The sequence below is a fragment of the Eretmochelys imbricata genome, chromosome 1, assembly GCF_965152235.1.
Source record: "Eretmochelys imbricata isolate rEreImb1 chromosome 1, rEreImb1.hap1, whole genome shotgun sequence".
Classification (NCBI taxonomy): Eukaryota; Metazoa; Chordata; order Testudines; family Cheloniidae; genus Eretmochelys; species Eretmochelys imbricata.
The window spans coordinates 197,796,330-198,039,403 of NC_135572.1; the positions used below are offsets into that span (position 1 = coordinate 197,796,330).

At 41.6% G+C, this 243,074-nt stretch overlaps 6 protein-coding genes across 17 annotated transcripts; 3 read left to right on the plus strand and 3 right to left on the minus strand.

Moving 5' to 3' along the window:
- Nucleotides 1–3,784: 3,784 nt before the first annotated feature.
- On the minus strand, nucleotides 3,785–18,372 carry PCNP (PEST proteolytic signal containing nuclear protein). 4 transcript variants are annotated; one of them, XM_077821341.1, is made up of 6 exons: nucleotides 18,196–18,372; nucleotides 13,281–13,340; nucleotides 10,766–10,934; nucleotides 8,474–8,548; nucleotides 6,052–6,107; nucleotides 3,785–4,817 (listed from the first exon to the last, which is right to left on the minus strand). In XM_077821341.1, the coding sequence occupies exons 1-6, from the start codon at nucleotides 18,282–18,284 to the stop codon at nucleotides 4,691–4,693; spliced, it is 576 nt and encodes a 191-aa protein (XP_077677467.1). In that variant the 5' UTR covers nucleotides 18,285–18,372; the 3' UTR covers nucleotides 3,785–4,690. The 4 variants fall into 4 exon arrangements, with proteins under 4 accessions (XP_077677467.1, XP_077677457.1, XP_077677485.1 ...); XM_077821331.1 differs by having other exon boundaries at nucleotides 10,766–10,986; nucleotides 18,196–18,368; XM_077821359.1 differs by lacking the exon at nucleotides 13,281–13,340 and having other exon boundaries at nucleotides 18,196–18,371.
- Nucleotides 18,373–20,270: 1,898 nt separating this feature from the next.
- On the minus strand, nucleotides 20,271–26,103 carry TRMT10C (tRNA methyltransferase 10C, mitochondrial RNase P subunit). Of its 3 annotated transcripts, none has more exons than XM_077821383.1 (2): nucleotides 25,983–26,103; nucleotides 20,271–23,793 (listed from the first exon to the last, which is right to left on the minus strand). In XM_077821383.1, the coding sequence occupies exon 2, from the start codon at nucleotides 23,760–23,762 to the stop codon at nucleotides 22,461–22,463; it is 1,302 nt and encodes a 433-aa protein (XP_077677509.1). In that variant the 5' UTR covers nucleotides 23,763–23,793; nucleotides 25,983–26,103; the 3' UTR covers nucleotides 20,271–22,460. The 3 variants fall into 3 exon arrangements, with proteins under 3 accessions (XP_077677509.1, XP_077677526.1, XP_077677517.1); XM_077821400.1 differs by lacking the exon at nucleotides 25,983–26,103 and adding an exon at nucleotides 25,635–25,965; XM_077821391.1 differs by lacking the exon at nucleotides 25,983–26,103 and adding an exon at nucleotides 25,522–25,657.
- Nucleotides 26,104–26,151: 48 nt separating this feature from the next.
- Nucleotides 26,152–30,777, plus strand: TXNL4B (thioredoxin like 4B). 3 transcript variants are annotated; one of them, XM_077821413.1, is made up of 4 exons: nucleotides 26,152–26,294; nucleotides 28,045–28,213; nucleotides 29,835–29,986; nucleotides 30,496–30,777. In XM_077821413.1, exons 2-4 carry the CDS (start codon nucleotides 28,082–28,084, stop codon nucleotides 30,659–30,661), a joined length of 450 nt encoding a protein of 149 aa, XP_077677539.1. In that variant the 5' UTR covers nucleotides 26,152–26,294; nucleotides 28,045–28,081; the 3' UTR covers nucleotides 30,662–30,777. The 3 variants fall into 3 exon arrangements, with proteins under 3 accessions (XP_077677539.1, XP_077677547.1, XP_077677555.1); XM_077821421.1 differs by having other exon boundaries at nucleotides 26,230–26,347; XM_077821429.1 differs by lacking the exon at nucleotides 26,152–26,294 and adding an exon at nucleotides 26,435–26,572.
- A 1,455-nt stretch (nucleotides 30,778–32,232) lies between these two features.
- LOC144267455 (putative protein ARB2BP) lies at nucleotides 32,233–38,052 on the minus strand. Its single transcript, XM_077821441.1, has 3 exons — nucleotides 37,991–38,052; nucleotides 37,313–37,378; nucleotides 32,233–33,396 (listed from the first exon to the last, which is right to left on the minus strand). The coding sequence occupies exons 1-3, from the start codon at nucleotides 37,994–37,996 to the stop codon at nucleotides 32,338–32,340; spliced, it is 1,131 nt and encodes a 376-aa protein (XP_077677567.1). The 5' UTR covers nucleotides 37,997–38,052; the 3' UTR covers nucleotides 32,233–32,337.
- A 1,726-nt stretch (nucleotides 38,053–39,778) lies between these two features.
- Nucleotides 39,779–111,631, plus strand: SENP7 (SUMO specific peptidase 7). 5 transcript variants are annotated; one of them, XM_077821454.1, is made up of 24 exons: nucleotides 39,779–39,867; nucleotides 43,069–43,121; nucleotides 46,002–46,109; nucleotides 50,358–50,455; nucleotides 61,777–61,974; nucleotides 63,489–63,686; nucleotides 74,477–74,595; nucleotides 76,895–77,058; nucleotides 81,954–82,275; nucleotides 84,474–84,646; nucleotides 85,315–85,461; nucleotides 87,062–87,095; nucleotides 87,975–88,157; nucleotides 91,635–91,897; nucleotides 92,958–93,094; nucleotides 95,123–95,239; nucleotides 96,763–96,882; nucleotides 99,142–99,234; nucleotides 101,287–101,504; nucleotides 102,018–102,067; nucleotides 104,685–104,725; nucleotides 104,989–105,057; nucleotides 107,701–107,851; nucleotides 109,297–111,631. In XM_077821454.1, the coding sequence occupies exons 2-24, from the start codon at nucleotides 43,080–43,082 to the stop codon at nucleotides 109,432–109,434; spliced, it is 3,183 nt and encodes a 1,060-aa protein (XP_077677580.1). In that variant the 5' UTR covers nucleotides 39,779–39,867; nucleotides 43,069–43,079; the 3' UTR covers nucleotides 109,435–111,631. The 5 variants fall into 5 exon arrangements, with proteins under 5 accessions (XP_077677580.1, XP_077677598.1, XP_077677614.1 ...); XM_077821472.1 differs by having other exon boundaries at nucleotides 92,961–93,094; XM_077821465.1 differs by lacking the exon at nucleotides 39,779–39,867 and adding an exon at nucleotides 39,922–40,086.
- A 5,355-nt stretch (nucleotides 111,632–116,986) lies between these two features.
- On the plus strand, nucleotides 116,987–206,749 carry IMPG2 (interphotoreceptor matrix proteoglycan 2). Its single transcript, XM_077807306.1, has 19 exons — nucleotides 116,987–117,065; nucleotides 119,409–119,669; nucleotides 137,930–138,096; nucleotides 160,620–160,651; nucleotides 160,754–160,777; nucleotides 173,658–173,707; nucleotides 174,228–174,319; nucleotides 178,048–178,209; nucleotides 182,216–182,274; nucleotides 187,123–187,367; nucleotides 188,378–188,463; nucleotides 193,640–193,958; nucleotides 194,404–196,103; nucleotides 197,096–197,315; nucleotides 198,984–199,194; nucleotides 200,428–200,616; nucleotides 201,600–201,798; nucleotides 203,483–203,562; nucleotides 206,488–206,749. Exons 1-19 carry the CDS (start codon nucleotides 116,987–116,989, stop codon nucleotides 206,498–206,500), a joined length of 4,188 nt encoding a protein of 1,395 aa, XP_077663432.1. The 3' UTR covers nucleotides 206,501–206,749.
- Nucleotides 206,750–243,074: the final 36,325 nt, after the last annotated feature.

Consider the following 243,074-nt stretch of genomic DNA (forward strand, 5'->3'; position numbering starts at 1 on the left):
GAAATGGCCCTAGTATTTAAATGGTTTTCTCCTCCTGGGAAGTGTAGCAATACCCAGCGCCCCCACTGTTGCCTATACTCAAGTTATATAATAGTTTATCTGTGCAAGAAGTCCATAGGTCTGGCCCTTGGAAGAGTGATCTTCAGTGGTTGTTCGATTGAACAGATGTAACAAAGCTGCCCTCCTCATGGTGATGGATGTGGCTGTTGAATAGACTGCTGTATCAGGTTTTCAAGGACTGCATGGAGGGAAGTTCTAGCTACTTACTAGTCCTGCCAAAATGATGGCTTTCACACCAACCCCCACTTCCCCTGGAAGCTTGTCAATGAATGGGGATATTCTATTCAAGCTCAGTCATATTTAGTAAATATGGCTTGATAGTTGGCTATGTACAGCTAAAGAGAAATAGGCCTTTCTGCTTAAGAGGTCAAGGATCTTTGTCTTTTGAGTAGCTTTAGGGGGTCCTGTTTGTTTGGAAATCCTTTTTGAGGTAGTTGGTATCTTTCATTAGTGTTGAAGATACAGAGGCTGGAGTCTACCACAAGTCATCTTGAGGCTCTAGTACTCCACTTATTGGTATTGACAATCTGCCTGGGAGACTAGAATGCAGAATATTCAATTTTATGTGCTTTCTACAACCAATAATCCAAGGTCCATAATATCCACCTTTCCTTGTAATTCCTGAAGGGAGTCTATTAGCAGGAAGTTGTATGGGAGAGGATGCCACTGCCTCATACACAATGAGGATGAAGAATAAATCCTTAGTTAGCTGGAAAGAGGTTAAGAAGAATTTCCTGTGGCCCATGACATCCTTTGATCCCTTCCGTTCTGGGAAAGGACTCAGTGGTACAAGTTGCTCTTAGAGCAGAGGTGGTAGGTGGCTGTCTCAATGTAGTACTGGGATTCAGGGGCAAGCTCCCATTCAGTGCTGAACTCAGTCTGAAGATTGGGGACAACTGCCTGAAGGGGTAATAGACCTGTTCTCAGTACTAATGACAGTAACCTTGATCAGAGTCTTTATTTACAGAAGTGCTAAAAGAGCAGGATCTCTTGCAAGAGACATCCTCCTGGGTGAAATGAACATCTTTCTGAATTGCTCTAGAAGGTAGAGCTTTCACCAAGTGCCTCTTCGGTATCAGACAAAGCAGTGGGATGCACCCCTATCTGTGGGGCGACTGTTCCTATTTCAGCTAGTGGTTCCATGAAAGAGCTCAATTTCTTTTCACATTTAGCTTGAGTGAAGATCAGCTGTTACACTCAACACAATATACTAACCAATTTCCCTCCAATAAGAAACTTTCACACCAGAAGACTGCTTATCTGCTACATTTCAACACAGATTTTACCTAATGTGAAACTAGGGGTTTATCTGCCTCCTCCTTGACCCCCTTCTAGAGTGAGGTCGTATAATCTCCATGGCAGATGTCTGAAGCAAAGACTCAAGTTATAGTAGGAGGATGAAAGTCTATACTAACAAATCCATATGTGCCAAGTAAGTTAGTGTAATTGTCATCTTTCTTTAGGGTGTGAAGCTAAGAGACTTTAGTAAAGTAGGGGAAGCTATTAGGCAAAATAGATGGAAGTCAACTGGGCCTGTATTCTATCCAATAGTACCATTTCACTGCATCAAATTGTGAAGGGTTGTCCCTAAAGTAAACTACCTCCATTAAAAACCTACAGGCTGATGGCAGCCTTTTTTCTTGCTCTAAATTTTCATAGTTGACCTTGCAACATCTGACCTCAGCTCTATCCCATTTCTCTATAACATAACTTTTGAACACCTTTGATCAATTCTAAAATTTCAAGATATGTTCTAGGCATCAGTGACAATAACCCTATTGATTTTTGGGGACAACTGCACCCTCAAAAGCTGGAAATGGAGGACACATGGAGCTGTTATCTGTTGATGGTATGTATTAACAGCTTGCACTATTACATGTTGATACCTTACATCAAAGAAGAAAAAGCTCCTTTCTCAGCTGGGAGTTGAGCAGAGAGGTTACTTCCTTATATCCTGCCACATCAATCCTTGGTCCAGGTAGGGGAAGACTGAGCCCTGCTTTGAACAGTGGGATGGCTAGTGCCCTGGTGGAGAAAGGTATTTGGCAGGGGGGACAAATAAGCCAGATCAGGACAATGGAGAAGGCTGCTGTGGGGGAAAGGAGCATGGTGGGAAGAACAGGTCAAGGGGAAAGAGAAACCTTTACCATGAAGGGGAGAATGAGGGGGATGCTTGTATGGGGGGAGGGGAATGAAGGGACACAAGAAAATCCTGGTGTGCACAAGAAGCTCTACCTACAGAAGCTATGAAGTATACACCTTGTTTAATTTCTTTTGACTACTACTCAGTGCCAACATATACTGTGGCCTAAAGACCGAACCTAAACCCTCTAAGTTTGAGACATACCTATTATGAAACACCTTCCACTGACTGACAGACACAAGCAACATCCTTTCTGGTTGGGCATAAGCCACAAGCAAGTTCAGGCAGGAATCTGAGCTATGTAGGTCAAGAGGTTTGAGGAGAGGGCTGAATGGAAATACTGGAAGCAGCAGAAGGAAATCTAGAGACAGGCAGAAGAACTTCCATGATGCTGGGGAAAAGCGCTAGCTGGAAAGAGGCTTGCAACCATGAGCAAAGGAAGTGTCTCCTCCCGTATTCAGGGAAACAGGATTTTATATACATTCTTTGTAAACAAACAGGACTGCACCAAAGAAACAGCTGACACCATCAATTTCTCCTAACAGACAATGACCAAGACCCCAAATACTAACCAACCAGTCAGGTCAAAAGGGGTATCATCATCAAGAAGGTAGCAGTTCTATGCACATTTCCACTGCTTTAGCAGGGGAGTTATTCTAGACAAGTGTAACCATGCATTAAATCTATTAAGAGATAAAAGTAGGTGGTACAATTTAAGTGTCCCATTGTGTCTCTACTGCAGTCAACAAGAGTTTGTCACTAACTTCAATGAGGGGTAAGAGGCAAAAGTAGTTTAGAAGCATCACTTTTTTTTTTTTAAGTCCTTACATTCAGCCTTCAAAGAGTTTTATAAAACAATTTTTGCTATGAAAAAAGTATACTTTTTATGTTACATTTATAACAAAGCTTTTCAAGAAAATAATAGATACATGTATTCAATTGCATCAGACTTCAAATGAAAAGACTACACAATACAAAAATTTTAGAACTTACAAACTCAGGAGTCTAATTGGCCAGTACTTTTCTAACCTATAAAAGGTGCACTTTCTTCTCCACCAACTCTACTCAACTTTAGCATATGGAAAGGATTTAAGAGGAAAAGTAATTAAGGTGGATTCTGTTCATGAATATTCAATAGACAAGTTTTACAACCAATTGCAAACAAGGATAACTTTACTCGCAGACACTATCAGGTAGTTTAGACTCCAAAAAAATGTACTGTTAGATTTTTTTTTTTTAAAGACACAAATGTCCTCAATTTTTGAAATTAAATGAAAATAGCTTAATGGAATTTAGACAACCCTCACCATGTTTGAAATCCTAACAGAGCACTGTACTAGTATATGAAATCCTGAAAATGAAGGTGATTAGTAATGTCATTGCTCAAACTAGGTGCAAAAAATTAATAGCCTAGTGAATTTTTTTTTTTTTTTTTTTTTAAGAACTGTTAGTCAGAAATATTAGTAATGCAGGTAACAAATGTGTTTTGAAGCCACAAACATATTTTAGCATCGAGTATTTAAAAATGTCAAAATAAAAGGAAGCGCATCTTACTGCTTATAAGTACAAAAACTAAGTCTCTGAATTTTTGGTGTGCTTTTATTCCTTTTAGGCATAATAAAGGAAGACGTTTAAACCAAATATGATGTTTAAATAAATTACATACTTTCATCTTTTTGGTGGTGGCTCTTCTATATTGATAACTGCCTTAATATTTGCTTATTCATTTAATTCACAAGGAAATGCTAACAAGCACTACTTATACTACTGACTAAGGAGCACGCTGTAGTGAATATTCTTTAGAGACTGTATCTAATATACAGCTAAGACCACTTCCTTAGGATGAACTAGACCACAGATAGACTATTACACACTTTACATAAAGTTTCAAAGGAAGATTAGAGCTAAAGCTACCATAGCACTCAGAGCAACACAATTCTTAGTTTGTGAAGAACAAAAAGTGACCAGAGGGGGAGGAAAAAAATTCAGGTTGTTAAGATTTCTACTCTGTCTAAATTTATGTTCAAATTAATAGCCCAATAACACTTCCAGCACAAGGCACTGTTCCCTCTCTATAACAGTGATCTTAGGATCCATATGTTTCATCTGATATAAAGAGGGAGCTAGAAGCCAGAGTGCAGTAGCATTCAACATTAACCTGATTAAAGAGACAGTAACCTTTTTTGTCCACCTTAGTGTATGAGTTGCTGTGACCCAAAAAAAAAATTTAAAAAGTACCACTTCCAATTTCTTTATTTGTAACCTTTTGAAACTAATCACATAGAACTACAAAATTAGCAAATGCCTTGAAATCTGTATACAAAACATAAATTACCTCTAATTTCAAACTCAGTTATTATTGTACCACTCAATCCTTAGAAAAAGTGGCTCCAACACTAAATCTCAGACCATTCTTAAAAAAGGAAACTGTTCCTTTAATGTCACACCCTGCCCTCCCCCCCACACCCGAATTTCAACAGGTATCATTTAGTCATCATCCTCAGGGACATTGCCAAGATGAGATTTAATGTTCCGTTCCCATAACTTCTGGTTGTCAGAAAACCCATGCTTTCCTTTGTTGAAAGAATTTGGTCCTGCTGAGGTTGGTGTATCTCTGCAAAAAGAAAAACAACAATTAGATGTGGAGATTAGTTTAATCAAATAGTTGGGAGAACTGGATGTGTGACTGGAATGTTTCAGCTTCACTTTGCTGTTTCATATCCAGCTTGTGTCAGGAGTGCCCAAAAGTTACAACTGTTGGTATGGCTCTTCAGGGGCTTCTTATGTGAAATGAGCTTAGTTCCCCTCAGTTTGGTTTCCAGTGGATAGGTGTCTGTCACAAGAAGTCATCACAAGTGGCAGTGTTGTCACCTGTCCCCAGAATTGATCCCTCCAAAATCAGCATGAGACACCCGGGCAAGGGGGGGAGGGACAAGTACCACTGCTGCTGCCTGTGAAATACTAGCTCTATGGATAAAAAAAACACAGGATCCAGGCCTGTCAATTTTGCATCTTTCAATAATAAGCCGACAGACAATTTTTTTTGTTTTTTAAGAAATAAAATGTTAAACTGCTTTTAAAGTCTGAGACCCAAACTTAGCCATCATCTCTGGGTGCAACTTCACTGAAGACACCTCTGTTTATATTAGAGCCTAACTTGGCCCTCACTCTCTCAAAGTTGTAGCAGCCAGAAATTAAGTTTACAGATGCATCCAGAGAATGCAAAAACCATTATATACTCATATTTTCAGTAACAGTTAAGTCCCCATATGGAGAGATTATGCTGGTGTCTTAACGATAACATACTAAAGTACTTCTTATGGGGAAAAATTCATTTTAAAAAACCCCATTCAACCCAAGCCCTTTTTTCCATATGCAGAGATTCAAGTTCTGAACAGACTACCCCAGTCTAGGAATGTTTATACTGTGAAGGGTAAAACCAGATAGTCTGGGGTTGGGGAAATCTGGAGTTCGATAGAAGAAAAAAAAAAAAAGACACACAAGAGCAGAAGTAGTTTGCTTCTTTCAGTAACAACCACAAACTGCATCCAAATTTGCATCCTGTGGGAGGAAGCAGAACCTCTCTTCCCACTCTGGCAAAGCTAAGGGGGTATTTAAATGGGTGCGTATCTGCAGGCCTGCATTCAGCCACAGCTGACACACAAGAGGAATTCCAGTTGATAACATCTCATTTCTGTAGAAAGTGACATTAAAGCTAACCTGTTTGCCCTTCATACATTTCTGGACCATATGCAGGACTTAATCTGAACTGTAGAAGGTCCATCCTCCCCACCCATTCAACTCCCTCCCACCCCTCCTTTGGAAGAATGAGGTTAAAGCTGATCTACCTTCCAATATTCTTCATGCGCATCTTTGCTTCTGGAGGCATTTCTTCTGGTTCACTCTAGTTAAAAAGAAAGAACATGGATATGAGGGCATAGTTAAACATTTTATTCTTCTCTGTTGAACATTCAGAAGCCAGACATGAAATGGAACTAACAATCTCTCAGGAAAGTAATAAGTTTTAGAGCACACAGTGCCTATAGTCTATAAAGCCAAAAATAGGGGTAAAGAAGTTTGCATGTGATAAGTAGATCCACACTATAGAGAAAGACCTTTCAAATTCAGTAAGATGCCAGCAAATATGCAGTACAATTTATCAGCGGCTACCATTTTGGCAGCATGAGTTAATCACCTTCAACCATTTGCCTTCTAGGGCAGACTTACCCATCATATCATAATGTGTCACCATGACACCCCAGAAGCCGTCTCATGACCTTTTAACATTCTGCAAGTGTAGGACACTAACAAGTGGCAATGCCTCACTAACATCAGGAAAATCTTGGGAGAGGAATGGTACTGATGTCAACCCTAAGGACTTCTTTCCTGTGTGTTGTCTCTTCTACCTCCACTCTCCCAATTTTCCTTCTTTCTTTCCCCCCTTCTCCTTTGTGCTCACAAGGTCTGCAGCAATCACAGCCATTACCACATATCATTCATCCAAGGTTTTTCTAAACCATCCTATTACCAATCGAAGTATTAAACAGGTTATTTAGCATTTCACACATGGAAGAGGGCCCGATGGGAAATGGACTGGCAATTGAAAAGCACTTGTGCAACGTGTGCAGAAATAAACTACTTAGCTTAATTTATCTCTTTACAAGCCAAGCCAACTTTTGTATCCAGCTTTATGTATAAAACAGTGTTTTGTGACAGAGAAGCATGGCAGGTGCAACTGAATCAGAAGTGTGGTAGTCAGGCTTATCTATGGTAGTCACTCAAGGAAAACACTCAAGATATACTAGGATTTGTCTCAAAGGAATGCATGGCCATGGTATAGATCAGTGAAGAACTGTACCATCAAGTACTCTAAATTACCCATCTTTTATTAAACTTAAAATGGAACACATTAAATAAAATATTACGTGTCATTCACTACACTGTAGATCTAGCCCATACCTGAATGTCTCAGCAGTATTTAGATTCAGTACACAACAGGAGGAAGACAATTACATTAAAAACCACAAAAAGAGGGAGTATCTATTTGCCTCTCTCCTCCCTCTCACTCCAAGGAACATTGGCAGCACTTGGTGAGTTACAGAAAACAAATGTTGAGGAGTCAGGACCTCCTGAACAAACAGTCAGCTCTAAAGCAACCACATTGCCCCGTCTGTCTGATTAACTCCATTTTAAAGTCTTAATTTGTGTGACCAATATGCCTGTTCAAATGTATCCCCTACCCCCTCTTCCTTAATACACTATGGAGACCCATTGGTCCTGCTGAGGAATGGAAACTCTTTTTGCATCTCACACTTGCAGTCTTGTGTTTCTGCCAACTCTGCTGAGGCCAAACCTCTCCATGCCCTTTCCCAATTAGCTGAATTGTTTACCACCACATTATTGCACTTCACTGGGGGGAACATCATTTCTTTTCAGTTACTCTAGCCCCCCATCAAACCCATAGACAGAAAGCAACACTGAGAAGTTGAACTAGTTTCCAGCAGGGCAATCTGGAGATCTGGGCTCAAGTTCCCTAAGTGAAAATGAGATTACTGGTCTCTTTTCTAGTGAAATTTTATTAACATTTCTAATTATCGCATATATTGACCTTTGTCAGTTAACTGCTCATATATTTTTATGTATATGCTTTGCAGCTTGTGTAAAGTGGGGGTGCTTAAGCAGTTGTGCAAAAGCCTTGAAAGAATGTGGATTAATTGGAAAGATTGGTCCTGGAAGGTAACTTATAAAAGTCTGAAGAAAAGACCCCAATTATCAGGAATGGTGCTAACTGGTTTTAGCACAGAGCAGTGTTAAAGTCATGTAGGTTCTGATAATAATTTATCTTTTTAATTACATTATTTAACAATTTCATTGCTAATATCTGCTGTCCGGTGTCAGAGCCAGCCAAGCACCCGAGGTTTAGTCCTGTTGTATCTGACCAGTGCTTATAACAGCATGTTACTATATGGGTGTGATGATTTCTTAGGTGTGTAAGGCCCATTTGAAGTGTCCCTATAAGCACCATTCAACCTTTAGATTTAATCAAGGAATTTATGGTTGAATTGGTTTTGTGGTGGTATTCTGTATTACTGATAAAATAAAAAATTCCAACAACATGTTTAAGTGAAACACTGGATCAGTTCCTAATTATAGTGCACTGACATTTTTGTGGAGAAGCTTACAGAGTACCTACTCATACTGCCTAACTCTAACCAGCACTAACTGTTCCCCTCTGTAGTGAGTGCCAGCCATCAAGTGGTATTTACTTACATCATCATCTTCATTGAAAACTGCTGCTACAGAAAGGGTTTTTGGAGCAAGGGTGGGAGCAGGCTCTTTAGGTTTCTGAAATAGATTGAAAACACACCAAATGAAATCAGACAGGTCTGCTTACTTGACTAGGATCCATTTAACCTTTCAAAAGACTTTTTAAAAATGGAATTCATTAAACATCTTTAAAAAATTACTTCAATTTCAGTGAAGACATGCATAAGTTAATTTCTAACTGGCTAAACTAAAAGTCAAGGTAGTTCTCTGAAGTAGACAGAAAATAGTTTTCCAGTAACAGGACAAGGGAGCATCTGTCCATTTGGGCAAGATGTTTTCTGATGAACTAGTCCGATCCTCCCAGATTTCAATTCCCTATAAGCAAGTATTAGTTTTTTTGCAAACATGCATATTACAGTGGCAAGTGGCTACTGGTGCATGACATGGGAAATTAAATCAGAATCTGAGCAGCTTGTGACAACTATGTCTCAAAAATAACACACGCAGGATTGGGCCATATCCCCATCTGTTCTTTATTCTTGAAGCCACACTGGAGTATTTAAGTCTGTCAACTGCAAGAGGCTGAGCATTTGTCTTTTTGTACTTTAACAGGTCTTAGAATTCTTCTTGATTGAACAATCAAATGCTTTTTAACTAATGTTTCCAATTCAGAAGCAGAAGGTAACAGACTGTTTCATACAGGGGGTCTTTGTTGGAAAAAGCTCAATTTACACTTCCCAGACAGACACCTTCCTCTACTCAAAACATATCCAGCCATCAAAATCTGAGACATTTTTGTACTCTGTATAATGCAAAAGGAATCAAAATTAATGACTCCAAAGAAAAATAAGACGACAATGTTTAAACTGCTGGTAATAACTTTGATTTACATAGCATCATCCTGCTCTAGTGCACAATGCTTCCTCACTTCTGTAGTATTATGGAGACATTCTGCATACATTTACACTCTGTGGTCATACATACAGTAGTGGGTATTGGGGAGGAACAGGATTAGGCTCAGTGTGTCAATGCAGCCACATCTATTCATTATTCTACCTGTAAGGAACAATTGCTGCTAAGAAGTTTATCTTCCCTAGAGGTATTAACACAGACCACTAGGATAGGCCAGAGGGCAGGGAAAAAATAATGATCCCAAATTTCGATGCAAACATAGCTGAATCACTGAGCTAGAAATCCTAAGAGCCAATTGAACTTGCTAGTGGCTCAAAAGGCATCTTTCTCAATTTTTCAAGGACTGTGTTTACCTTATTGTGTATGTTCTAAAATGTTTTTTGTTTTTCTGATTTGAAAGCAACATGCCCTTAGAAAAACATCCTACTGAGCAATCTTTTGCTGCTGGTTTGTAAAATGCTGACATTGTACCTACAGAGTTCTTGAGGAATAGAGATTGAACTGAACCTATTTAGAGATTTACAATGGACACTTCACTGTGGTATTTGAGAACTGTGTAAGAATTACATTTATAAACAAGCATATGCTTGCCTGTCCCAGAATAGTGAACAATGAAGCAGGTTAGTCAATGGGAAAAGTAAAGATCCATTTGATTGCTAACAAACTGGAAACCTCTTCAATTTAATTTAATACATCCACATAAATCATCAGGAGAAGGAATCATCAAATCTGTTCTGGACAACAGAGGATTAGGATTCTTGGAAACGTAGCATGGCAATAAGGCCCATTTCCTGTACATTCTGCAGATACTGATCTCAGCACGTATTACATTCTAGTATCTTTAAATCAAGCTGCCCAAGAAGCCTAATTTATGCAAATGCCAATTGGCCTTGTGACAGAAGAAGCAAAAATGAAAGATACATTTTCCAATGCAAAAATAATATCTTAGAAGTTAAAGATGACAAAGAATTACTAGTCCACCCAGAGGTGTCAGTGCAAGATATAGTGCTTTTCCCTCCATCTAGTTATAAGTGTCCTGAGCATTGAAGCTTCCAGCACTGCTTCAGGAAGCTATTCCAGGCTTAGATCTTAGAGAATTATTTCAGATATTCAAGGACAATTTAGAGTTAATTTTGTCCCATTACTCTTCCTCTCTCTTGGACAACTCTAAACAATTCTCACTGGTGTTATACCCTTAAAATACTTACTAGAACAAAAGGATAGGCCCCACAACACTTCCCCACATGTCAACTTCAATATTTTTAATCAACCTACCCACATTAAGTTTCATTAACTTTCTCTCCAAGTCAGTCCCTCAAGAAGAAAATACTCTCTCGGTGTTAGGTTTCCTTTAAAAATAAACCAAACATTCAAACAACTTACATTTGCTCCAAGTTTGATGGATATCACAGGTGCCTTCTTTGTTGTCTGACTGCCTATGGCAAATCCAAACTTGGACATTTTGGCAGGAGCAGGCTTTGTGGTGAAATCTTCAGCTTCTTCATCAGCTACCCGTTTCTCTGCACTGCGACTCGAACTTTCCCCTCCATTACTGGAAGAAACAGTCTTAGTTTTCACAGGTTTTTCTGCCTCTTCTTCAGGTCCTGGTGAAGTCGAAACAACTTACCAAGATGAGCTATTTTTACTGAGCAGATTGTTGGGAGCAGCAACCTCATAAAGCATTGTTATGGGGAGGGTACTTACAGTGCCAGCAGTCTCCACCACTGCTGCATATACAGCAGACAGCATGTAAAGACAAACAGTGAAAGAAACTGCAAGCACTTAACTAAAATAGTACAAAAAAAGTCTTTATATATACAAAAGTCTGAAAAAGCATTGAAGCATCAGATCACTGTTAATATGGGACTGTAAATTTATCTAGACAGTTACATTTAATTTTTTAACAGTCTTCTGGGGTTTAGGTTGCACAAGTTAACATTTCACATTTGGAGTCCCAGTTTCAAACATAGTGTACACAATTTAAGATTAGACACATTAGATTTATTTACATAAAAAATGCCCATGTTAGTCTATACATAGGCTCCCTTAGCAGATCATTAAAACCATACAAGTAGTTGAGACTGGTAGTCTTAACTTAATTTCTAATCACTCCTTGTCTACATCCCTCAATTCAATATAACTGACTGATTCTGTTTCAGGAGGAAATCAGCACCAGAATCGCTAACTGAAGCAAAGTGCTTTTGAGAAGCTTGTATCACGCCTGGGTTTGCAAACTCATGGGAAATGCCCTTTTCCTGTGAAAATGACCCATCCAGCACAACACTCCCATCAAACCTGTGCTCATATACAGAGCTCCCTCAGCCACACCAAGTGAAAAAAATGGTACTTGGAAGTTTCACTATGCTCCTGGAGTTGGTGGAACAGTACACACATGGGCACAGCTTGCTCCTCTGCTGCCACAAAAGCAGGAAGAAGAGAAAAAACCGATGGAGAATGGACAGAAAAGGAGGGAGTTCACATCAGTGGTCTGAGGACAATATTACCACGTTTGGGACCCAACTACGTCCCTTGCTAAGAGGGAAAGCAGGGGATGGGAGCACCACACAGGCAGCAAATTCAGACCTTAAGTGAAGGGTCTGCTTTGCACTGCCCACTAGCAACTGTCAGCAACCATGTGGAAAAAACAGCAGTTCAAAACTGGGGATGATTACCAAGATTGTAGCCTTAGGGCAAAGAAACAAAATCCAGAGAAACAGAGGGGCTAGAGAAACAGGGAAATCTGTGAAAGGGGAAGTCATACTCTGTTTTAGCATAACAGAAGTCTTTAAATACATATTTAAATCTTAAATATGATGCCTCCACAATACAGCACCACTATTTTTCCTAAGTATGGATGCATGGTGCCCTCTCTACCCATCCCCATCCTCAATCTATAGTAACTTCATTTAACATTGTAGTTATGTTCCTGAAAAATGAGACTTTAAGAGAAACAATGTTAAGTAAATCCAATTTCCCCATAAGAATTAATGTAAATGGGGGGGTTTCGGTTCCAGGGAAATATTTTTCACCAGACAAATAAATACACACACACACACCCAGTATAAGTTATAAACAAACAATTTAATACTATACACAGCAATGATGATTGTGAAGCTTGGTTGAGGTGGTCAAGTCAGAGGGTGGGATATTTCCCAGGGAATGCCTTACTGCTAAATGATGAACTAACACTCGGCTGAGCCCTCAAGGGTTAACACATTGTTGTTAATGTAGCCTCACACTCTACAAGGCAGAACAAATGGAGGGAGGGGAGACAGCATGGCAGACAGAGACACACACCGTGTGTGTGTGTGTGAGAGAGAGAGACACAGACAGACGGGCACACATTGCCCTTTTAATTACATTGACTTTTAAAGTAGCTCAGCAAGTTAGGACCGCAGCTGCTCCCAGCAAGCTCCCTCCGTCCTGAGCCCTGTCATGTCATGTCCCCCCGCTTACCCCATCTCTATAGAGTGGGGCAGAGGACCGGACAGGAGCAGGGAGAAACCTTGACATTAGCGCGCCGCCGTCCCCCCCCGCTCAGCAAGCAGGAGGCTCCCTGGAGCAGCTCCAAGGCAGAGGGCAGGAGCAGCATATGGCAGTGGGGGGAGGGACAGCTGAACTGCCTGGCAATTGATAGCCTGCTGGGCGGCTGCGGCACAGGGAACTTAGAGGAGCGGGAAATTGATAGGGTGGCTGCTGGTCCACCCTGGTTCCAAGCCCCCACCAGCTAGCTGCAATGGGCTGCTCTTTCTGCAAGCAGTAGACAAAGCAGGCAGCTGCCAAATAACGTTATAAGGGAGCATTGCGCAACTTTAAACGAGCATGTTCTCTAATTAATCAGCAACGTAACAACAAAACAACGTTAACCGGGACGATTTTAAGGGAGGAGTTACTGTACCTATAATTTCCTGCCATGCTTTCCAAGTCATACAAACTGCCTGTCCATGATGTTTCTTGACTGGGGAGCAAAATATATTGTTAACTCACTGTTTCAGTCAGCAAAACAACAATAACTAGATGCAACCAACTTAGAACAGTTATTTTACCCTTGGGAGCATAATAGACAGTGAAACTGACTAGGAGCTCAATGGTAATTAGTAATTAGTTTCACTATCCATGAGCAATGCAAGTCTGTGCTGCTACCCAGCTTGACTTAGGAAGAGAGAAATAAAAGTGGGGGTAAGGAAAGAATAAAGTTACAGACAAGTGAGACAGAATCAAGAGGAAGAAGGAGACATGAAAAAGTTAATTAGGAACAGCAATGTTCCTAGTTCTAATGCTAGTAATTCCATCTGACACTTCTGAATGCACATTACAGAGCAATTTTTCTAAGTGTACCTTAAAGTAGCTCTAAGTGCAAGACTAGTCTTTCATGTAATCATCCAAAGTTTTAATTCCTAACTTTAGAAATGGTAGTTTAGGATAGGGCATATTTAATCCAAAATGTTTCAGGCAGAGAAACATCACTGTACTTGGAATATGTTGTCTTGCCAATGGAACATAAATAACCCTTTCTTAAAATGCTGAAAGATATATTTCTCTAATGATGATCACAGCAACAAGAATATCTTGTCACAAAGTTTACTATACAGCCCCACTGTCTAATTAAGCTTAAGTTCAATTAGTAAAGTGTGGAAGTTCAGAAGCCAGTTTTAGCAACTACACTCAGAGGTCCAAACTGGAAGGAAGGGAAGGCCTGGGAATCTCAAAATGTAAATTCAAAAAATGGGTTATTCTGAGAGAAAACCCTTGCTGGCTTGCAGGCTAGGGAATCACCAAGAGAAGGAATGAGTGTAATGAGCCAACAGGATTTTATATTATTGCTTTAAAAAAAAAAACAAAAAAACATTTTCCCAGTCAGCAGTCTGGCCAACTCATTCTCTACTTTGTGGTATTTTATTTTCTTCTCTTTCATTCCTCATTTTAGAATTTTTTCTTGCTTTATCTGAAGGAACAGAAACTGAGGCAGTGTGTTTATTAACAAGCAGCTTGTAAATTTTGACTACAAGAGCAAAACAGAGTGATGTGTGTATGCATGGAAGAGTCTGAGGAATAACTGAAGAGTGATTATGCAGATCGGACACCCTCAATAAGAGGGCTGGGAAGTACACAACTAAGAAAAAAAATGTAGTTATGCATCAGTAAGTATAACATGCTTGCACTCAGACTGGCTAAGAATTGAATTTCTGGCAATTATGTATTTGAATTGATAATGCAGTATTTAAGTAGTTGGCCAAAGCTGGATTATAGTTTTATTAATATTCCAAGATTAGCCAAAAATTAATTACTTAAACTGGAAGTTTAGACAAGACTGACAAGTCTTCTCTGAATCTATTCCTGGAACAGTACAGATTGTTCGTTGGCAAGGAAATTACAAGTGAACTGGAATCTCAATCATTTCAAGAGACCCTCTCACAGGTGCCCATATGTAACAAGTTTCAGGTAACTGATAAATGGGGCAAGCAGAGATGGGTTTAGAGCTTAGTTCCTGTTCTGAAATTGTGTGCACCAATCTTTGTTAAGAATGTAGGACTTGATTCTACTGAAAATCTTGCAGAAATCAGATGAGCTTGCATAACCATGCAAAGTAATCAATTTCCGAAGAGATGCAGCAATATGTGCTGAATATCAGAGGAACAAGACAAAGCCCTTTATGTAAGTGCTGCACTAAAATTCTATATGCAGTAAAGTTAGACAATAAACGGATCCCAAGGTTAGAACCACTATAACATTACACACGTTATGCATAACATTAGTATTGAATAGGAAAAGTGTATGATGATGATTTTCAAGACTTTAAAGCCACTTGTGTGTCCCCTACATTCTCCTATTCTCTCTCCCACCCTTCTTTCTGAAAATCACTAGCCTCTATCACCACCATTCTTTGTGCCTCTCACGCCCCGCCACTCTGAGCTAAGCAAGATTATATTTTTATAGAAATTAACGTTCTTCCTATAGAAGCCCCAATGTATTGCATTTTTTAAGTCTTTCTTCTGCAAGAATTTCTAAGCACTTCCCTATTAAGCCATAGGGAGCCAAATTATGTATTTTAAGGCTAGATTTAAACCTTTCTAGAGCTCCAAACACTATAAGAAGGAAGTACAGTACAGAGACAGGGGAAGCTCTTAGTAGGGACATGTTTCATCAGTGTATCAGTTATGCCTTTCTAGAGTATGATTTTTACAAAGGGAGATGAGCTTACTCATTCAGAAAGGGCAAAAAAAGAGACTCTACCCAGACCAGACATTTGCTTTTATGGAACAACTAATTCATTATCTTTAAAACACATTAATGGCAAACCTGGAATACTGATAACTAAAAGCTGAACTCTAACTACTGCACTCAAGGAGCAGATGAGTCTTGTCCTCTTTTTACTTTCAACAATTGAGTCTTCTCTTTCCCAAAATTGGCTTCCAGGACAGCCTGTGGAGGTGGTGTGAACACAGCTACATTTAAGACCAGTAGCGGAGTGCTAGCAGCAAAAGTTTCCCTACAGAAACTTCACTTGCCTGATGAGCTGCAAAATGTTTAAAGCAGCCCAGTGAAAATTTCCCTTAAGTACTCTGTTTCTGTAGGTAATAAGAAATCTAGATACTAGTCTTCTCGTTGCAAAGCTGTTCTTGAATTAGGTTTACCAACTGTTCTCAAGTGGAATTTTTTAGCCTCTCTCTAAGCCCCACAGTGCATTTGGGTTTTTGTGCTTTCATATTCTTTTTTCTAATGTCAACCAGATCATATTCCACCTCTCTTTTCTACCTCCCATAAGCATCACTGCTATTTTCATAACTACCCAGACCTGTGCTCTGTATTTAGGTCATAGCTAGATGGAGGAGCGTTGCTTTAAGGAAGAACTACTCACTTGCAAGTCAACAAGGACATATAAGTGAGCAGTTTTCACTCTCTTTTCTGTGTAGGTTGTGCATCTGATAAACAGGACTGGCAACGATGCTAATTTTATAGCTTCTCAAGTTTCTGCATTGCTCATTCAATAGATCTCTTGCCTCTGGGCAAGGTTGAGAGTTCCGGACCCCAGTGTAGACTATTAAGAGTCACATCAGAACAAGAGCACTTCCCACCTATGTTCATTTTGGAAAGCCTTCAGCAACTCAGGAAAAAATTCAAGATTTCACATCAGTTTCTAAACAGCAAGGAATAACTCCAGTGTCTTGGCCAACCTTCCACTTTAATTAAAATAATGTTCTACTGTCCACGGTTGTGTGTGGGCCACTGAAGACTGCATGTCTGCAAAACGAGTCAGTCACTGAATTACTAGCATCTAATTTACTGTTTCCTACAGCACTGAGGTTTAAGGAGCTACACAAAACCAAATATTTTTGTACAGATAAGTAACTGTATAGAGGACTAATGACACTACTTATGTGCCTATCTGAAGATATTCTCACTTGTCAAGCCTGTTTTAATTAGTTTAAAGCCTTCATTTAATTGCTAGAGAGTGGCCCCATCTGAAGTCCCAATGAGTTATGTTTAAACCAAAAAGGGGGAAAGGGTCAGCCTTTGGCTTGGCAAATATACCATTACCGCCAGGTGGAAGATGAGGGGGGAAAAACATTCAGTTTTCCAAGACAATGGACAATAAATGATATGCTGGTAGATTCTAATAGCAGACTCAAACAACATTAACCTCATTTTCACTTTATATACACAGAGATCTTGTAAACTGCTACCAAAAGAGTATAATGTTTGAAGTAGTGTGTAAGGAAAATTATAGTTTACTGAGAACTGTAGAGGCACCATATAACCATAAAATAAGCTGAACCTTAAGAGGTAGAGGTATTGTAGATCCTTTGGAGCTACGATATACATTATTTCTCTCAATATTTGGTAGAGCTACTCATTGGGCAGTTTGGTAACAAAATATATGTATTTGTTTATGCAAATTAACCTACTGGATACCTTAACTTAAAAAAAAATAAGAACCAGGGAATATGACCAAAAAATTGACATCCCTGGACAATACTAAGCCCAATCCTGCAGTCTTCATCCAGGCAAGATCCCCACTGAATGACAGGAGCTTTACCCAACTAAGCACTGCAGGATCAAGTCCTCTAACTTTAAAGATCAAGTTTAACTACTCGGTACAATCCAGTAAGAGTGGACCACACCGAGTTAATGACTAGACTGCCATTTTTCCTCTGATTCAAGTAGCCAAAAAAAACCCCCAAAACCTATGCCATGAGACATAACTTCAAAGATGTGGGTACCAAATTTACTGAGATCAAGCTCTCTATCAGGCTGGTCTAGTGGTCTCAAGGCATCACAGGAAGACAACCCCTCTCCCTGGTGCCCCTCCCCAGCATAGGTGCTGGAACTAAGGGTGCGGGTGGGAAATGGTTCCTGTCACATACAGGGTTTACAGTGCGGTTCAATAGCTCTCAGCACCCCCGCTGCACAATTTATCCCTGCTCCCCAGCCGTACAGCTCCAGGCCTGAGCAGGTCGGTCCCGGTCAGCGCAGGTGACACCCCCACGCTCCTGCGGCCGAGCCCGGGCCCCGCATTTCCCTCGCTAGGCATGAAGCCATCCAGCCAGGGCGGGCCGGTGACTCACCCCAAGCGGCCAACCACCCGCGGGCCGCACTGAAGCCACCCGGAGCCAGACACGGCTCCCTGGCTCCGCAGCTGGGCAGGCGGCCGGACTCTGAGCAGCCGGAGACCGCGCCCCGGGCCCCCCCCCCGCCTGGGCCCTTCCCCGCCTCCCCAGAGGACCCCGCCCGGGTCCCCTCCCCTTGCCCGCCCTCGGGTCCCCCATGCGCGGGGAAGGGGGGATATGGGGTGAGCGGCGCTGCGTGTTCACCTCCGTCTGCCTGCGGCTGCGTCGGCTTCTCCTCTCCCGCTTTGCTGTCCGCCATTTTCCCCCACCGCCTCCCCCCGGCTCCTGAGCATGCGCGTTAGCCTGCTTTAGTTCTCCCGCTCCCTCCCTGCCATACAGGAGAGGCGGCGGCCGCAGAACCTAGAGAAAGAACTCGCCCCCCTGTGGCTAGGAGTGACGAAGCCGGAAACGGTCAGCGCGTCACATGTCTCAGGGCAGCGGCGCTTCCGCTTATGCGGCCAGACGCTCCTCGACGCAGGGCAAGCTGACTTCCGCTGCGTAAGTGACCGCCGCAGAGGAACGCGGAAAGCAATAAGCCGCTCTCTGATTGGTCAGGAGGAATGGCTCCGTCCTAACCAATCAGGGTGCCACTTGGGCATGGTTGGTGATGAGCCCTGGAGATTTAAAGGGCCAGGAGAGGAGGTAATCTCTCGTCCCCCTTAACATAGGTTTTTCTGCCCCAGTGGGCTGGGAGGTGGGGAACAGACAGAGAGCGACACACACGGTGCCCCACATAATGGCAGGACAATGTGGAGCGAATACACGTCATATGAGAGCCTCGCTGCTGCACCATCAGCCCTCCATTCGAGTCTGATCTCTACCACAGATTTGCATGTGGGTCCGTTCCTGGACCCACAGATCCGCCTGCACTTGGTACAGACACAGGTCAGGCCGGGCCTGGCCGCCACTGCTCCAGAGTGAGCTGACCCAAAGCCCAGTGACGTCAGTGGACAGACCATGGGTTTGAGATCAGGCCCACCATCTGATGGTGAACCTCGGAGCCCTGAGAGGAGAGTCCTTTTGCTCAGACAGACAGGAACAGCTCACAGCTTTAAAAACAGAAGTCCCAGGTTCAGTCTCTGCTACCAATGACACGGCCAGGAGCATGCTGTTACAAGGGATTGCAAACAGGAAGAACTGAACTACTGTTGGTTTCAGAGTAACAGCCGTGTTAGTCTGTATTCGCAAAAAGAAAAGGAGGACTTGTGGCACCTTAGCGACTAACCAATTTATTTGAGCATAAGCTTTTGTGAGCTACAGCTCACTTCATCGGATGCATACTGTGGAAAATACAGAAGATGTTTTTATATACACAGACCATGAAAAAATGGGTGTTTATCACTACAAAAGGTTTTCTCTCCTCCTACCCCATTCTCCTGCTGGTAATAGCTTATCTAAAGTGATCACTCTCCTTACAATGTGTATGATAATCAAGGTGGGCCTATTGTTGGGTGTTGTAGCTACATTGATCCCAGGATATTACAGAGACAATCTTCATATTACCTCATAGAATCTCAGGGTTGGAAGGGGCCTCAGGAGGTCATCTAGTCCAACCCCCTGCTCAAAGCAGGGCCAATCCCCAATTTTTGCCCCAGATCCCTAAATGGCCCCCTCAAGGATTGAACTCACAACCGTGGGTTTAGCAGGCCAATGCTCATCCACCTTGCCTCTCTATGAATCTGTGACGCTGGGGACAAGCTTCCCTGTCCCCACTCCGTCCAGACCCCACTGCTGGTGGCTGACCCACATATACAGTTTCATGAGCTGGCTGACAACTGAATCTTTTAGCTTAGGCAGAAGGTCCACAATCCTGAGGTCCCAGATTTGATCCCTGATGATGATGTCTTAGGGCCAGGTGAAGCATTTCTGCTTGTATATATTCTATTCCTGTTTTCATTTTTAAATGTAGAGCTAAACTAAAAGGACTATCACTTTCAAATCTAGTCAGTTTTAAGAGCTTTAAAAACTAGTTTGTGGTTCTACACTTAGCCTAATCACTCCACCAATTTTTATGGTTTTAACCTATTTTTTAAAAATGGTTTTCTTTCCTGTTACTGTATAAAAGCAAGGGAATAGATAATAGTAAAGGTGAGGTTGATTGTACATCAAGTGCTCTCCTGCACACAGTAAACTCACTGAAAACAAAATAAAGTTACTGTAAAAGATGAATCAAATAATCTTACATTATTTGTAAAAACACACTTTTAGCTACAAGTGCATTTAAGTTGATGTTTGCAGTATTGTAGCTGTGTTGATCACAGGATATTAAAGAGACAAGGTAGGTGAGGTATCTTTTATTGGACCCACTTCTTGTTGGTGAAAGAGACAAGCTTTCAAGTTTACACATGGCTCTTCTGGAGAGGATGGGGGTGTAAATTTGAAAGGATTTAAAAAAGGGTTTCCCATTGCTCTCTGGTCCAATGATGTTCTCCCACTGCTCTCTGGCCCAATGACTGTTCTGCTGTGGATAAATACTTAGTTCTTGGGCCAGAGAGAAAAAGAGAGTAACTGTGTAGTCCAGTGATGAGGGTACCCATGTTGGAGACCCTAGGGCATCCCCCTGCTCTAATCACTCTTTCATTATTTATTCAGAGTGCAATAGGTTCAATAGGAGAGATTGCGGGCACCCCACATCTGAATATCCCATCGCTCAGTTATTAAGAGTACCCTCCTGTACAAATACTTTCTCTCCTGCTGGCAGAGGTGGGGAAATGAAGCTAGGTTTCTCACATCCCAGGTGAGTGATTTACCTACTGGGTAGACCTCCGCCAGCCCTTTTATGTGGGGCAAGTCATGTGCCTAACTCATTCCCTCAAGAAGCAGTTTAGGTGCCTCTACCAGATACCTGCATGATTTGTTTGTGAATTGCTAAACTGACATAGGCACCTCTCTCAGAGAGGGGTGGGGCTTAGCATACATCTAGTCTGCATCTCCCACTGGCTAGATTAGGTAACACCTCCCTTAGCCTGTTGCCGAGTGCACTTTTAGGCCTCTCTCTCTCTCCCGCTTCATTGTATAAGGCCTAGATACTCAATTTAGCTTTGGGGATTACAGCATTATTCTTGTGATTTTCTAGATGGCTAAGATGGGCACCATGATGCTCAGTATTGCAACGCTTATAACCCTTCATAGATTCCACCCCCAGTAGCTTCTCATAAGGAAGACAGATTCTCATTTGTATTTTTAAAGATGCAGGAACCAATGAACTGTTAGAGTCTTTTGATCAGCAATATTTTTTTCAGTCACATCTAGGAAGATATCCTGTTTGAAATATGAAGGTAAAACAGGCCTGACATTTACTTTTCACCTTGTTCCTGTGTAAAAAGTCTAATCAGGCCCCCCTTAAAGTCATAACATTTCTGTTTAAAATTTTTGTAGGTAAGACAGGGAAATTGTCCCATTTTCACTGCTCTTGGGCAGAGGGTAACTAGAACTGTGATATGTAAAGGCTTTTTCAAAGGTAGGAAAAAACCCTAATCTGCAACTTGAACAGTCATTTTCACCTAAATCAGTGATTTAAACTTCAGGCATAACTGAGAAGTGTTGTGTATTTTCAGTACAGAACTGCCACATGAAAAGAGACTCTCTGCCCCTAGGGGTATTACTAGTACCCGTGTTTATTATTTTCAAAAGCTGTAGAGGATTGGAAAAACCTACATGATAAAAGGGACAAAAATGCATATATTTTTTAAAAAGAAGTCTTTCACAGGTCCACATCGCTTTCTTCCACAAGGTGAGCGAATTTTAGAACTGCAGGTCAGATTGTTTTATGTTTACATTCACAAGGCATCACATCAGATACTAAAATACTTTGAATGAATAAATGATGCATCATCATAATGAGATCTTTCTAAAAGACCATGGAGCAAACTCCCTACTCGCCCCCCGCCCCCACAAAAAAAAAAACAAAACAAAAAACACCCTCAGAAAACAAAACCACAACTTATTCACTGGGGTAAGAGCCAGTGGGCAAATCAGCTACATTCTAAGATCAGTATTCAAGACATTATTAGTGTTGTAAACGAATAGAAAGGCTAAGGTCTGCAAATATTTACTAAGGCATTTGTACATCCACTAGATTAATAGTATCCAGCTAGCCTCTTACAGCGTCTATATTTACCATATTTCAGTCCATGAACTAATCAACCACATTACAGCATTTGGTGTTAAACAAGTAAGGGTTTAAATGAAGTTATATCCACCACAGTTTTATTCAATTTAATTACATTCTTTCTTATGGTGCAATTTGTAGATTTGATCATCACAGCTTTTCCTCATGGATTTTTTTTTGGGGGGGGATGGGGAGGGAACAAGCCTGTTAAGCTTCTGTTTAACTAACTGCAATACAAAGGTTGTAAAAAACCCATATCAGACAGCAGTTCTAGTTACTCTTTTACCCTTCAGTTTTTTCCATCCAATTCCCACAGAAGTCAATGGAAATTTAAGCCTATTAACAGTATAGTTTGCCTTTAAGATTCTTCAGCTATCCACCATTTTTTCTGTGTTTGCTTCCTGAAGGAATTCTCTACAAAGGGCTTCTTTACTTTTTCCTGACTATTGCTAAATTCAAACACCTTTGTTCTTCTCCCTGTATCAGTTTTATGCTTTGAATAGAAGGATGTATCTACAAAAGCTTCATATTTTCTTTTTGGAACGAATTTCAGCGCCTCCAGCCAATCTCCAGTATCTTTTAAAGTTAATAAAATACGAATCATTTGGTCCAATGTGAGATTTTTGGCACCAGTTTCCCACTTCAAGTACCTCTCCAGTGGAAGACGTTCAGTTGTTAATTTCAAGCGTTTTGCATGTGCAAGAGAGATTCCAGTCTGTATATTCCTGTCAACCATTGATCCAACTATATAAATTTTATCATGCTCAAACTTCTTCATTACATTGGGAGAGTCAGCAGTTAAGTAGATGAGCTTGTCGCTTGGAAAGACATCTGTGTGAGACTGTTCTGTCACAGTCACAAGTAAATTGTCCCATGCCTCTCCATAGCGCTTGACAAATTCTTTATGGTATGGGCCATCTACTTTGATATTACAGAAATGTAAGTGAAAAGGATCCACAGCTCTTCGATTCCAACCTTCGGTCTCCATTAGCTGATTCACTGTGTTCTCCATTTCTCTACGTGACATGTAATTTTCGTAAGCCATGTCAAATACTAGAGGCTGGCCAAAGATCATAGCCTGAGCAGTCCTCCAGTTATACATCTTATCCATAGACTTGGACCAAAACTGTAATAAGAAAGTATTCTTCAGCTCACCAGTATCATTTTTTTTAGCCTTTTCCAGCCTTTCCCTCTTTGCTTCCTTTTGCTTTTCCTGCTTTACTTTATTAGCTTTCTTCACTTTTTCTTTGACAGCTAAGTATTTTAAATACTTCTTTTTGGATGACTTAGTGGAACATTCCATAAGGGTCTTTATCTCTTCTTCACTGATATTTTCTGGAACAGTTTTGCCAGCTAGCCTCCACATCTCCACAAGTTCCCTTGTGGCAGCTAAAGTAGAATCTTCCTCACTCTCAGATGCCTCACCGACTTCCTCTTGCATTCCAGATCTCATGACATTTTTCCACCCATCCAAATCTAGCTTCTCAGTGGGGCTGGATGAAATCTGCTTCTTCAGGGCAGGAGACAAAATCAGTGTTCTACATGGAACTGACCTCTGGGGAGTTGTTAAAAACAAATCTTTTTTTGACCCATTCTGCATAGCAAACGGAAAAACCGAACGTCTCACAATGCTTCTGAGAAGCATATTAAAAAACTTCATATTTAGGAGAGTGTTGTATTCAAGCAGTTATCTGCAAAAATGGTAACAAGACAAAAGAAAAACAAAATTAGTAGTCACAGATGTGAGAAAAACTCAATCTGCTTCTAACTTTAACTCCTCAGATGAACAGGAAGTTACTTCTTAGCACTTGATATCAATATTCTAATTAGACTTTTACTTTTTTACTGTCTCTAAAAGAAAATAAAGTTGATGTTGCTACTAGAGGAAACAGCAGTTAGCACTGTTGCTTAAATCAGCTGTGTATAATTCCAGGTCAAGTCAAACAATACTTAAATATGTTTCAACCCTCCCACTTCAATCACTCTTGTATGTCATTTGTGGATAGGAAGCTTTGTGCTGGAAGCATGCCACTGCACACAGATGCCATGAATGCTTTCATAGGTGCAGACCACAGAAGCACAATTCATTCTACTTGTGGTGTGACAATGTGGGTGAGGATTTCTTTTTGAGTAGTTTTTCCAAAAAATTTTCACATCACTAATGCTTATCTCTTTGAAATGTAACAGTAAAGTAGGGAAGCGCCCGTGGCAAACTCCTGCAGGCTTATGGGTTTAACTTTATGCTGTCACTGAAGCTAATGGGACTACTCACAATATGTAAAGTTATGCATGTGAATAAATCTAAGCCTAAAGTACCAATCCTGTAAACACTAAAGCACATATATAGCTTTACTCATATGAGTAGTCCCATTAATTTCAACAGGACTCATCACACAAATAAAGTTAAGCAAACAAGATTAAGTGTTTGCAGAACTGGGCCTAAAACAGAAGTAACTAAGCTGTTTTTTCATATCCTTTTCTCCCCATGGCCAACCCTAAGTAGAGCCAATGAACAAATTAGAGAGTTCAATTTAAAAATATGAAACAAATTAAAGGCAAAAATAAGTTACACATTAAAAAAAGCTTTGTATGCTATAATCTTAATTTACTATACCACCTGAAACTTAAAAAGTGTCCTTATTTGAAAAAGGACAAGTTAAATCTTTTTTTTTTTTTAAATTAAAGAAACTAAAGTATAAACAAGAAACAGATTATTAAAACAAAATATTCTGTAAATATGCCATTGTTTTGAGATGCTATTACTGCAGTGAAAGTTGACTAATATAATGAAAGAGTTAGACTGTATAAAGTTGATGGACAACTGCAATAAAATTGTTAATACAAATTATCAACATTGAAACAAGAAACAGTACAATTTACAGGATAGTAAAATAAAAATGATTCATTCTGTGGAACAGGACAAAAAAACCCACTGAGACTTTAACAAATTATATACTTCAAATATGACATTAAGGTACTAAAATCAAAAATGCACATGAGAGAATGTACATAAAGGAAAAACACATGGGGCCCAGCCTCAGGTAATCTAATGTGGCATAGCTCCAATGAAGTAAATGGATCTGTGCTTATTTAAATCAAATAAGGATTTGACCCAAGTTTTCCAATAAAGCCACGTTACTGCTAGACTTGTCCAAGACTGAGTGTATTTGCTACTGGTTCATTTTTGCTGAAAGCTCTAAAAATCCCTTTAGAAAAACCTGGGTATGGAACACAGAAAAACACATTATTTGGTATTTATAAAACACAGGAAACACACCCCTCTTTTAAACACAGTTTTAGTGCTAGGTCTCTCAGAGCTAAACTGTCTTAGTTGAACAAATAATTCTGCTATGTCTTCCATAACAGAGGTACAGAAACTCATGCTGTAAGCAGGTGATCATTTGAGTTAAAGAACTTACTTGTCCCTTCTACTGAAAGCTGCAGGAGGGGATGCTTTTAAAACGATCTTAAAATTAACCCATAATGCTTAGCCATTACAAATACATTTGACATTTCAAAGCACTTTTCATACATTATCGTTCAGTCTTTAGCGAACATTATTATCCCTACTGCACAGATGGGTGGGTGGCGTGCACGCACACGGGGCTCAGTGATCCACACCCCGCCCCACGCGTGACACCGGGCCCGGTATCAGGAGCAGCGGCCTTACAGGCCGCCCCGCAGCAGACGAGAGGCCTGGTCGGTGTCTGCCCTCTCCGCACTACCATGGCCCGGGGCTTCCACCCCGGCGGCGCCAGCGGACCCCAATGGAACGGGGCCGCCCGCTGCGGGACCCTGGGGAACCAGAGCCCCCCTCTCCCCGGGGCGGCTCCGGCTGTGCTGGAAACTCGGCGCCCTGTGCCCGCCCCCGGACACGCACCTGCAAGAGCACCAGTCCCCACGTGCCTCTCGCTCCGACCTATCCAGTCCCACCTCGAGAACCCTCCGACGCGCCGCGCTTCCACTTCCAGCCGGAGGGTTCTCGGGTGTGGGACCCACCTCCCCCTCACTCGGAAGGGAAAAAAGCTCCAGCAGCCACGCCGCTGGGTTGGCCTGCTTTCCAGCTGCTCTGATTGGCTTTGGTTTGTAGCCAATCATAGGGTAGGATCTGCGCTTGCGCGCCGAGTGGTTCTGTCCGATAGACGGGCCTGGCGGTGCGATCATTGGGTCCGATGTCTCCATTTTTCTTCAGGTGCGCGGTGTCTGCCCGTCCTGGTCCTCGGGGTTCTGCAGCTGCAACTCTAGGTTCCTACCTTCCTTTAGGGTCCTATTGCGCTTCCTGCCTCCGGGGTTCTGCGGCAGGGCAGGGGGCAGCTGGAGGCCGGGGCAGGTTCCAGGGCTCATACTGGGGCGAGACGGGGGAGCCCAGTGGTAGCGGGGGAGGGGCAGCAGTTTGCAATGGCATAGAGCGGCCAGAAGAAATCAGTGTGATTGAGGGAGGCTGCAGATGAAGGGGCCTCATGACCCAAGGTGGGGAAGGGTGTGTCAGTATCAGATCCGCTTTCTATGGCTCCCAGGAGCCCCAGGCTCCTCTCCTCAAAAGGCTTCATGCTCCACAGGACAGTGGACACAGTCCTTTTCTCTGCGGTGTGTGCTGCTGGGATATCAGTCCATCTGTTGCTCAGTACCACAACAACACTGGCAACTTGGAAGGAGTTCAGAGCAGGGTAGCAGAAATTATGTGGAAAGCCTGACATGAGGAAGAGTTTAAAGGAGCAAAATATTAGAGCTTCGACAGATGAAGACTAGGGAGGAGATTGAAGAAGATGCAATAACAGTAAAGAAATATTGACCGGTGTAAACATCTGTGATGTAGAGGAATTACGTAGTGTGGTATATGAGGATATAATAATGGGATAAATAAAGAAAAAGAAACTTCAAGCTGATTATCTGGGGAAATAACTTCCTGAGAGTGAACTGTACTGTGGTGTAGCACAGTCTCCCAAAGGAAGTGATTGCAACTCCTTTGCATAAATTATTTTAGACTAGACAAAGTGCGAGAAAATGTGCTGAAGGAGGCAGTCCTTCTTTGGCAGGGAGATGTACTGAGTGATCTAATAGGTCTCTCTTAAATCTCAAACACATTTTATTTGGTTGCTGGTACAGCTGAGGGAGTCTCAATCTGGTGAAAGTTGACAGCCTCCCATAAAGATTGGGAACCACTGATTTAGGCTGTGCATGTAAAGTGCACATAGGGTGACCAGATAGCAAGGGTGAAAAATTGGGATGCTTTTTTGGGGGTGGAGGTGGTAATAGTTGTCTGTATAAGACATAGCCCCTAATATCGGGACATCTGGTCACCCTAAGTGGACATGCTGTGGCATAGAAGATTTCGTTTTGTGAGTGCATCGTATCTTATATTTACTGCCAACAATGTATATTCTTCAACAGGTCTTCTGTTATATCCTTCCAGACCTTTTTGATATAACTGAACTAACTAGATAGAACTGCAGTAGCCAGACAACCTAGTGCTTGTACAAAATGTAAATTGATAGCTCCCCCTTGTCTTTAGGGACCTGCTTTTTCTCCAGCTGCTCACAACACTATCCTTTTTCTCCTCTCACATCTTTATATCCCATATATCACCTTCTTTGCCAATAGTCCCATATTTAAATAATTCACACAGCCTTTTTTAAATGTTGTTTTTAAAACTGATTTTCTTTAAATCTGTGTGCAACTCTCGCTGAAGCCCATGATATAATAGACAGGTATGTAAGTAAGCTGGTCTTTCTTTTGAAGAAAGCTGCACTGTGTAGTAATATTTAATTTTTAGTGTTTGGAGCAGTATTTTCTCTCTTTCCCCTTAAAAAAAGAAATCCTAATAGATTAGACTGCTTTAAGCAAACACTTAAAGCCCATTGTCATTGTCTAATCAACTACTTTTTTGTGTGTGGTAGGGAGGCAGGTTTACCAATTTTGACAGTGTCTCTTTTAATAATTAGATACAGTGTTTGATGTCTGGAGCCATTTTCAATCAAGATGAGTTTCCTGCTGCCCAAACTGACCAATAAAAAGGAAGTGGATCAGGCAATAAAAAGTGTAGCGGAGAAAGTTTTGGTTCTTCGATTTGGGAAAGATGATGATCCTGTTTGTCTTCAATTGGATGATACTGTAAGAGCAATTTTTAAAAACCTTTTATTGATGCTATGCCAATCATTACGTACACATTTGGTGCAATAGAATGAAATGACATGATACTATCAAATAATATAGAAGGAGCCAAATTACAATTAAGTTATTAGTGCACTGGGAATGAAATGTAAAGTGGAGTAATTACAGAATACTTCACTCCCTTCCTAAGAGTGTGGTGAAAATTAATCATAGTTAGGGCTCCATGTCTGTCACAGAGGTCATGGATTCCATGACTTTCCACAACCTCCGTGACTTCTGCAGGGGCCAGTGTAGTTGACCCCGGGGACAGCTACTGGAGTGGCCGCAGGACAGCAACAGCAGCCACTGTTCCGCCCCCAGGCAGCAGTTCCCAGCCACCTGGAGCAGCCACGACCCTGGGTAGCAGTCCTTGGCTGGCCAGCTGGAGCAGCTGCAGTCCCCGGCCCTGGGCAGTGGTTCCCAGCCGGCCAGAGCAGCTGCAGTCCGGGGCAGAGGTCCCCAGCCAGCTCGCCGGAGTGTCCACGATCGCGGACAGCAGTCCCCGGACAGCCGGCTGGAGTAGCTGCAGTCTGGCCCCTGGCAGCTGGAGCTGCTGGCCCCAGGCACCCTCTCCAGCAGCAGCAAACCCCCCCTCCCTGTCCCCCCACCACACAGTGCACCCCTCCCCCATTTAAACACAGGTATTTTTAGTATAAGTCATGGACAAGTAACACACAGGCTGTGAATTTTTGTTTATTGCCTGTGACCTGTCCATGACTTACTAAAAATACCCGTGACTAAATCATTGCCTTAATCATTGTTTGCAAAGCACTTTGAAACTGAAAAGTGCTATATAAACTTTACTTTATAGCATTTGCATATAGTACAATTAGGGGTGCAAGGCACCTCACAGAGAGAATAAAGACATGGAGTGATATCCTTGCCCTTCTGAAGTCAGTGGGAGTTTTGCCATTGACTTCAGCGGAGCCAGGATTTCATCCGGATTCCTTCACCTAAGCAGTTAGACTACACAGTAATAAAAACAGCTGTACCCTTTCTACAATACACCTTCCACCATTGCTGCCAATGGTGGAGATGCACTCATGGAAAATTACAGGATTGATTTTTTTCCCCCAGTGTAAATGCACACAAAGGGAAGTTAAATGACTTGCCTGTGGCCATACAGCAAGTAGTAGAAGTGGTCTTACAAATCAGGCATTTGTTTCCAGGTCTCATGATATGAACACTAGTCCATGCTACTTATGTTTGAAACAAGATGGACTAATATTTATATTTAAAATTCAGTAATGTTCAAATATCCATGATGTCTTCTCATAAGACAAACATTTCTCCGAGAATGAATTGCCATGACAGAGGTCTTTGCTTCCTTATGCTTGCACAACTGATTCTTCACAGTGACCAAAACATGATATTGGAAAAAAGCATGTGCTCAAAGCAGCAACCCGATCACGAATTAATTAAAAAAAATATTTTTAAAGATAAAGATCAGTCTTTCACTAATTCTGACTCTCCCTTATTTAAAAAAACAAGGTTAGCAATTACAGCTGTGCTTTTAAACTTGGCATGTTTTGCCTGCTCATGTTAGAATCTGTTTTTATCATGTCTTTCTCAATTTCTAAAGCTTGCAAAGACATCTCATGACTTAAGTAAAATGGCAGCCATTTACTTGGTGGATGTGAACAAGGTGCCAGTGTACACCCAGTATTTTGACATCAGTTATATTCCATCTACTGTCTTTTTCTTCAATGGACAGCACATGAAAGTGGATTATGGGTATGTCAGTTTGCATGAGGTTCTCTTCTGTTTACCATAATTAGCACAGTCTCTGCCTTTGTTATCTTATGAGGTGGCTTGAGAAAACTGTACTTTCCTTTGTCAGTAGTTGCATGAATATTGAAAGAGAGCAGGCCAAGTAATGAATGGGCAGAGATGCTGAACTACGCCTTTCATTTTGAAATACCCTCTCGTTTAGTACTGCGTGAAAAAAACTCTGATACATTTCACAGATGATGTGCAGTATAATGTCACACTTCACTCTGCTCTCCATGTTAAATTCTTGGTCATACCACAGCATCTTTTTAGGTTTTTGAGGTCTGGTCACAATAATTCCTATATTGCCTTGTCTTTTTACTTCATGTATACCATACCAGAGTGGTTCAAGCCATAAGAGTGACTAAATCAAAATCCTCCTTTCTGTTGAATAAGTTTTCTTGTCTTTAAAAAGTTTGTTTCAGACCCTTTAACAGGCATTTACATTTCTACTGTCTTTATCTGCTACGTAGGTCTCCAGATCACACTAAATTTGTGGGAAGCTTTAAAACAAAGCAAGATTTCATAGATTTGATTGAAGTGATTTACCGTGGAGCAATGCGTGGAAAGCTCATTGTACGGAGTCCTATTGATCCAAAAAATGTTCCCAAATATGACCTTCTCTATCAAGGAATTTAAAATATTGATTTGAGATGAGCAAAACTTGTGAATTCATCTTGAAGATCATATTGGTCACCCTTTGAAGACAGACATTCTGTCACTTTCTTATAAATAAAGGTACATGTTTACTTGTATGAGTCACACAAATTATTCTCTGAGATGCACACTATCTAATGGCTATGATATGGTGCTTTGAGAGTGAAATTATCTCGAATGTGGTATTGGTGAGTGAACAAATCACATTAAAGCATGAGCATGTACTGCTTTGTGATCACTTAATACTGTTCTCAGTAGGAACAGTATGCAAACAATTGACCGGTTTTTCATTTTTGTTTTAAAATAACCCTTCCATTTTGCATATTTCACCAATTACTGCCTTCCTATGTAAGTAAATAATTCTGTCCCTTATTGCTAGCAGCGGAGTGGGAATTCCTAGAAGCAGCAGCAGAGCATGGTTAAGTCTACCATTGAGCAAAAGGATAGAGGGAAACTGTTACTCATTCTTCAGGCACAATCATATCCTCAAAAGATCCTGGCCAAAATGGAAACTGAGGCCACAACTAAACACTAACGTTCTGTCATCTTTTAAGGCTCAATCTTGCAAGGACTTGAGCATCCTTAACTCCCACTGATGCGAATGGGAGCCAAGAATAGCCATTTTATTTACATTTACTATACAAATAACTGGGGGTTATTTTACTTTCCAACATGCTGACATTCAATCAGTTTGCACAATCTGATTATGGAGGTGCAGAGAGCTCTTCCTCTTTAAGAAATACCAACCCCAATTTGAAATGAGACAGCCAAGGAAAGGGGAGAAATAGTAATATAATTTTTCATATATGGTCATTTTTTAATTACAGGTTGCTTTTTTATGCCAAGTTTGTATTTTATTTTTAATTCGTCCAGGTTACTACACTGCAATATTTCCACAGCAATCATTCAGTCTGAAAAGGAGTTAAATGAGGCCAAATTAATTACTAGATTAATCTCACTGGTTTCACTGGAGTAACACTGAGGATAAATTTGGTCCACTGTATATATGTTTAGACTATCTCATTTCTCTGACTGGAGGAAGGTGGTAGTGTATGGTTCAGTGAAGAATCTTTAGATGACAGACTAGTGTCCAAAGGGAAGCAGTAGAAGACTGGAAAAAATATTGGAGAATATTTAAGGAACAGCTGGGCACTGCCAAGTGAGTGGATAGGCTAATGTTAGATTTGTAGGGTCTTTAGCATTAATTTCATATGCCAAATTGCCCTTTACAGTGAAATTTACGGATTTTTTGCTGACAAAATCTACTTAGCTCAGATATGCACAAACTTCACAACATAAGCTTCCAGAATCAACATAGGTAAACTCTGGCACACCTTCACACTGTTACTATGTACCATTTTAAAGTGCAGGAATAACAGAAGAGCTCAAGTTTAAAGCTCATATGAATTGTTTTTTTGAAATTGCAAGAATTAGCTTCCAAAAAGAAAAGACCAAACTTTTCTAATGTTTGGTGATAACTTTATTTGTTCTGCCAATTAGTTTTTCAACAACAATAAAAATCAGAAACCCAATACCACCTTTATGGCCATAAATCACCCTGCAATGCAAGGAAGCTAACATGGTAGCTTCAGTTTCAAGCTTCCACGGAGTGGTTTTAAAGAGGGAGAAGATTCCTGAAAAATACTTCAGCATTCTTTTTATGTATTGCCTCTCTTCTTATTTTTGCTGCTCCTTGTTACAATAGGAGAACGAGATAAAGCTACTGTCTTTCTAGCTTTCAGTGTGCTCTTCAGGTACTTGAAAATGGCCTGTAAGGTGGAGGATGGTGCTAACCTGTATTTTTCAGTCCCAGCAGAGACTGTAGGACAGTCCACTTTCACAAGGGAACCTGTGGGTCTGTCTAGAGGTTTACTGTTTGTTACCCATTCACGGCAATGTTTCTGTATCCATTCTTGCACTTGTGGATTATTTTTTGCCTGGTGTAACGTGTGGTGCATGGAGTCAATAAGGGCCACAGAATACACTTTATTCATCACTTCCCATGTTCTCTGCATGAGCAGATTGATGAAAACCAAGCCTCCGTAGCCATGGGCAATAAAGGCCACATTCTTGGCTGCACTCTTTGAAATAAAATTATCCCAAATGTAAATGGTGTGCTCTTCGGGGCTGCTGCTGCACCTCTTTGGGATCCACCAGGAGGAATTTACAGTGGAAGATTCTTCCTTGGTAGATAAACTTAACCACTCATCTTCCATCTTCAGATCAATGAAATTGTCATTGGGATTTAAAACAATCACTCCTCCATAGCACTGAAGGGCCGTTTTAATGAATGGTATTTGAGTTCCATGATCCAGGCCCTCATGGATTATGGTCTTTAGCCCCCATTGACCAGCACGAAAGACTCCATGGTCTTGTAGGAGCACAATTAGGCTTGAGGAACTAGTTAATGCTTTCTCGTTGATGAAAAAGAAACTTCTGGGTTCATCTTCTGTAGCATCTGTTGGGATGTGGACTTTCTGAAGCTTGCAGACTCTTTCCAGGAGCTCATAAACATACTGTGTAATGAGATGCCCCAGAACTTGATAGCGTTTATGGTTCCTCTCAAGTGCATTTTTGTAATAATTAAAGACAAAGGGCTCATTGGTATCTAGATGCTTCAGTTCACCATTTTTGTTGAAGTCGTATTTAAGTTGTTCTGGACACTCTGAACTCTCTACTAGTTTTCTGAAGCTTAACTCCTGCTCCATTTGCAACTGCTACAAATAAAACAGATGATGCCCTTACAACTGTGGACTTGGTTTATTTGTTTAAACATTATTTCTCAGGCCACTGATTCTGAAATCGTGGCATATGGACTACACAAGGAACACAGAACACTTGCTAGTCTTCAACAAACTGACTACTCCCTGCCTTCTAATTGCTAAATCACATTAAAAGAGGCTAAAAACACAGTAAGTACTTTCTTAACTCTATTTTGCCGCAAACAATTGCTATAGTTGCCAAAAGGAGATTATAGGATCAAGAGCGGGAGACAAAGTAATGCACACAATCATGAACGGGAGGGGAGAAGGTCCACAAGAAAATCTGTCTTTTAAGATTCATTTGATTAATCTTTTAAGGTTAAAAAAAAATGAGAAACCTCTGTTTTAGACTGTGTACTTTTATGATTGCCTTCTATTGTAACTGATCAAAACTGCAGCAGCAAGAGTTTGGTATACTTTTAGGCTTTGTGTACAGCTTAATGTTTTTAAGCTCGATATTGTTTCCCATTTTTCTGTCCGTTTCCTCTCCCCAACCCTTTAGCGTAGGTGGGAGAGTGCAAGCTAGCCCTTCATGTAGCTGCAGTACTGATTTGACAGGAGTTCGGTGCTAGCGGCAGGGAGAGCAGCTGGCAGAGAGCTCCCATGATCACTGATAAATTTCTTTTAGTGTTGTCTGTCTCTCTGTACACTAATTTGAAATTTGATAAATGGTTTGAATTAAGCCACAGTACTTGAATAAAACTGTGCATGGTGGATTGATTTAAATCAAAGTGAGAGGTTTTTAAGAACAGGTTAGACAAACACCTGTCAAGATGCTCTAGATCAGTGGTACTCAGACTGAGGATCGCCAGCTGCAAGTGGCTCTTTAATGTATCTCCTGCCGCTCTTTACAGCACATGATATTAAAACACTATATGATTTAATTATTAACCAGTCAGGATGCTTTTACTATGTTATTTACCAATTGTAGTTGATAAAATAATAATACTTGGTAAGTCATTTTTCTGAGAGTGAGTGAGTTTGTGTGTGTGTGTGTGTATATATATATATATATATATATATAAAATATATCAATAAAATAAAACAATGAATTCACACTACTGTAGCTCTTTTGGATAATGTTGACTGTTAATTTGGCTTCTGAACCACTGAAGTCTGAGTATCACTGGTCTCAGTATACTTGGTCCTGCGTCAACATAGAGGGATGGACTAGATGACCTCTTGAGGTCTCTTCCAGCACTTCATTTCTATGATTCTATAAATCACAAATTTTAACTATGATTTAAATCAGCAAACAAAATACCTTAATTTAAATAATTGATTTTAATTTTGTTTAATTTTGTTTGCATTTGTATTTTTTAATTATTTTCCTGAAGAAAGGTTGATTCTCATTGATTGGTGACCAGTAAAACATATTGATTTGCACATAATTATAGCCTTTACACAAAATTTGGTACTCCTTATTACTAGTCAAATAGATTCACTATATCTGTACACATTTATTTAAGCAATTATATAGCTTAACATACATTTATTAAGAGTCTTAACTTCTCCATTTTTATAATATTTTAAAATGGTAAATTATATTTATTTGCTTGATTATAATTAATTTTTTACTTTTGATTTCTGGCAACCTGCAGTTGGAGGAAACTTGGAATTCAATTACAAATGCACAAAAATAGCATTTTAATTTTTTTGTATTAAATAAAACTATCCTAATATGCTGAATACATAAGGGGGAGAAAAATAAGTTTATCAAAACATGTTTTGCATTTAAAACTAACTGGTTTATTAAACAAATGAAGTATTAGCTACAGATGGTCACCTATGATTCTCCCAATCTGTGGGGAGGTCAGTGGAGAGAAGAGAATTAATGTGTATTTCAGGAAGGGAAGTACACAAGAACCACAGTATGTTGGATGTAGCACTGAAGTGAGGACAATTCATATGGGGGAGAGAATCTTTCATATAAGAAGAGCTGCATATATGGATGTCTCTTCCTCAAAGCAACACAGTGGGAGGTGGTTGAATGCAAATGTCAGAGTAAGAGACTACACAGAGTAACAGGTTTCAGAGTGGTAGCTGTGTTAGCCCGTATCAGCAAAAACAACGAGGAGGCCTTGTGGCACCTTAGACTAACAAATTTTTGTCCTCACCCACAACTATTTCAGATTTGGGGACAATTTATACCTTCAAGTCAGCGGGACTGCTATGGGTACCCGCATGGCCCCACAATATGCCAACATTTTTATGGCTGACTTAAAACAACGCTTCCTCAGCTCTCGTCCCCTTACGCCCCTACTCTGCTTGCCCTACGTTGATGACATCATCATCTGGACCCATGGGAAGGAGGCCCTTGAGGAATTCCACCATGATTTCTACAATTTCAATCCCACCATCAACCTCAGCCCGGACCAGTCCTCACAAGAGGTCCACTTCCTAGACACTACAGTGCTAATAAGCGATGGTCACATAAACAACACCCTATAACAGAAACCTACTGACCGCTATACTTACCTACATGCCTCCAGCTTTCATCCAGACCACATTGCGCGATCCATTGTCTACAACCAAGCTCTAAGATACAACTGCATATGCTCCAATCCCTCAGACAGAGACAAACATCTACAGGATCTCGATCAAGCGTTCTTTAAACTACAACACTCACCTGGTGAAGTGAAGAAACAGATTGACAGAGCCAGAAGGGTATTCAGAAGTCACCTACTACAAGACAGGCCCAACAAAGAAAGTAACAGAACGCCACTAGCCATCACCTACAGCCCCCAACTAAAACCTCTCCAGCACATCATCAAGCTATCCTGAAGGACAATCCCTCACTCTCACAGACCTTGGGAGACAGGCCAGACCTCGCTTACAAACATCCCTCCCCAACCTGAAGCAAATACTCACCAGCAACTACACACCACACAACAAAAACACCAACCCAGGAACCAAACCCTGCAACAAAACCCGGTGCCAACTCTGTTCACATATCTATTCAAGGGACACCACCAGAGGACCTAACCACATCAGCCACACCATCAGCAGCTCGGTCACTTGCACATCTACCAATGTGATATATGCCATCATGTGCCAGCAATGCCCCTCTGCCATGTACATTGGCCAAACCGGACAGTCTCTATGCAAAACAATAAATGGACACAAATCTGACATCAGGAATGATAACATTCAAAAACCAGTAGGAGAACACTTCAATTTCCCTGGTCACTTAATAACAGACCTAAAAATTGCAATTCTTCAACAAAAAAACTTCAAAAACAGACTGCAACGTGAAACTGCAGAACTGGAATTATTTGCAAACTGGACCCCATCAAATTAGGCCTGAAGAAAGACTGGGAGTGGTTGGGTCATTACAAAACCTAATTTCCCCCATACTAATTTCCCCCTATTGTTACTCACACCTTCTTGTCAACTGTTTGAAATGGGCCACTCTCATTACCACTACAAAAGTGATTTTTCCTCCCTTGGTATCCGACTGTTAATTGAATTGTCTCGTTAGACTGACCTCCCACTTGATAAGGCAACTTCCATCTTTTCATGTGCTGTGTATTTATACCTGCTACTGTATTTTCCACTCCATGCATCTGATGAAGTGGGTTCTAGCCCACAAAAGCTTATGCCCTAATAAATTTGTTACTTTGTAAGGTGCCACAAGGACTCCTCATTGTTTTTACACAGAGTAAGGTGATGACAGTCTGGAAAAAGGAAGAAGCTATTCACAAGCAGACTGCCATCCAACCAAAATATCCCCAAGATCATAGCCTAGTGGTACACAGCACCTCACCTTGCCTATTTCAGGCTACATTATTATTCTTTAAATTTCCACAAAAAAAGAGAATATACGATACCAATTTAAATCCTGTAAATGTAACTTAGAACATATACTTACATCCATGTTTACTTTAGGGCACTGGGAAGGGCTTCTGGTGACTTCATTCAGCTCTGTCTTGGGATTCTATTTTTATGGATGAAACAGTGACATATTAATGTAAACGTAGCAAATTACTCTTTGTTGTTGTGGCTACACATCTCCACAAGCCCTCTACCCAAAAAATAAGTACAGGCAGGTGACAACTCTGAAGTTTTGAAGCAATTTACAATCGTTTATGCCTAAGACTTTTTGATTAAAAGCAAATTATAAATTATAACCCTATTAGTTGGGAAGAGGGATTTTATTGCAGCAGTATCATTTCCAGATTTAAAAAAGCAGTGACTTCAGATGGCTATTAGTACAGTCTCACTATATTAACCCCTGGGTGCTAGAATTAAACTTTAAAATGGTGAAGCACTCCAGTCTGTGTTGCATTGTTCCATAGATATAAATAACTAGGAATGCAGTATTCAGAGCTGTCAATCTGGTACCTTTTACAAATTCTAAATTCATATAAAAATATATATTCAAATGAAAAATTAACTCTCCCCCTGCTGTACATAACATAAGTCTCAACTGTAAGGCCTGCTGGGCTGAGATTTTGTCGTCTTGTGTTTGTACAGCACCTAGCATGTTTGGAGCACTACTGCAAAAAAAAAAATACTGTATTTCATGAGGTTTAAAATCCAAGTTTACCTCCATCTCAACAAGACCCACTTATCTCACCGCTTCTTCTTGTAAATTTCGTTATCAAAAAAGCAAAATCTTGAATCAGAGGTTGGAGAAAACTTCACTCTTTTAAAGAAAAGAAACCTATGTTATTTCAAGCTTTCAACTTCACTAATTTGTTATGTACCTCCTCTGGGGGCTGTAAAAGGTGTCAGAAACTATTGTGTCAGATCATACATCTGTGGTTCAAAAGTCTGCAAGTTATGATCTAAAGTAACATTCTCAGACTTTGACTACTCCTTGACAGTGTCAAGATTAAAGCCCTTTTTACAATACTGAGCTGAGTTGCCAACACTGGTTTTCAGCAAATACTTCCCCTGACCTGATACAAAAATGGTTTAAGTACTACTGAAGAGAGGAAAAAACTATTTTCAATACCACATCAAAGGTGCTTGTGACTTTTCTTTCTGAAACAGTACAGAAAACATTTCTATCTCATCTGTACTAACACTTACAAAGTTCACAGCAGGAGCAATTGCTGAAAGCTATCATCAGAAATGCAATGTATTAGGTCCCAAACCTGCACACTGATCCATAAGAGGGAACACCTGTGTCTCCAAACAGCCCCAGTGACTATAATAGGGCTCCACTCAGAAGCAGGCATCTGCACTTACCCATCCTACTGGAGGATCAGATAAATAAGAGTTTATGAATTCAAGTACAATTAAGATCTGATCTCAACCTCATTACAACCTCTCTTGAGCTTGACCAGGATCAGGGATTCAGTCTCAACGTGGCAAGATGTGAGAAATTTTGATAATGGTTATATACTTAGGTGTGTGTTTTCTTGATCAATTCCCCCTGTTGCTTCAATTCCCTATACTGGAGGACTTTTTCTTGATACCACATGCCTCCTCAGCCCACATTTCAGTAAAATTAAATGAGAATTATTTGCTTTTATAGGGAAACGTGTATGAAAGTGGCAGGCCCAACTGTTACCCTTTAATTTTCTCTCTTTCCTCAGGTTAAGTGAGGTGTTTGTTTCAGGGTTATTTTTGGAAATCCAGTCAAAACAAGATTTCTATTTCTTTGGTGCTTTGGTAATATTGGGGATTAAAATGAAAAGAGGATTAGATGCTGAGGGAAATAGGGTAGTTAATTGAAGGACACAGGAACAGAGTGTGGGGCCATTGGTGTGACACTGAAAGAAAGACCAGTGTGACAGGAGTAAAGCCAAGCTTGCCGGGGGGAAACGATGGGGTACAGAAGCAGTGTCAGATGGTATTCAGTGGCGCTCCTGGGTGGTGTGAGAGGACTTGGGGCAAAGAGCAGGATCTGGTGGGGGCCCAGGGGGCTGAGAGAGGGCAGTATTTGGTGGGGCGATAGGGTGATGAGAGGAGGTGGAATCTGATGGAGCTATGGTATGGTGGGGGGCCTACAGGGTTGTGGGGAGCTGGGAGGAGACGGTATCCGGTGGGGCTGAGGGATTGTGGAGGGGGTCCGGGCGGGGCACAAGAGGTTGGTGGAGAGGTGGGAGGAGGGGTTGGGGGGCTGTGGGGCAGTGAGAGAGCAGAATCCGCTGGGGCTGGAGGGGAGTTTGGGGGTTATGTGATGCGGGGGAGTTGGGGGCACTGTTTGGGGGTTGGGGCAGTAGGATGGGGGTTTGTGGGGCGATGTTGCGGGGTCCCACAACTGAGGGCAGCGGGTCTCTGTGAGGACCCTGCGCGCACCGACACGGGAAAGCGCAGCAGCGGCGACGCCTGGGCCGCTGGGTGGGGGCGGTGCCCGGCGCCCCGGCCCGGAAGTAGCCGGGGAAGCTGCGCAGGCGCCGGCGGCGGGGAGCGGAGGGACCCGGGGGCAGCTGCGGCGGCGAGCGGAGCTGGGTGGCGGCGCGGCCCGCCCGGGTGAGCTGCGGCGGGGGGACCCCGGACCCCGGTGCGGGGCGCGGACAGCGCGGGGCCAGGCCAGGGCAGGGGCTCTGCAGGCGCAGCACAGGCCCGGTCATTCACCCCCTGCGCCCTGCAGCCGCCCCCTGCGCCCCAGGGGCCCTGGCGCCCTTCCAGGGCCGCTCCCCCGGCTTTGCGCAGAGACGCGGTCCCTGGGGGGCGGCGGGGCGGCAGCGGGTAAGAGCCCTGTGAGCCTCTCCCCCCCTCGCCCTCCCACCCGCAAGCACCCAAGTTTGTCTTGCCTATGGCGGGGTTTAAAGCGCACCGTGGGAGGCGGGGTCTCTGGGGCTGGTCTGGAGGCGCCCCGCCGGACACGGGCTTTCCTGTGCCGCTGGGGAAACGGGGTGGGTGGGTTAGGCGCTTGCTTCTCAGCAGCAAAGCGACAGCCGTGTTTGCACGCCCCAGCTGCGATGCATCAACTACCCTCGCGCTGTCGGGCACGGGGCACAACCCGCCCAGTGTGGCCGCAGTGACACGCTATAAAGGTGCTAGGGGGATGAGCCGGCCTGGTGTAAGGTGCCTTTATACCGGGATAACCGCATCTGTCCTGGGTGGGGCGTGATGCTGATAGAGGTGTGCTCGTTAAAAAACCAAATCACACCTCTAAGGGACATTGCTATACTGGTGTAAGAGCTAGATCTCGGATTCTCATGGAATCTCTTGAATCCGGGAGGAAGAGCTCAGTGTGTGGTGAGAGCTGGCAACTGCTGAGCCTTTCTGTGGTGCTGAGCTACCATCCCTCCTGTCTGAGTGCCTCGCAAATGTGTACATTCATCCTTGTGACACCTGCGCACAGTATTTTAAAATTTTGCAAAATACCACAAATTTTATTTGTCAGATAAATGTGGAGGCTGCAATGTGGCATTAGGGAGCACAGGCCACTGGCTGCACAGAGGTGGGAGAGCGCCCTCCCCCCGGACACGGACTCAACAGTGAGGCTGCACACAACCCTGACACAGTGCAAGGACTGGGTCTGCCCCAGAAACACTCCAGTGCCCTTCTCCTCCATGCCAGGTGCACCAGGTGTGGGCAGGCAGGCTCAGCAAGGCAGGATCCAAGTGTGGAGAGGCTTAGTGTGGGTGGATCCAGGTGTGGGTTGAGAGGGTTTTGTGTGGGGCAGTCTGGGTGCGGGTGGCTCAGTGTAAGTTTGTGTGTAGACAAAGTCTTGTGGTGAGTCTGTGTGAGAATTGGAGTTTCAGTGCAGTGCCTTAACTACAAAGCTGTGCTGCTCCTATTAGTTCTCATTTCAGCAAGGTACATAAGCATGTGCTTAACTTTAAGCATGTGTAGGCCCATTGTAGTCAATGGGAGTATTCGTGTTCTTAAAGTTCGGCATGTATCTAAGTATCTTGCTGTTCTGGGGCTTTAGGCATGGGTTTTGCCAACATGTTCATGGTCTAATTCTTCAATTTGTGCACCAGCTCAATAAAACAAGAAAAATACTTTTATAAGTGAGGAACTCAATACCATTTAAAAACATAAAAGTCTGTTTCACATATTGCCTTTCTAGTACTTTCCATCCCCCAAGGGTATTAGATGCACTAATCTGTGCAGTCCCTCCCATTTTGTATGTGGAGCAACTGAGGTATACAGGTTAAGTGACTTTTCCCAAGGCCAAACGTAGATATCAGAGTGGGCATTAGAGTTTTGAAGCTACTAGTCTTATTTTTAGTCTACTAGGCCACACTGTCCTTGCAAGGAAAACATGAGCAACAATAACAATAAATTAGAAGATTCTTATGTTGTAATACTCTTCTAAAAGATGGAAAGATGGAATATGAAAGGTCTCAATTGACTTAGGGTACAATTAATTTATTAAGTAGAACTGGGGCTTAAATAAATTCACTCCTCATAGAGAGGAATTCAGACTACAGTTCTAGTGAGCAGAGTAGTTTCCCCATCAATTAGAACTGCCATTTGCCAGACAAACTTTCACATAAAAAAAAGTCAGTTAGATCAGGAAAATCTTTTGGGTGGGAAGCTTCATGCTGGATATGTGTCATTAAGATGTCATATAGGAGATGTGCAGAATATATATAAAAGAATAATGTCCCACTAAGTTCAGTGGGTCTGATGCTATATTCTTCCCTGTGAGGAAAGAGATTTGTAGAAATTCTTTCTGCCAGAAACTCTTGAGTTACAATCTTAGTTCTCAGAGTAACAGCCGTGTTAGTCTGTATTCGCAAGAAGTAATGGAGTACTTGTGGCACCTTAGAGACTAACCAATTTATTTGAGCATGAGCTTTCGTGAGCCACAGCTCACTTCATCAGATACATCAGATTCATCAGATATCTGATGAAGTGAGCTGTGGCTCACGAAAGCTCATGCTCAAATAAATTGGTTAGTCTCTAAGGTGCCACAAGTACTCCTTTAATCTTAGTTCTGTCACTCAGCTCCCTCATAGTCTTAGGTAGGTAGCTTTCTGTTCCTCATTTTCACAATCTGTAAAAAGGGGATAATGAGGACTCAAAGGCTTATGAAATCTCCTCCTCTGGCTGGAGGGTATAAAACAGGGAATGCCTTGCTGTCTGGGCCCAAATGCTGGTGAGAACTCCAGTTCCCAACGAGCTGCTAGAATTCCTGCTTGGGCATGGTCCTTGGACCCTGCCTGAGTGGTGCTCTGTCTCTCGTATCGGCCTTGGTTAGTAGGTGTCTAGAAAGGAGAAATAGCTTTCTCTCTGTTAGCGGTCCCAGAGTTTCTTTCAGCATATAGATGTCTGCAATGATTAAGTGCAGTGCCTGTTTCTCCTGTTGCTCAAAGCAATTGCACGCAACAGCAGAATGATACACCTGATTTTGGTCAGTTTCAGAGCTGCAGAATAGCAACCATGAAAATAAAAGACTTGGAACTTGAGAAGGTTCTAAGCTGCGGCAGTGGTGAGCACTTAGGAAAACTGCACTGAATAAATTTACATTAGCAACTCTGAAGACTAGAAACTTGTATTTAATGAAATCTCAGGTTCTATCATTGACTTTCCCTCCACCTAGTGGGCAGGGAAAGCTTTAAACTCATTAAAGGCAAATAGGTTATTTTAAGTCGTAGGAATGCTTTTACCTCCACCTGTCTCAAGGGTGTTGAGAAAATTAATTGGTTAATGTTTTTAAATTCTGAACAAGTAAAGTACAAATTACTAAGTTGATTTTGTATCTGTTTACAGTAGTGACAGTTATGGAAGGAAGTGGAAAAACTGCTGCATCAAGTAATCTGAAGGTAAGTTTTGTATTGTTTATAAGAAAATACTGCAGGCCTGGCATTATGTACTTGCAAAAATTCCCAGAAACTGCAAATATACTCGTGAATCCTGCAAGCTTCACTTTATTGGGTTGTCATCCCCAGGGAGCCAATTTAGTCTAGTCATAGGATCATGTTCATATGCATAAATATATTTTGCTTAATGGAGGCATATTTGGGTAGGGTTAGGTGATGTATAGCCAAGTGTTAAGTTCAAGGCTAATATAGAAGTTACTACATAGGCAAAATAATTAAGTACAGATGAAAGTAATTTTTATTTTGTATTTAATCAGTACACTGTTTTGTATAAGGTCTTTAGACTACTCACGGCTTCTTTTTAGGGCTCGGTTCTATAACCGTTATGCAAAAGAACAGCTGTGTATTTCGAAGAATGGTCCACAAAGATGCACCAGAAACTGCCTGTTAGCCTTTATTCCTCCTTAAATTTCCACGTTACTACCACTAGCACAATTCAACGGGTGGCAGCAACACTGGATACGCTGCTGAAGGCAAAGAACCTGTAGCAGTCAGCTTTTTAACCACCTGTCTGGCTCTGGTCAGAGCAGGGCTAGGTAGTACAGTGGTTAAAAATTTAGCTGCTGCTACCTCTTGTTCACATTAGCTTTTCCACTCTTGCTACCATAAGTGGCAAATTTTAAGGAAATAAGGCTAGTTAGACAAAGCTAAAATGAGTCTTCTCTAACGTATATATGCACATACCCAGGCACAATAAGCTTATGTCAGTGGGAGGCTGAAATGGGACTTAGAATTCTATTCCTGCTAAATAAAATATGTGATGATTTTAAACTTTGATTTCTCATTTGCCTTTTTCACGTTCATCTTGTCATAAGTGTAATTGTGAATATTTGGAGCTCACTTTTTTTTTTTTAAATGAGTGTGAGGATTGGAAAAGTGTCCTACTATGAGACTTGCAGGGTGGGAGAGTGAGGTAGAGGTTCATCTTAATATCCTGTGCCCTTTTTTATCCCTGTCCCCACTTTCTTTCCTTTTCTTCTTTCCTTCCTTTGAAGTTAGTCATTAAAAAAAGTCCTTTCTCTCTGTTGCAGTGTTTTTTGTCATCTTTCGCTTTCCAACTGCTCCCAAGTTTGATCACACCAAACAGATGTTAAAATTTTAAATAAGATGATTACCAAATTATGGGGCAATCTTATAGAAACCTGCAGTCAAACATCACTCTGAATTTTTAAATCTGAATCTCTCTTTAGATCACTAATACCCAGACATAAAGAATTTTCAACTGTTATTAAAGCATCTGTACCAGTGTGGACTCTGCCTCAAAAAATATTTTCAGATGATGAACATCACATAATACTTCAGCACAAAAAAGTCAGAATAGTCCGTCGTCTCTCCCCCTCCCCCCCCCCCCCCCCCCCCGGTTAATACTGGTTAACAAGGAAAGTACATAGAGCATAAATGACTGGATTACTGCAGGTGGATTAAGTTTGCCATCTTTAATTTGATGGTATTACCTTTGAAAACATATTCTTTATTGAGAGATCCTTTGGTTATCAAAAGCAGAGTCTGATGGAGTGTGACAGTGCACAACAGACATTTGACTAGTCAAAATACAGCTACACAAGTTCAGAGACCAGGTTTTGATTCTCTGCACAGCCAGAAAGTAGAAAGAAATAGGAGTGGAAAGTAACTGAGCCTCCTCGTATTAAGACTATTCTATAGATATACAGAGCAAAGGACTGAATTTACAGAAGTCTGCAAACAGCTCCATAGGAAAAAGCTTGGATTTGCATTGATTTTTCCCAGCAGTCCGGAATATATATCAAGTGGGTCAAATGTCACACTTTCTTTACACCAGGAGAAGCACAAAAATTGCTGAAATCAGTCCCAAAACCAAATACACATGACCAAGAAGAAATGGGAACGGATTAAAATTCAGTTTAATCAAGAGTTCTCCCAAGTATCAAAGGGAAATCTTAATGATATAATAAGATATGGGCAATATGTTGCTACTTATTGTTATACATAGCAAGACAGTGTAATTGTAATGTCTTCTCGTTAATGACCCAAAATTTCAAGTCTTTTCCCGTTAAAAACAAACAAAAGATGGGTTAAAATAATCTGATTGAAAAGGATACTCGTTTCTGTCAAAACATGCCCATAAGGATTTAATTGATCAGTTTTTGTTTTGAACTTCTGATGTCTATTGAGACCTGTGTTATTTCCTAAGTGATCTTTTTAAAACATAAGATAAGGAAATTGACACAATGTTTTCATTATGTTAAGGCTGGGAATGGTAACACATGCTAGCATGTGTTCCATGCATCCTTTTTGATATGTAGATGTTGGTTGTCAACTCAGAAATATTGTTTTGGGGTTTAATTGTTCTTGAGAGGGGATTTTTAAAACTTTTTCTTTTGAGAAAATGTAGGTTGATTTATTTGAAAGTTCTATTCTTTCTGTTTTCTCTTTATCTTTCCGTGAAACTAGCATGCTAAGATTAGAATTCGATGTAAGTGAATCAGAAAAGTACGGAGGAAGTTACAAGTGGAGGGTGGATCTATTTTTATCCTTAAGGCACATGCATGGAGTAGTTAATGAACTTAATTTAGGATTTTTTTTGTCTCCACCTCCACTCCCCAGTTTGAGATTTAAAATTAATTTTCCAGTGCCCAATGTGATAGGAAAGACAAACCAGGAATAGGGAATCATAAATACAACCTTCAAATTCAAGTTGCAGTCGGTATTTCTCTTTTTCCATGTTCTTAACTTGGCCTGAGGGGTGAGAAGGGTGAGAATACATGAGTTCACAGCGCTAGGGGAGAGCTGAATCATTTAATTTTAACAGATAACGAATGTAAAAGCAACATTCTCTACTTCCAGTTTCGCATACCAAAGAAGAAACCAAACACAAAGTCAGAGGATGTCCATGTTCAGTCTCCTTTGTCAAGGCTCACAGACTCCCACCAATGGGACTGCACTTTACAAGAGGTAAATAGAAGTTAATTAAATCTGTTTTATTTGAAATTTTTCAAAATGAAATGTCGGGAACACATTATACATTTCTTGTTTGTTCTGAAATTGAGCGCTCTCTTCCATCTATCGAAACGAGGTCACAACTGCAGGAGTGTGGGTGGGGCTGTCATTGACTTGACAGGGGCTCAGGTCTATGCCCATACATACTGTTGCAGTATGAGGACCTGATTGCAATATTGCCAGCCTCACATGTTCAAAAATCATGAGCCTTGCCTGAAACCCCTCCTTCCCCTGTGAGATTATCTTAAAGATAATGAATTTTTAAAAAAATATGCATTTGGGGTTAATTTTGTCTTCTGGTTTCTGAGTTTTCAGGTTAAACTGATGTCATGTTGTGAAGCTTTTCTCTGCAACCATTTGGGTTAGAAACTTACTTTAAAAAAAAAATAAAAAATAGAAAACTGAGATTCTGGACTCCCTGAGATGGGACTTAAAGAAAAACATGAAATATTGGGAGCCTTGAGATAAAATTGTGAGAGTTGGCAACATTGTAATTTGATGTTAAGACTCATGCATGTCTAGATAGTCCTCTTTTGCTGAAAAGATACCTTATTAAAGACTGTCTTAATCTTCTCAGTCATTTGTAGAAACACATACTACCAAGTAATTTACTTTCAAAATTAATTAAATGAGATATAAAGATGCTCCATGTCATGTGTGTGTTGTGATGCTATTAAGTAGTATTTCAACTCAGCACTGAAACTTTGTTTCTGATCATGCCCACAGTATGCTAGCTGCTGTGCAAACAGAAATGATGGCACAGGCTCTGCCCCAAAGAGCTTAGGATGAAGCTTTCAGAAGAACATAAAGGACTTTTGAGCACAAGTCCCATTGAAATTCACTGCTCCTGAATCCCTTAGGTGCTTGTAAAAAACCTGCCCTTTACACTCTTAAAGACAACACAGATGGAGGGGAAGGCACAGGGGAACATACAGTTTAGGTAGTCAGGTGGTGATTGTCTATTTCCTAACGAAGTATTCTAAATTTGTTTTTGTTTTTTTGGTTTGGTGAAAAATACAGATTCTCTTCAAGTGACCTACAATCTTGTAGAATCAGCTGCTTAGTTTTTTATAAGCTTCATGTCAGAAGAGTATGTTCAGGAAGGATTTGTCTATGAAGAGGGAGCTGGTCTGCGAACCAGCTCTGGAAGGATGTTTTTTAGCCCACTTGCTGAATGTATAAAGTGGGGAATAATAAACGTAACCTTCTTCTAATTGTTTACATGTTTATCTATGTAGCAGTTAAAAATAAATCTCGAAGAGCTTCTCCTCCCTCTTTGATCTGTGTTCCTTTGTATAACGGGGATCAGAGTGTTCGGAAGCAACAGGTTTTCCACTCGTAAACTGCCTTGTCACTCTGTGGTACATTCTTATGAGCGTCCTTGGCTCCTTGAGCTCTGTACTTGCCATGTAATTTTGAGTGCTACTGAGTCTGAAGTTGCAGTATATATACACTTATGGACTAATTTTTAAACATCACTGATCTGTCAGCTTCTTGTTCTTGTATGTATTTACGGTTTCTGGATCCCCATTATCTTCAGCTCTGTTGCTGTAGGCATAACCTCTGCATTTAGTTGCTCCTAGGTTTTGACATCCTTGTTACCCTGTGCATAACACCATTCAGTACTTTTCTCTGGGGAGTTTCAGCACTGCTCAGAAGCTAAGTGTAAGGCATGTGGTTCTCTCCAGTTATCTCCCTCTCTCATGGCTCCACTTCCCAATACCCTCACAGTTATTGTGGGAAGTAGTTGTAGCAGGACTTGCTCTCTCATTGCAATTTGGGTGTTGGATTATCTCCTCCATGATGTCCATATAGCTCCACATTTAAGAAACACCTCAGCTTCTAATCTGGACAGCTCTTAGCTTTCTGCATCTTCCCCATGCTCCTTTCAGCCTATACATCTGGGGCCTTGCAGTCACTTGGGTGTTTGTGCCCTTTAATAATAACACTGTTTAACCTTAAGGGAGTGCAATGCAGAAGATTACTTCAAAGTGTTTTACAAAGCTGAATAAATATCAACCCCCTTCTACAGATAGAAACTGAGACCCATTTCTAAAATGGCTTGGCCAAGGTCATACGTCAGGTCACAGTGCGGGAGCTGGGAATAGAACTCAAGTCTCTTGACCTTCGGTCCAGTGCTCCCATCCACTGGATCATGCTAAAGCACATGATTGTCAACTCAGAAATATTGTTTTGGGGTTTAATTGTTCTTGAGAGGGGATTTTTGAGAGTGTATCTGGGAGGCTGTGTGACTACCATATTTTGCATTGTTAGTCATCAACTGAGTTGAACCTTAAGTTACATTCTGACTTAAGTCAGAAGCATGTCAGCTGTGGTAGCCAGCATCAACTCTCTTCCTGCTAGGGAGATTGGCAGATCAGTTCCCTACACTTTAAGAAAATAAATTGCTTGGACTGAGTGTCCTTTAAAATAATTTAAGTTTGGCTTCTTGCTGTTACAGCATCTGTTTCCACCTGCCTCATTTCTTACCTGCTACTTATTTACTGAGGGCCCTATATTTTAAGTCCTTTATTTGTGTTTGGCCCCTTCTGATCTCTCAGGGTTTTTTTTTTGCTTGTTTCTTATTTTTATTTTTTAAACTCAGCTCTCGTGATTAAACAGGTTTATGTTTCATCTGCATGTAGAAGCCAATATCCATCTTGGAGATGTACTTCATAGTGTTGCCTACTAGTTTTCTTCCTTATTGCGTGAAGAGATATCGTCCTTGAAGCTTTCAGTGGAATTCCATTAGACAGATCTGTACTACACTGGCGACAAATAATGTCCCATTACTCCCTGATGGTGGTAGTGACAGAGTTACCTGCTCTGGTTGGCAGAGCCAGCCTTTCTGTTTTTGGGTGGGCATGCAGAACAATTTTTTGCCAGCAGCCTTTCACAGTTTTGGGACAGTCCACCACGATCCACACCACTATGCATAAGGCAAGCCCTCAAGATTTTGGAGTGGGGGTGGATACTTTCTTTGGGGCACAACCCAAACTTAGTTGATTCATTAGAGAGAGAGAGAGAGAGATAAATCTTCAGATTTCCCTTGGTCTCCTCATCCAAGCCTTCTACTGCAGAAGTGAGCAAGGCCCAGTTTGCTTGTGTGCTTTCTACCGTGTTGATCCATTGGCATCAATTTTTATGTTTCAGTCTCTCTCTGAAAGCTGATATATGCTCCTCTATATCTTCAGTTCTCCCAAAAACGGAGGGGACAGGAAGGACATAAAGACTGTCTCTGGCTTTGGAGAACCGATTGTGTTTCTATGGTTTCTCGTTACTAATTACTGGTCAAAAAGGAACTGATGATTTAGGACATCAGTAACAATTGTGTTTCACTGCTGTGTTGTGAAACAGGGCTCTGCCATGCCACCCATCATGGAGGCAGTGTAACAGTTTTCATTTTTGACATTACAGAGCATTCAGATCCCTGTCTTGCATAGAAGCATGAATACTAAAGTGGAGATCAGTAATACTCAGACTTCAGTGGTTCAGGAGCCAATTTAGTGATCAGCATTACCGAAAAGAGCCACAGTAGTTTGAATGACAGGGAAATTTTTAGTTTTTGTATATAGTATTCTCAGAGCAAATAAGTTAATAACTTGGTGAAAGTTGATAACTTCATTGGTTAATTGCATAGTAAAAAGCATCCTGATTGGTTAATAACTTAGATTGGTTAATAATTAAATCACACAGTGTTTTAATATCATGTGCTGCAAAGAGCAGCAGGAGACACATTAAAGAGCCACTTGCGGCTTGAAGGCCACAGTCTGAGTATCACTGACATATATCAAATTAAGTCACTTCTTAAGGGAATTAACCTAGGCAGGTGCCTTACTGGATCATGATAAATACTGAACAAACCCACTACAAAAGCACATGTGGTCTTTTCTTAAGTAAAAGTTCACAATCTGGTTGTCCTGCACAAACAGTCACATTTCTTAGGGAAAGGGCAGATTTGAGACTTAGTTGGTGGTATTCATAAAAATGCTGGAAATCATACTGATTTCAATACTTTATATTCTTTGAACTGAATGTCTAGTTTTCTTTGCTGCTGGTCTTTTATACTATGTAAGCAGTTATGTTGTTTCAAGCTCTGTCCTTCTCCTCACTCTTCCATCTATCCTTACCTCTTCCCCATACATTAACCGTCATTTAATTTTTAAAATGTCTTCATTATTAGACCTTTTTTTTAAATTCCAGTGGAAATTAAGGACAAGAAATCAAGAGCGTTATCCAAAGTGGAAAAAACAAAGGGACTTTGACAGACCCAGCTTCATTGACGAAGGATCAACAATTGGGTAAGATGTCTCACATCAAAACTAGCTCATTTTACAGTATAGTGTTTTACCTATTCTGAGTGTTATAAACCTTTCTTGAAGACAGGTATCCTTATTTTCCACACAATTATTAGGGCCATACAAATGCTACTTTCATAGCTGTTTAGAAAGCCCAAATTGAGATTAATGGCTAGAATGTGTTTATATAGTAATCGTATAGTATTACAAGTAAGGCTGTCAATTAATTGTAGTTAACTCACGCAATTAACTCAAAAAAATGAATCACGATTAAAAAAATGAATCTCAATTAATCGCACTGCTAAACAATAGAATACCAACTGAAATTTATTAAATATTTTTTGATGTTTTTCTAAATTTTCAAGTATATTGATTTCAATTACAACACAGAATACAAATTGTACAGTGCTCACTTTATATTTTTTATTACAAATATTAGCCATGTAAAAATGATAAAAGAAATAGTATTTTTCAGTTCACCTCATACAAGTACTGTAGTGCAATCTCTTTATTGTGAAGGTGTAACTTATAAATGTAGATTTTTTTTTTTTTTTTGTTCCATAACTGCACTCAAAAACAAAACAGTGTAAAACTTTAGAGCCTACAATTGCACTAAATCCTACTTCTTGTTCAGCCAATCTCTAGGACAAACAAGTTTGTTTACATTTACGGGAGATATTGCTGCCTGCTTCTTATTTACAATGTCACCTGAAAGTAAGAACAGGCATTCACATGGCACTGTTGTAGCCAGCGTTGCAAGATACTTACATGCCAGATATGCTAAGCATTTATATGCTCCTTCATGCTTCGGCCGCTATTCCAGAGGACATGCTTCCATGCTGATGATGCTCGTTTAAAAAAAAAATGCATTAATTATATTTGTGACTGAACTCCTTGGGGGAGAATTGTATGTCTCCTGTTCTGTTTTAACCGCATTCTGCCGTATATTTCATGTTATAGCAGTCTCAGATGATGACCCAGCACATGTTTGTTTTAAGAACTCTTTCACAGCAGATTTGACAAAATGCAAGTTACTAATGTGAGATTTCTAAAGATAGCTGCAGTACTCGACCCAAGGTTTAAGAATCTGAACTGCTGTCCAAAATCTGAGAGGGCTGAGGTGTGGAGCACGCTTTCAGAAGTCTTAAAAGAGCAACACTCAGATGCAGAAACTACAGAACCTGAACCACTAAAAAAGAAAATCAGCCTTCTGCTGGTGGCATCTGACTCATGATGATGATAATGAACATGTCGGTCCGCTCTGCTTTGGATCGTTATTGACCAGACCCCGTCATCAGCATGGACACATGTCCTCTGGAATGGTGGTTAAAGCATGAAGGGACATATGAATCTTTAACGCATCTGGCACGTAAATATCTTGCGACGGCAGCTACAACAGTGCCATGCGAACGTGTGTTCTCGCTTTCAGGGGACGTGAACAAGAAGTGGGCAGCATTATCTCCTGCATATTTTAACCAAACTTGTTTGTCTGAGCGATTGGCCGAAGTAGGATTGAGTGGACTTGTAGGCTCTAAAGTTTTATGTTGTTTGTTTTTTGAATGCTGTTATTTTTTATAAATTCAGCTTTCATGATAAAGAGATTGCACTACAGTACTTGTATTACGTGAATTGAAAAATGCTATTTCTTTTGTTTTTTACGGTGCAAATATTTGTAATAAACAAATATAAAGTGAGCACTGTACACATGGTATTTTGTGGTGTAATTAAATCAATTTATTTGAAAATGTAGAAAACATCCAAAAATATTTAAATAAATGGTATTCTCTTATTGTTTAACAGCGCGATTAATTGCAATTCATTTTTTTAATTGCTTAACAGCCCTAATTACAAGCTTTACTTTGTTGTAAGATTTCTCACAAGGTTGGTTGGCAGCATCAAACTAGGAATACAAATCTAACAGGTAATTGAGGCCTTGTCTACACTATGGGGGTAAGTTGTAGCTGGAGTCAGTGTAGCTTAGGTTGACGTACTGCAGTGTCACCACTGTGCTGTGTCAATGGGGGAGACTCTCCCATCAACTTACCTTACTCTTCTCATTCCGGTGGACTACCGGAGTCAACTGAAGAGCGCTCTGCAGTCGATTTAGCAGGTCTTCACTAGACCGGCTAAATCAACCCCTACTGCACTGATTGCATCAGCGTAGATCCCAGGAAGGGTATACATGGCCTAAGTAAGTAAGATCTATGGCCTGTGTTATGCAGGAGGTTAGACTAGATGATCAACTGGTTCTTTTTGGCTTTATCATCTGTGAATCTGTGCCAGTTAAATTATTTGAGATCCTTAGAAGAAGACTGTTATTCTTTAAGTACAAATTATTATTTCAGCGCTTGCTGCCCTTCTGGGTTTTTTTTTTCCCAAATCGGTTTCCAGATCACCTTTCAAATATATACATCACTATGGGATCTCTGAAAGATCGTAAATAAGTTGGTTTTGTCAGCTGTCAAAAGAAAACAAAGCCAACCAACATGATTAGCAGTACATACTGAGAAGTTAGATACAAGCATGTTCTCAGACCTCTTAAGTGAGTGAATGTGTGAGGTGGTGTGATTTACAGAATCTTTGTACTGATAACCTTTTTTGTCATTGGTATCTTTTGGCTTGCCTCAGAGGTTAGTTGTGAATTGTATAGAAAACATCTACTCTGTAGCAACTGGATAGTTATGTATGTTAAAGAACATGTTTGAGAAATCACATGCGGAAGCAATAAGAGTATTTGACAAAGCTAAATGTTAAGAGTTCTTAATTTCTGTCACGAGGACTGAATCTAAGTATTTTGATTTCATGGTGCAGTTAAATCTACATAATTTAAACAATTAGATAATTACAGTTGTTTCTAGTTTGTGAATTGCAGAATTAGTATAATTCTCTATCTCATGGTTGGTATTTAGAATAAACTTATTTATGAAGTGGTTTCTTGGACGGAAAAGATTCTAGAAGAGCAAACTTTTGAAGAAGCTACAGTTTAAGGAAATGCTTAATGTAAAGTATGTCAGATGATTCTGCACCTTGTACTCAATGTGTAAGTGACCACAAAGGTTTCTTTGGTGATCAGTTAGCCCTGCATTTATGTACAGTAACTCCTCACTTAATGTTGTAGTTATGTTCCTGAAAAATGCTACTTAAGCGGAACGATGTTAAGCTAATCCAATTTCCCCATGAGAATTAATGTAAATGGGGGAGGTTAGGTTCCAGTGAAATTTTTTTCGCGAGACAAGAGACATCTCATATATATACACTCTCCCTCCCTCCCCCCTCCCCTCCCACACAGTGTTTAAAACTTATAAACCATTTAATACTGTACACAGCAATGATGATTGTGAAGCTTGGTTGAGGTGGTGGAGTCAGAGGGTAGGATATTTCCCAGGGAGTGCCTTACTGCTAAATGTTGAACTGGCACTGGGCTGAGCCTTCAAGGGTTAACACGTTGTTAATGTAGCCTCACACTCTACAAGGCAGCATGAATGGAGGGAGGGGAGACAGCATGGCAGAGAGAGACAGAGACACACACCTTGTGTGAGAGAGAGAGATGCACATTGCCCTTTAAGTGACCCTACTCTAAGTACATTGCCTTTTTAAGTAGATCAGCAAGTTGAGACAGCAGCTGCTGCCAGCAAGCTCCCTCCATCCTCAACCTTGTCCCCCTTTCCCCCTCCCTCCATTCCAGCCCGCTCTGTGAAGATGGGGGTCAGGAGCCGAGGGAGGGGGACACCCTGACATTAGCACCCCCTTCCCTTCCCCCCTTGCACAGCAAGCAGGAGGCTCTGGGGAGCAGCTCCAGGGCAGAGGGCAGGAGCAGCACATGGCAGTGGGGAGAGGGACAGCTGAACTGCCCAGCAAGCCCCCACCCACTAGGTCCAATGGGCTGCTCTTCCTGCAAGCAGTGGACAAATCAGGCGGCTGCCAAATAACGTTATAAAGGAGCATTGCGCAACTTTAAACGAGCATGTTATCTAATTGATCAGCAACAAAACAGCATTAACCGGGACGACTTTAAGTGAGGAGTTACAGTATTGAATGCTGCAAACTGTTGGAGGTAAGAGGTATGCTTAACAGAAATTCTGATTTAACCTTCCTGCTTCTCCAAAGGCATAAATATCTGCTCTGGCTTTGATGCCCCAGAATGCATCCTTCTTTAACATTAGATCCAAGGGAGCAACTGGCAGGCAATGAAGCTTTTCTATTCCACCCCAGCCAACTTAAAAACTGGAGTTATTGTAACCCTTGTGTTGTGACTTGGTATTCCAGTGGGGATTACTTGCTTCTCTCTGTGATGCCAGATAACATTATTGAGATGTTGCAGGAGACCTTGAACTGGCCATTGTGACTTTGGGAAACTTAAAGAAAATAGATACATTTGGAATCCATTACACAAATTACTTTCACTTGATATTTGAAGTAGAGGTGCATAGTCGTAGAGTTAAATACTTTCCCAAAAAGACACCCTAATGTAAGAGTGGATTAGTAATATAGTGAGGCATCAAATGTTCAGAAGTTAATTTATGCTTTTCCAGAATTTCTTTTAAGGCAGAGTTTGTACAGAAAATTGAGATGTTGAGAACAAAATTAATCAAGGGATACAATAAGAAATTCTTTAATTACATATTCACCAGTCCTAGGAGGCTGGGTAATAAATGAGAGGAATTGCGTATTTAAGAGTATAATCTTGACCTAGTTGGTGGTATATAAACCTGTTGGGAAGATTCTTGTAGTTGAAATGTTAAATAAATGGAATTTAGGAAAGAAGTGGGCAAAAGGGGAGGCAGAATAGCACTCTATGTCAAAAATGGTTTTATCTATTTCCTGAGTGACACATCAGACCTCCGTTATGCCGGCAATACTAACATGTTTTTGGACTTTTTAAAAATTATAGAGGACAGTTTCCTAACTCAACAAGTTGCTTCAACGCATGGGAATTCTGTATTAGACTTCATCCTGACAGACAGACATTGATCGTAGAACTGGTGGTTGCTTAGTGATGCAAGTGTTTTATGACTTAATTACATTTGTTGTGTGCAAACAGAATAAAGTCTAAGGTAGTAGTATATATTTAGTTCTTTAAAGGGCCAGTTTCATAAAGCTGATAACAATTATGGGCCAAATCAGCTGAAGAAGGAATTTAGATAGAAAGTTGTACATGTCAATTGGGAATTGTTTAATATGCCCAAAATGCCTAATTGAGAAAGAAGGCTATAAAAAACAAAAAACAACCACCAAAAAAACAACCTGTCTTAAAGGAAAAGTTTGGGACAGTTTCCCACCCTGGTCGGGGAGGAGGGGGGTAAAGAGCGCCTATGGGCTCAGTTACCCCTGACCTGGCGCACCTGGCCTGTTGCACATGGAGAGAAATGGCTCCTTAAAAGGGAGGACCAAGCCCAGCCAAGTATGGCACTCAGAAGGAAGTGGAGCAAAAGAACAGAGGTCCCTAGCCCACAGAACAGAGGCTGCTTACCCAGAAAGCTGCTAAAAATCCTCTGCTGCTTGGATCCTGTGGAGGGGTAAAGAGACAGACTTAACTTTTTATTTTCTTTACCTTTCCCTTGTTCTCGTTTGAGCCCAGGAAGCTCAGCCTGGGCTGCTCAGATACCCAAGAAGATAGCAACGCAGCCTCTTTCATATAGACTATTTGCTTTTTTCTTTGCGAGGAACAGCAGGGTAAGCCCAGACTGTTCTGTAGGTTGCAGGATTATTTTGTTTGCCTTTTCCTTTTTTTTGGAGTGCGGTTATACCCAGAAGGTGGGGAGCTGTCTCGTCAAGATTTACAGCTGGGAGACTGCATCCTTCATGCCAAACTGGTGCTACAGTGACATCTACAGCCAGAGAGGGATGTCTGGGGTGAGAGAGATACCCACCCTCACCCCATGGGGGAGCCCTTGAGGTACAACCCATGACAGGAAGAGAAAGCAGATTTTACATAAAACAAATGGAAGAAAGGGAAAGTTGATAGCAATGAATATAAATTAGAAGCTAGAAATGTAGAAATTTGATAAGGGAAGTAACAGGACACAAGGAGAAAGCTATGGCTAGCAGAGTTAAGGATAGTAAGTAGTTTTTGAAGTATGTTAGGAACAAAAGGAATCTTAACAATGGTATAGGTCCATGCTTATATGGAAATGGCAGAATTGTCAAGAATTATGCAGAAAAGGCAGAAGTGTTCAATAAATATTTCTGTATTGTATTTGGGGGAAAAAGCCAGAAAATGTAGTCCTGTCTTACGATAATGAAATGCTTTACATTCCAGTAGTAACTCAGGAGGCTGTTAAAGGGTAGCTACTAAAGTTAAACATTTTAAAATCAGCAAATCCAGATAACTTGCATCCAAATTTTTTAAAAGCTGACCAAGGAGCTTTTGAGGCTGTTAATGTTGATTTTTCAGTAAGTCTTGGAACACTGGTGAAATTCCAGAAGACTAGAAGAAAGCTAATATTGTGCCAACGTTTAAAAAGGGTAAGCGGGATGACCTGGGTAATTATAAGCTTGTCAGCCTGACATCAATCCAAGGCAAAATAATGGAATGCTGATATGGGACCTGATTAATAAAGAATTCAGGAGGGTAATTATAAATACCAATTACCATGGATTTATGGGAAATTGATCCTGTCAAACTAACTTGATATCTTTTTTTGGTGAGTTTACAAGATTGACTCATCTAATATAATTAGACTTATGTAGGGCATTGGACTTGGTATCACATGACATTTTGATTAAGAACTAGAACAATAAAAATCAACATGGCACACATTAAATGGATTAACAACTGGATAATTGTTAGGTCTCAAAATGTAATTGTACAGGGGGACTCATCATTAAGCAGGTGTGTATCTTGTTGGGTTCTGCTGTTATTCAGGAGGGACTCTGGTGTAGAGGTGTGAGCAGCAGGATGGAACAAAGATTCCTAGCTTTTCTTCCCAGCAAACGTGTGATCTTCTTTAATTCACTTAACCTCCCTATGCCTCAGTTTATTCATCTATAAAATGGGGAAAATACTAATTTAGTAAGAGTGCTGTAGTTTAATACTTAGAATGCACCACAACCACTAAGTAATCTTCACAGTACCCCAATAAAGCAAATACATTGTATTCCTATTTTACTTATGGGTAAAATAAGACTGAATATGGTCAAGCAACTTGCCCAAGGCCACAGAGCGAGTTCTTGATTCCTAATCCCATTTTCAAACCACTTACCCCTCTTTCGTTGTTAATTGTCATAAACCACTTTCAGATCCTGTAATGAAATAGCACAATTTATTATTACTGTCTGTGCTGTAAAGTTCACTTTACTATTTGTGTACCAGATCAATTAACTTAATTTTTCCTTAAAGCATATATGAGGCTTTTTAAAATAGTTTTTTTACAGAAGGGATACAACTCTTTCAGAGGCAGGTATCAGGACCTGGAACCAGACTTCACTGGCATCCATTTATCAGCACTTGCTCTGGAGTACATAGGATGGGCGCTTTTATTGTTCAAGCTTTTGATTCTTGTCCGCCTAGTTCTCCTTTTGGAAAAATCTTTGTAGAAATACCTGAGTTTCTTGAAAAAGGTGTGTTATGTTTTCCTGTTAGCCTGGCATTGTAAGCATTTCACTGATAAATATGTCAGGATTGGCTGAAGTAGTGACTGCTTTATCACAAAGACTTAACTCCTGTAATCAGTTACTGACAAGCTTACTTGGGAAATGATTCCTTGCTCCCGGTCTGCAAGATTAGTGTGGATGCTTGTTTGCTGCTAAAGTTAACGAATGCAGTGTTGGTTATCTGCCTGCCACATACCTCTCACTTGCACAAAGATGTTTCCATTTATATAAAAGCAGTTCCTCCCATAGTATGTATAATTCTTTAGTCTTCATCTTTCTCACTTTATATATACAAATCTCCATGGGAAGCAATTTCTGCTATTAAAATCAGGATGTGTATTTCACCATGTTCTCAAGATCAACCTCTTTGTACAACCCAGCTTAATTGTTATCCATTTAAAAAAAAAAGGATAATTCCATCTATTCATGACAAATCATATAGCAAATATATCACTAAAGCGGCTTACGTGAAGTTGCTGTCTTGCATTCCTTGCTGCAGAACCAATTCAGTGCAAAAGAGACTTTAGTCTCATCTAGCAGAGCAAATGCAGCACATAAGAACTGCCATACTGGGTCAGACCATAGGTCCATCTAGCTCACTGGCCTGTCTTCCGACAGTGGCTGATGCCAGGTGCTCCAGAGGGAATGAACAGAACAGGTCATCATCAAATGATCCATCCCCTGTCACCCATTCCCAGCTTCTGGCAAACAGAGGCTAGGGACATTCAGAGCATGGCATTGCATCCCTGACCACCCTGGCTAATAGCCATTGATGACCTATCCTCTGTGAACTTACCTTGTTCTTTTTTGATCCCTGTTATAGTTTTGGCCTTCACAACATCCCTTGACAAGGAGTTCCACAGGTTGACTGTGCGTTGTGTGAAGAAGTACTTCCTTTTTTTTTTTTCTTTAACCTGCTGCGTATTAATTTAACTGGGTGATTCCTATTTCTTGCGTCATGTGAAGGAGTAAACAACACTTCCTTATTCACTTTCTCCACACCAGTCAAGATTTTTAGACCTCAACCATTTCCCCCGGTGTCACCTCTTTCCAAACTGAAAAATCCGAGTCTTTTTAATCTCTCTTCATACAGAAGCTGTTCCATACCCCTAATAATTTTTGTTGCCCTTCTCTGTACCTTTTCCAATTCCAATATATCTTTTTTGAGATAGGGTGACCGGCTCTGCACACAATATTCCAGATGTGAGTGTACCATGGATTTATATAGAGGCATTATGATATTGTCTGTCTCATCTATCCCTTTCCTAGCATTCTGTAAACTTTTTTTGACTGCTGCTGCACACTGAGTGGGTGTTTTCAGAGAACTATCCACAACGTCTCCAAGATCTCTTTCTTGAGTCATAATAGATAATTTAGACCCCCATCATTTTGTATGTATAGTTGAGATTGTTTTCCAATGTGCATTACTTTGCATTTATCAACATTGATTTTCATCTGCCATTTTGTTGCCCAGTCACCCAGTTTTGTGAGATCCCTTTGTAAGTCTTCACCATCTGCTTTGTACTTAACTATCTTGAGTAGTTTTGTATCATCTGCAAATTTTGCCACCTCACTGTTTACCCCTTTTTCCAAATCATTTATGACTATGTTGAACAGTACTGGTCCCAGTACAGACCCAGGGGGATATCACTATTTACCTCTCTTCATTGTGGAAACTGGCCATTTATTCCTACCCTTTCTTATCCTTTTCTTCCTATCATTTAAACAGTTACTGATCCATGACCTTCCCTCTTACCCCATGACTGCTTACTTTGCTTTAAGAGCCTTTGGTTAGGGACGTTGTCCAAAGCTTTCTGAAAGTCCAAGTAGGCAGTTTTCATTGGATCTCCCTTGTCCATGTGTTTGTTGACCCCCTCAAAGATTCCAGTAGATTAGTGAGGCATGATTTCCCTTTGCAAAAGCAGTGTTGACTCTTCCCCAAAATACCATGTTCATCTACGTGTCTGGAAATTCTGTTCTTTACTATAGTTTCAACCAATTTGCCTGATACTGAACTTAGGCTTACTTGCCTGTAATTGCGCATGGAGTCTTTTTTAAAAAAATTGGTGTTACGTTAGCTATCCGCCAGTCATCTGGCATAGAGGTTGATTTAAGTGATAGGTTACATACCTCAGTTAGTAGTTCTGCAATTTCATATTTGAGTTCCTTCAGAACTCTTGGGTGAATATCAACTGGTTCTGGAGACTTGTTACTGTTTAATTTATCAATTTGTTCCAAAACCTCTGGCACCTCAGTCTGGGACATTTGCTCAGATTTGTAACCTAAAAAGAATGGCTCAGGTGTGGGAATCTCTCTCATATCCTCTGCAGTGAAGACTGATACAAAGAATTCATTTAGTTTCTCCACAATGGCCTTATCTTTCTTGAGCACTCCTTTAGCACCTTGATCGTCCAGTGGCCCCAGTGATTGTTTAGCAGGCTTCCTGCTTCTGATGTACTTTAAAAATTTTTTGCTGTTACTTCTTAAGTCTTTGGCTAGTTGCTCTTCAAATTCTTTTTTGGCCGCCTAATTATACTTTTACACTTGATTTTGCCAGAGTTTATGCTCCTTTCTATTTTCCTCAATAGGATTTAACTTCCAGTTTTTAAAGGATGCTTTTTTTTGCCTCTAATGGCTTCTTTTAATTTGTTTAGCCATGGTGGCACTTTTTTGGTCCTCTTACTACAGTATGTTTTTTGCTTTGGGGGTATACATTTAATTTGAGCTTCTATTATGGTGTTTTTTAAAAGTTTCCATGCAGCTTGCAGGCATTTCACTTTTGTGTCTGTACCTTTTAATTTCTGTTTAATTAGCTTCCTCATTTTTGTGTAGTTCCCCTTTCTGAAATTAAATGCTGTTGAGGTGGGCTGCTGTGGTGCACTCCCTCCCCCTCCCAGGATGTTTAAAATTAATTATATTATGGTTGCTATTACCAAGTGGTTCAGCTGTATTTACCCATATTCAGATCCTGTGCTCCACTTAGGACTAAATCAAGAATTGCCTCTCCTCTTGTGGGTTCCAGGACTAGCTGCTCCATAAACAGTCTTTTATGATGTCAAGAAACTTTGTCATGTAGCACAACTCATGTAAGCAACTTTAATAGTAACTTGAACTGACCTTGTAATTTATAATTACATACAATTTCTCAAACATAGGTGGCCAGAAACTTTTAATGTTGGGACATAAAAATCAAGGTGATAATCTGACAAAATATTTGGCTATGGTAATAGCATAATTTTCTTGCAAAACCTCATTTTGAATCTGTGCATGAGCTGCTAAATGCTTTATTGTCCTTAAAGTGTTGCCACAGTATGACCCCCTGTTTTCGCCCTTTGGTACCGTCTGTCTTGAAGATGCTCATATCTACAGTTTAAGTGCAGTTTGAGGTTCTTGTAGCACCAGTTCTGTGAACTTTAATAGAGGTGGTACAGGATGTGTGGAGATTTTGCTGCATTAAAAATTTATCCTGTACATCCATGTGTGTTCGGCTAGTCACTGATGCCAGAATGCAAATTCCTGAAAGGGATGCTGTCATGCAAGAGAATCAGTCTTGACTCTTCATCTGTGCAAAGAGTAATTTTACAAGTCATCAGCTGAGCAAATATACCTCTAGCCGAGATGAAAACTGTTATTGCCGGGATTACAAAGTCCTTAAAGAAACTTTGTTGAATTCATGTACCTTCTCTAGACTTCAGCACTATATTTATTATGTCTTATTGTCTGTATGGCAGGCAACCCAAAGTTATGTTGACGAATGTCCTGAGGACAGAAATAGGAAGAAAATACACACAGAGCCATCTTATTACTGATGCTAATTTATCTGATGTTGACAAGTTGCAATCAGATCGACCACCCTCATCATCCGTTGCCAGCCTAGAGATATTGCAAATATTAAATCCTCCTCTCCAAAGCCTTTTTATATCCAAAAGGTATGTTGTTCAATACTGATTAAGTCTTAACGTCTGGACCTTTGCTTCATTTAACTAAAAATCATAATAATTTGCTTGCAATTGTTTTTTACGGAAAAGTATTCCTTATTACACTGTAGATGTTACCTGTTGTCTTGATCCCAAGCCTTACTCTTGTGAGTGTCGCTTTGGATCATATAATTTGAGTATGCCTGTACCAGCCACAGTTTTGTGGAATTTCTGATGAGTTGGTGTCTAGAACTTGATTAATTCTGGTCCAGTTTATTGGACTCTCTGAGATGGGTGTTTTTCATCACTCCGGTGAAAAGAAAACACATTAACATCTAACTGTCCCCCTAGAAGAAGAAATCTACAGTTCTTTCCTCTTCTGATTGTTCTTCTGGATCTGATTTTGACTCTCTTCCAAGTCATACTTCTCATCACAGACCACCTGTGCGCCAGCTCTGCAAACACCAAGGCTCCCTTGAAAAGGACTTTGTACCTCTCAGCAGAACAGGAGTGGAAAGAAAGACATCAGACACCACAACATGCTATGCTGGAAAGTGACCCAGGTGGATCAGTTCACAGAGAGAGAAGACAGAGGGAGGTGTTTCCAGGGCATAGCTAGGACCGCATCATTCATCCAAATTCAGAAAAGGCTGTGGCTGTACATCATCATCATCTGAAAGAAATCACGATGGGAACTGCAGAGCATAAGTACCAGAGTTTGAGGGAAGAGAGCCATTAGCCAGGCAAAACTGCAAATTGACTGTGATCACACATGTACAAGATAATCAAAGTATTTGACATTTGAACCGCTGATAAAATGCATTTTGTCATCTCTTGATGGTTTTTGATTGACCTAATTTTGGTGCTCATCTCTTCTGACACATGCAGATATTCTTCTCAGCCTCACAATCTCATCTGATATATGTCAGAGTGACACCTGGGATTTGTGACAAAGGACCAGAATTAATTACAGAGTTCGTTACATGCTTTACATATATACTGTTCACCAGCTGATGGCTAGAGCCATGAGTGAATCAGACTGATTGACAATAAGATTTGCTTTATTGGAGACTTCCTGTTCCTAGGAGAATTTTTAAGATCACTCTGTAATTCTATCAGTGTTGAGATTTTGCATGGAAAAGTTATTCTGAGATAAACTTTATGTGAACAGAGAATGATAAATCCTCAGCTGAGATGTCAAAGGCAGTCTAAATGCAACAATATGCTAACATACTGTAGCTGAGCTAAAGTTACGTCGGTTTCCCCCTTGTCTCCTCTTGACTACCCAACTTCCAACCCATGGTCTGTGGTCATTGCTCTATGTGTTAGCTGCCTGACATAGATTGTAAGCTTCTTGGTGGAGAGATCTTGTCTTATGTCTGTCAAGGACCATGAACAAAATGGTACTTTGTTAGTAGTAATGATATTTGGTGTTACCAAGCCACTAAGTTACATGAATTCAACCAAAAGTTTCTTTATCTAGATTTCAGTGCAGCATTTATCATTTATTATTATATGTATGGCAGGCAACCCAAAGTTATTTTGAAGAATGTCCTGAGGATGAAAATTGGAAGAAAATACATAAAGAGACAGCTTATAACAGATGCTAATTTATCCGATCCCGACAAGTTGCTATCAGGTCAACCACGCTCATCATCTGTTGCCAACTTGCAGACATGTCACATATTAAGTCCTCCTCACCAAAGCCCTTTTATATCTAAAAGGTATGTCCTTCATTATTGCTTTTGCTAGCCGTATGCTGTCTGAAACAACGTAACTTGTCATGAAAAAGATAACTTCTGTTAAACTGTGTTTACGAGAATCTGACTTGAAGCAATAGTTGAATTTCCTGAGTGCAAACTAACATACAGTATTTTCAACAACCCATCATTTTAACATTACATTATTCTCATTCTTGCTACATCTGACATTACTTGGTCACCTTTTGTTGCTAAAAGAACTTAAATTTGGACTAGATCAATGTTTTATGTGTAGATATGATTACAAGGTTCTAATATGACTATGTTGGTTTGAAATTATGTCCAAAACTAATAATTATGTCACTTGCCTGTTGCTGTGATATTTGCTAGCTTGGTTCTAGGTTTTCTTTGACATATGCTCAAAGCACTTGTATATGGTAGTCCTGTTCCTCTTCCTAAATCCATAACTGGTCTCAACCCCATCATCAGTGTGCAGCAAGGACTGCCTCTCTCATTGGTTTAGCTCTCTGTTTTTCCTATTTCCATGTTTACATAGACGTCAGTACAACAGAAATGCTTTGTGTGTGGAATTAGCTGTAGAAATGAAGCTGACTAGGATTACAGAATGTAAGTTTCATTCTGAATTTGCAAAGTGAACTATTCCATCTCTCCTCCTCCTATGCTCGTCTCTCTGCTTAAAAGAAAAACAGCATCAAGAACAAAGGAAAATAAAAGAGGAGGAGGAAATAATGAAATAAAGGTGATGACTACATAGCCTCTGGGAAGTGCGATTAGATAGACATAGATGCACTAGCTCCACAAAAGTTAGTGTCTGAAAATAGCAGCGTGGCGACGGCAGCTCAGGCTAGCCACCAGCATACATTCTTACGTGACCCCCTGAGTATGTACTTGGGTGGCTAGCTCAAGTGAAGCCACCAGTGCCACTGCAGTTAGACTAATGACTCTCCTCCTCATCCTTAAAATCCTGATGCAGACATGAGCGTTTTGCAAGTTAGCATGCAGTACAAACACTTGATTTGAGCTTACAGGGTAGATGTATTAGGCAGATGTATCCCATTATTCCTTGATCAAGGCACTTCTTTTTTTCAGTCTTCACTGTCTCTTTATAGCCGGGATCATTCCAAGAAGCAATGTGAAGTGCTGACTCAGATGAGGCTTGACAAGCTAGTATTAGGCTCTGAATCCACTCTGCTGCTACTTACCCCAGAATGAGACTTAAGAAAACTCTGGGTGTGTTGGATATTAACCACATAGTTGAAGGTGACATACTTGGCCGTATAAATCAGCTCATGCATGTTTTACAACAGCATCTGTAGGGAGTGTGACACTGAATGGAAATGGTGGGATTTGTATTCTGCTGTAACTGGATATAATTTTGGAATGACAGTTACGTGTATTCATAGAGAGCAGACTATATGTGAAATTGGGTAGATAGTTCATTGTATTTATAACTGAGAGACGATAGGTAAGTTATACATCTGGAATAGTGAGCATGGACTCGCTCTACCCACTGATAAATATCTAAGGGGTAGCTGCTGTATAGGTTTCACTTTAAGCAGTATATTAGAAAAGGCAGTACAGATATTTTAGTTTTGAAACTGCTAATTGCATCTTTGCACTGTGTAACCCATTCTGATAAGTTTTACAGTTCACAGTGTAGGCAGGGCAACTGCACCTATATTTCCCCCATCGTGGTCCAGCAAGGTTCCAGCTCCCCAACTGTCAAATCTCTTGGGCAAAGACATGTCTCTCTACCTCCTGACCAAGTGTTTTCCAGGCTGCACAGTTCCCTGTCTACACTGTGAATTCCCCAGCAAATCAATCTGACTAAGCAGGGGCTGCTTTGCCTTCTCTTCAAAGATTATAAACAGTGTAGTTGCCCCTACATATACGTTACTATACAGCTTTTCCTAAACATACATGTTTATTCTTAAGGTGAATGATTACAGAGAAAACATATTAAAATAATAAAAGAACCTATATGCATGCTAATAAGAATACCAGAGATCACTCCAACTTTACCAAGGGCTCTGGCAGGTGTACAGTTTTTAAGAATCCACCAAGGGGATTTTCTGTGTTCATAAGTTCATAATAGCTGTTAGATCAGAACAAGCACACCCATGAAAAGATTTGTCCATCCTTTATAGAGACAGGGTCTTTGATCTGGAAATAAGTAATTTGTAGACAATGTGTTTCTCCTTCATAAGTTTAGGTAGGTACTTTCATAACTAATGGAGTTACATTGGCATACACCTCTCCCTAGAGATTTCCTGGGAAACCCACTTAATTTAAATAGTCATTTTGTTTCAAATTGCCCTCTGAAGCTCTCCTAACACTTCCCAGAATTTACTTAACCGTGTCTCCTCCCTAGAGACATTACATACAATCCCACAATAATTCATCAAATTTTCATTTTTAATAGAATGAACTCTTAAGGTACTTAAACTTAATTCAGTAAGGTTTGCCTAGGGTATTGCAGGAATTTGCCATATCTGTCTCAATAAGCATGAGCAAGTGCATGCTTTGTGAAGGCAATGCAGAGTGACAGGTGAAGTGTGTTTAAACTGAGATGAAAGATCTTTAGGCTACCTCTGCTGAAGTTTTTAGATTGAAATGGAGGTGGCTCTATGTTAAAAATTAGTTTATTCAAGCCAAGTGTTAACGTGTTTTTTCAATATCTTCTCCAGTTACATTCACTGAAACGAAGTGTTTCAGAAATTGGTTCTCTCAGCTTGCTTTGTAGCAGGGTTTCTTTGTTGCTTGAGGGATTCATTTCTCATATTTGTTTTGTAATAATCTTCTCTGACCCCAGGCATTAAGTAAAAATGTTGGACCTGTTTAATAAGGTATGTTAATAGGAGAGACCAATTTTCAGGAATCAAATGTTACTTTTAATGGTGGTGAGTAAATGCGGATAAGACTGCTTACAAACCTGAGAAGTCTGTCTAAAATGTGTGGTGTAAAAGTAGTAATGCTGAAACATCTTACTAGTGAAATGACAGGTTTCAGAGTAGCAGCCGTGTTAGGGAAGTGACGGTTCTAGACAAGCTCTTCAAACACTGCCTGGTAGTTTTGTCCAGGATACCTTTGGGACCTGATTTTCACTAACACAGAGGCCCCTTTACACAGCTCTGGCAGAGTAATAAAGCCTGTATAGTGGATTCAAATACATGTACATCCCCATTAAGGTCCCTTGACATAGCCAGAGCGGTGAATAAGGGCCTCAATATATATGAGAATCACACCTTTGGTGTAGAAAAAGTATCCAGTTTTGTACTGTGGATATAAAGGGCCAATAAATATGTATTTTAATTTATAATACTTATATAATAATAATGTTGGAGGCCTTAGCTGGGCTTTTCCATTCTTGCGCCTCTACAGGGCAGTCAGTTAATTATGCCTGCTATTTAACTCAAACATGTAAATAACTAATTTGTATATACTTGTCCAAGTGACTTAGAATTGTGGGTGCAGCAATTTATACCATCTTCTGAAAATCTACCCCCCAATGTCTGCAGTAGGGAAGCATAATTTTTTAGTGGCAGGAAAAATTTTAATCCACTGTGGGTAGAAAAGCCAGAGATGTCCATTGCAAGTGGTGATAGAGCCTGATCCTGCACCCCATGAGAAGTTCATGGGATTTCTCATGTGAGTAGGTGATGTAGGATCAGACCCCATTTATGAAAAATTCATCAGTACTTTTCAAATGATTGGTATTAGAAAATTGCTTGTAGCACTCAGGGAAAAAAAGCAGAAACCAAGGTACTTGTATTAAATCACTTCTTGCCTCTGAATACACAGCTTTTCCCACACTGATACTGTATAAATAACTTATTTTGTCTTGATACCTGTCCAGGTTGAATGCTTTAAGGTGCAAGGCAATGGAGGATTAAGCCTAGTGTATATAGTAGCCTTGTAGTTTAGTGGTTCTGGTGCTCAGATTAGTGCTGCTTTTCCCTCCAGTTCCGACATGTAATTTAAACTGCAACTTCTTGTCAATTGTATATACAAGATACTACATAGGTAGCTGAACGTGTGTGTGTATTATAGGGGGAGCTGGGAGCAACCCTTATGTTAGTTTCATAATACTATCAACTATAAAATATTCTTGCAACCCATTTTTGAGACACAGCTGCAGCAGTTCACTCTGCCCTGGGAACCCTATGAGTGGACAGTCTCTCTGTGAAGGGGGAGGAGAGAGTTAGACTGAGCTCCTCAAAACAACCCCTATGCCTAGGCCCACCACATGGCTGCAGTGGCCCATCCCCATGTGGAGAAGTATCACATGGTGATGAGCAAACCCAGAGTGCTTATTACGTAATCAGAATGCATCTGTGTGTGTGTGTGTGTGTAAAGCCTTATTCAGAGTTCTGTTTCCTATTTTTGATGTGTTGTGACCATGTGTGAATTTAACAAGGAAAATTTCGGTGTAAATTTGAATACAGAATGCCCCTCATTCTTTCCTGCATGTCTGTTTGCATTCATGATACTGTATTTTTAATTTGATTTTTCTGACTTGGTCTATCTGCCCGCCAGAATGGATGGTCTTCCTGTCTGTTTAAGGTTGTCATCTTGAATCTTTCATATCAGTAAGATGCTTTTGCAGTAACATGCATCTCAGAATTTTTATGAGGTACCTTTTTATCAGACCTCTGTCAATGTTGTAAGTAGCATTACTTCAGGTGTTGACACACACACACACACACACACACACCTCATCATTCATTCTAAAAACAGATTTGAAACTCTGGAATGAAGAATGGGAAATCTATTCACAGAATATTTACAATAACCAAATAAGATGTTTGTTAATGTGCAGGTAACCTTAACAAGAAGATACAGATAAGAATTAAAGGGAAATAACTCAAACCTCCTGTTCTTCTATACCTGAATTAATAACTAATCTATAATAGTATTACATAGACATACCCAGCACTCCACAAAAACATATGGGCAAGGAGACATCCCTTAGGGTCAGCAGGGGGGAGCACCCCTAGCCAGCAGCAATGAATGGAGAATGGGAGGACTGACACACTTCGGGGCAGCAATGAGAGCAGATGGGGTGACACCCCTCTGGGTAGAGTAGTGATTGGGGGGTGATGGGGAGACATCTCTGGGAGTTTTAAGACTCCTGCTAGATTCCATCCACTGGGGAAGTCTAAAACGAGGAATAATTTTTTTAACAAACTTGAGAGCCACTGTCTTGGCAGTGCAATTGTGACATGGAAAGGCTTCTGGCCATCCGCTGAATCTATCCACTATGACAAGGACATACTTGATCATAGTCTGATCACAGCCGTCTGTCTTGTCTTATTCTCATTTCAGCCACCAAACAAAACTGGTTGGGATTTTAAACGTAGTAAATTTAGACTTAGAAGATGAAAACATTAGTAAATAGTGCTAGATGTAGAGCCCTTTTAATTGCTTCAGAGTATGTCTACACTGCAGTCAGAGTTGTGACTGAAGTTCCTGAATACATACCCAAGCTATCTTTAATTTAGTCAGTGCGAGCACAAATAGCACGGAAGTATCATGCTTCAGCGTGGGCTGTACAAGCCTACCCAGGACCCTGAGTACTTACTGGAGCAGCTAGCCTGCACTGAAGTCAATGACTGGTATTAGTACTCAAGCTAGCTAGATCAAAGCTAGGTTGAATGTGTCTATATGGGCTTCAATCACATCTCTGAGTGCAGTGTAAACATTCCCTTGGAGACCTGATGGATGCTGCAGAGGCACCCAGAATTCATCAAATCACAGAGTTCCTTTTGTGAACCACTTGCAATATTCCCAGATCATCTGATAGCCCGGAGCTGAACAATTACTTGTTCCCTCATTGTAGTATTTGTTACACAAAATAATTTGGGAAGAGGGACAGAAGGGTTGGGAAATTTGCAAACATATTATGAAGTCTCTGGAACTCCCATAAAAGATAGATAAGGTAATTGCTAATTTGTTTGTTTTCCATGTATTAATCCCCATCCAGCAATGTGAAAATCTCATTTGTAAGTGCATTTCATACTTGGAAAATTATTACTAACTAATAGCTAATCAGATTTTACAATTAATAAACAGGAAAAAGAAGTGAGAAACTCCAGCCCCATAAATGCCCACCAATTTGCCTTGAAAGTAACTGTGTTTTATTTGTAATTCTAACACTATATTAGGAATCTCATTTATTTTCCACAGGGTATAAGAATATTTAAAAAAATATTCCTTGAGACAGCTTTGCAGTGTGTTCAAAAACAAACCCATGAGTCCTCCCCTTTGAATTACCTTACACCTTGAGACCATCTCCAGAGGTGACCCATCACCATGGTGATCCTGTGCAGATCATAGCTGTATAGAGACCTGAGGAAAGTAAGTTGTGTGTGTGTGTTGGACCAGCCCTCCTGGCTATTTAAAGGATTCAGCACATTTTCACAGCTGTTTGATTATTCATATATCCGTGCAGGTCACCTTTTAAAGTAATATTCACTCTCTGTACTAGAGGGTGAAAATAAGATGAGCTGAGTTTATATGTATTTATGATAAGGGGAAATGTTTGTGTTTGGATATATATTTGCTGAAACATTCCTGAAGAAATGTTTGATTTTAGGGTATGTGTCAAATGTCTGGGGAAGATTGATTAGTGGTACTAAACTAAATGCCAGAAACTCCTGATGACTTTTGTGGGGTCTCTTAAAATGGGAAACTCTGTATGATTGATACACACACACACACGTTAAAATAACATTATTTAAGATGAGAAAGTCAAGCACTCAAAAGCTAGGAAATGCCAGAACTAAAGTTGCCTGTGCAACCTTAATTTGGCCCCTTGGTGTGTGTGCGTTATGATAGTCTTCAATTATATGATCATATACTCTTTTTTTTTTCCCCCCTCCACAGGCCCCCTGCTTCATTCAGTGTACAGTACTTATTCAATAAGCAGCTATTCAATATTTTGTTTTATCCTGATAGTTCAATGTGTAGCCCTTGCATGCCTTACTTACTGCGTGCTATTCCAATTCTACTCTGAAGACAGAATTATTTTCTCCATGGGATTTTTTATGGTAGTCATTGATACAGTATGAAAGTGCTTTACAAACATTAGTTTATCTTCACAACACACCTGTGAGATGAGGGAGTGGTATCCCCATTTTACAGATATGAAGAAGAGAGACAGCAAGATTAAGGTTAAAAGTATCCACTAACTCTCTGTGTGCCGTATTTGAGACAACTAGGATCAGAAGTTTTTAGCGTATTTAGCATTATAAAGTAATTTATATGTTCAAAGCACAGCTCCCATTTACTTCAGTTGCAGCTGTGAGTGCTCAGCAGTTCTGCAGATCAGACCCCAAGATCTCTAGTCAGGCACCCAGAAAATGAGGAATGTGCAACTTATGACCACCTGTTTAAGTGACTTGACTAGAATTACATAGAGAAACTGTGGCAGAGCCAAGGATAGAATCCAGTTCCCTAGGGCAGCATTCAACTGCCTTAACCATGAGACCCTCCTCTCTTTTCTGGCAATGCACTGCATCATTCACTCCACACCTTCCAACATCTACAGCAAATAAAACAATGATCCTCCAGATTACAATCGTCTTCACTACACAACCCTGATTTATTGCCAGAGCAGGTCCATCCTGTGCACTAAAGGAGGCAGGAATCCTGTGGAAAAAACATGGTGATCATGTAATGAAAGGCTATCATAATGCATGTGCACAAGGGAGCGAATTAAGATTGCACAGGCAGCCTTAACTCTGGTATTAACCTGTGGTGTAAACAAGCCTTACGGTATGTTGGTATAATTTATGTCACTCAGGGGTGCAAATAAACCACCTGCCTGAGCAACATATGCTACACCAATCTAAGTGCCAGTGTGGTCAGTGGTATATCGGTGGGAGAGCTTCTCCCACCGACATAGCTATCGCCTCTCAGGCAGGTGGTTTTATTATGCTGATGGGAAAGCTCTTTCCTGTCAACATAAAGCGTCTTAACCAGGCACGCTACAGAGACGCAGCTGCATCGGTTGAGCTGTGCCGCTGTAGCACTTCTAGCGTAGATTAGCCCTAACTTTTGAGAGTTTGACATTGTAACATCAGTGTCCTTTTAACATAGCACTTGGGCATAATTTCATTGGCTTTTAAAAAAGTTCTATCATGACATCATATTGACACCTGTATGGTTCATCAGCAGGGGTAGAACCTTTAGATCCACCATGCAGACCTCTGCCAGTTGAGGTGATGGAGCAACTGATAGCAGTAGTAAGTTATCCTCTTTGTGGCACAGCACTAGAGGGGATGAGACATACACTTTGCCTGTGGGTATCACAGATATTTGCTGTCAGCAGAGGACTGGGGAAGTTCAGGAATCTTGGGCTCCATTTTAGGCTTTGAGAGCCAGTGTTCTTCAGTGGGCACAGATTCGTCTACCCATTCCACACAAGTGACCTCTTTTGCCCCCTCTCCTCCAACCTGTCCCTGTTCCAGGCCTGTCTGTTCCTCACCTTTGCACCTTGACACAGGCCCATTCTCCTCACTTTTCCAGATCCAGTCTCCTTGCCCAGCAAGTACGTCTTGCTTATCTGGATTCCCCATCCCAGTTCTCTCCACTTCATGGCTCCTCATCCCATGTTTCTCTCCCCCTTCCTCTAGTCATGACCTCTGCAACCCCGATGTTTCCTATTCCCACTGGCTCCTAGGCCCAATCACCTTCTCTGGGCTCTCATCCAGTTTATATCTCCTCTGACTTCTTGTCCCAATCTCTTGAGCAAATCCCAATTTTCCCCTACCCCGCAGCTCCTCATCCAATGTGTTGCCCTATACCTACTGTGTCCACATAGTATGCTATCTGCATTTGAATCAGAGCTTCCTCCTCAATGCTGTCTTCCAGGAGGAAGGTCATTGAGAGCAGGGAGGGTACATCTACACTGCTCACTTCTTACAGCAGCATGTAGAGTACATACACTGCTTGCCCCCTGGCCCAGGTATAAATAGAAGTGTTGACAGTGAGGCACTGCTTAGGCGATTAAAGTAAAGACATGCCTGAATCCAGTGAGTATATATCCTACACAGCTCTCTGCACACCCAAACAATGCCTCCTCCATCTCCAGTGCTGTTTTTAGCAGCGTAAAGTCCCGATGTAGGGAAAGGCTCCGGCAGAGGGGAGGCAGTGAGGAAACGCTCCAGCGGCTCTTTGCTGCTTGACCCTTTTCTTGCCACAGAGGAAAAACTCCAGTAGCTAGGAGGCAGCAGAAAAAGTAACTGGCAGCTCCCCTGCCAGATCTCTTTCCCTGTTGTTTCCCCTTTGCCAGAGCCTTTCACTGATACTTCTAGCTACACATTGCCGTGAACACAGCCTGGCATATAGCTACACATACCCTACATGCTGCCGCCAGTGGTGTGCAGTGTAGACGTAGCCAGAAGTTCTCCCTGTTCTCAGTTCAGGTACCTGGACCCTGACCTGGTGCAGCTTGCAGCAGTCCAGAACTGCAATTGCGGGGACAGTCCTGCTCAGCCCTGAACCGGATCCAGCATGCTCAGTGCAGTGGGAATTTGAGGTATTTAGATATTAGAATCTAAGAAGTCTCTACTGAGCATGTGCAAACTATAATTTTTCGTGGTCTTACAGCTTGGGTGGATTTTCACAAAAGGGCACTTACCTGACCCAAAGGCAACTCTTGTGCCAAATTTCAAGCCACCACTCTAAAGCAAGGGAGTGCTTTTTAAAGAAAAGGTCTCCAGAATTTTTTAACATGGACAAATGAACATATTTTCCCCTCACTTCATTCTCTGAAATGGCTAAACTATTTTGTCTGAAATTTTCCCAGAAAATTCAGGTTGAAGCAGACAACTGGTATGGAAAATATAAAATAGATTAATATGGCTTATTGTCCAAAGTGACCGTTCTTTTTGCTGGTGTCGGAAATACATTTAAGCACCCACATCTGGCAGGTCCCAATCCTGCTAGGTGTTGTCTCCTTGTCTGGTACAGTACTAAGTTTTGTCAACTCCCATTAACTTCAGTAGGAGTTGAGGGCCATCAGCAGCTCACAAGATCAGACCCTCAAAACTGAAGTGTGACATCAATTTGTTATCAGTACATTTTGTACAGGAAAAAAGAGTTGTAGAGGATAGTAAAAGTCTTGGTTCTGCTATTGTTGCTTCCATTTTTAAAATAAAACCAACAGCTTGAGAAATCAGCACAGGCTAAGACCCGTAGTTTTCCTTTCATCAGTTTCCAGTAATCGTCCCTATCTTCCCTCAGCCCTCTATGTGCAAAGCACATCCTTTTCAGGACCCTTTTAGCTGGAATTCTCTGTTTGAAACCTTTTCTCTGGGGAACAACTCATACTTTGGAATCTTGTGCCCATTTAAAGTCTCAACTAATATGAAATGTGCTATATTGCTCCCTATGCCCGATGTTAATGACAAAGGGAAAGAGATATGTAAGTGACTATGGCTTTCCTCTTTGCAGTCAGTGCTTCTGATCATTGTCTCAACAGTGCTTCACAGGCAGCACTGGCAGAACAATATTTAAATGACTAACCTTTACCAGGGAATCAGATTCTCATGTTGTGCACCTTCTTAGAAGCATCCTTTTCACTGGTGATCAACACTGCTAATGTCAGTACGTCTAGTATTGTACTTCCATGGAGGAAACTAAATTTGTCTGCATTGTATTTTGCTATGCTTCACAACGCTTACTGGTGAAGCAGGATTCTGTAATCTGATCCTACTCTGATATCCATAGAGAGGGTTAGTCAGTACTCTTGCAGGATTAAGGAGAATTCATAGCTGTTGTTTTTACAGGAATGAATGGCATCAGAAGAAGACAGATAACAGTCTTCTGAAATTGTCTGAACCGTCTAAAGAAGCAGAAAGCAATAATGCTCTGTTTACTGTAAGAAGATATGACCAGCAGAAGAAAGGTTAGTGATGAAGAACAGTTCTGTTTTGCATTTAAATATTTGGATATTACAGTTGAAGAACTAGATATTTGCCTTATATTTACAAGGAGAGTGTACGAAAAAAGGGTAATACAAAGGTTTTGGTTTGTGAACAGTATGTACATTTTGTCAAAAGTGTGTGGGGTAAAATATCCATACGCTATCAAATATCTAAAGCTAAATTTTAAATAATGTTAAGGCAATAGCTTAAATACACAAACAGAAGGAAAACAAGAGAGAAGCCTAAGGCTCTACCTTCAGTTATAAGAAGTAGGGCTGTCAAACGATTAAAAAATAATTTGATTATCACTACAAAAGGTTTTTTTCCACCCCCACTCTCCTGCTGGTAATAGCTCACCTGATCACTCTCGTTACAGTGTGTATGGTAACACCCATTGTTTCATGTTCTCTGTGTATATAAATCTCCCCACTGTATTTTCCACTGAATGCATCTGATGAAGTGAGCTGTAGCTCACAAAAGCTTATGCTCAAATAAATTGGTTAGTCTCTAAGGTGCCACAAGTACTCCTTTTCTTTTTGCGGATACATACTAACGTGGCTGCTACTCTGAAACCTGTCCAAAAAAAAAAAATTGTAATTAATTGTGAGATTTTAAAAAGTCATGATTAATTACCGTTTTAATTGCACTGTTAATGATAGAATACCAATTTAAGTTTATTATAAATATTTTGGATGATTTTCTACATTGTCAGATATATTGATTTCAGTTACAACAGAGAATACAAAGTGTACAGTGTTCACTTTATATTATTATTTTTATTACAAATATTTGCACCATAAAAAAGATAAAAGAAATAGTATTTTTCAGTTCACCTCATACAAGTACTGAAGTGCAATCTCCTTATCGTGAAAGTGCAATTTACAAATGTAGAATTTTTTGTTACATAACTGCACTCAAAACCAAAAGAATGTAAAAATTTAGACCCTACAGGTCGAAGCATGAAGGGGCATATGAATGGTTAGCATATCTGACATGTAAATACATTGCAATGCTGGTTACAACAGTGCCATGTGAAAGCCTGTACTCACTTTCAGGTGACATTGTAAATAAGAAGCAGGCAGCATTATCTCCTGTAAATGTAAATAAACTTGTTTGTCTTAGTGATTGGCTGAACAAGAAGTAGGACTAAGTGGACTTATATGAGTTGAATTGAAAAGAAATATTTATTTTATCTTTTTTACAGTGCAAATATTTGTAATCAAAAATAATATAAAGTGAGCACAGTACACTTCATATTCTGTAACTTTGCAACTGAAATCAATATGTTTTAAAATGTAGAAAAACCTCAAAAATATTTATAATGTAAATTGGTATTCTGTTTAACAGTACGATTAAAACTGCGATTAATGGCAACTATTTTTTTAATCTAGTTAATTTGTTTTGTGTTAATCGCATGCATTAACTGCGATTAATTGACAACCCTAACAATAATATCACACCTTTATACAAAGCCTTTTGTTTCAAAGGTTGTTAAAATGTTACATGAACTTAACTGATGTACAAATGCTGCACAATGATTTCGTTCAGTACTGCAAGACAGGCAAGTGGGTGATGTAACGTGCAACGACAGACTTCAGTTGTTGGCTGGCGGGATGGAACTTTGGATCTCTGAAGCTAAAAGCATGAGCCTGTACTGCATGAGCTAAAAGCCCCATGGACTTTAGCTAAGGTTGTAGCAGACTCATTAATCTATAAGTGGTCTGGGTGTCACTAGAGGGGATAGAGCACCACACCCAGGAGGTGTGTGGATTACACAAGCTTTTTAACATTTCATAGCAATATTTACAAGGGGGCAGAATACTGTATCCAGCTGAAACTGCAGGAGGGATTTAGGAGGGCAGAATGTTAATTACTAAAGCTAGAATTGGCTTAGGTACTGAGGTTAACATTCCTACTCTGAGGTGGGTTATGAGTTCAGTTACATCCTTTTCTTGCTCCTGTAGATTGCAGATTTGTTCAGATTTCAGATTGCTTATGAATTTAAAATAACTTTTCACTGCGTATCGCCATTTTCATGGCAGAGAGGGGATGGAATTATCTAGTAAACACATGCAAGAAAGAGAGAGAAAAATCTTGTGTGGATGCAAATATGGTAATTGGTACACTTTTTTTATTTTTTGCCACTGTGACCACAATTTGAAAACGGTGAAGATGTTTAAGGATGACTACCAGCAATTTTAATAGAAATGTTATGGCATTGTGCCCTATTAAGTTACTCTTCTTTTTTGTTGTTGTTTTTTATTAAAATATTTGGTATAGAAAACAAGGAAAGTGATCAACAAGATAAAGAAAGCAAAATCTTGAACTCTCTTGGTTTGAGGGAAGCAAGTTGTCTGAATTCTGAGAAGAGGAAAAGAAGATTTAGTGGCCATTTTCCTGATCAGTGTAATGCATGTTCCCGTGGAAAAGTACCATCGTCATATGTAAGTAACAATTTTGTTGTGTTTAGTGTTTTTTCGCTTTAATAGCAGCAACTAAATCCAAAGATTATACCAGCAGCTAGTAAATTGTCTTTAAAAGACATTATGTACCACCTGTTGGCTAAGTAGTGCTGTATCAAATCTTGATATCTTTTCTTCCATTCCCTTATAGCAACACACGAAGACCTTGACTCCGCAACATTTACCTGAGTAACTCTACATATGTGAAAACAGCAAGGAGTCCTTGTGGTACTTTGGAGACTAATAAATTTATCTGGGCATAGGTTTTCTGGGCTAAAACCCACTTCATCAGATGCATGGAGTGGAACATACAGTAGGGAGGTATAAATACACAGCATATGAAAAGATAGGAGTTGTCTTACCAAGTGGGGGATCAGTGCTAACGAGCCAATTCAATTTAAGTTGGAAGCAGGCATTTCTCAACAGTTGACAAGAAGGAGTGGAAGTCACTTTTGTCGTGTTAATGAGGTCAGTGTAAACAAGGTGGCCCATTTCAAACAGTTGACACGAAGGTGTGAGTATTTAGCAAGGGGAAATTAGTTTTTATAATAACAATGAGGAGTACTTGTGGCACCTTAGAGATGAACAAATTGATTTAGTTTCTGTAGTGACCCATCCACTCCCAGTCTCTATTCAGGCCTAATTTGATGGTTTCCAGTTTGCAAATTAATTCCAGTTCTGCAGTTTCTCATTGGAGTTTGTTTTTGAAGTTTTTTTTGTTGAAGAATTGCCACTTTTAAGTCTGTTATTGAGTGACCAGGGAGACTGAAGTGTTCTCCGACTGGGTTTTGAATGTTATAATTCCTGATGTCAGGTTTATGTCCATTTATTCTTTTGCGTAGAGACTGTCTGGTTTGGCCAATGTACATGGCAGAGGGGCATTGCTGGCACATGATGGCATATATCACATTGGTAGATGTGCAGGTGAACTATCAGCCTGATAGTGTGGCTGATGTGGTTAGGTCCTATGAGGATGTCCCTTGAATAGATATGCGGACATTGTTGGCACCAAGTTTTGTTGTAGGGTTTGGTTCCTGGGTTAGTGTTTTTGTTGTGTGGTTTGTAGTTGCTGGTGAGTATTTGCTTCAGGTTGGGGGGCTGTCTGTAAGCGAGGACTGGCCTGTCTCCCAAGGTCTGTGAGAGTGAGGGATTGTCCTTCAGGATAGGTTGCAGATCCTTGATGATGCGTTGGAGAGGTTTTAGTTGGGGGCTGTAGGTGACGGCTAGTGGCGTTCTGTTACTTTCTTTGTTGGGCCTGTCTTGTAGTAGGTGACTTCTGGATACCCTTCTGGCTCTGTCAATCTGTTTCTTCACTTCAGCAGGTGGGTATTGTAGTTGTAAGAACGCTTGATGGAGATCCTGTAGGTGTTTGTCTCTGTCTGAGGGATTGGAGCAAATGCAGTTGTGTCTTAGGTCTTGGCTGTAGACAATGGATCGTGCAATGTGGTCTGGATGAAAGCTGGAGGCATATAGGTAAAATAATGTCTGTGCTCCTACTTGAGATTCCCCTGTTTATGCATACGAGGATTTTATTAGCCCTTTTCGCCATAGCATCAGACTGCTGGGAGCTCATGTTCAGTTGATTATCCACCACACTCAAATCTTACTCACTACTTCCCAGGATAGTCACTCATCCTGTTTGTACGGCCTATATTCTTTGTTCCCACCATGTATAATTGACACTTAGACTTACTAAAATGCATATTGTTTGCTTGCACCCAGCTTACCAAGCGATTCAGATCACTCTGTCAGTGACCTGTCCTGTTCATTATTTGCCACTCCCCCAATTTTTGTGTTGTCTGCAATTTTTATCAGTGATGAATTTTTGTTTTCTTCCACCTCACTGATAAAAAACGTTGTAGGGTAGGGCCAAGAACTAATCCCTGTGGGACCACATTAGACATACATGTGCTCAGTGATGATTGCTTGTTTACAGTCTCATTTTGAGACCTATCAGTTCGCCAGATATTAGTCCATCTAATGTGTGCCTGTAATGGGGTTCACTCACCACAAGAGTGCCTCCTTGTGACCAGGCGTGGTATACTGGTTTTCTTCCCTTTAGGCACCCCCTGCTGATGGTCACTCCATCGGTGTACTCATTCCTCTTCTCGTAATTCACAATGCTGTCTCTTCACGACCCACCACTCCAGCTAGTCACTATATAATGCCCCTTTCCAGGGTATTAAAGTTCCACCAGACCAGCTGTGTGGATGGTACCTCCAACAGTCCTGTGCCACTTTCCTGTGGCTGGTAGAGGAACCCAGGCCCTCCCTCTACACTGCGTTCCAGTCCTGGAACCCTATGAACAGCAGTCAAGGTCTACACAGTCCCCATCCTTGCTGCTGCTTTCACTGGGCTTCTTCCTACCTGGACTTCTCAAGCTATTTTTCACCACAACTTCTCTGGGACTGACCCTGCTTCCGGGGCTAGGATCCCAGGACTTAGAGCCCTGTGCGGATACAAAATTTATATCCCTGGGTATAAATCAATATCCACTGATTGACCATGGGTGTACCACCCCCAACCCTGCCCACTGGGTCAGGCACCAGGCTCATCAACAGCTGTCCCTGGTTGCGCTAGTGTATGCAAGTGGTTCACATGCTTTCAGATATGAATCCCTTTCACACAACGTTCTGTGTCTCCTGCCCGGAGGCGTGTGAGCTGCTTGCACACATTAGCAGCACCAGGGACAGCTGCCAGTGAGCCTGGTTGTTTTCTCCATCCCCCACCCCACCCTCCGCTGGGCAGGGCTGGGGGCAGAACAGCCAAGCCAGAGGAGCTGCCAGCATGGGGTGCTATCTCCTGGGAGAGACAGCTCAACATGCTGCTGCTTTCACCATGCAATTCCTACAGCTCCGCGGATAGCAATTTGTATCCTTGGATGTCCGCATCTGTGGGTGTATATTTTCTATCTGCACAAGGCTCTACTTATTCTCTACCCTGGTTTCCTCCTTCTTACCTCTGTGCTCCTAGAGAATGACTACAGACTTTCTCCCTGCAGCCTTCCTGCTACTACAAACTTCCTGTCTTTATAATTGTTTCCCAGCTTCTCCCCCAGCTGGGCTTCCATCAGCAATTACTCTTTATAAATCCCTGAACCTCCCAAGAGATGCAACTGTGTAGGTTGATTAGCCCTTTCTGGGCCACCTGAACCCCTTCAGGGCTGGTGTGGGGTGAGCACCCCACCATAGTGCCAAGCTGATTTTATATCATTCTAGTTTTTTAATCCATCATGTGTTACCAAGTCAAATGCCTTACAAAAGTCTAACTATATTATGTCAATATTACTATCTTTATCAATCAAATGTAATCTCATCAGAAAAGCTATCAGGTTAGTTTGATAGGATCTATTTTCTGTAAACCGATGGTGATTGGTATTAATTATATTACCCTGAATTCTTTATTAATTGAGTCCCATATCAGCCACTCCATAACCTTGCCTGGGATCGATGCCAGAGTGACAGGACTGTAATTATCTGAGTGGTCCTGTTTACTTTTTTTAAACATTGGCTCGACCTTAGTTTTTTTTCCAGTCCATTGGGACTGCCCCCGTGTTCAAGACTAATTGAAAATCAGCATTAATGGTCCAGTGAGCTCTTCAGCCAGCTCTTTCAAAACTCTTAGATGCAAGTTATTCAGACCTGCTTTTGATTTTAAAAATGTCTTACTTTTAGTAGCTGATATTTAACTCGATATTAGTGGAGTGGAAAGAGTGTTATATGATTACAGCATTTGTTTTTCCCCAAATACAGAGCAGATATATTGAACACTTTTGCCTTTTGTGCATTATTATTAATTCCCCCATTTTTGTCTCATAATGGGCCAATACTCTTAGGATTTTTTATGTTTCTGATATACTTTAAATATCACCTCCTTATTGTCCAATTTGAATTTGTGTGACTACTCAGGTATGTAGAGTTACTTGTGTACTCCAGCATTGGTGCCTAAGTAGCAGAATGTATTGGTGTGCTAATTTTCTTCTTTCACTGTTTTTTTCATTTCCAAAATTACTTTTTTTTTCCCCCTCACTTCAGTTTTAACCCTTTTTATTGTAATCTAAAATGCTATACCATGGCTTAAAGTGTGCTTTGGAACCATTAATTATTGTTACACTGCAAAGCACTAAGCTAATTAAAGCATAAATTCAGTAACATAGCTTCCTTCACTGATAGAAGAGAATAAACCATAACCTTTAAATATATTAAAATTATGAACTGCAAGTCAGTTATTGGAGTCCTGGAGATGATAAATAGTTTATTCTGATCAGTTGTTAAGCAAGGGAAAAAAGGGGTAAAGGAATTCAAGTTTGAGAAACTGAACTTGCAGAAGGTAAGAGCAGAGTCCAATACAAGTCATCTGTGTTCAAGCACCTGCATGCTCCAATGATAGGTGCTCTGTAAGCACTTACTCCAAAGCCCCTTGCAGTCAGTGAATAGACTGTCATTGACTTCAGTGGGCTTTGGATCAGGCCCTGAACTCCCAATGGGCTGAATCTGAGAGTTGTTCAATACCCCCAACTCTGCTTTTGATAGGCAACGAGCACTTCTAACTCCCATCTGTGGCAGCCCATGGGGCAGCTGCCAAAAGGTTAGACACTGGTTTCTTGTTCAGTTTGAAAATAATCATGGTCAGAAAGGTTGTTCTCTGCTTACGATATATCACGTAAACGTTCTGCATTGTCATAAGATGGGGGAAGAAGAATTAACCCCAGTCTGAGTCCTACACTTAGCTCTGTCTGAAATGTTAAGCAACATCTCTTTTACCTTGCTAGGTGTGTAAGTCAGTGGTCACAGAGCTCAGTCATCTCAGCAAGGTCAGGAAACAAATGTATGTTTTGGACCCCAGAAAAGATTAAATCTTTGATTTTTGTTTTCTAGAAAGAACGAAGGATAATTTCAACCCAGGGCCACAGAGCTGGCCTGATTCAGGAAAATGTTTCCCTGGTTGTAGAGGCAGAATGTAAAGAAACATCCATCCATGACCATTTGGAACCAGCTTTCAGCTGTGCAAAGGAACACTGCTCAGAGCGTCCTCCCAGGAGTTCATTGCAGAAGCAGTATTCTACCACCAGTGAGGATGTGAGGATTTCCCCACTAGTTGGCACTTCTGGTAAACCAAAGGTGGACATGTCAGAGTATCTGAGCAAGTTGCACAGCAGAATCTGCAAGGGCAATCAGACATTTGTTTCAGCTGAGCCAAGTATGTAATATATCTGTTAGTTATATTTATTGATCTTTTTAGAAACTTAGAAGAGGCAGGCATGACTTACTAATGTAAATACTTGAAGTAGAATATATGGATCAGAGATCACAGTATCACTAAAGCATTGCACAAATCTCAGAACAGTGCATGATGTGTATTATTGCAATGGATGGTCTTGTAGTTATGGAACAGCATTAGGGAGACGGAATTTCTGGGTTCTGTTCCTTATTCTACAACTGACTCGTGTGACATTGGGCAAGTTACTCTGCTTGTTTCTGAGCTTTAAAATGAGAGAAATATTTAGCTACCGTAAGGAGGTGTGTTGTGGCTTAATTCGTGAATGCCTGAAAATTGCTTTGAGATCTTTTGGTAAAAGGTTCTATACAAATATAAAATAATATAAATGTAAAAGACTGGCAGGGACCTCGAGAGGTCACCTAATCTAGCGTCCTGCACAGAGGCAAGACCAAATATATCTGGACCATCCCTGAGAGGTGTTTGTCTAACCTGTTAATAAAAACCTCCAATGTTGGGTATTTCTCAGTGCTTCTTCCAATGTTTAACTATCCTTATAGTTTCAAAGATTTTCTTAATATATTAACCTTAATATCTTAGCTTCGTAATATTTTTATTTTACCTAAATCTCACTTAATGCAGATTACGCCCATTGCTTCTTGTCCTACCTTCAGTGGACATGGAGAACTGATCACCTTCCTTTTTACTACAGCCATTAACATATTTGAAGATTGTAATCAGGTCCCCCATCAGTCTTCCTTTCTCAAGATTAAGCATGCCCAGTTTTTTAACCTTCCTCGTAGGTCAGGTTTTCTAAAGCTCTTATCATTTTTGTAGCTCTCCTCTGGACTCTCTCCAGTTTATCCACATCTTTCCTGAAGTGTGGTGCCCAGCATTGGACACAGTACTTCAGCTATGTCATAACGAGCGCTATGTAGAGCTAGACAGTTACTTCCTGTATCTTAGCTTTGACATTTCTGTTAATACACCTCAGAATTGTATTAGCCTTTTTCTAAACTACATCACATTGTTGGCTCATACTAAGTTTGTGATTCCCTATACCCAGATCCTTTTCAACAGTACTACTGCCTTACCAGTTATTCCTCATTTGATTTTTCCTTCCTAACAGTAGTATTTTGCACTTGTCTTTATTTAATTTCATCTTGTTAATTTCACACCAATTCTCCAATTTGTCAGGGTCATTTTGAATAATAATTCTTTCCTCCAGAGAGCTTGCAATGCTTCCCAGCTTGGTATTATCCACAAACTTTATAAGCGTACTCTCCACTCCATTAGCCAAATCATTAATGAAAATATTGAATAGTATCAGATGCAGAACAGACCCTTGTGAGGCCCCACTAAATAAATCCTCCCAGTTTGACAGCGAACCATTGATAACTACTCTCTGAGTGTGTTTTTCAGCCAGTTATGCACCCACCTTATAGTACTTTTCATCTAGACCGCATTTTGCTAGTTTGCTTATGAGAATGTCACGTGGGACTGTGTCAGAAACCTTACAAAAATCAAGATATATCGCATCTACAGCTTCACCCCATCTACTAGACCAGTAATCTTGTTGAAAGTAAGCGTGTGCGTGTGTATAAAAATCATATTGGAGTGAGTAAAGGATACAGTGTCAACCTTAATTTTGAATCTCCTTGATTTTGTGATCATTTAAGTCAGAACCATAGTGTTGTATTAAATCTAAGCTTATTTTATTCAGTGTCCTTTTTGGTGTTTCATTCTCCTGCCCTCCCTCGTATCGCTGCAGCTGTACATTAACATATTTTTAGCTGAAGACTGGGTGGAACTCTTAGGAGCCTGTAAATACCACTCTTAAATTAGCCAATAGGGGTTGTGCAGAGCAATGGAGGTCAGTCTGCATTATAGAAGTTTCTTTGCAGTCTTCTCTGCCCCTTCCAAGCCAATGAGAGAGACATACACACACAAACATAAGTGTATGTATGAATGTATGTCACGCGGATTGCTTACATGGTAGTGCATAGTTCAACCCCAGGTCTACCAAGTCAGCGTAACTTCCTGTTTAATGGGGGTTTAATTAAACCCCCAGTGTCAATTGCAGACAGGCGCTTTTTTTTCTTACCAAAAATCTGTGATTTGATAGGAGTTACAATTTATTCTTAAATCTGAGTCTTATAAAAATGGATTTTCCTCTTTAGTTGTTCTTTCCAGCGACGATGAAGGATCTTCTGAACCAAAAGACCCAGAAAAGATGGATCTGCAGCCTGTGCATGATGACACAACTGACAACAAAGAAACAGAGCAAGAGCCTGAGTTACCTTTGGCAGAAGAGCTATTGCAAGATGTAACTGAAGATGAAGAGCAGCTCTGTGTAAGCTCAAAAGCTTCTCTCTCACCAACACAAGATGATCCAAAAAATATTACGCACCCACCTTGTTTCTCTAATGTCCAGGGACTGACACAGCTACAATAACATATGCTAAACCTGCTCATTTCCCTTTGGCCTAAAAAATGGGATTTGAATCTAAAACTCATGATAAAAGGAAGTTCAGTAACTCACTGACCAATCATATACCACTGAGTTTTGTGTTGCTGTACTCAGTCTAACTGTGGAGCATCCCTGCATGTAGTTTTGTATCGAGTTAGAAGACACATTGCTTGTCTTTTCCTATAGATGAAGTATTGCAACATGCCTTGAATGTTGGTTTTAAGTTGGATTGTGTAGGTTTGATGTGGGAAAAGGGATATTTGCTGCTGCTATACTGTATGGGTCTGCTTTTGTGTTGGATCAGTTTGCAAAGAGATGGAGCTGAAAGAGCACTGTTATATTTTGACGAAGTGACACAAACTAGGAGGAGAGAGTTGCCTCTAACCCCTTGAGGGGATAAACTCCAGAACTAGTTCCTTAGTAATAATAACGTATGCATCTTGTAATATGGAAAACCTGTTGGAAAAATAACTCCTAGGGGGAAATTACCTTGAGGTTAGGGCTAAAACGCTCACTCCAAGCACTGTATTAAAATATTTCTAATTATATAGGTTTCAACTGAACCACTTGAAGATAACTCTTCCACAGACTTACCTTCCTGTAACACATCCAATAAACAGATGGAGCCAGCACTGGATATTAAGATTACTACGCTGTATATAGGAAACATAAAAGGAACGTCAACAGGTTGTGTTTTGGTAAGTTGACTTATTATTACTGTGATGGGACTTTTATTTTTATTTGTAAAGCCAAATAGTTCCACATTTACAAATAGTTTTATTTGTAAAGCCAAGTTCCACATATTATGAATAGACTTCAAAGAATGAAAAGTCCTGAAAGAAGACGGATAACTCTGAAATTAAACCTGCCCCCTTCCTACCAGTTGTTTTGATCAAGAGGTGTCCATGTAAGTCATCACCTCCTATCTGTTGTACTGATATGTTCCATTCAGTGAGCTGCAAGGTTGTTGATGTTTTCCAAGAAATCCATGCTCTGAAGTTTTCAGAAAGCAAGATTTATATGAGTAGGCAGGGTACTTACATTCTCAATCATAAATCAAACTGGGACAATTTTTTAAAATCACAACGGGAAAGCAAAAACTGGCCTGGTCAGACGTACCATCTCTTGAAACCAAGAGCATTGATGTTTTACTGGAATACTGCAGATCTTACAACAAAGTAACCCTTAATGTTTGTATTCCAGATGGACAGTGTGCTCCAAACTTCTCTTTTAAAGATATGCGCTCTATATCATAGTTTTAAAACAAAGAGCATTAAAACAGCACCAAAATCTTAATATGGACAGAGGGGGCAGCATACATATCATGTTATGAAAAGTATAAACCAAGAAACAGATTAAACCATAGCCCAGGTATGTTACGAAGTGTTGGGATTTGCGCAACTCCCAGACCGGACTCAGTGTACATAGTGCAATTAAAAAAAATCAGTTTTTGTTTGGACACACTTTTCAGTTCTGGTTTATAGCTTCATGCTTCAGGGTATTTCTTTGTAATAATTTCATCTGTTCCCATTGCTAGTGTTCCCTGTGAAACAGATTCGCATACAGTAATAAAATGTATCATTAAAGTCTAATGAAATAAAGACTTGCCAAAATCATTTGAACCATAATTTGTGACTTCCATAGAATCAGTATCAATAGCCAGAATTTAAAATTTTTATCTTAACAGTTTAATTCTTAGCCTTTAGATTGGTAAGGAGAGGGAAAAGTGAAGACTAAGTATAGAGGATAATCTTAATTTAAAATGACCACAGGAGGAGTATTTCTTCAACTAGATTTTTTTATGTATAGTTTCCACATATTCTGTCAGTAGATTTGACTTCCTGCCCTAAGATGTATGTAAGATGCAGAACTGTACCACCATGTGATTGCTAATACAAAAGTTCTTAAATTATTTGTATAAGACAACTGCCAAAATGGTTGTTTCATTAGGCTCCTGTATTCATATTTACGGACCTACTTAAAAGTGACCAGGTTTTTAGGGGAGCTGGCCCTCTCGCTAGCTACCGTTGACTCCAGGGAGATTTGAGATGCTGAAGCATCTCTGAAAATCAGATCGGAGTTATTTAGATGCCTTAGTATGGATTTAGGAGCCTAACATTAGGCACCCTGGTCAAAAAAATTTTGGCCTATGTTCTTAAATCCAATATTTTTTCTATCAGCTTATTCAGCTGAGCAGAAAGAGGAATGTACAGAAAATAAATGTGTGCTATTTAATTGTTTTGAGCAATAATGTTGAAAAATAAACTAATTTTTACTGTTTTTAATTTTTCCTTTAAGTTTACTACAAGGTATATTAAGATCCCATTTCAAGGTAAGATACTATATTGCATCATGTCCACCTATTAACAAAACCATGCGCAAAACACTAACACGTTTTCTATGAAAACATTTTGTATAACTTACTGTTCTGCAAGCACTTTCCCTTTTTAATTGTTTTCAATATGGCATTTAGACCAAAGTGAGGGAGTTCTTATGTTACAGTAATTAATAGCTTAGTAACTTTTAACTATTTCAGTAGCATCTGTGATGTTTATAATGAGTCCATCACTGTTATATCTTGGGCCTTGATCTTGCAAAGACTTAAGCAGCATGTGCTTAATTTTAAAAGCAAGTAGTTTCATTGAAGTAAAAGGGACTGGACATGTACTTGAAGTTAAGCATACGCATAAATTTTTGCAGTCCAAGTGAAATGTTACATGTTAGAGTTGAAGGAAATTCCTTAATCAACTAAAGATAAGGAAGTATAAACCAATATTTTAATGTTAAGTCAACTGTTCAGAGTATTATAACTTAATGAGCGTATAACCACTACTCATTGGGAAGTGTTACTCTGCCATTCTTAATTGATGACAGATGAATTGACTGAAAGAAGGGGAGTAGGTTTCTGACACAATTAAATTTAAACTTAATAGCTAGAGAATTAATATAACTACAATTATTCTTAGGGAAAATGAGTTAGAACTTCTATAAACAACCCCATTTTTGTGCAGTTGTGCTTTCGTATTACAATTTTGTAACTTTCTGTTGAGAGTGCAAGTCTTAGAAGAGTAGTTGACTTCGTGTACTACTCATGCTGCACAAGTTGAATACAATGGCATTTGACTTTTATTTTGTGTGTCTTAATATGCAATATATTTGTTTGTGTATCTCGGTGGTAAGGTCTGCTTATTTTAAACCCGGTTTCCTACAGTGGCTCCTAATAAGAACATAGAGTTGTCAGTGGATACCATGCACCTAAGAAAGTTTGGCCTGTGGAGGAATAACGAAGATTGTCACTCTTCAAGGACTAGCACTTTCATTTTCCTTTGGCTGTCTGCAGACTATGTAGAAAAGATCGAAACCCAATTAGAAAAGTCTGTTTTAAGCAAGCCATGTGAGTATATGATAGGGCTATTCACTGGCCCCTTTAAGACGTTATGAAAAAAATGTGATTGCTATATATAAGCATGCAATCAGGTGGCTATTTCAGATTTTAAATTTGAGAAACAGGAGACCATTAATTATTTAAAGGTAAAAAGTGGTCAGTTTTGCTTTCTCAAAATTCATCTGTTTAGTTGGCTTTCCTTAAAAGGGGAATTAAAGTTAACCTAATGTAATGCAAAAATTCAACAAATTAATGGCAGTCTAAAGCTCAGTGAAGTTGATGGGAAATTGTGTGAAAAGTACAGAAATAAATGTGCCCCTTTGAACTGTGCAACATTCTATTCTGCAAATGGCTGGTGTGATAGTGTGCTCAGAAGGCGAGTCAGCCAACTGGTTAGCAACCTGACTTTTGGCCCCTTTATTCTCTGACCAGGTGGTAGAGGTGTCACCTTAGACTGGAAAACTTCTGGCCTCCACTTGCCTCTGTGTCTCAGCCTGTAAGGGAGTATGGTAGGGGGTCCTGGGCCATGTGTGAAGCAACATCAACAGGGTCCTCCTGGCAGAGTCCAAGTCTGCTGCCTTGAGCTACTTCCTACTTATGTCTCTTCAGTTTGGGGCAAGGCCCCTATAATCCAAACAATTTCTAGTGGCTCACCTGGAGTAACACTGCCTTGTGGACCTTTTGTGGCATCAGATCCCTCTGAGTGGGGGCATATGTAAGGCTGGAGTGTCCTAGTCCCACAGTGTCTTTTACATTCAAATCATAACCATTCACTCACTGGTAGATGCTCCCTAGTCTCCTCAACAGTATCTCTTGGTCAGGGACACAGTGCTTCTCCCCCAGTGGCTGTCAGGCTTGTATTGAAGCTCCCCTCATGAAGAGGCAGAGCTACCCCTTGTCTCTCTTTGCTGGTCAACCCTGAAATGAGCCAGGTTCTCTCTGTCCTTCCCCCTCTAGGCCTGTCATTGGCTGTAGGTATGTGGGGGCTAGCTGGACCTATACACTCTCTTTAACCCATTTTCTGCTGGTGGGAGGTTTCTCTGCTCTATCACAGATGGCTTTCAAAATCAGGCTGACTATAATAAGTATCTCTTTAAGAGCACGTATGGTGTTCTCCAGGGATTCTATCTTCTATGGTGAATGTGCAAGAAGAATATCTTGGAAGACAGCAGGAGATGTATTGAATCTTCAAAAATGATGCTGTAACACTGTGGTGCAGTCTTGTTGGATTAAAATAGAAAAATCCCATGAGGTCAAATGCAGATAGATTATTTAACTTGTTTATACAGTCTTTTGGGCAGAGATTGTCTTTGTTTTGTAAAGCACTGAACACATCTGTAATGCCATGTAAGAAATAATGTGGGGATATAATTCTCCTTCATACATTCAGAGACCTTATAAATTAGGCAGGAATGAGGTAATAATTTGTCTGATGTACCAACTCTGACTTGGAGATGATGAACCACATTACTGTTGCTAAAAGAGAGAAAATAGGAAACAGGATGAAAATCAATAATTGAAGTGACAGACCAGTCGTGAGAGATTCTCTCTGAGCCCACAATATTTTGACTCATAAATGAGCAACCGCATGACCATTATTAAAAACTGTAGTGTCAGTATTCCTTGAGATTCAGTAGTACTTCTAACCCATAAATGTGCTTCTTTCTATTTAAAGAGAGAATTTAGGGTAAGCATTAGCTTTTACGCATGGAATAGGAGTTTTGTAAAGTGAGCGATTGAGTGAGGCCTAGTCTACTCTAGGGACTTAGGTTGGTTTAACTATGTTGCCTGGGGGTGTGAAAAATCCATACTCCTGAGTGATGCATTTTTTAAACTGACTTAATCACTGCCATAGACAGCAGTAGAATTCTCCCGTCGACCTGACTACCCTCCATTAGGGAGGTGGATTACCTGTGCTGACGTGAGGAGTTCACTGAAGCGCTAAAGCGGCACAGCTGCATCGGTAGTGTTTTATGTGTAGAGGTACCCAGAGGACTCTGGGACCCTGCAAGGAGGGAGGGTCCCAGAGTTCAGGCTCCAGCCCAAGCCCAGAAGCCTACACTGCAGTTAAACAGCTCTGCGGTCCAAGTCCCCCTAGCCCGAGTCAGTTGGCACAGGCCAGCGGCGGATTTTTAATTGCAGTGTAGACATACTCTTACAGAGACAAGTTGGGTGAGGTAATGTCTTTTACTGGACCAGTGTCTTGGTGAGAGACAAGCTTTCGAGCTACACAGAGCTCTTCTCGGAAACATAATGTCACAGCTAATAGAAGGTGGAACAGATTATTTAGCATAAGTCATTAACACATATTTCAAGGGGCCATTCAAGGTGAAGTGGCCCGATAACATCCCTCCAGTCATGGGGGAAGGAAGGAGGGGGGAGGGAAGCACCATGGGGGGGAAGGTTGTTAGTGGGATAGATAGTTGTAATAAGCCATAAATCTAGTTTCTCCCTTCAGTTCATGATTTTTAGTGTCCAGTAAAGTTACGAATTTAAGCTCCCAGGCTCATCTTTTGAAGGTGTTGTGCAGCTTTCCTTTGAGAATGAGGACTGAGAGGTCAGATAGAGAGTGATTGCTTTGTGAAAAGTTTCAGAGTAGCAGCCGTGTTAGTCTGTATTCGCAAAAAGAAAAGGAGTACTTGTGGCACCTTAGAGACTAACCAATTTATTTGAGCGTAAGCTTTCATGAGCTACAGCTCACTTCATCGGATGCATTCAGTGGAAAATACTCCTGTGAAAATACACTTGTGAAAAGTGTTCACCTGTAGGTGAAATGGTGTTCTTGTCTCATCCTTTTGTTGTGTGAGTTCATTTGCGAGCATAGTGATTGTCTGGTTTCACCCACATAAGTGTTGTTGGGGCATTTAGTGCACTGGATGAGGTATAAACCACATGTTGTGTAGGCATGGGTAGGACTCATGGATCTTGAAGGATATGTTATGTGGAGAGTTGATCATCATAACAGTGAAGATATGTCTGCAGGTTTTGCATTTGTTCTGGCAAGGTCTGGTGCTGCTTTGAGTTGGTGTGTCCTGGTTTGTGGGTAGCTTGTTTCTGATGAGGAGGGTTGGGGGTTGTTTGAAGGCCAGAAGAGGGGATTCAGGAAAGATTTCTTTCAGGATGTAGTCCCCATTGAGTACAGGTTGTAAATGAGTTATGCATTCGTGATGACCAGCTCTAGAAATTAAGGCTAAATCCTCAGGGAATTCAGATGCATTGAAATTAGTGGTAAATGTAAGCCTAATCCAGTAGGCAGTTGTGAATATCAGCCCAAATTATTTTGAGGCATTATTGTTTAATAGTAAACCTTAAGGAGGCACTATTAGGTTTTTTATGCTTGTCTGTATAAACTTTTGAAATGTAAATTGTAACTTCTTTCAACAAATCATTGCTGTGATCTGACAATTATAGTCTATGCAACTGTTGCTGAAGTTCTGCCATGTCTCGTCAGTCTCAGTTAATGCTCTGCCTTTTTTCTTCTGACAGCCAAATCTAGCGAATTTGTTTTCCTCGAACTCTTCCAACCACTCACGGAAAGAGAACAGATTAAGCTGAATGAGGTGATTGCGGAAGTGAGGAAGAAAAACAGGTCCCCAGATCTCTCTGACTACTTGTCTTGGAAGCAGGCATTACCTTTGTTTAAGGACTTGTCACCTGAGGAAAGCTCCTTTATGAATTATTGCCAGGCTTCATTTCAGCAGCAGATGCAGAAGAGCAGCACTCCAGTTCTTGTGAACCCCCTACCTCAGGTTAATAAATGACTCTCAAATGATTCATTGGAGTCAAGTCACTTACTGCCAGTAGATAAATCAAGCCATTTTCAATTACTCACAGAAAATAAAAGTATCTGTATCCATAGTTAAGAATCGATAACGTTTGTTAGTGTATCCTTCATAATGAGGCAATAGTTACATTCTGCATTAAATGCTGGATTGTCCCCTGTTAGGGTGCACAGGAGGAGGGTTCAAGGGGCCCTCTGCCATTGTACAAAACCTGTGCAAGAGCCAGCCAGAACCATGGTTCTTGCATTCAGAGAAGCACAAGGATCCCATTCCCGCCTTCTGCTTCTAGGTGTGCAAGCCATTGTAGGGCACTGGATGTATTGCACAGTCTGGTCCTGATATGCGTCCCTTTGAGGGGAAAATTGGAAGCTGAAAGTATGAAACTGACCAATTCCCCAAATGTCAAAAATCAGACACATTTGTTCTATTCAGTAACAGTATTGGTATAGGAAAGGTGGGTTGGTCTGAGTACAAAACTAGAAGCCAAGAATTCATCATTGTTTTGCTCCCTGCTTTTGTGATAGCTCTGTAGTCTTTGCCAAGTCACTAAAGGCTTGATGTGCCCAATAACTGCAGCTCCCATTGAAACCAATGGGGTACTCGGCACCTCTGACATTCCAGCCTTATCTTTTCTGCTTCTATTTCCTTTTCAAAAAGGTGAGGATAATACTGCCCAATTCACATGGCTGACTAATGTTTGTAAACCATTTTGAAGAGAAAAATGCTGTGTAGGTGTTACCTGTCGTTGTTTATATATGCGCTTGGGCTCACAGGTGCATTTACCACTGAACTGCTTAATGTTGCATGTAAATATTAAATTCTGTTTTTGCTAGCCAGCAGGTAGGTTTTGGCAGGAGGAGAAAGGGGACAAAATATGAAGATTTAATGAATGAATTGAATAATAAATGAAGATTTATTGTAGATAGCAAGATGTACTTAGGTTTGTTTTACTTCTAGCCTTTGCTGTGTTTTCACTTGTGTATAAAGATGATTTTTTTGTTTAGGTTTTTTTTTTTCTTTTCACCAGCAGGAACCAAAAGCAAATGTCACCAAGCCAAGTTATGCTCTGTTGCAGAAGCAAAATGGTGGTTGTTATTCCATTTCTCTGTCATCTAAGTCAGATGATGAGTGGAAAGAAATAAGGGAAACTGGACCAGTTAAGAAGTATGTATGCTTTATTTATATGAGCAGTTAAGAAAAAAGCCCATGATTGCAAATTACATAAGTAAATAGCTGGAATAAATTAATGACTTAATTAATATTTGTAAATCACTTTTGAGATTTTTGGGTGAAAGGTGCATGTGGTACCCAATTAACAGTATTTTATTTTAATTTATTTAGTCCAAACTTTAAATAAGATATTTCAAACTGTAAGTCTTAATACAACATCTCTTCTTTTTCACGATTTCATCCTTTTTCTTCACAGGCTTTCAGCCTGTGACTCATGCTAATATCCCAACTCAATTTAAAACCATAGTTCACCAACATCTAACGTGGGCCAGTATTCCTACACACACTTCATTTTAGCTGAAAATTTTACACTGTTTTGTTTTTGTATGAGAGATTAAAAGTGGAAATACTCAGTACATCGTTCAAATCAGGTAGCATGAGTATTGGCCTGGAAACGAGTTTTTACATTGTAAATGTTAACTGCAGAGATGAACCTTCAGCTCGTGTAAATAATGATGTAAATGACGTCAGTGCTGATTTAAATCACCTGAGAATCTGTCTTGTATCTTTCCCCACTTAACACAGTCAAATATTATCAAATATTTAAGAAATATTTATTTAAAAATAATGTCCTTAGATTATCAGTGTACCATGTCCGTAGGTGGAAGACATGTAGATCCTATTATTATTATTATTTGAGAGAGTAATGGCGAAATGTTTCAAGTTCAGAACTGTGCTGAGTTACTGACCAATGAGAAACTGCTGAGCTTGAATTAATATGCAAACTAGATATCATTAACTTGGGTTTGAATAGAGACTGGGAGTGGCTGGGTCATTACACATATTGAATCTATTTCCTTAAGTTAAGGATCCTCACACCTTCTTGTCAGCTGTCCAAATGGGCCATCTTGATTATCACTACAAAAGTTTTTTTCTCCTGCTGATAATAGCTCATCTTAATTAATTAGCCTCTTACAGTTTGTATGGCAACTTCACCTTCTCTGTATGTGTATATATATCTTCATATATATCTTCTTACTATATGTTCCATTCTATGCATCCAATGAAGTGAGCTGTAGTCCACGAAAGCTTATGCCCTAATAAATTTGTTAGTCTCTAAGGTGCCACAAGTGCTCCTGTTCTTTTTGATCATACACTGTACATCTGGGTTAATGGCAAGTTTAGAAAGCCACTGTTTTAACAGCTTTTATAGAAAGCTGCTGAAATCTGAGACACGCCTGCCATATGCTTTTTACATAAGGGACAAGATTTTATAGATGGCTTTAGTTACATACAAAACCAGAATACCGATACTTCTTTTCCCCTGATTTTTTTGAAACGGTCAGTTTCAGTCATTTCTGTGTATTATTGACTCAGGTTTTGCAGTGTTACATTATGTGCAATATTACTGTAGTAATGCAAATACTCAATTTTGCACATGTATGATAGTGTTAGGAATAGAGTACCAATATAATGCCAAGTGTTTAATTAGAGTCACTGTGAAAGTACATAGGTTGAGCAAAAGTGCTCTCATTCTTCCATGAATGTGGTCATTCTAATTTCCTATTATTTCATCATTCCCTTTCAAAACATGTATTAGTTTAAGTTCTTGATAATTTTCTGCCAAATGCTGCACACTTTGAGTTGATCACAAAGATCTTGGATGAATATATTGGAATCCATAGCAATGGTTAATGTGTCAGGCTCAAACAATGAAGAAAAGGTGGAGGTTTGTCAGGTTTTCATGAAGTGGGAACTTCATAGTAGCTGTGTGAAGAGATGGGAGCGAGGATAACTAGACAAGTAGAATCATTTATATCTTAGTAGCCCGTCAATACATCTGCTTGAACTAGCATAAAACACAGTCCATAAAGATTTTTGCTTAGATAATGTACATCTATGAATCTCCGTAGTATTGTTTCACCACCTTCTGAAGCATAATTTCATGGGCATTAGGAATTTTTTGTAAGTGACTTGTTAAACTATAACTCATCTTGTTATAACATCACTTTTGCTTTCTAGTTTGATTGTTTATCCTGCCCCACCCACAAAAGGAGGACTGGGTGTCACAAGAGAGGATCTAGAGTGTCTAGAGTATGGAGAATTCCTCAATGATGTCATCATTGACTTCTATCTTAAGTAAGTAATAAAAGGGAGGAATAAGAATCATTTTGATGTTAATTTATTTTTGACTGAAACCTAAAATGGTGATCTCTAAACAGTCTGTGGTGATTACAATAGAGCAAAGACTTGGCCTAGTTCCAATTTTGGCTGTTATTTTTAGCCTCTCTATTCCCCTGCAGTTAAAGTTGGCTGGATTTTATTCTTCACTTCTCCCAAAAGATACTGTTGTATACTCTAGATAGAGCAGAATAGCTGCAGTGTTTCCACTCCAGAAATGAATGTACTTTCATTGTGAGTGAAGTAGGGTTGTCAGGTGCATGATTTGCTACCAGAAAGTCTGGTCGAAAAGGGGACCTGGCGACTCCGGTCTGCACTGCTGACCAGGCCATTAAAAGTCCAGTCAGCGGCGCAGCAGGGCTAAGGCAGGCTCCCTGCCTGCCATGGCTCCTCATGACTCTTGGAAGCAGCGGCATGTCCCCCCCTTCGGCTCCTAGAGATACGGGCAGCCAGGGGTCTCCACATGCTGCAGCCGCCCCAAGCGTCAGCTCTGCAGCTCTCATTGGCTGGGAACTGCGCCTCACCCCAGCCCTGATCTCTCTCTCACCCTCCAAACCTTCGGCCCCAGCCCGGAGCACCCTCCTGCACCCCATACACTTCATCCTCAGCCCCACCCCAGAGTCCGCACCCCCCAGCCGGAGGTTCCAGCTTCCAGGAATTGTTAGTGGGAGTGTGGGCTTTTATGCATCCTGCCACCTTTCAGGAGCGATCTGAAATGGAGCAATGCTTTACAAAGCCCACATTGCCTTCTGCCATTTTTTCTGGAGTATCCTGAAGTGCTGATTCAAACCTGAGCAGAATCCTGGTCATCTGCAGAGCATGTTCAAGGCTCACCTTTGTTTGTTTTACGAAAGTTTTGCCGCAGTAACTGTAAGCGAGAGCATTGCAATCAAAAATTTCTAACCCGTGGGGAAGCAAAGCATAGCACCATGTGAATCTTTTGATACACAGGGCTTTGCTGAAGAATAGTATTCTCTGATAAACTAAAAATAAATTCTGCAGCAGGGTACCTGGATTCTGCAATTTTAAAAATTGAAGGGTTTTACTTAATGAATTAACTATGAAATTAAATAATACAATTGTAATGACAATACACACCTGTAACCTGTTGTTTCATAGTCTTTGCAGGCTTGTTTTACAGTTGGTTCATGTTTTCAAGCTCATTTTAGTAGAAACTTAATTATTTAAATATGAAAGGATTGATTCTGGTGTACAGATCTCAGACAGAGGGTGGATTCAGTGGGGCTGTGCTCTTAATAACTGTGTTTGGCACTTAGATACTAAAGTGATAACCATCCATACACAATTAAAATAAGTTAGATAGAAAATTTTGACATGGCTAGCAGCTATAAAGATAACTGATTACAAAATGTAAGATAACCCTGATGTATTTTAATACTTTTGTGAAGATTATGTTGTCGAGGGGGGAAGGTAATTTCCACATAAAGAGTAAAAAGCTGCAATTGTTGTTTTTTCGGTAGATATCTCTTGTTGGAGAAAGCGCCAAAGCAGCTTGCTGAGCGTTCGCATATTTTTAGCAGCTTCTTCTATAAGTGCCTGACCAGGACAGGAAAAAACTCTGAAGAAGATCCCAAACTGTCGTAAGTTCACTTCCAGATGCCATAATGTCACTGTTTACAAGTAAAGGATTTGTTACATTAACAGACAAGTACTGACAGTCATGGTTTTAATTAGAAGGGGGAAGAAACAAATTAGTAATATACATTGTTCTCCAGTAATGAATGTTCTCCATGGATCACGCATAATCTTCAGTAAAGTGTCCTTTGGCATGTAGTATTCTGAGTGTTCTCAGATCTTCCAGATATGCCTCAAGTCACAGTTTAGGTTTGCAGTCATAGAATGGTAATGGTGGATTTTATTCAAGTTTGTCTGTGATGGACATTTGATTGTAAATACAAACAATGCTTTCGCTTTCCTCCAGATTCTTTTTCTGGGTCTAGAATTTAATATGTCTTCACTTAGTATGATTACCTCTCTGTTGAAGATTCATGCAATTTTGCAAGAAGGACCTCCGTTTTTTTTTTATTGTTCTTTTTAAGCATAGCACATATAGCTGCTCCCTTTATTTATTAAGTTCACGTGGTAATCACATGTTTTTTTGCGAGAGAAGATTTCATATTGTGTAAGGGCAGTTCTCTGATATGGAGTCAGATTCTTTCCTGAGAAGTCAAGGTCTCTGAAATTTGCTGTACCTTGTTCATTGAGGATGAAATTAATCTCTCCTAACACACAGCAACTTGACTATTTTGTGTGTAGGTGTAACTTCCTTCCTCCCCAGATCCTAGGCTGACTGGAAGGCTGCAGTGTAGTCTCTTCACAGGTACTGTTCCTGCCTATGGATTTTAATAGGACCCCTTCCCACTGCATGTTTCCTGTGCTCGTTTTGAGCTGCACAGTAGTGGATCCTATAGCCCCTCCCCTAACCTGCCCCCAAACCTTCTCTTTATGTTGGTCTATGCAGAGCCAGCACAGAAACATGCAGGGGGTGCAGAGTTGTTCCATCCTCTTCCTCAGCACTTTGTCCGTACCTTTGCCCAGACACTGCCACAGTTCAGGTTGTAATAATACAGATGGCTTCTGGAACAGGGTGTATTTCACTCAAAGTTGACTAATGTGTAGCACTTTACAAATCACTCAGTAGTTTTCACATCATCCTATGCTAAATTAGAAAACGTGAAAACTAAGTTTTGATTTCCTGAAGATTTTTTGACAGTCTCCCTTAAAAATGGAACTATATTTTTTCACTGTAAATTGGAGAGGAAATATGGTCTAGTAGTTCAAACACAGAACCAGGAGAGATCTGCATTCTATTCCTAGCTCTTTCACAATGTGTGATCTTGTGCAAAGCCCTTAAATTCTGTTCCTTAGATTTTTGTCTCTGTAAGATAGGATTAGTCAATAATACTGGTCTTCAAAAGGGGTGTTGTGAGGTTTAGTTCATGAATGTTTGTTTGTAAATCATTGAAGACCCTTGGTTAGAAATTGTTACAGAAGCCTAATATCACCATCTTCCATGGCCAGTCGCTTGGTGCAGGAGTTAGTGGATGAGGGTCTATTGCCTGTGTTATGCAGGATGTCAGATTAGAAGATCATAATGGTCCTTTCTGGCCTTAAAATCTATGGATAAGCTAGCTCAAATAAGTTTAACTGAAAAGACTCAGAAAATTACTCAGTATACAGATCAGTCCACCTGTTCTGTAAGTGACTTCTCATAGATTCTTGATGAGGTGTTTTGCCAGCCTCTGCATCTCCCCTCTCGAAGTGCTCTTGAGATTTTTTAAAAAAGGACTTGTTTAGGGTGGGAAGCAGTAGAGTTTATCGGGGAGCTAATTTCCAGCCTGACACTTTTGTGAGCACATGAATGTTAAGTACATTTAAAATACATTCCCTTTAAAGATGTTTAAATTGGCAGAGCCCTTCTTTTCGGACACAGAAGAAGAAATTATTCCCAAATATTTGCTTTGATTTTAAGTTAACACAGCTGTATTGCCAGCCCTAAGCATTCAGAAATCATGAGTTTGGTCCCCAAAATCATGACACTTAAAAAGATATTCAGAGTTCATTTTACTTACTTTCTGGTTTTTGGCCTTGAGCATACAGTGAGGGTGGGGAGTCACATGGTACAAAATTTTCTCTGCAACTGGGAAGTCTGGGAACCTTTTATCACTGTCAGCTGAGAGTCTCAAATAATTGCATGACTCTGGTACCTGCGACTTTAAGAGGAACACCACATATTGCAAGACTTGCAGTAAGTTAATGAACGTTGGCAACACTGAAGTTCTTCAGCAGAAAAACCCAAAGAAACAAACCAATGGTAATTGTTGTTTTTGTATTCACAGAGTGGCACAAAGAAGACATAAAAGAGTAAGAACGTGGACTCGACATATAAACATCTTTAATAAAGATTATATCTTTGTGCCTGTTAATGAGGAGTAAGTATGACACACATACTTTTGAAACAGTTTTTTGTGGGGCCATTTTCTGAATCTTAAAATTTCAAACATTTTAAATTTACTCTCAAAGGGAGCAGTGAAATTTCCAGGGTCCAATATTTTATGATTCACCAGCAATCGAAATAAATGCCACTAGAAAGCTAGGGATTCCTGATAGATTTTAAAGCACTAAACACCATGCTGTCTATCTAGATCAGGGGTGGTCAAACTTTTTGGCCTGAGGGCCACATCGGGGAATAGAAATTTTATGGTGGAACGTGAATGCCCACAAAATTGGGGTTGGAGTGTGGGAGGGGATGCGGGCTCTGAGGTGGGGCTGGGGATGAGGGGTTTGGGGTGTAGGAGGGTGCTCTGGGCTGGGACCGAGGGGTTCAGAGGTCAGGGGGGATCAGGGCTGGGGCAGGGGTGCAGGAAGGGATGCAGTTTCCGGCTGGAGGTGTGGGCTCTGGGGTGGAGCTGGGGATGAGAGGTTTGGGGTGCGGGAGGGTGCTCCAGGCTGGAATGAGGGGTTTGGAGAGCTGGAGGGGGAATCAGAGCTAGGGCTGGGGCAGAGGGTTAGGGTGTAGGGAGAGGCTCAGGGGTGCAGGCTCTGAGCAGCGCTTCCCTCAAGCGGCTCCCGGAAGCAGCAGCATGTCCCTTCTCCTGCTCCTACGCAAGGGGCGCGGCCAGGCGGCTTTGCACACTGTCACATCCACAGGCACCGCCCCTGCAGCTCCCACTGGAGTGCCAGAGGGAGCCATTGGAGCGTGTAGGAGCTGGAGGAGGCCATGCTGTGGCTTCCAGGAGCCGTGTGGAGTGGCCCCTGACCCTGGGTTCCAGCTAGAGCGCTGGAACGGGGCTGAGCCGCGTGGTGCGGCCCCCGACCCGGCATCCCAGCTGGAGCGCCAGAGCAGGGCAAGTCCTAGATCCCACTCCCCAGCTGGAGCTCGTGGGCCAGCTTAAAACGGCTCCGGCCCACAGGCCGTAGTTTTCCCACCCCTAACCTAGATGAAGAGCCCGCATTTCCAGTGGTGTAACAGATTAGTCTCTAACTCTAGCAATTTAGGGGATTGGCTAAAATGTCAGAATTGAAGTGGGGGAGTAATCTAAATAGTTTTAGGGTGTGCTCTCATTATGTACCAGGGTTAGAAATGCTTTGGTTGATCAGTACAAACACTCCCAGGACTGTTAAGCTTTTCCGAGTGCGGATACTCTCTCGTTGGTCAGCAAGAAAATAATTACATAGACTCTGAGTTTAAAAGTAAAATAAAGAGCAATCCTGTTCGTTGTGCGGAAAATATAACTAGTTTAAAATAAAGTTCCTCCAAATGTTAGCATTTCATATGCGTCTGGTTTGAAGAAAGCTATTTCCTTGCCTCCAGTAACCTTTGCTTTGTGGGTCTTTATTCCAGAAAGGCTTGGTTGTATTTTTAGGGTGTTTTTTTTTTTAGTTGCCATCATATACCCTATGAACTTGGGTACTTTCCTGTAAGCAGCTCCCTGTAGAACAAGCCATAGTACTGCAGTACCAGTACCAATATATGGGCCTGATTCTACACTGCCCCACACGTGGAAGTCCCATTGAAGTTGATAAGTGATGTCAGTGGAAGTTGTGTATACAAAAGAGCAGCTGTAGAGTGAGGTCATGTAAATGTGTTCAGGTTGGCGGAATATATTGTGGACTATATCCATGTTCTCATACCTGGCACTGATCATTCGATTAGGGTATCCTGAGGTTTTTGTTTTGTTTGTTTGCAGGGAGTGTGTGTTGAGAACCAGATAGGAGAAGTACTTGAGAACCAGGAAAGTGAGAATTATCTTTACAACAGTGTCCTGCTGCAGAAGTGAAATGAGTAGGAGTATATGTGTATCATTGTGTTCTTCTAAATGAACATCGTAAAGGTCAGAACTGATAGACATACAGTGGAGCAACAATGCATTAGTTCCATTAGCTCACTAGTACCAAAGGCTTTCCACAGCATTTAAAGGACTCTTGAATACTGAATTGCTGACATTTTATTTTTTTTATTTTTCCTCTCATCCCCATGGTAGATCTCACTGGTACATTGCAGTTATTTGCTTTCCTTGGTTAGAAGAAGCAGTATATGAGGACTGTCCAAATCAGGGGTCACTGCAGTCCCAGACTCAGCAATCTCCACTTCAGTCAGAAAAGAAGAGAGAAACAGGTAGAACCAACACAGTGCTGGTCTTCAGTGATAACTGGAAGAAGAAAGAAGACCTGGATGTAAAGAGCAATCTGCACTCAGACGGTAGTGATTTTTTAAAAAGAAAATGATGAAAAACTGTTAGCTTCATGCTTTAATGAGGCACTTATCAAAGAAAACTTAATTCTTTGCAAGCTTGATTTAGTGGATTTTTTAGGTTACCATATGTAGTAAAATTCCCTGATATATTAGGGGCTGTATTATGTTCTTGATGCCTGTGTGCAACTTTCTTAGACATGAATGAAAGTGGCATGTGCAGATACAGCGCATGATTTAGTCCTAAGTGAGGTTTCCATACTAGGATCCTGGCCGAACTCGCATCAAAGTCAATGAAAAAAATCTCATTGATTTCAGTGCGAGTTGGATCAGGACCCTAGTGAGTTTCTTCAGCAATATTCAGCCATTCAGACATGCTTGTACCAAAGGGAACTAAAGCTAGCTTATGTTCATGCCATCTTCTTTACAATGCGGATAGAGCCATTGATCAAGAAATGCAAATATTTCAGCCAAAAAATAGAAAATAATTGTTCTTATTTTAAATTTACTGTCTCACACTAGGTAAAGATCATCATGCTTCATCTCCAAATTTGGAGTCAAATCATTATGAAGTAAGTACTTTTCTGTACTGACAAGGGAGAAACAGTGAAGTCTTTAGTGGCAATCTGACACTGTCAGATTAAAAATTACATTTAAAAATAAAATTTAGGACAAAACTATCTGCTAATGTCCTTTTAGGTAAACAATAACAAGTAGTAGTGTATATTTGGATGTATTGGACAAGGACACGCTTGGGTTTTATTTTTGCTTGGCATAACTAGACTACTTGAATGTCACTGCTTTAAAATAAAATTACATTTTTGTAAAATTGACTTGACCCCTCCGATCCTACTTGATATTTGCCATCAGGCTCTTCATTAGCGAAGTAGGTTGACTTCCAGGAGAAGTGAATTACATGTGGGGAGGAGGGTAATAATTTCCATTAATGTTTTTAACAGCTCAACCTTGTAAAATTTTACTCTTTAGAGCAAGTTTTTTTGAATATTGAACAAAATGATAAGGAAATAAATCATTATAATGTCTAGTGAAGAGCAGAGGAGTATGTGTTATATCTGGGCTGGTAAATTTGCATGACTGTTATGCAAAGTTTACTATCTGCATCCAAACCAGTATTGTTTTTAGGCTGGGTTATTGCTTTCATAGTATCTGAAACATGTTTCCCTATAGCTTCTTGATTCTGCATCTTCTGAGCCCAATCTTGAGCTGATGGGCTCTGCTTGTTCTTTTAAAGACTGAGAGAGGTGTAATGGAAGATCTGATTCATAAAGAAGCTCAAGTGTCTTTAGGATGGTTGGATTCTACAGAACTCTCACCTCTGGGACTGGCAGGGAGAGCAAACTCTAAGGGGAAAAACATGCAGGCAGGCAGATGTTTGTTGATTTTAAGAAAGGGTATGGGCTAGATTGTGGCTCAGTCTAATGCAGCTGCAGAAAGAATTGAAAGGGTGTGAACTCCTCCCATCCGCCCCATGTGACTGCATAGGACTTGGTCAGATTCTGGGCACAAGATGGAAAGCAGAGGTTGAGCATCTGGTACTCCCTCTTTGAAAGTAAGTGGATGAGAAAGGGGAAGGGAGTAGGAGTCATGTCTGTGCACCTCCCCCAGGCACCAGCTAATAAAGCTGGTTGGATGCAAGGGACAGGAATATGATGTATGGCTAGTAATGAGCTGATGCAGTATATTCCCCCAAACCTGAACCAGGAGCTCAGGAGAAATTGACCCAGAGAGGTGCATCTGAGTCACAGTTCCTTTCCGCAGCTTCTTCTGGGCCATTCACTCCCTCTTTGAGAGTAAACTCTCCATCTCGTCCTTAGTGCTTCTTCGAGTGATGGTCCGTGTGTGTATTCCACACATGGGGTGTACATGTGCACCATGAATCCGAGTCCAGAAAATTTTAGTAAGCAGTGTCCGTTGGTCTGCACACATCCAGTGGAATTCCTTGTGCTTTGAATCAAGGGCGTAAAGGGCAGCGAGGACTGGTGCCTCTCCAGTTCCTTCTTACTGCTATATGGCTTGAGTCAGAATCCCATGTTTGCTTCAACCTTCCTGTTCTGTAAACCTATGAATACGATTTGTAAATTCTTTAATGGCGTAATATTTTAGTGTTTTTATAGTTAGTTTAGTTACTCCCCACCCCGGTGAGCTTCTTCCTCCAAAGAGGGACTATGCCAAGAGTTTCTGGGTTCAAGAACTGTGTCTCCTACCCACAGCCACCAGCTCTGCCTCATATCACCATCAACTGCAGCATCTGCCTCTCTGCCCCTCCCTGAACTCGGAACGAATGAATTTGCCATCTGCAGAGGTACTTACCTGTAGCTGAAGGTTCTTTGAGATGTGTATTTGTATTCCACTACTGCCCTTCATCCCCACTGTTGCAGATCACCTCTAGATTCATGGTAAGAAAAGGAGCTGGAGATGCTTCGGTCCACACTGCCCTTTGTGCCCTTGGTTCAGAACATGAGTTCCACTACATAGGTGCAGATCAAAGGACACTGCTTACTAAAAATGTCCAGAGTCAGGCCCATGGTGCGCATGTGTAACCGTATGTAGAATACAGATAGGGACCACGTATCTCGAAGAACCTCCAGTTACAGGTAAGTAACCTCCATTTCTTGTTGGTGGCAGTTAGAATAGAGAATATTTAAAAGGGATGTAGTTACCTTGAAAATCTCACTTATTTTAAAAAGATTTCCCTATTATAGTACCTAAGATTAGCAGAAAAGAAGTTAGTGGAAAACAAGTTTCTATAAAGTTTCCCTATTTTTTCAGTGTTTACTTTGTGCATTTGACAGCATTTTTTGGGGTTTCATTGATTCCCCGCTATGCTACTTAGCTAGTCAATTTTCTCCCTTTATGAAATGATCGCAATAAACATCAAACGGGGAGCAGCAAAATCTTTTTTTTAAAGGATTTTTTAAAAACAAGAAATACTATTTAATGAGTCCTCTGTTAGAATTTTATCATTTCAGAGTTCATGTTGAAGTCCCTTTTTTGTTTACCTCTCAGTGAAATACATTAATATTTGATAGTTTTGAATATATCATAGGTATTTCAGTTTCTTGATCACTTTGTTACATATTAACTTATCAGGTGTCACCTCATAAAAATATGGAGTCATTTTGTGCTTTTTCTGGTTACAACTTGTAAAATTTATTTTATGTTTTTCAGAGCTCTTTAAATAATTCCAAATTAAAGAAGGTTTGTAAAAGGTAGGTTTATGCTTTCATAATAATGTAACAACACGTAAGTGTCCATATTCAACAATTTGGCAGCAACATTGAGCACTTGATTCAACTTTACACATAATAAGGGTTACCTTTAAGGGGTGCATTGTTCAGGTTTCCCCACTGATTCCTTGACCTTTCTACTCATATTACCACTGAAATTAAGTCACAAAATAAAAACCTCTTTTTGCCACTCAACTAATATGCCTAATGAAAGATTAAGCTGATTTTTGTTTTGCTGTCAACAGGCCTTGTATACTCATCCTGGATTCTTTGAAAGCAGGTTCTCTGCAGAACACAGTTCAGATCTTGAGAGAGTAAGTAACAGTTTTATTCTTGTGTTAGACAGGGACATTGTCAAAGCAGATTTTAGACCCAAAATATCTGATTTACATTCTTTCAAAAAATTGTACAAAACCTAAGAGCAGTAGAAAAGTTTCCATGATTTATTTAAAAACAAAACAGCAGCCTGCAACGCAAACTTCTGTTGTTCAGTTGTAAACATCTCTCTACAGGATTGACACGATTACAGGCCTGCTTCAATATCCAAACTAAATAGAGTGCAAAAAAAGAAAAAAAGTGACAGGTATGCTAGACTTCTTGAAAAAAAAAAACAAAAAAAAAACAAACTTCATTTCGATTATCTAAGGTGTTGTGATAATGCAGGTCAGGAATGTTGTTGTGTAATTCTTTTAAACCTGAAAGTGTTCTTTTAAAATGGCCAATTTTTCAAAGAGTATCCTTCAGTTTTGTGAGTGTACAATTACAACATTTCAGTAGAATGCAGTTACTGCATTTTTGCACACAGATGAAATATGATGCCTGGTTGAGGGTGGCTAAATATTTGGTATTACTGATTTAGTCAGATTAAAATATTAGTAGCTGTCTTAGAAGGCAAGAATAAGAACTGCCCTGAAATGTTGTGTGCAAACTCAGTGCCCTTACAGAAAAGTATTTAGGGGAAATATAAACGTATATAATTTTTAAATGATCATATTCTCAAGTTGTTATCATGAGTTGGAGTAGTAACTTGAGCTAAATGAGAACAAAAGCACTACTGTAAGTATATGGATGGAAGAGAACTCGATGACGAATCCTTGGTGTCACCCTTTCAACACCAAGCGTTACAACATCATTCTTTGAGTGGTGTTGCACAGAGCAAATGACTTTAACATAGCATACACAAAATCTTTTTTGGATCAATGCCCTACTGACAATATAAAGTATTTGGGGCTGAACTGGGATGTTGTTCTTGTTCTTTATTGTGTTTAATGAAAAGAGTAAAATGCAGCAGACCTAATAAAAATGGTCAGTGATGGAGACTCCACCAGGACCCTTGGTAAATTGTTGGGTGGTTAAAAACAGTAATTAACTGTTGCAACAATTTACGAAGGGTTGTGGTGGATTCTCCATCACTGACCCTTTATAAATCAAGATTGGATGTTTTCTAAAATCTGCTTTAGGCATTATTTTGGGGTAGTTTTAGGCCCTGCCTTTTCTGTGGGTTTTCTCATAGGAGAGGGCAGTCATGCCAATGGTAAATTAGCTCTAAACTGGATGAAAATATGAGCGCACAGATCTTTGTATTAACTAGGGAGTGGGCTTCATTTGAACTCTGAAGCTCTTACATTCAATTGGGTGTGTACCTTCCACTTTTCAGTGGCCTGTCTACCTTTTCAGGAGTGGTGTGGGTTTTGGGTGCTCGTTTCTGAGAGGCCTCAGAAGCACTGAATGCTTGCAGCTCTAGCTGAAGTCCAGCAAAAGCTGTGGGTGGTTGAAAATCAGACCCAGCATGTCTCAAGGAATCCAAAATTAATGTCAAGTATCAGAGGGGTAGCCGTGTTAGTCTGGATCTGTAAAAGCGGCAGTGAGTCCTGTAGCACCTTATAGACTAACAGTCATACTGGAGCATAAGCTTTTCTGGGTGAATACCCACTTCTTCAGATGCATGTAGTGGAAATTTCCAGAAGCAGGTATAAATATGCAAGCAAGAATCAGGCTAGGGATAACGAGGTTAGTTCAATCAGGGAAGATGAGGCCCTCTTCTAGCAGTTGAGGTGTGAACACCGAGGGAGGAGAAACTGCTTTTGTAGTTGCCTAGCCATTCACAGTCTTTGTTTAATCCTGAGCTGATGGTGTCAAATTTGCAAATGAACTGAAGCTCAGCAGTTTCTTTTTGAAGTCTGGTCCTGAAGTTTTTTTGCTGTAGGATGGCAACCTTTAAATCTGCTATTGTGTGTCCAGGGAGGTTGAAGTGTTCTACTACAGGTTTTTGTATATTGCCATTCCTAATATCTGATTTGTGTCCATTTATCCTTTTATATAGGGATTAGTGGGCACTTTTGAACATTTGGTTCAATGTGTAGCTGTTGCCAGCATCATGTTACAAAAGTGGTTCCTAAAGGCTGTCATTTAATCTTTACCATAGATAGGGTATACTGTCAAATTGAAATTGCTGTAATCTAACTGCAAGTAGTTCAGTTTGTTCCTAATTTAAATTCTGATGTTATATTTATGGTTTGCTTAACGTGAACAACATGCTTTTTATTAATTTTTGTGTGTGTGAAATGTTTGACAACATGAACCTAATTCACAAATTTTACACTCTGCATAATAATCATGCAGGATAACTATAGCTCCTTCAAGTGTTTAAGAAGTGCCATTGTGTCTTTCTGATGGCTTGAGGAAACCCTGCACAGATGGCTGGTCAGAATTACCTTCCCATTTAAACTCTACCTTGGCTATCTTATGCATGATATAAATTATTTGGTACGGCCCCAAAACTGAACCATGGAATTATCTGTAACTGTTCAAGTGAGTTTTTGTGAGGGGTTGTGGAAGCAAGTTGATTAGAAAATTGTGTTGTTTGCCTGTTCTAGGACAGTACTGAGTAATACCCAAAAAAGGTCAGAGTTTAGCAGGCCCATCTTGCGTATTTAACTTACTCTGTTTTATTTCAGGTACCTGGAAATAGAGTGGGAAGCTAAACGAAAAACACACCGGGAATTCAGCAAATCAACGATGCTGGATTTCTGTCCCAGAGTCCCGAAACAGGATAACAGCAGTGATTGTGGGGTATATTTACTGCAGTATGTGGAAACCTTCTTCCAGGTACAATATAGAAATATTACAAATGTCTGCCTATAACCTTCTTCTGGGTGAAATCCTCAAATCTCTCTGAACGCCTAATGGTGAGGCATAATATATTGTTCCACTTGAAGAAGGGGAGAGAAGATCTACCCTTAACCTGGAGGCAGGGCTGCCCCTCTGTTTTCTTTTGCAGCTGGAGTATAGGCAACTTGTGTGTAGTTTTCTGGCCGCTTGATTCAGGGTGGCTTCTACCCTCAGACTCCCAACCCTGCTGGTGTATTTGAAGTCTGTGCAGAGCATGTGGGGCGGGGGAAGAGGGAACCCCTGCATGTTTGTACTGCCCCTTTCCTACATTCCCTGAACCAAAGTCCTGTGCATGGAGAGTTCTGTTTGGGTCCTCAGCCCATGAGCAAATTTCTCTGTGCAGAAGAGCATGATACGCTCCTATGTAGGTCTAAGCCAGAGTTCAGCGCTGATCTTTTTGAACAGCTCACTTTCTAGCCACCTGGTGCAGAGCTTCTCTATATTCTGATTGTTACCTTTTTCTCTTCATTATAACTTTAATGTTTAGATTTCACATTTTTCTTCCTCTGAATGATTAAATGTGTGTGATCATTTAAATAAGTAATAAGTAAGTTGGTTTAAAAAAAATCTCGTCATATCTGCCCACAGGCTGGGCTTGTGGAAGCTGATTTGTGGCATCCAAGCATCTGGTTTAGTTAGGACAAGCACATTCTCTGCCCCCATTCTCCTCCTTCACCAGCATAATGTGGTATAGAGGTCCCAGTGCCAGAGCAAGTATTCTGTCCCAGCCACAGGGCAAGAGGTCCTGGCTTAACCTGCAATCTCCCCCTCTGATGTCCTGCTGAACCCCGTAGAGGCATTCTTCACGCTTGTCATTTCTTCATCAGCAGGCAATCTGGCAGGGGAGACAGGTGGGACTGTTGTGCTGTTAGAAAACTTCATCCTGCAACATACAATTTTCAGTGCCATGTGAGACTAATTCGCTAGCGGGCATAATGTGCACAGGTGTGTGCTCTCTTGCCCCTCAGTGTCACCCTTTTTTCCCTCCTATCCTGCTGTCTTCCCTCTCCTTGCTAATTGCAGAATGTTGTTTCCTCCCTCACCATGAATTAAGATACATTCCCAAAGGGCCATGGTTCTACAGATGCTGTCCTTTCAGATGGGACTTCCTCCCTTTCTCTGCCTATGTGAGTGCTGGGCACAGGAGATGTCAGAATGTATCTCTCAAAACTGACCCTTTAAAAGGGTCTTATCCAGTTTCCTGAGGCAAACTGCTACGTTGTGTAGCTTATGCCTTATTGTACCTTTCCAATCTTTAACACTGTATGGAGTGTAAACTCTGATAGTGCTGTCCAGTGTCAGCAATAGTGTGCATGGAAGTCTAGTGAAAAAACTGCAAGTGCAAAGATATCTTTTAAAAGCGACCTTTTTTTTGCCACCAGGATCCTGTTGTTAACTTTGAGCTGCCAATGCACTTGGAGCGGTGGTTCCCTCGTCGGGTGGTGAGGAGCAAACGGGAAGAAATTCGAGACCTGATCTTGCAACTGCACTTGCAACAGCAAAGCGGCAGCAGCAGCTAATGAATCTGTTCAGCCAAACCTGGCACAAACATTTACTGAATAAAATTGCTGGAAAGCTGCTTAGGAGCATTTAGACTTTCCCTTATGAGAAAGAAAAAATGCTACATAGTATTATTGTTGGTTTGTTGTAAATTTATTCTGAGGCTTTATATTTGAATTGTATGTTTAGAGGATGCAGGGGGGGTGAGGGTGTGGGTAGGGTATAGATAAAGTATAAATATGTAATTTAAAGCTAATATTTGTTGGCTAACTGAATTTTCACTTGGAATCTGGAAGCAGCATACAGGTATGTGCCGCAAAGATGTGAAAATATTTTAATTCTAAGGAGTGTGTTCCTCACCATTTGTTACATTCATGTAACTCTGGGAGCTGAGTAAGCGTATAGGTGTCATATGTGATGCCTCCTTGTTTAACTTGGCAACTGATAATATGATCTCAGACCTCATGTTGTAACTTTCCCCATTTTGCAATTCTCGTGTATAGTATGAATACTATGTATTTTTTAGTTTGAGAATATAGTACTGAATCTCTTTAGAGATGCCTTTTGTGGTATATTTTGTAATAAACTGAATCAGGAGTAACTTGCACCCAACAGGAGGTCAGCCTGCTGAGAGTAGAAATTGCTGTTTAAGTGTTTCCATCATAAAACTTATTTTTGAAGGAGCTGAAAACATTTGCTTCCAGGGTGAAGCTTGGAGCCTTGCAAGGTGAAAAGTGGACTTTTTTCTATATTTTTAGATCCTTTTTTCTTTAACCAAATTTTTAGAAAATGGTCTTGATTTTAAAATATAAATACATGCTTGTTGCAAAGACAGTAAATTAAATCCTACTCATCTTACTCTTGTGGGTTGTCCTATTCACTCTGATAGGATGACTTGTATGTGTATAAGACAAGCAAGGTTTGACCCAGTATGTTCGTTTTAGGGGCTCTAATGTGAAATATATGCACATGCCTTCACTCAAAAAAAGCCCATTATATGCATATATGTAATATGTCTTAAGAGACTGCATACATATTCAGTGTCCATTCCTGCAAACAATTAGGTCTGTACATAACTTTACTGATGGGTGTTAGTCCTATTGAGTAAAGATACTCGGATGTTTGTGTTTGGACTGGGCCTTTATTTGATAAGCTAGAACAAATGAGTGTATATATATTTAGCCAGTTTTTCAGAGATGTTAGTCACAGAAAGGTTTAATGACCTTTCAATATATGTGTATTTCTCCCAAGGTCACTAATGGGAGTTAGGTGTCTGTGTTGAAAAGGAGCTTTCTTCTGTTCTCTGTGGTAAGTCAGTGCATGTTTCAGAGCTGCCTTTGAAATAATTGTATTTCAGTTAATCAACAGCACTCCCTCCCCTGGGCCGATGTTTTAGAGCAGCATTGCTGCTGACAACCAGAAAAAGTTGGAGCCTTCAAAGCTGAAAGCGAATTGCAGAACTAAAATGAAAATGGAGGGAAGGCCAGAAATGTGTTGCATGCCTCTAGAACTGAGGCTCTGGGCCAGATCCTCCGCTGGTGTAAACCAGTGCAACTCCGTTGACTTAATTTACGTCATTGGGAGGATCTGGCCTTCACTGTAGGAGCGCACTCAGCATAGAAATGCATTCTGTCTCAAACCAGGAAGTGCTGGATGATTTTACGGGGCGAGGAAAAATATTTTTAAACCAAGTTTCTTTGCTGAGTGCCATTACCTTCTGCCTCTCTTCGGCCAGCTTACTGGGGGCAGTCGTCATGCATTTCTGGGCTTAACATCATTTCCTTTTTCGTTTTTCAGTTGACCTTTTCAGTCTTAAACTATAGCAACTTCATTTCATATTTGCATGGGTTAAGAGCATCAGTCTCAGCCTCCATGAACATGTGTTGCTTTCCTTACCTTAACCACACCATCAGAATTATTATAGACGTAAGTTTTTGTATTTATTGTAGACATGGATAAAAGAATAAGTAAATAAATGTGTATGGTCACACTAAGCTTTTTCAGTTGATGGGTATTTTTTCTCGTGAGCCTGTTAAGGTTGTATTATAAATTTTTTTTTACAACTCTTTTAGATGGGCTTGTTTGTACATTTTAAACAATAAAAGAAGGGGCAATCTTTTAAAATCACTTTTATGACATTGAGACCTTTCTTACAAATTGATGATGGAAATGTGTTTTGAGAATGCCAGTGTTTGATATTAAAAATCTTTAGAAGTTGTTGGACTTGATTGTTCCAGTTCTTTATAACCAATGAGTTAAATATAAATCGGAGTATTTTATCAACTTGTCACTTACCTACTATATCTGTTGTTAACCCAAGTGGGGTTGTTTGTTTTTGTTTTTTTGGATACTGTAACTTATCTAATTAATTTTGAACACGACTATTCTAGTTGTTGCTATTCAGCCCTTAAAAAGACATTTTAATAGTTCACAACTCCTTGAGTGAAAAGCATTCAATTCTTTTTGAACCAGATTGTTGACCGCCAACAAGGCTATTTTCTGCCTGGCTCAACCAACCATATTGCCTTCCCCTTTCAGTCTTCCCTGCTTGATGGATGTGCTGTGAGTGAGAGGGGGTGTGGCCGGAAAGCATTGAGCTCTGGAGATCCATGCTTTCTGCAGTGGCACTTTGGGGGCCATTGAAGGCAACATAAGACCACCCTGAGACTGCTCTGACTTGCATCAGGGGCCAAACCAGTACAAACAACTTTGCCCACATGTTCCCGACCTCTCCAGGTCAAGCACAGTATAGTGGACTAGGGGATTGAGGGCATAGAGTTTAACACTAGTTCAAAAGCTACAGTTCATAGCAAAGATTTATACTCTGCAAGCATAACTTTGGCATCAGGGTGCTTTACTCTATTTAAAAACCTATAGTTTACAAAATATAGGTCTATTTAAAATGAAGGTTGCCAAACCTTGGTAGTGCCAGGCCAGCAGTGAAAGCAGGTTTCAGAAGATTGGTCCCTACAGAGAATGCTTTGGTACCAAGACACAGAAAGGTCAATTCGAGAAACTCACTGCAAGAGCAACCCAGCAGAAACAAAGATGAAGATATGAAAGGCTGTAGGAAGTAAATCCTTGATTAAAATGTGTAAATAACAAGTCATCAGCAGGCATCAAAGGATTGTGGTAGTCAAGTGTATATTTTAAAAAGTGTTTGTGGGCTGCTGGATTTGTCCATTGGAATGGAAGGCATAGACCTCTTGTAATTCACCTATCTTATCTGAGACTAAACTTCTGAGTCTTGAACCTGAAATTAATTCATTTTAGTAGACACATGCTACACCCCACAAGTGAAAAAGATGGGGGGATATCAGACACAGCACTCCTACCTTGATAATGGCAGAGGCGGAGGATGCTTCATTAGGTAATCAGGGATCCAAATCCTCCTGTTTCCAGATTTAAGCTCAGCAACCTAGAGTCAGAAGAAAGGCCTCACGGGGATGTTCTTAAAGCAACTATACAATCATGCTGATGCTGAAAATATTGTGAAAGGATAACTGCAGGCATCCTGTCGTCATGATTTCACTCAAATTGCTGAGCAAGGTAAAATGTGTACTCTAGATCAACAGCTCCAAAGAGGAGGAAGACTAAGACTACTACACTGGAGAGCTTGTGAGCAGATTAAATTTAGAAGTGTTAAATTAATTTGGTTGACTATTTCATTTCCAAGTTGCTGCTGCTTACTCAAATAATGCACAATAATATGTTGCTGAGGAGATTGTCGTATGATTAAGATGTTGCTTAAAGTGTAATTGCGCTCTTAGCAATCCAATCACAAGAGACAATTTAGAAGCTTGATATTTGAACCATGGAAGAGGGGAAAAGACAGGAGGATTTTACAGACACCTACGTCTTTCTTAGAACTGTTAATCGGTGACATTGCCTTGGACATATCTTTATTTTGCATTGTTTTCTGATAAATTATCTTCCCTTTTACGCTCATAAGAAATTGTGGTTGAAACTTTTCTATGTTTCTATGGTCTTTTTAATTTGGAAAATATATTTGTTTGTTTTCTGTATGCACAACAAATACCAATAAAGAAATTATTTTAGCACTGTGTTTGCACAATAAAATTATGCATTCAATAGGTTTCTGTTACCCTCCAGAAAAATTGTAACACAAGTAATATACTTGCTTCTTAGCAGTGACACAAAGATAGTTAAAAGGAAAATAAAAATCGTGTTAGAGCTAAGGTCAAGGTGATACATGCGCGTGTATAATGCTTCATACAGAGTTCTGATACACATCAGAAAGTTAAAATTTAATGAAAAGAAAGATTTTTTTAAAATTGGAAATGCCATTTGAATCTTCGCCTCTAATTCCTTTTGGGCTGAAATTTGGCATGTGTGTTTCAGCTATTAGCTGTTGGAGTTCTAAAGTTGCTTGTTTTAAAATATGGAATGCTTTTAAAAAATGCTGCTTGAGAGGTTTTAGATATTGGAGGCATGTATTCATTTGACTCAAGCGTCTGCAAGTTTTATTATCACAGAGGAGGTTTTTTTGGCAACTCAGTTGCTTTGCGTGTTTTAAGATATTTAAATGTTAAAACAATAAATGGTACATTCTAAGTAATGCATTTTGCTATCATAACCTTTTAGGGGCAGATCCTCAGCTGGTAGCATTGCAATATTGAAGTCAGTATTGCTACATTGACTTATGCCGGATGAAGATCTGACCCTTCAAATATAAAGTTACTGGCATGAGCTAGTGTCATAAATATAAAGGGAAGGGTAAACCCCTTTAAAATCCCTCCTGGCCAGAGGAAAAATCCTCTCACCTGTAAAGGGTTAAGAAGCTAAAGGTAACCTCGCTGGCACCTGACCAAAATGACCAATGAGGAGACAAGATACTTTCAAAAGCTGGGAGGAGGGAGAGAAACAAAGGGTCTGTGTCTGTCCGTACGCTGCTTTTGCCGGGGATAGAACAGGAATGGAGTCTTAGAACTTTTAGTAAGTAATCTAGCTAGGTATGCGTTAGATTATGATTTCTTTAAATGGCTGAGAAAAGAACTGTGCTGAATAGAATGACTATTTCTGTCTGTGTGTCTTTTTTGTAACTTAAGGTTTTGCCTAGAGGGATTCTCTATGTTTTGAATCTAATTACCCTGTAAGGTATCTACCATCCTGATTTTACAGAGGTGATTCCTTTACTTCTATTTACTTCTATTTCTATTAAAAGTCTTCTTGTAAGAAAACTGAATGCTTTTTCATTGTTCTCAGATCCAAGGGTTTGGGTCTGTGGTCACCTATGCAAATTGGTGAGGATTTTTACCAAACCTTTCCTAGGAAGTGGGGTGCAAGGGTTGGGAGGATTTTGGGGGGAAAGACGTGTCCAAACTAAGTTTCCCAGTAAACCCAGTTAGAGTTTGGTGGTGGCAGTGGATATTCCAAGGACAAAGGATAAAATTAATTTGTACCTTGGGGAAGTTTTAACCTAAGCTGGTAAAAGTAAGCTTAGGATGTTTTCCTGCAGGTCCCCACATCTGTACCCGAGAGTTCAGAGTGGGGGAGGAACTTTAACAGCTACTGTTACTACAACCACATTTAAATATTTGAAAGGCCTTTGTCTTTCTCAGAAAATCTTAAATGGCCATCAGAAATGCTAAGGCAGGCTGTGTTGAAAGGTAGTCAAGCTTCATACTATCCAAATTCTGAATGGGGCTGAGTACCTGGTGCTCCTCAACACCACTCAGAATTTGCCCCTCTACCGTTGTATCTATGCAAGAAAACTTTGTACCTTTGTGCAAGCTCTAAGACGTAGACAGGGCTCACGCATTTTTACCACTGTGTCATAAAAATGTGCTCAGACTAGGTTTTGTTGAGTGGTCATAGTGGCGTAGTACCTGAGCCGTTGTCTGCATTAGCGTTTGTAGCATTGATAGTCTAGGACCAACTGCACAGTGGTGGATAATGGGAACAACATTTTCGTGTCTAGTTTGAAAATTTCAAATCAGTGCACTTTTAAAGAAAGATGTGAGGAAAATCTCACTGCTTTGTAATATCATGACTTCTGTTACTTAGCACAAGGAGCAGACAAAAGCAAAAGTGACTTATTTGACCTGTAAGAACTTACTACAATATCCTAACATTGATTTGGGTCAAAAATCAATCTGCCCTGATAAAAATAAGGATTGAAGGGCTAACCAACCTACTTGTTTGTTTTCTGGTGTCATTTGGTGTGTGTTGGCCACATATTACTAGTAGGAGCCATCTGTTCCCCTCCCCACATGCTGTTCTTGGTCCCTTTCTGCCTGTATAATATATTCTTAGGACAGGGTTTCTTAAATTTGTTCATAATGTGGATGATGTTGTAACAATGAGATTGTTTTATGGGCAACTCCCTTCCAATTTGCAATTATGCAGATGATGTTCCATTCAGGATTGTATGACATCCTTGTGATGATCACAGAAATTTCCTTATATTAAAAAAATAACATTTGGAACCTATGTAATATCTTTTTAGCGGCTTTCATGCAGTGTAGAAGCTGTAAACAAGGAGAACCAGCACAGTGGGATCAGCCAGCTCTCACAGACCACAGTTTGGGAGCTTCTGTGTTAGGAGCAATTGATATTGTGATCAGGATACTTGGATTGGTGGTGATGTCTTGCCCATTTTGTAAGTCCTCACAGTGAACCTTGCCACTCCATGACAAATTTCTCCTGGAAAGCAATCTGAGACGGCTTCTGTTGCTGGGTCTCTCTCATTGTACCATGCTACGGCAGCATCCCAATTTGCTCTCCTCCATTTCCTTATTACATTTAAAGTTGCTCACTTGTTAACCAAACAGCTGTTTAGACTTGATGTCTATACAGATGACTTGTTTATAATATTCATAGGTTAGTTAATCTTTAAAAAGAGATGAGAGAATCTGGGAGTGAGCTGCCATTCTGCCATGCTAAGGACAGGGGTATTACAGAGTAAGGTCTGTGCATTGCTATAATCTGATGTAGCAATACTTTGCTAGCTCTGTCACCTGAAGAAAGATGTGAATAGAGACTCATTGCTACCTATGTGGGGGGTGAGGATCTAAGTCAATCAGCACATTATTTTAAAGCTTCACAAATATATGTAACTAATACAAGTGGAGGAGGAGCAAAGATGTTAATGACAAAAACCTTCCACTGTGGACCAGATCTTAACATGGATTGATGTTGTTTGGCTAGTGTGTGTAAAATAGAAGGAAGTTGAAGAGCCAATGAAAAACATGCTTAATTAAGTGTGAAAGGTACTGTCCTTGTTAACGACATGACAAGATCCGGTAAAGAGCTTAGCTGGCCAGATTAAAACTAAAAAATTGTCTCCTCAATCCATCTGCTAACTCCAAGGAGCTTGCTTTCAGCACCTTTTGTTATTTCTGAAATGAAGTGGAATACTGTACTTCCTTTGCGAAGAAAATAATCTCTGAAGCATTTTGGCTGGCTTTTGTTGTGGTTTAATAATAATAATCCTTTTGTCAAAGACAATTACATGTGACGTCAGTAAATTTTCGAGAAGGGAAGGCAACTGACTGTGTTTAAAAAGGGATTTCTTTTCCCCCTTATATTTGTTTTTTAGCCAAAATAAATATGCTGAACTTTCCTTGGAAAATCCATCTGGGTGTCTTGATTTTTGTGTTGATTGAATGGGATCTTCAAGTATTTACAGGTAACACAACTCTTATCTTCATTCTCATGTCCTGTTTTCAATGGTTTAATGATAGCACTATATGAACATGAAAACAGCTCTTTAGTTTAACTAAAGTATGATAATATGGAGAACTACGTGACCAGGTTCTGCTCTGTAATACCAGTGTAAATTGGAAGTAATTTCATTGTCTTCCATGGAGTTACTCTAGATTTACATTGTGGTAACTGAGTAGATGTAGCTATAGGCTGTTAAATTTTGATATGTGACCTTTTCCAGGTTTTCACTTGCATGAAATACCAATGAAAGTGTTTTTTATTTGTTGCTTTTTCTTAATAATTTACAAAGAAAGGTCTTAATATCAGAGATCCTGCAGCTTTGCATAGGTGTTTAAGATGTTGTTGTAGCTTAAAAGAATAAGGGTTTACCACAGTGAACCTAGCCAACATTTTATTTTCTTTCTGATGGTTATGCACAATCTGGCTGTGGCTTTCCACCCCAGAGGAGGCTGAATTTTGGTGGTGGGTATGTAGAGCATATGGGGCTTACATCTACATTCATTGAAATAAAAAGCAAAGTTCCTGTTAATTTTAATGGTGCAAAGTCAGGGCTATGGTTTTAACAGCACTTTGGATTGAAAGTACAATATCAATCTATCATCACTGTTCCTGTAGTGAATGTTTCTGATACCTTATTATTCTTCCTCTACCTCACTTTGTCTGCTAACAATATTCCCCTGGACGTGTAGAATTGGATAGTTTTGGGTAATCTGATGAAATAATAGAGAACTTTGCTGACTATGGTTACCACTAGACAGGTCTTTTCCACCCCCACACCCCCTGTGAAGTTGTGGGCTTTTTGTGTTTGGGGGCTAATTAAAGATAAAGGTAAAACAAGTTAAAGCCTTTAGGATAATCTTTTTCTTTCAGAGTAGCAGCCATGTTAGTCTGTATTCGCAAAAGGAAAAAGAGTACTTGTGGCACCTTAGAGACTAATAAATTTATTTGAGCATAAGCTTTCGTGAGCTACAGCTCACTTCATCGGCTCAATGCATCTGATGAAGTGAGCTGTAGCTCACGAAAGCTTACGCTCAAATAAATCTGTTAGTCTCTAAAGTGCCACAAGTACTCCTTTTTCTTTCGTTACTGTGCCATGTGATGAATTACATGGGGGAAGGAGATATAATCGCTGATTGTTAACAGGCTTCACAATTCAATCCAGAGATATGAAGATCAAACAAGATTTGTGTAGAAAGGGAGCGTGCAATAGAGAGCTCATTTCCACCCCTTAGCTTAATTGTTCTCTTTCCTTATTTAGACTCTCAATCAGCAAGCCCTTAAGCACACGTCAGTTTTCTCAGAGGGGTAGTTCCCCTGACTTCAATGGGCCAACTGGTATATGTGTAAATATAAGGTTAAACATGTGCATTGGTGTTTGCAGGATCAAGGTGATAGTGCTGATAGTTCATTATCAAGATGCTGCAAAGAAGTTAAAATTATTTAAAATAAAGACAGGGCCAGCCAGCCATCGACAGGACAGAATACTTGGGGTAGATGACTTGTAGTGCGTCAGAAAACCACTGGGCGTAAAAAGTTGCCAGCTCTAGTGGTAGCTTTGTTGAGGACACCTACCCATTTGAAACTCGATTTAGACCTTTATTGGCAACATGAGAGAGGCCAAGGACTGAATGGGCCATAAAGGCAGAACTCGCCACACCTGGTGAGGAGTGAAGTATGTTGGAGCAGCAATGTGGGGGAGGCTTTTGCTGCTATGGCCTATGCTGTTGCCTGTGTTGCATGTAAATGGAGCACTTGAGTCTCCATGGTGGTCAATACAGCACTTTCCACCATGCCAGCACTAAATTCACATTTAAATACAAATTCGTAAGCAGTTTTTCTGTTGAGACCACTCAGGAGGTAAAACCCTGGGCTTATCTTGATTTAAACTTTTGCCAAGTGAGCATGTGAAACTTAATTGCTCGGTGAACCAGACAAATGAAAATTCAGCTGGAAGGCATACATTTCCTTGATAACATGGTAAATTCAGAGGAGCCAGGGAAGTCACAAACACCTTTCCTATGATAAATGCAGCTCCTTCTCTGCTACCCTGCCCTCTTGCACCAGTACATCTGAGGGGAGAATTGGGCCCATTTAAAATGACTAATGAAAAAACAAATCCCTGTTTGCCAAATTTTATGGTTGTTAGTCAAAACTCCCACGGAAGTCAACTAGAGGTTTGCCCAAGTTAAGGACTGCAGGATATCAACTATAACTGTACTGCCCAGAAATCCAGGGCAGTGGTGTTGTGATATATAGAATGGTGTAACTCTGACAGCTGAGTCTTGCATATGGTTTAATTTTACAGCAGAAACTTACTCAGCTGCAGAGGAAATTGAGGGTAAGGATGCTACACCAACAACTCAACCCAATGGCGGGCAATTAGTAAACCCTTCGCTGTCTCCTGAGTCAAGACACCGTACTGAATTCATGGGAAAGGAACAACTCAACAGGCATGTGTTGTTTCGAAGGAAGAGGTCCATCCTGTTTCCTAGTGGAGTTAAAATTTGTCCAGATGAGACTGGTGAGCAGGCCATTGCCAACCATCTGAAATACTTCAAACTCCGAGGTAAGTGAGTGCAGGGAAGCTGACACACTGCTCTGTAGCAGTGTTAGGTAAGTAAGGATGCAACCATTGCATGCTTAATAGATAATTGATTTTAAAAATTCATTTATGAAAAGTTGTATTTGTTATAAATAATACTTATCATACAAAGAGGCCCTAGGTTAAGTACATTACCTGAGAAATTTTGCTTTTGTTACTTGATAATTCATAATTATTATGTATGAGCTAACAACCCCGGCTAGCCACATTTGTGTTGGAGATATCTCAGTCCCCGCAATCAAAGCTCCTCCATAATAACCAATACAACTATACCAGTATGACTTCCTATATGAACATTCTTATTCCAGAATAGGAGGGGCTTTTCCAAGTGAATTAATGTTGCTTTGAAAGGGGTTTAAACTTAACTGGAAGAAAACAGACACTTTTTTCTGGATAGGGTCTATATGAGAAGTTATAACAGTATAACTGGTATAACTTACCCATGTAGGTAGGGAAAGTTAGGCTCCTAAGTTACGTAGGCCTGGTCTACACTCTGGGAAATGAGGTTAGTATATCTATATATCACTCAGGGTGTGAAAAATCCATTCCCTTGAGTGACACAGTTAAACCGAGCTAACCCCCAGCAAACTCCCCCAGCGACCTAGCTCCTGCTTCTCAGGAAGTGGAAAACTCAAGCTGACGGGAGAATCCCTCCTGTCTGTGTAAATAGTGTCTTGACTTAAAATGCTACAGTGGTGCAGCTGCAGCACTTCACTGTAGACAAGACCTTAGGACAGAATTTCCAGAAATGTCTAAGTGACTTGCCTAAGTCATACACAGTCTGTGGCAGAAGAGGCGTTGGATCCTGGGTCTCCCAAATCCCAGGCTAGTTCTCTAACCACTGGACCATTCTTTTTTCTATGCTCAACAGGCTCACATCCCCACCCCCTCTCAATTTTTGAAGTAGTAGCCAGATGAGGGACTTCCTGTAGTGTTTCTATTGGAATCAGAATCCCTTTCACACAGAGTCACGAGTGGTGCTAGTCTGTAATGTAAACTCTCTCTCAATAAAATTCCTGAGGCCTAAATGTGTGCCAAACTTCCAGCACGAAAAAACCAGCACTGGAAGCACTGAACAATGATGAGATGACTTTGACAGCATAAATGAAATACTCTATCCATTCAGATTCATGATACAGCATTGCCAACATAAGCAAATTAGGCTGGATCATGTCAGGTGCGTGTTATTTAAATCTGGGTCTAAAATGACAGTTGTCCCCCTTTCAGAAGGGTTCGTCGAGAGGTATGTGGAAGCTCTCTGAGAAGCTATCTCTCTTCATTCTTAGCTCCCTCTCCTCTTGCATTGCTGCCATCTGATCCATTGACTTTCTCTGTTTCTGCACAGCACTCTCTCTCCAGTTGCTTTGTATACAACTGGGAAATTTACTAATTTGTTATCAATTCACAGAGACCACGTCAGAAGTCATAGCCATGGAATACTTCCTGTTTTCTTTTATAGCTAAGCTCATCTGAGCCCAACACAAGGCTCACAAGTCAACTAAAGACAGGACCCTGATTTTTAAAGAGACCTGGATCCTGATCTAAAGCCCATCAAGAGAGTATGAGAGTATCTCCTCTGACTTCAAATGGGTTTGGATCAGGCCCATTGTGCACAACAGGCATGCTCCTGCTTCCTTCAAGTCAATGTTAAAGCTCCTGTTGATTTCACTAGTCAACGGGCCTTTCTATTGGAAGGTATGTTGAAAGAGTAAATTCAGAGAACACAATGAAATCATTTATGCTCTGTAGAGCCAGAGCCTTATTTTAATATTAAACTGTAACCTAGTGTGAAAGAGGAATTTTAAAGATCATGTAGCAGTGTGCCAAACTTCATGAACTTTCCATTTACATCCCTCTAGAAGCATTTTACTGGTTTTCTGAAAAGTATTCATATCTGTAAAAACAACGTGGAGTTCGGTGACACCTTAAAGACTAACAGATTAATTTGTACATAAGCTTTCGTGGATAAAAAAACCCACTTCTTCAGATGCATGGATCTGAAGAAGTGGGGTTTTGTTTTTTTACCCACGAAAGCTTATGCCCAAATAAATCTTAGTCTTTAAGGTGCCACCAGACTCCTCGTTGTTTTTGTGGATACAGACTAACATGGCTACGCCTCTGATTCATATCTTTATGTTTTAACCATTGTTATTTTGTCAGTCCTGTAAAGTGCCTTCTTTCTCAACATATCAGTCCCCTGAGTATTGGGCGTGACCATAGTCATCAAGATATTCTTTCCTCCTATATTTTTTTTATCTAAAGGGGTATTCCAATAAAGGTAATTCTTTAGTTGCACATGGACCACCATAAAAGTCAATACTGCTACAATGGAGGAAGAAGTCAATTGTCACTTTAACATCAATTTTTTTTTTTTAAACCATACTCAAAGAATTAGTGCTGATGTGACTGTTTTCCAGGTCGTACTCATTCTATCTGTATCTACTTTAGAAGGGAACATACTTAGGAATATATTTAGCTATTTCTTTTAATTTTATAAAGGCATCTTCCAACCAGGATTCCTTATTTGTTTGCCTAATGCAGTCTTAAGGCTTCCAGTTTTACTGGCTTCTGTAAATTTGTGAGGGCTGCTGAGGTTGCCTCTGCTTGAAGTAGAGACTGCCTCTTAGGTGTTTTTGTTATAAGATACAAGCTGAGTGATCATTTCGTGTGACTAGATCACTCCATGGAGATTTTTAAATAGCACTTCCCCGTTACTTTTTATGGGAAAATTCTACTTACAGATCAAATGCATGATGTGACACCTGGTGTTAGACCTCCTGTAGCTCACATAGAGAACAACACAAGGTGCTAAAAATATAGCATGAAACATGAAAAATTCACAGTGAAACTGAATGGGGCATATAGAAAATCAGTATTCTCTAAACTTAATTATGTCTGCATTTTCAAATCCATTATTATTAGCAGTCTAGCAATACCAAGCGGTCCATCTAAGATTACAGGCATCATTGTACTGTGCTGTACTTCTCCATAGTAAGAGTGTCTAAGGAGCTGACAGTCTAAAAGGGAAGGATGCACAGCGTGGGAGAAGCAAGCTAGGTTCAGGGAGGAAGTGACTTGTTCAAGGTCATCAAAGCAGGTTAGTGACAGAGCCAGAAATACATGCCAGGTCTTCTGTGTCTCAGTCCAGTGCTGTAGTCACTCTAATCTCACACCTAAATCTCAAAACAACCCACTACTTGCAATAGCATTTAGCATTAGCATTTAGCAGCATTTAGCAGTTAGCATTTTTTTACTTTCATTAGCCGCACCGCCTGACCAATCTAGGGTTCTTACTGCCTCTACACCCCTTAGTGCTTTATACCCCTCTGTGCTCTTTGTAGTGATAGTCATAAAGAGCCTTTTTAAAAAAAGAGTATTTCCAGATGGAAGCAAGTCTATCTAGAGATTTCTATCATGTTTATCACTGTGATATCTGAACATGTAACAGAAGAGTTAAGTTCATGGTCTAGTAGATACTTATGAATACTTGGAGAGTTGATATGGATACACAGTTTGGGTTTGATCCTGCCAACTGCTGAGCTTCTAGACATGGATAAAGGAGTGTTTGTGAAATCAAAATGCAACAGGTGCTGACATGGGAGTTAAAGGCACTTGACATATCACAGAATCAGGCCCTATATGAGTATATGGGTGGGATTATTAACTCGTGCTCTTTTAAGATTAATTTCTTTGCTGCTGGAAGGTTCATGTGATCTGGCAGTAGTTTGCAATCAAATTAATGTTTAAAGGAACAGAAGATCAGTGTCCACTGGGCAGCACTGGGATGCACATTGACAAGACTGACTTGGTGGAAGCCTAAGAGTGTAAAGTTCAAATCATGAATGTACCATGAAACATAATGAAAATAATGTTAGTGCTTATAGGTCAGGGGATTGGTAATGAGATATAGCCCAGGTGTAGTGTTAACTGAAAATTGTTGCCATCTGTTGGATGTTGCATGGTCTCTCTCCACTTCCTCACAAAACTCACCACAACCAGCACAAATGGGCAGCGTTGTTTGCCAGTCTCAGTAGAGAGGCCAAGCATTGGATCAGCCAATTGAACTGGTGGTGTAAATGGAATTAGGGTTAAGGCAGCACAGGGAAGCTTTCACTGCTATGCCCTGTGCTGTACCTGCACAGTGGGTAAATATAAGATTCTGGTTGCCAGCACTGTCAGCCTGGCACCATTCACCAGTACCAAATTCTTTCTCTCTCTTTGGGATGTCTGAGCTTAAGCACTGTGGTGGTGGCTGCCTTTCCTATGCAGGCTCCAAAGTTCCTTGTGCATTCTTCTCCCACGGAGGGCCATACACAATCTGGTTCTGTATGCTCATATACATTTCAGAGTTTATTCCTTAGGACAAAAGCACTTCTCTTAATGTGAACTTTCAGATGGCCAGAGTGGTATACGGTCTTCCTATCAGGTCTGTGTTGGCCAGCCTGTGCTTAAGATACATTATCTAAAAGTATTGATCACAGAAGAAGGAATTAGTCAATATATTGGGCATAACAGTTGTTAATGAAGGAGTTGGAGGTGATTTTCAATGCTGTACTTGAGAAAGAAAAGTGTTCCTTAGAGGAATGAATCCTAGGGATTTTATCCATATTTATGGCCAGTGGCTTTGGTTATTCCAGAGGTAGGACTGAACCATCAACATTTAGATGTGGATCGAGATTATGACCCTCTTCTTCCCAAGTTTAAGTAGGTTCAGATCCAAAGTTATTTGGGATTGGTGCTATAAATTTGGATCATGGTTTAGATTTTGAAAAACCTTCCCCCCTCAAAGTTCGGGATGGTCAAGTTTTGATTCAGGACTATCTCTTATTAAAATAAAAGGATTTTAATGATTAAATGATTCCAGTAATAATTATTAGTATTGAACTACAAAAATAAAACTAAGAGTCTGTTTGATTGAAATACCCTAACAGAGAGGCTGAAGTTTCAACTTGTTACTCAAACCTTAACTAAAGGTGAACAGAAGTAGCTTTAAATACAAAACTAATGAACCTTACTGAGTGGCCAAAGATGATAAAAGGCATTTTAATTAAACAAAGGGGCTAATTTAGTACATCAGTGCATCATTCATTCCCTGCTTAGCCCTTTTCTGCATTGTTTCCAGCCAAGCAAATTTTCATGGCTGATTTAAGAGAACATATTCTGGGGTTTGTGATGGAAGCACTGGTTCAGCCTCTCCTTCATCTGAGATCTTAGGTATTAGCAAGTGCAGCTAAAAAGCTCCTTTTTCTCCAGAGAGATTTTTCTCTTTGCACTGAAATGCTGTATGGAGGTGGGGTGTGTGCTCTTTAAAGACTTAGTGCTGCTATTATTGTGAATTCTATCTTTTAATTGTTGCTGTGTGCTGTTTAAAGGTTGCCATGTCCAACCCCGTACACATTTCAACAGCAGAGGAAGGGATCTGTGTGTGTATGCATATATACATATTATAATCTGTTTGGCAAGTGTTAATGAAACCTTTGGATGAGACGTACCTTAGAAGTGTCAGTCATTCTTTTTATTACTATGACCCTCAGTCTCACACAGGGGCTGCTCTACCAATTTTGCTGCCCCAAGCAGCTGCCACCGAATTGCCGCTGCTGGACTCGGATTGCCGCCCCCTTCTAAATTCCTCCCCAAGCACCTGCTTGGAAAGCTGGTGCCTGGAGCCGGCCCTGGTCTCACATCATCACAGCAGGAGCCATGCAGTTCCGCAGAAGCAAAAAGAGAAGATATTGGCATCCTGCTGCTTCAGAATAGACTGTCCTGCCTGATTCAGAATTCCTAGCCAACCGTACACGATTCGACTCTTAAGAGGCACTAATGGGATTAAATGGGGATAAAACTCCAGCACTGCCCACTTACACAAATGACCAGCAAGCTACCCCACCCCCAACTAGGTGTTCAATACTGTCATATGTTGTTCCTCCTGTTAACCTCACAAATCCCTGCATATCAAGTGAGATGTAATAGGCTAAGTGACTCTTTCTCTTCTGAAAGATAAATGCTAAAAGCAGAGTCAAAGACACAGTTCCTTGGGAATTAGTGCGTCCCATACGGATGGGCGAGGGGCATGTTACGGGCAAAGTTTCAACACAGGATTTCAGACAGAGGGTCACGTGGAAGTCTTAAATGGTTATTTTCAAAAGAACAGTGCAGCTTGCCGGGAAGGGAATTTTAAACAAAGACTTTTTTCCCCCTCCAAAAGATTTGGCTCTGTCCATGCCCTCTTAAACTGGATGTAAAACTTCTCAGGAGAAATATTTTCCATCAGAGAAATTGAGGGGAGGAAGATTAGGAAGTAGCTTGATCTTTGTTAGTTGTAAATTTATTTTTTCTTGTGAATACTGATAGGCAGCAATGCAGCCTGATGTATTGACATGCGATATGTCTCAATGAATAGGGCAGTGGCTGAAAGCCAGGGTTTCTGGTTCTACCATTGACGTACTGTGTAACCTCTATGCCTCGGTTTTCCCTGTGAAATGGAGATAGTAACATTTAACTGCCTTTGTTAGGGGCTTTGAGTTCTACAGGTGAAATGTATCGTAAAAATGCTAAGTATTTACGTACGCACACTGGTGTAAGCATCAGGTTTGAAACATCTGGACTCCTTCACCCCAGGTTAGAATCCTGGCAGTTTCAGCTTCCTCCTTCCACACTAGATCTGTTGAGTTTCACATGGTTTTCTGATGCAGCCTTTAAAACCAAGGCCCTGTCGGCTCTGTGTGGACATTAAGAGCCCCTGGAACTTTTATTCATTGGCGTGCGAGTTTGCACCAGTGTCCTGAGCAAAAATTCCTGCTTTTTCCCTCAGTACAGTGAACTGGTTGTTCCCCTTCTAGCTGGGCTGTAGTTCAGTGGTGCATTAAATGATTTTTGAAGCACTCCTTGTGGATAAAAGATGCTATATAAATGTAAGACCTCCATTTTGAGAGAGAGGCTAGGACAGGCTATCTGATTGCCATTCCTGGCTCTGCCACTGATTTGCTGTGTGATTTACACACAGCCGCTCATTGCCTCAGTTTCCCTATCTGTAAAATAGGGAGAGTAATACTTCCTTAGCAGAAGTGCTGTATAAGGCTTTAGTCATTAAGGTTTGTAAAGTGCTTTGAGTTCTTTGGATGAAGGGAGCTATAGAAGGGCAAAGTATTATTATTTTAATATTTTCTCTCTCTTTCAAGAGTTCTGAATTACCATCACCAGGTATGGATGGAAGCCATTTCCCGTAGAACCTTCCCTTTCCACCCACATACAACTTCTAGCCTCTTTTTTTAACTGCCTTGAAAGACTGGTCTTGATTTAGTGATGGTTTTAATCAGTATCATCTGCTAGGGATTAAGGGGGGTGGATCAGAAATCCTGTCTCCTCCCGGAGCTGATCCTGCAAACACCACCAGGCATGGAGCTAACTACTGTGACTTGTCCCACACAAGTCTAGTGAATGTTTTTCCAGGGCAAGGACTAATGAAGACTGCAGGAACTAGCCAGATGGGTGAGCTATTTCCATTTGTGCTGAGGGGTAGCATTTGTACTCGAATGCTTTCTGGCAGTGTCACTACATCTGAAGTGGTGTCAGCATTTCTGTTGATACCCTGGTGTCAAGGTTCCTTCCCCACTCTGAACTCTAGGGTACAGATGTGGGGACCTGCATGAAAAAACCCCTAAGCCTATTTTTACCAGCTTAAGTTAAAACTTCCCCAAGGTACAAACTATTTTACCTTTTGCCCCTGGACTTTATTGCTGCCACCACCAAGCATCTAACAAATATATAACCCGCTTGGAAACGGCTTTCCCCCCAAAATCCTCCCAAACCCTACACCCCCTTTCCTGTGGAAGGCTTGATAAAAATCCTCACCAATTTGCATAGGTGAACACAGACCCAAACCCTTGGATCTTAAGAACAATGAAAAAGCAGGTTCTTAAAAGAAGAATTTTAATTGAAGAAAAAGTAAAAGAATCACCTCTGTAAAATCAGGATGGTAAATACCTTACAGGGTAATCAGATTCAAAACATAGAAAATCCCTCTAGGCAAAACCTTAAGTTACAAAAAGACACAAAAACAGGAATATCCATTCCATTCAGCACAGCTTGTTTTCTCAGCCATTTAAACAAAACAGAATCTAATGCATATCTAGCTAGATTACTTACTGACTTTTTACAGGAGTTCTGACCTGCATTCCTGCTCTGGTCCTGCCAAAGGCAACACACAGAGAGAGCCTTTGTTTCTCCCCCCGCCCCCCCCTCCAGCTTTGAAAGTATCTTGTCTCCTCATTGGTCATTTTGGTCAGGTACCAGCAAGGTTATCCTAGCTTCTTAACCCTTTACAGGTGAAAGGGTTTTTCCTCTGGCCAGGAGGGATTTAAAGGTGTTTACCCTTCCCTTTATATTTATGACACCTGGTTTTTCAGGGATTCACAACTCGTTTGTAGAACTTCATTCCTGACTAAGCTTTTCATTCACGGCCTTGGTGTATGAGCAGACTTCTCTTTCTTTATTTTACTTCACATTTTAAAAGGTGGCTTGGCAACTAGTGTTGCCAACAACTAAAAAGTTCAGCCATCTGAGCTGCTTTTTGCATTCAAATCTCTAAATGGCTTTGATTTCAACAATGAACTTTGATATGAATGATGGCATAATATTGTCCCAGAAAGTCTTGAGAATGTGGATGGAAAGGAGGAAGCTTGAGGTTAAGGCACAGGACTGGGATTTGCAGTATGTTCAGTACCTGGCCCTGCCACAAACTTCTGGTGGGACCTGGGGCAAGTCACTGAATCTCTGTGAGCCTCAATTCCCCTTCTGTAAAATGGGGATGATAGCACTTCCCTACCTCACAGTGGTGTTGTGAGGATAAATACATTAATGTTTGAGGTACTCAGATACTCGGATTCTCATTCATAGTATTAGATGCAACATACAGGAAGAGGACAATATCAAATGGTTGTGATGCTGCATTTTGCAGAGTGATTGCAATGCATGAGTGGTGGCTGCTTTTCATAAAGGATTAAATTCGGAGAGATGTTCAGCGTATGCAGCTTCCATTGATTTCACTGGGAATTTGCAGATCCTTGGCACCTCTTAGGATTTGGTTCAAGATTTGTACAGGGTAAGCAGTGTCCAGAGCGGGTGGGAGGGGGAGGGAACCCTTTTGTAAACTTAAAAAAATGAAAACAGAATGCTCTGCTAATGGGTACTAGATTGATACCTTTTCTAACCATTTGGGTTCACCCCACCTCAGATCTTGTCTCTGTTTGGCCCCAAGTGAACAAGAAGGGAAGGCTTCCTCATTAAGTGTCAGTTTAAACACTTAATGAGGAAAGCTTCCATTGGTTATGGTCCTCTGATTGAGTAAGTGAATTTCTGCTTGGAATCTTTTAACCTAGAGCAGTATTTCTCAATGACTGGACCGTGGAGTAGCGCATGTCCCTGAGATCTCCCTGACACAGTTTAGGAAGGCAGCAAGCTGGTCCCTGGTATCAAAAAGATTAAGAAACACTGACTGCTGTTACCTTCTTTCATTGTGTTCCTCCGTTCAGTTTACAGTTTAATCAGTGGTGTTTGAGTGGCAGTTAACATCTCCCTGTTGAAGGCCTGAATTAATTCAGTTGCTTGATCACTGCCCTTGTTTGCTTTGTGCCTATTTCTTCCCTACAATATGCATGGGCAACTCCCACTGAAGCCATCTGGAGTTGGGCTCGCACATGTGAGGGCAGAATGTGGCCCTCGGTAAAGAGCAATAAGTGAGACAAAACCTTTGGTAAGGCTATGTCAAAAGGCTCAGCAGTGGAGGCTGAGTTTGAACAGCCAGAGACCAGGGCTATTAGAGGGACACAGCGCGGGGCCATAACGATCAGGGATGCTTTCAGGCAGCAATTTGAAGCTGAAAGCCACAAATATTTGTTGCTATGCTCGGCAGTGCAGTGCTTGTAATGCTAGGAGGTGACTGGTGCAGACGATGCAGTATGTTGGTTTAACAGAATTGTATGTTGCTTTGCAGGGCTCTTTTTGCTTTCAATTCATAGAATAAAGATTGCTTTCAAACCAACACAATTTTTATTAAAAGACAACAACCGGCGGAGAGAGTCAAATAAAAAAAAATAGCATCAGCAGTGAGGGGGATGGAGGAAGGGAAGGTCCCAGGAGGAGGTGGGGTCCCGGGACGGCTAAAGATTTGCATATGTCCAGGGATCATACCCAACCTTCTCCTTTGGAGTACAGTGCAGCGGGTACTGTACTTCAGCAGGGCCAAACTGCAGAGGGACGGGTGTGGAGTGCAGTGGGTAGTGCAGAGCTGCACTGTGAGAGGGGAGGAGTGGAACGCCGCAGGTATAGACTGGAGCCAGAATATTGATATCCGTGTGGTGTTGGTGTCTGGGGGGAGCATGGGGAAGAGTTTTGTGACAGCGGCCGCAAGGGACGGTGGGCACGGAGCTGCTCAGTTTGAAGAGTTAGTATCGCCTGGAGCATGTCTGCGTGGTGCTCCATAATGTTTAAGAGCCACTCCGTGGCTTCGTTCTGGCATGCTGCGTTCTCCTTTTGGTCCCTTTTCTCGCTATCCCGCCACTCCTTCAATTCCTCTTTCTCAGTGGTGGAGTGCATCATAACCTCACACATAAAGTCCACCTTAGTTCTTGGCTGCTTTCTCATTCTGCACAGCCATTCCACCTCTGATAACAAAGAGGGAGGTTGGGCTCCCAAGGTCATCTCTGTGAAGTTTAAATGCAACATTTTACAGAAGCAGTATTTTTTGCAACACAAACAACACGGATTCAGTGCTTTAAAACACAGCCAGTACTCCCACAAGACCCCCAAAATGGTGAGTAGCTGCAGGGGCAGGGTAAGTAGCTCTTCCCGGACCCTGCTGTACACTGGGCACGTGGCTCTTGGGGAGAGCCAGCACTGTAGAGGGAGCCTGATAATCAATCCTGTCCCCACACTTTCCACAGGATGTGATCATTATGGAAGATATCTCGCTGTTGAGTGTGAGCAGGGAATCAAGGGAGGGTCTTCTCCAAGACTACGGCTTCTGCCCTGGACCTTATGCGGCTCGCCTGTGTGCAGCAATGGTGTGTCCCGTCCCACCCCCCCCGGCCTCGTGATGGCACAGTGATGTGGGAAAGTTACAGTTAATGGGGCAAGAAACAAAGCAGCTCTGCCGAGGAATCTGCAGATTGCCCAGTATCTCCACGAGAGTTTCCTGGAGATCTCTGTGGGAGATTCCTGTGAAGTGAGGGAGTCAATCAATAGCCTGTTTTGCCACTCAGACTAGGCATGCGGTGCGAGACAAGTCTGCTTTCTGCAACCCTCCTGCCCCCAACAACTTGCTTCAGCGATTTCCAAAATCAAATCCACTTACCAGGGGCCTCCTCTCCTGTTTGCGCTTCGCCGACATCCGGCAGCCGTGACTGGCTAGGCTTCTCTGGGGTAGAGAAGAGCTCCTGTCTGCATGCATCTCTGACCGAGTCATCCTCTGCCTCTGCCCTCCACATTCTCGTCCAAGATTTCCTCCTCCTGTCTCAGTCCACTCTCGACTGGCATGTGAGCCCCCGAATTATCCACAGGGGTCTTCGCAGTGGAGGTGGGGTCACTGCTGAGTATTGCATCCAGCTCTTTGTAGAACCGGCAGCTTGTGGGTGCAGCACCGGAGCAGCAGTTTGCCTTCCGTGCCCTGTGGTAGGCCTTACACAGCTCCTTCACTTTGATCCTGCGCTGCAGTGTGTCCCGGTCATGGCCCCTTTCTGTCATGCATCGTGAAATCTGTCCTTATGTATCGTAATTCCTATGGCTGGAGCGCAGCTGGGACTGGACAGCCTCCTCTCCCCAAATGCTGATGAGGTCCAGCAGCTCGGCATTGCTCCAAGCGGGGGCTCACCTGGTGCGTGGAGCAGGCATGGCCACCTGGAAAGATGCGCTGAGACCACTGCATGCGTCACCGAGCAAACAGGAAGGGGGCTTTCAAAATTTGCAAGGAATTTACGGGGTGGGGCTGACAGTTGGTCACCTGAGGGCAGGGCAATAGTGTTCCAACCGATGACCAGAGCGGTGAGAACAGGCATTGTGGGACACCTCCCGGAGGCCAGTCACAGCGCTGTAATCTACCTGGGTGTCTACATTGGCACTGCAGCGCTGTAGCCCCAGCGTAGAAAGCCGTACGCCTCTCGTCGGGGTGGTTTTTTTATAGCACTGCAACTGCACAGTTTCTGCGCACTAAGTGGCGTGGCAGCGTGTGCACCTCGGGAGTTACACCGCAGGAAGCCGCTTTACTGTGCGGCAACTTGCCAGTGTAGACAGGGCTCAAGTCTTTTGCTTTAAAGGTGGGTTTTTAATTATGAAGACTGTTGGCCATGTCTTTATCTTTTCCTAAACTCCTATTTTCCATTTTTGGTCTCCTACCTCATTCGTTTTTATCTCCTTTGAATTTGAAAAGGGTAGTTTTTTAGGTTTTATTATATTTTAATTTTTTTCATTAAGTTGTGCAGTGTACAGAATACTTAGGGCAAGGGAAAGGCAGACAGGAGGGATACTTATACATAAAAATGCTTCTGTACTTTTTGGGGAGTCTTGGGGGGAGGGGCAAGGGGCATGGTCTTTGGGGAGGGGTGAGACGGGGCGGCGCCTCAGGTGTCCAGTTATCAGGAATTAGAAAGTAGCCCCTTACTTTGCAATTTGACCCATTTAAGTAAATAGGGTAATTCGCAGAATAAATTACTACTCAGTGGGAACATGCGTGGCAGAATGACTAGTTTGTTTAGTTTGGCGGTCAGCACATACAGCTGTAGTGTTGGAATGAACACCAATGGAAATCGCAGTATAAGTTTGTCCAAGATTTTTATCCCTCCCCAAATCCACAGGGTCACATGAGTGAATTCTCATCAGACTATTTAGGAGCCAGAAATAATTTCTTGTCAACAGACCTACGGATTCTAAATAGTGTCAGCAAAGTGAGGGTCTTCTCTGCTTTGTTAGATAAGTATTAGTTAATGTATAACAAATCAAGATATGCAATAGTGTTTTTTCAACAACAGGCCAAATTCCCTCTCCCCTTCTCCCCCGCCCAGTTACCCCCATATATCATTGATTTCATTGGAGGTGACTTGGTATAAATGAGGGGAGAATTTGACTCCCCATCCCTTTCCCTCCTCCACAAAAAAATGTGACCATATTTTCCGGCTAAATTTGGTTAATGGCATCAGAACCCACAGATGGCACAGCACCTGTGAGATTGGGATTCAGGGTTGGTGGGGGGGTGACTAATTCTAATTGAAAGGACACACAACAAATCCCTAATCTAACAGGAGCTGATTGGGAGCAAATGTGCATGCTGCAGCAGCTTATAATCAGGGGAAATGCTGCTGATCAAATTAATTTTAAAAATGAGATTAGACATATTTAAGACTGTTAAAAAAAAACTGCCTGGGATTATTACTGCTAGTTATTACTTGCATCTGGGTAGCCAGTACTTGGTCCGTTGCTGTTTGAAAACCTTGTGGGGTCAGACAGAGTCTTTGCAAAGATTTGCAAGAGATGTGTTGTTGCACTTCAACTTGCATCTGTTTCATGTCACAATTACAGCCTGTTTGAAAACTCATCCCAATTATTTGGAATCGGAGTAGGCTAGGTACTACACTGCACTGGATACCTAGGAGGGCCCTATGCACCTCCATAAGGTACGAATAACTCCCAGTGAAATCAAGTAGAGTTACTTCTATCCTGTGGTATTAAAATAGTGTTCTGGATTTGAGGCTGATCTCAGGCCTTTCCTAAACCCTCACATCTAGAGGAGAGTGGGAGGAAACATTGCAGAGGTTAGTGGTGATGGTTTGAACTGTGATAGTGCCCAGAGGTCCCAGTCAGGATCCTGGCCCTATGATGGTCTTTGCCCACCAAAGAGTTTGCTATCTAAGAAGACAAGTGACATGCATAATCAAATATATACAATTTTCAAAATATATATGTACATTTGCAATTTTTACTTATGAATAGATAAAATTAAGTGCCACTTCTCTCAATTTGCCCTTCAACCTAAGCAAAAATTGACTGATTTTTGCATAGGCCTGACAACAGATATGAGGCAGTCTTCACTAGAAGACATACCATACATATAAAAATTTACCAGCAATATCTCTGAAAGACGACATACCTTATAAATTCTTAGTTAAAGAAGTGCAATGTGTTTAACCCAAAGAGCATCTGACACCCAGAGGTAATCGTCATCAAGTTTTGGAGCTTGGCAGCACAGAGAGGTTTTTTTTAAGCTGCTTGAAGAAAATGACTTAAGAAAGATTCAAGGTCAGTTCCCTATAGGTCCTGGCTGAGTATGTCAGACTTTCCCTGAAAGCAAAGCATTTCTCTGCCAAACTACTGTATATAGCTAGTGGAGGAAAATCCCATAAATCTCTCTCCTCCATTTATCCTGGGTCAAAGAGAGGTCCTTGTATGAGCATTATGTGACCAACTGCTCTGACTGGAAAACAGAGAGAGATTAGAGCACATACAGTACTGGAAGAGACTTTACCCTTGCGGTCACAAACCTTCTCAGCTTACAGCTCAGAGTCAGCCCTTTGGAAGTACATACATACAGTAATGTTAAAATAGCTCTTTACTTTTTTAAGCACATCACATTTTCATCTCATGATTCTAGCCCTGCTTTTCAGTAGCCATTAACACAATGATAGCTTCCGATATTTATTTTAAGTCAGTCACACAATTGACTTCAAAGGAATTGTATTGAGAATTGAAACTCTAGAAACTTTTTCAGTACAAACTAACTATAATACTGGTAAATTTAAATCCTTGCTGCACCTTACCTTTGGTACCATAATACTGCAGTTAATGTATATCTTCTGTGCAGGTACTCACTTTTTAAAATTGGGAGCACAGTGTACAAGGGATTACTTTACCCACAGTTGAAATGCAGCTACTTCTGGGGTGCAACATGGCTGCTGTTTAGCAGAACAATAGTTTATGGGTGAGAAAATGCAGATTGATTCCTTCAAATGAAATTTCAAGGGGGAAAGATGAAGGTCGAATGTAATTATCCCAGAAGGAATTTGGGTAGGACACTGGAGTTAACATATGCTTGGAAAAAGAGACATGAGTCTTTCACAACTTCAAGTGACCTGAACCTCTGTTGAACTAGTACTTAAATGACTTACATTCCCATAGTATGTGAGTTCCTCACAACCTCTATGTATGATACTCACAATACACCTGTGAAGTAGGGAAGTGCCGTCATGTCCATTTCACAGATGGGGAACTGAGGACTAGAGAGACTAAGTAAGTTGCTCAAGTTGCACAGGAAGACACTGGAAATCAGGAAAATGAGTCTGGGTCCCCTGAGTCCCAAATTAGCGCCCAAACCACTGGCTCATCCTTCCTTCCCTCTCTTGTCCAGTACGCACTGCCTCCAGCAACAAAGTGCCACCCACTAACACTATGCCTGCTGCACCTGGAGCTGCAGCTAGCAAGAGATGTTAAGAGTAACAGGAAGGGTTTCTTCAGGAATGTTGGCAGCAAGAAGAAAGCCAAGGAAAGTGTGGGCCCCTTACTGAATGAGGGAGGCAACCTAGTGACAGAGGATGTGGAAAAAGCTAATGTACTCAATGCTTTTTTTGCCTCTGTCTTCACGAACAAGGTCAGCTCCCAGACTGCTGCGCTGGGCATCACAGCATGGGGAGTAGGTGGCCAGCCCTCTGTGGAGAAAGAAGTGGTTAGGGACTATTTAGAAAAGCATGGGGCCGGACGCGTTGCATCCGAGAGTGCTAAAGGAATTGGCGGCTGTGATTGCAGAGCCATTGGCCATTATCTTTGAAAACTCGTGGCGAACAGGGGAAGTCCCGGATGACTGGAAAAAGGCTAATGTAGTGCCAATCTTTAAAAAAGGGAAGGAGGAGGATCCTGGGAACTACAGGCCAGTCAGCCTCACCTCAGTCCCCGGAAAAATCATGGAGCAGGTCCTCAAGGAATCAATCCTGAAGCACTTACACGAGAGGAAAGTGATCAGGAACAGTCAGCATGGATTCACCAAGGGAAGGTCATGCCTGACTAATCGCCTTCTATGACGAGATAACTGGTTCTGTGGATGAAGGGAAAGCAGTGGATGTATTGTTTCTTGACTTCAGCAAAGCTTTTGACACGGTCTCCCACAGTATTCTTGTCAGCAAGTTACAGAAGTATGGGCTGGATGAATGCACTATAAGGTGGATAGAAAGTTGGCTAGACTGTCGGGCTCAACGGGTAGTGATCAATGGCTCCATGTCTAGTTGGCAGCCGGTATCAAGTGGAGTGCCCCAAGGGTCAGTCCTGGGGCCGGTTTTGTTCAATATCTTCATAAATGATCTGGAGGATGGTGTGGATTGCACTCTCAGCAAATTTGCACATGATACTAAACTAGGAGGAGCGGTAGATACGCTGGAGGGCAGGGATAGGATACAGAGGGACCTAGACAAATTGGAGGATTGGGCCAAAAGAAATCTGATGAGGTTCAACAAGGATAAGTGCAGGGTCCTGCACTTAGGACGGAAGAACCCAGTGCACCGCTACAGACTAGGGACCGAATGGCTAGGCAGCAGTTCTGCGGAAAAGGACCTAGGGGTGGCAGTGGACGAGAAGCTGGATATGAGTCAACAGTGTGCCCTTGTTGCCAAGAAGGCCAATGGCATTTTAGGATGTATAAGTAGGGGCATAGCGAGCAGATCGAGGGACGTGATCGTTCCCCTCTGTTCGACATTGGTGAGGCCTCATCTGGAGTACTGTGTCCAGTTTTGGGCCCCGCACTACAAGAAGGATGTGGATAAATTGGAGAGAGTCCAGCGAAGGGCAACAAAAATGATTAGGGGTCTGGAACACATGACTTATGAGGAGAGGCTGAGGGAACTGGGATTGTTTAGTCTGCAGAAGAGAAGAATGAGGGGGGATTTGATAGCTGCTTTCAGCTACCTGAGAGGTGGTTCCAAAGAGGATGGTTCTAGACTATTCTCAGTGGTAGAAGAGGACAGGACAAGGAGTAATGGTCTCGAGTTGCAGTGGGGGAGGTTTAGGTTGGATATTAGGAAAAGCTTTTTCACTAGGAGGGTGGTGAAACACTGGAATGTGTTACCTAGGGAGGTGGTAGAATCTCCTTCCTTAGAAGTTTTTAAGGTCAGGCTTGACAAAGCCCTGGCTGGGATGATTTAATTGGGGATTGGCCCTGCTTTGAGCAGGGGGTTGGACTTAGATGACCTCCTGAGGTCCCTTCCAACCCTGATATTCTATGATTCTGTTAGAAATGGACCAAATTTTAATTTTCTGCAGAATTTTTTCTATTGAAAGTTTTTTCCATTTTGAAACCTTCAATTGTTATTGAAATCTCAATTTTGGGGGTGTGAGGGGGGGAATTCTGCCATGACACTAAACTGTCAATCAAAATTGGTGATGCAAAAACTGAAAGGCAAAAATGCAAAATAATTAACCAAGCTAACTTTTTCATCAATAATTTGCACTGAATTATTTTTTTTACAAAATGTGCAAATATTCATTTTTGATAGGGCTTGTTTTCAATGGAAAATGTCCACCAGCTTTTCTGAAAAGGTATCATTCTTTCTGGAACTTTGGAATGGAAAATACATCATGGGAGTGACTGCCTGTTTTGGGAATATGACAATTTGCTTCACTTCACTTTACTAAAGAGGCCCTGAAGCGTGAGAGATGCAGTGTTGCCTATTCTTGAGAAACTTGGTGTTTTTCTTAAAGCCCCTGCTTCTGAAGTCATGTGAATACATGCAAACCTCAGCTTTAATTTAAGTCTCTAGCTCTCTTGGTTGCAGTGAAAGCTTGCAAACGTGAACCTTAGTGTTTCAAAAAACAGAAGGCAAATCAATTATTTTTTTAAGCCAATTTCATGGTTTCTACGGTCTTACTCTTAGTTTTTGAATACTTGAAGTTGGCAATACTGGAGATGTTTGTATTTTCCAGAACACAGCATGTCAATGTGACTTTTATTTTAGATTAAGGAGAACAGCAAGCAAAGTAAGAACAAATATAAAGTCTCTATTAGGGAGGCAACAATGTGTGTCTTTTAATACATAAGGTCTTCCATTCTGAATCCCCCTCAAAACCCTGCTCACTCACATACAGGCAGGCAGAATTCATACATATTAAAGTGTGTAGTACTCAGAAAATAGAACTATAGCTATCCACACCCACAGAGACCCTTCACCTTGTATTTATATTGTGTATTTCTGCTTCTCTAGTGTGCCAGGAAGCAGTCTGGGAGGTCTTCAAGACATTCTGGGATAGACTTCCAGCACGTGAAGAATATCAGTACTGGATGAGTTTGTGTGAGGAAGGAACTATGAGCATATTTGAAATGGGCACAAACTTCAGTCAGTCCGAAGAGCACCAGAGCCTGATTAAGAAGGTAAGTGCAGTAGGATGGGGTCTGGTTACCAAATCTTTTTCAGGAAACCAGCATGCATTGTTATGCTCCAATGTGCGACTTCAAATGACAATGAAAAAAAAGTACATGTCTGAGTTTTGTGGTGCCTGGATTATTAATTTAGAGGTACTGTGTTATGAAAATAAGGCACTGTGCTCATTTGAGGGAGAGCAAAACATTATGATGCAGAGGATTTTGCTTTAATGAGTACCTCAGTGCCATTCACTGCAATGACCTGGCTAGTGCGTATGTGGGACCATTGCCTTCTTGTGGGACCATTGCCTTCAGACTTGTTCAGCTGATTATCATAGGCCTGAGGGCCACATCTGGGTGGGGAAATTGTATGCAGGGCCATGAATGTAGGGCTGGGGCAGGGGGTTGGGGTGTGGGAGGGGGTGCAGTGTGCAGGAAGGGGCTCAGGGCAAGGGGTTGGGGTGCAGGAGGGATTTGGGGTGTGGGCTTCAGCCCAGCACCGCTTATCTTGAGTGGCTCTGGGGTGGCAGCAACGCACAGCGGGGCTAAGGCAGGATCCCTGCCTGCCCTAGCCCCACGCCATTCCGGCACCACGTCCCTGCGGCCCCCCGCAGCTCCCATTGGCCACGGGTGCCTGCAGGCGAGGGCAGTGAGTGGAGCCCTGTGCCCCCCGCCTCCCCAGGGGCTGCAGGGACATGGTGCCGGCCACTTCTGGGAGCGGCGCAGGGTTCGCGGAACCATGGGGGTGGCAATCCTGCAGGCTGGATCCAAAGCCCTCAGGCCCGCGGGCTGTAGTTTGCCCGCCCCTGTCATCGGCTGTCTACAGCCAATAGAGGTTTTCTTTCAGCTCAAGTGGTAGGCACCTGGGACTTCAGAGCAGGAGCCTCAGTTGCATTCTTGCTCTTACTAAGCTGAACAGCACAATGACAATACTGACATTCCGGTCACCACGTATTTGCTACTCAGACATGCACGTGCACATGATTTGCAAATGTGTGCGTTTGTAGACATTAGACTCGATATCCTGCCTAGAGAGTCTGTGGCCTTGTCTACATGGAGAGTTTGCACAGATTTAACTAAGGGTGGGACTATAAACCACTGTAGCCAACCTGGTGCAAACCTCTGTGTGAACACTGATTATTTTGGTTTAAACCAGGCTTAATTTTATCTTAAATCAGTTTGGCACTGCTTTAAACTAACCTGAAACAAGCCACTCTTAAACCAAATCGGCATGTCATCCCAAGGGTTTGCACGGGTTTAACTAAACCAGTGCAAGTTTGTATGTGTACAATGTCTGGCTCTATAACAGTGTTTGCTTAAAATGGTTTTTGCAGTCCAGGCATATATTTCTTCTTTGAAGGGAGTTGATGATGGAATATAAGAGTCCATTTTTCTTTCATACAGAGCAGTTGTTCATTAAGGATGAAGGCTGTTCTAAGATGTATGGTGGATTCTATGATCTTTTTAAAGCCAAAAATCTCCATTGCTTGTGAAGATTGGAGATTTGTGTGTGCTAATGAGTAAGTTAACGCTTGGGTAGGCTTTGAGGACTCTTAGGAACACAAGCCTATAAGATGCGTAACGTGTTGGTTAGTGTGTATGTGTTCCGCTGCTGGTCAGAATATGAGACTGGCTCAAGTATTTGTCATGGTCACTTGCTAGTGACTGACCCACAGGGGATATAAACCTGAACAGCACTACAGCTAATGGTGCCTCTGTCTGTGCTCATGTGTTGGTTTTTGTAGATGGATGCTGGCAGAGTCCTGTTGTTAACCTTCATAAACATGTAAGAAATTTGGTAGTGTTGCAGTTATCCTTGGAAAAGTTTGCAGCTAGGTAATGAATGAAGTTCTAATGGAAAATTTTAAGGGAGTTAGTTTTTTATTTACATTTTGAGTGTATTGTTGAACTACCTGAAGTATTATAGTGGTATGGGTGGTATAGAGTTGAAGGTTTCAGAGTAGCAGCCGTGTTAGTCTGTATTCGCAAAAAGAAAAGGAGTACTTGTGGCACCTTAGAGACAAACCAATTTATTTGAGCATAAGCTTTCGTGAGCTCACAAAAGCTTATGCTCCAATAAACTGGTTAGTCTCTAAGGTGCCACAAGTACTCCTTTTCTTTTTATAGAGTTGAAGGTTGTTGTCTTCTAGTCTTTACATATAAAGGCAGGCACATTCTGATGCATCTTAGTCCCCACTGTTGCTTCAATGTTTTGGATAGAGTATTTAATATTACATATGAAATCATTAAAGAATGAATTGCTTTAAGTCCAGCAATTAATTTAGGTTGAATTGTTTGTTGTCCATTCTCCTACACAAGGGTGATTCTCTCCCTCTCTCTCTCTCATACATGCACTCACTCACATAGTGTTTCTGTTTCCATTGCTGCCATCTACCACTTACTTCTAAGCTCTTGGACTACTTTGCTCCACCCTGAAATTTCCACATGGCTCCCCACTGCCTCCTACCTTCCCAGTACATCCAAATGGCTCCCCCTGAGCATTTGATCTAGAAATCATTGTGATAAAATAAACATGGAACCCTACCCTATCATTTTCAATCAGTTTTCAGAGAATGCATGTGTTTTAAGGTGGCTCTGAGGACTTTAGTCTGCATAGACATACGCCTTATAATTCTCTTTACTTTCAAGAACATTTTCCCTCCTAATTGTTGCTGCTTCATCCCTGAATGGATAGTGTGGCTTTCATGAGTCATTGGCCAACTAAGTCTACGTGACTCCTAGATGACTTTCTACAGCTCTGGGTTGTGTCCTGTTTCTCTTGTCCTTTTCTCCAGCTGAGATGATGATGGAGGTTGTGTATGAAACCCTTAGGATATTTGTGGAAATCTGCTTTCTTTTGCTGCGCTTGTCCATTATTTGCTCCCCTTTGTCTTTCATCTTTTATGTTCATAGGGCTTGTGTGACAAAGCCAGGCTACAATCTGGACTGATAAACAGCTGTATCCCTCGAGTTCTCTAACCTGGGGTGCCTTTTACACTGCCTTGTTGTGAGAACAGCCACTCCTGATCTGCTCTCACACAGCGTCCAGCATGTAGATTACTCCCAGTTCCACTGTATGAGTGCTGTAGCCAGTCACTCTTGAATTACACTACAGAGCAACACCAGCAAACTCCCAGTCCAAGACTTTCCCCCAGAAATGTGTGTCTTGTACTGCCCAGCTCTCTCCTGGACAATATAACCTCATAAAAAGTCCATCATTTTATTAAGAAAATGATATGCACAAATCCTGTTATCCCAAATGGAGTTTCCCAAACACTTCAATCCAAATACACTGGTTTAGATAAAACAATAAAACAAGTTTATTAACTACAAAAGGATAGATTTTAATTGACTACAAGTAATGAGGCATGAAAGTCAGAATTGGTTACAAGAAAAACAAAAGTAAAATGGAACTAATGTCTAACTTAACAACCTAGAGTGAATTCAAAGCAAAGGTCTCTCTCACCACATGCTTCAGCAGTCTTACTGGCTGAACTTCTTTCAGTCAGGATCCTTCTCCCAGTCCAATGCCACTTCCTTTGTTCTTCAGCTGTTGTGGATGTCGTGGGCAAAGAGAAAGGGAGGAATAATTTGGAGCTTTTGCTCTCCCTTCGTATAGTTCTCTCTCTTCTTTGAGAAGTCTCTCCAGCTGGGCTTCAGGTGACAGACAATCTGTGTGGATGGGAACCACAAGTTGTTTCTTTGTCAAAATGTAGATTTTTTTGGTCACACCTTCTTTCTTGCTGACATTTAACCAGGTGATGGTCCATTTGATTTCGTTGACACCTGGCTGAGGCATCAGCTAGCCTTTTGTCTCTGGGGAACTGGTTTATGGCTGCTTCCCAGACTTGGAATATGTCCTTCTAATACCATACAGAGAAATCTTATGACTTTACATACAATGTTACCACACATATTTTACGAGGACAATAATGATCAGTCAGGCATGAGTTTTGAAATGATATCTCACCAGGCATACTTGGTACAAAAGTTAACATAATCCTGTGAAAGGGATGAACACAGGGGTACAGACTGTCACAGCTTGTTCATGCAAGATGCTGAGCACCTTAATACCCACCCTTGACTTCTTCTGATGGTGGTCAGCATCTCACAGGAGCTCAGCAGCTCGCAGGATGAAGCGTGTGAATGGTCCACATACTCAGTTGTTTAACAGAAAGAATCTCTTCTGTCTTGCACTGTAGTAAACAGCAAAGCAGCATACACTCTGTTGGTAATTCTGCGGTCTATCAGTTTGTATTTCGACCACTTAGCCCAGGCTCTGAAATTTCCTTTGATCTGTTATCCTACTATTTTTCAGGTTCATGGACCTCGGTTTTTCCAGGTTCCAGCTAGGACTGGAACTGGAAATGCTGCAACACTGGTCAGATATCCAACCAAAGTTCACATATTTAAGAGATGTGGAGGGTTCAGATAAGCAATATGAATAGGCTTTTGTGATGCTTTTCTGAACTGAAATCCATACATTTTGCGACTCCCCCATCTCTAGCATATACAATAACCCTAACCTTATACAATATTGTGTCATGGGGTTTTTCGTACCAATTGTATCCTAAGATGTTTTGCAGAAGTGTTAAGTATATAGTTACAGAGTTAAAAGAACAGAGGGAGAGAAATGTAATAAAATACAGGCAAGGGAAAAAAATGTTTCCAGATGAGATTCAAAATAGACGTAGAGTCAATTATATCCACAGTTTTACTTTACAATGCTTTGACAACAACAAGACAAGGCCATGTAAAAACTATGGAATAAACACTAGAAATCTGTGCAAAAATTCTAGTGTCATGACTCCAGTATAGTATCAGTTTTTCAAACCATCACCTAAGTCTAATATTTGGTAGCACTTTAGGATTGCATATTCCAGACTCAGACATTGAATGAATAGTGGTATATTACATCAGTGATCATATCATAAATAACATGACTGGCTCTGGTCATAAGAATACGGATTATCCATATATGGTGGCTAGATTAAAAAAAAATTGGCCTTCCAGAAGAAGAAATCATTTGTTTTAAATAATGTATCTAAAACATTTTGTGACCTTCAGTTCTTCGAGTGTCCTCTGCATATTCCCACTCGTGGGATATACCAACTGGTGTAGCTTGGACAGTGAAACCTTCTGGTAGCAGTGCCTGTTAAAGCATTCACATACCCCTTCTTCCCCTTCCTTAGTGTTTTGAGCATGTGCTGAGGGTGTGTCTATAAAAGAGCATGGTGTTGGTTGCCACCTCAGATCCTTCCACCGCTAATGCAGGGTCTAGTGTGTTTGTCATTTACTATTCTGTAAAAGGAAGGGAAGTATATTGGGAGTGTGAATATGCAGAGCGCATCTCAAAGAACTCCAGTGACCAGTAAGTAACCTTCTTCATTTTTTTTTTCCATTGGTCCAACATTGTGTCATGGCAAGTGTGGAAAGGCGTAGATGTGTGACTGCTGTGGAGAAATGCAGGAGTAACAAAATGGGCACCAGACTTGTTGCGGTTATGTTGCTGTAACATCCAGACGATGTTCACTTATCTGAAATTGGAAGTGGCATTTGGATAGTGCGGTGCAGATTTTGTTGCCTGTACACTTTGGGCAGTTAACCAATCTGTCTTTCTCCTGCCCCTCTCATCTGTAATTCACTCATCGTCCCACCCCCAAGCCAGACCTGCGATTACACACAATAGGCTTGATCCCGCAAGGCACAGATGTGGAGTGTTGCATGTATAAACCTAGGATAGAGCAGATTAATGAGCAGGGCACAGAGGAGACTGATCCTGCATTAATGAGAGCACTTCTGTGCAGCTGCCAGGTTACTGCTGCCCAGTGGCAGGAAGCAGGCCAAAAAGGGTATTTGCAAGATGAGATTTGCAAGGGAGACCAGGAGATGGGATGGGGTAGAGTAGCTGGATAGGGTATGCCTCATTAGCAGATTGAGACTCTCTTAAGCCCTTGACTTCTCAGACATGATCATTAACTGTCTATGCCCGGCCCTGATCTTCTCAGAATAAGAAACCTGGAGGGACAGGAGGCGTGAGTCGGATTTCCATGCAGTGCGGAGCCTGGCACTTAACTGTACCTTGTGTCTGTGTGGAGCCTCTACTCACACTCATGGTGAAGCACAACAATTTAGGAATGTGGACAATTTTAATATCCAATTACAAATAAATAAATAGTACACTCTGTTAGTTGCCACAATATAGGTAGCTGACAGGAATTTTAAAATAGTATGGCATGGGCTGTCATGGCATGTGTGTGTGGCGGCCCCACAGACTTGTAAGGGCCAGGAAAATTGCATTATGTACATTTCAGAACATTTGTTACTAATCAGCAGCCATGGAATCATAGAAATGTAGGACTGGAAGGGACCTTGCCAGGTCATCTAGTCCAGTCCCCTGCACTGAGGCAGGGCTAAGTATTAAGTTCTGTTAGTACTTAAGACTTGTTAATGTTAAATCTTGACTGAGAGAGTCCTAATTTTTGGGAATGTCATCTGGGCTGTCGGCATCTCTTGTTTAGAACCCTCCACTGGGCTTTTGATCAGGCCCACTGCAAGTGTATATAATATCAGTACACAAAAACACTGTGCTGTGTATCGGTGATCTCTGTGGAATGTACCTGACCCAAAACCTAAAAAAGGAAGGCAATGAAAAATTAAATCTACCACAGTATACACCCTGTATTACCCCCCCCAGAGATGAACATCTCACAACTAGCACAACCACCATCCACCACAAAAAAATGCACCACAACCTTAACTATGCCCCAGTAAGGACACCAGCCTTCCAGCATCCCCTTCCCCAAATTCCACCCATCCACCTCCATCACAAAAAGACCAAAACGGCCCCCTCTGTTGTCCCTTCACGTCACAGTTTTGTCAAGTGATGCAGGTTTGGGAAGATTCATGCAGTTCCTGGTCTCTGTCAAAAGCTAACAGCTACTTCATAGAAGATCCTGGTTGTTGTAAACCTCCTGCTCTCCCAGCACATACGATTCAGATATGACAAACAGTCAGTGCTGACCATTTTTGTATTCTTTTACAAACAAAACAAGTTATGGTCTTTCTTCAGTTTGTAGTTTTGGGGCTAGAGGGGGCCAAAATATCATGGGACTCAGAATGTGAATTTAGTTGTGGCCAGTTTAAATTTAAACTGAAACTAGCCAATGGATTTTTTTTAAAACTCCTCAGAAAATTCAAGCATATTTTTCACTCCATTATCCAAGTTGTTAATGAAAATACTGAACAGTATTGAAACCAAGAAAGATCCCTATGGGACTCCACTAGACATGTCCTTCCAGTCTGACAGCAAACCATTAATGGCTACTCTTTGAGTACATTTTTTCAACCAGTTGTGCACCCATAGTAGTTTCATGTAGTTTACATTTTCCTAGTTTACTTATGAGACTGTCATGTGGGATTGTCAAAATCCTTTCTAAAATCAAGATATAACATGTCTGCTGCTTCCTCTCGATCTACAGGGCCTACAACCTTGTCAAAGAAGGAAATTAGGTTGTTTTTGACAAATCCATGCTAGCTATTACTTATCACCTGTTTCTCCTTTAGGTGCTTACAGGCTGATTGTTTAAATTTTTTTCCAGTGTCTTTCCAGGAATCGAAGTTAGGCTGACTGGTCTATAATTCCCTGGCCCCCTTTGTTCCCCTTTTTAAAGATAGGTACTATGACTGCTCTTCTCCAGTTCTCTGGTACCGCACCTGTCTTCCATGAGTTCTCAAAGATAATCACTAATGGTTCTGAGATTGCTTTAGTTAGTTCCTTAAGTATCTGAGGGCAGTTTCCATCAGGCCATGACAACTTGAAAGCATCTAACTTACTGAATTTCATCTTGTTGATTTCAGACCAATTCTCCAGTTTATCAAGGTCATTTTAAATTCCAATCCTGCCCTCCAAAGTGCTTGCAATCCCACTCAACTTGGTCTCATCTGCAACTTTTATAAGCATATTCTTAAAAATTCAAGCTTTATCCAGAGATTGTGATGAACATTTTGGATAGATAAACTCTGTTTTTTATGTAAAACAGAGGTTTAAGTCCCACTTTGAGTTCAGAATATAATGCAAATGTAACTGGCATTGCAATAGCTCCATCTTAATATTTATTTGTGGGCACAGTTTTCAAATGTAGGTGTGTGTAACATGGTGTGCTAGCCTCATAAAACAGGCAACAGGCCTGGCACAATCTTCCTACAGATTTCGTTCCCGGAAGATGGCATTCTGGGATTTGTAGTTTCAGGGAGTCAGGTAACTGTAGGAAGGCATGCCAGGAAAGGAGGCAGGACTGTATAAGTTTGAGGGAGACATGTGAACAGACCCAAGAGGCAGTAAGGAAAACAAGGAATCCCAGACTGGGAAGAGTTGTTTATCTGGTAAAGGACTCCTTCTGTGAGCCCCTGGACCACAAGGTGAAGGCTTAAACTTGTTGAAAGCGCTGTTCATTTTGTTGGTTTTTGGCTTCCCTTACCCCCAGAAGTGACAGCTTTGTTGGTTTGGTCAGAGGGTTTAAACTACCCTGACAATGAGGGAAACTGAGGAGGCAGTTGGTGAAGTAAGCAACATGCCACGGGATGCTTTAATAGGGTGCCCGAGTCCCCATTAGCATGCTAAAATAGACACTTAGACATGTTAAATGTACATTTATGTTGCCTAAATTCTGAACTGAGTGTTCAAACGTAGGATTTAGTATCCCATGAAGGTGATATCTAACAGCTTTTCTTTTCTGACCCTCTCCCAAACATTAATGAATTTATTTTCACAACCCTGGCGAGAGTCAGGGAAGTACTATTCTCTCTCCTTCAGTGCTGCCATCTTCCTAGATAAACAACTCAACTCCAACTCAATTGAATCTCTTGCCGGCAATCCCAGCCACCTTTCACTCACTCCTCAAACCCTCCCCTTCTCCTGCCTCCATATCTCTCTCTGCACAGGATCTTGGTGATTTCTTTATTTAAAAAAAACAAAACAAAAAAGTGACCTTCCATTCCCCTCCTACAACTCTCTCCTTCTCCGCTGTCACAGATTCTTGTCTGTGCTCCTTCACTAACTCCTCTGCTTGCTCCAGTTACCCTCTCCCATCCCCTCTTCTGGTCTCCCTTGCACTCATTCGTATCCCCTCCCTTATTAAACGTCTCTCCTCTGGCTCTTTCCCATCACAATATAAGCATGCTTTAATCTTTCCCATCTTAAAAAACCCACCCTTGACCTCACTTGCCTTTCCAACTACCACCCCCATCCCTCCTCCCTTTTGTCTTTAAGGTCATTGAACATGCAATCTGGGATTGCTGCCTGAAATTCCTCTTCTCCATTTCCATTCTTAGACCCTTTCCAATCTGGCTTCCATCCCTGGCACTCCACTGAAACAGCTCTTGCTAAGGTATCTAATGACCTCTTCTGAGCTTCTCCATCCTCGTTCTCCTTGACCAGTCAGCTGCATTTGACACAGTTAACCATACTCTGTTTCTTGAAATCTTGTCCTCTGTTAGCTTCCATGACTCTGTCCTCTCCACGTTTCCCTCCCACTTCTCTAATTGCTCCTTCAGTGTGTCCTCTAGAGGATCCTCCTCATCTGCCCTGCAACTTTCTGTGGGGGTTCCACAGGGCTCTGTCCTTGGTCCCCTTCTCTTCTGCCTCTACCTCTTATCTCTGGGCAATCTCATCTGCAAGCACAAATTCAACTACCATCTCTATGCTGATGACTCACAGATCTACCTTCGTACTCCATATCTGTCTCCTTCTGCCCAAACTACAATCTTGGCCTATATCTCTAACATCTCCTTGTGGATGTCTAGCCATGAGCTCAAGCTCAACATGGCTAAAACAGTGTTCTTAATCCGTCTCCCAAGCCCTGCCCCCACCCACCTCTTCTCTAGATCACTTGTGGACACTACCACCATCCTACCTGTCACTCAGGTCCTGGGCATCATCTTCAACTCGGACCTCTTTCTAGGTTCCAGCATCCAGACTGTCTAAATCTTGCCGATTCTTTGTGCATAACATCTCTAAGATATGGCCTTTCCTGGCTCTATCATCTCACATCTTGGTTACTGCAAATTCCTTCTCTCTGGCCTTGACAAATGCCATCTTGCCCTGCTTCTATCCATTCACAGTGCTGCTGCAAAGATCATTTCCCTAGCCGATCGCTTTGACCATGTCACCCCTCTTGCTGCATCCCTTCACTGGCTCCCCCTTCGCTAATGCATGAAATATAAGCTTCTTCATTTAAGCTGTCTTCATTTTCAAGGCCCTTCACAGCCTATCTCCACCCTAGCTATCATCTCTCATTGACTCTCAAAATGTCAACTCATGCCTCCAATTGGCCAGTGATGTCAGCCTCCATTGCCCACTTGTTAAAATTTTAAAACAAGCACCTTTGTGCTTTCTCCCAGGCTGCTCTTCCTGGTTAGAAGGAGCACCCCATAAACATCTGAAAAGCTACTTTCCTGCAAATCTATCTTTACAACTCTCCTTTGCCAGGTTGCCTACAACAGCATTGACAGTGGTAAGACTGATAGTGTGCTGATACCACTCCCTATTATGCTGAATGTTTCCTCTTGCTGTCTGGTCCAGCTCAGTATCTCTGTCTGTCTCTTGTCTTATTCTTAGATTGCAAGCTCCTTGGGGCAGGAACTTTGTTTTTATTCTGTTTGTACAGCATATAGCACCATGGGTTTTTCTTCAAGTGCTTGCTCATGTCCATTCTATTGTAGGTGTGTCATAAAGATAAAGGGAGGGGTAAACATCTTTAAATCCCTCCTGGCCAGAGGAAAAACGCTTTCACCTGTAAAGGGTTAAGAAGCTAAAGATAACCTCGCTGGCACCTTACCAAAATGACCAATGAGGAGACAAGATACTTTCAAAGCTGGAGGAGGGGGAAACAAAGGGTTCTCTCTGTCTGTGTGTTGCTTTTGCCGGGACCAGAGCAGGAATGCAGGTCAGAACTCCTGTAAAAAGTCAGTAAGTAATCTAGCTAGATATGTGTTAGATTCTGTTTTGTTTAAATGGCTGATAAAATAAGTTGTGTTGAATAGAATGTAGATTCTTGTTTGTGTCTTTTTGTAACTTAAGGTTTTGCCTAGAGGGATTCTCTGTGTTATGAATCTGATTACCCTGTAAGGTATTTACCATCCTGATTTTACAGAGGTGATTCTTTTACTTTTTCTTCAATTAAAATTCTTCTTTTAAGAACTTGATTGCTTTTTCCTTGTTCTTAAGATCCAAGGGTTTGGGTCTGTGTTCACCAATGCAAATTGGTGAGGATTTTTATCAAGCCTTCCCCAGGAAAGGGGGTGTAGGACTTGGGGGAATTTTGTGGGGAAAGACGTTTCCAAGTGGGATCTTTCCCTGTTATATTTGTTAGACGCTTGGTGGTGGCAGCAATAAACTCCAAGGGAAAAAGGTAAAATAGTTTGTACCTTGGGGAAGTTTTAACCTAAGCTGGTCAAAATAAGCTTAGGCGGTTTTTCATGCAGGTCCCCACATCTGTACCCTAGAGTTCAGAGTGGGGAAGGAACCTTGACAAGGTGTGTGTGCTCGCCACATGCACCGGTGCCAGAAGTTTTTCCCTTAGTGATATTCATAGGGGACCGACTCTGCCACCCTCTGGAGTGGCGCCCGTATGGCGCAGTATGAGGGGTGCTGCTGGGCCCCCCCACCCGCAGTTCCTTCTTACCGCCAGTGATGATTCTGTAACATCTCCTTGCCTCAGCAAGCTTTCTCCTCTCAATTGCTTGTTGGGAACTTTGTTGTATATAGTCATTGAAAAGTTAATAGTTTTAGTTCCCTTTTAGTGTAGTTTAATGTTAGTTGTAGTCCCGGGTGGGACTTAGCCTAGGCATGCCCTAGTCCCTGGGCTTCAAACCCTGTGACTGTTGCAGAAAACCTATGCCAGTCAATGACCCCCACAGTAGCTGTTTGAGGTGCTCGGGGGAAATCCACCTCAGCGACAAGTGTCACATTTGTACAAGTTTTAAACCTCAGACCGAAAAGGAGCAGGATATTCGCCTCCAAGCGTTCCTTATGGAGTCCGCTCCTAGCACTGTGGCTCGGTGTAGAGCGCGCCACCGGCGTCGACTGTGGACTGGCACTGATCCCCCTCCCCGGTACTGTCTAGAAAGCAAAGAAAGACTGGGAGGGGACGTTCTCCTGCGTCCCGTAAAGGGAAGGAGAGGGCCGGAGGAGAGCAAAGACCCACAAGGGGCAGCTCTTCACCTCTGGATGGAGGTCGGGCCCAATGTCCCGCTGAGCAGGCTAGCCCATTCCAAGACCCACCATGGGAAGCAGCAGAGGCATTCGGCACCTGGCAATGCGGTCCACACCAGAGGCCTTTCAGGCCGCAAAGAACATTTTGTCCATGCTGGCGACGGAGGTGCCCAGCTCCAGGGGAAAACCTGCTTTGGGACCCTTCCAATGGTCCCCATCAGTGCAGCACCACTCTTCACTGCAGGGAGTGTCCCACCAGCGCTCGCCTGCACAGAGCCACCACACCATGGACGTGGCTCGGCCCACCTGTCAGAGTCTTTGGCGTCAGTCCCCGGACTCTGGGCAGCACTCCGCAGGCTGGGGGGAGATGATTGCCAGTGGAATGGCGCAGACCCGCAGAGGTGTGGAACCTGTCCCCCCGCCTTGGTGCCAGGAACACCCAAGGCACTCTCCTGATGTCTGGCGCTGCTCTGGCGGTTCAGCCTGCCGGTCCAGAGAGCCCTGTTACTGGTCGCCGGTACGGTTCACCACGGGCGTGCTGACGATCCCCAGTGTGGCAGACTATTTGCTCCTGTTCCAACATGACAGACAGCTCGCTAAGTGTCAGGCATAGATCACTGGATTACTGTCGCTGATCCGCCAAACACCACTATCAGTCACTGGGATTGCGGTGCCGAGCGTCACTGCTCTCATGGAAATCTTCAGCGGAGCTCCAGGGTCATCACCAACAGCATTGTCCTGGTCCCCTGGACATGGACCTTCCTCCAATAGCGAGGAAGAGTCCCTACCAGTGGGTCAGGGCCACCCGTCAGAGTCACCGTTTTTCCCCGCAGCACCTCCTGGTGCAGTGTGGCCTCAGGGCCTGTGGCCTGCCCCCAGCACCTCTGCTAAATGCCCTGGGGTTTCCACAGCCTTCACAGGGGCATGGGTCGGTCTCAGGGGAATCAGACAAGCGGGTTGGCGATGGTCTGCCTGCCTGCCTCCCCCACCCCGACACAGATGTAACCCTAGAGAGGACTCCACTGGGTACCCGGCTACAGTGGAGGTACCCATGCAGGAGACGACATAGGTGGCAGAACCACCGGCACCTGCCTCCTCTTCATGCTTGCCTGATGAGTGGATTATGGGGCCCTCTCACCCAGTGCCTCAGGATGACACCCAGGCTCATCAAGAGCTCTTAAAAAGTGTTGCCTCAACCTGGGGCTTGAAGCCGAGGAGTTGGTGGAATCCCAAGACTCCCTCTTCGACGTGCTGAGTTTGGCAGCCCCTGCCAGGGTGGCATTGCCCATGCACGAGGGAGTGGTGAAAAGACTCTGTGGCAGAAGCCTCCTTCACTGCCTCCCATTTCCAGAGGGCAAATACTATGTCCCGGTAAAGGGGTACAAATATTTGTATGTTCATCCTGCCCCAAGCTCTCCAGTTGTGTCCACAGTCAATGAACGTGACAGACAGGGCCAACCCCAAAACACATAAATGCAAAGAGGCTCGATCTCTTTGGAAGAAAAGTTTATTCGACTTCCAGCCTCCAACTGCGAGTGGCCAATCTCCAGGCCTTACTTGGCTGCTATGATTTTAACATCTGGAAGTCCTTGGCCAAGTTCTCGGACTCGCTGCCAGAAGAACCCAGGAAGGAATTCCTGGCTATTCTCGAGGAGGGCAAAGTGGTGACAAGGGCAGCCCTTCAAGCATCTTCAGATGCAGCAGACTCTGCAGCCTGAACCATGGCCTCAGCCATCTCCATGAGGCAGGCATCCTGGTTACAGTCATCGGCCCTTTCAATGGAGGTTCAGCAGTCCATCCAGGACCTTCTGTTTGATGGCCTGGCATTGTTCTCTGAGCAAACAGACACAAAACTACATGGTCTGAAAGACCCAAGGCAACCCTGCGCACCCTTGGCCTGTACACCCCAGGGCTGGCTAGGAAGCGGTTCAAGCTGCAACAGAGCCAGAGGTTTGGAAGTCATCCTTGGTTGCAGCCCTACCATAAGAAGGGCAAGACCTAAAAGTGCCGGCAAGGCCACCAGCCAGCATCCTCCACTCAGTCGAGCTACACATGTAGCCAACAGGGTGGTAAGCAGGCGTTTTGAGGGAATGCTTGAGGGTGACCTTCCAGCCTGTGTCCTGGATCCTGCTTCAGGGCTTTTCTCCAACTGCCTGGCCCCTTTCCTCCCTGCCTGGGCCTCCATAACGTCGGACCGATGGGTCCTCAGCACTGTGGCTTGGTATACCCTTCAATTTATTTCTGTCCCCCCTTTCCTACCCACCTCCCCATCCCTCTTCAGGGACCCCTCTCACGAGAGCCTGCTCACTCAGGAGGTGCAGGGCCTTCTGCAGGTGGGAGCTGTGGAGGAAGTCCCCCAAAATTTCAGGTGCAAGGGTTTTACTCCTGTTGTTTTTTTTAATCCCACAGGCCAAGGGGGGTCTAAGACCCATCCTGGACCTGCAAGACCTCAACAAATATCTCAAGAAGCTGAAATTTTGCATGATCTCCCTGGTCTCCGTCATTCCTTGGATCCGGAGAGACTGGTACGCCACCCTTGATTTGAAGGACAAATACTTCCATGTATCGGTATCCACGGACACGGACGTTTCCTGCGCTTCATGGTGGGGACCACCCACTACCAATTTCCAGTGCTCCCTTTTGGCCTGGTAACAGCCCCGAGGGTGTTTACCAAGTGCATGTCGGTAGTGGCGGCTTACCTCAGACATCACGGTATCCAAATTTACCCATACCTCGATGACTGGCTCATCAAAGGCGGCTCCAGGACCCAAGTCCAGCACAGTATCAATGTGCTACAAGTCACATGCCATGCTCTGGGCCTGTTGATAAACGAGCAAAAATCAGGGTTAATCCTGGTCCAAAGAATTGAGTTTATCAGAGCGGGACTCGACTCTGCCCGAGCCAGGGCATTTCTACCACAGGACAGGTTCAGGACAGTGTCAGATCTCATTGCCAGCACACCCACTCACCACAGCCTTAGGCAAAACAAACATCTGACTGACACACTATAATTAACTAATTTATGTACAAATTAAATTATATCAGATTTCAGATCAAATGTAGCTTCTATGTCATCTTCTGTATTTTTGGTTATTCTCTGAGTGGATAAGTAATATATCCAAGTGAGGTATGTGCATTCAAACCCTTTGAAATTAGAGGTATAGATTCTCTAAAGTCCTTGGTACTGATAATATACATTAAAATAAATATATAACAGTTGTGTTAACTATAGCTTCTAAATTATAAAAAATGTTGAATCATAGGGTTTAAGGCCAGAAGGGACCCTCCAGATCATCTAGTCTGACCTTCTGTATATCACAGGCCCCCGATACCACCCAGTACCCCCATACTAAACTGGATATGTGGGTTGACTAAACTAAACACATTCAGTCAGTCTTATTTGGACAGAATTAGATTAATGTGGGATCAGGAAGGAATTTCTCAAGCCCCTCAGTGTTTATTTATGCAGGGAGCATGTTTTTTCCACTGCTCCTCTCTGTAGCATTGCATAGGGATCATCTGTTAGGATCAGGCAGGTCTATCCCACATAACTGATTTGCTGCAGAAATTGGTGGAACTTGGTCCATGTGGTCAATGTCTTTTGTGCTTCTGTGTATGTGATTTATACTTTATTATTGCTGTAATCTTTGTGTTCATCTTAAACTACGGGTTTCTTTTACTTGCATTATATTACATTGTATAAGATTAATTGCAGTTGGTAAGAGAGGAAGGTGTTGGAGCAAGGGAGCTAAAATCCAGTCCATGCTTCAAAAGGAATGGTGTAATAACATGATGTGAGCATCTTTTCATCAGGTTAACCTAGAAAATATAAATTACATTTGCCAAAAATAATCCCACTGGGTGAAAGTCACCCTCTGTTACCCTGATGTTACTATTACTACTTGTGTAGTACTGCACTACTTGGGTAACGCTTTAGGTATTCAAAGGGCTGTATGGACATTAACTACTTAATCCTCACAACATCCCAGTGAAGTAGGTAGATATATGGTGTTATCTCCATTTTGGAAATGGAGACATCTGGGCAGAGAGGTGAAGTGACTTGCCAAAGGCTTCACAGCCAGCCAATAGAAAGGCCAAAATTAGAGCCCTGGAACCCCTAAAGCCGAGTGAAATTTGGAATTTTTGTCCTGCAGGAGAGTCTGATATTTCAATATTTGTTTTCATCCCAAATAGAGCTGAAAATTGGAGATATTTGTTCTTTGCAGAGCTAAATAGTCTAAAAAATTTGATTCAGAAATGTTGCAATATTTTGTTTCAATGTATTTAGCTGAAAGAAACCATTGACATTCTGAAATAGGTAGCTTGGTCAGAAGGGAGTCTGCATCACACGATGGGAGATGTAGTCCTACTGGGAGCCCAGTCCACAGGAGAGAATGGGAGCCAGAATTAAAACTGCCATGAGGCAATGTGTACAATAGGAAATGCAGTTGAATATTGAACTGACTCGAAATGCTTAGGTTAGTTCAACAAAATGAAATACTCTGATTTGGGCTGAACTGACCCAAAGCAAAATATTTTTTTAAATTTTTTCCTGACAGAAAATCAAAATTTTGGGGTAAAATTGAAATTTTCCCTGGGGGGGGGTGGAGGGAAAGGAGTGGATTTCAATTTTGTGGAAAAATGCGTTTTTATCAACAAATCATTCTGACAGAAAATTCCCAACTAGCTCTACTCCCAACTCTGTGCTTGTTCCTCATTAAAATTGGGCGTTATTGGGTTTTCTTCTGATAATGGGCATGCCTTTTTAATTGACTGGGAGCCCAGTACTGCAGTCTTCATTAAGGCAAAACTCTTGAAGTCAAATCAGGTAAATGCTGCAGAACTGGTCCTTAGAATTGTAAGATGCTCATTATCTTATACACCAGGGTGGGCAAACTTTTTGGCCCGAGGGCCACATCTGGGAATAGAATTGTATGGCTGGCCATGAATGCTCACAAAATTGGGATTGAGGTGCAAGAGGGGTTGAGGGCTCTGGTTGTGGGTGCAGTTTCTGGGGTGGGGCCAAAAATGAGGAGTTCAGGGTGTGAGAGGGGGCTCCAGGCTGGGGTGGGGGAGTGAGGTGTGTGTTGGGGGGGGGAGTGACAGCTCCAGCTGGGGGTGCGGGCTCTGGGATGAGGCTGGGGATGAGGAGTTTGGGGTCTAGAGGTGTGCTCCAGGCTGGGACCAAGGGGTTCAGAGGGCGGGAGAGGGATCAGGGCTGGGGCAGGGGGTTGGGGTGCGTGAAGGGGTGCAGGCTCCAGCTGGGAGTGTGGGCTCTGGGGTGGGGCTGGGGATGAGGGTTTGGGGTGCAGGACGGTGCTCTGGGCTGGGATTGATGGATTTGGGGAGCAGAAGGGGGATCAGGGCTGTGGTAAATGAGGCATGGGGAGAGGCTCAGGGTTGTAGGCTCCCGGTGGCACTTACCTCAAATGGCTCCTGGAAGCAGCAGCATGTCCCTTCTGCGTGCTGACCCGTCCACAGGCAACACCACCGGAGGGGGCCATTGGAGCGCGCAGGAGCCGGGGCGGGGCATGCCACTGCTTCCAGGAGCCATGTGGGGCGGCCCCCGACCCTGCTCCCCGGCTGGAGCGCTGGAGCGGGGCAAGCCCCAGACCCCGCTCCTCAGTGGGAGGTCGAGGGCTGGCTGAAAATGGCTGGTGAGCCGGATCCGGCCCACAAGCCATAGTTTGCCCACCCCTGTTATATACTGTAAAACCTGTATGAAGAGATCACTCTTCTTTGTCAATCTCTGTTTTAAAAGACTACCCCTCCCCAAAGTATTCTCTACATCCTAACTGTTCTGCTTGCCCTTAAGTCGACAATAATCTCTGTTAAACAACCAACTTTTCTAGGCCCTTTGTGACACTTTACTTTCTGGACATAATGTGTGGACCTCCAAAGTGACTCTGTAAAGTAATGCACTTGAACTTTTCATGGGTCTTTAGGAGCTGAAGGATGGGCCATGTATCATTTAGAGGGTCATTTCTTCTTAGGATTTACAATCAAATCTCAGATTTTATCTATCTCCTTAATGTCGTACGGTATCAATGATCTCCACTCAGGCAATATGTAGGCTCTTTTTTTTTTTTGGTAGATGTGCTAGAAATGTAGTAATAAACTCCATGAGTAGAACTCACTTATTTTGAAATTTATGTATAGTGAATATACTCATTCATTGACTGGGTTAATCTATTATTTTTACAGTAACCATCCAGAGCATATTGCAGCCTAATTTAAGGCCATCAATCTACAATCCTAACTCAGGCAAACCTCCCACTAAAGCTAATGGAGGGTTTGCCCGAATAAGGACTGCAAGATCTAATCCTAAATAATTATTTAATGCCTGTATTCCATAATAAAAAATGTGGATATGCAGATGTCTTTGTAATGACACGATGATAGTCTCATATGTATTACTGTGGGTCTCCTAACCAAGGGTGGATCAAGGGATAATCTAGCTGCTCCATATTGAGACTCCAGTTTAAAGCCAATCATGCAGTATTAGGCTCCACAAGTTTGCTACAAAATTGAATGAGAGGTTGATGGTTTTAAATTGCATTTTAAAATGTAAACATGAAGATAGGCTATGGCAGTGTATGCTTCTAATTTTAGATTTTGACATTTATGAGCCGTGAGTGATGATTATATTTTGTAAGGAAGCAAAGATTTTTGAAATGGCTAGCCCAGGAAAACTACTGAGAGATTACTATTAAAAAGTCATCATTTGCCAGTAGTTACTACATAGTGGTGTCTGGTATGCTGCAGTTATTTACTGTTCTAAATTTAGAAAACATACGTAGTGACTTAAACAGCATGTTAGCTGCATAATTGGGTTGGGTGTTGACCATGCTGGCAGTGGTTTTCTGAAACGCTTCGCCTTCTTAGCATGTGTTGATCCTGCTGGGAAAGAGTTAAGTGGGTTCTGCTGACTCACTGAGACAGGGTGCTTGTTTTCCCACCTGGATATAAGGGGAGTGTGAGTGGCTTTCTAGAGAAAAGGAGCAAGGATATAGGATGGGGCTGGGCAGTCTCTCTACGCCAGTGGTTTTCAACCTTTTCAAGTGGAAGTGTGGACCCCTTTGGAAATCTTAGACCTAAGCTGTGGACCCTCAGAGGTCTGCAGACCACAGGTTGAAAACCACTGTTCTATGGTAATGACAATCTTTCGTGGACCCCTTAGACTGTAGACCACGGTTGCAAAACACTGCTCTAAGCAGCTAAGTTTTGGGCTTGCACTAAACTTCATTATCTTATTCCTAAATTTTTTGTTCATAAAGCCATATCACAGGAAAGGGTTGAGTTTTTGACTCTATGCAATATGTTTTAGAGCAGTTTGGGAAAGCCACCTGCTCACAGTCCTGTATTAGAAAGTCTGTGTGTGGGTGCATAATCTGCTCTATCCAGAGTGACAGCATATAGTGCATGTGCCATCAAATCAAAATACAGCTGGTAGGTGTTATTTTAAGCCTGCTGGCCTTGACCAGGCCAGCTGTTCAAGTGATCTAAAGAGAGAAGCATTTTGGTAAAATACATTTTTGCAATACAGCATTCATGTGTCACGTTATAATAACCGATTAAATCAGAGAATGGGGAGAGGGATTATTAATAGGCTACTGAAAATGATTTGTTCTGTGAATTTATGAAATATTAATGTTCAGAGTCTTCTTATCTGATCTGAGACCATCTCCCCACATCACAGTGTGCGCAAATGGTCCCTGTAGGAATGGGAAGTTAGCATTAGTTATGTAGGTGTGATGGGGAGGCATGTGTGCAGAGTATAAGCTGTCCTTGCTAGCAGCTGCTGTGCTTCTTCTGTGTACTACTTCCTGACTGTACACCTGCCATTCCAGGGTGCTACCAAAGGTACAGGAAGTGAAGGTGGGAGCTGTGACCCTGCTTCTCCCTTGGCACTAGCTCAAAGAATTAAAGGAATGGTCCCTCTCAAGGGCTTCTGAACCCTAGGAAGAAGTGGAGGAGGAGAGCAAAATAGCTGCAATGGCCTAGTGCAGCTTGACTTTTTAAACAGCTAGCTAACCCTTCTCTAACTTAGCTGTTTCTAGAGATGTCACTTTTGTGGCCGAACTATAGTTCTTCTTTTTCAAAACCTGGCTCTTTTTAAACACATGAAATGTACTGGATCAATACATAGTGACATTAGTAAAAACGCAATTTTCTTTGCACAAGGTTCCTAATGTGCTGCACCACCAGCAGAATGGCAAGTTTTGCATCTTTAAAATGTTCTCTGTACCTTTAAAATACTACTAATGTTCATGTTTGCATGGCAGAAGGTGGCAAAGATACTTTAAAAGATGCCATAAACATAATTTAAATACAAAAAATGGCTCAGGCTGTGAAACAAACTGACAAAGACTAGAAAAGATTTGGTCTGCCCTACTATTTTTTTAAATAAGTAATTTAGTAAAAAGATCCTACAAATGTAAAGCTAACACCTAGAAAATGGTATTTCTGGTATGCAACATGTTACTCGGCACCATGTTAAGCTCTGCTTATTGGGGATAGAGCTAGGACTGGATTGCTTAGAGTTGGGATTGGATCTGTTCTGGATAGTCATGCTGTAGCATTGGTGAAGCCATATTAAGTCCATTGCTGGGAAACCTCAGTCCTTTGCGTGGAAGGTGCACAGTATTTTGTTTGGATGCTATATCATTTTTATTTGTAATAAATGTACTTTATTGTATTTCATATTTTAATACTTCCATTGCCCCTGCAGTGATGCTGCCATTCATTAATATTCCATTAGAATCAATAGAACATCATCATTATTGATGTGAGCATGGCTGAAACCAAATACAATGTGCTAGACATTTCTAAACACGAAATAAGACACAGTCCCCCTCCTAGAAGACAAATCGAAAAATGACCCCACACTAAGTAAAATGGCCATGGTGGTAGTTGGCCATGTTCGGTAATACATATGAATAATAAAATGAACTATTTTTTATCATATAAAATCTCCAAGTACTCACAACCTACCTATTATCAAACTAGAAAACCCTTGCACATCCTAGTACATTGTACAGTGTAACCTGCACTGAGTACCACCTCCTCTAGGCCAGCCCTTTCTATTAAGGAACCATCTTAGAGTCCCTAAGGTTTCTAGTATGTTTTTTTTTTTAACCTTAAGTTAGATCGGCTTGTACTAGGCTACCTATTTTTGTTGGTCTCATGGATGGTTGCTTAAGACAGGTTTCATGCTATCCTAAGACGGCACAGTAAAGAATATCATAGTTTTTTAACTGAAAAGTGTAATTGTTCATATTTACACTGATAATGAAAGAGGAATCTCCACATTTCTAGGTGATGCTCTCATGTAGATAATTACATTATTATCTGCCCAGCTAAATACCATAGCAAGACGGTCCACTGGGATACAGCATTGCTCCAAAACTGCTGTCTGGTGGTGCTTGTGTGGACTTCTACATGGACAGCTTGTCCTACCACGCTGCTATGTGAGGGTCCCTCCATGCTAGCAGCATGGTTTGCTCTCCATTTCTACAAACCTGCAGAGTTGAGCGAGGAGACTCCTGTGACTATATCATAGAAGTGAATGTTGCTAATGCCATGTTGTTTTCCACTCAAAAATCTGAAGAATACTCAGGGGAGCTGCTTGTGGGGTGCAGATACTCCCTTGCTTCCAATATGATGTAAGTAGAAGATTCCTCCCCCCCGCCCCATCGGTCACTCATACGAACCAGCTAAGAATTTCAATCTAATCAGTACCAAGTGAATTTAACCTTTAGTTTTGTTTAAAAGACACGTGCATTTTTGAATTCACAAACTCAGCAGAGTTAACGCTTATTTCCTGAGATGTGAGAGTGAAAAGGAAAAGGTTAATTAGAACCTGCATCTGATCTCTAGCATGGACTCTGTAGGATAGTGGAGATTGAATCTAATGTGTGTTTTTTGGATTCACTTTTGTCGTATTCTCTGTGTGTATGTGTGTATATGTGTGTATGTATGTACATAATAAATCTCAAAGATTGTTGAAAAGATACCAGTCAAAAGTGCCTAGTAATTTGGGGTCCTTGAGACCCCTTAAAAGGTCCTGATTTTCAGAAAACGCTGAGCATCTATCTGAAAATCAATGCCTTTCAAGGTGATTCAAGTTGAGCATCCAAAATCACTATTCACTCTCGAAAATTTTGGCCAGTTTATTTTCATCAGTTGCTTTAATAATAAATATACTACTTTCTGCCTATGTTATCAATGTTAAAATATTTCTGGGAAAAAAATTTTGGATATTAAATTCCATTTTAATTCTCCCCTCAACTTACTTGGAATATTCTTATCTTTTCAGAAACTGTCCTATATGAAAGAAGAAATGGATGGGTGAGTATTTACACTGCCCTATACTTTATACTGTAAGGTAACAGCTATAAAGCTGAGTTGTGACATTTTGTAAATCTTTCTCTCGTTCTGGTTTCTCTCCAGCGCCTGCAGTGATTGGTCCTGTGGGTAAGTCATTTTTACTTTTTAAAGCTTGTGGCCAGACCCTGCTTAATTTAGTTTACACATTGCAGATTTTGTTTTTAGTCTTAAGTGATAAATGATGAAATTCACCCTGGTGCAGAGGAGTCAGGACCTAAGTAGTGTGGAGATCGCTTGTGCAAGCAACAGGCAGAGTGTCCCAGCATGGTTGGCATGTTCAGAGCATCTCAGCCTGCCTAGTAAAGCACCTGTATTTTTGCCTCACTGAACACAATACTGTACTTAGTTGTGTCCAGCCAGGCAAATACACAATCTTTACCGGAGCGGTAAAGAGATTAGTGCAGGATCTGACCTGGGGAAAGAGCCATGTCACTGTGGCCTGTGTTTGTAGCGGAGTACTCTGGGCTGTGACCCAGCAAGTTTGTACTTGGTGAGCCCTTCATGCCTGGAGACTTGAAACTCTAGAGATGGCTCTGGGCACCCTTGAAAATTGGACCCATTAATGTTCTGTTTGTTAATATTTTTATATACGTTTAAAATGCCATAAGAGGTGTACTCTAAACATGTTATCACAGGGAAATTAGCTGCACAGCTCCTGTTGATTTTAATAGGGAGATCTCTCACTTAAAACTCTGTGTAATGCTAATGAAATTTTTATGGTAAATATAAATAGTGCACCTGCTGGGGAAATGAGTCACTGAAAAGACTTTTTAAAAAACAAAGGTAATTGTTCTCATAACGACAGCATATAACCACAGTATCACATATAAAAACGTAATAACACAGAGGTGAAGAAAATGGCAGGACTTAAACTAAAAACAAAAGTCTCTACATTCAAAGAAAAGTTCTCCCTATCCCCCGCCCCACACTTGGCTGCTATGACATACACCCCACAAAAGCCGACTGACTTCAGTGATGTTTCAGGAGCTGTAAATCTGTTCAGAATTTGTTTGCCATCCTGCTTCCCCCATGCCATTGAGGATTTCATTTCTGTAAAACAAATATTCTGGCCAATTTAATTCATTCTAGGCATCTTAAACTTTGTGGGCCTGATTCTTCTCTCACTGACATCAGTTTTATCCCAGTGTAGCTCTTACATTAATGGAGTTGCTTCTGATTTACACTTGGGTGAAAGAGTTCAGAATCAGGTAATGGGATTTGTCTCAATTTGAAGGTTGGAAGTTTTAGGGGAAAAATAAAATCTGCATGGGAAGGTTTGATTTAAAAGAAATTAAATATCTCTTCATAATAATTGCTTTACAAAACTGTACTAAATGCAGAGAAATGTGACAGGACTAGAAATAACTTACTAATGAAATAGGGTTAAATGCTGCCCTGGGATGCATGGATCCATGCACAGTGATGACTTCTGCCTCACACTGCATGTTTCTGAGGACAGAAAGGGGTGCATAATGTTTTGTTTAATGTGAACTTTACATTAACAGCTGCCTTAAGTAGTAGTCTTTGACACAGGCATTGTAAAGGAGACTGATAACCAGCTGGCTAGCTAATACAATTGAATGCATCAGATGGATTTACTGTCTCTCATTTAAAGTAGGTGTACTAAACATGTTGTAGTCAACCCAGTGTAAATTACTCTGAGGCTGTTCACAGCAGAAAATTAGAGTTGGCTTTCTCATGTTTCTTATTGGAATCAATGGAGTGTTCTCCTTTTGCACTTTTGCTTTTTTCGTTTAACTTTTTTTTAACATTTTAACTCTATAACATCCCACACCTCCCTCAAATTGATAGTTTACTTTGCATTTGGAGATGAGGCAATGTATTGAAACGTAGTCTGGCGGAACAAAAATATGATGTAAGAATTAAGTCAACTAACTACTAGGTGATAACGTAAAGGGGAACATATACATTTGAATTTGCATTTGGAATTTGTCTTAGACAGATTGGCTGTGGACCAGGTGTCAGCAGGAAGAGATTCACTATCATGTACGTCAGTATATTCAAAATACACAAAATCTTTATTAAGCATTAGAGAACCAAGTCCAGAATGTGGCACCTGAAGCCTTAATTGAACTTTGGATCAGAACTTTGATGTGGCCTTACTTTTGTAAGGGCCAGAACCAGAAGACCAATTCTAAATACCCCTGAATTAGGAATGGGGTTTGTGGTTCGTGGTTCAATCCCATCTCAAACACACAATTTCTCATCACATTCTCCATATGTTTATTGTATTGTATTGTATTAATCATGTAGATATTTTCAACCAATGTTGGTTGGCTTTCAGTTGGTCACAAGACAAAAAATGGCTTTTGCTGTTGACCTCTGAAGTGGGCCATGATTTAGCCTGGACACTCACTGACATTGGATGTGGACACTCCGATGAAGAGGCAGGATAGCATGGTATCCAGCTCCCATAAGCATCTAACAAGAAGAGCTGATCACCTCCCACTGCGGAGACAAATGGGATGCCTCCACTGATGTCTCCTACTGAAGGCACAAGCTGGCTGGCTCTCCTCTTGACTTTTGCACATAAGGAGCTAAGTGGTTATCTTGGGCATCCTGAGTGGTCCTTTAGGAAGAGCAGATGCCCCAACCCTCTCCAGCCTTCGGAAGGAGTCAGCAGGCAGACTCAATCTTGCCTGTTGAGGGGAACTGTTGTTCTATGCTCAAGTCCTTTATGCACATGAGGACTTTGGTGCATAACTAGGGTCCTACCAAATTCACGGCCATGAAAAATGTGTCATGGACTGTGAAATCTGGTCTTTTGTTGCTTTCAGATTTCACAGGGGAGACCAGCGTTTCTCAAATTGGGAGTGCTGAGCCAAAAGAGAGTTGCGGGGGGATGTCACAAGGTTATTTTAGGAGGGGTCACAGTGTTGCCACCCTTACTTCTGCACTTCCTTCAGAGCTGGGCGGCTGGAGAGCGGTGGCTCTTGGCCAGGCACCCAGCTCTGAAGGCAGCTCCCCACCAGCAGCAGTGCAGAAGTAAGGGTGGCAATACCATACCATACTGCCCTTACTTCTGCATTGATGCCTTCAGAGCTGGGCAGCCAGAGAGTGGCGGCTGCTGACTGAGGGCCCAGCTTTGCAGGCAGCGGTGCAGAAGTAAGAGTGGCCACACCATGCCGTGCCATCCCTACTTCTGCGCTGTTGCTGGCGGCAGCTCTGCCTTCAGCGCTGGGCTCCCGGCCAGCAGCCGCCGCTCTCCAGCTGCCCAGCTCCGAAGGCAGTGCCGCCACCAGCAGCAAGGCAGAGGTAAGGGTAACAGCACCGCAACCTCCCCTGCAATAACTTACAACCCCCGCCCGCCCCTCCCCACCCCACACATACAGAGGACCTTTCTGGGTCAGGACTCTTACCGTAACAATACCATGAAATTTCAGATTTAAATAGTCTGTGCTGACTTTTGGATGCAGCTTCCTGCCAAAGATACACTTGTATATATTATGACATAAGAAGCACCTCGTTTTGTGTGAAGCTTTGGGAAAAATAAGTGGTGGTATTATCGCTATTGACTTTTTATAGGACTTTGTTCTTGGCTGGGGGGAGAAGGGAAGCAGACAGGCTGACATCCTCCGTAACCTGTATGACTGTGTCCCCCCCCCATGTACATCATCTTTGATACAGGAATAGGCTGTGCACTTCCTTTATCAACCTGGATAGTCTAGGTTGAAGGTCTGTGGTGTAACAAGTATCCTGTATTTTAGTAAACAGTTCAGCGTGCTTGGCTCTATTTTACTCCAGGATCTCATAGACTTTAAGGCCAGAAGGGACCATCATGATCATCTAGTCTGACCTCCTGCACATAGCAGGTCACAGAACCTCACCCACCCACTCCTGTAATAGACCCCTAATCTCTGGCTGAGTTACTCAAGTCCTCAAATCACAGTTTAAAGACTCCAAGGTACAGAGAAGGAAGATGAGGAAAGGGGGGACCCTCTGCAGAGACAAGCAGAGAGGGAAGTATTCTGTGGCCCTGGACAGTGGCGACTCCCTCTTGCTTCCCTGGGATTTGGATTTTCCCATCAGGCGAAGGCCTTGGACCCTGCGGGGGGGAAGAGAGGAAGAGGCCCAGGGAGGACAACCTTAAGTGGTCTTGGTGGCCAGGTTACTGTTAGCTAAAAGGGCCCCGGGTCAGAGCTTGGGCGGGGGGGAGCAGGGGTTGTGGCTGTGACCCACTAGGCCACGCTTCCCAACCAGACCCTGAGTGGAGACTATTACTATTGGGATCATTTTCTTTCATATTAGAGAGCTGGGGGCATGGCACACATAATTATTCTTAAATTAAACAAGCAAAAAAAAATCCAGAGAAAAATCTTAACTACTAATTTATTTTTAAAATGACCTAAAAGACATCAATGGTATCACAGATGTACCATCATATGATAGATCTAAAGTGTTGCTTTGCTGTTAACTGGAGGCCTTGATCCAGCAAAGCACTTAAGTATGCGCATCTTATGACTTCAGTGGGTCTATTCATGTTTAAGTGCTTTGCTGGTTTGGGACCTATAAATACACAGAAGACCGCTTCAGATCCTCTCAGAAGGCAGGGGAAAATCTGTGGCATGACTGATGTATCATAAAGAAAAGATAAAGAACCTATCTTGGGGTACACTCTTCATGAGAACTGCTTGCTTAAAAGGGCTTTCTTTAGTCCCAGTTCAGCTTGTGGGTGCCCCTAGGGCTGTGCCTTTGGACCTTACTATTGCTGCCTAGGATCAAGTAGTTAACAGAACTAGATGGTCTGAAACCAATTATTTCTGCCAAGGCACCATAGTGCAGCATTGCTCATCCTTCTTTCTTTTGTGTGCTCCTTCCTGCCTCTCCAAACATACATGATATATTTGTATATTTTGCTGAATGCTCAGCCACGCTGGTCCAGGTCTTCACTTGTGCAGGTAGGACAAGAGAAATTACATTTTTGTCGAGTATTCTTTTCTCAAGTTCACAGTGGCCCAACAAATGCCTAAATTCTTCTCACTGAAGTCACAGGGTTGCATGAATATAACTAAGGGTAGAATGTGTCCCAGTGATTTCATGTTTGGGTGAACTTCAACATGTATTGATCCAATGATTGAAAAAGGATAAAGGAGAATTTGCATCTGTATTTACCGTGAAGGGCAATATATATTTGATGGTCACTAAAACATTGAGTCAATATATGTATTATGTACATTCTGAATGTCTTCATCAGAAGCATCTGGAAATATCTCCACTGTAGCCAGGAGTTTCTCAAGTATCCATTTTTATTAAATTAACATTTTAAGCTAGGAGTCCAGAAATAAGTATTGAGTACTGGCAAATCAATCAGGAAACACAGATTTGCACATGCAATGTGGTTGGTTAACATTGTTCCTAAAACCAGTGTTGTAGGCCTCTGATGTGGAAAACCACTTTAGTTAACTGGGCAAAATCTATCCCTAGTGTTACTTCATTGATTTCAGTAGGGTCAAACCTGAGATATAGTTGGACCCTGACTTGTGTTTTCAGCCAGTTGTGAGTGAAAATTGTGTGTGTAACAATACCATTTATTTCTTATTATAATGATCAAATCTCTCTGCTTGTCCATATGCATGTCTGGATGCATGCATGGGCACTTGAATTCAAAAATTTAGCATAAACTAGGTGGTTGTTGCTGTAGAAGTTGCTCTTGACATTACAGAGGCTGTTTGGTCCTCATTTTATCAGTTGTCTGGTCTTGGAAAGAGTTGTTCAGTTAGCGTTTAATGAGATTTAATTGGCTATATTTTAACAGAGAAAGGCCTTTCCTTCACTGGTGGAGCTGCATGAGCGTATGCACCTTGTGCAGATGTGCTGCTCCATTATAAACCATGGCTTGCACCAACCTGATCCCTAACCCAGGGGACAACGGTCAGAGTTACAATTGGGGGAACTTCTCTAGTTGAAAATAGCAGGCTCTGTACCTAGATGTCATTAGAAAATTTCTGCCAGCGACCATTTTATAAATGAGAGCTACGGCCATCCTCCCCATCTCCTGCCATCATCATGGCTGCTTCCAACATCCTTCCTGTTTTCTCCCCTCATGGTTGCTTCCCTGTGCCTGCAAACCAGGGACTTCCCCCTCTGACCGTGTCGTTCCCTCTTCCACTCCCTGCCAACTGCTTTTTTCTCTCAGCAGCAGCTGGCTCCATCTGCCCCCACGCTCCTTGGAGTTGAGAGGAGGTGGCAGCGAGAGCTGGAACAAGCTGCTGCTGAGAGGAAGAACAGGCCACTTTTATTGAGGTCCCTGTGTAAGCATTTAGAAGCCTAATTTTAAGCAACTGGAATTTTGGAAATTTGGCCAGGGAAAAATAAAACTAGAGTTTATACTGTAGCATTATATGCGTTTTTTTGGTCTCCCTTGAGGAAAAAAGTCTTCAAAAACTCCAGCAAATTAGCTAAAAATGATCTTCCAGTAAATCAGGGGGATTAAAGTAATAAAATAGTCTTCTTTCCTCGCTCCGCCACTGACTTGCCTTGTCACGATATGCAAGTCACTTTTCCTTTTTGTGCTCCTGTTTCCTTTATGTAAAAGGAGGTTCATGTGAGGCTTAATTCGTAAAGGGCTTAGAGCAGGGCTTCTCAAACTTCATTGCACTGTGACCCACTTCTGACAACAAAAATTACTACATGATCCTACAAGGGGGGCCCTGAAGCCTGAGCCTGCCTGAGCCCCGCTGCCGCAGGTGGGGTGGGGTGGCAAAGCTGAAGCCCAAGGTCTTCAGCCCCAGGCAGGGGGCCTGTAACCTGAGCCCCACCGCCCAGGGCTGAAGCCCTTGGGCTTTGGTCCCAGGCAGTGGGGCTTGGGCTTCAGCCTCGGGCCCCAGCAAGTCTACTCTTGGGGGAATTCTGTGCCACTGCACATGCACAGAGTTTGTCTCCCACAGATTTCATTGCTTCCCTGCAGAAAAATGACTTTCTGATGGGGAACCAAAGGGAAGTCACAAGAGCAGCCATGCGACCCTCACCAGCAGTATGTTTCGGGTGTCCAGGGCACCTGGCAGAGAGGTAAATCCCTGTGGAGCAGAGGGTGGGACTGGGGAAGACCCAGCTGGTGGCTCTGACCCTGCACTAGGCACAGCTGCTAGTCCTGGCTGGGCTGGGGAGGACAGGACTTCCTCTTCCCCTGCACGGCATTTGGAGCTGGGTCAGACCCACCCCCAGATTTCTCCCTCAGTTGCAGGAAGCTCTGCAAACTCTGTTCCCCACCCACTTCCTGCACCCATCACTCCTCAGCTGCAGGGGGAGGGAGCTACAGGGAGCTGCTCCCGTATCTGCCCAACCCCCATGCATCCAGACTCCCTCAAACCCAGACCCTCCTGCTGAGCCTCGACCCCCTCCCCCGTACTCAGAAACCCCACCTGATAAGCTCAACTTCCCCTGCACCTGGACCACCCCACCTAGCCCCAACCAGCTGCACCTGGATCCACGCCCCAGTCCCCCAGCATCTGGACTCCCCACTGAGCCCCTCCACACACACACACACCCAGACTCCCCTGCCAAGTTCTATCCCCACACACACAGACCCTCTCCCTCCGCTGAGCCCCAGCCACCTTCACCTGGACTCCCCTGCGGAGTCCCATTACCATTGCACCCAAAACCCCACAACAAGCCCCTATGTATCCAGATCCCCCACTGAGCCACTCGCACCCAGATTGCCCCACACAGAACCCTCTCAACCCACACCTGGATCCCCCCCACACTAAGTCCTCCACACTTGGATCCTGCCTTGCTGAACCTGCCTGCCCACACCTCGTGCACCTGGCACTGAGGGGCAGGACCCTGGGGTGTTCTGGGGCAAGCCTGGTCCTTGCGCTGTGTCAGGATTGGGTATAGCCTCACTGCTGAGTCCGTGTCCTGGGGGAAAGCTGCACAGTGATCTACCATCTCTGTGCAGCCAGTGGCCTGTGCTCCCCAATGCCATACTGGAGCCTCCAAATTTATTTGACAAATAAAATTTTCAGAATTTTAAAATTTTGTGAGCAGAATTTTTATTTTTTTGGGTGCAGAATGCCCTCAAGAGTACAAGTCTAAGCCAGCCCTGGCGACCCCATTAAAATGGGGTGGCGACCCACTTTGGGATCCCGACCCACAGTTTGAGAACTGCTGGCTTAGAGCATCTTGAGTGGGAAGCATTATAGATGAGCAGAGTATTATTTTAAATCTATGCTGGCATGATTGTGCTTCAGTGGGAAATGTACATCTTTTGTCTTTGCTTTCTATGAATTTTTGTGTATGAGTTTCACTATCTTGAACACTTGTGGGAAGTGAATTTTTGGTTTGCACATTCCATCCAATACTTTGGGAAAGTTAATTTCAAATTTGCTTTCTGTGAACATTGCATCAGAAATATGACATTTAGATGCTATAGTGACAGGTACCTTAGAAAGAAACCTGATTGTGGACTTGATCTAATGCCCTTTGAAGTCATTGGGAGTCAGAACCTGAATAGATTGGAAGTATTTGATCAGGAAACAAGATAGCTCTGACTTCAAATTTAGAATAGGAAGCAACTAAATAAACAAAATTGATTCAAATTTATTAATTACAATTAAGAAAATCACAAATTGTTCATTGACATTGCATGAACAGAAAAAGAAGCAAAATTTGTTGACTAACTTACGTTATATATTATTCTTTCAGCTCTAATCATCACTTATCTTATAGCCTTTGTTTGAATAGTTTTGGTATGCTAACAAGGTGCATCTTTCCAGATGTCAGGAATCTTGCCACTTATTTTCTTGAGATTCTAAATGTACCAAAAAGAAGTCGCAAATTATCTAACCTGAAGTCCTTTAAAATCCATAGATTATGTAGACCTGGACCGTTGTCCACGTTAAGAACAAGAGCATTTGGTCTTTAATGATTGCCTTTGTTACCGGCAGGGTATTTTTAGTAACACCTCTTCTACACTACCAGGAAATGTTCTCTAGTCTGGGCATCTGTCCAACTCTTCCTTTTGTAAAGACCAGTCAAAATCAACAGATACACAAATCACTGTACTTACTGCTCTCATCACCAGACTATACTACTTTCAACAAACTTCATCTCTTTGTTAGATCACTTTGTGGGCTGGTGTCCACAGCTCTGGGCTGTGCATTGATTTGATCCTTTTAAACATTTCACAATATTTCTGTAATATGATTGATGATCATTTCAGTGATAACGTCTACTATATTTGTAGCTAGTGGAGATGGTCCTGCTGCTGAAAACAGGTGACAGATACCAGGACTTGGAAGCAAATATAAACAGCTGTATCTCATGTCTGTAACCTGCACTTTTGAGGGTTTTTCTGAGATGCATTGGCTTACTGCTCAGGAAAATATTTTGAAGTCTTGTTTAATCAATATTTTCTGCTTTTCTAAGCAGGAATTTTTTAAGAAGTGCCATCCAAAGACAGCCTGGATGTTACTGAACAGGCATGAGAAACCATTCTTTTGCCACTCCCCAAACTTAATGTTTTCTGGGCTAACACTGTCACAACAGCTGTACAGAGCTGGCCTAAGGATACTGGGAAGCTTTAGCGAGATAAGTCCTTGGGATAAACAGCAAACTCAACATACTCATTTTACATCATTGCGTGTGTGTTTTTGTGTGCGTGCGCATGTATCTTTAGGTAATTCCAGTCTCCTGCTGCAGAGGTGAAGCCCAGCTGCTTGTGTTTTTTAACATTAGCAACCTGTTCACATCAGTTTTATGTTTTTAAGGTTATCTTCTCCAGGAAAAGGATTAGACACATTAAAAATTAAAGGAAGAAAGCCGAGGATTTTTCACTTTCTAGTTCCTCCATTATTAGTGTGAGTGGACCCAGGGGCTTCTCAGGACTCAAAGGTCAGCGGTGTTGGAACAAAGACATGTTTGATCTTGCTAAAGTTCAACTTAGGGTATAGCTGCGTAATTTGAAGCATTTAGTCAGGCTCCATTTTGTGTGTGTGTGTGGAGGAGGATTTTCAGCATTGTCTCCAAAGTCACAGGACGATTCCCAGTTCAGTGGCAGCAGATGGCCCAGCCACGGAAACGGTATTAAATAGAACAAATGGGAAATGGTGTTCCAGGCAGGCTGCTGCAAAGAAGACCAATTCTTTTTCAAGTACTTGAGCCCCACTATTGTTCTGATTCCCCTAAATTTAGAGAGTATATTATAGTTCTGATTTTTAAAAAAACCTTATTGGAACTCAATGTTTTTCTTGTCAAATGTTTGAAAGATGGATGAACAATGAAGAGGGTTGGCACAGAGAAAAACCACAGGTTTTACAATTGTCCATTATGACCTCAAGTTAGCAAAATACTTCAATATACATATTTAACATAAACTTAAAGGATGTGAGGAATCTTAATGACTTCACTGGGACTACTCATGTTCTTAAGAACCTTGCTGAATAAGGGCCTATATAGAATAATGACTTAGTGTAGAGTTCTGCCATTCTTTGAGGGGTGATCTAAGGTCCAATTTTTTGTTTTATTTGGGAAAAACACCCACTAACTTCAGGGGGAATTTTGGAGTAAAGACTGCAGGATAAAGCCCCAAGTAAGTCATAGAATCTTTGGGATTAAAAGCAATATGGGGGGAAAAAAAGGATGTTCTCAAAATAAACATTAAAATGCATTAAAATTCACAATTTTGAACTTTAGCATGTTCTTGTTGAAGGGAATTTTCTTGATTGAAAATTGTAAACAGCAAGACAATAAAGAAAAAATGTCTCCGGTACCATCTTATGTCTTAGAAGCATATCAGGATGAACTCTTCCTGCTGCAATGTTCATTTTATGGTAGAGATATTACAACCGATGAAATAAGATTTTTCCCTTCAATTGAAAGAAATATTTCAATCCAATAAACACTCATTTTCCTAAACTGATCACTGAATTAGGTCTCTTCAGAGCTTAAAGCCCAATCTTAAAGATTTGCTGAATTTATCCAAAAAAGTACCTTCCTGCAAATCAAGTATTGTCGTATTCACTAAGGGGCTGGTCCTGTGAGATGCTAAGCATACCCTAAACTCTCATTAGTTTCAGTACAGATTCAGCAGCTTGCAGGGTTGGACCCAAAATCGCTCAGGCTTAGAACCAGAGCCAAGCAAAACTTGCTGGTTCCCTTTCACATTGAGAAATTTTCATCTCATTTTGTTTGGGGTGGTTTTGTTTTTCATGTTTGGCCAAAGTTTTGGGTTTGAACCCCCCTAGTAATTTGAATATGAAACTCAGCTGAAGCTGCTGAATTTTACATAATTTTGACCGCAAACCACTGGGACGGAAGACGTATGAGCAACTTCCTTTTCGTTCCATGACTTTAATCCAGTTCTGATCTTTGTTATAAACTTCAGTGTGTTTTAAATGGTCTTTCCAGCAGAATTCCTTTGTTTTTGGCTGATTTGTATAAGTTATCTGTTCATTAAATAAACCAAACCCTCATCCCCCCCCCGCCCCTCCCAGGTCCCTTACTGCAATGGATTACCTAAAGTTTGCTCTTTTGCCAGTCTTAGGTAGAACGGATGTATGAAATGGAGCAAAACTGGAGAGGTGCTGAGTGCCTTGTACTTGTACTTGTTCCCATTGACTTTAGTGGGAGTGGCTAGTGCTCAGCACCTCTTGGGTTTTGGCCTCTCTTTGGGCTCTAACGTCTATACCAGAAAATTTTTGAGTACCCTCAAATCCCCCTGACATCTATGGTGCATTCTTCACCTTGCAAGCTGAGACCTTAGATTTTAAGATCTGTGGGCATGGATTACATCTTCATTTTTGTACTTTACAGCACTCAACATACAGTAAACGTGCAACGTTATTTCAATTATCTATTTATTTCCTCAGCTGTGGTAGAAAAGAGAAGACTATGACACCTTTTCCCGAGTCTCACTATGTTAGCTTCCTTGTGAGAGGCATTTTTTTAAATCTGCAGATCCTCACAGGCTGTCGCTGGTGTCTTCACGTTGTCTCTGTGTGCTGTTCTCATTTGTTTCTCCTGCAAAGACATTAAAAGGCTAGATGCAATTAATTTTGTAAATCAGGTCAGTTGGAAGTAAGGGAATTTAGCTTCTCTCCGGAGGCACTTTGCATCTTGCAGGATCAGGTTCAAAGTCTGAATAACATAAGACTTGATTTTCAGGACTCCTAAGGACCCATAGCTTCATTTCAAATCAATGGGAACTTTGGGTGTTCTGCTCTTTTGAAAGTTAGAACAGTTGTATTCTGGTCATTGCTGAGGCTGCAACTCAACATCATAGCTGTATGAGCACAGTTTGACTCCTGCAACCAAAACTGACTGTAGTGAGGTTGCGCGGGTGCAACTGAGGCCAGAATTTGATTTCTGATATATTTATTCACTCATCTCTGGCTAAATTCAGCGTTAAAGTCAATGGGTACATCTGCAGTGCAGTTGGGAGGTGTGATTCCCAGTGCAGGTAGACAGACTTGAACTAGCTCTGCTTGAGCTAGCACGTTAAAAATAGCCATGTGGGTGGCAGCTCAGACTAGCTGCCTAATTCCAAGCCTTCCTGACCCCCAGTTTGGGTGGCTAGTCTAAGCTACCACCTATGCCACAATATTTTCACTGCTGTCTTCAGCATGCTAGCTGGAGTGCTGGGACTCACCCCTCCCAGCTGAGTAAACATACCCAAGGAGACTGAGTAAGGCAAGGAGGACTGGCCCATAATATAAAGCAAGCTTTGTGTTGCTAAGCTTTCTAAGATGTGTGATAACTGTTGTGCAGATGCAAGTGACTCATTACCAAATTGCTGCTGATCGTTAAAATGTAAAATCTGCTTTTTATGAGGTTGTCAGCAAAGTAATGCTTGGAGAATTTATTCTGAAAATGTGCCTTTTGATTTGGTAATAGATACTCCGGTAAAACTGGGTGATAGAACCTTAACTAGATTTTTTAAAAAAAAAACCCTCTCACATTCTTACCCTTAATTTCATATTTTTATTCCAGTTTCTGTTTTGTTTTTCAGCTCTGGAATTCCAACACCGTCTCCAGCTGCTGATGCTACCACACTAAGAGGTCTTGTTCTCATCTGCTTATATTTATCTCTATCCATCTAGGTGCTTGTATAAACTGACGTTTTAAATGTATTGCAACATTCACCTTGGGGAGCTTGATGGCTTGGGATTGGTAATTAGACATGGATCCTTTAACCTTGAGGTCACCGCTGATCCTGATAGGGTCCTGTAGATGCTACTGTAATACAAATAATGATGCTGTCAATGCCTAACGTGCAATTGCATGCACCTTGAAAGATTCTAATTTTAAAATTGGCTTGGGATGCTTTTTAATATCTGTGATTTTACACTTTCAAAAGTATCACATCCTTGTTAGGCAGATCAGATTTTTGTGTAGTCCTGAATAATATCTTTGATTTATTTTTTCTGTACCCTATCAAATGATTCATCTGCTTTGTTCTTCTCAGGATGGTGGGAGCAGGAATAATTGCAAACATATTTTAGTGTGTTGAACTGTCTAGCAGGAAGTGTGCACAGGTGTTTGTATTATATTTTTTTAAAAAGTTTCTTCTCGTTCTCAGATGCAGCTGCCAATGTCCCACCCCCTCATGAGGTCTCCATTGAGAGTCCATCAGATTATACCTTCAACAAGAATGAAGATTCAGATGCTAGCGTAAGTAGTTCTTCATTTGCCCTTCGTAACTGCTGTTACTTGGGTTTGCATTGCTTCTTAATCCAGCTTGTCTCTCTTTCACCTCTTTTTTCTGATCCTGCCACAGGATTTCTAATAGTTTCAAACAAAAGATAGTAATTACTGAGGGTCGGCAGGATTTAAGAAATTTACTGGCGAGACTTGATAAAGCAATGCCTTGATGAGGTAATGTCTGAACCAATGGGATGAATTACGTAAAGTTAGTTTACTGCAGAAAGAGATTCTCCCAGTCACACAGGGTTCATAGTGAAGCTTCCACACATTGCTAAACATGGACTCCACCCAGAAGTCAGTGTGTGTTTTGCTAGTACTGCAGGACTGGACACTGGGTGAGGTTTTCAAAAGTACCTGTGTGACTTAGGAGCACAATTCCTATTGGAAGACAACGTGACTTGTGCTCCAGAGTCATTCTGGTACTTTTGAAAATCCTATCTAATAGAAGGATTTCATTGAGATGGTAGTATTTATAAGCATCCGTCACCTTGGTATCTATCTAAGGCAAAACTCTCCAAACTTGAATACCTAAAGTTAGATACCCAAATTCCTTTTTAAGTACCCAATGTAAAAGTGAACTGGCTTTCAGAGATGCTGAACACCTACAACTCCCAATGAAGTCATTGGGAGCTGTGATTGCCTCAGATCTTCTGGAAAACAGACCACTGGTTAATTAGGTGCCTAAAAATGGATTAGGGCCAAACTTTAGGCACCTACTTCTGAAATTGTTGGCTTGCATGACTAGAGAAGAAAACTGTGCAAATCTGTGAGGTGAAATTGCCTGTTTTGGGTTTTGTTATAAGCTTCAAACTCTCATTAGATTAACTGAAAGGTTCCTGAAACTGGGCTAATTTATGGTACTGGGCTAAAATCATGCAAAGCTCAGTAGTTTAGCATGATTGTGATCCAAACCAAGCCAAACTCTATAGCTTCTCTTGGAGTTTTCAGGTCTGTTTGAATATGAAACTCTCTGAACTACCAAGAACAAACACTGAATATGAAGTTTACGTGACCCCTTGTAACGTGGTTCCTGAGTTTATCATGGCTCTGGTTCTAAATCACTGACTGACAGTGCCTCTGGTTTGGTCCCACCTACACCATTGTTCTTTTTATAAAAGAATTGCATGGATTGTGTTAGAAGTGTAGCTGAGCAGAGATGGGGACTACTCAGTAATTCAGAGGGCAATGTAAAATTAGATTACTGCTGCTACAGTGCTTTCTCTTTTTATAAAGTAACACTACTCAGTGCACCCAAACTGTATTGTAAATTACAAGAACAAAAGCCAGCATTTCTCATCTTATATATTTACACGCTGCCTTTACCTTTATTTTTGGGTGACTGGCCAGCGGTTCACACCGCACAGAAACACAAACAATCAGGTAGTAATAGCTGTCCACTACATGTAAATTTGCCGTCGGATGCCAGCTAGTTTTAGGTTTATTACCAATGAGCCTGACCACTGATGGTTACCCAGTGACACAAGAACCCTTCTTACCAGGAGAAGTCCAAGATCAGACTTCAGAACTCTGAGCCTCAGGGGAATGGAAATCCTCTCCTAAAGGTGTAAACACTGATATCTGCAAAATTGAGACGGGGGGAGGACGCTGTAGAGCACTAAGGAGCCACAAGCCCCAAGACAGTTTACAAGATGTCTTTTTTTTTTTTTTTTTCCTTTAACCATCAGCAGCCTGTGAATGGGGGGTTTGGAGGGAGAGAATTACATTTAAAAATCATTACAAGCTCTAAACAGTATAGAAGGCACTTGCTGATGGCAGTGAATCTTTTGGAGAAGGAGGTGTGATGGGGAAGGTTTCCGTCCCTCATGTCAGATACAGCAAAGGCTGCTCTTTAGTTTAAACAAAATCTCTCTCTTTTGTTTTGTTTTTTTTATTATTTTAATCTGCCTTGCGGGAAAAATTAATTTAAATAACAGGAAAAAGATCTTCAAGTTATACAAACCTAAAAAAAGTAATCCTAGAGGTTTGTAAATAAAAAACAAAAACGCCTCCAAATCAACTGGGTTCCGCCCCCTCATCATTAACACTTAGTATAGGGCAATATTCTCCATTCTGTTTCTGTCAGCAGAGGGGAGCCACAGCAGGCTAATGCAATCTTAGAATGCATCAGGCGAGGTATTTCCAGTAGAGACAGGGAAGTGTTAGTACCATTATTCACGACATTGGTGAGACCTCATCTGGGTGCAGTTCTGTTCTCCTGGGAGTAAGAAGGATGAATTGAAGCTGTAACAGGTGCAGAGAAGGGCTATGAGGATGATCAGAGGAATGGAAAACCTTCTGTAGGAGAGGAGACTCAAAGAGCTTGACTGGTTTAGCCTAACCAAATGAAGGCTGAGGGGAGATATGCCTGCTCTCTATAAATACATCAGAGGGATAACTACCAGGGAGGGAGAGGAGTTATTTAAGTTAAGCACCAACGTGGACACAAGAACAAATGGATAGCAACTGGTCATGAGCAAGTTTAGGCTTGAAATTAGAGGAAGGTTTCTAACTATCTGAGGAGTGAAGTTCTGGAACAGCCTTTCAAGGGGAGCACTAGGGGCAAAAAATCTAACTGGCTTCAAGACTGAGCTTAATAAGCTTATGGAGGGGATGATATGATGAGACTGCCTACAATGGTATGTCACTGATCTGCGACTGCAAGCAGCAAAGATCCCCAACGGCTGGTAATGGGACACCTGCTGGGGAGGGCTCTGAGTTACTATAGAGAATTCTTTCCCTGGTGTCTGGCTGGCTGGGTCTTGCCCACATGCCCAGGTCTAACTGATCCCATATTTGGGGCTGGTAAGGAATTTTCCCTGAGTCAAATTGGCAAAGACCCTGGGGGGTGAGAGGGGAGTTTCATCTTCTGCAGCCTGGGACATGGGTCACTTGCAGGTTTAAATTAGAATAACCTGTGCATTCTCTGTAACTTGATATCTTAAACCATGATTTGAGGACTTCAATAACTGAGCCAGAGGTTAGGGGTTTGTTACAGGAGTGGGTGGGTGAAGTCTTGTAGCCTACAGTGGGCAGGTCAGTCTAGGTGATCATGATGGTCCCTTCTGGCCTTACAGTCTAAGTTGACCTTGGCTGGGGCGCATGAAGGGAGGAAGGACTGATTCTGTGGCATGTTCCCCCTGGGGCCCTGTGGGAAGCCTGACCTTACAATAACAAAAAATTGTGGGCTGGGGCTGATAGGTAGGGTCACAGTGAAGCAGAGCTAAGAAGCAACTGTTCTTCACGGCACACTGCCCTGCTAACCCTGCATATTTTAGGTGAAGTTTGATTGGATATTGCTTGCTTCCTGAATCAGCAGTAATGCCCGCAAATTCCCCGGCAGCACAGCCTTCTGAGGTATCAGCCATTGGCACCAGGGTTGCTTCAAAAATAACAGTGCAGCTCTCCAGATCAAAGGGGATACAATTGGGTATCTGCAGATCACCCAATATCCACGCATATCTCATGAGATCCTTTGGTTACAGAAGCTGAATCCCATCCTATTTCACTGAGGGAAAAGGGGGGATACTTGCCCGCAAAATGACGCCATAAACAAATAGGAAACTTGTGTGTGTCCTGCCCTCTGCATGGATAAAACCCACAAAGCGTAGAATGGCCCAAGGATTGAGCTTCATATAAAAAATAACCAAGAGCAAATCATACAGGTCACTAAATCCCATTGTTTTCTTTTTTCCTAGATCAACAATGAGATCAAGAAGGAGGATGGGAAGCTGATGAAACCTGTTCCTGACCAGATGGTTGAGTTCAGAATCCTTATTTTGGGAGAGAAATACACTGAGGAATTGCGTGACCCATCCACCATGCAGCATCAGCTACTCTCAGAACAATTTATTTCCCAGGTAATTTACCTTCTCTGATCTTTTTCCCACAAGCTCCCGGTAGCAATGATAGAATGTCTAGTTGGCAGCCGGTGTCAAGTGGAGTGCCCCAGGGGTCGGTTCTGGGGCCGGTTTTGTTCAATATCTTCATAAATGATCTGGAGGATGGTGTGGATTGCACTCTCAGCAAATTTGCACATGATACTAAACTGGGAGGAGTGGTTGATACGCTGGAGGGCAGGGATAGGATACAGAGGGACCTAGACAAATTGGAGGACTGGGCCAAAAGAAATCTGATGAGGTTCAATAAGGATAAGTGCAGGGTCCTGCACTTAGGACGGAAGAACCCAATGCACAGCTACAGACTAGGGACCGAATGGCTAGGCAGCAGTTCTGCGGAAAAGGACCTAGGGGTGACAGTGGACGAAAAGCTGGATATGAGTCAGCAGTGTGCCCTTGTTGCCAAGAAGGCCAATGGCATTTTGGGATGTATAAGTAGGGGCATAGCGAGCAGATCGAGGGACGTGATCGTTCCCCTCTATTCGACATTGGTGAGGCCTCATCTGGAGTACTGTGTCCAGTTTTGGGCCCCGCACTACAAGAAGGATGTGGATAAATTGGAGAGAGTCCAGCGAAGGGCAACAAAAATGATTAGGGGTCTGGAACACATGACTTATGAGGAGAGGCTGAGGGAACTGGGATTGTTTAGTCTGCAGAAGAGAAGAGTGAGAGGGGATTTGATAGCTGCTTTCAACTACCTGAGAGGTGGTTCCAGAGAGGATGGTTCTAGACTATTCTCAGTGGTAGAAGAGGACAGGACAAGGAGTAATGGTCTCAAGTTGCAGTGGGGGAGGTTTAGTTTGGATATTAGGAAAAACTTCTTCACTAGGAGGGTGGTGAAACACTGGAATGCATTACCTAGGGAGGTGGTAGAATCTCCTTCCTTAAAAGTTTTTAAGGTCAGGCTTGACAAAGCCCTGGCTGGGATGATTTAATTGGGGATTGGTCCTGCTTTGAGCAGGGGGTTGGACTAGATGACCTCCTGAGGTCCCTTCCAACCCTGATATTCTATGATTCTATGTGGCAGCCGTGTTAGGGACAGCTTTTCCTTACGTGGTTCTCCTGAGCTAGCTAGCGATTTTGCTGCCTGAGGCATGCTGGGAAATGCCTATCACCTCACTCTCCAGTTATTAAAAATGTGATGCCTCAAATATCCTTGCTGTCCTGATCTACGACAGCCTGCTCTGCTTTGAATGGTAAACCAGTGCTGCTGCTCTGAGATCCAGACTCTAACTCAGTGAGAATGCTGGGGCATACACTCACCATATGTTGTCAGCACAGCACTGTGGGATTTTCCCTTTATACTTGAACTCCCCAAAATTATGCTTTATGAAATGCCTGAGAGAGTGCCAGCGCAACAGCTCCTGCAGTCGTGGAGTTGTGTCCTATGGACAGTGTACAGGGGCACAGCCTGGTTCTTGTTGACTAGGGATTAATCTAGTTGAGCTTCTCCATCTCTTCGTACAGGACTATAATTTGGCTTTTTTGCAGGTAGAGATGGGAAGGTGCTTTTGTGAAGGATGGGCTCCATACAGTGGGGCAGAGGGACTCAGTTGAAGCCTGAGTTGGGAAGTTCTCGGTTTCCTTTTCTGCTTTTACTAATGCATTTTGCTTTATTATTATAAAAACATTATTGCTTGGTGGAAAAGGCTTGGCTGATAGCAACTGCCTTTTGTTCTGTTGCATCACTCTGCCAGTTTACACAGCTGCTTATCCAGGACTAAGTTTGGCCCTATTCTTTCTGAATATTTCAGTGACTCACCAATAGGGTTGTGAGACAGGGCTTCAAGAAGTGTCAAGATTCTCATTGTCTCGTGATGGAATTCCATCTGATCTTAATAAAACTTCAGGGCTTGGAAAGGCTGTTTAAAATTTTAATGATTCCTTGTTACTGAATGGCCTACCTAAATTCACCCCAGAGCTCTCTAAATTTTTGGCCAGTTTTAAGATCCAGAATACGTGAGAATATTGAGTCCCAACTGCTAAAGCAGAAAGACTTCCCAGCTTAATTTCAATAATCTTAACAAGTGGAGTGAACCTTCAGATGACGGTAAAAGCAACTACCTTCACGGCAGTGAATTCTTTTAAAGAGAGTGAATGATGGTCACAAAACAACAGAGCACTACTCAGTACTGTCTGGGAGCAGCAACATTTCCTGAATGGGTGGACACCCCTTACATGTAATACACCATTTGTAACCTGAGCCACCAAGCCCATACTCACTGGTCACTTAGGCCCTCGCTCAGCAGAGCATTTAAGAACCCGTCTAAATCTATTCCTCTTCATCAAAGTACTCAAGCACATGTTTAAATCCCATTGAAGTAAATGGAAATTAAGCTCAAAAGTGTTTTGCTGAATAAGGAAGGGCTGCTGAATCAGGGTCTTAAATCCTTCTGAAAATGCACCTCTTCTGCAATTCCCACAACTCGTGGGTCCATAATATTTGCTGTCCTAGAGCTGTTTTTTTAAAAAAAATAAAAAATCATTATTGGGCCACCGATATATGTGTGTGCTCCAAAACTGAGCGTCTGTGTGATCATATCACTGTAACTCTGGACCTTCCTCGCCCCATCTCCCTGTTTCTCACCCATACTCATTGACATGTCCACATTTTGACCATAAGCCCTTTGGAGCAGGGACCTTGTCTGTCTTTTGTATTAGGTAAGACACCCAGCACAACTTTGTGTGCTATAAAATAACCAACAATAATGGCATTCTTTTCTCTAGCTTTATTCCCTTTTCAGTCTTATTAGTTGGAGCTCTTCTTGGCAAAGTCTGTTGAATCCATTATACTGGGGCTAACTCTATGCCAGATTCTGAGTTAGGTGGGAAATAGATGGACTCTATCCTTAAGCCAAAGGGTGTCACCACAACTGTCACGTATGGCCAGTTTAGGTCAGACGTCTTAATTTTCCTAGCTGTGTGGCCAAATAGTAGTGCCCTAGTGTATGTGGAAGAAATGTCAGATGGAATAGGGGCCACCTGGCATCTGGATGTTCCGTTCCTTTGATCCCCTGCCTATTTCTCTCTGTGCTTGGACACAGAAGCCTTTGAAAATCAGCAGCACTTGGGATAGTTTAAGTCTCACCAGAGACTGTTTAAAACAGGTCTGGGGGGTGGAATCTGGAGAGTAAAAAATCTTGTGATGACAGATCACAGGGATTTTCTGTTCCAACATGAACCCAATTACTGGTGGTTTCTCCTATTTGTGGCCCACTATTGCAGCACAGTCCCCTCTTTAATTAGGCCTGGATACACCAGCACTTTACCACCCGCATGTTTCCCCTCCTAGCTTCACCCTCATCCGGTGGATTGTTATCTTTCTTCCACTCCTGAACCCTAGATAATTCCACCCAGTTAAAGCAGCCTAGCTATCCCAGTAGCAATTGGCTGTGTTCTGCACTAGCACCTGGTTTGCTGACTCATTGCTGTGTCTTGGGATCTGCTATAATGTGTCCTAGATCCTAAGACTTTTGTCTTAATCTGTCCTACATTTAATCCAAAGAATTTTAGAGGCAATCATAACCTTTGGCTGGGGGGAAAGATTTGAGTTGGCTAAGCAGGATAGTAGTGTATGGGTGCATTGCTGTCAGGAGCTGTGGAGACCGTCAGTTAAATGGGCTCATATAAAATCTGATTGTGTTTTAACCTCATGCATATCTGTTGAAAGGCCACTACAGAATTAAGATGCCAGAGAGCTCTATTGTGATCATTCAGATTTGTAGTTCCCTTCTCTCTGTGTACAGTCATATGTCTGTAGATTTCCTATAGGTGCTGGGTATACTCACAATTTCCTTCTGTTTTTGTAACAAGAAAGAGATGCCATCCCAGCTCATTTTATATACAGATAAAAAGTTCGATGATATCCTATGCCCTTTTCTATTATAAATAGATAACTCATCATTTTATACAACGCTGCAAATATTTCATAAAACATATTTATCTCTCTGGCTTTTTTTTCAAATAGGTAAAAAATGCATTTGAAGGATTACCTGGATACAATAATATCCATGTGCTGGAATTCAGGTAAATAGATTTATAAAGGCATACAAACCTAACATCAGTGTTCTCATAACTGACCTACACAACTTTTATTGATCACTGCTGCAGAGGACAAATTTGATCAGCTGTTTCTTTCTTCTGCCCATGAAGTCAGTCAAAGCCTCTCTCATGATGTCTGCCCCTGTTTCTGTGTCCTAGGATTTAAATACAATAAACATGTCTTTTGCCATTTGATAATTCTCCAAGATTCTCAAATGTTCATAATTTGATACAGGTTAGTATTAAATGCAGAGGAATCCAAACACTCTTGGGAAAACTTTGAGTGTACTTAACTTTTTATCCAGTCTATTAGGGAAGACTGGATGGCTCAGAAGGTTAATGATGAAATATATAACATTTCACTTCTAAGTCACAAAGAGACATAGATGAATAATTTGTAACAAATTGTTTATTTGACGTATTTTGCATGTCTTTCTGTTCATGAATATTCTGTGAAAAGACTGAGTTTCTCCAATTTATTTGTTTTTCAGAATGATTCGAGTCCATTTGTTTTGTAAATATTGTTTCCAAGAGATTTGTAGCAAGTACTTGAAATTGAGATTTGAGCTGGTTTGATTGGATGCACAGGTCACATGACATGTTTCTGTTTCCTGATTGGCTTGAGTATAACTTTTAGGATTAGGTTTCTGATGTGAATACACAGGAGTATGAATCTGAAATTTATCTGCCTTAACATTTTGCACTAGTTGATTTATAAGTCAATATTTCTCTGAATATTCCTGCCAATAAACTCAGCTGCTACAATACTCACCGGAAGCAAAAATGGCAAGGGACAAAGGATACTTTTGTGGTTGGAGCACCAGACTGGGAATCAGGAAATCTGGATTCAGTTCTCAGCTCTGCACAGACTTGTGATTATCTTGAGCCAAGTCACGCACCCTCTCTGTGCCTCAGTTCCCCGTGTGTACAAGGATAACACTTCATTACCTTAGCGGGAGGGGGTTTGTGATGGTGTTCAAATGCTATGGTTATGAGTGCCACAGAAAAGCTGATACAGAATGAAATAATAAAACATTTAAAAGGTTATCTGTGGGCCTGTTTTTGGTAGGATTTGCCCGTTTGTGTAGTGACAAATTCCAATCTAGCCCAGTGTGCAGTGGTTTGTTAATAATTGGCAACTATTAGTTGATCTTTAGGTGCGCAAAATGAAGTGGTGGTCTCATAAAATGGTTCGTAGTTCATAAATGGCCACATCACATTCTCCCTAATATTTATCCTTGTTTGCAGTCTCTGCAAGGGAAACTTAAGCTTTGCAGGAGCATGGAAACAGCCCTTTCAGTTCTCACTTTTAGCAGAAGTCAGAATCAAAACACACAGGTGTGGCAGCGTAGAAAAGCCTGCACGGTCTCAGCATATGTAACACCAGTTCCGTAGAGAAATGGCTTCCATCTCCATTAATGCCATTCCAATACCTCCTATCAGTCCCAGCAGCGTGCAGAGTACGTACACTGCACACACCCCTAGCACGGGTATAAGCAGCCGTGTGTGCACTGCTTAGGCATGTAGAGTAAAAACATGCCAGAAGCCTAGAGTATACGCCCTGCCTACACAGCTGTCTCTTTACATGCCCAAGCAGCGCTTCCCCTGTCTACACTGCCTCCCTGCTGCTGGAGCCTTTCCCCATCACAGCAAAAGACTCTGGCACTGGGGAGGCAGCAGGGAAAGGCTCGGGGAGCTGCCAGACTTTCACTGCTGCATGTAGCTAATGCCGCACCGTAAACACAGTTTGCCTTTCACGGCGACGTGTAGCACTACATGGTGCTGCACCTGTGGAGAAGGCCGAAAAGGCTGCTTGTTCTGGCAAGGATATCCTACTACTTTCTGATAAGTAAATATGTTTGTAAACTAGCCGTAAGTAACATTATTATGCCTGTTTTCCCCCCTGATATATGCTAGCACAACTTTTAGTCCCATTGAAGCCAGCAACTTTTAGTCCCATTGAAGCCAGTAGTGAATCTCCCATTGAGTTGAGTGAAACCAGAATTTGGTCCCTTCTATAGCAGAATAACATTTTTTACTTGTAAGCTATTTAATTTGATTTATTTTCAAATTTGCCTGTTCTATAGCATGTCAGAGCTGTCACTATAAGGAATAAACTAGAACATAGGTTCTGAAACTTCCTTGCACCGCGACCCCCTTCTGACAACAAAAATTACTACACGACCCCAAGAGGGGGGACCGAAACCTACGCCTGCCCGGGCACCGCTGCCCCAGGTGTGGGGGCCAAAACCAAAACCCAGGGGCTTCAGCCCCAGGCTGAGGGCCTGTAACCTGAGCCCCCCCCGCCCAGGGCAGAAGCCCTTGCGCTTTGGCTTTGGCCCTGGGCGGTGAGGCTTGGGCTTCAGCCCCAGACATAGGCATGTCTAACTCTAGCCTTGGTGACCCCATTAAAACGGGGTCACGACCCACAGTTTGAGAACCGCTGAACTAGAAGACTTAAATGGAATGACAAAACTGTTTCTCATTTAACATATTTATTTCTTTTTTTAATGTTTAGCTCTCCTGACGATGACAGGTAAAGGCAACATATGTAAATTGTCGTAGTGTAAATTTAGACAGGCTTGCTAATTGCATGAGACTACCAGTTACTATGGCAGTGTGGTTATGAATTAAGGATACATCCAGTAAAAATATTATCCCTTGCTGTAGATTTACTTAAAACTACAAGTAGCTGACCTGTTTTAGGCTACAGATAGTCTAATCCAATTTTCTTATTTAACTAGTAATCAGAAAAAGTTACATAGCAAACTCTGCCTAAACATGAATCAGTTAGTGAGTTAAAATTTTTTTGTGGGAATCTCTAGTTTAAAGCAAATAAAATTGCTTAACTGCTGTTTACTGTTTTTGCATTGCAATTTGTGGTAGGGCACCTAGAGCCATTGATAGGTATCTCTTTTTTATGACTGTATAAAGCCAAATAAATTAAGACAATGGTGCATCTCAAGCAAACCCCATTTAAGTGTTTGAAGGCCAATGTGGATGTGAACCTCAGTGGAAGTTGTAATCAACCTTCTTCAGCTGGAAGGAGAGATCAGACTGGGGCTGTTTGGGGAATGTTTCTGTGTATTTAGTGTGTGTTTGTGTGTGTGTCAAGGTATCAAAGAGCGCTCTTTGAAGCCCCTATTAAGTACCTCAAAATCTGTTGAGGTGCTGTGTGTGTATGTGTGTACACACACACACATTTTAGAGGGAATTAATACTTGACCTTTGATGGATTGGGAGCCCACAGTTTATTGACCTTTTGTTAGAGATTTCCTAAAATGCAATCAAAGAGAGAGCACTCTTTGAAGCCCTTATTTATTTGAAGAATTTTGAAGTAATTGCCAATTAATACGGACTTCAAAGAACGCTCTCTTTGATACCTTTTTGGGAACTTACCTGACAAAAAGTCAATGAACTGTGGGCTCCTAATCCATTAAAGGTCAAATATAAATTCCATCTAATACACATCTTAACATAAAAGCTGGTTTCCATAAACAATCTTATAGAGAAGCAGCATTTGATTTTAGAAGAAGGGATTGAAAAGAAAAAACTCTGTCGAAACAGCAGAGTATTAAAGCCATCCCCTTACTCCCATGCACTTCTGCAAGAAAGGATGCACAAGAATCTATTCAGAGACACTCTGCTCCAAGGAACAGATGTTGGGGCCTGTTTCAGGTGGATTACCGTAGTTATTAATTGCATTTAATAGCTACAACTGACAGCATGGCTTTATTAAATCCAGATATTATTGTTGTCCAGCATATTGGGTTCTGATTTTTGCCTTTTCATTGTTGTGCTCTGTTTCCACTCCCCAGAGTGATACTTATGCCCAGGATGTGCCTAGAGTGGGTGAAATTCAGCCAAGGTGGCAACAGCAAAACTCCAGCAGAGTTGTGGTTTTAGTGCAGCCGCGTTTGCTGCTTACATCTGAACTGAGCTTAGCTCTGTAGGCCTCACTAAGCCCAGCCATTGATTAGGGATGCATTCCAGCTCTACGGCAGGAGGAAAACCTATCTTTGGAGCAGGGTTTCCTGGTGCTTCATAGACCACCTCATTTTCTGATTATGCACTTTGTACGGTCAAAGTGTGAAACACTAACTAAAGTTCCCTAGTGCTTACACTCTGTATATAGTAACTCTGATTACTGCACTGTCTTGCGGGGAGGTAAATCCAAGTGTGCTCATGAGAAGAAAACAGGATAGGATTGGTACAAATAATTCAGCTGTACAAATTTACAAAACAAAAACTTCTTAATAAAAATAAATGAGAGCAACTACATTCTTATAAATAGGCACTCTTCTGGGCATATAATATAAACACATCTTTAGATCTATCAAGAGCACCATTTAAAACAGGTTTAAATTGCAAAACTTGTCCACTAGGGATGATCAAGGACACTCAGATTTTCATATTTTGTGCTTGTTTACATTTTCCCAGGCTGATTCCATGTCTCAAAGCCATTCATGGGGTTGACAAGGTCTTGTAAAAACCTGGTCTCTTCACGCATGGTATTTCCACTTCTGGATATTGGTTGGCCCTATTAATGACTATGATATAAAGCCAAATATTTGGGCTTGTCATGATGTTGGAAATATGAGATTTTGAATTTGGGTGGTGCACTCTCTGAAGATTTTGCTCCATCTGTGATACATTTTACAGAGATAGACAAACATAAAAACAATTAAATATATTTTTACCAAAGACCCCCTTTAAACTGTTGTATCTTTTCTAAGTGTGAGACCTGGCTCCTCAAACAACCAGAATGCATGATATAGCTGGCCAACTGTTTAGCTCTGATCTATATTTTCTTTTTTCTTTATAAAACCACAGTGGTGTGGAGGTTCACTACGCTGTCACGTTTGTTGGGGAAGCCATCAGCAATGCCACCTGGGACCTTATTAACCTTCAGTCCAACAAAGTGGAGGACAACTCCCTCGTAGAACTTGAGGATAACCCAACTGTTGTTTACACAATCAGTGACTTCAGAACTTATATTGCTGAAATCCTTCAAAAGAACTCTTTCCTTGAAAATGTCTCTTTGACCTTGGACCCTGACTCTCTCCAGCTCATTAATGGTGTGTATTACTTAAGAAATGCTGTGGTCTGTTAATCAGAATTTATGTTTAAAAAAGATGAAGGATGTGGTGTGAGGGATTAGGAGCTCCTCTCTCAAAAGGAGGAAGTTATATGCAGTGGTATGGTCCTCAGGGCTCCTCTTTTTCTCCTGATTTTATCAAAATCAAAGCAGATCAGCAGTGGTAGCATCCTATCCCTAACCCACCAGATTAGCCTCTCTTAAATTAATTTAACATTGCGATGTATAATTTTTAAGGTATGTATTGATGGGTTCAATCATATGTCAGTAACTAAAATGAAATACAAATTCCACCCAAAATATATACTTTGTATGTTATTGTATATCCTCTTACAGCAGGATGATGCTGATGACATTCTGTAAGAGTGAAATTCAGCTCAGTGCAGAAGGCCTGCAGAAGGCCCTATGTGCCACTTAAATGGGGCTCAAGTGATGCATAGGGCCCTCTGTACTAGGATGAATTTCAGCCTAGTAATGCTGAGTTGGACCCTGGCAGCACAGACCAGCACCTGGTAAGTGCTGTCTTCTCGATGTCCTCCCTGTTGCCAGTGGAAATTGTTATCTATCTCCCATCGTTATCCTTCCTCTATCTTTGCTTCAAGTGTGACTGATAAAAGGCATTCCAGACGCTCAGTCATTCTGGTGAGCACTTTGAGAAGATCCTGGAAGCAAATATGAGATGGAAAGAGGAAAAATGAGTGAGGGTTTTAGTCCAGAGTACCCTGTTGCTTCTACAAACAACTTCCTTCCAGTGCTAGTGCAGCTTTTCACAGTAATTCTCTAAGGGCAAATTGGGATGATAAATTGGACAGTGTACACCTTCAAATTCTGAATGTTTTCTTATCCTCTGCTTTTAATTATTTTCAGGCACCCACAGCTGTGACAGCATTTGGGGAAAAAAGAGACAATAAAACACAGTTGGCATCATATAAACTACAATAAACATTCCATATGAACTGTGATTTTAAAACTCATTTTTTATTTTCACAGTGAAAGAAGTTCTCTCCCCTGCACCTGAAGACACATCCAGGATTACTGAAAATCCAATTGTTCTTGAGTCTCCAAAAGTTGATGACGTAAGTACATTTCTGCACTGCATTCTCATTCTAGTGACTCTAATTTGTCCTCCAGCTGCCTACTTACAAACACAACCAAATAGTTTAACTCTACACGGTGGAAGTATGGTCAGAATCCAAAAACACAGTTCCCTGCCATGTTTGAAATATAGAATGAATGCTCAGAAATACACACAATATGGAGCTATCCAGTCTGATGAGAGAGCTCTGTTTTGCAAGTCTTCCTTTTGGGAAATATTTGGTCTTAGGAGAGTGACACACCTCCTGCAATAGAACCTGATCTGTTCTTTTCCGTACAAGCCAGTACTGTGTTCTTGTTATAGCCTGTCTAACCACTTCTTCATTTTAGGATTCCCTTTTGGTTTCTTGTAATGTTTTGATTGTGTGGCTTCATAGGGAAATGATGGTCCTCACAACTGAAGAGAATCATTTGGGCCTTTTCTTGGAACAAAAGAGGTAGATGTGAGGGGAAATTTTGCCCATGGAAGAGATTAGATTAAAATAGAACTCCTGTTCCTCCTTTGCAGCTGTACTGTTATCACTGAGAAGTGCAGTGCTCAGTTCTTTATAAAAACAAACCTACATCTCAGTAACAGCAAAGGAAATCTAGACAAATATTGGCCAATAGTTTCATTTTTATACATCCAAGCTTGCTCCAAAGTTGAAGGCGTTTAAGGCAACACCTGATTATATACATATTGAGAGAAGCTGAAATTAAGCCACAAAATTCAGATCCAGCTTCTGAACATCCCTGAATTTGGTGGTGATACAATCTAGGTTTTTATCTGGCCCATTATGCAGATAGTTTTGTGAGCCTGGACACACTTAAATTTCAGGCCAAGTCCCTGAAGTCCTCACTCAAGTAGAACTCCCATTGACTTCATATGAGTGTATCTTATGATGTACATTATATTAATATACAGTATATTAACATGTGTAGTATCCCTGTTAGTGGGAATCTTTGGCTGAATAAAAACTTCAAAAATATCCCTATGCAACCTAGACATTTACATGGGAATTGCCATAACAGATTGATTATGGTGAACAGCATGAATATATTGACTAATTTATAGAGACTGGTTTTCTATATTGTATATTTACTAGAGATGAGTGAGTAGCTTAAAAATGTTCCATACTACATTAATAAAAGAAATAACTTTAGCTATGCTTACATCCCTTCTATGTTCACTTTCTGCAGATATTCTAGCAAATGAATTTATTGACAGGAAAGTTTGTGGCAATTCACTTTAACTGGATTTTTGAGAATATTTTTTGGAAGTCAATTATGAACTTGTAAAAGCAAGTATTTGCACCCAGAAACCTGATTCCAATAGCTTTGTTTATCCTTTCAAGGAATAGAAACAATAGCATGTGACCTACATTTCCAGTCAAGAGCTTCAATTTTAGATGTTGAATACTTGCAGCGAGCTGCTATGTGCAATCAACAATACAGAAATTATTTAGGAAACCATTTCAATAACAATCAAACTGCTTATGGACAGATTACAAACAGAAAACAAGGCTGAATTTTTTTAATGGCTCAGTTGCAATATCTGTTCTTCACAGCTCAAGCAATATGGGAGAAATTAAGTGCCAGTGAGAAAATGAGTCCTGCTATATTTTGTATTAGCCCTTCTGTAGAAATGGCTAAAATTTTAAGGACTGTATTTTAATTCATCATATTTGTGTGGGACTGTCCTGACTTCACAAACTGATCAGTAGCAGATATCAATTAACTCTAGATCCACCTCTTTAAATTTTACAAATCCTCTTCGCTGTATCTCTCTCAAATCCTGCAGATAGGATTTAAACCAGACTATGTTGTTGTTGTAACAGGCTGGATTATTGAAGGTAATGTCTTTCTGGCAGCGAGAAATGGGAAATTGGGATTTTTTTCTTTTTGCAGTGATTTGTCATATTAGTAAGCCATTCAAATGATATTGGCAAAAACAGAACTTGCCACTCTAATATTAAACTTGTTAATATAACATTGCACCATAACAAGAATCTTTGAAATGCATTAGTTGTCATAGGAACACCTCTCCACATTAAATAAATGATGAAGTGCAATTCCTGGCACTGGTGTGCTAACATTTAAAAATTTTGCATTGAAAAGTTATTGACACCAGTTCTTATGTTTGTTCTTTTTAATATTTATTTCGCTAATCTTGCAAAAAAACAAAACAAACCCTGATAGTTTTACACGCATTGGTGATTTTTGCTCCTGAAGCACATAACTCATATATATTAATTTCAATTCATTGGTCGCTTGTAATTGCTAAAATGAAAACCGCCTACAAAGATATCAGGAGTGGAATAACGGCTAGTCATAAAAGAGCACTGCAAATAATTCACAAGAAAAGAGCTTATTCTGTGAAATTCGCATTTTTTTTGCCTTGTTCACAAATTGTTCAAACACAGGTAATTAAATTCTCAGATTTATTCATCATTTACAAATTACTTCAGAATAATTCTTTGGTGTAGACTGTGAAGAGTCCATTGTGAGTGTTCACAATTCACACTCCTATAGGTTCATTACATAAATCATACGGTATTGTTTCTATTTCCTTATTGGATGAATTCTGTAACTAACGTGTCCTGCAGTGTAATTTGCAAGCATGGACCCCGCTCCTTGGTGGAGTCCAGGGGCCTGCACTAGTGAATCACATTGCAGGATAGAGGCCCACACTTTGTAGACTGCAAGTTTTACAACCAAAGATGCAATTTGAATTTGACAATTTGAGCTTAAATGAGTCTTTGATGAGTATTCATGCTAGGGGAATGAGCACTGGTGTGCACATTGCCCGCTTGGTTTATTTTTCTGTGCCAAGGACTGGAAGCCAGGCTCCTCAATTCTAGTCATAGTTATGACATGCTGACCCCCTCTATGGTCTTGGTGAAGTTAATCTGTCTGCATTGGTTTCTCTATGTGCAAAATGGAGACAATACCTACCCTATCTCTCAGGAGGTACTGTGTGGATAGATTAACGTTTGAGGATGAAAAGTGCTAAGCACTATGATGGTTATGATGCCCACACACTAGTATAATGTAGGAAAGAAAGAGAAAAGCTTTGAAATCAAATTTGCTTTTCATCGTGTATGTTCTTTGTTTACTTTCTGCATTTCACTCAGCTTGCAGATGAAAAGGACTATGTAAGTTCTAAGCATTCTTCCTCTTATTATAGATTCTACTGGTTTAACAGGCTTTTTTTTTTTGTGGTGTTACCCAGATATGCCTATGAACTCCAAGGGGATGGATGGGTTTCTGTAGTAGAGTCAGGGGTGCTTGAGGCAGCTGATGGGTAGCTTATAACATTGTTCTTTAATTGGTGGCCCGTGGCCCACATCCAACCCATGGGGCCCGCCCGCCACTGAGCGTCAGCTGATCCTTCGTGGATGCTGGGAAGCAGCAGCCGAGCTTTCTTCCCCACCTCTCAGGAGCCGAGCCTATTCTTGTAGGAAGGGTGGGGGGAGTAGGAGGGGAGCCTTCCCAGCGCACAAGAGGGGCAGGGGAAGGAGGGAGCAGAAAGAGCCTTGCAGCTCAAGGCGGCTCCACTCCCTGTTCCCTCCCTGTAATACCCAATGTGAGAAAGGGGAGGGAAGGAGGTGAAGAACCAGTGGAGCCTTCCCCTCACGCCTCAGAAGGGGGAGGGGTACCCTGCTGCAGCCTCCCCCCAGCCTGGGCTGTGAGGGTTGGTGAAGAATCCCAGTAAGAGCAGAGATGAGGCTGGGAAGGCCACAGATAATTGGGGGGGGGGGAGGAGGGGAGGGCTAGAGGCAAGAACTCAATGTGGGGATTAGGGTGCTGGGCAGATGGAAGAGCTAGAGGGCAGAACTGATGGGGGTTGGGCAGATGCACCTCCATTTATTTTCCCTCTATTATCACGCCGTGTATTTAATTTATAAACTTTTAATTTCTATTTAAACACACTGAAGCTAGATTTTGGTGCTACATTTTGATTTACGGGGTACACTTTTAAGCAGGTGCCTACGTAACGTAAAGCAATCAGTAATTGATGTGCTTTCATCAGTTAACTTGATTGCATCCTGCACAGTAGTTTTTCAGGAAAAAAAACAAAAAAAAAACCCCACAGAGCAGCTATCAAAATATCAGGCTATAAGGAAAGGAAATAAGATGTCCATTCACTGAATATCTTGTGAGTTTAATTTCCAGTTTTAAATTAATAGTTTTAATAGAATTAATATGAATAGCATGCTGTTTTAATAGCATTGCAATGTATTTGTATAATTATTTCTTTGCAAGTTTTCACTGGAATATTGTCTACTGGCATGCTTAGCCTGTTATTATGAGATTAATAAATACAATCCGGCACACCACTTTTGAACGACTGCAATCCTTGGCAGGCTCCCTAGAGAGCAAACACCTGGAGAGCCCTGTGACCCTAGAGAGAGCCTTTTAGCTTGCCAAGATACGGAAGTTGCTTTATCTGACCTGTGAAAAAATTTAATTGAATATTACTGGTTTATAACTAAGGATTAGATTATGTCATGGAATTCATTAATTCAGAGACTTCTGTGACATTTTCCACTTCAGCCTCGGGGCGGCGGGATTGGAGCTCCCATCTGCCACGGGGCTCCTATAGGTCCCATCTGCCACAAGTGGCAGGGAGCCCGGCACCCCTCACGCAGCAGGGCTTGGGCTCTCATCCCCTGTCTGGCCCATTTTGTCACAGTAATTTTTAGTAAAAGTCAGGGAGAGGTCCTGGGCTTCCGTGAATTTTTGTTTATTGCCCATGACCTGTCCCTGACTTTTACTAAAAATTACTGTGACAAAATTGTAACCTTATTTATAACACATCAGTAAATTCTTTCAGTTGGTAAAAGGAAAACAGATGGGCATAAGTGGTGCACATTCTAATCCATAGTATCCCACTGCTATTGAATATCATTTTTAAAGGAATGCTGCTGTTCTCCTCTAAAGAATCTGTATATGATCCTATCCTTTGGAATGAACGTGGGCTGACTTAAAATGTAGGTCATCCTTACAGTTTGGAACCTCTTGATAGTGCATGTTATCCTCTAATCAGGGAAACAGAAGCCCACCAGGCAGAAGCTGCTACTAGTTAACAATTACTGTACTACTTAGCATATTGTGTGCAGTCCATATGCAGACACAAGTCACACAATAATAGGTTATTATGGATTTGTCTTTCAGGATAATGCCCTTTTAGCTGAGTGGCCCTCTGCAGACGCAACAACTGCAAGCAATATCTTGCCACTTGATTTCACCAAATCAGGTTTCACCTTTGATAGTGAACAGTCCAATAGCAATGAAATGTGGTTAAGATCAGAAAACCTGGACTTTGAGAACAACATGAATTCAACACCAAAGGCTGTCCTCACTTCTTCTCCTGGTGGGATGAGTCTAGAGGAAGGGAGCCAGACTCTTCATTCTGTCACCCCATCAATATTAGAAAATGGCTCTCCTGTGGACTCTCAGGAATGGCTGTCTATCCCTGCTTCTTTCAAAGATGGTAAGTTACTTCACTTCATTTACTAAAGTTTAAGTCTGGGTGACAATGTTACCTGGTGCTCAGGAGCCAGAGCCCTCCAAAACAACTTCCTAGAAACTCCTATGTATTCAGTCAGGTGTGACTAAAAAGAACCAACTTCTAAGTTTAAATGTTTATAGCAACTAATAAGGCCTATTTGTCCCTAAAGAGATTAATGGTATATGCATGATCCCTGTTGTTCCATTTCACAGAAACACTGCCAAGTAGTTTTAGCTGGATACAGCAGTAGATAAATCTGCAATAGATACTTCTAACTTTGGCATGTAAGGAGATCAAGGTATTTAATGGGGAAAAACAGAGTTACTGTTAAATCCCCTTGGGGATATAAGAGAAATAGAGTCTGGCAAGCTAAAATTACATAAGTCACAACACAACTAAATGAAAATTGTTGACTTTGTGTTTGAAGATGCTGGAGTGTCGGAAGGCTTTCTTCTGCCTTCCAGTCTATACCCTCATCTTGCACCAAAAGAAATGCCATCCACAGTCATTTCTGTGGTTCCTCCGACTTCTATACCAACAATGGCCTCTACATCAGAAACAGAGCCTAATAATGAGGGAGTGATCTCTGCAGAGAAGGCAAGAGAAGCCATGCCCATTGACATAGACTCTATATCCCATGACAGCCTGGAGGACGGAGAAGTTTATCTAGAGGTGAACCCTCTGCAACCCGATCTGTATCCAGGAGGAGAAATTATTTATGAGGATGGATCTGGATCAGCATTTGATGCTTCAGGTCAAGAGGCATGGCCATGGGGCATAGCAACATTAGAGCCAGTTTTCTACAGTCTTCCTGAAAGCTGGCTGAAAGATAAAAATGATTCTCTGTTAATCAGAGCACAGGATACTCCTGAGGGACAGATCCTGGATTATATAATTGATTCTATAGAGAAATTAAATGGTAATCCTGAGGATGGAGGCATGACCAATGCAAGAGGGGAATTCACTGATGACTCTGAATCAAATGTACCTGGACTTTCAGAAACTGCAACTCAACAGGTGCCTATGTTATGGACACAAGAAACCTTGAATGTGGAACCGTCCATGCAAACATTAGAGGCATCAGGCATGTCTGATTATTCTTCATCCTTTGCATATGAGCCCTCAGTGGACTATTCTTCTTCAGATATGGCAGATGAACAGACCTCCATCTCACCACATGAAAAAGATATCTCTATAGAAGGTCATCTCCTTACATCTACAGAGACATTTAATGTTAAACAAGCTGAAGAGTCCAGTGAGGATCATCAAATCATTTATGAAGCAGTAGGAAACCAAAACAAGGAAGGGACAAAGCCAGAAGAACTATCCACAATAGTCCAATCAGGTGTAGCTGTTACAATAGGACACCAAGACATGGATTCCTCATGGACTGGGCTCCTCAAGCCAGAAACAGTCCTGACAGCAACTCCTATGATGGAAAATATAGTCACTGACATTTTCATGGAGGAGCAGCAAATTCCAGATTTGCACTTGACAACTCAAGAAGCTTCTGGATCGCTTGCTGTGAAACCAATAAATATTTGGCCTACTCACAACACTGAAAGGGCATCTGAGAAACCTACAGATCAAGACATGCAATCTGAAGCACCGAGTAAGGTTGAAGTTTCAACGATAGCTCCTTATTTACTGGAGCTGCCGACTGGTTCAGAGGATTTCACTGGACAGTCTAGTACAGACCATGAAACTAGTTCCCCTAGTAGCTTAAATATGGCAGTGGGTTCTTTTGCAACAGTGACTATAACAAAGAATCCTATTGGTTCCCTGTCCAGTTTCCCTACTACACAATATACAGTTAGCTCAATAAAACTGAGGGAGGACATGACTACAAGAGTGCTGGATCATGTGGGCACAATGTTGTATCCTCATGAGATGAACCTGGAAGAAAGAAGTATGACTGATAGTCGCATGGAGGTATCTACCAATGTTCACTCCACAGAGATGGCCAGCATAGCTTGGCCCACGCATGCAAATCGCAACACTACCACGTCCTCACGAGCTTTAGTGGTGTTCTTTAGCCTCCGTGTTACCAACATGATGTTTTCAGAGGACCTATTCAATAAAAATTCCCCAGAATATAAGGCACTGGAGCAACGATTCTTAGAACTGGTAAGATTCACTTTATAATGAATATGTTACTAGCAGCTACTATAAGCCCTAAGTTAAAACCTTTTCTTACCATGCATGTGAGCAAAAGGGGGGGAGAGACAGAGAGAGAGAGAGAAATTGTTTGCAACAAAATTACAGCAGCCTAGTACATCCCACAAGTTGTGAGTAACTCATATTTATGATAGTGGGAGAATTTGGCTGGAAAATGTAACGCTTTTATTTGAATATTTGTGTCTCAAATTTTGACGTTTCACTTGTGTGGGACAGATTTACCAAGGCAAAAATAAGTCTCTTAAATACTTAGTAACACTGAGACAGACGCTTGGCTGCTGTAAATCATGTATTTTAATTGGCTCCACTGGCCCTTTGTGGTCACACGTTTCCAAACAGTGTCTTCATTTGCTCTATCAATGGGTGAAAAGTAAAATAATTGGGAGTGCAGAGTGATATGTTACTGGATGCTCTCACCTGTTTTAAGATGCTTTTTATTTAAAGCAACTATTTTATTAAATCTGTAGCTCAGTGAGTTAAACTGCCTGTGGATCTACTGATCTCTTAAATAGCCAATGGGTGGCAGAATGCCACAGGAGTAATTATCAGTTTTTAAGCTGAAAATCAATAGTTTGGCTGGAGTAGCCAAATGTATGAAGGGTGATACCCAACGCGTTAAGTCTTGTTATGCAGTATGAGCTTGCTTGGATCAAGATGGAGCACTGCATCCAGTGGAATGCATTTCTATTATAGAACAGGGAGCCTGCAGTGATTTGCTTTATATTATGGAAATTCTGTGAATCTCTCAGGCTCCTGATAAGCTGCCAGTAGGGCCTCAGCTGGGTACAGTTTTGATACCTTTTTTTGAATGTGATTGGGACAAAATATCTAGTCTCTGTGTGTGATGTAATAGCATTACAATTGGCCTGGAACTAGATTCAGAAATAGATCTTCTATCGCATTTATACAGCAGTACAGATATTGTGTTTCCTACATTGCAGCTGGTTCCCTACCTCCAGTCCAATCTAACAGGTTTCCAGAATCTCGAAATCCTGAACTTCAGGAATGGCAGTATTGTGGTGAACAGCCGCATGAAGTTTGAAAAACCTGTGCCTCGTAATGTCACGAATGCAGTCTACGTAATTCTGGAAGACTTCTGCAACACTGCTTACCAGACCATGAACCTGGCCATTGACAAGTACTCCCTGGATGTGGAATCAGGTAATGACAGTGTGGGAGTGCTGCCAATGCAGTGAGTAGTGTCTGCCGAGTCAAATATGCTTGGGGCTCAAAACCTGAGCAGACTTTCTCAGTGTCTCAGAGCCTTAGAGAAGAGCACCATCACTCTTCTCAGTCTTGGTGTCAGCAGAGTTTTTAAAACTTTGAAAACCAATCTGTTTAGCAGGACAGATTAAGGTAAAATGGGACCAACATCCACCAAAACTTTACGGCCTCCTAGAGAAATTTGGGGCCATGTTTGGTGCTGACTTACATCCTATGCGACTCCACCAACTTTACTGTTGTTGCAGGCAGAGGGAAAGTTAGAAGATAGAATTTGGTCCCTGTTTTTCCCAGTCTCCCCTCCCTCCCTCTAGCATGCTGGTGTTCCTGGCTCCCCCATTTGGCTGGACTCTTCCATGCAGCTCTTCGTAGGCAGAAAGATCCTTCCCCCCAGAAATAACTCATTCAAGGGTGTATATATACTGGGAAATTGCTTCCTGTTGGAACACAACATTGAGTCATGGCATCAACACACTGTGTAGACGGGGTTAATGTCCTGGCAGCTGCTCCTGGTTCACTATAACAAACATTAATGATCATGACTCCTCAGGTCACTTTCTAATATTACATAACTTACACTGCAGACTGACTCCAAGTTGGACTTCTATCTTCTGGCCATTCTTGAGTCTTTAATCTAATTCCCAAAAGAGGGTGAATCTTTACTCTGGAATTCTGGGTCTGATCTCAGTAACAGTGAAAAAGACCCTCTGTTAATCAATTCCTCTGGTTAAGGGGGGAAAAAAATCTGTTTTCTATATTTCTCTTCCTCTATTTCCAGAGATATTTGTGCAAAAACAAGATCTCCAGGAGATACCTTACAATGCTTGCAATTAAAGAGTCAGCATTTGCCAACAGTTAGCATAGATTAGTAACAGAGAAATATTTTCCCCTATACTAAAAACAGGAAATAACTGCGATATGTATTGGCAAATGGTGACTACTGCGTTGAAGTAGCTGGTCTCCCAACAGAGAGGGGGAGAGATGATCTAATTTGGTTAGAAAATCTTCAATATTGATTTTTAAATTGTCCTTAACAATTAATTTCATTGTATGGGTCAGATTTCAGTGGGATGTGGTGATAGATGAGGCATCAAAGAAAGTGCAGGCTCTTCTAGTACACTGTGCGTACTGCAAGGATACATACAAACCTCAGTACGCTCTCCTCAGGGCTGTAATACAGCTCTTCTATAATGGATAGTGCTGGAGTTCAGCTGTATTTTAAGCAGAGAGTAACTTTGAGAAATGGCAAAAGTGCCAATGATGGAAAGCATGAAAGAGGCAGCATAGTCCAGTGGCTAGAGAACTAAAATGGGGGGCAGGAGACCTAAGTTGTATGCTCAGCTCTTCCACTGACTCACTGTCTAGCCTTGGGCAAGTCACTTATCCCTATATTATAGATGGGAAAGTGGGGTACAAAGAGGTTAACACTACATATGCTCTTTGGCAAAGCTCTTTCAGATCAATGCTATATTTGTACTAAGAATGACCAGGAGTCTTGAATTATCTCCTTGGTTGATTTCAGTGTGGTAGGTTACAATGCTCATTGACACAGAGCAGACCAGGTAGCTAAAAACTATCCAATCTGTTGTCTACATTCTCTGTCCTCAGGAGATCAAGCTGATCCTTGCAAGTTCCAGGCTTGCAATGAGTTCTCCGAATGCTTAGTAAATCGCTGGAGTGGTGAGGCAGAGTGTGTTTGTTATCCTGGCTATCTAAGCATTGAAGGATTGCCCTGTAATAGCATCTGTGACCTACAACCAGACTTTTGCCAAAATGATGGGAAGTGCGACATAATCCCAGGACAAGGGGCCATATGTAGGTATGTTATCCTTTGTCTTAGTGGCTTTCAGAAACAGGAAGTACCAACCTTGTTTCCCTATTCTATATCCCTGTCCCCCCAAAAAGCCAGAACAACAAAACACAACAAGGCATAATGTTGAGTGTAATGACAGAGGACCCTAATGATTAACACTCAATCCACTTTTTGATATTTTCATGTGGTAAAATGCTACAAATCATCATAAAACGTCACTTTGTTGATTGTTTTATAAAATTCAAATTTGTAAGGCAAATCCAATATACCTGAGTTAAAAATGGTACTCCCAATAGAGGAGAAACCAATATGAACAAATATCAAAATGGGGGGAAACACCCTGTACAAGTTATCAAAGACCAGAACAAACAGAGCCGTTTGTGGTTCAAGCATTTATTTTCAGTTTTTGAAAGACACTGGCCTCCTCTGACAGGCAGTCTATGCTGGTATGATAACCTACACCATTATCCAGGCAATTGAGAGTGACTAGAAAAATGAACAATAGGACGATGAAGGCTAGATATTTAGTACATTTTTGGTACCAGAGGCTTTTGAGGGCTGATTCTGGTGTAAGTCTAAGTACTTTAGTGGAATTACTCTGATTTATTCAAACTGTATGAGGAGAACTAGGCCCATCATAATTTTTGCTCCTCAACCAAATTCCAGTGTTCTTGCTACATATTAAAAATATGTAATTTTCTTCTAGGAAACCATGACAATATTTAAAAAAAAAATAAACACGAATTTCAAAGCAGAGGGTTGGGTAGGAAGAGCTGATGCAATAAAAAGGAAATTAACATACTAATTATTATTTGACTAGAAAAAAAATCACTTGCAATAAGTATTAAGGTCTCAGCAATTAGGATCCATACTTTACTTACATAAGAGTTACAACCAACATCAGAGAAATTACACATTTTAAAAAACTATCTTTTAACCATAATGTGTGTTATAGATTTAATGAGATCATCTGTAATATACACACATACCACACTTTTGTCAACTAATAATTAACATTTAAAATTCCCTACAAAAGATATCCCACTATAATTGCTAAATGGCGCTCCCGTAAAATTCTTAAACAACCTTAATTGGCATGTCAGCAACTGGAAGTTTAATGCTTAGGAAATATTGAAGAAGGCTATAGTAGTAAAGTGTCTGATTTTTTCCATTGATCTCTTAGTATCAGTAGTTAACTTTCTTGTTTCCTTGTTTTTTTGCTGGTGTGGGGGATTACAGATGTCGTGTAGGTGAGAACTGGTGGTACAGAGGAGAGCACTGTGAAGAGTATGTCTCAGAGCCATTGGTTGTGGGTATCGCAATTGCTTCAGTGGCTGGCTTCCTTCTTGTGGCATCTGCTGTAATTTTCTTCCTGGCCAGGACCCTTCGAGACCAGTACTCAAAAAGTGACACTGAGGACTCATTAGGGTATGTAGAGCATCTAAAGTTCTAGAGCACTATTGACCAGAAGCTACAGGTCTAACACGAACCCCAAATTACAAACCTGAGTAACAAAAGGTGGATGCACTCAAGGGTTGCAGGTATAATCTCCCCCAGATTTTCTAACCTGCCAACATTGCTACAAGTGAGGATTTAACTTTAGCCTGCTAGCTTTCCTCCAAGCCCAATTTGCATACAAACACTGGGTAAGTGTGTCCAAAGCACCAATGAGGTAAGATGAGGCAGAAGATATGGAGCTGATGTCATCAGTTTATTGCAGAACCCAAAGCCTCTATGCCTCACTTACCCTTCTAACTGCTTCATCTGCACAAGAGGGATGGGTTTGCCCTGAACTTGTATGAGCAAACCCAAAGATCCTGTGAGCAACTGTCCAAAAAACACTTTGTGGGATTTCTTGTAGAGAAGAAAATGTAACCACTCAGGGCCATCCACCCCATCTGCTCCTGATAGGGACTGCAGATGTGTCAACAACATCAAAGACAGCATGAAAAGCTGATCTTCATCCATTCCTAGGATGAGATAAACCATCATCACCTCCTGCGTAAGTCAAAGTCCTTCTTTGACTTTCAGGCCTGAAACTAGATTGACTGAGGTCAAAGAAATCATTGGACTTCCAAGTTACCTCACAAGAGACTTCTGAAGCTCCCTTCACAAAGGGAAATTGGATGCAGGTGATTAGCTGACAAGTTTGTCAAAACAATGTTTTTTTGAGCAGAGGCCTTACAATAGCTTTGTTAAGGATGCTAGCGGCCTACCCCCAAAAGGAGTCAGTGGCAGTCTACACAGACAGCAAGCCCACTTCTCCCATGGCCTCACTAATCCAGAGGGACATGAGTTGAACTCCACAGCTGTTGCCTAGACTACCCTGAAGATCTATTGATCTGTGTTTTGAAGAGCACTCTGAAAGACCTCAATACATGACCTCTGTATTTTGTTTTTCTCTCTCACAGGCAGGGTGATAGCCTCTCCTCCATTGAGAACGCAGTGAAGTACAACCCTATGTATGAGAGTGATACCACTGGGTACGGCCACTACTATCGGAGATACCCACAGCTCACCTCATACAGCTCTACCAGTGCAGAGACGTCCACAGACTACAGCAGTGAAGAGATCAGGCACATTTATGAGCATAGTGAGCTCACAAAGGAGGTGGGTGACTTTGTAGCTTTGCTTCCCGCAGTGCCAGGTGGTGGAATCATGACCGAGCCTTGTGAGGTATTTTAAAACTGCTGGTAACTCCCCCCAGCCCTTGTGCTCAGAATACAAGTACTGGACTTGTGGCTGCACCCTGTGCAGATGTTTGAGAGGGAGATGGCTTCTTGCCTCCTTTGTGTACACACAGGTAGAGCTAGATTCTGGCCTGTAAAGAGTTTCCCCATGGTTGAACAGCTGCACTTTTAAATAGTTTGATATTCTTATGGAGCTTCAGTTAAAGCTATTCCTGTCCTAGCAGAGGCACCCAACTTGACAATTTTTTTTAAGTTGGTGTCCTCTCAAAAAGCCACTTGTCTTGGCTGCCAGCTCCATCCCTGGAGGAAGCAGTGCCTTCTTTCAGAGCTGTCAAATAGCTAGAATCTCTCTTCCAAGGATGCGCACATGCTTTTAAGTGTTCAGTTCTTAATAGAATCTTCTGCAAAGTTTGGGAGTGTTGGCCCATTTCCACATTTATATGTAGACAGACAAAGTGGAGCTAGCAGCTAGGATGCTGCTCTGGGAGTCTGCAGATGAGGGTTCTAGTCTCAGTTGTGCCAGCAATCTGGCCCTGAAGCCTTGAGCAAGTTACATTATTGCTATTGTACAGATGGGGAAATGGGGTCTATGATGGAAATGCTACTAATGTCCCTCTGTACAGTATTCATCTGTAGATCTCAAAAGGTGCTCTGTAACAGTAATAGTTATAATTAAATGTGGGAGAGAGCAGGTCCCAGGATGGAGGCTGATTTTATTGTTGAGGCCTTGAGCTGAAATACTTACTTTTCTATGTTTGTTTGAGTAAAATTAATTTTACTTTAATTTCCCCCCGTTTTTAAATCTGTATGGAACTTTCAGAAGTCTAAAATTATAAAGCTACAGCCATTTTTAACATCATCTTGGATTACCAATAGTGTTGACCAATTTAAGCATATATATATATACACACCATAGAAAGAGCTGTTTTTGTCATGTCTAAAAGAACATACCAAAAGGAATATACTTTCAGTGACCCACAGCTGTGAGGGGTTTTTTTAAAGCTGTATTTTTCAGTAGTATATCAGTGGTTTGTAGGTCAGTCATAAGTATTGTATAAACTACAGCTGTCATTCCTATAGTCTCTATCAATGTAGGGCATAATATTCTCTCACTTTCACTGCTGTGAATTATGAATAATTACACTGAAGTCTATATAGTTACTGATAAAGATGAGTCAGACCCACATTATTGGACATTCTGTTTGCGTACACACACAACGGTATCCTCTTTTGAGGGTAACAGATTTTGCTGTGTCATTTTCTCCATTAATAATCTCTTGACTTTTACTAAATTGTATTAATAGCTTCTATCTATATTAGCAGACGTACACTAATTTTGAAGAGTTGCTCCAATTTTAATAAGAAAAGAATGACTAGAATCCCCTTTTAAAGTGTTCTGCAAATTATTTATGATGAAAGCTATACATGCTCAATAATTTATAAAATGTGCCCAATTCCAGTGTTTGTTCCTTGACTAGGAAAGTATACTAGTCAGCTGTAATGCGAAGTAAAACTGGTCCAACTTTTCAGTGTTATTTTTTAGTATTTAGATCTGTGCACTTTATTTTGGTTCTTGTAATAATATTGTGTGTCTTGTACTACAGGAAATCCAGGACAGAATACGGATTATAGAGCTTTATGCCAAAGATCGGCAGTTTGCAGAGTTTGTTAAACAACATCAAATGTAAGTGAAATGTGTTCTCTGAATAACATTCTGGCAGTTCATAATGTTTCACCTAAATACCTTTCAGTAACCAGCAATCTATTAATTGTATTACTGTAAATAGAGCTTGCTTTATTACTTGGCCCTTGAACTAACAATATACTCAAAACAGATAAACATTGGCCTCTTCCCCCCTGCAAGTAGCCATGGGTATGTGAGACCTTATATCTAAGGTTTAAGAGTAGCAGCCGTGTTAGTCTGCATTCGCAAAAAGAAAAGGAGTACTTGTGGCACCTTAGAGACTAACAAATTTATTTGAGCATAAGTTTTCGTGAGAATAAATTTTAGTCTCTAAGGTGCCACAAGTACTCCTTTTCTTTTTGCTTATATCTAAGGTGAGTAAAACAATATACTAATGGGGGAATAGTCCTTGACAAACACAAACAGCTTTAAAAGTTTGTTTTTATTCCTAAGAAGAAATGATTAAATCAATAATATACTTGCTGTCCCAGTGTAAAATACTAGTTATCGAACCACACTGCAGAACATATTGTGCATAATGCCCATTGAACTGGTTTGTTGCAAATGTACATTTAATCTGCATATATGGATCAGAGGAAGAATTTCCCTCTAGTTCAGCTGTTTACTCTGACCATTGCAATTTCCTGAGATGACTCAAAGAATGAGGCTCCCAGAAAAACAACTGTTAGAGGCAGAGATCCTTCATGGAAAGGGAATGGTGAAGCCAGGCCTCTTGCCTGTATCTGCACAAAAGCCTGAATTTTCAGGACTGGCTAGTGATTTTGGGAGCACAGCATCCAAGATTTAAGTCTCTCCGAGGTGTCAAGTTGCGCATCCAAAAACATTAGTCATTTCTGAAAAAAGTAGATCAGGCAACAGCAGCACATGGGTACCAGAGAGACATTTGACATGAAATAATAGTCTGTTTCATAAAACACAGGCAAACAGAGCCTTTCCAGTATCTCTGTTTAATATTCAGTAGTTTCTCTTCAAAACTGGAGTTGGAAAACTGTCAGACAAGCAAATGTTACCAGTTTGTCCTCCTCTAGTTCATTAGTGTTGAATCTGAAGAACTCAACACTTGTAAAAAGAAAAGGAGTACTTGTGGCACCTTAGAGACTAACCAATTTATTTGAGCATGAGCTTTCGTGAGCTACAGCTCACTTCATCGGATGCATACCGTGGAAACTGCAGAAGACATCATATACACAGAGACCATGAAACAATACCTCCTCCTACCCCACTCTCCTGCTGTCTTTGCTGGGGATAGACCAGGAATGGAGTCTTAGAACTTTTAGTAAGTAATCTAGCTAGGTATGTGTTAGATTATGATTTCTTTAAATGGCTGAGAAAAGAACTGTGCTGAATAGAATAACTATTTCTGTCTGTGTATCTTTTTTGTAACTTAAGGTTTTGCCTAGAGGGGTTCTCTATGTTTTGAATCTAATTACCCTGTAAGGTATCTACCATCCTGATTTTACAGGGGGGATTTCTTTATTTCTATTTACTTCTATTTTTATTAAAAGTCGTCTTGTAAGAAAACTGAATGCTTTTTCATTGTTCTCAGATCCAAGGGTTTGGGTCTGTGGTCACCTATGCAAATGGGTGAGGCTTTTTATCCAACATTTCCCAGGAAAGGGGGGGCGCAAGTGTTGGGAGGATTGTTCATTGTTTTTAAGATCCAAGGGTCTGGGTCTGTAGTCACCTAGGCAAATTGGTGAGGCTTTTTACCAAACCTTGTCCAGGAAGTGGGGTGCAAGGTTTTGGGAAGTATTTTGGGGGGAAAGACGCGTCCAAACAGCTCTTCCCCAGTAACCAGTATTAGTTTGGTGGTGGTAGCGGCCAATCCAAGGACAAAGGGTGGAATATTTTGTACCTTGGGGAAGTTTTGATAAGCTATTACCAGCAGGAGAGTGGGGTGGGAGGAGGTATTGTTTCATGGTCTCTGTGTATATAATGTCTTCTGCAGTTTCCACGGTATGCATCCGATGAAGTGAGCTGTAGCTCACGAAAGCTCATGCTCAAATAAATTGGTTAGTCTCTAAGGTGCCACAAGTACTCCTTTTTTTTTTGCGAATACGGACTAACACGGCTGTTACTCCTCAACACTTGTAGTCACTGGTAGAGAGTATTATCTGGAATCATGGGTGCCATAAAATTATAAACCTGTCATGTTAACCTATGAACTCAGTCTCCACAGCTTCGAGGACTCAAGGCCTGCTACTCGAAATTCTATTAGATTACTTTCAGCCGCTTCTAGTATAGAGCGACCTACTGATTCCTCTCTGTAACTCACGCTAAATTTATTTTAATAATCATATTTTAGGGTTTCTATAAATGTGCTCTAAATAGTACTTTCTGGTCCACAACAAAAACTAGTAGATAACAGACCCACAAAAGCTGCTACAACTATGGAAATTCCAGGAAAGCAAGTACTACACTGATAATCTACTACTACCCTAAAACTTGCAATTCAACTTATTACTGCAGGAGTTTTTAATCTTCATAAAGGTACAATAGATTTCTAATCAGTATAGTTAAACAAATAAGAGGGCTTACAATGATTGAGAACTGATGCAAGCAGTTAATAGATAATGAATTTCTGCCAGTTACATTAGTGCTATTTTAGCTATCTGAATGTTTAAAACAGCTGTAATTCAAGAATATTGGGAGTAAAATATTTCAGGGGAATAGATTAAAAGTAAAAATCTGTCAGCTACAGAAGCAAAATGTTGTGGGACCAACAAGTCAGGCATTTCAAATGCTGAAATTCCTTTAATTTGTAATAACTATGGCCTGTATTTAAAATGAACATCTTTTAAATTTTCCACAGCTGGAAAGTAAGAAGGGTTGCCCTATTTTGAGCTTTGAAACAAAGTCTAGAGAAAAACGTAATCACTATTTGTCTGGTTTTTTTCATTTCAGGAAGCTGCTTTAAAAAAAAATTGAAGCCAGTAGAAGTGGAAGATGACCTTGTTGCCCTAGTAACAGGGCACACACAAAACTGCAAAGTTACATATAGTCTTTATGTTGTATGGATATTAAACACTGCTGGTTGGATGCAGATGTTTTCTAAATGAATGATTAACTATAAGAATGTTTATCTGGCTTTTCTGAGTACAGTTATGACGGTAACCAGAGGTCATGAAAATTCACTTTTTTACTCATTTTAATTAGGGAAAAAGCATTTCCTGAACTGGACAGTGAAAGTTTGTGCATGTATTTTCTCATCTCGAAGATTTTTTGCTTGGTGTGCAAAGAAAAAATTAAAATGAAATACAAGTTTTTCATGTTACTTTGGTGTTTTCCTGTTTCAAAAGTAAAGTATTAGTGGGGGGAAATATTTGGGTTGCAGGTGAGAGGTTTATAGGAGGATACTGGTTCTGCTCAAGTGATACTAGCATTATTTTGATATGGCCCAATAATAATCCCAGACAAAATGTATTTTATATTGCTAGAGAATTTGTTTTGTACGGCTGGCTGATTTACCCTTGTTTGTTGCTCACCAACAAAAATAAATAGTCATGTACTTAATAAGGTTCAGCTTGCAGCTCTCATGACACTTTAATTGCTTTTAAAACAAAAGAATTCAATGTTGTTGGCTTTCAACTGCCACATGTCAGCTTGGGGAGATGGTGCGCTACTTAGTGGTTGCCACCAAAAGAAATACTAGAATGCGTATGTGTTCTGCTTCTCTCCCAGTTCCAGACTGGGGCAAACAAGGGCTAGACCCCCTCCCTGCCTTTACAGAACATTTCTACAATATTACATTACTAACTCTATCATCCTAAATTATTTTAAAGGTAGAGAATTTTTATTTTTGTTTCTATAGTTTAGTTATTTTGTTCCCTATGGTTATTTTCATAATGGCTTAATTGTGCTACGAGACTACTCATGACACCATTCTTGTTTTTTATTCCTTTGGCACTGAATTTCTCATCTTAGAATTGTATGCATCCATCATTCAAACTAAAGCCAACTGAATACCAGATAAAATTCAGCTGACATATTTGAATAATATATTAGTCAACCACTAGCTCTGGGTCAGATAGTGTAGTATTTACTAGTCAATATATTTTATAGTTTTGCCTCCTCAGATGTCAGTGACCTCACTTCTGGCTTAGGGGAAACCTAATGTTAAGTCTTTAAATCTGGAAAGTAGTTTAGTTACTTTAAAAAAAATTGTTTTTCAGGGCAGATATTATATAAAGATGTGCTTCCAATAAAAATTTGGACCTGTATTTTGAACCCTCAAAAGTTCCTATGGGTTTTGTATAGCTTATTAAAGAAAGTACCAGCATGAAATTTGGATCTGGATCCAGGTTTGAACTCCAAGCTCAGGGATGTTCACATCTTTAGTATTTAATACTAAACAGTAACATTTTCCCACCTGATTTAATACCCACTGAACAATGAAGTTAGTTTTTTTTAATCAAGGTGGTAGTCCAGAGGCCCACAAGTGCCAACAGACCCCTCCTCGCCACTTTTCCAATGCATATTACAGTTTAGTCATGGTGAGAGCTACTTACCTTCCTAACTTAGACAGCTGGGTGAGACTCCTGTGAAGAAAAACACTTCTTCCAAATGTTTTTAGTGCTCCACAGCTGCTGTGGGAGAACACTTCACCAGATTGTTGGGTTATCCTCAATTTCAATGCCAGGGGTAAGGACTCATGGCTTAAGTGTCAAGCTGGAAATCAACTTTAAACAGCCCATGAACAGTTGGTGGGTGCTTCATAATGCCATAGTCAATGAGCCAGATCTTGTGGAGTAGTGTGATCACTGGATGCTGCACAATCTGTCTTTAAAGATGACTTTGGTGGCCCTCAGGCACTGTAAAGTTGCACCACTTTCCCTCCCTGCTGGAGCAGGGAAAGGGGGCATAGCTGGGATATTGCTCTGTTACACCAATCCTCCCCTTCTGTTTTGGGCCCCCGTAATCTAGTCTAGTTGAGAAGAATAGCAGAATCAGCGTGGATGCAAAATTAAACTTTAAGATACCTTTGCATAGCACTCCTGCAGTTATGTTTCTTTGCGGTTGGGTTATAACTAAGAATGAGACGCTAAAACTTATTGTGATATAAAAAGGTGCATTTTCAATATGGTGCCCAGGGAACAAACCACTCCCCTCAACCTTGACGCTTCATGCCTTCTGGTGTGCTGTACTGACAACTTACTTCACAATCCAGATGCATGTTCAGGTTAAATGAGCGACATGCCTGAATCCTGGATCTGAACAGTACTGAAATTTAGGATTAGGGGGGTTGAAATTTGAACCTAAAGCTGGATCTAAATTTCATGGTTGTTAATCCCTTCCCTTTAGTGATCTGAAACAAAATTGCATCGGTGAGGGTTGAGATTAGAAAATGCATCTTGGGCCCATCTCTAGTTAAAGCTACACCCTAGTCTAGTGGTCCCATCCATAAGCAGTAGCCTAGAAGAGGTCCTGCTCACATTGAACATGTGGTATTTCATTGTACATACAGGGAATATTTTTCTTTTTGTATATGTCTTATTTTCACTGCAATAAATGTTTTTGTTTCAAGAATGTGTCTGTATTCTCCTCCTCCCCCCACCTTAAAATCTTGACCAGTTTTTAAAATTGATGTGGAGACTATGAAAACATAATGGAATGGCAAAGGCATTTATTTTATAAAGTTGTAAGTGAACATTTGCACTACTTGGAACAGGTTTTTAATAAATCTGGTAGAACTGTTAAACTCATTTGTTAATAAAAATGCCAAGTAAAGTTCTCAATGATTTGTGGCACCATATTAGCCTGAAGATTTATACTGGGTAGCGCACAACTTCTTTGCTATTCTTCTGTTTTAAACAAAAACTTTTGGGGATTTCTGGTTTGTGAGAAATCAGAGCAAAAGTGTTTCTTAGGTGACCATAGACAAACAAATAGTCTGATAATTATTCATTCAGTTTGACAAGTGAGTCATTAAAATAGGTCAGGATGAGTTCATGCATTTGTTATCCTGTAAAAAGGCATAATGAACAGTTTGACTAGCTTTTGTCTATCCTATCATTTAAACAGTCAGCCACTGTAGTACTGAGGTATTATTAAATAAAAACTCACAGATTTCAGTCCACAGGGAAGCCAGAGCCTGCTCTTCAGCCTCCTGCTGCTATGTCCAAACAAGAGGAGAGGGTAGAGACCAAGAACTTCAAAGCAATCCACCAGAAGAAAGCTGCCAGTGTCCCTGTTGCTCCTGCAGCTGTGGGCCTTAAGCACCTTAATAGGGAATAGTGGGGGATAGAGGAAACAAAAACACAAGTAGAGCTGACGGACTTGTGATTTCCAATTTATGGGAAATTTAAAAATTAGTCAGAATGAAACATTTTTTGAAACTCCCCAAAAGGTTTTGTTTCAGTAATACCAACACATGGTGTTTCTGCAAGAAAATATGCTCCCCAGGACAAGCTGGGGCTGTCTGCAATTGACATTCTTGTAGATTTCATATAGCTATTCAGTAGTATTCAATAGCAGCAATGACAGTAACAGGAATGTCTATTTCAGTCAGCAGCTGCTGGAGCTCTTAAGGTCTGCAACTCTGGGGCAGCTCTTCCATGCACTGTGTCTAGGGACTTCTGGGTTCCCTTGTTTAGAAGTCAGGCAATACGAATGGCTAATTGGTTCAGGAGCCTGGAAGCCCTGGAGTCTCCTAGCCAGGGTAGTATGTATGAGGAGCCTGCCCCCAAGCCATGCACCCTAGAAGCACATCCCAGGACATCCATGCTCCCAGCCCTTCTCTTTACTGGCTCAGCACCAGGGAGCCTGTATCCCTAAGAGCCCTGGCTCAAACTGGAGATTCTACATTTCTGTAGAGCAGAGAGCCTGAAAACCTGAGCTTGGCAAGACTACTACAGACCCAGGAAGCCCTAGGCCCTAGCAGCCAGGTTTCCATCTGAATGCTTTGGGATTTAATTAAATCACATCAAAACCAGACCCATTTTCACAGCAAACAGGTTTTCAAAGCTGAATTGTCTGACAAAACTGTTGCATTGGAAAATTTCCATCCAGCTTATCTAGGCCCAAGTCTCCAGGGCTTCTGCCATCAGCAGGAAGTTCACATAGCACAAGTGGTTTGTTCCTCTTTTAACGCAACCGTTTAATTAGCAGTCACAAAAGAAAGGGTTAGGAGGCTGTGACTCTGAAATCCAGTAAACAGAAAAATAAATAAAAACCTTCTCATAATGGTAAACACTCAGAGGAGTATGCAACTGAGTTTAAATTTGCAAGAATATAGAAATTTAGGAGCAAAATATGTAGTTTACATACTAAAGCCTCAAATCCCTGGCCTAAGTAAAGTTTTAGAAACCTAACTGGTATATTATGGATCACATATATAAAATATTGTGACAATATGAATATTGTCACACACAACTAGCTTATTTTTTCCAGTCTGAATGACAATTTTAATAACCAAAAAAGCAGCTGGCTCATTCGGTCTCACAATGGTGTAAATCAAGAGTAGCTGTTTATACTGGTAATTCCAGACACTTTTGTGGACATACACTAGCAAAAGTCAAATCAGAATCAGGCAGTCTATGAAAGATCAGTGTGTGCTAAATCGTATAATGCTGCCTTACAAAATGTCAACGTCTCCTGCAAACATCAGACTAATAGAAATTTTAAGACAAATTGTATGGCTATGCTGCAATCATGAGGTGTGACTGCAGCCATGTAAACACACCTGAGCTCAATGGATCAAAGCTAGCTCGAGTATGGACCCAGGGTCCTAGGTAGGCACAACTAGCTCATGCAGCCACAACTTTACTGCTACTTGCATTAGCACTGTAGATATACCCAAAGAATCATGTAACATAGCTACAAACACAACCAACCGAAGGGTGTGGATTAAGCTGACCGAGACCTTAGTTGGGGGTCACCGAAGGCCTCAGCCGATCCCCACTATTACATCTCAGGGTGACAGCGTTCATAGAATCTCTACAATCAGTCGTGGCTGCACACTCAAATGGGCCCGTCTCTCCCTGCCCCCACACTTAAAATTTCAGAGATAGACCTGGGATTGCAGGAATTGCATCAAGCTATATACTTCGGCCCACTCACTGATGGCAGAATCTTTGCCTAACAAATCGGACTGCAGAAAACTCATTCATCTACATCTTGGGACTGTAGAGAATGTCTAAAAGCTCTCTGTGGCAAACTTCAGAAGGAAGGGCTTCTTCATCCCAGTCTTTTGATTCTAAGATTCTCCTTATTGGGCAATGATGCATCCCATGTTTTCCAGTCAGTAGGGGCCCAATTCAGTGCTGTCAACATGCTGGTCAGAGTAGAACTTCCTGACTCCTTCTATTTATACTAAGATCAGAACACAAAGAATCTAAACAAACCACCCTCTTGACCAGAGTCCTCAAGCATCCTAGCGGAGGCTGATGAAAAACAATGTTTCATCTCCCGACTTTAGGAAACGTAGGTAAAGCCTGGGCTGTAGTAATCAGTTTATAAATCAATTGCTAAATTAATTGTAAAAAAAGCAACTGGGGAAAAAATACCAAAGGATGAACAGAAAGGACAACACGCGTAAGCTCAAGATCGTACTTCAACTTGTATTCCTTTTCAGGTCAACTATAAATTTCTTGCATAATGACAGGTTTCAGAGTAGCAGCTGTGTTAGTCTGTATCCGCAAAAAGAAAAGGAGTACTTGTGGCACCTTAGAGACTAACAAATTTATTTGAGCATAAGCTCACGAAAGCTTATGCTCAAATAAATTTGTTAGTCTCTAAGGTGCCACAAGTACTCCTTTTCTTTTTATAAATTTGTTGTCTGGTATGGGCCAAAATGCAGCTTCAGTAAGCAACTCCCCTGCCAATGCCATGATCATTATAACCAAGAAGTCATAAGTAGACTGAAGTGGCTCACCATCTACACAGGTTCTGTGCCCCCTTGCCCCAGTACGGAGGAACTTTGTCCACTCATCCAATCAAAAACCCAGCAAACATGCAACAAGAGTGCCAGTCATCACCACGTTCATAAGCTCCCATGAGGCACTGTGGTAGCTCAAGTAGACACAGTTTAATTTTAGACTGAGCCAAAACAAAATTTCCATGTATCCAAACTGAATTTTTTCTAGATTTTTCTTTCAGCAAAAAGATTGGTATTTCATCTTTGTGTTGTGATTTGAGACAACGACAAACTGAGATATTCCAATTTCCTGACGTTTGACCAACTCCATTGTGAAAAAACACTGGCATAACAGACTGTGGACAATGCTCCTATGTCTCATCCTGCACTGGATTCACAGGGCAATCTGCAGGAAAACCTGTCCTGCTGTGGTATTTATCTGGGTCTTATTTATACAAGCGAAGTCAGAGGTTTTATCAGATCATGAATGGATGGACGATGAAGTTTTTTATCCAGATACCTTGCATTAAACATGAACCAAAGACTGTTGCTCTCAGTGAATACAATCCTCCTGAGATATTAGATACAAGCCAAGGTGACATCTTTCACTAGGTTTCCATTTGACATTGGTTTTCCTACCTGTTTTCCATTGCCCATAGCCACAGGAGTCAAGGACCTCAATCTCTCACAACTAACACCCACCTCAGCTTTCACAGCTCCAGCACAAGCCTCCATTTTTTTACACTCTTGGCAACCCTAACATAGCTACATTGCTATGATGGCCACCAAAGGTGGCCACCTGAAAAAGCACTTCTCAGCCAAGCCACAAAGTATGTATGTCCTCTGCACTAGTTCATTCTCCTCAACCCCAAAGAATCCAAACCAGATTCCCCTGCTTCCCACCCTCAGTCAAAAATTGACCTCCCACACTCACTCCAGGATTCTTCTTCAACCACCTGCCCTTCCTAGTTAAGAGATACCTCCCCCAACATGCTCTCAGCCTCTAAGGCAGAGAGACCTCACCTTCTGCTAAGGTCAAGGGGAAAATGAACATTCTAAAAAAAAACAGCTGCCTTTTGCGGAACCCAAACCGTGCCCAACCACAACAGTGCATAAGAATGGCCACACTGGGTCAGACCAAACGTCCACCTAGCCCAGTATCCTGTCTTCTGACAGTGGCCAATGCCAGGTGCCCCAGAGGGAATGAACAGAACAGGTCATCATCAAGTGATCCACTTCCTGTCGCCCATTCCCAGCTTCTGGCAAACACAGGCTAGGGACACCATCTCTGTCCATCCTGGCTAATAGCCATTGATGGCCCTATCCTGCCTGAATTTATCTAGTTATTTTTTTAAACCTGTTATAATCTTGGCCTTCACAACATCCTCTGGCCGAGTTTCAAAGACTGACTGTGTGTTGTGTGAAGAACTACTTCCTTGTGTTTGTTTTAAACCTGCTGCCTATAAATTTCATTTGGTGACCCCTACCTTCTTGTATTATGAAAAAGAGTAAATAAACTTCCCTATTTACTTTCTCCACACCAGTTATGATTTTGTAGACCTCTATCATACCCCCCTTTAGTGGCCTCTTTTCCCAGTCTTATTAATATCTCCTCATACAGAAGCTGTTCCATACCCCTAATAATTTTTGTTGCCCTTTTCTGAAACTTTTCTAATTCCAATATATCTTTTTTGAGATAGGGCAACAACAATTGCACGCAGTATTCAAGATATGGGCGTACCATGGATTTAGAAAATGTCACATCGCGTCTGTATGTCTTATTATCTATCCCTTTCTTAATGATTCTCAACATTGTTAGCTTTTTTGACTGCTGCTGCACTTACAGTGGATGTTTTCAGAGAAGTATCCATAGTTACTCCAAGATCTCTTTCCCGAGTGGTAACAGCTAATTTAGAACCCCATCATGTTATATGTATAGTTGGGATTTTGTTTTCCAATGTGCATTACTTTGCATTTATCAACACTGAATTTCATCTGCCATTTTGTTATCCGGTCACCCAGTTTTGCGAAGTCCCTTTGGAGCTCAGGCTGTTAACCACACAGGCTAGTACGCTTTCTGTATGGTCTAGGGCCAGCCCATCTCTGGAATAACGGCAATGATCCACACAGTGCTAGTAATTAGGATAGGTGAATCTTTCAGCAGCAGGTTATGCTTTTGATGCCTGCAGGACACAATAGACAGTTGATATTTAAAACAGGGTCACCTCTGCTTCAATTAAATGAACTGACTTTAAATTCGATCTTTAATCATCAGCAACTAGTCACCCCAAGCACAGAAGGGGAAACACTGTCCCTCTGGCAAGCTTGTCAGTTCTGAACTGAGGCAGCAGCAGCAGGAGTATTAAATGGATTTAGAATCAGGTCCAACATTTTAAACAGTGATGAAAAGATCAAGTAGAAAAGTGAGGACAAGGATTGGTGAAAGAGGATAAGAGAAGAGGGAGTCATCCAGGAATGATCATACATCCCATCCAGTAAAAGGGACATACATCTCTCAGTGCAGTCTTAGAGAAACAGCTACAAGGAAACTCACTCGACTTTGCTTAAAGAGGATTACAGAAAAGCATATTGCAGATGATTAATGGCCTCTCACAGAGAAGGAGGGGGCTTGAGCCCTATAAAGGGCTAATGGATGAGTTCCCTAGCGTAACTGGCAGGTAACCATTTGCTGTGATGTATTTTTTACATATCTAATAGTTTGTTCAATAAGTGAGCAGCTCCATTATTCCCTTCTATTCCTGTCAGAAGGGAAGATGGATATAAATATAAGAGGTTTATTATTAACGGGAATGTTTTCTATAGTTTAAAAAAAAATTCAGCCCTCTGTCTCTCTACAGCAGCTTTAAAAACCAAAGGCCTGTTTGGGGGTTGGTTAAGGTTCCATAAAACTCCCAGTAAAACTTAGCTGCAGATTACTTGTTTTTGACTTCATCTTCCATGTGTTCCTTTAAGTAATTTGCCATAAGCACCTGCTGCAGAACAGTGGATTATGGTGTTCCTACAGGGTTCCTATGATTTTCTCTTCACCTTATGAATATTGCTAGGAAGTACAATCTCCTGCTTACCATCCACATTTTCTGCCCCCATAACATGCTCATCATGTTCGCAATGACATCAGCGAACCTCATCTGTACATCCAAGGGCAGAATTTGGCCTTTGGAGAGTCTGGCCTCATGTCCTTACATCATGGATAGAGGTAGTTAATGGACAGACACTAGGTTTAATATTCGATACACACAACTAAATGAGAGCAGACTCAACAGATAATTTCAGTTCCACCAGGAGGAGTCTAAGTGTTCAGGCCTACTCCCAGAACTTCCCCAGGATCCTACTGACTTTGAAGGGTGAACTGCATAACATCTTTGCATGCTTCCAAAGAACAGAAACAGTAGCTGCTGATATGGCTGTCAGAGTAGAGAATCGGTCCACAGTTTGAAGGCAGAATAATCCACTTTCTAAAGAGGGATTATTTAGCTTGGAAAGGGGAAGAGTAAACTTAAATGAAGGAAGACAAGATTTATGAAGTGCACAGTATTCACTGGTCAGTCATTCCCCTTTACTCTGCCTCACAGGATGAGAAAGGGAGCACTCCAGACAATTCTTTACAAGTCTGCTAGTTCTATGTGTATTTAAGCCCAATACCCTGCTCAATTCAAAGTACCTCTCAAGGCAGGCCCTTAGTGACCACATTGCACACCTGCATATTGCAAAAGGGAAGGCATGACTTGAGGGTCTAGTTCAGGTGAATATTAAGAAGGTGGTTAGGTCAAATTCTGACTCCTTTGATATTAGTGATAAGGAACGCGCTAGACCTGAATCCTGCCTGGGTTTTGCAGCTTCTCCAGTTAGCACTTGTTGCTCAGTAAATTGATGAATAGCCTATGTCAAGGGTTCTCAATTTATTTCACGTGTTGACCATTAACCACTCCCAATTAATCCTCAAAACCTCACAGGAATAATTTATGTCTATGCCCACTGCGAATATTCCTGCAGCTCCTCCTCCTGAACGCAATGTTTAACGGGCCATTCTTGGCATCTGAGGAGGACCTGCTTAGAGGTGTCTGACCACTTAAGCCCAATGCCTCAGACCGAGAACTGGATACAAGAATCTGATGACCTACTAAATCGTTCCAGATGTCTCCACTGAGGCTACAACCAACATGTGGTCAACTAACGTCCTTTATCTTATTTCCTGTATTATTAAGCAATCAGTCTGACTGGGTCTTGAAATACTAGGGACCAATTTGTAATTACATAGCCCACTCTAGGAACAGCACTGAATTACACAAAAAGTTCCCTAATGGAGGAAAGCAATGTTCCATGCAGCTTTTGCCATGAAACACAAACTGCTCAGCTGTGCTGGATGACATGGTTCAGGAATGGGCAGCAAAATCCCTCTCTGGGCTGACGGAACTCCCAACATGGATAATTTAATAACGCGAAAAGCTAGAGTTCAATGGCACTCAATGTGAAAAACTAAAGCAATATTTAACACTGTAATTCATAGATATTTAGGTCAGAAGGGACCATTATGATCATCTAGTCTGACCTCCTGCACAACGCAGGCCACAGAATTTCACCCACCACTCCTGCGAAAAATCTCTCACCTATGTCTGAGCTACTGAAGTCCTCAAATCGTGGTTTAAAGACTTCAAGGAGCAGAGAATCCTCCAGCAAGTGACCCGTGCCCCATGCTACAGAGGAAGGCGAAAAACCTCCAGGGCCTCTTCCAATCTGCCCTGGAGGAAGATTCCTTCCCGACCCCAAATATGGCGATCAGCTAGACCCTGAGCATATGGGCAAGATTCACCAGCCAGATGAATGCTAAGTCAAAGAAAATTCCCATAATAAAATAATTTGCATTTACACATCCTCTTTCACATTGAGTTTTCAGAGCTTCTGATAAACGATAAATTAACCAATTAACTAAGCCTCACTACACTGGTCAGGTATGCATGTAGACTACCCATGGTGCAGATGGGTAAACAAAGGCACAGAAGACTTGTCCAAAGTCACACAGCAAGCAAGCGACACAGGCAGGGATAGAGTTCAGGAGTCCTGCTTACCTGTCCAATTTTCAATACTAGACCGTACTGTTGCCTCCATGGAAAATATGTAACTCCTTCTAAAGAAATACAGTTAGTGTGCAAGCAATGCTTACTTTTACTTTTCTAAAGGATTGCTTCAGTTCTTAGACTTTCCCACCTTACTAGGGTCACTTAGGAGACACATAGCATCAGTTCTTATCTCATAACCCCACCACTTTGAACTTTCTTCCTTCTTATTAGGGAAACCATATTAAGAGGGGTTTAACTTTAAAGCTCCTAATGTAGAACAATTCAATTTAAAAAAGGCTCATCCCTCTCTGCTGGCAGTCATACAAGGAGAGAGAGGACGGGGCTAACTTGTCTGCTAGGATCTGTCCCACTTTGGTAAAAATTTCTATATGGAGGTGGGGGAACTTTGTGAGAGAGGGAAACTGACAACAGCCAGAAACTTGGCTGGAGTTTTGGTCAGTGACAGCAACCAGAAACTTAGTATTGTGTTAGATTGGCCAGAAGTCACTGTTCTCAGAAATTGAGTTGCCCATTTCAGAACAGATGGAGCCTAGATTAGTTTGCTGACCTAAATCCAACCCTACTTTCCCAGTCCTTGCTGTGTGAAGGGCAAAAAGGAAATGTATTCCTAAAACAGAAATATCAGACCCAAAATGCCTCTGAACTTTGGGGGAAGTTCAGATCCATATCTAAATTGCATGACTGGAGCTGCTCTCTAGAATGTGCCAATCTGTTCTGAGGAAGAGCAGTTTCAGATCTAGATTAGCAAACATGTGCTTTAAAAACATCTATTCTGTTACAATGAATTATGCATGGAGGAAAATAGAAGTTAAAACCAAACATCTCTGTAAAGAGCTGAACCAGAGCAGAGTCAGATCTTGGGGTTGTGTGGGAAAGAGAAAAGGAGGAGATCAGGTTCAGATTGGTTTCAAAATTCAAAACTTTGGAAAATCTGTTTTTTCACCACTTGGGCTCACTGCTATAAAAAAATAAAGAAAGAGCATAAATTCCTTCAGTTTTAATAATCTTAGGTGTCTACCTTCTTAACCCCCTCTAATAATTAAGCATTTCTATATATAATCGCACCACTGATGAACAAGACTATACAGAGCATTGCATTAACATGTAAAATCCTGCCTCTTGAAATATAAACACAAAATCAAGTCACTCTGACAAATCCTTGGTCATGAGAAACTTTCCAGCTACTGCTGTTTCTATGCTTCCTTTACTCGAAGACTGAGAAAACAGCTCTTTGTGTGGGTGTCTCTCTGTCATCTGTCCAATCACATCTTATCTATTTTTCCCTTCATAAAACGTCATGAGAGCTTGCTTGAGAGTTTTGTTCAAAGTTGCACTGTATCAGAAACACAGTTAAGGACCTCTACAATACAAGATTGCTTTCTTGATGATTTTTATGGCAATCTAAGACAAATGGACGTGCACTGGGGGAAGGCTTTTGGGGGAGGGGGAGCAATGAATATATTTCTAACTAAACAGAACTAACTTCTGTTCTTCTAGGCTGACAGTCTTAGAGTTTATTGATGTTTATCTCCAGATGCAGCACAGGACAGTGATACTTCAAGTTTCTCCCCCTTACATAGTTCAATTAGGGTTGCCACATTCCTAATTGCTGGTAACTGGACCTGAGGTCCCGCCCCTGCTCCCTTTCTTCCCCCAAGGCCCTGCCCCCGTAGCTCACTGGATTGTCTCAAGGAGCCTGCCTGCAGGTAGGAGGCAGCCCTGGCTGAGCAGGGATTGGTGCAGGATAATGACCTGGTGCCTCCTCCCATCCATGGTGACTGGACTTTTGGGTCAGGTGCCATTTAGGGATGCTAGGTCCCCTTTTCGACCAGACTTTTCAGTTGAAAACTGGGCACCTGGCAACTCTAAATGGCACATGGACACAGACACCAAAAACTGGACTGTCTGGGTAAAATCCAGACAGGTGGCAACCCTAGGTTCAACTATTTTTTGAAGGGACCCCTCTCTGTGGGTGAAAGAATAGCTCAATTTCTAGGCTGAGTCACTCATTGGTTCTCCTGAGCACCAACAAGGAGCCAACTATGATGGCAGCCTGTGGAGTAGATATTCCAGTTTAGAGTAGAGCAAGACCAATCTATTTCACATAGGCCATAAAAAGGCAAAAATAAACACCAGTCGCTATCAACATAGGCTGAATTCATGCCATTTGGTCTAGAGGTATTATAAAAATCCCCTGACCCATCCAATTATCACCAATACAAACATATCTGAAGCTCTTCCCAGGCTCCACACACTGGAATTCTGAACATGACCCAAGAGATTGAGTCCTTATTCTGGTATAACTCCCTTGGAGTTTTGTCTGGTAAGAACTGTGCAGGGACTTTAGGTTAGGGGCAATGCATCTTAGTCTAAATATGAAGAACTATTACAATTCCTTATCTAGCTCATGCAGAATTTTCTAATGCATGGGTGAGCATCTGCCTTATGTTCCTTCTGTTGTAAGGTGTTTTAGCTTCCCCATTGCAATAAATGACAAACTCCTGATGAAGGTGCCTGTTAAATAGGTAAGTGACTGCTAAGACTGGAGTTCAAAGGGGCTCTGTGCTGTATTTCCCACCTTTGTTAACCTGGGTTTAGCTCCACCAGTGTTTGGCTTAGGTGCCCTAGTGTAGATGGGCTGCTGTTTTGAACACCTGCTCGGAGCAAAGCGGTGATGCTGCTGCTTAGAACAGTGGTGGCTGCCACCGGTGTGCTGCATGCTGGAGGGCTCCCAAGGTTGACAGTACTAGTGGAGCTGAACCAGTGCTTGGAATGCTGTGAAATGTACCCAGAGTGTCCCTTATGCGGACAGCACCATAAAACACAAACTCAGTGATAAAGACAAATGAATGCTCTGTTAAATGTCTCTTTCATTTTAGAAGTCTGAAGATAGCTTTCCTTAAATGTTTTCTATAGACAACAGTTTCAGGGCCTGAGCCAGCTTCACAAGATGTTAACCGCTCGTATAATCTTTTCCTCATAAAAGAGAGATTTAAAACAAAAACCACCACCACCTATGGTCATGATTATAAATGCCTCCTGTTCATCAGTAAGGCTTGGGAGGTTTTTCCATCGCTTACATTTTTCTTGCTTTTACTCTAAATTCTTTTCTTTGACTGCTAATTTGAAAATCTTAAACTTAGATTTCTGAGCCTACCAGTTTAAAGGACCATGCTGCTAATTAGAATACTGTTATCTTTCCATGAGAAGGATAGTCACAAAAATGTTTTTGGAGATACAAATACATCTATTTTGCTTTTCTTTCAAAACAGTCTTTTGTTGACTGATGGGTTTCTTTAAAAAAATTATTTCTACAGATCAATGGAAGACTTCAGCCAGCAGCACTGAATTCAGTACTAAGAGTCATGCAAGAACAAATACAGTACAGGCAGCTTCAATGTAACATTCCCTCACACTGTCACACTAACATGACTCAGTCCTATTTATGGCCTATGTAAAATAGATTGGTCTTGGAAGCACCACTTCTGGCCTGGTATGCCTACCCAAACATTTTTCTCTGTGTTGAGATTGCCACTCAGGGTACCAGTTGTGGCGGTGGACACCTATCCACTGGAAACTGGCCTGAGGCCACCAGTTCATTTCCATAGGCTGCCAATCCACCATTAGATGGTAAGGACTTCTAATATTAGGCAGTGGTGACCAGGTTTTAAACAGGTGCCCCAGAGATGAAAAACAGTGTTCTCATAGAGCCTCGCTTCATTTGAACATTGTCTACATGAATAAAGAAACATAGGTATTAGTAATAGAAAGATGGTGGCATTAAAGGCTTTTTGAAAAATAATTATTTTAGGGGTACTGAATGTTTCAGGGGATTAACAATAGCATATGGTGCCTTTCACCTCCTGATTACTGGCTCAAATCCAGCTAGAGCAGCATGACTGAAAGTCTTTGCCATCTGGTGATTTACTAGTTTATACGAAATGAACCAGTGGTCCAAGCCCAGTTTACTGTGAACACCTGTTCACATCACAAAAAACACCCAAAATCATCATAATTGGAAATCTTGCTGGTACTCTCAGCAGAGAGTTCAAGGACCAAATGGGCCCCAGAGGCTGAAATCCTGCTGACTCCTCCCACCCCCAAATTCTCTCAGTCAGAAATGAGAAAAATTGAACTTAGCATAGTACTAACCATGCTGTAACCCCTGAACACTGAAAACTACAGGAAGACCTTTATATAGCCTCAGTCTCTTTTCATTAATGACAAGATTTTACCTTAAAGTTCTTCTAACCTAGAAGATTTCACAATTGTCATCCTTTAGACTGTGGTTGTCAAGAAACCCTAGAGTGGTTAAGTGCCCAAATGCCACCGAATTTCACTTCACGTATCAGTTAAATGTTTTACATGCAACAGTACTGTTCAAGTTTAGTTTCAGTGGTTCATTTTAAAACTTACTCTTCCAAGGGCATAACAAACTAATTTATTACAAAAAATGTAATATTTTTAGGTTTTAGTGTAAGTACAGCTGTGTGAATAACTGATTTTCTGGGTTTACTGGTAGGTCAGAATTTTTTTTAAAAAATTGTTTTTGATCAAAGTTTCATTCAACCCAAAATGAAAAGTCTCATTTAGAGTCTGAGCTTTTTTAAACTTCTGTTAAAAATAAAATTGAAGAAAATTTTAAAATGAAAAGTCATTTCAAATCAAAATGTTTTTTAAATGTTTGAACAAAATATTTAGACTTTTCAGAGTTTTGGGGTTTTTTGGACACTAACTGGTTGGTGAAACTAACATGAATAGGCAAAACATTTTGATATTGCCAAATGTGCATTTCTTGCCCAACAAAGTTTCAGCCAAAAAATGTGTGCAGCTCATCTCACAAGTTGCTACAGCTGCCCGCTAATCGCTAGTTTAAAAAAAAACAAACTGTTGAAGAAAAATTTGTGGCTGATGTATAAATATCCTAGGTTCTCTCCCTTCATTTTCTCTTCAAATCTAGCTGGCCTGACAATAGAATTCCAGCTTATATGTACCATGGTGTGGGTACTTGTGTCTTCCCCTCGGTTAGGTTGGCGTATTGAGTAAGAAGAGATTCCGGACCACACCCTTGCTAGATAACTTGTTTGGTCTCTTTAAAATTATATATGTGTCTTTTGGTGTAGGTGTAGGTGCAAGCTGTACGTGTTCTTGTTTCACCACACCCACCCACACTTCGGAGAGAGACTTATAAAAGTTTGACAATGTAATCCAGAGTCTAAAAAGTCTCACTGTCCATTTGCACCTCCATTGGCTCCTTGGTCAGTATCACTAACATGGGTATGAATAAGGAGATGCTAGATAACACCAAGATAGATTTTGTTAAAGTAAAAACTTTCCAGAAATAATATGTTATGGATCCCATTTCTTGTTGTCATAGACCAGCCACACTAGTTCCCCAGACTAACCACTTTGGTTTCCTACAAACAGTGTCTAATGTAATCCCAGTAGATATCTTTCATGTTCCTTTGCGTTCATGTCCTGGACTTTTGCAGCTCCTGCTGAAAAGTCATCCAGCACCAAACATATATCAGGTGCAGCATTCCTGCAGTTAACAGTCGTTAAACACCCTGGGTCATTTTCATCCCTGGTGTAATTCCATTAATTTCAGCAAAGAACAGCTCGTGAACTTTCAGCATGATCAAAACTGACTTTTAACCATTGCTTTGATTTGGCCTCAACCTTGAACCCCAAGATTTGGACTAAACTTAATATGCATCCAGATCTGAACACCAATTCCTCCGCTTTTTTCTAATTCCAGTACGCTCCTGATATTACAGCATTTGAACGACAAAGCAAGTATTCAGTGATTTCTCATCTATCATTTCAAAAGGAGTTATGCACCATAGAAAGTACAATGCAGAACCAATACCACTCAAGTGTTTTCTAATGGACAGCAGCACAAAGGTTCAGATGCCATCATGTCTGTCTGTTAGAAACGATTAACACATTTTAAGGTTTGCTTGGCACTTATCCATCTTTAAGGTCTTAATCTCCAATCTTCGTCCTTGAGAGGCTACTGTGCATTTGCTTTACAAACAGCAAGACCCCCTCCTTCACTTTGAGATTCCCAATTTGTAATGCATGTCCAGCCTCCTGTTGAAAGGAATGGCTCCTCTCCATTCATTGGTTTGCTTATTACACGGCTCTACTTTTATCACATTCCTAGTGAAAAGGAAAAACAAGTTCTTAATCATCAGAGAGGATTAAAAATAAAATAAAAAATAAGCTGAGCTGGCTGAAGCAATAATGAACTCCTGAAACCAGCTACTAAGGGCCAGATTCTCCTTTCATGGTTACACTATGGGGTTGCACTGGTGTAACCAAGAGTATGTCTTCACTGCAGAGCTAATCTGGGCTCTTATTCGAGTACTCTTAACCCCTCTCCAATGCACGCACAATTCATCGGCACTTTCAATACAGACTAGTTGACTTGTCTAGAACTGTAGACTAAAGCCCAAATGAGGCCTCTATTGGGTTGGTGACCCACCCACTATTGGGTTGGTGACCCACTGTGCAATGAGGGCACAGCTAAACAACTCAACTGCTGATAGCAGTTCAAAGTCTTCCCACAACTCCCATGTGTGCCAAGGAGGACAGAAATTCTCTCAAAAGTCACTGGGAACGAATCAGAGTGGCTCCGTTTACTGCAGCACAAAGAACAATGGGATACGTCTCATAAAGCCATAACACATGGGGGAGTGCAACTCTGTCTACACTGCAGCCGGAAGCACGCCTCCCAGCCTGCACTGGCAGATTCACATTGGCTGGGCTCCAGCTAACACCCTAAAAATAACAGTGTGGACATTGCGGCTCTGGTGGAGACTTGGGCTAACCTTCTGAGCTCAGACCCGTTGGCCCCTCAAGAGCCCAGGGGGTCACCCAAGCGGCAACATCCCCACTGCTATTTTTAGAGCACTAGCTTGAGCCCAGCTAGTGTGAATCTACCCACCCAGGCAGGGAGGCTCGCTCCCAGCTGCACTGTAGACATACCCAGTGAGGACACATTGCAAAATTCTACCAGAGTTGTGTGGCTGCTCACACCCAGGCTCCAATCACCCAAGTTACCTCTGGAGTGTAGATATTCCCTAAGAGAAATTGGCCCTATGTACTTCATAACATAGAACAAACAGAAAAACAAATTGTATTTTATAAAAGCATGACAATAGCTTTTCCTTTAGTGAAAGCTTTAATTAAGGTTACACTCAGACTTCCATTAGAACCCCCTTATAAAATACTCATAATTAGGAGGGAAATAAAAAGTTATGTATATAAAAGCTGGGTGAATAATCTGTTATTTAATTTCACTTTTTGTTGTCATCATACTTGCTTACTGTTCAAAGTGTTCAGATGTTGAAGGTGGGGTGTGTGTGTGTAAAATAATTTCTGTAAAAAGTTCTTAGTCTGTGGCTTCCCTATAAGAAATTTTGCCACCCCGATTCACATTATTTTTGGACTGAGGTACTCCCCAGTTATATTGATTTTTATGGGACTAATAATGGACTAAAATACACCTCAGCACGAGTAAGGGTGGCGGAGTCTGGCCTTCCGCAAGCAGTTCACTGCAAGTGTCCAATGTTTGTAATCCCAAGTGTTGTGGACATTACATATTATGGTATCTTTGTTCCTCAAAGATAAACTAAGAATCAGGTTTCTGGTATGAACACTTAACTTTACAGGTTTGCAGTCATATTTTGTCACAGTCACTTAAAACCATCTGGCTTTGGTAAAGATTCCTGACAGCAAATACATTTGCTAGAATCTTCAAGGAAAGCAGTCTCCCAGCTCCACTCCTCACTTTTTAGGGGGAGGGGAGAAGGAGGAATCTGTCTGCTATGCTATGTCTCAGACTTGGAAGTACTCACACAGTTCGGAGGACAATGCACTCAGTTATTTAGTTACGGGATAATGAAAGTAATTTTAAGTCAAAAGAATATATAGTTTTGTTCACTAATAGTTTTGCTCACTAGTGACTCCAGAGTAGCTGAATAAGAACTTCCAGATTTGACATAAATAGCTATCCCAATCTTCCCCGAAAAAGAGAATGCCAAGTATGAAAAGACAAATTAACTCATACAGATAACTAAGACTTTGTACATCAGGTGTTTAAACCCCTTCTGCCAGCCTACTGGACACCCCCTGTAGGGCCAAGAGCTTATTGAGCCCCCACAAGGTGCATACACAAAGAGGGCCTAGCAGTTGAAAAGGCCACAGTGCTGGCCTCTGACCTGCACTTATGAACATTTATGTAGTAGTTTACCACACCATTCATTGTGACCGATCAAAAGGGATAGGGTGGACTGCGCAAGGCTGATGCTTAGTCCCCCCTCCCCCCCGCAACGTACAACATGAGGTTTTCCCCCACTGTATTCCACCTTCTCCCCTTCCCCATTGGAATAGATTGACTACTTGCATGAATAAGAATTACAAGATCAGGCATTAATTGCTCCAACACTGCAGTCAGGGAAAGAGTGGCGGCAGGTAACTTGAGCTAGTTTCATATAAACATGCACAGTTGTGAAGTGCATTACTGTATGCACTAGCTAGCAATTACTATGCTTGAGTTTCTGAGCTGCTGAATTTACGAAGGCAGTCTTACAAAACACTTGGGAGCTATTTTGGCTTGACAATTTTGTGTGACCTCAGAGCATCCATGCCCTGTGTTGGAATAGTTATGCTCACGAAAAAGCATTCCAGACAGCACCACCCCCCGCATCCCACTTCATCTCTATCCTGTGCCAAGAAATTACTCATTAGAAAAAAACCTTCTTCGCACACTGCTTGGAGTGAGAATTTCTGAAAACTTGCTACTAATTACTTCTGGTTGCAATTGTTAATCCGTTCTTAAACAGACGGTTGAACATAAATCGGTAAGATAATTAACACTAACAAGGATCTGAGCCTTACTGGAAAGATGTTTGGGTTATACTCAAAAGCTGATTTCCAAGACTAAAAGCAGCTGGATACCAGGTGTTGGGAATTCAGGTTGTTTAAAAAAAAATACGTCTAGCATTCTTTGTTTATGGTGATAGAGGACGATCAAGTAAGTCAAGCCAACCTTAACATCATTTTGGATCATCAGTTTAAGTAACTGTTCCCTTAGTTATAAAATTAAAGAGGTCATAGCCTTTCCTCCATCCGCTTTGCTGACATATCATGATAAAAACACATTGGAGACAAACTAAGTTTTATATTTCAAGTTTTCATTATTATCTTATGTGCAAAAGAACAATTCATATATGATAAAGAGCACCAAAAAGTCAGTCCTTAAATAAGCAAGAGTCTAGTTTGGCAGTGATTGGGATGGTAAATAAGACACAGAAACAAATCTTTATCTAAAGACAAACATTGCTTAATTGGCTGGAAACTTTGTTTAGAGGAAGAAAATTTGGTGGCTTTACAGCTGTACAGTTTATATTAGGAAACACACACATATATTTCCCAGTGAAGTCAATGGGACTAATTGAGTGAGGACTACAGAAAATGTATGGGTTTGATTCCTCCTGCTCCATTTTCCTCTGACTCCCTCCCCTCATCACAATCCCTCATCCTCTTCTTTAGAGACATCACCTTCCATGTCAGTGACCTTCACACACTTTCTGTCCTTTCCCTGGTATCTTTGTTTGACCTTATTAAGCTCCAGATTGCACATTTCCCACTTACCATGATGGTCACTCACTCATCCTCATCTACGCTGAACTCCCCTCTGGTACCTCAATTTCAGATCTCCCCCTCTCTGACCACTATCTTCTTTTTCAGTGTTGCCCACATGCCCACATTCTCACCCCACCACAAAGTCCTCCAATGACTGCCAATTCATTAATAGTCAACACTCTTCAGCCATGCAGGCCCACAAACCCCTCAACTCTTCTGCCCACTCAGCTGATGACTCTTCACTCTGTGCTCTCTAAAACTTCTGCCCCTCTTCTACCTCAAGGTTCAGCCAACCTCCAATCCTCCCTCACCTCAGCACTCACTTCCTCTGTTTATGCTCTCACAATGTTGGAGTGCCCAAGGAGAAAAAAAAAAGTCAGTGACTACACACACTTCCTTCACTGCAAGTTTGCACTATCCTCTCAGTTTTGCTGTCTTCCAAACCAATCTGCACTTCTTCTACATCCAAACTGAATCCCACACCCTCCGTCCTCGCCTGATTATCCACTACATTTAACTCTTTCCTATAACCCTCACTGCTTCCTATTCTCTCCATTCCTTTTCATACAGGATCTTAATGACTTTTTCAAATAAAGTTTGACAGAAGGACAATGGGACCTCTTTTTCCACAGCACTCACTTTGCCTGCCCCAGTGACCCCACCCCACCTTTTAATCTCCTTTGCCCTTCCCCCCAACCACCCCTCCTTTACCTTTCTCAAACTACCACTCTCCTCAGGGTTTCTCTCCCTCACAGGGGCAAGCATGCTCTCATTTTCCCTTCATAAAAATGGAACTTGATGTCACCTGCCAATACAGCCCAGTCTCCCTTCTGCTTTGAAGTTAATTGGAGGCCACATGCACACCTGCTGTCTTGAGTTCCTCTCCTCTACCACCACCCTAGACCCTCTCCTCAACACAACTTGCTCTCACTAAAGTCTAATGACCTTTTCTTGGCTAAATTCCAGGGCCTGTTCTCCATCCTCAAGCTTCTTGGCTACTTTTGATGCAGCTGACCAGCTTCTGGTCCTCCCTTGGCTTTCACAAATTTGTCCTCTCCAACCTCAGACAGTTTTATTGTAACTTTGCTCTTTACACAGCAACTGAACCACAGGCACAGAGGTATTCAAATAACCATGTTTACTAACTGTAGACAACATGCACGGCTTACCCACACATACACACAGCTGCTCTGATGGAGCTCTGGTGACTTCTTAAACACAGAAGGAAGTCAGGGTCTCCAGAGGGCTCACAAACAACTAAAAAAGGAATATTAGCCCATACATATACTGCAAGTTCCTTCAGCAGCTCAAAAGTCGTCCTCTCTCCCTTTTAGGCCTGGTCTACACTGGGAGGGTGTGTGTGTGTGTGTGTGTGTGTGTGTGAAATCGATTTAAGATACGCAACTTCGTAGCTGAAGGTAGCTGAAGCTGAACGCGACATAGCTGAAGTCGACGTATCTTAGATCAACTTAGAATCACTTACTTTGCATCTTCGCGGTGTGGGATCGATGGCTGCCGCTCCCCTGTCGACTCCACTTCCACCTCTAGCCATGGTGGAGTTCCGGAGTTGACGGCAGAGTGATCGGGGATTGATTTATCGTGTCTACACTAGACGCGATAAATCGATCCCCGATAGATCTATCACTACCCACCGATCCGGCGGGTAGTGTAGACGTGGCCTTAGTAGGAGTCTTACTGAGCTCCCTCCTCGCCTCCATCCTCCCCACCACCTTTGTCCACTTCCATAGTTTTAAATACCTTTATGCCCTTGACTCACAAATTTACTTATGTACTTCTGCTCCGTCTCCCTCCATCCAATCCTGTAACCTGGCCTCGCTTTGCCATCTCCTCATTTATGTCCTGCCATGGAGTAAATTCAATATGGCCAAAATTCAGCTCTTATTCTTTTCTCTCCTCTTCTCCATTAGTACTAACACCATCCTCCCAGACGCTCAGGCTTGTAACCATGGTGACATCGGAATCTCTTTACTAGACCTTGCATAAATCTTGCATTTACTTATTCCACAATATTTCCAAGACCCAGCCTTCCCTATCCTCCTAGCCAAAAACTCATTGAGGCCCTTAATGCTCATCTTGACCGCTCCAAGCTGCTCATCATTGGCCTCCTGACACTCATCTTACCCCCTCAGGTAAGTTCTACTAAGTTCTACTAAGACAATTTTTCTGGCCTGTAGCTTTGACCACATCACTCAGAGTTCCATCAAGGCTAAAGTTAGCACACCCCACTCCCCTGAGAATACGCTTATCTGCTTCTGCATCTTACTTCATCACCCCAGCCCCCTGTAGTCCATTAGAAATGCCAGTCTCCACTGCTCAGTTGTCTGATTCACCTTTGTACCACTCCCATGCAAAGAATGCCCTTAGTTGAGGCAATCTGTGAAGAGGCTACCATGTACTCCTTCAAATCAGTTGTCAAGATGCATTTCTTCTACAAGGCCAACTGAGAATGGCTAAGGCATTATGGTGGGCAACATGGGAACTTTCCACAAATAAGAACGGAGAAAATTTGTGGCTATTCACTTAAGAATCCAGCTTTCCTGAAACATTCTGATTTTTGATTGAGCATTGCTAGCTCCTGAAAAATACAAGAGGGAAAATGGAAATCAATTTAAAAAGTTTCCTGTGAAAGTACTGAGAAATACAAGTATTCCTAATTTTTAGCATATTCTGAAGTTGTTCTTGGTGTTCAACAATTTGTTTTGCAACCCAGTGTAAATCCTTGTATTTCAAAAAGGGAATACAGGACATTTTTGCTGTTAAGATCAAAAGATCTGGGCCTATTCCCAGTTCTGCCACAGGTTTCTTGTGTTATCTTGGACAAGTTAGTCAGTTTCTGATTTTCAGGAATTCTGAGCATGTGCAACTCCAAATGAAATCACTGGGAACCTACCATTCTTAAAAAAAAAAAAAAATCAGACTTATCGTGTGTGTCCTTCAGTTTCTCCATCTATAATATGGGGATAATAATGATTGTTGAAAAACAATTAAAATTTGAGACATGTTTATACAAGTGGTTTAAAATGCCTATAAAATAAAATACATTTAGTCATAAAAGGCTTAAAACGTGGAGAGGCAGGGAATATATGAAAGATCTTGTCAGTCCTAGAACATGCATGATCTTTACTCTTATGTAACATTACCTAAAAAAATACTGCAGTTCATGCTTTTCACCTTTGCTGTTCTCCTTTCTGCCCAGACATTTAACCTTGTAATTCTACCTTTTTAGCTGTGCTCTCAGCACCTAGTGTCCTGGAGAGTGGGGTGAATAAAGATCTTTGGTTTAAACCTGCAACCTGAAGCTCCACTTACACATCTGCTAGCACTGGAGAGTAGGCACATGAGTGGGACTAGATGGAATACAGGAGAAAACTGGCAAAACTTCACTTCAATTTTTATGTACTTTTAAAGGTAGACAGGAGAACAGATGGTATGATGTGACATTCCCATATAACTGCTGAGTAAACAAAATAATCCATTAATCTAAGAGCCTTATTTCTCCTCCTCGTCTCTGCCTTGTGATTGGCAAACAGTCTATTGCAAGGTTTCCCCTTCTTACAGGAACACTTCCCCAAGAGCGCTGGAAAAGTTTAAGCTTTCCCATCAGATGAGCCTCTTTATCCCATTTGGCGTACAAGCCTTCGTTAAATATAGGCTGCCTCCCTTCAGACTGCCATCTGACAAAGCAAGTGTGAGACTGAAAGACGTGTCAGAAAGGACTGATCTCAATTCTAGTTAATCAGCGGATGACTTTTCAGCAGGACATCACTGCTTCTAGGAAGAGACAGGAGTATACTTTCAAACAGCATAGAAAATAAACTGGAGATTTGTCTTTACCCCCAGCTTCTTTAAAAAGAAAAAACAAACAACCCATCCCACTTATATTACAAGTATCCCTTCTGTCAAGGAAATATTTTAACCCCCCACCCCCTTTTCACATGCTTCTGACTTTCCGAAAAATTTAAAATTTCTCTCTCTCTTTTTTGACCACCAAGACATTGACATAAGCAACACCCACCCTGCCACCCTATATTTGACAGATGGGTCTTCGCCAGTTACCACAAAGGTACCAAAGCAGATATTTTTTATCACTGAAGGCAAGTTCCTTTCCTAGAGAGGGTCACCAGTTTAACATCAGGAACACGTTACTCATAGCAGAGGGAAGCTGGCAAATCAGCAGATACAACTCAGACTGAGTGGGCACTAGGCACCTTGTGTAACTTGGTAACTGACCTGAGGGACAGGTAAAAAGCTTGTAGTCAGGTACTCAGGGAGTGTCACACAGGCACTGTTACAAGGACTGGAGAAGTTTTTTTGCCACAGCAGAAAATGGATAATATTTTTGGTTTGGGGATTTGTTGCCAGGTCTTGGTTTGCTTGTTTAAAACAACTCCTTGCCTTAGCACGCGAACATTTATTAAACACACAAACCTGGTTAAAAAACTAAAAAAAAAAAAAAAAGTGTAAAATGTTTGTAATATTAGTTTTCTTTATTTCCTCTCCTGGCTGGTTAAGCTGGGCTCTTGTTAGGCAAAGAGAAGAAGTAAGGAATGAAGAAGAAAGTGAATGGGAATGACAAGTGGTGGAGATGTAGCAGGAGCTTCACATCTCATTCTTGTCATTTGGTTTCCCCTTGTCTGGTGATCTTTGAGGATGAGAAAAGGGAAGGCCCAATGGCACAAATGCAAATCCCTGAGTTCTAACATGGGCAGTTTTTTTTTTTTTAAATATAAAAATAAATAGGTGGCACTTGGCAACTGCTTATGCTTGGCAAAGTGCCTAGCCATATAACTATCATTGCAGTGTCCAAAAAGGGTAGACACCTTGTCCCATCAAAGGAAGCATCTGGTGAACCGTACACATATTCTTACTCATCTGAGCAAAGTCAATTCCACAGCTAGGGGGCCTTTTGGTCTGGTACTCACAATTCTGTAGTCTCAGCAAGACCCTTGAAAACCCCTAGTGAACAGTTTTTAGTTCAGAAAGAGCTCAGTTTACATCATTCCTTTGGCTTTGCCCTGTGTTTTCTTTCAGCTATTTTACATAATATACTTATGGGTCAGGGTGACCTTTCTGCCACCTTATCCCCACTTTGGACAATTTAGGGCAGGGGTCTCAAAGTCACACGCCCGCAGGCCATCTGCGGCCCGAGAACCTCCCCACTGTGGTCCGCGGAGGAGAGATGCACGCAGCCACACTGCCGGCTCTGTCTGCTGCAGGCGCTGCCCCCCGCAGCTCCCATTGGCCGCAGCTCCCTTTGGCTGGGGGAGAGGGCTAGAGATACCATCACTAGTCGCCGGGCAGAGTCAGCCATGGAGGCAGCATCACTTTTCCCCACAATTAATATAAACAAGTCAAAATATGGAACACAACTATCTGTTGCGCATCTTGCTTCAATCCTGAAGGTTTCAACTGCTCAGACACTGAGGCCAAACATCAACAAACTAATAGAACTGAAGTGTTGCCAGGTGTCTGGCAAACACTAAAAACTCTCTGGCAGGCAAAGAATTGTATAAAGTTGAATGACAGTTTTATTATTTCTAACAGTATGTCTACACTACCCGCCGGATCGGTGGGCAGCGATCGATCCAGCGGGGGTCAATTTATCACGTCTATTCTAGACGCGATAAATCGATCCCCGAGCGCTCTCCCGTCGACTCCTGTACTCCACTGCCACGACAGGCGCAGGCAGAGTCGACGAGGGAGCGGCAGCGGTCAACTCACCGTAGCGAAGACACCACGGTGAGTAGATCTAAGTACGTAGCTGAAGCTGTATAACTTAGATCGCTTTCTCCCTGTTGCCCCCCAGTGTAGACCAGGTCTATGAAATTCAAAATAAAAAATACAATATAAACATTTTCTTTTCTGAACACCATCTTCAGTGACATTATGGCCCTCTGGAAAGATTTGAGGACTGGCACTGACCCTAAGGTAAATTGAGTTTGAGACCCCTGATTTAGGGGTTCAAGTCAATATTAGGTTCAGCACAGCTCCGCACTTCCCTCCATTATAAGAAGGGTAGATAACTCTTCAGTCAGGCATATGTGGGGGACCAGAGATAAAAGTTAGATTAGGTCTGTTTTCACTGAAGGAGCAAAAGGAAATTCAGAACAGAAAGTTATAAAGGTGTCACATTATGGTTGCATGAATATATAGACTCGAAGTCAGCAAATTCAGAATTGCCGCACCAATCATAATGCAGGTCACGTAGCGCGTCTATAAAGTAAGTTAAGTTAAAACATATGCTCTACTGTAATGCATGAGTGCAACTAGGCCAGTTTATGGACCCAATTCTGAGGAACAGACTGAGCATGGAGAACAGCAGCGTAAACAGCAGTCATAAAATGGAAGCAACATAGCTTAGTTTGCACTTATCTGGCATTCAGTGGACGTGCCAAATGAGCGACTTTATGCCAAAGGGGCAGAAGGGAAGATTTAGTAAGGATAGCTATTAACTGAGTAGGTCCAAGTTCTCTGACCAATGTACAGGTATTACCCTTTTGTCATCTTTGAATTGGCCAGATTTGTGAGAAGTAGTTTAAATGGCTGCAATTCCACAGTCTCAGAAGTTGGAATCCAGTCTGCTCACTCTAGGCTGCATTCAACCTTTCTGAAACAGTTTTATATAAAACATGAGTGTTCACAGACCTGTTTCAGTGTTTTTAAAGCATAATCTCTGTGAAAGTTTTAGTGTATATACAGACAGGAACCGGGCCTACTCCTACAGTTTTGTCTGCAGGTATGTCTACCCTGCCATTAAAAACCTGCGGCTAGCCTGTGCCAGCTGAATCTGCTTGCAGGGCTTGGTCTAAGGGACTGTGTAATTGGAGTGTAGATGTTTGGGCTTGGACAGCAGCCCAGGTTGTAGGACTCTACAAGGTTGGAGCGTCCCAGCGGTCACAAACCAGCCATAGGTTTTCAATTGCAGTGTTCACATACCCTGAGTAGGATCTGTTTAAGGACCACAGGATTTGGCCCATAGAAACAGACCTCAACCCTTGGTCATATTTACATAGGCAGGTAACCTACAGTATATGGAAGTCTCTACTATAACTTATTCTTTGAGCATCTATGTTACACTTCTCAATTATCTAATGCCCTTGATTCTCAAAGAAGTTCACTCTACCTTTTTAATGGACACAAGGTTTTATTAGTGTTGCTTTCACTGCTAAGTGCTGAAAGTGTGACAGAATCGCCTCCCAATCGGGAATGCAGTGCCTTCAAAGAACCTGTAATTTAGTTAAATATGGACAGTATGGTTTGGACACATCTTGCACATGCTGAGGGTATAAGTTCAGGGAGCTGTAGGTATCTCTGTTTCTCCACCCCATTAACTGTCTGGATTGCGGTGTCCAGATTATCATGGAAAAACTTCATCAAGGAAAGAATTTTCAAGAGGGATTTGAATGCGCGTTATAACTTCCCAGAGGAAAAAGCCAGCCTTCCCAGAGTGAGCCTGAGAAACGGTGCCTGTTTAGTTCATTTACACCACTTAATGCCCCAGTGGCTTTGAGAAAGTATTCCTGTGGATAGTTAAGGTCCCAGCCTTTACCAAAGACATCATAGCACCCGCTTACTATTATACTATCCTGTTCAGGAACCTTTTGAGGTCATCAGAATTTTGGAGCTATCAGGGAAACAACTGGCCCCAGAGAATCCACCCTAGTTTTACATTAAGTCCAGTGCATGCTGAGATATAAAGCACAATCATCAAAGCAAGTTACATCCTTGGGTCCTCTGGATGTCCTGAACAATTCAAAATTACTTGGAATTTATTCTCTCTCTCTCTCTCCCATCAGTAATTTACCAACTCGGATACATTAAGGGCCAGATTTTCATCTCATATGAGTATAAATTGGGAGTAACTCCACGGAAGCTAATGGCATTTCACAGGCAGAAGACACATGGGAGGAGAATCTGGCCATAGTACTCTGAACAGAGTATTCTCTGCTGTCAAAGTATAGACTATGCAGCCAGTCTGCGAGAGTGCAACAAAGTCTCTAGACCCCACCCTCTTCAGAGGCAAAGGAAAGTCCCCAGGTGTCTGCCTCAGTCCTTTACTACAGTCTCTGAAGGGATGGTAGACTACAGGTGACAATGGCTGCTGAAAGGAATAACTGCTGAGAGTTTTTGCCAAGTTGCTTTTTCACCAAAATACCAGGTAAGAGGACCTAGGAGTGGAGAACTGAGACACGCCAGGTGAGTTTTCAGCTGCTTATGGAGGGGAAACTGGATGTTCTTCCATTATGCCCTGGAGAGGAGCTGCACTGATTTATATTTCCTCTTTGCTACCATGTAGAAAGGTACTTGTTTTGTTAATTAACCAGAATATCCTCCCAGTTGTCTGTTGGCCTATGGAATTGATTAAATCCCTGATGTGGCAATGACCCCCTTGCAGAAAGCTGCAGATGCACAATTTATGACAGTGCATTCCCTGTCCTGCTTTATGCAACAGAGAAATATAAAACCCGAAACCCAGGTTTTGGCAGCTAGGTGAAGGAGAAACATACTTTACTTTTAAAATTGCTAAGCAGTGCATTGTCCAAACATGTATTTTGCTAACTGGGATCTTCAACAATATTTAGGGGTCTCTTTTTTTTAAAATCATTTTCCTCCTAAAATATAAATTTTACTGCTTCTGGGAGATTTTTAATGACAAATGTGAACAAGTAAAAAACAGATCTGTAGCTGAAAGATGATCAAGTGAAAACAGGAGCTGCCTGCTTCCTGGTCTGATGATATAATTCACATGCGTTAGGAACAAGAACAGTTTAGGGCATAGGTAGTACATACTTTCCGCTAGTCTGAGACCTGCTGTTTGTCCATATGCTGTTCCTTCTATTAAGTGCAATGAGGATCTGCTGATCCTATTTGCGGAGCTGCGTGCAATCAAACTAGATTACTATATCTGTGCTGATGAGGCTCAAATGAACATGTAGCCTAATCATGGCCAGACAATTGTAGAACACAAGAGCCTTTAAGGTAGAGGAGAAAAAGTAAAGCTGACATACAGACCCTGCTACGCATCTCAAATGCCACTGATATTGCTGCTGGTTATATGAGCTCCACATATGAGCTCCACAGGGATAGCCCAATGTGGCAATGTAATGCTGGGATCAGAAGTCCTATCATCCTGGGCTAGGAGAGGGGCGGATCAGCTGCTAAGACACTGCCCTGTCCCAAGCAGCAAGGGGAAGAGCATCTCACATTGTTTTTGAGTAACCTCACTCTACCTTCTGACCAACTATTGGAGCGGCATTACTGGGCTTTGGGGCAATCACATTCAGACCCGTGTGAGTGCAGTGTGCGTGTGTGTGTGTGTGTGGGGGAGCACTTAGTCTACACTACCAAGTGGTGACAAATGAGAGCGTTTTATCTGACCTTGCCTACACTGAACACTTTGGAGAAGCCTCCCAATGGTTCTAGCAAAGGTAGACCCCTAGTCTAGACTGACCACTGACATTGTTGCCATCATGCTATTTAAATCATTGTTCTTAGAACCAGTGTAGCCGCACTAATGCTAGAACACTACTTGGAGATTTTCCAACAATTCCTAATGTAGGGAAGGCCTCTGATTGACAACGAGACTTTTGTATCCCAACTTCCATATTCATTTTGTGATTAGTGATGGACGATAGTAGTTTTGACAGTGGAGGTTCTGGGCAAGGAACTGAAGTCATCTAGATCATTAATTTGGATAAAAATGCCCAACAATGATGAGATAATGGCCCCATTATTCTAGGCACTATACAAACACTATATGAAACACAACTTTTCATTTAAATGATGTGGCTAGGTTAAAAAAAATCCCAAAACTTACTATTACTTCAAGTGTTTTGCTGGCAGGGCAGTGTGGTTCGTTAAAATTAACTGAAGGTGTGTCTAAATCCCCAGCACCCTTATGATTGTATTACAATAATGGGTTGAGATTTTCATTTTTTCCATTTTGCTCTAAAATCAGTTTCCAATGCTTCCATCTCAATGATGGGGACAAGATAACAGTTTTTGCAAAAAGACTTGTCCTAATTATTTGGAACATTGTTGTAGCCCTGTTGGTCCCAGGATATGAGACACACAAGGGAGGTGAGGTAATGTCATTTATTGGATCAACTTATGCTGGTGAAAGGGACAAGTTTTCGAGCTTCACATAAGTTGACCCAATAAAAGATATTACCTCACCTATCTTGTCTCTATTATTTGGGACAAAGCTAAGAATTTTAACCATCATCCAAGGGTAATTGTTTAAGCCCTGGTCTACACTAGGACTCTAGGTCGAATTTAGCAGTGTTAAATCTATGTAAACCTGCACCCGTCCACACGATGAAGCCCTTTATTTTGACTTAAAGGGCTCTTAAAATCAATTTCCTTACTCCACCCCTGACAAGTGGATTAGCGCTTAAATCGGCCTTCCTGGCTCGAATTTGGGGTACTGTGGACACAATTTGACGGTATTGGCCTCCGGGAGCTATCCAAGAGTGCTCCATTGTGACCGCTCTGGACAGCACTCTCAACTCAGATGCACTGGCCAGGTAGACAGGAAAAGAACTGCGAACTTTTGAATCTCATTTCCTGTTTGGGCAGCGTGGCAAGCTGCAGGTGACCATGCAGAGCTCATCAGCAGAGGTGACCATGATGGAGTCCCAGAATCGCAAAAGAGCTCCAGCATGGACTGAACGGGAGGTACGGGATCTGATCGCTGTATGGGGAGAGGAATCCGTGCTATCAGAACTCCGTTCCAGTTTTCAAAGTGCCAAAACCTTTGTCAAAATCTCCCAGGGCATGAAGGACAGAGGCCATAACAGGGACCCGAAGCAGTGCCGCGTCAAACTTAAGGAGCTGAGGCAAGCGTAACAGAAAACCAGAGGGGCGAACGGCCGCTCTGGGTCAGAGCCCCAAACATGCCACTTCTATGATGAGCTGCATGCCATTTTAGGGGGTTCAGCCACCACTACCCCAGCCGTGTTGTTTGACTCCTTCAATGGAGATGGAGGCAACACGGAAACAGGTTTTGGGGACAAAGAAGATGAGGAGGAGGAGGTTGTAGATAACTCACAGCAAGCAAGCGGAGAAACCGGTTTTCCTGACAGCCAGGAATTGTTTCTCACCCTGGACCTGGAGCCAGTACCCCCTGAACCCACCCAAGGCTGCCTCCTGGACCCAGCAGGCGGAGAAGGGACCTCCGGTGAGTGTACCTTTTAAAATACTATACATGGTTTAAAAGCAAGCATGTGAAAGGATTAATTTGCTCTGGCATTCGCGACTCTCCTGGATGTACTCCCAAAGCCTTTGCAAAAGGTTTCTGGGGAGGGCAGACTTATTGTGTCCTTCATGGTAGGACACTTTACCACTCCAGGCCAGTAACACGTACTCAGGAATCATTGTACAACAAAGCATTGCAGTGTATGTTTGCTGGCGTTCAAACAACATCTGTTCTTTATCTCTCTCTGTTATCCTCAGGAGAGTGAGATATCATTCATGGTCTCCTGGTTGAAATAGGGTGCTTTTCTTCAGGGGACATTCAGAGGAGCCCATTCCTGCGGAGCTGTTTGCCTGCGGCTGAACAGAAATGGTCCCCGCTGTTAGCCACGGGGAGGGTTGAGGGGCTAGCCATGTGGTGGGGGGAGGCAAAATGCGACCTTGTAACGAAAGCACATGTGCTATGTATGTAATGTTAACAGCAAGGTTTACCCTGAAAGACTGTAGCCACTGTTTTATAAAATGTGTCTTTTTAAATAGACTGTCCCTTTTTTTTTCTCCACCAGCTGCATGTGTTTCAATGATCACAGGATCTTCTCCTTCCCAGAGGCTAGTGAAGCTTAGAAAGAAAAAAAAACGCACTCGCGATGAAATGTTCTCCAAGCTCATGCTGTCCTTCCACACTGACAGAGCACAGACGAATGCGTGGAGGCAAATAATGTCAGAGTGCAGGAAAGCACAAAATGACCGGGAGGAGAGATGGCGGGCTGAAGAGAGTAAGTGGTGGGCTGAAGAGAGGGCTGAAGCTCAAATGTGGTGGCAGCGTGATGAGAGGAGGCAGGATTCAATGCTGAGGCTGCTGGAGGACCAAACCAGTATGCTCCAGTGTATGGTTGAGCTGCAGCAAAGGCAGCTGGAGCACAGACTGCCACTACAGCCCCTGTGTAACCAACCGCCCTCCTCCCCAAGTCCCATAGCCTCCACACCCAGACGCCCCAGAACGCGGTGGGGGGGCCACCAGGCACTCCGCCACAGAGGATTGCCCAAAAAAAAAAAAAATTTTTAAAGTTGTAAACTTTTAAAGTGCTGTGTGGCATTTTCCTTCCCTCCTCCACCACCCTCCTGGGTTACCTTGGTAGTCGTCCCCCTATTTGTGTGATGAATGAATTAAAGAATGCATGAATGTGAAGCAACAATGACTTTATTGCCTCTGCAAGCAATGATTAAAGGGAGGAGGGGAGGGTGGTTAGCTTGCAGGGAAGTAGAGTGAACCAAGGGGCGGGGGGTTTCATCAAGGAGAAACAAAGAGAACTTTCACACTGTAGCCTGGCCAGTCATGAAACTGGTTTTCAAAGCTTCTCTGATGCGTACTGCACCCTCCTGTGCTCTTCTAACCGCCCTGGTGTCCGGCTGTGCGTAACCAGCAGCCAGGCGATTTGCCTCAACCTCCCACCCCGCCATAAATATCTCCCCCTTACTCTCACAGATATTGTGGAGCACACAGCAAGCAGTAATAACAGTGGGAATATTGGTTTCGCTGAGGTCTAAGCGAGTCAGTAAACTGCGCCAGCGCGCCTTTAAACGTCCAAATGCACATTCTACCACCATTCTGCACTTGCTCAGCCTGTAGTTGAACAGCTCCTGACTACTGTCCAGGCTGCCTGTGTACGGCTTCATGAGCCATGGCATTAAGGGGTAGGCTGGGTCCCCAAGGATACATATAGGCATTTCAACATCCCCAACAGTTATTTTCTGGTCTGGGAATAAAGTCCCTTCCTGCAGCTTTTGAAACAGACCAGAGTTCCGGAAGATGCGAGCGTCATGTACCTTTCCCGGCCATCCCACGCTGATGTTGGTGAAACGTCCCTTGTGATCCACCAGAGCTTGCAGCACTATTGAAAAGTACCCCTTGCGGTTTATGTACTCGGTGGCTCGGTGCTCCGGTGACAAGATAGGGATATGGGTTCCGTCTATGGCCCCACCACAGTTAGGGAATCCCATTGCAGCAAAGCCATCCACTATGACCTGCACATTTCCCAGGGTCACTACCCTTGATATCAGCAGATCTTTGATTGCATGGGCTACTTGCATCACAGCAGCCCCAACAGTAGATTTGCCCACTCCAAATTGATTCCCGACTGACCGGTAGCTGTCTGGCATTGCAAGCTTCCACAGGGCTATCGCCACTCGCTTCTCAACTGTGAGGGCTGCTCTCATCTTGGTATTCATGTGCTTCAGGGCAGGGGAAAGCAAGTCACAAAGTTCCATGAAAGTGCCCTTACGCATGTGAAAGTTTCGCAGCCACTGGGAATCGTCCCAGACCTGCAACACTATGCGGTCCCACAAGTCTGTGCTTGTTTCCTGAGCCCAGAATCGGCGTTCCACAGCATGAACCTGCCCCATTAGCACCATGATGCATGCATTGGCAGGGCCCATGCTTTCAGAGAAATCTGTGTCCATGTCCTGATCACTCACGTGACCGCGCTGACGTCGCCTCCTCTCCCGGTATCGCTCTGCCAGGTTCTGGTGCTGCATATACTGCTGGATAATGTGTGTGGTGTTTAATGTGCTCCTAATTGCCAAAGTGAGCTGAGCGGCCTCCATGCTTGCCTTGGTATGGCGTCCGCACAGAAAAAAGGCGCGGAACGATTGTCTGCTGTTGCTCTGACGGAGGGAGGGGCCACTGACGACATGGCTTACAGGGTTGGCTTCAGGGAGCTAAAATCAACAAACGGGGTGGATTTACATCAAGGAGTATTTCAGGCAGGACTTCACAGAGGGTTCCAATAAGAAATGGTGCACCTAAGTTACCTAAGCAGACACACACACTCGAATATATAAAACCGATTTCTAAAAAAACGACTTCTATAAATTCGACCTTATTCCGTAGTGTAGACATACCCTAAGACAAGCAAAGCATCAATGCTAGTGAACACGTTCACTTCTAAACCAGTTCATGACTGGCTTATTTAGCTAAATGCTCACCTACCACTCATGGTCTTGAAGTCATTCTACTGGTAGTAACTCTGCCTCATAGGTACATGGGGTAGGCCATCTTGCAGTGTTCTAAAGAAGCAACTGAGCTTAGATGGGCACTTGAGATGAGTCTCTAGAGTAGTCTAGGGCAGGGCATTTTAATTGAATGCCTCTACTGTGGCATTTTCTCACCACACCTCCAACTCCCACCTCCTTGGTCCAACATAGCAGAGCTGATTATCGGACAACTGGTCAAGTCTTTGCTGCGTCAGCAATGTAAAGCAGTCTTAACTGGCCTAAGTGGCCAGCTGAAGATTCCTCTTGCCTAAGGTAATTCTCCAGGGATATATAGAGCCTGCATAGCCAGCCCTACACCCTCTTTATAATCCCCAGCTCAAGGGTCAGTTGGGGCATGGCTGGAGTATACTGTTCTCCATCAGTGCTCAGATGCCAAATCGCCCCCAGGGCTGTTGCATGTGGGTACTAATTAGAGCAGTCTCAGGATACTAGAAGTAGCACCAGGAGCCAAACAGAGTCCCAGCTATCCCCAGGATCACCTTGGGTCCTGCAGAGCTCAGCCATACCTAAAGACCTAGGTCAGTGTGTTGAGTTTCAGGGTGTGTTTCAAGTATGATCAGTTTATGTAAGGGGAAGGAGCTGTTCTATTTTTTCCTTCTCTACACACACACACACACACACACACACACACACACACGTGGGTTGAATGTGGGGAGGGATGTCCTCTGTGGAGGGAGTTCTTTCGTGGGGTTGTGGCTGTCACTTTAGTTTACTATATTTCTTTAATGTGAGAGTTTAGAGGCACTATATAAACCTCAAACACGTTTGCTAGATTCTAGCCAACTGGCCATGTTGGCGTTACAACCCACCTTCATTAATCTTAAAGTGTGTGTCAGTCTGTCTTTGGGGAGAAGGCTCTCTAACTCATTCTGACATTAAACATAATTGGTTACCAGAAACTACCCAGGAGGTGACTTGGTGCAGTGCTAGTCTAAAAACCTACACTGTAAAGATGATACCCTATTACATCCACAGACCTGCTCTCTGACAGTATCTGCAAGCTTACCAGTTTGTTTTAGTTGCAAAGAAGTTTTTATTATATGTGAGTGCAGAACCAACACAGTGATAGGATTAGAATCTAGTTCACCCTCTCTCATGCAACAGGTATTGATAACAAAGCTCCAACTGCAACACCAGATTCTGAGCTCAGTTACACATTAAACTAAATGTTTACCTCACTAAACATTCTGCAGACCAGATTCCTGCACTTATTGATGCGAGAATCAGAAGGGAGGGTTTTCAGTTAGATTTAAAACCTATTGGTCAGCAAAACTGACAGCAACAAATACAGGATACCAAAATACCATCGTTAGTCTGTTTGAAGTATAACCCACTTTAAACATATCATAGCCTCACAGTAGCAACAGTGGATGGAGTTAAGTTAGGTTAATATTTTAAGCTTACTATCCAGTTTTCAGGATTGTAGAACAGCTATATAACTATACCAGAACTTGTACATTTATTATATCTAAACTGCAAGTTATAAAGGATGTTATATAAATCAATAATATACCCTCATCTAGAATAGTGTGTGCAGTATCGGTCACCCCATTTCAAAAAGGACATTGCAGACTTAGAGAGGATTCAGAGAATGATTAGGGTATGGAAAAACCTCACAT

Coding starts and splice junctions, on each gene's coding strand:
- IMPG2 (XM_077807306.1), top strand. CDS start 116,987: ATGCTGAACTTTCCTTGGAAAATCCATCTGGGTGTCTTGATTTTTGTG. Junction 160,778..173,657: donor TGCAGTGATTGGTCCTGTGG/GTAAGTCATTTT, acceptor TTTGTTTTTCAG/CTCTGGAATTCCAACACCGT. Junction 201,799..203,482: donor ATAGTGAGCTCACAAAGGAG/GTGGGTGACTTT, acceptor CTTGTACTACAG/GAAATCCAGGACAGAATACG.
- SENP7 (XM_077821454.1), top strand. CDS start 43,080: ATGGAAGGAAGTGGAAAAACTGCTGCATCAAGTAATCTGAAG. Junction 63,687..74,476: donor AGCCCTTTTATATCTAAAAG/GTATGTCCTTCA, acceptor TTGTTTTTACAG/GAATGAATGGCATCAGAAGA. Junction 102,068..104,684: donor TGGAGTCAAATCATTATGAA/GTAAGTACTTTT, acceptor TATGTTTTTCAG/AGCTCTTTAAATAATTCCAA.
- TXNL4B (XM_077821413.1), top strand. CDS start 28,082: ATGAGTTTCCTGCTGCCCAAACTGACCAATAAAAAGGAAGTGGATCAG. Junction 28,214..29,834: donor GTCTTCAATTGGATGATACT/GTAAGAGCAATT, acceptor CAATTTCTAAAG/CTTGCAAAGACATCTCATGA. Junction 29,987..30,495: donor CACATGAAAGTGGATTATGG/GTATGTCAGTTT, acceptor TCTGCTACGTAG/GTCTCCAGATCACACTAAAT.
- TRMT10C (XM_077821383.1), bottom strand. CDS start 23,762: ATGAAGTTTTTTAATATGCTTCTCAGAAGCATTGTGAGACGTTCGGTT.
- PCNP (XM_077821331.1), bottom strand. CDS start 18,250: ATGGCGGACAGCAAAGCGGGAGAGGAGAAGCCGACGCAGCCGCAGGCA. Junction 13,341..18,195: donor GCAGCCGCAGGCAGACGGAG/GTGAACACGCAG, acceptor TTTGCTCCCCAG/TCAAGAAACATCATGGACAG. Junction 10,987..13,280: donor AGCATGGCAGGAAATTATAG/GTACAGTAACTC, acceptor CGACTTCACCAG/GACCTGAAGAAGAGGCAGAA.
- LOC144267455 (XM_077821441.1), bottom strand. Junction 33,397..37,312: donor GCCCTAAAGTAAACATGGAT/GTAAGTATATGT, acceptor TTTTATTTGTAG/CAGTTGCAAATGGAGCAGGA.